This window comes from Anolis carolinensis, chromosome 1, assembly GCF_035594765.1.
Source record: "Anolis carolinensis isolate JA03-04 chromosome 1, rAnoCar3.1.pri, whole genome shotgun sequence".
Taxonomy (NCBI): Eukaryota; Metazoa; Chordata; class Lepidosauria; order Squamata; family Dactyloidae; genus Anolis; species Anolis carolinensis.
The window spans coordinates 190,817,425-191,053,400 of record NC_085841.1 but is presented as its reverse complement, the minus strand read 5'-3'; the positions used below and the strand labels follow the sequence as shown (position 1 = coordinate 191,053,400).

At 40.1% G+C, this 235,976-nt stretch overlaps 7 protein-coding genes and 1 long non-coding RNA gene across 14 annotated transcripts; 2 read left to right on the top strand and 6 right to left on the bottom strand.

Annotated features, from left to right (window-relative positions):
* Positions 1–4,513: 4,513 nt before the first annotated feature.
* On the bottom strand, positions 4,514–32,493 carry LOC103280169 (uncharacterized). The gene is made up of 10 exons (XM_062962855.1): positions 32,336–32,493; positions 26,037–26,122; positions 19,934–20,022; positions 19,161–19,250; positions 16,800–16,899; positions 14,554–14,680; positions 7,386–7,431; positions 5,970–6,037; positions 5,044–5,124; positions 4,514–4,877 (listed from the first exon to the last, which is right to left on the bottom strand). The coding sequence occupies exons 2-10, from the start codon at positions 26,102–26,104 to the stop codon at positions 4,779–4,781; spliced, it is 768 nt and encodes a 255-aa protein (XP_062818925.1). The 5' UTR covers positions 26,105–26,122; positions 32,336–32,493; the 3' UTR covers positions 4,514–4,778.
* An 8,882-nt stretch (positions 32,494–41,375) lies between these two features.
* LOC134293847 (uncharacterized) lies at positions 41,376–57,785 on the bottom strand. Of its 2 annotated transcripts, XM_062962750.1 has the most exons (10): positions 57,551–57,785; positions 52,831–52,916; positions 52,434–52,528; positions 51,087–51,176; positions 48,749–48,848; positions 46,572–46,686; positions 44,860–44,938; positions 43,638–43,741; positions 42,518–42,614; positions 41,378–41,761 (listed from the first exon to the last, which is right to left on the bottom strand). In XM_062962750.1, exons 2-9 carry the CDS (start codon positions 52,896–52,898, stop codon positions 42,558–42,560), a joined length of 708 nt encoding a protein of 235 aa, XP_062818820.1. In that variant the 5' UTR covers positions 52,899–52,916; positions 57,551–57,785; the 3' UTR covers positions 41,378–41,761; positions 42,518–42,557. The 2 variants fall into 2 exon arrangements, with proteins under 2 accessions (XP_062818823.1, XP_062818820.1); XM_062962753.1 differs by lacking the exon at positions 43,638–43,741 and having other exon boundaries at positions 41,376–41,761.
* A 5,097-nt stretch (positions 57,786–62,882) lies between these two features.
* Positions 62,883–100,610, bottom strand: sf3b1 (splicing factor 3b subunit 1). Of its 4 annotated transcripts, XM_003226996.4 has the most exons (25): positions 100,483–100,610; positions 91,323–91,489; positions 91,014–91,115; positions 88,395–88,509; positions 86,512–86,591; positions 86,228–86,395; positions 83,263–83,500; positions 81,881–82,093; positions 81,362–81,483; positions 80,047–80,244; positions 79,854–79,955; positions 79,334–79,513; positions 78,460–78,546; positions 77,001–77,271; positions 74,750–74,895; positions 74,517–74,663; positions 74,271–74,396; positions 71,474–71,695; positions 70,681–70,863; positions 70,465–70,576; positions 69,354–69,474; positions 68,909–69,040; positions 67,090–67,362; positions 65,075–65,291; positions 62,883–63,510 (listed from the first exon to the last, which is right to left on the bottom strand). In XM_003226996.4, exons 1-25 carry the CDS (start codon positions 100,508–100,510, stop codon positions 63,352–63,354), a joined length of 3,909 nt encoding a protein of 1,302 aa, XP_003227044.1. In that variant the 5' UTR covers positions 100,511–100,610; the 3' UTR covers positions 62,883–63,351. The 4 variants fall into 4 exon arrangements, with proteins under 4 accessions (XP_003227044.1, XP_008118288.1, XP_008118290.1 ...); XM_008120081.3 differs by lacking the exons at positions 88,395–88,509; positions 91,014–91,115; positions 91,323–91,489; positions 100,483–100,610 and adding an exon at positions 86,913–88,354; XM_008120083.3 differs by lacking the exons at positions 62,883–63,510; positions 65,075–65,291; positions 67,090–67,362; ... (15 more) ...; positions 83,263–83,500; positions 86,228–86,395 and having other exon boundaries at positions 86,515–88,207.
* Positions 100,543–123,149, top strand: coq10b (coenzyme Q10B). 2 transcript variants are annotated; one of them, XM_062962834.1, is made up of 5 exons: positions 100,543–100,727; positions 117,395–117,544; positions 119,058–119,250; positions 119,933–120,034; positions 121,678–123,149. In XM_062962834.1, exons 1-5 carry the CDS (start codon positions 100,543–100,545, stop codon positions 121,843–121,845), a joined length of 798 nt encoding a protein of 265 aa, XP_062818904.1. In that variant the 3' UTR covers positions 121,846–123,149. The 2 variants fall into 2 exon arrangements, with proteins under 2 accessions (XP_062818904.1, XP_003227049.1); XM_003227001.4 differs by lacking the exon at positions 100,543–100,727 and adding an exon at positions 109,985–110,142.
* On the bottom strand, positions 122,998–140,576 carry hspd1 (heat shock protein family D (Hsp60) member 1). The gene is made up of 12 exons (XM_003226995.4): positions 140,424–140,576; positions 134,348–134,523; positions 131,313–131,565; positions 130,516–130,598; positions 130,094–130,189; positions 129,477–129,570; positions 128,089–128,257; positions 127,832–127,931; positions 126,911–127,156; positions 123,982–124,156; positions 123,670–123,848; positions 122,998–123,582 (listed from the first exon to the last, which is right to left on the bottom strand). Exons 2-12 carry the CDS (start codon positions 134,519–134,521, stop codon positions 123,439–123,441), a joined length of 1,713 nt encoding a protein of 570 aa, XP_003227043.3. The 5' UTR covers positions 134,522–134,523; positions 140,424–140,576; the 3' UTR covers positions 122,998–123,438.
* A 339-nt stretch (positions 140,577–140,915) lies between these two features.
* Positions 140,916–182,466, top strand: LOC100558629 (MOB-like protein phocein). Of its 2 annotated transcripts, XM_003226993.4 has the most exons (8): positions 168,790–169,115; positions 174,553–174,615; positions 175,123–175,223; positions 176,927–176,969; positions 177,144–177,230; positions 178,393–178,472; positions 178,677–178,788; positions 180,112–182,466. In XM_003226993.4, the coding sequence occupies exons 1-8, from the start codon at positions 169,056–169,058 to the stop codon at positions 180,241–180,243; spliced, it is 678 nt and encodes a 225-aa protein (XP_003227041.1). In that variant the 5' UTR covers positions 168,790–169,055; the 3' UTR covers positions 180,244–182,466. The 2 variants fall into 2 exon arrangements, with proteins under 2 accessions (XP_008118274.1, XP_003227041.1); XM_008120067.3 differs by lacking the exons at positions 168,790–169,115; positions 174,553–174,615; positions 175,123–175,223; ... (3 more) ...; positions 178,677–178,788; positions 180,112–182,466 and adding exons at positions 140,916–141,127; positions 146,351–146,515; positions 148,180–148,269; positions 149,586–149,798.
* On the bottom strand, positions 146,452–148,181 carry LOC134293867 (uncharacterized). Its single transcript, XR_010000849.1, has 2 exons — positions 146,859–148,181; positions 146,452–146,562 (listed from the first exon to the last, which is right to left on the bottom strand). It is a non-coding gene; the product is annotated as an uncharacterized LOC134293867 (long non-coding RNA).
* A 663-nt stretch (positions 182,467–183,129) lies between the features above and the next one.
* Positions 183,130–233,838, bottom strand: rftn2 (raftlin family member 2). Its single transcript, XM_062962789.1, has 10 exons — positions 233,526–233,838; positions 232,923–233,147; positions 229,190–229,373; positions 225,275–225,386; positions 221,316–221,631; positions 218,446–218,649; positions 214,889–215,010; positions 209,655–209,758; positions 192,683–192,761; positions 183,130–184,794 (listed from the first exon to the last, which is right to left on the bottom strand). The coding sequence occupies exons 2-10, from the start codon at positions 233,059–233,061 to the stop codon at positions 184,543–184,545; spliced, it is 1,512 nt and encodes a 503-aa protein (XP_062818859.1). The 5' UTR covers positions 233,062–233,147; positions 233,526–233,838; the 3' UTR covers positions 183,130–184,542.
* Positions 233,839–235,976: the final 2,138 nt, after the last annotated feature.

The following is a 235,976-nucleotide window of genomic DNA, read 5'->3' as shown; positions in this document are numbered from 1 at the left end:
CTTAGATATATAAGCCCACTTGCCTGATTTCCAACAGACCTCACAACATCTGAGGATTCCTGCCATAGAGATGGGTGAAACATCAGGAGAGAATTCTTCTGGAACATGGCCATATAGCCCAGAAAACTCACAGCAACCCAGTGATTTCAGCCATGAAAGCCTTCGACAAAACAGTAATAATAATAATAACAGCAAATTAATTATTAAGATACTTTGGATCCCTATATCAGGAGGAAGGTGTAATAAAAATTACATCAATGAATCCAATAATCGTCTTCCCGCCTGGGCAATGGCCAGCTAAACCCAGTTGTGTTGCTGTGGGCGTTATTACTATAATTGTTGATTTATATATGATATAAATAAACAGGGAGTCTGCAGTGACGCAGCAGGTTAAACGGCTGAGCTGCTGAACTTGCTGACCGAAAGGTCAACAGCTCAAATCTGGGGAGCGGGATGAGCTCGTGCTGTTACCCCTAGGTTCTGCCAACCTAGCAGTTCGAAAACATGCAAATGTGAGTAGATCAATATGTACTGCTCTGGCGGGAAGGTAACGCTGCTCCATGCAGTCATGCCAGCCACATGATCTTGGCGGTGTCTACGGACAACACCGGCTCTTCGGCTTAGAAATGGAGTTGAGCACCAACCCCCAGAGTCGAACATGACTAGACTTATTGTCAAGGGGAAACCTTTACCTTATTTATATAGCACCTTCAGTGTACATAGCAGCACTTTACAATTTGAGTGACCAAAAAGAGTGAGCCCTGTCCAAGGTGTACTATATGTTTTAGATTTCAACTCCCATAATTCCTAACACCTGAAGGGCCAAAGTTTGCCCATGCCTGGTATAGAAGCAATCCATGATTCTTCAGGGTATATCAATAATACTGTTGAAAATCACAAAAGATTGTTTCAGTTTCGTGTCCCAGCCTAAACCGAGACTGCACAGGATCTAGATAATCAGTGTCTACCAAAAACCCCTGGAATTGCGAGGCCAACACACGTTCCATGACTTTGCCCAAATAGGGGAGATTGGATACTGGCAGAACGTTCTCTAATTGAGTGGGATCCAGTGATGGCTTTTTCAACAGCGGTTTTATAACAACTTCTTTTAAGCTTGCTGGAAACTTGCCTTCCTGTAAGGAGGCATTAAAGACCGCCCTCACCCACTCTGCCAAACCCCCTCTGGCCTCCTTTACCAGCCAGGATGGGCAGGGGTCTAGGATGCATGTGGTGGGCCTCGCCTCTCCAGGGATCCTGTCCACATCCTCGAGCTGCACCAATTGAAATGAATCCATGAAAACCGGGCAAGCAGGTGTTCGTGTTACATCCTCAGAGACTGTTGTTAGCATGATGTCCAAGCCAGGGCGGATCAGAGCGACTTTGTCCGCAAAGAACCGAGCAAATGTTCTCAGCGAGCTGCCATGTTGTCAGGGAGACAGGATTTAACAACCCTTGCACTTCTCAAAACAGCTCCGCCGGACAGTTCCTTGCAGGTGCAATATTGGCCGCAAAGAAATATTTCTTTGCGGCCTCTATTGTTGCGGCGAATGCCCTTAGATAGGCACATAACCGTGTTCGGTCCGTCTCACTGTGCTTTAAATGCCACACACGCTCTAGTTCCCTCTTCTTTCGCTTCATTGCTGCCAGCTCCTCCTTGAACCAAGGGGCTGGTTTAGTTCGGCTATTTGAGAGAGGATGTTCCGGAGCAATTGTGTCAATTTCCCTAGCCATCTGCCTATTCCAGAGAGTGACCAGAGCATCAACAGGATCACCTTCCGAGGAGGCAGGAAAATCCCCAAGAGCCATCAGGAATCCATCCAGATACATAAGCCTCCTGGGACGGACCATTTTAATAGATCCTCCACCCCTGCAGAGGTTCGGGGGAGCAGTAAGCCAAAACCTGATCAGGTGATGGTCGGTCCATGGCAAGGAAGTGATGATCAGCACCTCCATGTTGTATTACATGTTGCTGTTTGTCATGAACATGCAGACAAAAAAGCCATTTTGGACATATCGAGAGGGTTTTTAAAAGAGCTAATGAGTGAGCTGGGGGCTCCTGGTGGCACAGTGTATTAAAGTGCTGAGCTGCTGAACTTGTGGACCAAAAGGTCCCAGGTTCAAATCCCAGGAGCAGAATGAGCACCCGCTGTTAGCCCCAGCTCCTGCCAACCTAGCAGTTCGAAAACATGCAAATGTGAGTAGATCAATAGGTACTGCTCTGGCGGGAAGGTAACGCGCTCCATGCAGTCATGCCGGCCACAGGACCTGGAGATGTCTATGGACAACGCTGGCTCTTCGGCTTACAAATGGAGATGAGCACCAACCCCCATAGTCGGTCACGACTGGAATTAACGTCAGGGGAAACCTTTACCTTTTTAATGAGTGAGCTACAGTTTGAAAGCAATCCTTCAGCACAAGAGAGTACTTATTTCTCAGCTGCAAAATGTTGAGTGTCCCATAGGGCTCTGCATCGACCTCCAGCAATTGGCAGAGGTCATTCAAGGACTCGGAGCGCCGTCATCGGCATGACACCCAGATCTATTACTCCCTGTCATTCACTTCACAAGGTGATAATAAATCACAATCTGGTCTTGATACTGGGATGGCTGTGGATTAATATAGGAAGCTCTTAATTATCTGATGGATCAGGGACTGGACCATTGCTAGAAAATGGAATTGGTTGGGAAAATAGAACCAAGGGGTTTTTTGTTTGCAAATACAAAACTAAAAAATAGATGGCACTGAGCTGGTTTTAAAAAATACTCAGCCTGTTATAAAAGCAGGAGCAGCAGCAGCAGTGGAAAAAAAAACCCAACATGTTGAAAATATGGAACATGGCTGTAATTTAGATTTGTTGAAACAGCAGCATGGTCCAAAACCTGCAAACTGAGGCTGAATTCTAATATGGCAGCACTATAGGTAGACTAGTAGATGCCTATGTAGAGGTCTAGAAACATTCAGCGTGCTTTGCCTTGAAAGAACGGCTGAACGCCTATTGTCACTAGAGGCAATAGTGGCTCTTGGCAACTTTTATTAACTGCTTTATGGATAAGAAACCATGATTTATGACATCCTTTCTGGTAATTTTGGGATACTTTATTGTAAGACCCGGGGGAGGGGGAGGGGGGGCGGTGGTCAGGTGTTTGAACTGCAACTTCTAGATGCCCTGTCAGCTCTTCCAAAGGAACCACCTTCATCCAGACATGAGACTTGTAAGCAAGCAGGGAACCAATAAGCACATCAGAATAGGTTTGCGATTTTTATTGTTGGATGTAGCATTATAAAAAGTAGAAAAAGGGACTATACAATGCTTGCCTGGCTCTAACCAGCTGCCTAAAACACCAAGTGGATTGTCATCCAGAATCCAACAGAAATGTACTAGCTTGTACCAAATCAATCTTAGTGTCGGCCTTGATTAGTAGTTCAATAAAAAAAAACCTCTCATAAGCCCCTCCCACAGCCAAAAGGCTTCACTGGCCTCAATCACGTGGCAAGGGCAGAGCTGAGCCCATTTCAGGCCCCTCCAGTATAGACGTGAGGACCCATATTTACTCGAATCTAGTGCGCCATTGAACGTGGTGCACACCTCAATTTTCAAAACACTGGAACCAAAAGAAGCATTTGCTGGCTCATGGAATGCAAGAAATGAAAACTACCCTCTTTGTAATTGTGCACTACATTTGCTGTGTGCTTAGGATTTCTCCTTTAAAAACACCAAAGCTTCCAGCCGTGGACAGTGGAGCCAGGGAAACAGGTAACCCTTCGTAGAGGCATGGATGAGGGGTTGTGCTGCCAAGTTTAGTGTTTCTGGGATGTGTAGTTTTGTTGTTTTGTCCTAGGCCGAAATTTCATTACCGTTTTATATATATAGATAGCTCTTCCAAAAAACAAACTTGACATGTGAGCTTCCTCTTCGCTCCCAAGCCATCGCGCACAACCCCTCACCTTCCCTTCCCCAAGCCATTTCCTCCCCACCTTGGAAGCCACCTCCAGGCTTCTCTCTCTCTCTCTCACTCACTCACTCACTCACTCACTCTCCCACTTGCAACGTGGGCTTCCTCCCTGTCTCCCAAGCAATCTCCCAGCAGGAACATTAAAACATTATATTATTCACAAATAGTATATAATCCCAAAAAATCTGGGAATAATGTACAAAAACACCCAGAGCAAATGTTGGAAGTGCCATGTACAAAAAGGACATTTCTATCATATGTGATGATCTTGTAAAGAAGCCACTAAGTTCTGGTATATGATTCATGAAGAAAGTCAGAAGATTTTCAAAATAAATTTCCCTAAGAAACCAGAGTATTTCCTACTAGGAATAACAGATACGGAAATAGACCTTGACGCAATCAAAGACATTTGATTTACTTACCTTTCAACGGTGCAATATTAGTATATACTAGAAAATGGAAACTAGAGGAAATCCCAGCAAAAACACACTGGATAGACAAATTGAACGAGATAAGACACATGGATAGGTTAACCTTCTTTATGAAGAAAAACACACGACGACAAATAAAACAAACTGACTAGAGACTCTTTGATAATTATGTAAAACTTTAATTTTTGTAAATACAATTATCTCTATATCCCCTTTTTTACCTAAACACTCCCCTACTCAATTCAAACCCTGCCCCCCGTCCTCCCCTCTCCCTAGAAACCCCCCCCACACACACACACACTACCTTTCCCCTTCCCCTTCCCTATCCCCATGTTTTATATAAGTTAATTTTAAAAAGTACAATAAAAGCTATTTACAAAATAAAAATAGAAAGCTAATCATGAACAATAATTGTGCAGACGCACTTAAATTTTTTGTTCCGGACTCTTTTTATGTTGAATTGAATGTGTTTTTGTTCTTTTAAACCGGATTCCTGAAAATAAAAAGAGAGAGTGCCCAATCAGTGCCCAAAAAGATACTCTCTCATAAAACAACTTGTTTCATATCATTATAAAAGATGAAATGAGAAGAAGAAATAAGAATTGAATGGAAAGAAGGGAGTTCCTCGTATATACGAAGCTCTGCGGAGCACTACCCACCCTCTTGATGGAAGTCACCTTCATTACCGCCGATCCCTGCGAGGCGTCCAGAGACTCAAAACCTTGAGGTCTCTTATCCGTCTGAAAAACAAACACTGTGTAACTAAAAAGGGAAGCAAGACTGGGCAATTCAGAAAACGCTGTTTCGATATGGACTATGACTTGTTAATCTCAAAACCTGGTTCATCAAGATCCATTGTGCTAAGGAAGATAGGGAAAGGTTGTGCATACTTTCTGACAGTGCTCCTTTCCTAGTCAAAAATAGGTTGCAAAATCTAAACGGAAGGACAACACAAAAAGGATCATTCTGTTTAGTATGGGCACAATGTATTTTGAGACATTCCTCTGCACAGAAGTACATCTCAAATGTGGTTGATTTGCATGAAAGGTGTGGTTTTCTTCCAATAACACACACCCCCTCCGGAAAATGGAGGGTGTTGCGCAAACAAAAATTCTGCACACACACAAAAAGACCAGGGTTGGGTGAAAACGTATGTTTTGTACAAAAAAGGGGGGTTATAAAATATACACATCTTTTGTGCAAACGTGACAGTTTGCTTTGCAGTGAACACAGAACATAGTGAACCAAACAGATTTCCTGACTGGCAAGGGACGGCCTTCCCGGGTCTTTCCGTGCCCCCCTTTGTCAGGCCCAAAAGAGCACCCACCCACCTGGTGCCCCTGTTCATCACAGCGTGTGGGGACAAACAGTGGCACTCTTCTGTCCAATGTTCACCTGGGCAACCCATAGTTTTCCAGATTTGCCTGTGAAACCCAGTCTTTGACAGCTCCAGGCAACTTCTTGATTCAGAAAATTGCCAACTGGAGGCAACAGGCCTGGAACTCACAGGGAAAAATTTAGAGAGGGAAAGGAGGGTCCTAGGGGGGAGAGAAAAATATCAATGTAAATATTGAAGGATCCCTACCCGCAAAAGCATTATTCTTGACCTTCTTCTGTTGAAACCTATCCACAATTTGCATTCATTGTAGGTTTCTGTAGATATTAAGGTACAATGTTAGAGAAATTTTCCTCTCCAGAATTAGTAGGAGACAACCCAGGGTGAAAGGCTCCTAACTAAACACTTAAGGAGTTTTGATATATCTAGGTCGCACTGCTCAAAGAGCCCTAAATAATAGCCGGGCGTATGACTCCTGCTCTAGATCATTATAATGATCTCTCTATTCTGTTCAATACTGGAATATGGAGCCTCTGGTGGCCTAGGGGATAAAAGCCTTGTGACTTGAAGGTTGGGTTGCTGACCTGAAGGCTGCCAGGTTTGAAGCCCACCTGGGGAGAGCGTGGACTATCAGCTCCAGCTCCATGCGGGGACATGAGAGAAGCCTCCCACAAGGATGGTAAAACATCAAAACATCCGGGCGTTCCCTGGGCAACGTCCTTGCAGACGGCCAATTCTCTCACTCCAGAAGCAACTCTGGTTGCTCCTGACACGAAAAAAAAAATACTGGAATGCTGAGTGCTCCAGCTTTTGCATTTTCCAGAGAGGAATTCTGTCTGCTTCAGTGTAAGAGGGAAAGATGGACTGGGGAATCATGTGGATGCTCCTTCACTTCCAGTGATTCCATACAGTTTTAAGTAACCAGTCCTTAGAGCTTATTTTGCTAGTGACTGACCTCCTCTGAAACACAGCCTAGAGTACGTGGTATTCCTTGGTGGTCCCCCAACCAGGTAATGTTAGGGTTGTCCCTGCATGGTTTTCAAAATCAGGTTGGATCTGGATCATTGCACAAAGCAAAGCAAGGATCTGTCTACATTGCAGAATTAGAGCATCTGACAATCGCTTTAGTTGCCATGGCTTCCATCACGTGTAATCCTGGGAATTGGGAATCTAGCAAAGGCCTTAAATTCCCTGCTAGAGGAACAGGCTACAGCGCCCTAAGTGCCTACCCAAACAACAGATGCTGTTATTCTATGTGATGGGACCATGGCGATTAAAGGGGAATCTCATTGCTGCAGGAATGCTGTACGGACAGGGCCGTAGCTAGAAAAAAATTTCGGGAGGGGTTTTGAAAATTTCAGGGGGGGGGGGTGGAACCCCTGACCCATCCACCCCCCAGGTTCAGACCTGTCAATATCTGCTTGAGATAGTGCCTGGAGGGACTCTTAATGTTTTACGTCTCATAGACTTAGCATGGGGATTTGGTTAACCAGTTAAAATTCATGAGTAAACCAGGGTTTTTTTTAACCTGAAAAATTTCGGGGGGGGGGGGTTGAACCCCTAAACCCCCCCCCCCTCGCTACAGGCCTATGTACGGACACCCCCTAAAACAGAGAAAGGAAAGAAGATGGAATTCATTCCAAATGAAATGCTTCCTCAACTTACTTAAAGGAAAATCATTGTTGGCTTCTTTTGATTGGAAGATGTCACTCTATTGCCAAAAGACAAAGTTGCTGTTAGTCAAGTCCTAGTGACAGTATATGCTAGTAAACACTGTGCACAGGGAATATATGTTTTATCTTTCCTCTATGCTGCACCCAACTTCAAAGCGAAACAGACAGAGGAAGGAAAGGATGCTTCTGTCCCTGAACTCCACCCCTTCACTAGCCCTTCTGGACAACACACTTTGGCTGGGGAATTCTGTCCGCTGAATCATGGTTGTCCTCATGACATTTCTCCACTCCCAGTGAGCATTGTAGAGTAAATATTAATTTGGCTTTGACCTGCATTAGTCAATGTCGGGGGAGGATCACACAGCTTCGGGACAGTGAAGAAAGCAGGATTAGGCCTAAATAGGGGTATAGCATCTAGATCCAGGGAAGTCATGCTCCCCCTCTATTCTGCCGAGGTCAAACCACACCTGGAATACTGTGTCCAATTCTGGGCACCACAATTGAAGGGAGATGTTGAGAAGCTGGAAAGCGTCCAGAGGAGAGAGACTAAAATGATTAAGGGTCTGGAGAACAAGCCCTATGAGGAGCGGCTTAAAGAACTGGGCATGTTTAGCCTGCAGAAGAGAAGGCTGAGAGGAGACATGATAGCCATGTACAAATATGTGAGGGGAAGTCATAGGGAGGAGGGAACAAGCTTGTTTTCTGCTGCCCTGCAGACTAGGACACGGAACAATGGCTTCAAACTACAGGAAAGGAGATTCCACCTGAACATCAGGAAGAACTTCCTCACTGTGAGGGCTGTTCGGCAGTGGAACTCTCTCCCCTGGAGTGTGGTGGAGGCTCCTTCTTTGGAGGCTTTTAAGCAGAGGCTGGATGGCCATCTGTCGGGGGTGGTTTGAATGCGATTTCCTGCTTCTTGGCAGGGGGTTGGACTGGATGGCCCATGAGGTCTCTTCCAACTCTACGATTCTATGATTCTATGATTCTCTGATTCTAAATTGGAACATGGCACTGTCTCTAGAGGACACTCCACCATCAATCACCATCAGTCACCCTTTCCCTGCCCTGATCAGCACTGGGGGAATGGGTGGATCTAGCATCCATAGAGGGGACCGTGCCATCAGGAAAAAGGAGGAGGACTGGCTCCTTCCTTCTCCCAGTCTTGTGGGCCATGATGCTGATGCCAGGACTGGGCACCTGTGATTGACAGGCGCTGGCTGGCAATGATGATGGCATCACAGAGGGTGAAGTGACCATCCTTGGGGCCAATATAGTTCGGACTGAACTATGTAGACTCTAACCAGCAGGTTCTGAAGGGAGTGGGTTTCAATCTGAACCTTAAAGAGGCTTTCCAAAGCCCCATCTACACTGTTATATAATGCAGTTTCATAATGCAGATCAACTTCCATTGTATCCTCCCATGGAGTAAATGGATCCAGAACAAAATGGATGCAAATATTAAGTCACATAAAATACATTCCAAAGTGTTCATCTTGTGATCCTTGATTGTTTATGGTTCCTGATTGACTAGGAACGCCAGTGTAATCTGTGTAACAGACATAGATCTGTGCATTCCCTGCTTTCTTATGAATTCCAAGGCATTTTTATTCTTTTCATAAACATTTCTGTGCAAGCAAGATAAATATGTCTCAGTAAAATTATTCTTCTGCCATTTGGGCTGATGATAGTGGTTTCAAAGAGAAGTTCGGTAGTCTACTTTCAAAAACATTTTCTCAGTCATTCCTTGAAAGATTGGCAGTCTTACTAAATAGTTATTATAGGGAAGCTTAAACATATTGCTTAGGGGCTCTTTCTCCGTTTGGAGCTCTTTCACTCTCTTTTAGTGCTATGGTCCCACTTTAACTGCCATAGCAAGATCCTTAGTATCCTGGGATCTGCAACTCAGGGAGGGACACCTGCAGTCCTCAGCCAGGGAGCTCCGCTGGTGCTTCTGACCAAAGTCTGAATCCCAGGACCCCATAGGTGGCTGCCATGGCAGTCAAAGAGGGATCATCATACCCTGTTTCCCCAAAAATAAGACACCCCCTGAAAATAAGACCTACTAGAGATTTTGCTGAATTGCTAAATATAAGACCACCCCTGAAAGTAAGACCTAGCAAAGTTTTTGTTTGGAAGAATGCCCGCCAAACAGAACACTAGAGCATGCAGGATTGGTAAATGTACATACCATCGATTGTTGTACATTGAAATAATGGTAGTACCAAGAAATTCTTGATAGGATTCATAGTTTGTCTGATTATGCTGGTATGACATTACAAACAGTTAGATTGTACATACATTAATAATACTAATAATAATAATAATAATAATAATAATAATAATACTTTTTATTGATTAGCCCTTAGGCCATATCATAATACCAAACCAAAGAACAAGGCTTGATAGTTCTTGATTATACTCTATGTAAGTAAGTTAAAATATGACACTTAGAATAATAGAGTAAATGAATATGAGAAAACTGAATATATACATCATATTTCCTTATCACAATTTACCCCGATCAGCCCCACATACGTGGTTCTCAATTGTATTGTTTTACAGAAAACTATGTACTGTATATACTTGAGTATAAACCTAGTTTTTCAGCCCTTTTTAGGGCTGAAAAAGCTCCCGTCGGCTTATACTCAAGTGAGAGTCCTGGCCAGCTTCTATTCAGGTCGGCTTATACTTGAGTATATAGGTATTATCTTATTATCTTATCTTATTAAAGTCTTATTATCTTAAATTACAGTTTTATATAAATATTCAAAAACATTTAACTTACTGATGCCTCAAATAATGCAATTTTATTAATATCTATTTTTATTTTTGAATTTGACCCATAGCTGCTGCATTTCCCACCCTCGTCTTATACTCGAGTCAATAAGTTTTCCCGGTTTTTGTGGTAAAATTAGGTGACTCGGCTTATATTCGGGTCGGCTTATATACGGTAATATATATACGGTAATGACTTATCTTAGGTACCTCCTTACGCCGGTCTCTCTATAGGAAATAGGCGGGAGGGCCGCCAATCTTTCGCTGCGACGCAGCATGTTTTCCTTCCAAGGAAGCTGCAAATGTGAGAGATCCTGATCAGCATGGTCATCCTGTGCTCCTTGGGCTCAGGCATCCTGGAGATATGGGTTGGCTTCCCCTTTCAACCCGCTCCCACCCCTATTTCCCTCGAGAAACAATGGACATGTCTGCTATGCTGAAGCCCTTCTTCTTGATCCCTCACTATGTGACTAAGAAGGAGCTCACTCAAAACCTACCTGTTGCCAAAATTCCCAGGCTCAGCTAGCTCAACCAATGCCTCAACCATTCCGCTTCATGCTTTGCATTTTACAGTTCACACACACACACTGATTTTTACGTGCCTAAACAGAACAGTCTTCTCTCCTACCCATCACCACAATGTTGGGCCACAATGAGGCATGAACCCGGTGTTTTTCATGCCAGTCCCAATCTGCATTACACGCTTGTGCAGAAACGCCCTCAGGAAGGTGACATCCAAAGAAAAGCAGGAAGGAAGCTAGATCTCCAGCACTACTGAGCAAAACACTGGTGTTTATATTTTTCCCACAGATCAATTTTTAGATTGTATTTGGTGGTAGAAAGTGAATTTTTAGATCGTCCAGCATAACTGTATTGTCAACTTCTGCTGGAAGATGGCTACAGAATCTCATCTGAGGACCTTGAGATCCCCAGAGAAGATATTTTAATCCAATCTGTGAATAGCCAAATCCACAAAGGTCAAGCTTGTAAATGGAGAGGGCCAACTGTGCATTGATCATACTTTAGGAACCGAACATAGCTTTCAAATAACATGGTGGAAATCACATTTCTTATAATTTGTTCATTTCCCCCAGTAATAAAGATAAGACTATGTTTATTAGCTATTGCAACTTACCAAAAACTAATAAACTAGAACGTGTTCAGAAAAGGTAAGCCAAAATGGTTTAAAAGGTATGGAAACTAAGCTCTATGAGGAGCGGTTTAGGGATCTGGGTATATTATCTAGCCTGAAGAAGGGAAGGCTAAGCGGGGACATGATAGCCATGTTTCAATTTTTTGAAACGATGTCATATTGAGGAAGAAGTAAGCCTGTTTACTGCTACTTCTCGGGACTATACCAACGTTATGATTCTATATCACTCCTCTTTCAATTCAAATTTAACTTTATTATTATTATTTTCAGAATGGGGATTTGATGAAGAAGGCATATCTCAACATTGGCTTGAGAGGAGGTTGGGTTTTTTTTTTAAAAAATTGAAGATAAATGTATTAGTTACATTTCAGAAATGAGAAATAATTCATTTTCCCAAATGAATGTTTGGCCTTCAACTTAACCATAACTATTAGATCTTAAAAGCCACTTCCCAAGTTTCACCAAGCTTCCAAAGTTAAACGTAACTTCCACACACTTAAATTTTGTATGTAAGGAAATAGGAAAGTATTGAAAAGCCAACTAACTGATGTAACAATGTACTCACAGACCAGATACCTCCATCAGTTGCTTGTTCAAGATATGTGGTAAGGGGCCTCAATCCCAAAAGGCATTCATATACAGAGCTTTTCCACACAATGAGGAATACGGATTGGCACTGATCAGTACAGAGAGATCCTTCTTGCGGATGCCACATGCACAGCTGGCACACAGAACAAGGGCAAGGGTACAGCTACCAGGCTTAATTATGCTAGCCCCCACCCAAAAAAATTCATTTGGATGCCCCTAAGGATCGTGTCACACTAGAGCTTTGATGCACTTTAAATCCACTTTAAATCTACTTTAGGGAGGGGGCTCTAAATAGCTCAGCCAGATAGGTCTTGGATTTCACCAAACTACAAACCCCACAATTCTGTTCGAGGCAGAAACCAAATTTAAAGTGGATTCATGCTCTAGTGTGATGAGGCATGAGTTGTGTACAGTGATCAAGTCTAAATAAGCCAAATGTTCTAAATACATAAACAAAAGTTACACGAGTTTCAGAATCCTTGTATATACAGTAGGACCTCCATTTCCATTAGGTTTGGGAGTGCAGCAAACTAGTGAAAATGGGAAAACTGTGAATTAAAACATTCATGACTTTTACTTAAGGCAACACCTCTCTAATAATCTCTAGGTCAGTGGTTCTCAATCTTCCTAATGCCTCTTAATACAGTTCCTCGTGTTGTGGTGACCCCCCAACCATAAAATTATTTTCATTGCTACTTCCTGTCATTTTGCTACTGTTATGAATCATAATGTCAATATCTGATATACAGAATGTATTGTCATTCACTGGACCAAATTTGGCACAAATACTCGATATGCCCTAATTTGAATACTGGCGGGGTTGGGGGGGGGGGTGATTTTGTCATTTGGGAATTGTGGTTACTGGGATTTATAGTTCAGCTACAATCAAAGAGCATTCGAAACTCCACCAATGATGGAACTGATCCAAACTTGGCACACAGAACTCCCACGACCAACAGAAAATACTGGAAGGGTTTGGTGAGCATTGACCTTGAGTTTGGGAGTTTCACCTGCATCCAGAGGGCACTGTGGACTCAAACAATGATGGATCTGGACCAAACTTGGCACCATCAGTCACCCTTTCCCTGCCCTGATCAGCACTGGGGGAATGGGTGGATCTAGCATCCATAGAGGGGACCGTGCCATCAGGAAAAAGGAGGAGGACTGGCTCCTTCCTTCTCCCAGTCTTGTGGGCCATGATGCTGATGCCAGGACTGGGCACCTGTGATTGACAGGCGCTGGCTGGCAATGATGATGGCATCACAGAGGGTGAAGTGACCATCCTTGGGGCCAATATAGTTTGGACTGAACTATGTAGACTCTAACCAGCAGGTTCTGAAGGGAGTGGGTTTCAATCTGAACCTTGAAGAGGCTTTCCAAAGCCCCATCTACACTGTTATATAATGCAGTTTCATAATGCAGATCAACTTCCATTGTATCCTCCCATGGAGTAAATGGATCCAGAACAAAATGGATGCAAATATTAAGTCACATAAAATACATTCCAAAGTGTTCATCTTGTGATCCTTGATTGTTTATGGTTCCTGATTGACTAGGAACGCCAGTGTAATCTGTGTAACAGACATAGATCTGTGCATTCCCTGCTTTCTTATGAATTCCAAGGCATTTTTATTCTTTTCATAAACATTTCTGTGCAAGCAAGATAAATATGTCTCAGTAAAATTATTCTTCTGCCATTTGGGCTGATGATAGTGGTTTCAAAGAGAAGTTCGGTAGTCTACTTTCAAAAACATTTTCTCAGTCATTCCTTGAAAGATTGGCAGTCTTACTAAATAGTTATTATAGGGAAGCTTAAACATATTGCTTAGGGGCTCTTTCTCCGTTTGGAGCTCTTTCACTCTCTTTTAGTGCTATGGTCCCACTTTAACTGCCATAGCAAGATCCTTAGTATCCTGGGATCTGCAACTCAGGGAGGGACACCTGCAGTCCTCAGCCAGGGAGCTCCGCTGGTGCTTCTGACCAAAGTCTGAATCCCAGGACCCCATAGGTGGCTGCCATGGCAGTCAAAGAGGGATCATCATACCCTGTTTCCCCAAAAATAAGACACCCCCTGAAAATAAGACCTACTAGAGATTTTGCTGAATTGCTAAATATAAGACCACCCCTGAAAGTAAGACCTAGCAAAGTTTTTGTTTGGAAGAATGCCCGCCAAACAGAACACTAGAGCATGCAGGATTGGTAAATGTACATACCATCGATTGTTGTACATTGAAATAATGGTAGTACCAAGAAATTCTTGATAGGATTCATAGTTTGTCTGATTATGCTGGTTTGTGATGAGAACTGCTGTACAGTATATAATAAATGTTTTTTTTTATTCAACAATAAATGTGAATTCTTCTTCATTGAAAAATAAGACATCCCCCGAAAATAAGACCTAGTGCATCTTTGGGAGCAAAAATTAATATAAGACACTGTCTTATTTTTGGGGAACCACGGTAGCACTACCGTTGTGCAATGGGAAAGGGCCCAAAGTGAGGAAACCACAGACTGTCAAGATTATAGAGTTGGCGCTCTGTAGTTCTACAGAAACATATGACTGTGGACACTAAAATAGCCATTCTAGATGCGTTTACATTGGAAAGAGAGAAAGTAAAGCACATCATCAACTTTATGTTCTTACCATTCCTGCTCTTATATTTGCATGGATATTTTCAGTGTTATCGGGAGGAGAGTCAAGTTCAGGCCTTCGTGGAAGGAAAGCAACCATTGCCTTTTCCAGATTTTTCTTTACGCCTTCATTTTCTTGCCTGGATCAAAATGATAGACAGTGAAAATAGTCAACATACCATCCTTAGGCCTAGACAAAAACATGTTCACAATTAGGGAAATTCCTCCTGAGCTTTCCAAAGGAAGGCTGGCATAACTGAATGCCTATGCAACCAAAACTAAATATTGCTATAAAAAAGCAACAGGGACATCATAGGGAATATTAAAGACCACATCACATGGAGGTCAAGAAGCCGAAGAAAAGAGGGGGAATCCATGGGGCAGCGTAAAGCTTTGTCCCCATACTGTCGGTGACTGTGGGATCCCATCCCATGACATTTCTGTGCTGTCCTTGGCTTCCTCCCGCTTCCTCCCCAGCTTCTTCTATGAGAGAGGTCAGTGTAAACCCAACTCCTCTGTATACCCAACTCCAATGGAGCCCAGTCAGAAGTAGCTCTGCGTCATTTGAGCAGCCGGGCATTATTTCCTGGAGGATGGACTGGTTGGATCTTCTTGCGGTCCAAGGCACTCTCAGGATTTTCCTCCAGCACCAAAGTTCAAAAGCATCTATCTTCCTTTGCTCAGGCTCAGCCTTCCTTATGGTCCAGCTCTCACATCCATAGGTTACTACAGGGAATACCATTGCTTTAACTATGCGGACCTTCGTTGCCAGTGTGATGTCTCAACTCTTCACTATTTTATCAAGGTTGGTTATTGCTCTCCTCCCAAGAAGTAAACGTCTTCTGATTTCCTGGTTGCAGTCTGCATCTACAGTAATGTTTGCAACTAAAAATACAAAGTGTCACTGCCTCCAATTTTTCTCCCCCTATCTGCCAGTCATCAATCAGCCTGGTTGCCGTAATCTTGGATTTTCATAATCTTGTTGCAAACTTCTGTCCATAGTTCTTCTGGGACTCTATTTATTAAATCTAGTCCCTGAAATCGATTCTTCACCTCCACTGCATATTCACTAGGAATATTTGTGAGATCATATCTAACTGGTCTCAGTGTTTTCCCTAATCTCTTTAATCTGATTCAAAATTGTGCAATAGGAAGTTCATTTTCTGAACTACAATCAGCTCCAGGTCTTGTTTTCACCGACTGGATGAATGTCCACCACCTTTGGCTAAGAAGGATGTAGTCAATCTGTAGTCAGTCTTTTAGGTTGTTGGAAGTGAGTGTTTGTTATGCACAGTGAGTTTTCCTGACAAAATTCTATTAATCTACATCCCACTTCATTTTGTTGTCCCAAACAATGCTTGCCTGTGATCCCGGTTGTCATTTGACTGCCCACCTTAGCATTCCAATCTCCTGCAATGAAAATAATGTCTCTTTTTGGTGTATTTTCCGGTAGTTGCTGCAGATCCTCATAGAAGTGATCTACTTCTGCTTCTTCAGCAGCTGTGATTGGGGGGTATATTTGAATCACTGTGATGTTAAACGGCTTACATTGAACTTGAATTGAGACCATTCTATCCTTTTTTGGGTTGTATCCAAGCACTACTTTAGCAACGTTATTATTAATTATGAAGGCTACTTCGTTTCTTCGGTGTTCCTCTTGTCCACAATAGTACATCTAGTGGTCATCTGCTGTGAAGTGGCCCATTCCAGTCCATTTCAATTCACTGACTCCCAGATTGTCTATCTTTAACCTTGACACCTCATCAATAACCACATCCAATTTGCCCTGGCTCATAGATCTTACATTCTAGGTTCCTATAGTGTGTTGATCTTTAGAACATCTCATTCGTTGTTCACCTCCAGCACTGTCGGCTGTTAGCCTTCCCTTCGGCTTTGAGCTAACTGTATCATCACATCTGGGGCTAGTTGAACTTATCCTCTGTTCCTCCCCAGTAGCATTTTGACCCCAGTAGCATTGGTCTGACCTCTCTGCCATGACCTTCCCGTCTTGGGTGTCCCTTCACGGTTTAGCTCATGGAATCAACAAGGCACCCAAGCTCCAGCACCACGTCAAGGTAACAATCCTTTGCAGGAACACCCATCAGTTACAGCCCTTTATTTTCTCCAGTGCTCAAATTATGCAAAAGTTAAGTAGAGGGAAGCTTGTGAGAGATCAAACAATTTAAATTTGCCATTTTAGTAAGTCTCCTCACCGCAACCCACAAAGGTGACCACGCATAAACTGGGTAATCCCTTTACCTCACAGGTGCTGTCTTTTCCTGAACTGGAGGGTCTAGAAAAGTCTTGACAGTATTGCCTTTTTCCTTCTCTGCAAAAAGCCTGGCGCTGAGAATGAATCCTAGAAGGAAAGAGGAACTGTGTTAGTGACTATGAATTAATCAAAAATCCACATACTGCGGGCCCTTGAAGCATCACCTTGTAGAGCTGATTTCAAACCTGCAGTGGATTCACTGTCCCTCTGATTTAGAAGCCAGTAGCTGTCTGTCTGTCTGTCTCTCTCTCTCTCTTTCTGTGTGTGTGTATGTGTGTAAACAGCTAAAGAAAGATGTTGTTCCGTGCTGGAGCTGATAGGCTTTAGACTGGGATGCGTGGAGCCTTTGGCAAGATGCAGGAGACTATAGCTCATACCCACATTGGCCAGGTCATCATGACCATTCGTACCAAAGTGCAGAACAAGGAACATGTTATCAAAATCCTGTCCAGAGCCAAGTTAAAGTTCCCTGGACATCAAAAGATCCATATTTCCAAGAAATGGGGCTTCGTCAGATTCAATGCTGACAAGTTTGAGGAAATGGTGCCTGAAAAGCACCTCATCCCTGATGGTTGCAGAGTGAAATACATCCTCCGCAGGGGGCCTTTGGACAAGTGGCATGCCTTACTTGCAGCATGAGGCCTATCAAGAAGAGGCCCCATTGATTTATTCTTGAAGGAAATTTCAAAGAATAAAGAGTGTTCTCTTTAAAAAAAAAAAAAAGGAAGAGAAAATGTACATCCCCTGTGAATTTCAAAATTCATGTCAGCACATGCAATGGTTTATTGAAATGGTGTTCCCTACATACAATGGTAAAATTTACTTTTGAGATTTTAAAACAATATTTTCAAGTTGTGAGTGGTTTGAATCCATGGACACAGAATTCATGTGTCCATAGATTTGAATATATTTCTTATGAAGGCTATTTAGCAGAATGTTATACTTTTTGTTTTCTGAAGCCTGGAGACCTGGAAATATTTTTGGCCGCAGAACTCACACTGTCGCTGTACAAGATATACTTGTTTACTGCATATTATAATGTTTAATGTCTGTTATTATTGTTATTTTCTTTAAAGTCATTTCTGACCTAAGTGGCATTAAGGCAACTCTATCATAGGGTTTTCTGAGCTGGGAGTATGTGATTTGCCCAAGCACTCCCGACAGATTTTCAGGGCTACTCAGTGAATTGAACTCTGGTCTCCCGGTCATAGTCCAACACTCAGACCAGAAAAGCATGCTGCTCCCTCACTTCCTGCACAGTCATCAACATCCCCAGCGTTCAACTGATTTGGAGAAATCTGGCTTAATTTCATGGCTGACTATGGAGCATCCAAATCACAAGCTAGGTTCAGCAGGTACCTTGAAGTTTTCAGCATTGTAGCAATATCATTACTGTGTGTCTCGGACCATTAATATTCATAATGAGCTTAAGAAAGTTAATTTGTATGGCAGGGCAAGAAACCTAGAATTAAATTTGTCAATTTGACAGACTGGAAAAGGAGAGGGGGTTTGGGTTTCCCAAACCTAAAATTGTATTATGAAGCACGTGTCCGAATTTGGATTAAAGACTGGATTACATTGAAAAGAGAGAAAATTTTAACGCTGGAAAGATTCGATTTAAGAATTGGCTGGCATTCTTATATGTGGTACGGGAAAACTAAAACTGAGAAAAACTTTGGAAACCATTTTATAAGATCGGCCTGAATCAAAATATGGGAAAGATATAAGCAAAGATTCTATACGAAAACATCGCTTTGGCTCTCATCCATGGAAGCAGGACAGAGGAGGCTGCTAGGATGGACAAAATAGCTGACATATAGAGAAATTTGGATAAAACAGAAAGGAGTATAACTATTGAAGAAAGAAGAAATTAACCAATTATACAACTCAAAGAATATTACAATAAGGAAAAGAGAATAGGCTTTGAAGACAAAGCATCCTTTTGGGACAAATTAATTTCAATGGAAAAAAGGGATTACCAAGATTTACAAAATTATTGGAATGGTCTACTGAGCTGGAACAAGTAAAGGACCCCACGATAAAATGGGCAGCAAACATAGGCCACCCAAACAAATTTGAAGAGTGGGAACATATGTGGAATCAGAATTTGAAATTTACCTATGCATCAGACCTTAAAGAGAACTGGCATAAAATGTTCTTCAGATGGTATACCACACCACATAAATTGGGATCTTTTTATAAAAATATGCAGAGCAAAATCTTGGAGTGCAAGAAGGCACGTTCTACCACATGTGGTGGATGTGGGAATATCTTAATATAAATCTTCTCAAGATTAAATAAATAAAACAAGGCTATGTATGTTTAGACTGGATCTTTATGGAACTTACTTAAGGAAATCCCAAAAAGGAATGCCAGGAAGATCAGCCCCACCCAGAGAGTCTTCCTCTGACGTCTTCGTGGTGCGGTCCAAGTGGGGGCTGCAAAAACAAAAGATTTGTTACTCACTGTTCATGGAAATTACTCCTGAAAGAGGCAGATATTCAGAGTCCACAATGTGATAATGTGGCTTTTTTATCCCTGCACCTTTGGCATTTTTGGGTTTCAAAAGCTCTTTGATCTGAGGTTAGAAACAAAGTTGGAATCAGCCAACAACATTCCCTATTAGCCATGAACCCAAAGACAGGCTTCTCAAACATCCTTCTAAAATCTATTTCAACAGGAAATTTCACATTATCCTCCTTTTTCTGCTACTTGAGTATCCCTATCTTCCTGCCATGCATTTCTGGGTAATCCTGCTAAGACTCATTTGAAATAAAGGGGCTTATCATGAGAGTACCCAACAGCTTGCAAACTTAAGGCCCAGGAAAAATACTTGGAAAAGTATATTTGTTTATTTTTAGATTTATAGAAAACCGACAGCTATTATTAAGATGTTTTAAAAGTAGATAAAATTAAATCCATTATTTAAAAGGCCAAATAGATTTGGTATATCTTTTAAAGTTGGGATTAGACCCAGAGTGGGTTCTCCCTCCAAGTGACATAGGAGCCACCATCTACCACCCCACTAGCTGCCAATTACAGAAAAGCAAACCTTGCTGAAGATTTGAATGGGCAAGTTGAAGGGGCAACTTCATCCCAAGGCCAGCAAACATACACTTACTACAGCAGGGGATGCTGTCCATGGCACGGTCTTCGAAAGCTCTTTCAGTAGTAAATGCATGCCTTTTTCTATTGATCTTTTTGAAGACCCTGAAAAAAGAAGAACCTGGTTTGTACACTCAAAAGAACTTCAAGCTGTTTTTCTGCTTCCCTTTCCATTCCCGCCAGCTGTCCTGATTTTGCAGAGACAGTTCCAAATCATCCTCTTGTCACCCCACTTTTTCCTCTGCTTTTAAAATAGCCCAGTTTCTCTCTCCTCCTCCCATTGACCCTTTTCCTTTTTGGTTGGCTTCAGTTGCTGCCAACTGACTTCAAAGTCTAAAAGTAGTTTGGACTCCACAATCTCCATGGAGAGAAACGGAGAGAAGAGGAGGGTGCAATCTTGCCCTTTGCAATAGGTTCAGGCAAAAGCAAACTGCTGCAACTTCTCCTAACTCATGGGTTCGTCTGCATTAATAACTTTGGCCATCTTTTTTTCTTTTTAAAATAATTTTTATTTACATACATTAACAACTTACAGTGAAACAGAACACAAAACAATGAACACTTTACAAACACTTTGACCACACTTTGGCCATCTTGACCACACTTGGTTGCTTTGCCACATGTATGTGGCATCTCACTGTGTTTTTCTAAGCATTTCTATTTAATTGAAACATGGAGCCCAAGCAAGATATTTTTGTGGGTTCCCTGTTTGAGCCTGTTTCTAAAGTATTTGGAAACGCAATTATTTAAAAGATGCTTCGAAATCAACCCCAGGTTAAAGCAGATGATTTGAAATGTTATGGCAATTCCTTTTCTAAATAATGGCTTTTAATGTTGAAATGGCACAATGTTAAATTTATACTAATTAGTCATTCAAAAGTTTTATTTTTAAAGGAATAGATACAGGGTTTCTGCAATTCTGAAATTTTCCTTTAAAAAAAGAAGACGGGGAAGTGGTGGGAGGAGTCTGCATTATTTTAAGAGATGGCAAAACAAACAGATGATTGAAGTACAAGCAGGAGAAGGCGAACATGTGCGGTGGGGGTTAGTAAATTCTGTTTCCTTTTTAAACAAAGAGAAATGAAAAGCTCATTCCCGTATGTCTCCCAATAGTGGGAAGAAGTCCTGTAAAATTTTGGGAAATAGGCTCTTCCATGCACATGTTCCCAGCAATGCCTCACTGAAGGAAACTTGGGCAACTCCAGAGTCATTATGTGTGTGTAATAAAGGCTAGAAACCCCTTTGACTCACAGAAAGAGAGTCTTTTCCTGTAAAATGGCTTAAATGGCTTAATGACCCAACATTAAAAGGAGCAAAAATAAGAAAAGAGAATTACAAAATTAGGGCTTTTGCCGATGATTTGATATGCATGGTCGAAGACCCAATTCTAAAAATAAGAGGCTGGATAGATAAGATCGAAGAATTTGGGAAACTCTCGGGATTAAACCCCCCCCCCCCCCCCAAAAAAAAACAATGTTGTTAACAAAAAACATGATGAAAAAAGACAGGAAGAACTGGCAGACTTAGCTGGCATACAAGTAGTGAACAAGATAAAATACTTAGGGCTTATAATAACAGCAAAAAAAAACTCAACTTTCAAAAAACAATTACAAAGAAAAATGGTTTGAGATAAAGAAAGAACTAGAAAACTGGAAATATCTGAACCTATCACTGTTGGGGAGAATTGCTCTGATTAACATTCTACCAAGGATGTTATTCCTTTTTCAAACCCTTCCTATAATTAGAAATACACAAATATTTAAAAATTGGAATAAAGACTTATCAAAATTTATCTGGGCAGGAAAGAAATCAAGAATTAAACGGACCAATTTGATTGATGAAAAGAAAAGAGGTGGACTAAGGCTACCAGATTTTCAATTATATCATGATGCATGCTGTTTAATGTGGACAAAAGACTGGACAACACTTTAAAAACCCAAAACCTTATTACCAGAGGGCTCGGACCTAAGAATGGGATGGCATTCCTATTTATGGTACGAGAGAAGGAAGGTGGAAAAAAATTTGGGAACCACTTTATTCGATTGTCTTTAATAAAAACATGATAAACGTATAAAGAAAGGCTATATTCTAAAACTCCTCTACGGATACCTCCGATAGAGGCTTGTCAAAGGAGAGAATTGGGAGGAGAGATTGGCCTACATACAGAGATATTCTAATAAAAGAAAAAGGTAACTATGAATTAAGAAAGCAAGAAGAAATTACGCAAAAATTTAAGAATATAACATGGCTCCAATACTTTCAGATGAAAGAATAGTTTAACAAGGATAAGAAGTTTGGCTTTGCGGAAAAAGATTCCTTTTGGGATAAAGTTATAGTGATGGAAAAGAAAATTATCACAAAAATTTATAAAAGACTGTTAGAATGGGCAACTGAGCAAATCAAGGACTGTATGGGGAAATGGGCCACAAACATAGGGTCACCCATAAAATTAGAAGAATGGGAGAAAATGTGGAATTGTAAGACAAAATATACGTATGCCTCAGACTGGAAAGAAAATTGGTTTAAAATGTTCTATAGGCGGTATAGCACCCCACAAAAACTGTCAAAATGCTATAAAAATGTATCTAATAAATGTTGAAAATGTGGAGAGCAAGAGGGTACGTTTTCTCACGCTTGGTGGCCTTGTGAGAAGGCATACGGGAGGGAAATACACCCGAGGATTCAAAAAGTTTTGCAGATAAAGATTAAAATGGAACCTAAATTCTTTCTTCTAGGAATACTAGATATAGAAAAAGATAAAAAAGGAAATACTATTCAGTTATATAGTAATGGCAGCAAGGATTGTATATGCCAAACTCTGGAGAGAAAAAGAAGCACCAGCAATGGAGCATTGGCTTTTGAAAATGATGGACATTATGAATATGGACAGACTGACTTATTTGAGATCACTAAACCAGGAAAAAGTAAAAACACAAACAGATTGGTATTTGTTCAAAGAATATTTTAAAAAGGAAAATCTTAAAATAGTAATTTGAATAATCAAAGAGATGGGAGGAAAATTATTGTCCCAGAAGTACTAGAGACAAAGCAAAGGAATGTTTGAAGAAATAATAAAAAATATAGTAGAGATATGTGTGAAATGTAACATAACACCGTAAAGTAGATGAAATTCATTTTATATACAACATGTTTTGTGTGTTTTTTTCTTGTCTTTTTGTTTTTTTCTTTCACTTGTCCCTTTCTCCTTCCCCATAGTTGTCTGTGCATGTCTCAATATATATATATATTTAAAAGACAAAAATTGTATCTAAAGAAGCTGTATTCAGATCCAGGCAGGATTGTTTTCTTATCACCTACACAGGGAGTCCGAATAGGGAACATTTAACAATAAAAGAAACATAGCAGAAAAATGCACCAAAACAAGACTGACATTAGGAAACAGGAATCAATTAAAGTCTGCAAATTGAAGAAAGTTTTGTGAGCAGCCTAGATTTCTTGTTTTATTTTGTTTTTGTTTTTAAAAGGAAAGAAATATTCTTGTTCACAATTAATAGCACAAAAATGGGAGCCTTTGAACCCCCACCTCCTATCCAGTGCTGACTTGTGAAGAGCTAGAGCATGGCCCTGAGATCTGGAAACACAAGAGGCAGCAGACTGGACCAGAGCCTGTCGGCCAAACAAGGCCCAGCTGCCCAGGCCGCCCACCAGAGCTCTCCAGGCCTGGCCTTTCGGACAGAGGACAATGGGAGGTGCTTTATTTATTTGATCGTGTCAGAAGCAAACCAAGGGTACCAGTTGTAAAGTATTTGAATACACAAACAAAGTTAAAAACAAAACAACAACAACTTGGCATTATACTAAATGTCCTTTGTCCAGTAGCTGGCCACTTGGGAATGTTTCTGGTGTTGCTGTAATAAGGTCCTCCATTGTGCACGTGGCAGGGCTCAGACTGCATTGTAGTAGGTGGTCTGTGGCTCTTCTCCACACTCACATGTCGGGGACCCCACTTGGTAACCCCATTTCTTAAGGTTGCCTCTGCATCTCATGATGCCAGAGCGGAGTCTGTTCTGCGCCTTCCAAGTCTCCCAGTCTTCTGTGTGCCCAGGAGGGAGTCTCTCGTCCAGCATCAGCCACTGATTGAGGTTCCGGGTTTTAGCCTGCCACTTTTGGACTCTCACTTGCTGAGGTATTCATCTGAGTATCTCTGTAGATCTTAGAAAACTATTTCTTGATTTAAGGCATTGGCGTGCTGGTTGATACCCGAACAGGGAATGGCCGGAGATGTCAATGCCTTGGTCCTTTCATTGCTGGCTGCTACTTCCTGGTGGATATCAGGTGGTGCAATGCTGGCTAAACAGTATAATTTCTCCAGTGGTGTAGGGTGTAGACATCCTGTAATAATACGGCATGTCTCATTAAGAGCCACATCCACTGTTTTAACATGTTAAGATGTGTTCCACACTGGGCATGCATATTCAGCTGCAGAGTAGCAAAGCACAAGGGCAGATGTCTTCACTGTGTCTGGTTGTGATCCCCAGGCTGTACGAGTCAGCTTTCGTCCAATGTTATTTCTAGCGCCCACTTTTTGCTTGATAGTCAAGCAGTGCTTCTTGGAAGTCAGGCTACGGTCCAGGGCAAGTATTTTGGTGTGCTGCAATCCTCCAGTGGGATTCCTTCCCAGGTAATCCACAGCGCTTGAGATGCTTATCTGTTCTTAAGGTGAAAAGCACACGTTTGCATTTTAGATGGATTAGGGATCAGCTGGTTTTCCCTGTAATAGGCAGTAAGAGTATCTAAACCTTCAGAGAGCTTTTGTTCAAGCATTTCAAAGCTCTGAAAAGGAAACTCAGGACAGGTGTAGTATCCCTGATCCAAAATGCTTGTGACCAGACTTGTATGGGATTCTAGATTGTTGCATATATGTACATAATGAGATACCTTGGAGGTGAGACCCAAATAGGAACAGGAAATTCATTTATGGTTCAAGTACACCTTATACACACAATCTGAAAGTAATCTTCACGTAATTTTAATAATTTTATGCATGAAATAGTTTGTGTACACTCTACTCATCAGAAAGCAAAGGCAGCCATATCTCAGTCAAAACATGAGGACAGTTTTGGATTTGGGAGTTCTGAATTCCAGGAGGAGGAGGAGGAGGGAAGGGGGAGATGATGCCATGAGAGACTCGGGAACAGCAGGGTTTTACTAAGAGGATTTTGCCCAGGGGCCTCAAAGAAGGTGGAATGATATATGATTGATGACTTGCCATTTCCATCCCTTTGAGAAACACAGACGCTACCCACCTTCTATGTAATAGTTCAAAAGGTTCAGTAAAAAAAATGATTAAAAAAATCCGAGTCATACACAGATCAGTGTAAGTGGTGTACCTCAACTCTTCTCAAAAAAAAATCCATAAACTGAAGTTGTACAAATGTCTAAAATGACATTACAAACAGTTAGATTGTACATACATTAATAATACTAATAATAATAATAATAATAATAATAATAATACTTTTTATTGATTAGCCCTTAGGCCATATCATAATACCAAACCAAAGAACAAGGCTTGATAGTTCTTGATTATACTCTATGTAAGTAAGTTAAAATATGACACTTAGAATAATAGAGTAAATGAATATGAGAAAACTGAATATATACATCATATTTCCTTATCACAATTTACCCCGATCAGCCCCACATACGTGGTTCTCAATTGTATTGTTTTACAGAAAACTATGTACTGTATATACTTGAGTATAAACCTAGTTTTTCAGCCCTTTTTAGGGCTGAAAAAGCTCCCGTCGGCTTATACTCAAGTGAGAGTCCTGGCCAGCTTCTATTCAGGTCGGCTTATACTTGAGTATATAGGTATTATCTTATTATCTTATCTTATTAAAGTCTTATTATCTTAAATTACAGTTTTATATAAATATTCAAAAACATTTAACTTACTGATGCCTCAAATAATGCAATTTTATTAATATCTATTTTTATTTTTGAATTTGACCCATAGCTGCTGCATTTCCCACCCTCGTCTTATACTCGAGTAAATAAGTTTTCCCGGTTTTTGTGGTAAAATTAGGTGACTCGGCTTATATTCGGGTCGGCTTATATACGGTAATATATATACGGTAATGACTTATCTTAGGTACCTCCTTACGCCGGTCTCTCTATAGGAAATAGGCGGGAGGGCCGCCAATCTTTCGCTGCGACGCAGCATGTTTTCCTTCCAAGGAAGCTGCAAATGTGAGAGATCCTGATCAGCATGGTCATCCTGTGCTCCTTGGGCTCAGGCATCCTGGAGATATGGGTTGGCTTCCCCTTTCAACCCGCTCCCACCCCTATTTCCCTCGAGAAACAATGGACATGTCTGCTATGCTGAAGCCCTTCTTCTTGATCCCTCACTATGTGACTAAGAAGGAGCTCACTCAAAACCTACCTGTTGCCAAAATTCCCAGGCTCAGCTAGCTCAACCAATGCCTCAACCATTCCGCTTCATGCTTTGCATTTTACAGTTCACACACACACACTGATTTTTACGTGCCTAAACAGAACAGTCTTCTCTCCTACCCATCACCACAATGTTGGGCCACAATGAGGCATGAACCCGGTGTTTTTCATGCCAGTCCCAATCTGCATTACACGCTTGTGCAGAAACGCCCTCAGGAAGGTGACATCCAAAGAAAAGCAGGAAGGAAGCTAGATCTCCAGCACTACTGAGCAAAACACTGGTGTTTATATTTTTCCCACAGATCAATTTTTAGATTGTATTTGGTGGTAGAAAGTGAATTTTTAGATCGTCCAGCATAACTGTATTGTCAACTTCTGCTGGAAGATGGCTACAGAATCTCATCTGAGGACCTTGAGATCCCCAGAGAAGATATTTTAATCCAATCTGTGAATAGCCAAATCCACAAAGGTCAAGCTTGTAAATGGAGAGGGCCAACTGTGCATTGATCATACTTTAGGAACCGAACATAGCTTTCAAATAACATGGTGGAAATCACATTTCTTATAATTTGTTCATTTCCCCCAGTAATAAAGATAAGACTATGTTTATTAGCTATTGCAACTTACCAAAAACTAATAAACTAGAACGTGTTCAGAAAAGGTAAGCCAAAATGGTTTAAAAGGTATGGAAACTAAGCTCTATGAGGAGCGGTTTAGGGATCTGGGTATATTATCTAGCCTGAAGAAGGGAAGGCTAAGCGGGGACATGATAGCCATGTTTCAATTTTTTGAAACGATGTCATATTGAGGAAGAAGTAAGCCTGTTTACTGCTACTTCTCGGGACTATACCAACGTTATGATTCTATATCACTCCTCTTTCAATTCAAATTTAACTTTATTATTATTATTTTCAGAATGGGGATTTGATGAAGAAGGCATATCTCAACATTGGCTTGAGAGGAGGTTGGGTTTTTTTAAAAAAAATTGAAGATAAATGTATTAGTTACATTTCAGAAATGAGAAATAATTCATTTTCCCAAATGAATGTTTGGCCTTCAACTTAACCATAACTATTAGATCTTAAAAGCCACTTCCCAAGTTTCACCAAGCTTCCAAAGTTAAACGTAACTTCCACACACTTAAATTTTGTATGTAAGGAAATAGGAAAGTATTGAAAAGCCAACTAACTGATGTAACAATGTACTCACAGACCAGATACCTCCATCAGTTGCTTGTTCAAGATATGTGGTAAGGGGCCTCAATCCCAAAAGGCATTCATATACAGAGCTTTTCCACACAATGAGGAATATGGATTGGCACTGATCAGTACAGAGAGATCCTTCTTGCGGATGCCACATGCACAGCTGGCACACAGAACAAGGGCAAGGGCACAGCTACCAGGCTTAATTATGCTAGCCCCCACCCCAAAAAATTCATTTGGATGCCCCTAAGGATTGTGTCACACTAGAGCTTTGATGCACTTTAAATCCACTTTAGGGAGGGGGCTCTAAATAGCTCAGCCAGACAGGTCTTGGATTTCACCAAACTACAAACCCCAGAATTCTGTACGAGGCAGAAACCAAATTTAAAGTGGATTCATGCTCTAGTGTGATGAGGCATGAGTTGTGTACAGTGATCAAGTCTAAATAAGCCAAATGTTCTAAATACATAAACAAAAGTTACACTAGTTTCAGAATCCTTGTATATACAGTAGGACCTCCATTTCCATTAGGTTTGGGAGTGCAGCAAACCAGTGAAAATGGGAAAACTGTGAATTAAAACATTCATGACTTTTACTTAAGGCAACACCTCTCTAATAATCTCTAGGTCAGTGGTTCTCAATCTTCCTAATGCCTCTTAATACAGTTCCTCATGTTGTGGTGACCCCCCAACCATAAAATTATTTTCATTGCTACTTCCTGTCATTTTGCTACTGTTATGAATCATAATGTCAATATCTGATATACAGAATGTATTGTCATTCACTGGACCAAATTTGGCACAAATACTCGATATGCCCTAATTTGAATACTGGCGGGGTTGGGGGGGGGGTGATTTTGTCATTTGGGAATTGTGGTTACTGGGATTTATAGTTCAGCTGCAATCAAAGAGCATTCGAAACTCCACCAATGATGGAACTGATCCAAACTTGGCACACAGAACTCCCACGACCAACAGAAAATACTGGAAGGGTTTGGTGAGCATTGACCTTGAGTTTGGGAGTTTCACCTGCATCCAGAGGGCACTGTGGACTCAAACAATGATGGATCTGGACCAAACACTTAATATGCCCAAATGGTGGAGTTTGGGGAAATTAGACTTTGACATTTGGGAGTTGTAGTTGCCGGGATTTATAGTTCACCTACAATCAAAGAACCCCTTGAACCCCACTGATAGAATTGGGCCAAACTTCCCACACACAATCCCTATGACCAACAGAAAATACTGGTATTTGGCGACCCCTCTGACACCCCCATCGTGACCCCCCCCAGGGGTCCCGATCCCCAGGTTGAGAAACGCTGCTCTAGGTCTGCCAGGGCTACTCTAGGGTCAACCTCGACTGGAAGCCGATCCTAGACTTGCACTGGAGGACTTCAAAGTGCCAGGAGAAGTCTTCCCTTTACGAATCCCTAGCAACTCCAGCATGACTTTAAGGTCATTTTCTGGCATGTTAACTGTAGAGCTGTGTCTGAGAACCTAGACAATTTCATAAAATACTCAAACAGTCAAATCCACAAGAGTTAAACCCAGAAATGCAGAGGGCCAACTGAACATTCTTATTGTTAACCATTCATTAGATTTCCCATTGCTGTCTTACTTTATTCTGTCCCTTTCCAGTATGGGCATTTCAGGGTCCCAAGCCATATCACAAAGAATTCAACAACAGCTGGGTTTACTGACCTTACAATGATCGAATCTGGATTTTCCAAAACCAAATATTATCAAGTTAAAAAGAAACTCAATAATATCGTCTGAAATATATGCTCCGAAATTAGGAGCTGAAGACACACTCGAAAAAAGGCGCTGGGACCTGACTGCTCTAAGAGCCGCAAGGGGAGTTGCTCCACTCGAGAGGACTGGAAACAACTGACAGTCCTAGTCAGTTGAGGCAACCTCCAACTTACAACACAGTGATGTCATCAATGAAGATTCTAGAGTCATGGTTGATATGGTTACTGGACTCATGATCACCCCGGTCCCTTTACACATACACACCACAGACTGTCCTATTCAATTACAGTTTGAATATCCCTTATATGCAAATTTTGGGACCAGAAGTGTTTTGGATTTCAGATTTATTTATTTTTTGAATGACTGCATAAACATGATGAGATGTCTTGGAAGTGAGACCCAAGTCTAAACACAAAATTCAGATATGTTTCACATGTACCTTATATAGCCTTTATACACAATATTTTTAATCGTTTTGAGTGTGTAACTAAGTTTGTGAACATGGATCCACCAGAAAACAAATGTGTCAGTATCTCAGCCACCTATGTGGTCAATTTTGGACTTGAGTAGTTTGGATTTGGGAATTCTGGATAAGGGATCCACCTGTACCTATTTATGAGTATTATTAATGCCGTTTTTTAATGGTGCTTATTCTGGAACAGAGCTTGGAAGCCATTAAACTCTGTAGGTGAATTTTTACTGAAAGCCAAAACTAAAGAGCTCGAATATGTATTACAGATATAGTATGTGTACTGATGAGCAATCCTGAAGTTGGATGAAATAAGTGCCACTTTATGTGACCTAATCACTATTTGAGATTTAAAACTGGATAACGTACTAGACAGGGGAACAACTGTTCAGGGTATTAGCTGAGGCAGATACATACCTGTGACAAACATTCCCAGTCTCACCTGGGTCAACATTCCTGACCCCAAGGATAATCCAGTCTTATGGATTGCTCACTCCAAATGGTCATATTTTCAGGTTTTTTTAAAATCTGGTTTATTCATGAATTTTAACTGGTTAACCAAATTCCTATGAATATCCACTGAAGTTTATCTGTCTTGAGTGTCCACTGAAGTTTATCCATGGAGCCTGATTTCAAAATTACTTTGCTTTATGAAACTACTCTTCATGATTCGCTAAAAAAAAAAAAAATTCAACCCCCCTGCCCCTGAATTTTTTTTCTGGCTACATCCCTGCCAGTATGCATTGTGACATCTACTTTTAACTACACGAGGCCAAGAGGAAAGTTTAAGTCTCTGGTAATTCTCCCCACCCTATAAATAAAATACTGTTTCAGATAAAAACATCCAAGACTTAAAACCAATGGTTGCAAAGTATGGTTCCAAACCAAAGTATGAATCCTTTTTTATTTTCACAGTGATCATGTTTCTTTTTCTAATGTAACTAATAAATTAAATTAAAAGATAATTTTAAAACTTAAAATAAAAATAAAAATAAAATTTTAAAATAAAAGTTGAAATGATATATGATTGTAAGACTAGAAAGTGTTTAAGGTCTGAATCTATTTTAGTAACACCACTTCAACTGTCATGGACCCCTGGGATTTATAGCTTTTTGGCAGAAAAGACTAAAGACCTTTTCAAACTAGAAATCCCAGGATTCTCAAGCACTGAGCCATGGCAACGTAGATACACCCTAAGACTTTCCTAACTAACTGGAAGATAAATGTCAAACCTAGTGGGAAGAGGACTAAACGTAATTCACACAATTGAGAAAAAAATGCAAAAGCAGGGATACTGGCCCTAGATATACTTAAGGCATTTGATTGTTTCATGGCCGGGACTTTAAAAAATTCTAGAAAAAATCGTATTAGGAGAGAGATTTAGAGAACTGATTGAGAAGCTATACTCGACTAACTTTTCGGAAATACAAGTAAATGATGGCCTTACAGGAAAAATAAAACTAACTTGAGGGACAAAACAGGAATGCCCCCTTTCACCTACCCTATTCACAATAGTTATAGAAATGTTAGCAAATATGATACAAGAGCATAAAAATATAAAAGGGATAGGGAGGAAAGATATAAGATATGTTTGTTTGTGGATGACACAATCTTATTATTTCATTATACTAAAAAAAGAGAGATTAAGAGAAGGGAGAGTGTTTAGAATAAAAATAAAGAAGTCAAAATATATCTAGGAATCAATATATCTAAGGAAATTGGCAATCTAGAAGGAGATAATGTAATCAGATTAAGGAAAAATGTCAAGGATACTCTGGCTAAATTTGCCAAGCTCAAATGATCATGGTTTGGTAGAATAGTATTAATAAAAATGAAACACAACATCTGAGGATGCCTGCCATAGATATGGGTGAAACGTCAGGAGAGAATGCTTCTGGATCATGGCCAGACAGCCCGGAAAAGACACAACAACCCTGTCATTCCGGCCATGAAAGCCTTCGACAACACAAAAAATAAAACACTACCCAAAATAAACTCTTTCTTTAGGATGCTACCTATGAAAATCTCAGCAGGAGAAATTATAAATTGGCAGAATATGTTAAACACCTTCTGTAAAAGGAATAAAAGAGCTAGAATAAACAAAGAAAAACTGTATAAAATACAAAAGAAGAGAAGTCTGGGAATATCAAACTTAAAATTATACTATATAGCAAACCAATTAAAGTATATTATTGAAGGGATTATAGGTCAAAGGATTTAGAATATTTAGAAGAAGAGCGCAAAGACATAGTTATGAAATTAGCATATATTTTCTTCACAGGGAAAACCAGGAATCTGGAGAAGAAATGGTTTAACAAAATAAAGAATCCCTTTTCTAAAAATAGATTGGAAATTTGGACTAAACATGAATAAAAACTAATACCACCCCTCTCCCCCTTAACACCAGTGTTAATTACAAAAAATTCCCTATATATCTCAAAAAGGAGTTAGAAAATGACGTCATTAGACAATATTTTACTGTGAGGTTTTTTTAATCAACCCATCTATATGATTGCTTCTCAAGACCAAAAGAGAGAGGAGAAGAATAAGAATAAGATAAAAAGAAGGTAGTTACTCACATATACAGAAAAAAATTCTGGGGAGCACTGCTGATTTCCATTTCCTTCCCAACATGGTCCATGGCTACAGAGGCTCGGCAGGTGGGTCAGGACAACTTGAGGATTACATAGCCTTTGGATCCATCCATGGCCCAGGAATTTCCAGGCGTGTTGTCCCTCTGAAAACCAAACACACTGCAACTAAGAAGGGATCAAGACTGAACAATTCAGAAAACAGTTTTGATATGGACTATTACTTGTTAATTTCAAAACTCAGTCTTCAAGAACTGTTGCGCTAAGCAAGATAGGAAAAGGTTGCACAGACTCTGGCACTCAGCAAACTATGAACTAAGACTCAAAGTGCCAATCCAGACTGAGGCTGGATCCACACTAGCAAAATTATACCGCTCCAGTAAACAGTGTACACTAAGTTTTTACAATCCAAAATCAATTTGGATTGATAATACACATTTCTTTGAAAAGGGACTTAGGGAGTGTGTTTCAGCACCACCACCATGTTTTTTCCTATTGTGGATCCAGGGTAAATTAGTTGAACTTGCTCTACTAGTAATAGCTAGGAACTGAAAGAATATTTCCCACTAATCCTTTCCTGGTCAAAAAATAGTTTTCAAAATCCAAACAGATAAATAAAGAATTGTGCAGGTTGTGCACAATTGTGGCTGAAAAAATATGTTATGTGACAAAAGAGGAGAGATTCTAAAACATACGGATCTTTTGTGCAAACATGGCAGTGTGTTGTCGAAAGCTTTCATGGCTGGGATCACAGGGTTGTTGTATGTCTTTCGGGCTGTGTGGCCATGTTCCAGAAGTATTCTCTCCTATAGGCCAAGAGCTTTAGGCCTACTGGTGCAGACTTTGGGCCTACACACCTGGGCCTTGCAGTACCTAGAGCTGATAGATCTGAAAGGCATGCTTGGAGCTGATACCGGCTACCGCCTGCCTTTTGTTTCGAGTCAGTTTTTCTTTCATTTTGTTCCATCCAAATGGACAATACGACATAGAAACATGAATCAAATGAATGAGACAAATGCGGTGCACATCTCTATGATCTGAACATCTTATCCCATGGCTTGTCTGGATGGAAAAAATGAACTCATCTTGAATCCAGTGCTGGCTGTCTACACAATGCATTCATATTTCTGGTGAGTATTCCTGATTTTGTTCCAATTGCAACATGGGCAAAGTCAGAGGATAGTCAGGGCATTTGAGGGAAACGGCAGCGTATTCCGAGGCTTTGTAGTTATCTAGATATCTGGAGCTGGTCTGCACAGGCGACGGGGATGTCTCTCTGCCAGCTACAAATCTCCACAGAAATATATAATAATAATAATAATAATAATAATAATAATAATAATAATAGCAACTTTATTTTTGTATCCCACCTCCATCTCCCCGAAGGGACTCGGGGCAGCTCACATGGGGACAAGCCTGATCAACATAGATTAAAAACATAGATCCGTAAAAATTAACAACCCCATATTGTTATTCATGCAGGTGCCCCATTCTGACACCAGCATGTCCCACAAACAATAGCCAAATGCTCACAGGGGGCTTCATGGCCTGCAAGGAGCAACAGAGGTTGCACAGGGACAAGGGGATGGGCCGGCACAGGGACAGACTGGGCCACCTGGACAATGCTTCAGCCGGTGCCCGTTGCATCTGGGACCACACAGAACGGAAATGCCCCAGAGTCAGGATCATTCTGGCCCTGAGACTACTAGGCCAAAACTTAAGATAGACTGAGGATAGGCTGCTGGTGACACCATGATGCATTAAGATTAGGCAGCAATAACTTGTCATTCACAGACAAATGCACATGGAAAAGATCTTTCTGGTTTGGAAGTCAAGACAGAGATTGTAGCTAACAGGGCCAAAAGAAGATCAAGGCAGGATTGTTCTTTATCACCTGCATAGGGAGTCCGGATAGGGAACATTTAACAATAGAAGAAAAATAGCAGAAAAAAAAACACCAAAACAAGACTGGCATTTGGAAACAGGAATCAGTTAAAATCTCTAAATTGCAGAAAGCTCTGTGACCAGCTAAAAAAGCATAGAGTTCTTATTTTGTTCTGTTTTTTTTCATTTACAAAGGAAAAATATTCTTGCCCATAACTTATAGCACAAAAACTGCAAAGGAGGAGCCTCCACCACACTCCAGGGCAGAGAGTTCCACTGCTGAACAGCTCTCATGAGGAAGTTCTTCCTGATGTTCAGGTGGAATCTCCTTTCCTGTAGTTTGAAGCCATTGTTCCATGTCCTAGTTTCCAGGGCAGCAGGAAACAAGCTTTCTCCTTCCTCCCTATGACTTTTCCTCACATAGCTTACCTGTCTGAACGCATCTCCCTTTATGAAACATCTTGGAGTCTAAGATCATCTGGGGAGGCCCTGCTATCGGTCCTGCCTTCTTCACAGGCTCGATTGGCAGGGATGAGAGACAGGGCCTTCTCGGTGGTGGACCCTCGGCAGTGGAACTTCCTCCCCAGGGAGATTAGATCAGCCCCAACCCTCCTGACCTTCCATGAAAAATGGAAGACGTGGCTTTGTGACCAAGCCTTTGGAGGACTGGTGCGATAATCAATACGAAAGATGTGCAACTGACTACTGGAATGCCCCGGACTATTTTGTGGATCACGTGAATTGTTATGTTTGTATTGTGCTAAATGCTTTTAATTGTTTTAATTGTATTTTATAACTCTATTTTGAATGTTTATTTTATTGTACTCTTTTTTAAAGGCATGGAATTGTTGTCTTTATTGTAAAGCTGCCTTGAGTCCCCTTTGGAGTTGAGAAAGGTAGGGTAGAAATGCTGCAAATATATAAATAAATAAATAAATAAATATTTACTTGGCTCTCATCATGTCTCCTCTCAGCCTTCTCTTCTGCAGGCTAAACATGCCCAGCTCTTTCAGCCGCTCCTCATAGGGCTTGTTCTCCAGATCCTTGATCATTTTAGCTGCCCACCTCTGGACACCTTCCAGCTTGTCAACATCTCCCTTCAATTGCGGTGCCCAGAACTGGACACAGTGTGATTCCAGGCATGATCTGACCAATGCGAAATAGAGGGGTAGCATGACTTCCCTGGATCTAGACACTAGACTATTAATTATGCAGGCCAAATTCCCATTGGCTTTTTTAGCTACCGCATGACATTGTTGGCTCATGTTTAACTTGTTGTCCACAAGGACTCCGAGATCATTTTCACACGTACTGCTGTTGAGCCAGGCATCCCCATTCTGTATCTTTGCATTTCATTTGTTCTGCCGAAGTGGAATATCTTGCATTTGTCCCTGTTGAACTTCATTTTGTTAAGTTTCCTCCCTTCATCTAAGTCAGGGGTCCCCAAACTTTTTAAACAGGGGGCCAGTTCACAATCCTTCGGACCATTGGAGGGCCGGACTATAGTTGGCCACCGAGCAATAATAATAACAATAACAATAACAATAATAATAATAATAAATAGCAATAATAATAAAAAGAGAGTTGGAAGAGACCCTTTGGGCCATTGAGTCCAATCCCCTTCTGCCTTTGTGCACCGAAAGCACAAGCAAAGCACCCCTGACAGATGGCCACCCAGCCTCAATGTTAATAATAATAATAAGAAGAAGAAGAACAACAAGAGCAATAATAATAATAAAGCGGGTTGGAAGAGACCCCTTTGGCCATTTTGTCCAACCCCCTTCTGCCTTTGTGCACTGAAAGCACAAGCAAAACACCCCTGACAGATGGCCACCCAGCATCAATGTTAATTAATAATAATAATAATAATAATAATAATAATAATAATAATAATAATAAAGAGGGTTGTTGTATGTCTTTCGGGCTGTGTGGCCATGTTCCAGAAGCATTCTCTCCTGACGTTTCGCCCACATCTATGGCAGGCAACCTCTGAGGATGCCTGCCATAGATGTGGGCGAAACGTCAGGAGAGAATGCTTCTGGAACATGGCCACACAGCCCGAAAGACATACAACAACCCTGTGATCCCGGCCATGAAAGCCTTCGACAACACATAATAAAGAGGGTTGGAAGAGACCCCTTGGGCCATTTTGTCCAACCTCCTTCTGCCTCTGTGGACCAAAAGCACAAGCAAAGCACCTCTGACAGATGGCCACCCAGCCTCAATGTTAATAAATAAATAAATAAATAAATAAATAAAAATAATAAAGGGGGTTGGAAGAGACCCTTTGAGCCATTGAGTCAAATCCCCTTCTGCCTTTGTGCACCGAAAGCACAAGCAAAACACCCCTGACAGATGGCCACCCAGCCTTAATGTTAATAATGATGATGATGATGATGATGGTGGTGGTTGTAAGAGAAGAAGAGAACCCTTGGGTCATTTAGCCCAACCCCCTTCAGCCCTTGTGCCGTGGGGGCTGGATAAATGGCTTCGGTGGGCCGCATCCGGCCCCCGGGCCTTAGTTTGGGGACCCCTGATCTAAGTCATTAGTAAAGAGGTTGAACAGAACTGGGCCCAGGACGGGACCCTCCTGATGGCACTCCACTCGTCACTTCTTTCCAGGATGAAGAAGACGCATTGGTGAGCACCCTCTGGGTCCGTTCGCTCAGCCAATTACAGATCCACCTGACCGTAGTTTTGCCTGGCCCACATTTGACTAGTTTGTTTGCCAGAAGGTCATTATTCTGACTCAATAACTGGGCTGCAAGTGTGAGGCTTTGGGAGTGTCTGTAGCTGACTCCATTAAACTAGTACTTGTTGGTATATGTTGTCAGACAGTGTCAACTCAACTGAGGAGATGCAGATAAGATTCCAGGTACTTTAATCTGAGTAAACCTTGTTAAACGTCACGCAACAGCAGGTGAAAAAATGACAATTTCCCAGGAGCTGGGCAGCCATGTTCTCTCTTCAGAAGAAGCCCAGGCCAGAGAGAGGAGGGAGGAGCTATTGCATCACAACTAGGGGTACAGAAAGCCAAGAGGGACAAATTAGAAAGCAAACGCAGTATGGCAGGTGCAAATACCATGCCCTGGTGTATGACAGTCATTTTGCAGATAAAGTCACTCAGATCTGCTCTGACTTGGATCGTGTTATTGATACCCTTCCGATGGAAGGAACTTTGGCTCCTGCTTGTCCAGTGCTGATGGATACCTTTCGATTTGTGCCGCCTGAGGACGTGGACAGGATCCTTGGCAAGGTGAGAGCTACCACGTGTATTCAAGAACCTTGCCCTTCCTGGCCGATCAAACAGGCCGGGGGGGGGGGGGGGCTGATCTCGAGAGCTACAACCAGTTTACTAACTGGAACTGGCTTTGGGGGGAGACAGGCAACCTCCCTCTTGCATGCAGCAACTCCATTGGCTGCCAGTCTGTTTCGGAGCACAATTCAAGTGCTGGTTATGACCTTTCAAGGCCTAGACCAGTGGTTCTCAACCTTCTCAATGCCACGATCCCTGAATACAAGGTGAGCCCCAACCATAAAATTATTTTCGTTGGTACTTCATAACTATCGTTTTGCTACTGTTATGAATTGTAATTAAAATATCTGATATGCAGGATGTATTTTCATTCATTGGACCAAATTTGGCACAAATACCCGATATGTCCAAATTTGAATACTAGTGGGGTTGTGGAGGGGGTGAATTTGCCATTTGGGAGTTGTACTTGCTGGGATTTATAGTTCACCTACAATCAAAGAGCATTCTGAACTCCACCAACGATGGAATTGAACCAAACTTGGCACACAGAACTCCCAAGACCAACAGGAAATACAGAAAGGGTATGGTGGGCATTGACCTTGAGTTTTGGTCCAGATGATGGCTCTGGATCAAACTAGCATACTCAATATGTTCAAATGTGAACACTGGTTGAGTTTGGGGAAAACAGATCTTGACATTTGGGAGTTGTGGTTGCTGGGATTTATAGTTCACCTACATTCAAAGAGCCCCTTGAACCCCACCAGTGTTGGAATTGGGCCAGACATCCCACACAGACCCCACGACCAACAGAGGCCCTGAGGAGCGGCCCTTCTCTCAATCCCAGCTTCATCTCCAGCTTGGTTGGTGGGAACGAGAGGACGGGCCTTCTGAGTGGCTGCCCCTGGCTCTGGGACTTCCTTCTTTGCAGGGAAGCCAGAATGGCCCCCTCCCGCCTGTCCTTCTGGCAGCCGGCTAAAACCTTTTTTATTCAGACAGGCTTTTAAGCATGAAGGTTTCAAAGATCAGATCAGGGGATGCTATGGTTTTTCACTTTGAACATGTTTTAATGGTTTTTAACTGGGAATTTTAAAATACTATTTATATTTATATTTATTCCTGCTTTAATGTTTGCTTATTTGTATTTTTTTAAATGTATGCTGGTGCTTGTATGTTAAAACACTTTGAGTCTCCTGCAGGAGAGATAAAGCAGGATATAAATAAACATAATTAAAAAGTTTCTTTTTTCCAATATTGAAATAGGGTCTAAGCTTTTTCATTCTTTTTTCATCTTTTCAATCAGTTCTTGGATTTGTGTGTTAAATACAGCCTACAGAATTGATACAGTTATCAATTCTTTAATTTTCTTTTCCCTATCTGCATTCCATTCTTCTTTCAGTATACAATGTCCCCTTATAACTGCCTTAGCTGCTTCCCATTCTGTGCTTATTGGCTATAAACCCTTGTTTTCATTAAATGAATATTTAATTTATTTTGTGATATATTCCCTATGCTCTCTCCTAATCTATATATATAAAAGAGTGATGGAATTCGAGCACTGAGCAAAACAACAAAAGTAAAGGGCCCCCAACCTCAAAATTTGACAATACAACCCATCATCCACGCCTTAAGGTTGAAACAACACAAACTCACTTCACGCAGCTCCACATGGAGAGAACCCACAAAGCCCCATTGGGAGCCATGCCCGGGAGGGAGGAAAAGAGAAAGCATAATGGCCGCCGCCGCAAGAGGAAAGGCAGGCAAAGGGAAAAAGCTGTCCCCTGGGTCCTAGCGCCCGCCCATCATCCGAATTATTTCTCTCCATATACTCTCCCTTCTACACTATCCAACCCATTTTAACACTCAATATTTTAAATATATGCTATCAACCATGACAATCAACACAATCTGACTCCTAATATTTTAACAAGCTTAAAATCACAACACCAAATAGAAAAACAACACTCTTAAAACACAGGAATGCCAGACACTAAACAATCACGGCCAGCTAACACCTCCCACCATCTGCCATGCAGGACACAATCCAAGCACTCCCAACAGATGGCCACCCAGCCTCTCAATAATAATAATAATAATAATAATAATAATAATAATAATAACAACAACAACATCATACAATCCTAACGATTCTAATATACCCATGATAACGTACTCTATACACATTCACAACACCTACAACATCTCTTATACAACTCTAATATACCGATGATAACGTACTCTATCCCCATTCACAACACCTACAACATCTCTTATACAACTCTAATATACCGATGATAACGTACTTTATACCCATTCACAACACCGACAACATCTCTTATACAACTCTAATATACCGATGATAACGTACTCTATACCCATTCACAACACCTACAACATCTCTTATACAACTCTAATATACCGATGATAACGTACTCTATACCCATTCACAACACCTACAACATCTCTTATACAACTCTAATATACCGATGACAACGTACTCTATACCCATTCACAACACCGACAACATCTCTTATACAACTCTAATATACCGATGATAACGTACTCTATACCCATTCACAACACCGACAACATCTCTTAGACACCATTCATACTTAGCTCCAACAGACAAAAACACCCAATAATCACAAATATTGTATATTCACAACCTTTAGGAAATAATATCCCCTAATGATGCAGCGTCTTCAACCGCTAACCTACACAACTTCTCCAATGAAACGTCGCACGTTTGAATTCGAAAAACGGAGTCAACCCCCACTATTACCCCACCTTCTCCCAACCCAACAGTTCCAAAACATCCAAATATCACTACATCCAATATCATCCAAATAAACAACCAAATATCAGTACTCCTCTGACACAAAACTAACAGCGCTCCATACAGTCATACCACCCACATGACCTCCAAGGACTCTACAAACAATGCCACCTCTTCGACTTACAAATACACATGATCACCAACCCACACACTCACACACGACTGGACTTAATATCAGGAAAAAACCTTTACCCTTTACCTTAACTACCTCCAATTCCTCAATACTTTATTTCCCATACCACCAGACTTTGCCACAGCAATGCGTGGCCGGGCACAGCTAGTTATAATTAAATTGTTATACTTCCATATCCTATTTCTCTGTTATTTAGTTCAAATTCTATAATTAGTGGTGCAGAGTTTGAAAGCCATACACCATATGTTTGAACATTTCTTATCACCATTTTGTTGGATTCCCTAATCAAAACATAATCCATGCATGGATATGTTTTATGTCTATTGAATAATATGTAGGTTTGGATTTTATATTAATTATCTCAAATCCCTCTCTTAGTCCCCAACTGTGTAATTAAAGCATTTTATTTTTATTTACATCCATCTTAAAATCCCCTGCTACAATAGTCTCTTTCTCATAAAATGTCTGGAGCTTTTTAAGTACTTTCCTGAGAAATCTTATTTGACTCATGGTTTGGACTATATATATTTACTGTTGTGAATGTTTAATTATTTAGTTTAAATTTCAAATATACATATTGCCTCTTTCTATCTTTAATCTGGTCCAGGATCTCATTATTTAGGTTTTTGCTCATTATTATTGCTAACACTCTTGCTTTATTTATTCCTCTGTCTTCTGCTTTTGTTTCCTATAACAAGGAATTCGGAAATGTTTTTTTCTCATTTTTAGCCTTATGCGTTTCTTGAGTACACATTATATTAGCGTCCTCTTTCTTAGTCAGCAATCTGTACCTTTTAAATCTGAAACCAATCCATTAACATTTAAAGATATTAAACTCTCTACCCATTTTCTTTATATATATATATATATATATATATATATATATATATATATATATATAAGTTTTTATTGTGAAACCTTTTTTTTCAAAAGTAATACATTAAAAAGTGGGGGAACAATCATTAAGGATAGAAAAGTAGGAAAGGATAGCTCTACTCTATAGGTCTACTCTACTCTATTCTATATGTCTAACACTGAAGGTAATTGGGTACGGGAGATCGGGGAGGGAATAAGGGATATCGTCGACTTCCAATCTCCTTCTTTGCGGCATGTTCTTTTCACTTCTTTAATGATCACTGGCCACAAGTCTACCCATTTTCTTTTGAACACATTTTTATTTTATATCTATAACCTAACAGCTAATATTTAATTATATACACCAACTTCATATCTACACGTGTAGTTTGGGTTATTCCAATTGCTTGAAATCACAAGTTTTAAATATTGCCATCCTTCCAGACACGATCCCTGAAAATAAAAAAGGAGAAAGACACAGAAAGTTTATTATATACCGTGTTTCCCCGAAAATAAGACAGTGTCTTATATTAATTTTTGCTCCCAAAGATGTGCTAGGTCTAATTTTCAGAGGATGTCTTATTTTTCCATGAAGAAGAATTCACATTTATTGTTGAACAAAAAAATGAACATTTATTATATACTGTACAGTAGTTGTCATCACAAACCAGCATAACCAGAGAAACTGTGAATCCTATCAAGAATTTCTTATTACTACCATTATTTCCATGTATATGATACGTACATTTATCGATCCTGCATGCTCTGGTGTTCTGTTCGATGGGCATGCTTCCAAACAAAAACTTTGCTAGGTCTTACTTTTGGGAGAGGTCTTATATTTAGCAATTCAGCAAAACCTCTACTAGGTCTTATTTTCTGGAGATGTCTTATTTTAGGGGAAACAGGGTATATGACTAAAGATATATTGACAAAATGACATGGAAATGGTATAAAATACAACTCTTCCCTTGCTGAGGAAAGCGTTATCAGAGGTACAGGTTGAAAGCTCTATGGACTATTAAATATATAAACCTGAATCACTCATCCCAACTTGAGTAGGCCCATTAAAGGCTTTCATGGCTGGAATCATTTGGATGTTGTGAGTTTTCTGGGCTGTATGGCCATGTTCTAGAAGCAGTCTCTACTGACATATCACCCACATCTATGGCAGGCATCCTCAGAGGTTGAGAGCAAAACTGATGTACATACCTCACAACCTCTGAAGATGTAGGTCCAGAGGTTGCAGTCTTCAATTCAAGGTCCATGAAATGGTACAAAGAGCCAAGGCAAACGGAAGCAACAGCAGCTAATGCAAAATAGTAATAACAGTGCTGTCCATGAAAACCCACACAGTTCCAGCCCTCCATTGCAGAACAACCCAGATAAACTTACATCTGAAGCAAAGTCCCAGTCCAGTCTTCTTTAACACGTACAAGAATCCCAAATGGCGCCCACCAACACCTTGCCACACGCAAAGTGAAGTGACCAAACACTCCCAATTTATCCCAATTCTCCCTGGGTGTCGAAAACACCAACACCCAAAGAGCAGGTGTCCCAAATCCTTAATCAGAGTCAGAACTCCACACAGCTAAAGCTCGTGGAGCGGCCGTCCCTAATTCTTCATCAGAATTCCAATCATCCTGCCCACGCCCAACACCATGCACACCTGAGGATCCACCCTCCCTCCTCCAAGCAAACCAAGTGGGATCTGCTTCTGAAGATACCCAAGGTTCAGCAGTATCCATGGGCCCCAATTCCCCAGGCATCTCTGGTGCCCGTGCCCAGTCAGTGCCCACTTCCTCAGCCACCACCTGTTCCCCAGCATCCATTTCTTCCACAGACTCTCCATCTGAATCTTCCATAGAAGATTCCCCATTGAGGTCCCTAATTCTCTTTCTGTGCAAATCCTCCAATGAGCCCTCCTCACGAGGGTTTTTCCTTCCTCTCCTGATCCCACCACTATCATCCACAGTCCCCGAAGGCGCAGTCACATCATCACATATACGGAAAAGTTTTGTGGAGCACTGGTGATCTCCTTGGTGGGAGCCATTTCCTTTTTAAGGTGGTCCAGAAGCAAAAATAAGGGCAGCTGGGTTTGGACAGTTTAATTATTAGAAAGTCCCTAGAGCCATCCATGGCCTAGCAATTCCCTGGTTAATTATCTGTCTGATAAGTAAAGAAATGGAAAGGAGGATCAGAAACTTTGTAATGGGCAGGAAGAAAAATACCAATGTAAACAACCCCCTGCTTCTTGGCAGGGGGTTGGACTGGATGGCCCATGAGGTCTCTTCCAACTCTACTATTCTATGATTCTATGAAAGATCCCTACCTGCAGAATGACATTTGGTGACCTCTGATAAATCCAGCAGAAGCCCATCAGGCAAACCAATGCTTCTGGCTCTAATGTTTTACTAATTTTTGCCACAAATGCTCCTGTAGATATTAAGGTATAGCATTAGATAAATTTTCCTCTCCAGAATTCATAAGAAACAAACCAAAGTGAAAGACTCTGAAGTAAACATTTAATTAGCTCTGCATCACACTGTTCAAACAACCCCAAATAAGACTCGGGTTTATGACTCTTGCCTCTTTACAATACTCTCTATTCTGTTCAATGGTGGAATACTGAGTGCTCCAGCTTTTGCCTTTTCCTGAGAGGAGGTTTGTCTGCTTCAGTGTACAAAGGAAAGATGGGTTGGGGAATCTAGTGGCACTTGCCTTTATGTCTGTGGGCACACATGCACGTATATATACATGTGGATGTTCATTGAGTTCTAGTGATTCCATACAGTTTTTTAAGCAACCAGTCTTTACAGTTTGTTTTGCTAGTGACTGACCTCCTCTGAAACACAATCTAATGCCAGGGCTGTCCCTGCTTGGTTTCCAAAATCAGAAGACATCTAGCACTCAGTTGCCAGGATCAGAACTTTAAAAGAATCATTGGGGTTGCAATAATTTTTCCCCAAGTTCTGACTATATCACTAGGAAATTTGAGGCCTAAAGACAAGGCAGAAGCAGATAAATAATTGCATAGGCAACTCCATCATTCAAACTCCAGGAACCTCATCAAACAAGGGGACGAGGTACTTCACCTAAATATTGAATTGGGGGAGGCCAATCAACTTCATGCTGTCTCTCTCGATTCTGCCTTTCTCTCCAGTATTTTTTCTTCATCACTTCCACCATCCTATAGCTTCCATTTCTGTCCACTGCTGCTGTCTTGTTATGTGTTTCCCACCTTTCCGAGATTTTTTTTCTTGTGTCAGGAGCAACTTGAGAAACTGCAAGTTGCTTCTGGTGTGAGAGAATTGGTGGTTTTAAAGGACGTTGTCCAGGGCCGCCCAGATGTTTTGTTCTTTTTACCATCCTTGTGGGAGGCTTCTCTCATGTCTCCGCACCACCTTGCCAGACATTTTCGCTGCCAGTAAAGCCTTGCATTGCACAAATCAGGGGTCTCAATACTGCTGCAATCATGCTATATGGATATCCCCAAAGACAGAGAAAAGAAAGAAGATGGAACTCATTTCAAATGAAATGCTTCTTCAACTTACCTAAAGATTTAAAAGGAAAATCCTCCTTGGTGGCGTCATCACTCCATTCTTTGTAGGCATTTGGCTGAACGATGTAACACTATTGCCAAAATACAAAGTTTCTGTTAGGCAAGTCCTAATGAGAGTGTATGCCAGTAAACACTGTGCACAGGGATAAGAAGATTTCTCTTTCCTCCATGCTGCACCCAACTTCAAAGCAAAACAGACAGGTAAGGGGAGAGGAAGGAAAGGAGGCTTCTGTCCCTCAACTCTGCCTCATCACTCGCCCTTCTGTACAACACACACCCGCATTTCTCTTGGTTGGCTGGGGAATTCTGGGAGCTGAGTCGTGGTTGTCTGCATGACATTTCTCCACCCCCTGTGAGCATTGCAGATTAAACCAGGTTAATTTGGCTTTGACCTGCATTAGTCAATGTCAGGGGAGGATCCCACAGCTTTGGGACAGTGAGGAAAGCAGGATCAGGTCTAAGTTGGACCAAGGCACTGTCTCTACAGGGCACTCCACCATCAATCCCCTTTCCCTGCCCTGATCAGCACAGTGGAAAGGGAGTGGATCTGGCATCAATAGAGGGGCCCATGCCATCAGGAAGAAGGAAGAGGAGGATGATGATCAGCTCCTTCCTTCTTCCAGTCGTGTGGGCAATGCTGCTGATGCCAGAACTGGGCACCTGTGATTGCCAGGAGCTGGTTGGGAGTGATGATGGCATCACAGAGGGCAGCACAGAAGTGACCGTCCTTGGGGCCAATATGGTTTGGGCTGAACTATGTAGATTCTAACCAGCAGGTTCTGAAGGGAGTGAGTTTCAATCTGAACCTTAAAGAGGCTTTCCAAAGCCCCATCTAAACTGTTATATAATGCAGTTTCATAATGCAGATCAACTTCCAATATATCCTCCCATGCCCCGGGTGGAGTAAATGGAACCAGAACAAAATGGATGCAAAAGTTAAGTCACATAAAATACATTCCAAAGTGTTCATCTTGTGATCCCCGATTGTTTATGGTTCCTGATTGACTAAGAACGCCAATGTAATCCGTGTAACAGACATGCATTGTCAAATAGATCTGAACATTCCCTGCTTTCTTATGAATTCCAAGGCATTTTTATTCTTTTCATAAACATTTCTGTGCAAGCAAGATAAATATGTCTTAGTAAAATTATTCTTCTGCCATTTGGGCTGATGATAGTGGTTTCAAAGAGATGTTCGGTAGTCTACTTTCAAAAACATTTTCTGTCATTTCTTGAAAGATTGGCAGTCTTACTAAATAGTTATTATAGGGAAGCTTAAACATATTGCTTAGGGGCTCTTTCTCCCTTAGGAGCTCTTTCGCCCTCTTTTAGTGCTATGGTCCCACTTTAACTGCCATGGCAACGTCCTTAGTATCCTGGGATCTGCAACTCAGGGAGGGACACCTGCAGTCCTCAGCCAGGGAGCTCCGCTGGTGCCTCTGGCCAAAGTCTCAATCCCAGGACCCCATAGGTGGCTGCCATGGCAATCAAAGAGGGATCCTAGCACTACCGTTGTGCAATGGGAAAGGGCCCAAAGTGGGGAAACCACAGACTGTCCAGATTATAGAGTTGGCACTCTGGAGCTTCTACAGAAACATATTACTGTGGACACTAAAATAGCCTTTCTAGATGTGTTTACATTGGGAAGAGAGAGACAAGTAAAGCACATCATCAACTTTATGTTCTTACAATTCCTACTCTTACATTTTCATTGATATCTTCAGCAGTGTTATCAGGAGGAATGTCAAGTTCAGGCGTTTGTGGAAGGGAAACAGCCATTTCCTGTTCCAGATTTTTCTTTACGCCTTCATTTTCTTGCCTGGATTGAAATGATAGACAGTGAAAATAGTCAACATACCACCCTTAGGCCTAGACAAAAACATGTTCACCATTAGGAAAATTCCTCCTGGGCTTAGCAAAGGAGGGCTGGCATAACTGCCCAAACTAAATATTGCTATAAAAAAGCAACAGGGACATCATAGGGAATATTAAAGACCACATCACATGGAGGTCGAGAAGCCGAAGAAAAGCGGGGGAAACCATGGGGCAGCATTAGCCTTTGTCCCCTTAGTGTCGGTGATTGTGGGATCCCATCCCATGATGTTTCTGTGCTGTCCCTGGCTTCCTCCCGCTTCCTTCCCGACTTCTCATAGGTATGAGAGGCTGGTGTAAACCCAACTCCTCTGTATACGCAACTCCAATGGGTATACATCTCAGACCCCTTTTGCACTACCATATTAAATCCATGTTATCACCTTTGAACTGGATTATATGGCAGTGTGGACTCATATAATCCCATTCAAAGCAGATAATGTGATAATGCACTTTTGATAATCTAGATTATATGGCAGTGTAGAAGGGGCCTCAGGGAGGTCAACATCACCTGTGTTTCTCTTTTAATGGAAATATGTACATCAGGTGTCTAGTATGCTGGGATAGGTGTCACTCAAAATGATCCTTTTCACTTAAACTTAATAAAACCGAAGAAGAAACATGCTTCTTGCTGTGTCATTTTCAGTTCTGACTGCATAACTTAAGGATAAATTAAGGATAAGACCATTAAAAATTCACCCATCAATTTGTTGTTTATTCGTTTAGTCACTTCCGACTCTTCGTAACCTCGTGGACCAGTCCAAGCTAGAGCTCCCTGTCGGCCGTCGCCACCCTCAGCTCCTTCAAGGTAAAGCCAGTCACTCCAAGGATACCATCCCACCCATCCATCTTACCCTTGGTCAACCCCTCTTCCTTTTTCCTTTCATTTTCCCCAGTATCAATGCTTTCTCCAAGCTTTCCTGTCTTCTCATGATGTGGCTAAAGTACTTCATCTTTGCCTCTAGTATCCTTCCCTCCAGTGAGCAGCTGGGCATTATTTCCTGGAGGATGGACTGGTTGGATCTTCTTGCAGTCCAAGGTGCTCTCAGGATTTTCCTCCAGCACCACAGTTCAAAAGTGTCTATCTTCCTTCGCTCAGCCTTCCTTATGGTCCAGCTCTCAAATCCATAGGTCACTATGAGGAATACCATTGCTTTAACTATGTGGATCTTCGTTGCCAGTGTGACGTCTCAACTCTTCACTATTTTATCAAGGTTGGTCCTTGCTCTCCTCCCAAGAAGTAAATGTCTTCTGATTTCCTGGCTGCAGTCTGCGTCTACAGTAATCTTTGCAACTAAAAATTCAAGTCTGTCACTACCTCCACTTTTTCTCCCTCTATTTGCCAGTCATCAATCAGCCTGGTTGCCATAATCTTGGGTTTTCTTGATGTTTACCTGCAACCCAGCTTTTGCACTTTCTTCTTTCACCTTGGTGATAAGGCTCCTCGGCTCCTCCTCGCTTTCAGCCATCAAAATGTTATCATCTGCATATCTAAGGTTGTTAATGTTTCTTCCAGCAATTTTAACTCCAGCTTTGGATTCATCAAGCCCACACATTGCATGATGTGTTCTACATACAAGTTGAAAAGCTAGGGTGAGAGGATACAGCCCTGCCGTACCCCTTTGCCAATCTCGAACCAGTCTGTTGTTCCGTGGTCTGTTCTGACTGTGGCTACTTGGCCGTTATACAGATTCCCCAGGAGACAGACAAGGTAACTTGGTATCCCCATACCACCAAGAACATTCCACAATTTATGATCATCCACACAGTCAAAGACTTTAGAAAAGTCAATAAGACAGAAATAGATGTTTTTCTGAATCTCCCTGCCCCTACCTCCATTATCCAGCGGATATTGGCAGTTTGGTCTCTTGTTCCTCTGCCTTTTCTAAACCCAGCTTTAAGTAGAGGGAAGCTTGTGAGAGATCAAACAATTTAAATTGGCCATTTTAGTAAGTCTCCTCACTGCAACCCACAAAGGTGACCACGCATAAACTGGGCAATGCCTTTACCTCACAGGTGCTGTCTCTTCCTGAACTGGAAGGTCTAGAAAGGTCTTGACAGTATTGCCTTTTTCCTTCTCTGCAAAAAGCCTGGCGCTGAGAATGAATTCTAGAAGGAAAGAGGAACTGTGTTAGTGACTATGAATTAATCAAAAATCCACATACTGCGGGCCCTTGATGCATCACCTTGTAGAGCTGATTTCAAACCTGCAGTGCATTAACTGTCCCTCTGATTTAGAAGCCAGTAGCTGTCTGTCTTTCTCTCTGTGTGTGTGTGTAAACAGCTAAGGAAAGATGTTGTTCTGTGCTGGAGCTGATAGGCTCTAGACTGGGATGCCTCAGGGAATTGTAGCTCATGCCCACATTGGCCAGGTCATCATTTCCATCTGTACCAAGGTGCATAACAAGGAACCTGTTATCGAAGCGCTGCCCAGAGACAAGTAAAAGTTCCCTGGACATCAAAAGACCCACATTTCCAAGAAATGGGGCTTTGTCAAATTCAATGCTGACAAAGCCCCATTTGCTGGAAATGTACCTCATCCCTGTTGGCTGTGGAATGAAATATATCCTCCGTGTGGGTCCTTTGGACAAGTGGAATGCTTTAAATGCAGCATGAGGGCCTATCAATAAGATGCCCCATTGATTTATTCTTGAAGGAAAATTCAAAGAATAAAATGTGTTCTCTTAAAAAAAAAAAAAGGAAGAGAGAATGTACATCCCCTGTAAATTTCAAAATCCATGTCAGCACAAGCCGCATTTATGCAATGGTGTATTAAAATAGTGTTCCTTACATACAATGGTAAAATTTACTTTTGAGATTTCAAAACAATATTTTCAAGTTGTGAGTGGTTTGAATCCATGGACACAGAATTCATGTGTCCATGGATTTGAATATATTGCTCATGAAGTCTATTCAGCAGAATGTTATACTTTTTGTTTTCTGAAGCCTGGAGACCTGGAAATATTTTTGGCCACAGAACTCACACTGTCACTACTTAGCTGTACAAGATATACTTGTTTATTGAATATTATAACATGTATTGTCTGTTATTGTTATTTCCTTTAAAGTCATTTCTGACCTAATTGGTCTTAAGGCAACTCTATCACAGGGTTTTCTGAGCTGAGAGTATGTGATTTGCCCAAGCACTCCCGACAGATTTTCAGGTCTACTCAGTGAATTGAACTCTGGTCTCCCGGTCATAGTCCAGCACTCAGACCAGAACAGCATGCTGCTCTCTTACTTCCTGCACAGTAACCAACACCCCCAGAATCCAACTGATTTGGACAAATCTGGGTAAATTTCATGGCTGACTATGGAGCATCAGGAAAAGTCATCTAGATCACAAGCTAGGTTCAGCAGGTACCTTGTGCATTGTAGCAATATCATTATTGTGTGTCTCTGACCATTAATACTCATAATGAGCTTAAGAAAGTTAATTTGTATGGCAGGGCAAGAAACCTAGAATTAAATTTGTCAATTTCACAGACGGGAAAAAGAGAGGGAGTTCGGGTTTCCCAAACCTAAAATTGTATTATGAAGCACGTGGCCTAATTTGGATTAAAGATTGGATTACATTGAAAAGAGAGAAAATTTTAATGCTGGAAAGATTCGATTTAAGAATTGGCTGGCATTCTTATATGTGGTACGGGAAAACTAAAACTGAGAAAAATTTTGGAAACCACTTTATAACCACTTTTAATGAAAATAGGGGAAAGATATAAGCAAAGATTGTATACGAAAATATTGCTTTTGCTCTCATCCATGGAAGCAGGACAGAGGAGGCTGCTAAGATGGACAAAATAGCTGACTTATAGAGAAATTTGGATAAAACATAAAGGAATATACCTATTGAAGAAAGACGAAATTAATTATATAACTCAAAGAATATTACAATAAGGAAAAGAGAATAGGCTTTGAAGACAAGGCATCCTTATGGGACATATTAATTTCAATGGAAAAAAGGGATTAGCAAGATTTACAAAAAATTATTGGAATGGTCTACTGAGCTGGAACAAGTAAAGGACCCCACAATAAAATGGGCAGCAAACATAGGCCACCCAATAAAATTTGAGTGGGAAGAGTGGGAACATATGTGGAATCAGAATTTGAAATTTACCTATGCATCAGACCTTAAAGAGAACTAGTATAACATGTTCTTCAGATGGTATACCACACCACATAAATTGGGATCTTTTTATAAAAATATGCAGAGCAAAATCTTGGAGTGCAAGAAGGCACGTTCTACCACATGTGGTGGATGTGTGAATATCTTAATATAAATCTTCTCAAGATTAAATAAATAAAACAAGGCTATGTATGTTGAGACTGGATCTTTATGGAACTTACTTAAGGAAATCCCGAAAAGGAATGCCAGGAAAATCAGCCCCATCCAGAGAGTCTTCCTCTGACGTCTTCGTGGTGCGGTCCAAGTGGGGGCTGCAATAACAAAAGATTTGTTAGTCACTGTTCATGGAAATTACTCCTGAAAGAGGCAGATATTCAGAGTCCACAATGTGAAAATGTGGCTTTTTTATCCCGGCATTTTTGGGTTTCAAAAGCAATTTAATCTGAGTTTAGAAACAAAGTGAGAATCAGCCAACAACATTCCCTGTTAGCAATGAACCCAAAGCCAGGCTTCTCAAACATCCTTCTAAAAACTATTGCAACAGGAAGCTTCCTAATACCCTCCTTTTTCTGTATTTGAGAATCCCTATCTTCCTGCCATGCATTTCTGGGTAATCCTGCTAAGATTCATAGGAGGCTTAATAATTTAGAAGCAGAGATCTAGAGATACATTTGAAATAAAGGGGCTTATCATGAGAGTACCCAACAGCTGCAAACTTAAGGATGGTGCAAAAACGAAAACCCCAAGCGGATGCGTTCAGCTACACTATCAAACCAATAGAGCCAATTGGCATCTGAACCAAGGACACATATTTTGTTAAGTCAGTGGATCTTGATTGCTCATTTAAGACTACACCACCACAAAATACTTCACATTATTGGTGCTGAGGATATCCAATCTCTCAAGCCACCTCCCCACACGGCTATGGAGATGGCAGATGAGCTCCGGGGCAGGTCTCATGGGGTGGGTGGGTGATCGAGGATGTTGTCATCCCGCTAAACATAATTCTGAGAGCTCTATCACACCCTAGTTGTCATGTGAAGCATCTACTGTTAAGAACATGTTTCTGACTCTGCCTTGGATATGATTTTTCTTGTGCTTCCTTTCAAAGTTGCTGGATGTCATTTCTGCCAGTGTTTGGAAAAAAACATTCAGAATCTCACATACTTATTACAGGTCGTTGTGGGGCCTTGTACGTTGTGATGTTTTGTGGCACCAGAGGGGGAGCTCTGAATAAGGGTCTTTGATCCACCAAGGTTCTACCTAGAGGCAACAGACTACGTTAACAGCAAAACCCCTGCGCACATCGGGCAGGTCCAGGAAAAATACTTGGAAAAGTGTATTTGTTTATTTTTAGATTTATAGAAAACCGACAGCTATTATTAAGATGTTTAAAAAGTAGATAAAATTAAATACATTATTTATAAGGGTTCTCCCTCCAAGTGACATAGGAGCCACCATCTACCACCCCACCAGCTGCCAATTACAGAAAAGGAAACCTTGCTGAAGATTTGAATGGGCAAGTTGAATGGGCAACTTCATCCCAAGGCCAGCAAACATACACTTACTACAGCAAGGGATGCTGTCGTTCATGCCAAAGTCGGACTCAAAGACCCTTTCACCAGCAGAGATGTGGCTTTTTCTGCGGATCTTTTTGAAGACCCTGAAAAAGAAGAACCTGGTTTGTACACTCAAAAGAACTACAAGGTTTTATTCTGCTTCCCTTTCCATTCCCACCAGCTGTCCTGATTTTGCAGAGACAGTTCCAGATGCCTCAAATAATGCAATTTTATTCATATCCATTTTTATTTTTGAATTTGACCCGTAGCTACTGCATTTCCCACCCTCGTCTTATACTCAAGTCAATAAGTTTTCCCGGTTTTTGTGGTAAAATAGAAGCCTCGGCTTATATTCGGGTCGGCTTATATACGGTAATATATATACGGTAATGACTTATCTTAGTACCTCCTTACGCCGGTCTCTCTATAGGAAATAGGCGGGAGGGCCGCCAATCTTTCACTGCGTCGCAGCATGTTTTCCTTCCGAGGAAGCTGCAAATGTGAGAGATCCTGATCAGCATGGTCATCCTGTGCTCCTTGGGCTCAGGCATCCTGGAGATATGGGTTGGCTTCCCCTTTCAACCTTCTCCCACCCCTATTTCCCCCGAGAAACAATGGACATGTCTGCTATGCTGAAGCCCTTCTTCTTGGTCCCCCACTATGTGATTAAGAAGAGGTTCACTGAAAACTGTTGCCAAAATTCCCATGCTCAGCTAGCTCCCTGGGTGTGGTTCAACCAATCAGCTTCATGATTGGCATTTTACAGTTAACACACACACCAATTTTTACATGCCTCAACAGAGCTTTCTTCGTTCCCATCCATCGCCCAAATCCTGTATAGCCCCTGAAAGCTGGCACTGAAGGTCCCCCACCCCCCGGGATCAGACTTTTGAAGTGCGGGGGAGATTTTAGTGAAGATGGAGCTTTTTCAATCCGCTGACAAATTCCATCAGCATAAATATGATGATGATGATGATGATAATCATAATAATTATATATTTATATCCCATCTCCATCTCCCCGAAGGGACTCGGGGCGGCTTAGATGGGGACAAGCCCGATCCAACAAAGATTAAAAACAAACACAGATTAAAACATATCTCAATAAAATCAACGACATTACAAGAAGACAATAACATAAAAAAGCAAAACATAAAAATCCCTGGTTCTTCACCGATTGGATGCTAACCTGCCTTTCAGGCATGGGCAAACTTTGGCCCTCATGAAGGACAGCAGGGACTCAGGTGGATCCGTAATTTTTTCATTGGGGGAAAGGATGGGATGAACCAACTTTGGAAGGGCTGGGCCGTGGGGACAGAGTTCACTCCCAAAGCAGTTCACAAGATTCCTGTTGGGCCACAATGCGGCATGGACCCGATCTTTTTCATGCCAGTCCCAATCCGCATTACATGCTTGTGCAGAAGTGTCCTCAGGAGGGTGACATTCAGAGAAAAGCAGGAAGGAAGCTAGATCTCCAGCGCTACTGAGCAAAACACTGGTTTTTATATTTCTCCCACAGATCAATTTTTAGAGTGTATTTGGTGATAGAAAGTGAATTTTAAGATCGTCCAGCATAATTGTATTGTCAACTTCTGCTGGAAGATGGCTACAGAATCTCATCTGAGGACCTTGAGATCCCCAGAGAAGACATTTTAATCCAATCTGTGAATAGCCAAATCCACAAAGGTCAAGCTTGTAAATGGAGAGGGTCAACTGTGCATGGATCATACTTGTACTCACAGACCAGATACCTCAATCTTTTGCTTGTTCAATATATGTGGTAAAAGGCCTCAATCCCAAAAAGCATTCATATACAGAGCTTTTCCACACAGTGAGGAATACGGATTGGCACTGATCAGTACAGAGAGATCCTACTTGCGGATGCCACATGCACAGCTGGCACACAGAACAAGGGCAAGGGCACAGCTACCAGGCTTAATTATGCTAGCCCCCACCCAAAAAAATTCATTTGGATGCCCCTAAGGATTGTGTCACACTAGAGCTTTGATGCACTTTAAATCCACTTTAAATCCACTTTAGAGAGGGGGCTCTAAATAGCTCAGCCAGACAGGTCTTGAACTTCACCAAACTACAAACCCCACAATTCTGTACGAGGCAGAAACCAAATTTAAAGTGGATTCATGCTCTAGTGTGATGAGGCATGAGTTGTGTACAGTGATCAAGTCTAAATAAGCCAAATGTTCTAAATACATAAACAAAAGTAACACGAGTTTCAGAATCCTTGTATATACAGTAGGACCTCCATTTCCATTAGGTTTGGGAGTGCAGCAAACTAGTGAAAATGGGAAAACTGTGAATTAAAACATTCATGACTTTTAATCTCTAGGTCAGTGGTTCTCAATCTTCCTAATGCCTCTTAATACAGTTCCTCGTGTTGTGCTGACCCCCAACCATAAAATTATTTTCATTGCTACTTCCTGTCATTTTGCTACTGTTATGAATCATAATGTCAATATCCGATCTGCAGGATGTATTGTCATTCACTGGACCAAATTTGGCACAAATAACCAATATGCCCTAATTTGAATACTGGTGGGGTTGGGGGGGGGGATGATTTTGTCATTTGGGAGTTGTAGTTACTGGGATTTATAATTCACCTACCATCAAAGAGCATTCGAAACTCCACCAATGATGGAACTGATCCAAACTTGGCACACAGAACTCCCACGACCAACGGAAAATACTGGAAGGGTTTGGTGGGCATTGACCTTGAGTTTGGGATTTGTAGTTCACCTGCATCCAGAGAGCACTGTGGACTTGAATAATGATGGATCTGGACCAAACTTGGCACAAATACTTAATATGCCCAAATGGTGGAGTTTGGGGAAAATTGACTTTGACATTTGGGAGTTGTAGTTGCCAGGATTTATAGTTCACCTACAATCAAAGAACCCCTTGAACCCCACCGATAGAATTGGGCCAAACTTCCCACACAATCCCTATGACCTACAGAAAATACGGGTCTTTGGCGACCCCTCTGACACCCCCATCGTGACCCCCCAGGGGTCCCGATCCCCAGGTTGAGAAACGCTGCTCTAGGTCCGCCAGGGCTACCCTAGGGTCAACCTATACTGGAAGCCGATCCTAGACTTGCACTGGAGGACTTCAAAGTGCCAGGAGAAGTCTTCCCTTTAGGAATCCCTAGCAACTCCAGCATGACTTTAAGGTCATTTTCTGGCATAAGTTAACTGTAGAGCTGTGTCTGAGAACCTAGACAATTTCATAAAATACTCAGACAGTCAAATCCACAAGAGTTAAACCCAGAAATGCAGAGGGCCAACTGTACATTTTTAGCATTAACCACTCATTAGATTTCCCATTGCTCTCTTACTTTTATTCTGTCCCTTTCCAGTATGGACATTTCAGGGTCCCAAGGCATATCACAAAGAATTCAACAACAGCTGGGTTTACTGACCTTACAATGACCAAATCTGGATTTTCCAAAAGCAAATATTATTGAGTTGAATAGAAACTCAGTAATATCAGCTGAAATATATGCTCCGAAATATCGAGTTGGACAAACTCGATAAAAGGCGCTGGGACCTCACTGCTCTAAGAGCCGCAAAGGGTGTTGCTCCACTCAAGAGATGACTGGAAACAACTGTCAAAGTCCTAGTCAGTTGAGGCAATATCCAACTTACAACACAGTGATGTCATCAATGGATATTCTAGAGTCATGGTTGATATGGTAACTGGACTCTATTTATCTCCCCAGTCCCTTTACAGATACACACCACACATTGTCCTAGTCAATTACAGTTTGAATATCCCTTATATACAAAGTTCGGGACCAGAAGTGTTTTGGATTTCAGATATTATTTTTTTCTGAATGACTGCATAAGCATGATGAGATGTCTTGGAAGTGGGACCCAAGTCTAAACGCAAAATTCATATATGTTTCACGTGTACCTTATATAGCCTTGAAAGTAATTTTATACACAATATTTTAATCATTGTGAGTGTGTAATTAAGTTTATGAACATGGATCCATCAGAAAACAAATGTGTCAGTATCTCAGCCACCTATGTGGTCAATTTTGGACTTTGGATTTGGGAATTCTGAATAAGGGATCCACCTGTACTTATTTATGAGTATTATTACTATTGTTTTTTAATGGTGCTTACTCTGGAACAGAGCTTGGAAGCCATTAAACCCTGTAGGTGAAGTTTTACTGAAAGCCAAAATGCAGGAGGACATGCAATGCAAGATGTATATATGAACAAAGAAGAAAGAGCACTGCAAATAGATACGAGTTTCAGCCTGAGTCTAATACAGGAAGCCTCTCCAGCCAGCCTCAGTATTGCCTGAAGTCCTTCTCCCCCACCTCCTACCTTTTCCTTCTTTGGTAGACAATCCACCTCTTTTGGAGGGCTGGTCCGGCCATTATTTTTATTTATGTATTATTATTTATATCTCCCCATCTGCCAACTTCTGAATCAGTGCAGCAGATGTCCACCAGCTCTGCAATACTGGTGGAAGCACTCTCTCCTATTGGACATTTTGAAGACTTTAAAAAAATATTAATTCTCAAAAAAACATTTTATCAAAACTGACGAGCTAGCTACTGATTAAGTGGCTTGAAAACATGACTCTTATTTCCCACAATAAATAATTTTGATTGGTTTTCGTTATTCTGTAGTATTTTATGATTATATCATTATTTCATTATATTATAATAATTGTTTTTATTTGTAAAACTTTAAACATTTCTTTAAAATTGGTGGATGAGTGGATCTTTCTGAAAGTTAGCAGGAATGATGCCTTGCTCCTCTTTTGTCACTGTGGAAAATTCCAGGAAACACAACTTTTGGGGTTTTTTTCCAAAGATATTTTATTTATAAAAATTGCATGATAAACAAAAAGTTGGATCTTCCAATAGCCAAGCAAAGCAATAATGTGACCCACATGTTCTTGTGAAATACCGATTATGCTTGAAATTTCTCTCTGAGCGATACGATGATTGTCCTGACTCAATCTGTCAACCTTTTACTTGTGAAACTCGGTGGTTGCGGTCACAGGACGTCCAACTCTTTGTTTGTCACGCAAGTCAGATGTTCCCACCTCAACATCTTTAAACTTACTCGCCCAATGATGCACAATACTCACATCAACACAATCACCATAAACCTTGCATTCTCTGATGAATCTCCTTTGGGGTGACACCTTCGGCTGTCAAGAATTCAGTGACTGAACGTTGCTTAAGTCGCATTGACCGACCGTCTGCGCAGGGTTCCATATTTCGCACTTTAACACCACAACCGTTCAATGCTAAGGCTTCCCGCCAAATGGAACTGTAGAGAAGAGTCTGCTGAACAAGCCAGGACCTGCCGCATACCAGTGCTGCCATCTGTCGAGGAGTTATGAAGGTGGAGGCATTACTTTTCATTCAACCCTCGTATAACATAAAATAACAATATAATAACAGTTTCCTAGTCTCTAGAGGGAGAGAAGAAAAGGTAGGCTCCTTCCACACTGCCCCTATATCCCAGGATCTATTCCCAGATTATCTGGCAGTGCAGACTCATATAATCCAGGTCAAAGAAGTTAATCTGGGATCAGATCCTGGGATATAATGTAGAAGCTTCATAATGCTTAGGTCTGGTTAAAGAGAAAGCTAAAGGATCTTATGTGTATTTTTAATATACCCTGTTTCCCCCAAAATAAGACAGGGTATTATATAAATTTTTGCTCCAAAAGATGCATTAGGACTTGTTTTCAGGGGCACTCTTATTTTTCCAAATTGACTTTTTAAATTAACTATATCTAGGGATTATTTTTGAAATAGGACTTATATTTCCAGCCTCCTCAGAAATGCAGAAAAATCATAATAGGTCTTATTTTCAGGGTAGGTCTTATTTTTGGGGTAACAGGGTATGTTTTTATGTTTGCACGTTAACTATGTTTAAATATGTTATTTTAAAGATGGGTTTGATTATGTTGTGCCCTGCCATTAGAGGTGGGTAATTTATTATTACAACTTCCTATTATTATTATTATTATTATTATTATTATTTTATTTTATTTTTATTATTTGTTGATTTCAATTCATGGTGATCCTCTTGTGCTGGTTTTCTTGGTAAGATTTACTAAAAGGAGGCTTGCCATCCCTTTCTACTAAAGCTTAGAAAGTATGACTTGCCCAAGGTCACCCCGGGGATTTCCATGGCTGAACTGTGAAATTTGAAGTTACACTGCATTATATGAGTCTAAATTGAATGCAGTTTCAAACTGCATTGTATGGCAGTGTACATAGGGCCTAAGTATTTGAACTTGAGAAATCGTGGGCAAATTTGTAGATGGCTATTCTAAAGAGTGAGAGATAAAAGGTTTCGAGTCTCTGGAAATGAGGAGTTTCTCTGCTACATCATATGGATTGGTGTATTCAGTTTTGATGACATTATGTAACAAAATAATAATAGGAGCCCCGGTGGCGAAGTGTGTTAAAGCACTGAGCTGCTGAACTTGCAGACCAAAAGGTCGCAGGTTCAAATCTCGGGAGCGGACTAGCGCCCGCTGTTAGCTCCAGATTCTGCCAACCTAGCAGTTCGAAAACATGCCAATGTGAGTAGATCAATAGGTACCGCTCTGGCGGGAAGGTAACAGTGCTCCATGCAGTCATGCCGGCCACATGACCTTGGAGGTGTTTACGGACAACGCCAGCTCTTCAGCTTAGAAATGAAAATGAGCACCAACCCCCAGAGTCAGACATGACTGGACTTAACGTCAGGGGAAACCTTTACCTTTACTTTTATGTAACAAAATATGAATAATTATCTGTTCTTGGTTTGAAAGCATTATTTCCTGTTTAATTGTGCGGAACTTACTTTAAAAGTAGTTCTTATACTCCAGAAACTTCATTTTTGTGGCTGCTATAAAATATGATGAATTGACTTGATGAAATATTTATTGAAAAACTATAGCAAAATGTGTTGCAGGATGTCCCGTAAAAAGAAAGTTTTTTTGCAGTTTAATAGACCTTTCCCATGTTTTTATGATCAAACCAATTAGGAAATGAAATTTATAACCCAGGAACAAAAATCATGTTACATATTCCAGGGGAGGGAACTGGCAAAAACCACCTCTGAAGTTAACCTGCCTAAGAAACCCCTATGAAATCCACAGATTTCCATCGACAGATTGTTGTACCATACTTAATACAAATAAGACAACCCCTGAAAATAAGCCATAGTATGTCTTCTTGAGGAAAAATAAATATGTGTCCTTTCGGGGAAACACGATAGCATCAAACAGCAATGTTTTTAGCATGTGGGACTAGCCTTCTGCCAAGGTGATAAACTAAAGTGACACTTACTTTAGTAGCCCCCAACACTCTATGGCTTTAGCTGCTGTGCCTTTCATGCTCCCTTTATAGTTCTCTGTAGGGCAGTATAAGATGATTTCACTGGTGATAGGCCCCTCAAGCAGGCAGTCCCTTATATTCCTTTCCAGGCAGGAAAGCAAGTGATGAGGATCCTAGGTTTTCAGTCGGAGGACATTATTGGAAAAGAGGCCACAGCAAATGGATGATGGGAACAGCTATGACTCTTCTCCTTTGGAGTAGTTTTGTTGCATCTTCTCCTTGGTGACCTACAAGAGGTAAATCCTGGACTCATCTAGACTGATGATTTTTACTTTGTTGGTTTCCTGTGCTTCCCATTCAAACAGTCTCAATTGCACCTCAATTTATTTGTGAGAATCTTGATTATAACGTGGGTTGTGATGTTCAGTGGGGATATGTTCAACCTGCTTGCATCCTTCTGCAGATGCTTCACATAGTCTCCTCCTGTGTGTCTCCTCTCAATAATGTTTTAAGTCACAATGAAGTTACCGTAGATACTCAAGTATAAGCCGACCCAAATATAAGCCGAGGCACCTAATTTTATCACAAAAAACTGGGATAACTTATTGACTCGAGTATAAGCCGAGGGTGGGAAATGCAGCAGTTACGGGTAAATTTCAAAATAAAAATAGATACCAATAAAATTTCATTAATCGAGGCATCAGTAGGTTAAATGTTTTTGAATATTTACCATATTTCAAAGAAAAGCAATAAACTAGCTCTATAAGTGGAAAAGTAGGAGCAACAAAAACAATATGGTATCAACAATAACCTAATAATAATAATAATAATAATAATAATAATAATAATAATAATAATAAATACTTCATTTGGATCCCACCCTATCTCCCCATGGGGACTCAGGCCGGCTTCCAACATAGTAACAGGCAAACATTCAATGCTTATATAAACAATGCAGAGCTAGATATAGATCTATAATTATAGATACTAATTTCACATATGCATTTCCCCCTGAAACGTTTGCAAATCCCTGTGTGTGTGCATTTCCCCTACACTATTTGCAAGCCATATATATATTCATATCTATCTAGACATGTCTATATATATTTGTGTGTTCATTTCCCCACTGTAATATTTCCAAGCCCTATATATATGTAGGTAAGAATATATTCATATCTATCCAGACATCTCTCTTTTGCAGAGACTTGCAAACATGAGGGTAAATTCATATATAAAAATTAATGTATATGTATGGCTACAGAAACACAGGTACATGGATCTATATGTAAAAGGATTTGTAAAGACCTGCAAACATATGAGGGGAAATTCATATATAAAATTAATGTATATAGATAGATACACATATAAAGGTACATAGAGATGGCAAAAGCTTGCAAAGGGTTAGTGCCTATATTATCTGTAGGAGAGTTTAACAAATATTTCAGGGGAAAATGTTTTCATAAGATTAATGAATATGTATTTTTCTTCTTGCTGACTTGCAAGGGTGTTCTTCTTTCCAAAACATTCCCTTGATTAAGAGCGAGGGAGGCTTTGCAAAAGTAAACACACTGATAAGGGAAGAGAGAAATAGATCACATATTGCAAGCAATAGCCTGCAGGTTCCGTTGCCGGCCTTGACCTTGACCCGATTATAAGCCGGGGGAGGCTTTTTCAGCTCATAAATAAAGGCTGAAAAACTCGGTTTGCAGTACTAGTGCCAGCTTTCCAAACTATTTGTCGTGATACATTAGTGTCGTCTGCAGTGTAGGTATCGTGCAAACATGAGAAACCTCAGTCTATGTGAAATAAGTAATAAAAAATATAAATTAAAGGTTTTAATGAGGTGTGTTGTGTCCCCAGAAATTTCACTATTACAATTGTAATAATGAAATGTATGGGGACATTATCTCTTGCAGGAGTTGGTTTAACCTATGGTTTGCAACTAAAAATGAATTACTATCACAAAATTATGCAGGCCTAAAAAGTGCGTCACCAACATGAAATGTTTGGAAAGCTCTGTACTAGTGGTACGCTGTAATGGTGCAATTTCTGTACCTGTTTTCTGAGAGCAGGTTCATACACACCCTCCCTAGGACAGAGAGTGAGGATGAAGAGAGGTGATCTTGCTCTAGGGAAACATAGGAATAGCACTACTGGTTTATCACTACTGCATTATATCAGATAATCCTTTATTTAAAAAATCCAAAGCTCTATGTGCAAGCAATAGACCTTCACACTCTGCATACATATGTATCAACCTCAGAAAAACTTCGGACATTTCCAATCACATACTCTCTTTCCTTTTCTCTCAATCTTGCAGTTTCAACCCAACTTGAAACTGATATGTGGGTGTGGGTGTTAATCTTTCTGAACACAGGAGCCCTACTGTTTCATCACAAAGGCTTTATTGCTTTTCAAAATACCGGATATATTAAAAGGATTTCTAAGGGTTGGGGGGAATGAAAACAGAGCTAATATCCTGAAAGCAGGGAGGGGTGCGCATTTCAATCATCACAAGTCAAGTGATGACCATAATGTATGGGTTTTTTAAAAAACCTTACTTTTCAGCTACAAACAAAATAATTTAGAATAATATGGAAAAGAGACACAGGGCAGATAAAAATAATATTTTAAGGAATCTGCTACCACTAGGTACAGTGACGATGACCAATTTGGACAGCTTTAGAAAGAAATGGAACTAAGGCCACTTCCACATAGCTGAATAAAATCCCTCAATATCTGCTTTGAACTGGGATATGTGGCAGTGTGCACTCAAATAACCCAGTTCAAAGCAGATATTATAAACATTCATATTACCAGTAATACCAGATGTTGGGGGAAACGAGGAGCATAGTAATGTTTATTTATATATATCCTACAATTTCTCTCAGCTTAGATCTTGCATTTGTAAGATATATACTAATAAAGCTGCTTTTCCAAGTGTTTTAGAAAAAAACAACAGAGCATCAAAGAGAAAAAAGGTGCCAGGGAATTAATAAAGCCAGTGAGGGTTTTGTAAAAAGCAGAAAAATGACAAAAAACTATAATTCGGCAATGGGCCCTGCTTCCCAACACCCCTTAATTATTCTAGCTACACAACAAATGTGTATTACCAAGAAATAAATCACAATCGAAGAGAACATTCTTCTTATTTATTCAAAAGCTAGGTATGACAAAGAGAGGATTAAAATGTAATATGCCACCTTTTTACATGAACTGCTTGACAATCTATTAGAGACCACTTAACATGTCTCCCTGTTCAAAAATGCTCACACACAAATAACCATTAATATTTTATACACAAACGTTTATTTCTCAAATAAACAGCCCCTTTAAACACAAGGAATGGAGTCTAAATCCTCATCAAGATGAATCCCAAATTAAATCTTCCCAGGATGCTGTGCAATCACTGTGTTCTTAGTCACTACTGGCTTTAACATCAAAATCAACAAAGACATGTTATTTAAAAATCATGCTACTGGATTTCTAAGCTCTGCCTCTGATCCTCTCTATGGTGATCCGCAGTGTCTTAAAAATTGTACATCGCCAGATCTGAACCAAATGTGGAATAGCTGTGTACTGAACACAAAACAAATGAGAAATAACTTTACAAGACATAATCAAGTTCATAACGAATGTAGGTGTTCTTTTCGTCATTGTAGATCCGTGGATAATGTGCTATTAAAGCATCCTGTGAACCAATGTAGATGGAATTATAGATCTTCCAATACACATCTCTGACTTTTCTGGCAGGGTGAAACAAACCCTAAAGAAAAACACAACACAAATAAGCAAAATTAAAACTTCACAATCATTTTAAAATTAGAGCCTTAGCTATATCATAAAGATGCTCACAGCTAAAATTTTACATATTAAGAGATTTAATCCACATATGCTCTTCTCTTTTGACAAAACTACCACAAGTCACTCAAAGTTTTAGGCCCCTTCTACACTGCCATATAATCCAGTTCTAAGCAGATAATTTAGATTTTATATGACAAAGTAGAAGGACCCTTAAACAGCCTGTGCATTGGAACAAGCAAGAAGGGGAACAACAGAGGCCCCAATGCAGATTTCTGCAAGAACCCAGAGAGTTCCAAATTAGTAAATAACTGCTTTTTCAGCTTGCTTGAAAAAATGTCACAAATGTATTAAGATGTGTAGCACAGCATGTTACAAGCAATAAGTCCCTTTATATATATATATATATATATATATATATATATATATATATACACACACATACACGATCAAACCAGCTCACTCACCTCTAAAAAGTTAAATTTCTGAGAACTCTTCATGTGTTTCTAATTTTATATGATGATGTAACATTTATTTAGAACAGTGCTTCTCAACCTGTAGGTCCTCAGATGTTTTGCCCTTCAATTCCCAGAGATCTTAACAGCTGGTAAACTGGCTGGGGTTTCTGGGAGTTGTAGGCCAAAACACCTGGGGACCCACAGGTTGAGAACCACTGATCTAGAATATTTTGTTGGGTTTTTTGTTGTTGTTGTTATTCAACCAGCTCATGTTTTTTGTTTGTTTGAATCACTGAAAGAACTGTACTTGAATACAGTGACACAGAAAGTCTATTAACATTCCATTTGTGGTTCTAAGTCATAGAATCATAGAGTTGGAAGAGACCATATGGACCATTCAGTCCAATCCCCTTATGCCATGCAAGAAAAGCACAATCAAAGCATCCCTGACAGATGGCTATCCTGCCTCTGTTTACACGCCTCTAAGGAAGGAGCTTCCACCACACTCCAAGGCTGAGAGTTTTACTGCTTAACAGCTTTTATAGTCAGGAAGTTCTTCCAAATGTTCAAATGGAATCGCCTTTCCTGTTTTTTGAACCAATTGCTCTGAATTCCAATTTCCAGGGCAGCAGAAAACAAGCCTGCTCCCTCTTCCTAATGCTGATTCTTTCTCCCCAGGACTAAACACAGATCATTATGAAGCAGAACTGCAATATAGGGAACAGACGGCAATTGAACTATTATTCTCTACCCACCTAATATACCTTTTTTGCTCACATGCAAGCTGCCACATATTAGCAAATCAGGTTTATTAATTGTACCCTTCACACTTGGTTAATAGACATTGGTTCTTTCTCCTACCCTGGACATTCCACAGCTATATTCCACTTGCTTTACCATTATCAGATACTCTGAAGATGCCAATCATAGATTCAGGCGAAACGTCCGGAGAAAATGCTGCTAGAACACAGCCATACAGCCCAGAAAAAACACAACACCCTGGTTATTCTGGCAGTGAAAGCCTTTGACAATACATTAAGTGCCACATACTTTTAATAGTAAAACTTTTACCTGTAAACAATACTGCAACATTCGGCAGGGCCCAATGGCCACCCGCAGGCCTTCCAGGGCGCCCATGACAGCTTGGATGACGTGAGGCGAGGTCTCAAACACATTCGGCCACACGTAGTTTAACAAGTGATTCAACGAGTCTTCACAGCCAAAACCATATACCCCAAGGGACATATGCTGGACCACGGCACTCGCCGTCTGTCTGTGAACAAGGTCCCTGGAAAGGAAATTGGAGAGGTACCAGTTTAATAGCTTGTTTAACAGCCCTTTGCTTTTGCAAAGGTAACAGAATGTGCACTTGTGTAACATAAATATATGTTAGAAGTTAAATTTCTTTTGGTAAAGTAAGAGTTCCTTGTCATAATGTTGCCATTCTATCTTTATTCCTCCCTAAAGGAATTAAACTAATTAGGGTTGGGAGAAAATTATAATGTGTCTTATTCACAGGGCCAAACATACTATTAAGCAAGGCTCATACCCTACCTACCTAATTGCTTTACCACCCCTAAATGTCATCCTGCTTTCAATCAACATTCCTCTCTCCCTCAAATTAGCATAGATTTGCACCAAAAAGACAATGGATCAGTATAGGCTGAGTGTTCCTTTATCCAAAAATCTCCAAAACCCAAATCTTTGCTTCCTGATGAACCAATATACATACACTTTGTCTCGTGCACAAAATTATTTAAAATATTGTATATATGAAACACAAATAAATTTGGTGTTTAGACTTTAAACCCTATCTTCAAGATGCCATTACTGTGATATCTTGGCTTAGACTTTAATTTGTTCCATAACCAAGCTCTTATCTCAAAAAGCTCTTATCTCAAAGCAGTTTTTCCATTGTAATGCAATATAAATGGTATTCATTTCTTCCGGCTCTCTAACACCACCCACCCCCCCCCCCCAATTTTTGTTACGTGTTTTTACATAAGAAAATGTGCTTTATAAATAACAAATTATATATAAATGCACATTCACACGGAACAATAAAAATGAAAGATCAACTTTAAAATGGTAGAAGCACAAAGTGAAGAGACAGAAGCATCATTTTCTTCATACTGGATTCATTCCAGCTTCCCTCCCCCTTCTCTTGCTCTCTCTCTTCATGAAACCAAACATATCAGGAATAAAAACAACACAAAATCAACTAACCCAGTTTTTCAAAGCAGAGAAAAGCACAAAGCACAGAGGTAGCTCCCTTGAAGTCCTAAAGCCCTTTACTTTTATGTTAGCGCTCCCTCTGGAGCTAACTCTCAACTCAAAAAGCTGCCTGTATGTCAAGGCAAAACACGGGCCGAGCAACAGTTCCAAATTCAAAACTTTCTTAAGTTAGGATGCTCTTAAGTCAAGGTTACACTGTACAGTGTTTCCTCACTTATCGCTGGGGGTAGGTTCCAGGACCACCCACAATAAGTGAAAATCCGCGAAGTAGGGACGCTATATTTATTTTAATATTTATACATTATTTTAGTAGTTATACACTATTTTAATTCTTTATCAACCAATCGTGTGTTGATAAATTGCCGCCTTCTCCTCCCATTGTTGCTTTGGCTCCTTTTTTCTCCCTTTGGCTTCTCCTTCCTCCCCTTCCTTAGGCTTTAAATTGTAATTTTTATGATTTATAATAGTCTTTTAGAGTTTATTGAAAAACCGTGAAACAGCAAATCCACAAACAGTGAACTGCGAAGTAGTGAGGGAACACTGTACATGGAAAGACACGGGGCAGGACCCATGGAAGGGAAAAGCACTTGGGATCTATGAGAATAGTTATCTCATTCTGTCTCTTTTACTACTAGCAATCCTCCTGGACTTCTAGTAGTAATTAAAATTAACTGCCCCTTTAGAAATAATTTTACATGCATTTCTTTCATGGACTGAGAGCAGATTAGCTCATGCCTTTTTCATTAAGAGTAGTTTCCATTTCTAAGGGGGAAATCATTATCTGGCAAACAAGATAAAAATAAAGAATCAGTGGCACAATTTATTGTGGGAAGGCAGGAAAGGTGCCTCACCTGTCCATTAAAGCATCTTCGAGCAATGGGGTTACAGCATAGATGTAGTCTTTTCCCATTTCTCCAATATATTCAAAGAGGAAGGAAAGAGATTTCAATACACCATTCTGGACGTTCAGCTCTGGAACTCTGTATTCATTCATGAGTGCAGGGAGGACGGTGAAAGGAGAGCAGGTTTCAGCTACAATGGCTATCGCTACCGTGGTACACACTCTGTTCTGTCTTTCTTGTACTTTCAAATTATTTAGAAGTGTTGCCAGCACATCATGGGGTCTGGAAGAGAGTGATACATGAAAAAATAAATTAAGGAAACCTCACATCAATTAGAAATCAGTTTAAATATTAAAATACACCTATGTAAGCTTTTTAAAAAGGCCTAGCAAATTCTCACATCTAATGAACTGGATCTTCCCATTTTCCCCAGATTTTGGTTTTCCAATACTGCCTTCAGAACATGTAGGTGAATCCAAAATTCTCTTTTGAATCTCACAGTGTATAGTGAGTGCTTATATATCATCCTGCTAATCTTCAGATAAAAAAAGGAAAAGAATATTTGAAAGGAAAAACATCTAAATCTGATCCTGCACATATCTGTTTTAAAAAATGGTTTTTGGCTGGTTAGGCTGCCTGTAATGGCATGGGCTCCACCCCCATTTTTTCAGTTGCAACAGAACAACGCCTGTTGAAAAACGTCTGCTTTCGGTTTCTTTAGGTTACACGTGGATTGCGGAAAGGGAGGCAGCAGCTAGAAGGGCAAGGATCACAGGAAGCAGGGTTTCTTAAGTCCTCCCTCTTGATTTGGAGGTGGAATGCAAGCGTGAGGGGGGGGGGGCATTCTAAGAAAGGCCCCAGTTCTCCTTTCCGGCACCTTGAAATCAAAAGAAAAGGGGGGGGGGGGCTTTTTTAGGGAAGCCGAAGGCAGAATACAGGTTGACCCCTCTTCCTTCCCTGGTAAACCCCCTTAAAATGCCTTGCTAAACTGTCTCCTGCAGTCAGAGCTGTGCGCATCCCAACTCCTGTCTCCTCTACAGTAGAAACAGTTTTAACAAAGCATATGATCCAAAAATGGAGCACCCAGATGGCGTAGTGGACTAAGTGACTTGAAGGTTGGGTTGCTGACCTGAAAGCTGCCAGGTTCGAATCCCACCTGGGGAGAGTGTGGATGAGCTCCCTCTATCAGCTCCAGTTCCATGCGGGGACATGAGAGAAGCCTCCCACAAGGATGGTAAAAACATCAAAACATCCAGGCGTCCCCTGGGCAACGTCCTTGCAGACGGCCAATTCTCTCACTCCAGAAGCAACTCCGGTTGCTCCTGACACGAAAAAAATAATAATCCAAAAATGATTTTTTTTGCATGTGCCTGGTGGTTTCTTAAGCCTGTTGTCTGAAACCCAGGTCTCTCTAAAGACAGAAGGAAAAAAATTGCAGAAATGGGGATTTTTAAGCCCTTGCCTTAAACCCATGTCTCCTTGAAAGAAGGGAAAGGATTGCAGGTAGCAGGGTAATTTAAGCCATTTCCCTAAATATGATGGGAAGGGGAGTCTCGTAAGTTCCCCATTGCCGCCAATTGGCCAGATCGAAAACAGATCTTTCAGTTGCCATAAGATTATCACCCTGCCAAATTCTGGAAGCTCCCGAAAACAGATTGGGGGCCACGCTGAAATTCGGGACACCGAAAACTGATCGGGGTTTAACCAAAATGCACAACCCTAGTGCCTAATCAGTAAAGAAACTCACAGCCAGTGGACTTAATATTGTTAACTTGTCATTCACAGTAAAAACAATCCTTGACACATTGCTGGATAAATATATACTTACCCAATAGCTTTTGCAATATAACCAAACGTATTCACCGTAGCTCTTCGAATAGCTTTCTTATGTGCTTTTAACAACTCTAGCAGTTCAAAGCAAATCCTCATCCATTCCCTTGCAGAAACATACTCTGCCCCCCTGATAAAAAAAATAAAAAGTTTTTGTTTAGCTAAATTGGAACATTTTAATGCAGATATATATATATATATATATATCTTTACTATAGTAAGAACAAAAACTGAAATTAATAAAGTTATTGTGGGAATTACTATAAAAGCAACTGCACTTGTCCTATGGTGTATATGTGCTTATATATTATAGCCTAATGCATTTCATTAATTATTTATTATTACAATTTTTTTTAAAAAAAAAACCAAAAACACTATTTTTTTCCTAATGATTGAAAAGAGATGCTCTAGTGACTTATACAAGGAACAGCAAATCACCTTACCTGTCTGCAATACGTCCAACCAGGTCAATGCAATTTTCCTGCACCTTTTCGTGCCTGTTCTTCAAAATAGGTGTGAGTCTTGGCAGCAGGTCTTTAATTGGAGGAGTCATTTTGTGCATACCTATTCAGTGTAAAAAATAATACTTTAGGTCTTAGATCAGGGGTCCCCAAACTTTTTAAACAGGGGGCCAGTTCACGATCCTTCAGACCGTTGGAGGGCCAAACTATAGTTGGCCACCGAACAATAATAATAATAATAAACAACAACAACAACAACAATAATAATAAAGAGGGTTGGAAGAGACCCCTTGGGCCATTTAGTCCAACCCCCTTCTGCCCTTATGCACCAAAAGCACAAGCACAGCACCCCTGACAGATGGCCACCCAGCCTCAATGTTAATAATAATAATAATAATAATAATAATAATAATAATACAGGGTTTTGGAACACAATACTCCTGACCTCACAATTGTGTTAAAAAACAAAGTATGGATTGTCGATGTTGCAATCCCAGGTGACAGAAGGATTGAGGAGAAACAACTGGAAAAGCTGACAGGATATGAGGATTTAAAGATCGAATTACAAAAACTCTGGCACAAGCCAGTCAAGGTGGTCCCAGTGGTGATTGGCACACTGGGTGCAGTGCCTAAAGACCTTGGCCTGCACTTAAACACAATCGGCGCTAACAAAATTACCATCTGCCAGCTACAAAAGGCCACCTTACTGGGATCTACACACGTTATTCGCCGATACATCACACAGTCCTAGACACTTGGGAAGTGTCCGACGTATGATCCAATACAACAACCAGCAGAGTGTCTGCTGTGGACTCATCTTGTTGTGTTTCTAATAATAATAATAATAATAATAATAATAATAATAATAATAATAATAATAATAATAATAATAATAATAATGACTTTAAGAGAAGAAGAGACCCCTTGGTTCATTTAGCCCAACCCCCTTCTGCCCTTGTGCTGTGGGGGCCGGATAAATAGCTTCGATGGGCCGCATCCGGCCCCCGGGCCTTAGTTTGGGGACCCTTGTCTTAGATTCTATCGTCCCAATTAAAAATTAATTTATGAGCAAACAGTCAAGACAAACACTTACCTATGACATTCACAATGGCTTTGAGTGCTCCTAAAATACTGCCCAGCACTTCGGGGTATTCTTCACCCAGATACTCATAGAGCACGACACCCAAGTGTCCCATCAATTTTTCCTAGAAACAAAAAGAAAGGGTTTATAATCTAATCCTTCTAGACTAAAACCAACTTTTCTCTCCCCCCCCCCCCCCAACTCAAATAGTAGAAGAAAAGTGCATACCTCTTGACAGGTCTTCATGACAACTGCAGTACGAGATATCAGGTCAGCCGCTTGCTGTCTTACTTTGGCCGATTTGTTGTTCAAACGCCACAAAACGGTACCACAGATCTGGGGCAAGTAGGGTTTTACTCGCTTACCCAGAGCATTGACCACTGTGCCAAAACCATTCAACATCACCGAATCCTATTGGCCAAAAAGTGAGGAAAACCTGGATATTAGTATTACCAACATTATAGGTTGCTTAACTTCAGTCGTTCCTATGACACCATTTTAGTAAAGTCAAATCCTAGCCTATTACTCGGGGGACATGACAAGCAAGCAGAATGGGAACAGCAAGGACTAAATTCTAGCACCATAATCGCAAAACTTGAGAAAACAATGCAAGGCTGGTTTGAGCCCTCAAATCTGAACAAATATATAATTCTCTGCTGATAAGTCATTTCTCAGGGAACGAAATTAAGTGTTATTTAAAATATGAGAATTTCAGCATCATTTTGTAATAGCTAAACCAAAGGCAACATTGTTCCAAAAGCCAAACGGACTACACGGCTCGAGTCTGAGAGCTTTATTTCTTCAGCCAAAGAGAGAAATGATAAACTGGTGCTGATCTTCTGCTTAGTTGAGGCAAAGCCTTGCCTTGGAAACATTCCAAGCACAACAACCAACAGAAGAAGTGGCAGGAGTGTTCCTTGTTTTCTTCCCCGAGACGCAAAGGAATTCCTCTGCCCTATACATTCAACTGCTCATTACTCTAAACCTGGATCCAGAATTGAAAGTACAAAAAATCATATACCTCTGTAGTCTGTTCCTGGAAGGCATACAAGATGCCATCAATAAGCTGTTCCTCCAGTTTGTGGTCAATATCTGCTGCACCCAAGTTCCCCATGATCTTCTCTATGGTCTCCATAACCATTTTTCGGTACTGCTCAGCCTCATCTTTCAAATCATCCACAATCCTTGAAATAATCTCTGCTGCTCCAACTTTGTTTGCAAGCTCCACAGTTGTATCAACCAACTAGAATATATATAGAAATAAACATTGATTAGTTCAGAAACTCACTTGAAACCAGCATGGTAAATACTACCCCAAAAGGCACCATACTTTTATTTTAGAAATAAAGTAGCCTTCTAGTGAGTAGTAAAAATAAACCTTACAGCTTGCTGCTAAACAATCTAATTGGATTTATAGTCAGCACACATTTTGGTGCCTCGAATGTTAGACCTGTTTCTGGGTACCGGTATATCTGACTTGCTGATTTCAAAAATGGCACCAGCTTTCCCTAATCGGTTCTAGTTTTAGAGATACAGAACATATGCTGTATACCAATCACCATCAGATTGCACACATAACTATTGTCTAAATAGAGCTGATTCATTCTATCAGATACAATTTTCTGAATCAGTGCCCCGAATTATTATTGTTGTTATTATATGTTTATTTATACCCTGCTTTTTCCCTCCACAAGGAGACTCAAATAACCCCAGGAACAGGCCTAAAAATCAAGAAACCAAGTATTTTCTTTTATCGGGCTGTATAATCAGCATGAAATATACGATGTGGCTCATTCTGAAACATTCTATTTCTGAGAAGATATTGTACTTTAGTTGCCCACAATTGGGACTGTCTGTTCAAGCTTTAAAATGTGTTTATGGGGTAACTTCAAAATCTCAAAGGTACACAGAAGGAATAGAAATCTTTCAGATGAACGTTTTTCTAGAAATATTAATGTCCAAAAATAATAACCAAGACACAGATGGACACTGAAGAAAAGCTATCTGCTTCCTAGCAACCAGCATTTGTATTAAAAGCTTCAATGACAGGAAATGTGTTAGTTTTGTACATTGTCCAGTAATCCATCCTGAGTTAGCATTGAGGACTTCTGTCGTAGTTGGGTCAAGGGGTAGGCTCTGGTACTACTGCTAGTAGGAGAAAAAGGGATAACAGGGAACAGGTGTCTGATGAAGAACAGCAAGTGAAAAGGATTCGTGAAATACTTATGGCTCCCTCTGAGGATGAAACGTTTGAAGGATTCTCTAATGGGGAAGAGGGAGATGCTAGAGGATGATGAGTTGACAGAGAGTAGAGGGATTAAAAAGTCAACTTGGGAGCAAGAGTCTGATGGGGAGAGGGAAAGAAAGAAGATCTGGGAAATACTTATGGCTCCCATGGAAGATGAAACGTTTGAGGGTTTTTCCGGGGATGATGGGTCTGGGAGTGAGCTGGAGAATGCTGACTGGACTCAAGTAAGTGTGGATGATGAGCCAGGTCATGGAGCTGCATCAGGGGATTGGCAAGCCTCTCATACTTCTGGGACACAGGGAGATCTAAGTCTTGAACGGAGATGGTCTGGAGAGATGAGGGGCGAGGTCCTCTAACAAGATCAAGATCAGCTGCAAGAAATAAGGAGAGGGCGGAGGTCTCATCAGGATCAGACTCCAATGAGTAAGTTAAAAGTGGAGTTTGGAGAACTGTTGCTTTTGCAGAAGGCAAGGTGTCTTTTGGGACGTTTCTTTGTCGCTGCCTGTCTCCTTGGGTTCTGGCTGTACAGCTTCGTGTTCCTGTGTCTGGTCTACTTCCTGGATTGGCGTTCCTGGTTCTTCGACTCTGGTCTGTCCCTTGGCAACGACTTCGCTTGCTCCCGCTTCAGCGATTCCTGCTCTGGCAATCCGTTTGGTGTTCCTGGCTCGATTCTGGTCTGTTTACTGGTGACGACTTCGCTTGCTCCCGCTACAGTGTTCTCTGCTTTGGCGCCCCGTTTGGCGTTCCGTTTTGCTCTTCTGGCTCTTTGACTCCGGTTTGTTTCCTGGTGACATCGCTCGCTCCCGCGCTCCCTGCTTGGTGTTCTGTTTGGCATTTTTGGCTTTTGACTCCAGTCTGCTTCTTGACAACGGCTTTGGACATCCCCAGCGGTTTCTGGCTTTGTTTTAAGAGCAGTTAGCTCTTTTTGATTCTCTGTGCCACAGCGTTGCATGGCGTTTGTTTTCTGGAACATTTTGACTGTGTTTAAATTGGATTATCTGGCTAGATAATCGGGATTATCTCTTTACTCCTATTTTAGTGCCTTTTTGTTGCTGAATCTACTTCCTTTTGTTTATAACACTGAAGTTAAGTGTTTTTAAGTTCAACCTCTCATTTAATAAACGTTTGTTAACACTATTTGTGCGTGTGGCACTTTAAGAGGAGTCTGTGTCTTAACAACTTCCCTGTTACTGCTTCTGAATTACATTATGTAATGTGATTTTTGTTCCTGGGTTATAAATGTCATTTTCTGATTCTACTATAAAAACATAGAAAACATTTATTAAACTCAAAAAAACTGTTTTTGCAGGACATCCTGCCGCACATTTTGCATGAGTTTTTCAATGAATATCTCAACCAATATCTCAACCAATTCAACCTAGTTTGTGGCAGCCACAAAAACAAGGTTTCTGGAGTATAGCAACTGCTTTCAAAGTAAGTACTGCACAATTAAAGAGGAAATGACACCTTTAAACCATTAACAGAAAAAACATTTTGCTACATGGTATTATCATTCAAGAATTCAGGGTTGAAAACTGTTTTTTTTAAAAAATTTAAAATGCTACCATACCTGTCTGTAATTTCTTCTGTCCAATGCCATTCTGTGTTGCCAGAAGTGCTTGAAAAATGGGGGCAAAATTTCTGTCTTAATGTAGTTTGCTTCCACACCATCTGTGCCACAGCACTGCTTGACTACCTAGAAAACAAATGAACAGCTAGTATGAAAATTTTGGTTCTCCAGAAGAAAAAAGTTATGTCAAAAATTTTAAATCTCAATTATATTAGTTTTATAAGAAATATTAGATTTTTCCAATACCTTTAACACAATCTTTTTCATTTCTTCATCAGGAGACTGGAACTCTCTGATAAGAATCAGCATCACTTCTCTGGTATAGTAGTTGGCATACTCAGCATCCATAAGTGGAATAAGATACCCAATAGCTTTCAAGAAGGCAGCCAGGCCCTAATGATACACAAAAAGACAAACATGTAAATATGGTAATGATTAAAAATATTCTTTAAAATGATCTGACAGAAATTCAGACTCACCTTTCCCCTGTGCTGACGGATACCCTTCCACAGGGGTTTGAGGACAGAATCGAAGGACTCTATGCCATAGGGAGTGGCTGCCTCCGCTAAAGCAGCAATAGCCAAAGCACTGATGGTGCGCACTTTTTGCTGCTCATCCACCAAACCTGAAAGAGAAACGTTATATATTCTTCTGTCATAACTGCCACAGAAATGAATCAACCACTACAAGAACACAGTGGCTCTATAGTAAAATCCTCCAGTCCTAGAAACACAAACTTCTGACATATTCTGTTCATGTGGCAAGCTAGCCTTAGGCTCCATTTATGCAGAATAAAACATAGAAAATACCGTATTTCATCACATAGTAATTGCACTCCAGCCACCACAACAGCTGACAATCATCTCAAAAAGGAAGTGCAAATAACACTATGTAACATGACTATTGTTCCTGGGTTATAAATATCTTTTTATAATTGATTCCATCAAAAATATGAGGAAAATGTATTAAACTGAAAAAAATTGTTTTTGCAGGACATCTTGCAACACTTTTTGCTCCAGTTTTTCAATGACTATCTCATTGAGTCTCATCCAATTCAACCTAGTTTGTAGCATCCACAAAAGCAATGTTTCTGGAGGAAATAACACTTTTAAACCAGTAACAGGAAAAAAAAAAATTCAAATTTTGTTACATAGTGACAAAATTTGTTACAATGTTACAATGTGACATTTATTTATTCATTTATTTCAGACATTTATATCCCATCCTTCTCACCCACCCGGGGGGGGAGGGGGGAGGCTCAGGGTGGCCTCACAATCAGCAATCATTAATGCTAAAAATGTAATACTTAAAACAGTTACGATTAAAACAAATTAAAACATTAATTAAAACATCCGTTTTAAAAGTGCAACATCACATCTACATCACTGTTAATGTTATGGTTGAGCCTTATGGCTCCGATTCTGGGAGACGTGGTCGTAAGACTCCTCGGGAGTCAGACACTCTCGAGGAGCAGAAAGGAAGCGGCTGCGGGACTTATTTGCAGAACCATCTGACGAGGACTCCTTTGAGGGTTTTACTGAGAGAATGGAGGAAGAGATGGTTAGCTCAGAGGAGGATGACATGGAATGGACTCGTGTGAGGGAGGATTTGGGTGCCACCGGCAATGACAGTATGGAAGGCGATTGGGGACCTTCAGGATTAGACCCGTGGACAAGCTGGAGAGATGGAACGGGATCCACAGCTGGGGATGCTGTGGGGCGTAGTCAAAGGTGTTTCAGCTCTGATGAGGAGGATGATGATGAGGCACCTGGAATTAGGGTAACAGCTGATAGCGATGAGGAGTTGTAAACTGGCATAAAATGGGGTTTAGAATCCAGGGTTAATTGCGTTGGGCAAGGTAATCTGGACGAACGCTTGGGATCTTGCTGGGAATTTCCTGAAGACGGGTGTGTTTCGTTTGCTGAATACCTTGGACCTCCGTCGTCTTCTTGACGGACGCCAATTGTTTACTCTGGACTGACTGACTGGCTGACTGACTGACTACGACCTCGGACTATCCTTCCTGTGACTATCGTTGGAACTGGTGAACTACAAACATCTGTACCTGGCTCACGACCTTCGGACCGGATTTAGACCTCGCTGACCGCTGCTGCCCCTGATTGATGTGTTTGAACTCGGAGATTGTTTGCTGCTCGGAGGAGTAACTTCTTAGTTACTCAATCACAGCTTTTGGTTGCAGAGAAGTATCTGCTGCCAGTTATTTGTGTTTCTTTGAACCTTTGTTTACCAGCTTCTGTTTGTTTATAGTCCCAGGCTGAAGTAAGCATTTTTGGTTTAACCCGGATTAAACTCCAGTTTAATCCGGTTTATCTTTTGAACGTTTTTTAGTTCCTTTTTACTTTGAAGGCCAGTGTTTGCCTAGCCCTTTGTCTTTTACGGGCATTTTTGGTTCTGTAACTTTAATAAACTGTGTTGAATCTTATCTGGTGGCGTTCTGTCCTTGACAGTTAATGTGATCTCAGCACTATTGCCCTGATGTATGGGAACAAAGATTTCTCATTTTACAACCCAAAATTTAAAAAGGAACCATTCGGTCCTTTAAGTTTTGATCTGAGGAAGGTGCAGAAAAATGCACTATTTCTAAAAAAATAAACAGAGGATGTATGCCTTACCACAAAGTGACATGAATGTAAATAGGATAAGGTCATGAAATAGACCTGAATCAAAGCCCTGTTACAAAACTTCCATCATTTTTCTTATGACACCTACCATGCTCGATAATTTCTACCAAACTTCTCAGATGAGGTAAAATGGCGCAACCCATCAGGATAGCAATCTGCTGCACAATCTTGATACCAGTGTGCCTGGCCTGCCAAGACTTCTTGCTTTTACACACAGCTTTCAAAAAGGGCAAAAGGGAAGGGATGCCCAAAGCAGAGGCAACAACAGCAAAGGCTCGGGCTGTTGTGTTACGGACGTACTCATCCATGTTATCAATATCCGGTCTCATGGTGGAGATCATGGTGGCCAGACCAGCTGCCTAAAAGACCAAAGGAACGGACACTATCATTACAGACATCCTACAAGAGTTTGAGAAGTCTACATTGTGTTCTGGCAAACAAGTTACTTCTCAATTACAACTTCTCAAAACTTCTGTCTTCACTGGATGTGCCTAAATTCAGTATGCACATAAATTCTGTCTTAAACTGTAGGCATTATTTTAAGAAGATAAGTATTTCAGAGGCACAACAGATGTGGCGAGCAATGGGGGATATTTTTACAAAATTACAAGGAGGGCAAGATCATCAATCCATATAGTTTAATTACTGATTTACAATAATATTACTATATTTCTTCGATTCTAAGATTCATGTTTCCCCCATATAAAGATAACTAAAAACAGGGTAGATCTTAGAATTGCAAGTGCTTTTCTATACATATAAGGTTTTATTTTCTGTTGGTGGGTCCTGAAATTACTGTGCGTCTTACACTTTATCGAAGAACTGAACTGAAGACAAAGGGTTTTTTTTTCACCCTGTAGCTTTATTTTTTGTTCCTGAAGCTTATTTCTTCTTTTCCATTCCTATTTTCAGATACAGGCAGCCCCCAAGTTATGAACAAGATAGGTTCTGTAAGTTGAATTTGTTTGTAAGTCAGAACAGATACATTTTGTAAGTATAACTCCTGCCAAATACAGATATATATGTTTGTTTTGCTGTCTGTGCTCTTGTTTCTGTCCCTGTGATAATTGGATTTTGAAAAAAATTGGTTTGTTGTGGAAACAAGAATTGGTGAGAATGATTCAGTGGAAACACATTTTCCCCATGATAACAACACTTCCAGGAGCAAATTTCCCTTCCTAGGGGAAGATTTCTCAGTTCCTGTTTTCTAACCCCTATTCTTAACTAAGAGTTGTTTGTAAATCAGATGTTTGTAACTTGGGAACTGCCTGTACTTTAATAATTTTAGGCAAAAATAGTTGCCATGTAGGGAATTAAGAACTACTAAGACTTATTTTCAGCACTTATTTTATTTATCTACTGAATAGCAGATGAGAAAGTAATATAAAAATTAGAGCAATGGTAAAATTAATCATCCCACTACTCAAAATCATAAGGAAATGGTCTCTGAGCTTCAAAAAAATGTACATGGATAACTGACACACTTATTCTCAGTCCATTCTCTAACAATAATAGCACAATTTATCAGAAAGACATTGTTATATTACCTTAGCCAAGTTGGAAATAATTTCTCTTCCTTCTACTCTGGCATAGTAGTCTTCATCAATCAGCAATGGTTCAATGACCACAAGGATCTAGAAGAAGTTTGACAAAAGTATTTTTTAAAAATCAGCTTCTATGCAAACACAGCTTTTAAAAATGATACTAAATGTGAAAGTAGAAACTATGCCTATTAATCTTAATTTTGTGTCAATAGGCACCTGGCAGCCTTAGCTAATATTCTTGACTTCCTCCCTCTCTCTATATAACAGATTTATTCATTCAAATGTATTACATCATTTCCCCTTTTTTACAGTATCTTGGACGGGGAGTATGCCATATTTTACACAAATTAAAATAGCATACATCAAACACACCTTAAGTATACTTCTTATCAGTTTTTAACTTTCCCCAATTATATCTTACTACATATACCGTACTATACTACATATCTTTTATCTATATACATATTTTATTTTATATTATATATTCCTCCTGACCTTTAATTTGTGCCACCTTCACCAGGACCAACCAACTTATCTTTACTTCCAAATGGAATAAGGTGTCTGAACACTGACTAATCAGGTGTTGAGTGATACACAATATTCTAGGTTACAAGTGATAAGCTAGGATTTAGAGCTGTGCAGATCAACTTTTGTGATTCCAAGCCCATAACTACATTGAAGCTAGCAAAGTTTACAATGTAACTTGACTTAGAATTACAGTATATGCAAATACAATGTTTTACATTTGTGTATATAACTACTAAAACATGTGAGCCTACAACACAGAACTATCTCTTATTCTGTATATATATATGTTATGGGCTTCTAGTAAAAGCGGTTATAAGCAATACACATAATTAATTTCAGCTAAACAAACCTTATGCACATATGGTCGGACCAAGTCATCCAGTTTATATAAAATCCTATCAATAACTTTGACAAGCAAATGGCGTTCTTGATCTTCAAGAGTTGGAGACATCAGCAGGGGCAAAATCTGATTGAACAGTGGACCGGCTCCAAATTCACGCGCTTTATCAGTAATCTGTCGTAAAGCGGCCTACCAAAGCAGAAGAAAAGCATTAAATGCAATCTATTCTATCCAGATTATCTATCTAAAACATAGAAAGTAAAAATAATCTTCATAAAACGTATGATTTTTTTATCGTCTAACACAGCAACTGTGTTCTTAAGTAAGCAGTATTTCAGAACAATTGTCTTTCATTTGCAGGTATACAATGAGCTCAAGACACTTAAAACAATCCTGGTAAGAAAACCTGTTATAAAATAAGCATAGCTGAAAGACACAAATTAGAAGTGCAAGGTAAAGCAGAAATCCAAAAGAATTAAAATAATGAAGACGGGAGAAAACTGAGGATGTCACAGTGGCCTCCTCTTACCTTCCTCATTGGAGGGGTACCGTTCTTGATCTTCAAAAGTAATTTCATTATTTTTCTCTCTTTCTGTTCCTCTGGACTAAGAGTTGATTCGTCAACATCAACCTGAAATGGATTTCAAGCATATCAGTTATTATGTTTTCCTAAATCTCCATGCAACTTAAGACCAAAAAAAAGTCTTAAAGTAGTATCTCACCAGTAGTTTATCAAAATATTGTAGGTCATCTGGCTTTAGAAAAGGAAGATTTCCTGAGGGCTGGTCGTTGACACTCTTCATGGTCCTATCTTCAGTCTGCATATGGAATCCAGTCATGCCGCCCAGAGGTGTGGGAGTCGCTGTAAGTTTACGAGCCGGAGTACGAATAGGAACATAACCCGCTGGAGGAGGGAGAACCTAAAAGGGAAACATGAGCATTTAAATTGCGTATAAGAGATCAAAACATTTCAGTATTAAAAACTAGAAAAGTATGGTGTTTTAAGGTGTCAAGAAAATGTATTACTGTAGACTAGTGCAAGCAACTGGCATTTGGGCACTTCTTGGCTCAGAAGTAGTTCAATGGAGGCTGCTTGTCTGAATAGCACTGCTTCTTAAGTCCATGCAAGGGAAACAGCTCCGATTAAACGATGGATGTGGTGCTCCTTTTAAAGCATACATGTCACAATCTCACTTCTATGAATGTTCTTTGGGAATTCAATCAGAAGCAGAGTGTGGCTTCATTTCCCTTCAGCATTTTAAAAATGGTTGAATGGGCCTTTTCTCCACAATCAAGATTGGGGATGGTGAGTATTGGCACAGGGCCCTTTCATGGTCTACAAAAACCGTCTCTGGGGGCTGTATTTCCCCCACATTAGCAAAGAAGCTTCTTGTAAGTGCCCTCATGCAAGTACTGCCTCCTATTTTTAACTTCAACAAACCTTGATTATATTTGGCAATTTGTTTAATTAAAGAGCACCAAATGCCCTATTCCCCACAGTGATTTTTATTTAATTAATTGTTACATTAAAAATGGTGAAATCCAGATATCCAACTGTCTAGGTCAGGGGTTCTCAAACATTTTCAGCTGCGGAACCCTTTTTGAAGTAAACGTTTCCTGTGGAGCCCCAAGAAATGTTTATATATTATATATTAAATTATATATAATGTATATATATCAGGCATGAGCAAAACCTTTTAACCAACATAAACTAACAGTATTTCAGTGGAAGATCTTAAGGGTCATCCAGTCCAACCCCCTTTGGCCATGCAGGAAAAGCATGATCAAAGCACCTCTAACACATGGCCGACCAGTCTTTGTAATAATAACTATTATAGTAATAGGAGCAACTTTGAAAACTACTGGTCTAAGTTAAATAAATTTCTGATAGGTATTTCACATTAAGGGATAAATGGTAACTCTATAATCACTAAGTAAAAATCAGATTTCTGAGAGTATAAACATGCTAAAAATTACAGTAAACAATCTGCCTGTTGATACGAAGACAGCAGGTGATGGTTTGAGTTTACTACATACCCTATAACCCTCCGGAAACACAGCATCCAACTCTTCATCTGAAAGGGGCCTGTTTCTCTCATCTATCTCTCTCTCCCATCGCCAGGCTTGGAGCTGTTCAGGAGTCATGCTCATTATATGACCTACAATGGAAACAAAACAATATGCCCATTTCTATAGCAATGAATATACCTATGAAATACTCTGAAACAAGGTGGATAGTTCAATTCTATACGCAGCTAATTTTCCAATTCTAATGATTGCGGGGGGAAAAATGGGACCTTTCTAGCAAATTTTGTTTTCAGTAAAATAGAAGAGTATATTTGAACATCGTGTTTTTCCATTTTATTTAGTTACTGCCTTGGATGTAAAATGTTTACACAGATAACTTATTAAATAAGACAGCTTGGTAATTCAACAAGAGAAGGGACATATTAAAATCCTAAACATACAAATGTGGAAGCCAGTTCACTACAATATGAAGAACTTACTTCCAAATAAACGTGGTTAGGCTTGGACTCTCAAGGCTATCAAGCATACCTGGGGTAGGGGTTGCCATGTTCATGGCAGGTGTGCCAATGGGTGTTTTGCCAGGTGTTAAGACAGGAGTGCTGCTACCCATTTGGCTGGCAGGTGTTTCATCCCAACGTGATTTTCTTTTACTTGCTCCAGGGGTTGGTGTTTCACCGATGGAGTCGCCTCCACGATCAGTTCGAGGAGTTTCAGCCCATCCGCTCCCATGGCCAGGAGTATCTGGAAAACCAAACCATTTCAAACTGATTTTGGTTTCTGCATAGACACAACAGCTTCGAAACACAAAACTTCATTGCAGCTTTCCAAAACTCATACAAGGCTTAAGCCTAACACCTACACAACACAATAATTGTTGTTGACACAGCAAGCAAAAAAAGCTTTATTATTTATGAAGATCTTTTCTGGATTATTGCAATCCTTTTTATTTTAATTCTTTAATTAAATCGATTCAACATAATACAACTGCATTGTTACTTTGTCTATTCCCAGATCTATACTCCCCCACCCTTGCCCCATCTTTCACATAGCTTTATTCAAATACAGCTACACTGTTTTTATTGCTTTTATTTATTCTAATTTTCTCCATTATATATAATTGTTGTGGTATGTTTTTCCAATTGTTCATCCATAATTTTTCTCGATTGTTTGGTGGATTAAATGCATCATAACTTTTTCACGTGTAGCTAAAAAATGGTTTCCATGTATTTTCAAATAGATATTTCATTTCTCTTTTTGCTAATCTTAATTTATAAGTTAACTTCTTCTATAGCCCTATTTAACCATATCCTATTTAATCAATTCTTTATTGGTAAATTATCTAGTTTTTTCTATGTTCTGACTATTTTGAGTCTTGCGTCACACAGCATAAGTAATATAATATTTTTATTCACAATATCCTTATTCTAGGAGTAAAGCTCCCCTGAAGTGCATTGTATCCCCCACTACTTGTTTCATTGCAATCTTCATGTCAGTTTTAACTTGAGGGTTGGCACTTCTGCATGCTCAGTAGAGACAAAATGTACTCTGACACCTGTTCTCTTGACAGTCACTTAATATTTATCTTTTTGCAAAAATTTACTCCTTCTGATTCACAAGGGAATGCTATTTGAAAAACATGCATTCAGAATGCACTTGAGTGGTCAGACCTATTTGAGGCTCTTTGACAAAAACTTTAAATGTTAAAAAGCAATTGTCAACAAGTTGGGGTGTAAAGTAAACAGTAGACCTGAGCTCTGTGACAACTATCAGGTTAATGCAATGAAAACCCAAGGTCTCTGGACTACTGAGGTTGTCATTTAACAGCTAGGTGGCAAGCAAATCCACTGACAGCAATACAGAAAGCACTGATACCTACAACCTTTTGGAATATCTTGGATTCTATGACATACCCCTTTCTGTTTTAGGAGTCTCATCCCATCGGTTCTTCCGTGCGCTGGAAGTTGCACCACCATGGCCTGGTGTTGCGTGACCAGGGGTGTCACCACGTCCGGGTGTGGCAGCTCCTGCTGGTGTATGACTGGGAGTGGGGTCCCATATTTTAGATCCAGGGGTGGCACCAGGGGTTTCACTCCCCTTTGCACGGCCAGGGGTTTCATCCCACCGCAGGGATGGGGTGTGCCCAGGAGTCTGACGAAGACATAAATTACCGTTATTTTCCTTCACAGCAAAGCACACAGATGCATCAATATTGTTAAAATAATCATCAACACTGAACAGCCAATAGTTGTGAAACTGATGGGATGCAGCAGTGGCTGTATTTCTTTTTTAAAATCAGCAATTTAAAAGCAAGTATATCTGCTACATGCAAAGGGGGAGCTGTGCATTTTAAGCATGTGGTTTAGTGCAGGTCTTCACAGACATTTTTCCTCTCGCACCACCTTTCTGCCCAAGTAATGCCTACGTGGCCTCAGGTATGTAACTATAGTAGAGTCTCACTTATCCAAGCCTCGCTTGTCCAAGCTTCTGGATTATCCAAGCCATTTTTGTAGTCAATGTTTTCAATATATCATGATATTTTGGTGCTAAATTCATAAATACAGTAATTACAACATAACATTACTTCGTATTGAACTACTTTTTCTGTCAAATTTGTTGTATAACATTATGTTTTGGTGCTTAATTTGTAAAATCATAATCTAATTTGATGTTTAATAGGTTTTTCCTTAATCCTTCATTATCCAAGATATTCGCTTATCCAAACTTCTGCCGGCCCGTTTAGCTTGGATAAGTGAGACTCTACTGTATATAAAATAACTATAAAATCAAAGATTTACCAATAATAAAGCAGCATTTGCAAGGCTTGCTAAACAGACCGATTTCCCTTTTTTATGAAGTACAAAAGAAGCATTTTCTGCAGAGTTCACTGTAAACACTAAATGTTCTTGCTAACAGATTTACAGTTGCCAGGTTTTTCATGACCCCAACATTGAGCTGGGGGCGGCCTATTTGGAGTCGGGACCCAGAGTTTATAAAGAGACCATGGTTTGGTGAGTAATTGCAGGAAGTAACAATAAACCACTCCCTCCCTCTGTTGCTTTGTTGCTGATGTTTTATTTCCTGTGTTGGAACCTGGAAAGGGGGAAATTGCTTATATTCATAAAAACAATGCAAGATAACTGATGGAGTTTACTCCCACTAGAACTCCTTTTCAGAAAAAGAGGAGACTCATCTCACCCCCTCCTCTTTATAGTCTTTTTAGACCTGAACATTCTGCCTTTTGCTCCTTGTTTTCGGTCTAGCTGCACTTTTTTTTCAGCAACACCTGCATCTGGACTATGGTGAACAAGGACTGGCAGCAAGCTATCCTTACTCTTTCTATGTTATTTCTGCCTCCAGTGCCAAATTTTCTGTTGAAGTAGTAATGCTGAGCAAAACATGTACTTGAGGTATATTAACAAAAGATATTGCTATCATATGCAGTGCAATTGGATGCCTATCAAGTTAGTCAGTTCAGTGAGCACTTCTCAATTTCATTAGAAACAGACTCAACTGGAATTCTGATAACTTCATATCTGCACAAAGCTTCATATGAAGAAGCATACATTTTTCAACTGTTCAGAAAGAATAGAAAACTTTCATACACTGAGAGACATACAGGGAGTATTTGATTTTTGGAGGAATTAAAATTCACTCAGACCAAGTAGTTTCAGGTGAATTATGAGGCACGCCGTGGATTATAACTGTGGAGCCACAAGAGCAACTGCTGAAATCGCACACTCTCAACAGACATAGTAACTCACCTGATATGACTGAAAGTAATGTCACATACTTTCTGCTTTCATTTTGATTGAGAAGGGGGTTGAGGTTTTTTAAAAATAAATGTGGCGATTCTGGGAGAGGCTGAGGGGCTGTTTTCCCCAATCAAGATTTTTTTTAATTGAAAGTCTGGAAACAGGTATGAGGAACGTTGCTGGGGAGGTTGCAGGTGGGATTTTATGGGGATTAGGGTGCTTTTAAAATTGAATTTATTGTATTTTAACCAAACACACACAATACTGTTTAATTCTTTTTAATTTTTGTATTTGCTTTGTTTTAAAATGATCAAAGTATGTGACTGTTAGCCACCTTGAGTCCCCTCAGGGAGGAAGGCAAGGTACAAATAAAGTAAATGGATACATAAATAAATAACGTAAGTCTGGGTCCCCTGGGGCCAACAATTCTCTCACTCTAGAATTTGAATGGCATTTCCACTGCTGGTACAGTCTTTCCTGAATTCACATGAATTAGTACATGAATCGGAATTTGGACATGTTAGTCTTTTGGAAACAAAAACTTCCAGAATCCCTTAGGCAGACAGGTCACAGTAACATTTCCAACGTTCATTTTGAACTGACGATAATAGGCTGGAAGGGAGTTATCTGGTAATAGTACCACGGATAGTAGGATTTAATAGAAATCAAAAAGAAAAAAAGTTTCTTAGGATATACAGAATGAAAAGAAAATTAAAAGTGTTTGACATGCAATGGCACTAGGGTAGAACTTGTGAAACCTCATATAACACTATGCAACACGATTTTTGTTCCTGGGTTATAAATGTCATTTCCTAATTGGTTTTATCATACAAACATGGAAAATATTAAACTGCAAAATGTTTGTTTTTCCAGGATATCCTGCAGCACATTTTGCTATAATTTTTCAATGAATATCTCCTAGAGTCTCAACCAATTCAACATAATTTGTGGCAGCAACAAAAAGTTTCTGGAATAGAACAACTATTTTCCAGGTAAGTACAACAAAATTAAACAGGAAATAACACTTTCAAACCAGGAAATATAACCCCCCCCCCCCCCCAATTTTGTTACATTGTATATAATGGCTTAAGATAATCACCAGCTATTACGGGTAAGATCTTACCTCAGCTTGATCCCAACTAGATAATTTCTTTGGTGTGGTACCAGGAGTCTGGTCGGCAGTTTGATCCCAACGCCGTTTGCGTTTTGATGGTGGTTGGGATGAAGCACCATTGACGACTTTAAGTTCCCCAGCTTTAGCCTTTTCTGCAAGCTGCTGCCTAATTTCCCTCTGTTGGGAGAAAAAAACATTGTTTAACTTAACAGCTTATTAACCACACTCTCAATTAAAAATAAACTGCATTTCTGAGGTACTGTAACTTTAATGGACAACAAAAATGAACCAACCTCTTCCTTAGTTAGATGTTGTTCACGCATAACATCCATATATGTTCTGGCATTCATTTTAGGATCAGGTGTCTTCCCTCCTGCAGAAGAGAACAGGAACAGGACAGAAGCATAATAAGTACAGGAAATGCAAAAAGCTGGCTTTTATAATTGCCCTATTCTAACATTATATTATGTCAAAATCAATTAATTTTACTATTTTGACTGAATTTTTAAATAAAAGATTACATGTATCTTACGTTTATTCACTTTGCTGATCAATTTAACCTGTTTGAACACAAACATAACTACAACAGTTTAAAACAAATATTTTAAAGGAGATAAGAATGATAAAATGACAGCACAGTTAAAAGAGTCTTCAGAAGTGATGGGTTCCTGGGTTGCTAATCCGGAATACGTACACTTTCGTGCCTTTGTCTCCATCAGCAGTTCTGACTTCAAGCAGCAGAATAGAAGCCTAGAAAATTATCTCTTTACCATTAGTAACACTTTGGAAAGATGATAATCAACACATTACCTTGTTCAACCTGATAAAAGCCTATGTTATCTGACTATGAACTACTGTAACCCTAAATAATGACTCAAATTGTTTTTATCATATAGACCAGCATATATATTTGATGGATCTGGACAACAAGTCCCAGATCCTTGTTTTGTGGAGGCACTTAAAGGGCTTCACTGAAAGAGCACCCAATTTCTCCCCCCCACTGATTCTGAAAGCATAATTACAGTTGTGAGCTGATTGCAGTAAACTATAGTCATCATCATTAAGTATACTCACAGGCAAAAGGATTTTCAACATCATAAGATAAACTAATCTGTACCTTGAATTTATTCTAAGCTTTAAATATTTTACAGAAGCCCAACTATATGCAACACACTTATCAAGGAAGCACTGCTTTTAATGTGCAAGTTGGCTATACAGGTAGTATAGCATCAATATTGAGGACAAAATAATACTTTTAATACATTTTCTATGCTGAATATCATTGCCCAATTGGCAGTGTCATTCTGACACTAGCTTTGATAGGACTTTCCTTTGGGATACTTTTTCACCATTATCTACACAGGATGTGTTGAACTGCACCCTTAAGAATGCAGACAGGACTGGCATATAGCAGTACTGCTGTAGGAAAGAAATTAAGGACAGTTAGTATGGGCCTGTGAATTCTGACAACACATGTTTATATCAATGACAATTATGCAAGTAAAATCCATATCCCTATGAGTTCATGCAGGCTGAAATACTACTTTATAAAAACCTGCAACCAATTAGTTTTAACCAACAGGCTTCCTAATGTTACTGTCAAACTGTCTCACCTGAGGAAAACTTCCCCCAGGCCCTCTACTGCCCATTGCACTGACCTCAATGCTAAAAATCACCAGAACAGACCTGAAGTATTAAAAAGTATCAAAGCCTCTTAATGCAAATGTTTGCTTCACTTAGCTAAAGGTCCTAAATAGGCAGAATTTGAGAATTAACTGCTCTGCTCTGCTAGGCAGCATTTTAAATGCAGCAATTCCTTTTATGTTCTAATTTTGGACTTAAAGCTTCCAATAAGTTGGAAGATTCCTGAGCACTACATATACAAGTTGCTCAAAGTATAGTATATATAAACCAAAGGAAAAAGAAAAGAGAAACCTTTAACCCTTTGTGTTTCTATGGGAATGGCTCATTATTTTCTTGTCCTTCTACCTGGAAAGAAAATCTGTATTACCAAGGATGAACAAAAAGGCAAACTGTGATTTTTAATCAACTCTTATTAAACTACATAAACTAAAAATATCCTGAATTCAAAGCATGCCAACAGAAATCAAAGGGCTAAAGACAATTTAAGGGAACGAAACCAGTATGGTTCAGAGAAAAGTTGAAAATAAGTTACCATCTGCAAAAGGATCAAGACGCTCGGGGGAAATAATCATCATCCGTCTGCGATTTTTGTATTCATCTTCTCTATCAGCGATCTTTTGGGGACGATGTTCAGCAAATGGATCATACTAAAAACCGGAGACAAAAATAAATTTCTCTCATTAGCAGATAGCAACATGAATTTTTTTCCCAATAAGCTCCAAAAGGCTGCGAGATGAAGTCAATGAGTCAATCTATTGTGCACTTTGTGACGAGAAAATTAAATCTGGCAAAGAGATATAGATATGGAAGTAAGTATCTTCACACTTTTTTATGCATTCCTGGGGTATTTTTGGTCCAACAAAAGCCTTACAAACATGACAAGATTTGAAGCCACTTCCTGATTCAAAAAAGGCCTTTTCTCAGCCTTGACTGGCACAGGGGAACTCTGAAATATGGTAGTAAAAAAAACCCAGAAGTCATTTTGGACATTTTGAAGCCTCTCTCTCCCTCCTCCTCCTTCTCTCTCTCTCTCTATATATATTATTTATTTGCCAAAACCACAAAAACAAGCCATATGTGAATCATGGGGAGTACTCCACCCATCTTTGACTTATAACAAATTCAAAACAATGCCAAGCCACAGATACTATTAAATAAAAGTGATATACACGCAGTCTTTGAGTTACAAACATTCGACTTACAAAGAACTCATAATTAAGAATGGGGTGAGACAGGAAGTAAGAGGAATCTATCCCTCAGAAGGGAAATTCACTCCTGAAAGAGTTATGGAGAAAAGGTGCCTCCACTGAAACTTTCTCACCAATCATTGTTTCCACAAGCCAAAATTTTCAAAATCCAAGGGAGAGAAGGTGAAGTGAAATCTGAACAAGGGCATAGACAGCAAAACAAACACCACAGGGGTGTTAACTCTTCCCTATGCTATCCAGATCTAATATAGATATACAGATATCTATTTGGCTGGAGGTACACTTTAAATATATACATGTTCTGACTTACATACAAATTCAGCTTAAGAAGAAACCTACATAATCTATCTTGTTCGTAACTTGGAGCCTACCTGCACAGGGAAAAGAACCTTCAATGTATTAATCTGCAGCTTTGTTACACTGGGTACCATATATGTAGGCAATTTATTGTATTAAAAAATACTACCCAGCATAATATTGAAACATTACATATCTTGTAATCATCTCCTGGATCTAAATGAATAATGTCCCAATATTAAACATTAGCAAGCACACACTGTGTCAAATCCCATACTTTTATCACAAATTGTACAATTCATATATACTTTTCCACAGATCTACTACCATATAAAACATGAAACCTTTACTCACTAATAATCTTGTCACAACACATTGCGACTGCTAATGAAAAAATGATGCTCCATCACCCCTCTTCCCCAAAAGTCTGATAAAATTCCCTAAGACAACTTATGCCATTTCCCTTTAAACAACTAATTTCCTAGCAACTACATAATACTCTATAAACCCCAAGAAAATCTGTATTTACCCACCCTATGGGACAGCTGCGATGGGGGAAAAACTTAAGAAAATTCAGGTGAGCACACATGTTATTCTAACACTATCCTCAGAGCACAATGGTTTTTAAATGCCACACTACACTTAGGTGCATCTAATTCTACCCTGAAAGCAGAAAAATCAGTCTTGACCCTTAAAAGCTTTCTGTTCTACAATTTAATTTTAAAAATTCAACATTATATGGCAGGTATAGGCAATATGCAGCCCTTAAACAATCCACCATAATTCAGTGTTGCACTGGCAGTAAAAAAATCAGTTATCTTTATAGTTAAAGAGGGTCAGCGAGAAGGTGCCTTTCTTTAAAGGGAAAAGTGGCAGAAAGAGCATATCCCAAAGACTCAGAGGAAGCAATGTGCCCTCTCCAACCACCAGCAGTTGCACAGCCCTGTAAGTGGGATCAAGTTAATTACTGTCACTCATTTTCATGATCTTTTTCCACAAGCAGTTGACTCCTGATAGAAGTGCATTTCACTGCTGCATACCATACTATAATTACCATACTACCCTGTTACAATTTGAGAAAGTCTTTGATTTTGAAGATATTTCAATGACTAATTTTATAAACGACATTAAACAATGGGTTTGAATCTTAAAGATGGTGAATACCTCAGAATGAAACTGGCTTGTTACACAAAATTAGTTAAAATTTTGTAACATCAACTGGACTTTTGATTAATTCCACAAAATTAACAATTATACTTGCCTAACTACAATTGACCAACTTTTGCAAGACTTGGGTGAACAGAGCCCCCACAATGGTGGGAAAAAACACAAATAAAATGCTACAAATATAAGGACCTATAAATGCCTAGGCAAGTGTTCGACTCTATGAATCCTTAGATCTTCCAATACAATACTACTGTCCACTTCTGGCGGATGTTAACTACAGAGTAGCACTATATGACCTAGAGAAAATAGCAATTAAATCCGCAAAAATTAAACCCACAAATGTAGAGGGCTCACTGCATTCTATTTGCCACAAAGAACTATGTTTTTAGCATAACTCTAGAAGAATATGTTGTATTCAACTCCCCACTAAGAACTTCTAGAAGAATGTTGGTACATTAATACTACAGTAAGGAATTTACCTGTTCAGTTGACTGTGGTATGTCATTAAGCAGTGCCACTGGCGCATGGTACCCAGGTTTCTTCTGGCCAAGTAAGCTTGTGGAGGAGTAGTCATCATCATCCTACAAGAACAGAAGGGGCAATGATAAACAAAACTACTGTTGAATATGCGGAGATTCAAAACTTCTTTGCAAACTATAAAGGTGTGCTATGGTCTCAACCACATTTTGTGGAAGAATAAATTCCCTTTTCAAGAATGTCATTTTATTATTAATCAAACTATTTAAAATTTACCATTTTGATAACCTTTACTGAAATGTTATACTTACATCTTCTAGTTCAGTTGCTGCAATTGAAGTTACGTATCCAGCAAACCTGCTGTCACTTCCACCATAGATCTCTTGATCATAGTATCCAGTAGAATCAAGGCCCACTCCTTGAGCTTCATCAAGGGCAGCTTTTTTCCCTTGGATTTCTCGAATCTGTGCTTCAATATCTGTCACAGAAGAGGTAACATGCTGTTATATGTGTTATCAAACTGCACCTTATAAATTATGACCAGATATAGTACACAAAGCTTTTCTGAAACATTTTCGCCAAAGCCTATTTAGGTGGAAATCTAAAATTGTCCATGTAATGTACGGAGTACATATGGGAAACGATAAATTCATATCACATATTAAAGGTTGATTATCCCTTTCCTGGAAAATCTGAAATATTCCAAAATCACCTACCTAGTGGCTGTGTTAGTGAAATTCATGGGGTCACCATAAAGTGACTGATAACTTGAAGACACATTCACACAACTCAATGCTTTTGGATTCTGTGATTTTAACTTTTACTTGTGATGTTTTAATCTGTTTTTACTCGGAATGTTTTAAATGCTATGGGTTTGACCATTTTAACACTATGTTCCTTGTTGTATAGTAGGCTGTAAACCTTTTTGGGTTCCCTAGGGAAGGCAGTATATATATGATGTAAATAAGTAAATAAAATTGCTACTGTGAATAATAATGATTGTATGATATTTGAATGGAGCCACATTTTTGGTATCGACTGGGGTTTTATTCCAGGACACACACCCATATTCTGGGATTCATAAATCTGTGGATGCTTAAGTCCCATTATACATAATAGTGTTGTAAAATGGCTTCACCTAAATAAAATGACAAAATCAATGTTGACTTTTTGGATTAAAAAAAACATTTCAAGTCGTGGATGATGGAATCCATGGATACGGAGTGTTCATGTATGATGGTGTATATGTGTTTCACTGTGGCAAGGCCAACTCTTTCTCATCTTTCTATTCCCTTGCATTCATAAGATTCCCTGTGGTCTTCACTGGAGGTAATAAAAAGAATTCCCTTATACCAGTGGTTCGTGGGTCCCCAGATGTTTTGGCCTTCAACTCCCATGAATCCTAACCGCTAGTAAACTGGCCGGGATTTCTGGGCGTTGTAGGTCAAAACACCTGGGGACCCACTGCCTTATACGCACATATAAAGTGATGTGAGCATGCCTTTCATTTTCTTCCCTTCCCTATGGTAAAAAAGAAAAAAAAAGACTCAGATGTGATTCCTCAGAAAGGGCATTACTTAAAACATAGTATTGGTGTTCATTTAACTGGATTCCTTCACTATCTCTCTTGCTGTTCACCCATCCATAAATGATTCCAGAATGTCTCATGAAAGAGGTTCTGAGAGCTCATTTCAGCATGACACTCCTGCTGAGCATTCCCACAATGAACAAAGAACATCTGGATATAATTAAGTAATAGTTACAATTCCAATCTTCCAAGACAAACAAAGAAAACTACATCTTAGTAGTCAAGCTATGAAGAAAAAAAACACTTAAGGCATGTAAACTTGGTATTTAAAGTCTTGAATGTGAGGCTCAGAAAAATATGACCCTCTAGATTATTTTGGTCTGATGGAAGCAAATGGTGAGGGAGCATAGGCGTTGCAGTCTACCATTTCAAGAGCCATATTTTCCATCTCTAATGTAGAAGTTTTACCTACTCTGTTTATGCTGTCTTATAAAAATACATTATTCAACAAAGTTGATGTGTTTCTTCAACATTATTTCTTTATAGAATATCTTTAATCAGAGGCAAAACTATTAAAAGCGTATTGCAAAAAAAGAAGAGCACTTTGGCAAACTTTTATTCAAAAATAACAATGTGCACATTAAAATTAAACCAGGTAAGTTTTGCATAAATATGCAAAATATTTTTTTTAATGTTCTAGAGATTATTTGAAGATTTCTGACAAATTTCTGACAGGCCTCCACTTTTTTTAGAGGTTAGAGAGGTTTCAGTGTCTAACCTCATTGTTCATTTTTTAGTTGTAAAGGAAAGTAGACTCTGTTAACCAGCACCCATGGGATTGGTAGATGCCAGATAAATGTAGTTTCTGGTTGCTTGAGAGTTACTATTAAAAATAGGCCTAATACTATAATACTATTGTTGCATTGCATTTGATGTAACCACATTTTAAACTGTGTCATTTGGGTTTGGTCCCATGTAAGCCACCCGAGTCCCTTCGGGAAGATGGAGGCAGGGTACACAAATAAAGTTATTATTATTATTCCTAACAAAGCCCTCATTCATGAGGTCTTCAAAACCAAGGGGGAAGTTTTGAAGGCCTCATGAATGAGGCCTGTTGGAAAGTCATACTCTTCTGTCAGGCTGAGGCTGGCGAGTTTGCTGGCCTAAGCCTGATGGAGGGGTGTAAGCAGGTTCATGCACACACCTATATTTTTGCCTCACTTTTGCCTATGTAAATATGGTATTACCTCTCTCACACCATAGCAGTGTTGTTTGATAATGGTGAGACCATGGGCTCCTCTGGGGCAACAGGCTATGCTGATGGCAGCAGTACTGTCTGTACGGTCTGCCATTGTCAGACCGACCTTTCCTGATAAGCCAAACTAAATATGCAAAAAAAGCTATTGAGCAGCCACAGTGTGTGTGTGTGTGTGTTTGTGTGTGTGTGACACTGGCAAAATAAGTAAAAGATCACAGAAATAGATTCAGAACACTTAATACAATTGTTCAGCCACTTCTGTGCACAGATAAAGAGTTTAATGCTAAGTATGATTTGGCAGCAGAATTTATTTATTTATTTAAAACATTTATATTCAGCCTTTCTCACCCGAAGGGGACTCGGGGTGGAGCATAATACATATATGCAAACATTCAATGCCGGAACAGAAAATAAGCCATAAATATACATGAACACTAAAATCAGTTATGTTCACATTAAAACCATTATTTAAAACCATCACAAATCAGCCGTGAAATTTCCTAATGCTGCCATTATTGCACTGCTCCAAAGGCTTGTTCCCACAGCCCGGTCTTTACCTTCTCTGGACATCTTCAAAAAGAGACAGAACAGCTACCTTCTGAGTCTGCTTTAGTTAGAGGTCCTACAGTGAGCTGAACTTGATGGCCCGTGAGGCCCCTACCAACTCTGAGTCTACGGCAGCTATGAATGGAGTAGACAAATTCCTGAAGTGTAAATATATAACACTGAATACTGAAGTTAGGATTGTCCATATCATTGTATTTCAAATGTACATGTATGGTTGTGAAAGCTGGACAGTGAAAGAAACTGATAGGAAGGAAATCATCATACAGTATTTGAAATGTAGTGCTGGATAAGAGTTATTGTACACTGTAGATTAGTATAAAGTAAAAAATGGGCCCTGGAACAAAATCTAGCCTGAATTCTTCCTAGAAGTTAAAATAACTAAATTATGACTACAGTAGAGTTCCGGTTAACATCTCGGTTTATTCGAGTTCAAGAGAAGGAGAGGGAGAGGAAAGAGGAAGCACCCCAAGATCGCTGCTGCCTAGCAGCGCTCACAGGTTGCTTCCCAAGGGGACGTCCCTCAGCGAGCCTTCACCCCTTGGGAAGCACCCGCGAGTGTTGCTAGGCAGCAGCGATCGCGGGGCGCTTCCCTAAACCGGATTGCCGGGAGGGATAATAGGACCTCCTGGCAATCTGAGCAGTTCCGATTGTCAGAGATTGGACCCGCCCCTTTATCTCAGATAACGGGAACTCTACTGTATTATATTTTGGATAGTTCATGAGAAGACATGGTGCACTAGAAAATATGTTTTAGACAGCAATAGGAAAAATGGAAGACCACATTATAGGTGGATGAACTGAAACAAGGAAGTCATGGCTCTAAATCTGAAATACTTGAACAGACCTGTTAAGAATGGAGGGGACATGAAAGTCTCTAATTCATAGGGTTGCAATAAAAAATTGAGTTGATGATAGTTAACACCAACTTCTGAATTTTTGTTATTTATCTCATCTATCCAACTGAACACTGGAATTAAAGAGAACTCAGAATTAACTGACAGTAAAAGACAGATACTATAGCGAAAGGGTTTGGATATGCCTCTGGAAACCAGTGTTAAATTCCCTGCTCTGCAATAAAATCCACTTGAGCATAATATATATTGTAATATATTGGTCTTAGGGTCACCATAAGTGAGAAACAACTTGATGGCACACCACTACCACAATAAAGAACTAAGAATCAATGGCTACAACTTCAACATTTGGCTCTCCACCAGTGAGCAGGATTGAGCATCATGAAAATAGATTACACCTGGTTAGTTTCTTGTTTCCCACCCATAAACAATGACATTCATGTATTCATACCAATGTTGCCTGTTTACAGTTAAGTAGTTGACATACCTGTAATACAATACAAACCTATAGAAAATCTAAACAGGAATAATAATAAAGGATGTATTATTGACCTGAATTGAAATCGCTCTATCTCTGTATTTATAGATATGCATTTATCCATAACCAGTTATGGACTTGGTATGTATTTATCGATTTGCACTGAAACTGGATACATCATTTTGAAGCACCCTGTAAATTTAGCCATATGAGACACAATCCATTAACAATGTGCAATTATTTCTAACTTTATCACAGTCACTAACTCCAGGGCCTGAAATTGGCAAAATCTGCCAACCAGCTCATAATAATGTACCTTCCCGCCGGAGCAGTACCTATTGATCTACTCACATTGGCATGTTTTCGAACTGCTAGGTTGGCAGAAGCTGGAGCTAACAGCAGCCGCTCCCGGGGTTTGAACCTGGGACCTTTCGGTCTGCAAGTTCAGCAGCTCAGTGCTTTAACACACTTCCCAGCCCTTTTCCCTCTATCTTTTTAGACTGGTAGACAGGTGTCATGTCTGCCACATACTTATATGCTGCTATAAATTATTAAGAATACTGTATGTTTTTAAAGCATTTTTAAAAAGATGCCAAACTGGAGGTATCCAAGATATCTTACTGGAGAGAAACACCCAGACAACATTATTTTGATTGGCTTGCAATGCTAACTTATAATAATAATAAATAATAATAAAACTTTATTTATACCCCGCCACCATCTCCCCAACGGGGACTCGGGGCGGCTTACATGGAGCCATGCCCAAAACAATACAATATAAACAGCATATAAAAGAACAACACATCACAACACAATAAGCAATACAATAAATAATATCCATTACAAAATAAATCAAGGAAACAATGAAAAACAAGGGCGGATCACATGAACATTAAGTTAAAACTCGGGGTGAGAGAGACATAAGAATAAAATACCACAGCGAACAGGGTCATAAGGAAGTGGGGTAGTGGGGAGGATAGATATTAGAGGGAGCAACGGAAAAGAAATATAAAATAGTTACTCTCCAAAAGCACAACGGAAGAGCCATGTTTTCAAATCTTTCTTGAAGGCTGCTAATGTGGGGGCTTGCCTAATCTCAATGGGCAGTGAGTTCCACAATCGGGGGGCCACAGCAGAAAAGGCCCTCTCCCTTGTTCCCACAAGGCGGGTCTGGGATATCGGGAGTGGGGACAGGAGAGCTTCCCCTGATGAACAAAGGGATCGAGTAGGCTTATGATAGGAGATACGGTCACGAAGGTAGGTGGGTCCCAAACCATTTAGGGCTTTATATGTGATGGTATACACCTTGAATTGGGACTGGAAAATAAAAGGCAGCCAGTGGAGCTCCTTGAACAAGGGAGTAGATCTCTCCCTGTAACTCGCCCCCGTTATTAATCTGGCAGCCGAGCACTGGACCAATTGTAGTTTCCGGGCTGTCTTCAAGGGAAGCCCCATGTAGAGCGCATTACAGTAGTCCAGTCTAGAGATAACTAAGGCATGCACCACCGTGGTCAAGTCAGACTTCACGAGGTATGGTTGCAGTTGGCGCACAAAAGTTTGAGTTGTGCCAAGGCCCTCCCAGCCACCGCCGACACCTGCGCCTCAAGCGTCAGCGCTGAGTCCAGGAGGACTCCCAAGCTGCGGACCTGAGATTTCAGGGGGAGTGCAACCCCGTCCAGCACAGGTTGCCACCCAATACCCAAATCCGACAAGCGACTGACCAGGAGGGCCTCTGTCTTGTCAGGATTGATCCTCAGCTTGTTCTTCCTCATCCAGTCCGCCACTGCGGCCAAGCACTGGTTCAGCATCCGAGGGGCTTCCTTGGAATCAGATGGAAACGAGTAGTGGATTTGCGTGTCATCTGCGTAGATGGCAACGCCCTCCAAAACTCCGGATCAAACCATAAGTTCTTACACTAGCTTTCAAACTATTACAGCCAGATACCCTCAGGACCAACTTCTCTGCATGCTGTAGTGTCATCAGAGACACTAAAACCCTTTGGCTTCATGAATCTTCATGTACAACCAGTGCTCAATCCATTTTGCCATGCTAGCTCTGGACTACTAATAAAGCCCACTGAAATCTAGTATACTTCAGTAAACACTAGCTCTAAAAAGATTCTTGTGGGGTCCTATATATAATCTAATCTAATTCATACTTGAGAAAAAGACCCTGCCATACATATTCTATTTAAACATTTTCTTCTGCTGCTAACTTCTACCTCTTAGCTCAATGAATCCTGAATCTTTCTCGTTTTCATAGAGATTTAACAAGAGCTAAATAAATGTATTATCTGAGAAAACCTGACCTGCCCTTATTATTCCTCTACTCTACTCTTGTTACAGAAAAGACTGCGGGTTCCTTCCTTGTTCTCCTAGATCTAAAGGCACCCATGCATGTATAAAATGTGGCAAAATTGCTCATCACACTCCCTAGGGGTTGTGGAGGCGTGTTCTGAACATTTTTCCCTTTAGAATTATTTGGAACAATATGGAGACTGCAAAAGAGAAACCACGGGGAATCTATGTACAGGCACTTTACCCACTCCGGCTCAAAAACAAACTCGATTCTCTAGTACAGTACAAAAATATTTGTTTTCCATTTGCAACCCCTTTCTGCCTGAAATTTTTTTTACGTGACCCCAAATATATGGGTATATAAAATAGCCATAAAATCAAACTTTTACCAATCTCATTAGTTAACAAATATATTGTTTTTATACAGTACGGTAAATGTATAAACACACAGCAAAATAGACATGCTTGAGGAGCACAAGCACATGGTACAGTGGAAGCCGGCTTGGGGCTCTCTCAAGAGAAAAGTAGCACTTGAATAAAATAGCATGAGCACTACTCAAGAGATCTATACGTATGTTCCTTAGTTTGGTTGCAAACTTACATATATTTACTTTCAGTACAACTGGAATAAATGGTCATGCTTTTCAACAAATATGTTTGGGATAGAATACCAAACATAGATGCCTGCCATAGATGTAGGCGAAATGTGAGGAACATAGCTATACTACCAGAAAAACACACAGCAACCCAATGGAGTAGTTATTTCCCCATCTGTATCAATTGATTAGTCATTTCTTCATTTATATCAATGGAAACAGATATGGGCCAAAATCGGAGTTGACCTAATGATTTGGTGGAGCTTACGTAACGGCCCCTTTTACACTGCAATATAAAATCTAAATTATCTGCTCTGAACTGGATTATGTGGCAGTGAAGACTCGTATAATCCAGTTCATAGTAGATAACGTGGATTATCTGCTTTTAATAATCTGGATTAAGTGTTGTCTTATTAAGGCCCCTTCCATACAACTGTATAAAATCCACATTGAAGATAATCCAGTTTAAAGCAGATATTGTGGGTTATCTGTCTTGTTATTCCCGCCTATATGGCTGTGTGGAAGAGCCCTAAGTCTCTTCTAAATTCAGATGGCTTCTTGGAGAGCAGTGACTCACTCTTCAGTTGGGACTAATAACTGTATTTAGGTTATGGATTCAACAAGCAAATCCTCCTTAAAACTTGCAAAGAGGAAATTCAGGGCCCTTCCACACAGCCATATAACCCAGAATATATCAAAGCAGATAGGCCACACTATCTGCATTGAACTGGGTTACGATTCCACACTGCCATATAATCCAGTTCAATGTGGATTTTATACAGCTGTGTGGAAAGGGCCTCAGAACAACTGAGGGCCTTTCTACAGTATAGAATGAAAGCAGTTTGATGCAACTTTAACTGCCACCACTCAATGCTATGGAATTGTGGGGGTTGTGGTTTGGTGAGGCACCAGCACTCTTTGCCAGGATTTGCAAGATTACAACTCAGGATCTCAGCGCATTTAGACGTGGCAGGCCCCTTCCACAGTTGAAAAAAAAATCCCACATTATCTGCTTTGAACTGGAATATATAGCAGTCTGGACTCGGGGCCCTTCCACACAGCCACATAACCCAGAATACCAAGGCAGATAATCCACAATATCTGCTTTGAACTGGGTTATCTGAGTCCACACTGCCATATAATCCAGTTCAATGTGGATCTTATGCAGCTGTGTGGATAACGGTCCAAAGAAGATATCGTGGGATATTTTGCCTTGATATTCTGGGTTATATGGCTGTGTAAAAGCATTCTACGATGAGCCTTCCCCCTTTTCTCGCTTTAATAGACCTGTTTTAAATTAAACAACGACTCGGAATGAGGCACAAAGGCTGTCTCCCAGGAGGAAAACGGCGAAAAAGCTATTCCGCCCCTTCCACACAGCTGAATAAAATCTCACATTAACTGCTTTGAACCGGAATATATGGCAGTGTGGACTTAGATAACCCAGTTCAAAGCAGATATTATGGGATTTTCTGCCTTGGTAGTCTGGGTTATATGGCTGTGTGGAAGGGCCCTCGTATGTTCAAAATTTTGCGTGCGCGAGAGAGATAAGAGGCCACGAAGGCCTCCTCGAGCCCTAGCTTGAAGCTCACGCGGGCCTCGATTTCTTCAACTGCGCTGGCTCCTCTGCGCTGCCTTCCTGGCCACTCGGGTTCTCACAAAATGGTGGGAGCGGAAGGGGGAAGACGCGGCGAGGCCTTAAGACACCTCAGCGGCGACGCCATTACGCGCAGGCCTGGCCCGCTCAGGCGCCGAGGCCTGCCCTTTCCCTTCAGCTTCCTGGAGCCAAGGGAGCGCCGCCTTTCGAGAGGGAAAAGGAGCACCCTCAGACTTCGAGGCCTAAGCGGCTGGGGTTTTCAGGCCCGAACGGAAACCGGTGTCTTTTTCTCTTACCTTCCTGCGTTTTGGCGATCTTCGCCATTTTGTGGCGCTCGAAGAAGCGCAGCCAGCGAGATGGAGGGGGGAGGGGGCGGCGCGCGCTCGTTCTCTCGACGTCGACTTCCGCTTTCGGAGGGATTGAAAAAGAGGAGGAGCAGCGCAGGCGCAGTAGAACGACAAAAGGAAGGCGGGGAAACTAACAGGGACGCTGGAGCTTCGGCTTTTATACAGCGCAGTAATAAGCAGGGCTCCCCTTCCGGGTACGTAATAACCCCCCTTATTTCTATGGGGTGCCTCTACACTGGGGAATTAATGCAGTTTGACACTACTTTCAGTTGCCATTAAGCAGTGCTAGAAGGGGAGGCCTCAGCACTCTTTGGGCCCTTCCACACATTCCTATAACCCAGAATATCAAGGCAGAAATTCCCACAATATCTGCTTTGAACTGGGTTATCTGAGTCCACGCTGTCATATAACCCAGTTCAATGTGCATTTTATACAGCTGCGTGGTAGGGTCATAGGACAGCTAAAGTGGTGCTGAAGGGTACAAGGGACACCTGATTAATTAATAAATTATTAGTTTTTCTTTGTCGCGTAGAAGAAATCAAGTGAAGGGTCTGCAGATGAACATAGGAAGAAGGCTCACATGCTTACATAAACAGATGAACACCAGATGAAGGCAATAGCCTCAGGTGTAAGGACCTCATCACACTAGATCTAGGGAGGGGGCTTTAAACAGTTCAGCCAGACAGGTCCTGCGTCTCACCAAACTACAAACCCCAGAATTCTGCAGGAGGCAGAAACCGAATTTAAAATGGATTCACGCTCTAGTGCAGTGATTCCCAACCTTTTTAAAAACTCTGGCCCACTTGACCAGGGACCATTTTGACTTCAGGGACCACTTCAACTAGGGCCCACTCTCCAACATTAGTACCAAAAGGGTTACATATCAGGTTTTGGTCAACTTTAGATTTGGGTTGGTTATTTGAGGTGCTGATTCAAAAAATTGCATTGGATAGACCACATCAGCTCTAGTTTCTGATACAGAACATAAGCCATCCAGTAGTCGCCATCTTATCGCCCACAGAAAACCATAATTAACAATCTAGAATCTAGGATAATTGCTGTCAAGAGAGACTGCATCTGGAAAATGGCCAAGCAGCCCGGAAAACTCATAGCAACCCAGTGATTCCAGCCATGAAAGCCTTTGACAACACATTCAACCTAAAACTCCTAGATCTCAAGCATTGAGCCCTAGCTGTCAGACTGCTATAATTATGCAGTGTGAATACAGCCCATCTGCTTCCTCAGACTCCGTGTATGTTACTTGCCATAGAAATGCAAAGGTGGTGGGTATGGTGATGATGAGTGGCAAGTTATGTATTAGGAGTAGATGGTCATTGAGCAGGCATGGCCAAACTTCCGCTCTCCAGGTGTTTTGGATTTCAAATCTTGCCCATGCCATTGAGAGACAGATATAGGAGGGAGGTGTTGCATAAAGACAAGTGGATAACCCTGGGAAGGTGGAAGATGTTACTGGGATGCAGTGTGATGCTGGCTCTGTTTAACCATTGTCAGGGGATTGGAGTTTATTCATTTATTCGGTTAAATATCCAGACTAATTGTTCTCATGACATAACCTGGGACAGTTTTAAGATGGGAAAGTGCCACAAAAGCAGCAGTTTCAACTGTATTTTTTCCCTACAATTTGAAGGGTGCTTCGGTAGGATCTGAGGATTCTGTCATATTTATGTATGGTTTTTTTCTCTGACCACTCAGGGTATATTTTCTTCATGGAAATATGAAGAAGCCAGTTTTTGAATAAAAGTCTAGATTATTTCTGTTTTTTTAATGTATGTTAATGAAATTATCACAACTTGTTGAGCATGGACTGATACGGAATTTAGACCGTAGTAAAATGACAGGGAGCAGCCTGTTGTGTTATGCCAACCATAATAACAAAGATTCCAGATTAAAAACTCACAATTGAAGAGAAGACATAGGACAGAGGCATTTATTTCATCTTAGCCAAGATATAATGCATGTGAGCTTCTGCTCCAAAAGTTACAAGCACAAGAGAGCATGTGCTCTGCGCAACAATTTTTAAACAAGGTACATTGTTCCAGTTTGAACCATTCCTCTTCAGTTTCTGGTTGGCTGAGTTCCAATGATGTGGCTGGAAATTCCCTCCCCGCCAGGTAGGGAGAGCTCTGTGGACAGAGATAGGTTTGCAGGAAGTGCTGGCCTTCCAGGCATGGGGATGATGGGATGGTGAGAACACAGGAAGCTGATCTCTGTAGTCTTGGCTTGGGCTATGTAAACAAAGATGCCTATTGAGGAGGCTGCAGTTGGGTAGCTGTGAACTATTGCTATCTTTTGTTATAAAGCATTCCCTCACTTATCGTGGGAGTTACGTTCCAGGACCACCCGCAAAAAGTGAAAGTCCGCAAAGTAGGGACTCTGTATTTGTGTTGTTTACAATCTCATTGTCAAGTAGCTCCCACCGCTGCCGCTACCTTATGAGGTGAAAACAAAACTGTTTCAGCCTCCTTTTCTCTCCCTTCAGCTTCTCCTTCCTTCCTTCCTTAGGCTTCTCCTTAGGAAGGAAGTAGAAAGAGGAATTTATAATATTTTATGATTTATACTATTATTTTATTGCTTATTAAAAACAGCGAGGCTGCAAAAAGCAAACCGTGAAGTAGTGATAGAACACTATTCTTTACCTGAGGCTGAGAAGCATTCTTGACTGGCTTGAGTCAGACAGTTTAGTTTCTTATATTAGTACATTTAAGAATAAGGCAGAATAAAAGTACAGTTTATACATTTCAGACTTGGGAAATAGATCCATGACATAAAAGGATAAAAGTTACACTGAAAGGGATAAATATAAGTTTTGGCTGTGGATACCTAAGCATGATTATGTCTTTTTCTAGGACAGCCAAATAAAGGATGTTGCAATTACCCAAAGTCTCCTTTGTCTTGAGCCATGCCTGTGGCCATTTCTCAATGTGAAGCAATAGCTGGATCATTTGCTTCCTAGCTTAGGTCAGGTAAAAGTTAAATTTTTTTCTGTCTCAGAAGTAAAATAGAACATGTTTAATAGCTTTATAGGAATAAAAGTGGGATAAAATACAGTTTATAGAGGAGAGAGAGCGGTCTGGGGTGATGGGGAGGCCAGGGAATTTTATGCAAAAGAGAGAGCGCAGCTATATCTCATTCTGGCTTGTTGCACTTGGAAATCCCTAACTATAAATCTTTTTTATTAGGGGTGGGGGTCCTGGTTTTCGATAACAAAATTATCACAACTTGTTGAGCATGGACTATTAGCAAAATGAGTTACCTTTATGTATTTGTATAATGCATATTACAGTTTTCCGTTTATTAAATGTTTCCCTCTTAATATTGTACACTGGCTTGATGGTCATGTCATCACGGTGTACATATGGCCTTGTGCAGATATTTCCAACTGAAGCACCTATATATCCCTTCTATGTTTCCCCCTGATTCCTTTCCATTTATCTTTTTTGCCCTTGTACTTTTCACCTTGCCTTTCAGCAATGCAGGAGTGGAATGTACAGTTTCATAAATTAATCTGGTTGAACATAACTTAAAGAACAGAACCCAGGACAGGCTCCTTGTAGATGTCTTGAAAATTAGAGCCAAAACAAAGATTTGTCCCAACCAGTTTCAACCATCCAAAGAGGTGATATCTTTGTTCAGAACTGAATTGTATATTGTTGCTAGTGACAAGGGTGCTACAGAAGGTTTTGATGGTATCTTTTGAAAACTGTACACGTGAAGAAGATTCTTAAAGGCCCAGGAGGACAGAACAACTCTTTGCAAATGTACTATTGACCTTTCTTGACTTTTGCTCACTATTGAGTTTTACTGAATTTTTCCCTGGCTTCAAACTTGCAGTATCCTTCAGATTTTTGGCGACATTTTCCAAAATCCTTTTTGTAAGAAGTCTATTTCTGTGATCAGAAAGGAACCATAAAATGGGCATGTCACATTCTGTTTGCTTAATTGTCTTTAATGAGCAGAAAATGTTGAGAACCTGATAGGAGTCTTTAAAAACACATTTGAACTAAAAGCCATGCAGCTCTTTCAAAATGCTTTAATCTGTCAGTAATGAACCGCATAATGGGAACAAAACAGGATAAAAATCCAATAAATAAAAAAAAAACCTAAACGATGACTATGCTGGTAAATAGGATTGGAAATCTTTAGCTTCATTATAATTTTATCACATTCCTTATAAAAGTGTAGTTTGTAATTGTGATTCCCATACCGTAATGTGTATATTATGGAATATCAGCCCAACACTGAGGAATTTGAGTGACTCTCTAAAGTGAATAATCAGAATATCTGGAGCAAGTCCAACTGACTTCCCTCGAACATTCTTGAAATTACTTTATCTGAAGCAATTTTAAAAGTCCTTTCCACTGGTAATTACAGGCCAGAATTAAAGTACAGTAGAGTCTCACTTATCCAACGTTCTGGATTATCCAACGCATTTTTGTAGTCAATGTTTTCAATACATCATGATATTTTGGTGCTAAATTCATAAATACAGTAATTACTCCATAGCATTACTGCGTATTGAACAATTTTTTTGTCAAATTTGTTGTGTAACATGATGTTTTGGTGCTTAATTTGTAAAATCATAACCTAATTTGATGTGTAATAGGCTTTTCCTTAATCCCTCCTTATTATCCAACATATTCACTTATCCAACGTTCTGCCGGCCCGTTTATTTTGCATAAGTGAGACTCTACTATATGTGTAAGCTTACAGCCTCATATCTTAGACTTCAGTGTTTACTTTAAAGTCTCTTTAATTCCAGTGCGTTGGATCCAAATATATTGTGGTTAGAGTAAACTCATTGAGAACAATGGAATTGTACCTAATCATGAGTAAACTGTTAAATTAATTCCTGTGATCCTACTCTAAGTATAACAAATACTGCAGTTCTATAAATGTGTACTTAAAAATAAGTCCCACTGAATTCAGTAGTCTTCGCTGCTGAGTAGGTTGTGGAATCATAGTTTGCATCTATACTAAAGGATTAATGCAGTGTGACACCACTTAGATGCCATGACTCAATACTTTAGAATCCTGGGATTTGTAGTTTGGTGAAGATCTGGCACCCTTTGGCAGAGAATGCTCAAGACCTTGTAAAATTACAACATCCATTATTCCATAGCATTGAACAATGGTAGCTAAAGTGGTACCAAACTGAATTCATTCTACAGTGTAGAAGCATTCATAACCTCATTCAAAAATATGTAATTTGTTCTTAAAAATGTATTGTAGCCTTAATGTAGCAGTTCATGTCTGCTTGTTGCCCTTCATTCCACAGCAATATGCTTCTCTCTTTGTTAATAAGGAAAAGCCTATTAAACGTCAAATTATGTTTTTACAAATTAATCTCCAAAACGTCATGTTTTACAACAAATGGACAGAAAAAGCAATTTAGTACACAGTAACGTTATGTAGTAATTACTGTATTTACAAATTTAGCACCGTATTGCAATGTATTGAAAACATTGACTACAAAACATTGACTACTAAAAGGCAGACTGCGTTGTATAATACAGAACATTGGCATGCATACTCAAGATACCCAAAATTGAATATTGGTGATTTTGAGGGTAATTGGCCTAGACATTTTGGAGTTGTAAGTACTGGGATTTATAGTTCACCTGCAATCAGTGAGCACTCTGAACTCCACCAAAGATGGTATTAAACCAAATTTGGCCCCCATGACCAGCAAAATATACTGGAGGGCTTTGGGGAAAATTCACCTTGATTTGGGGGAGTTGTAGTTCACCTACATCCAGAGAGCACTGTGAACCCAAACACCGATGGATCTGGACCAAACTTGGCACACATACCTGATATGGCGAAATTTGATTACTAGAGGGATTTTGGGCGAACTGGCCTTTCTGGGAGTTGTAGTTCACCCACAGCTACAGAAACCGTGACCTCCACTGATGATGGACCTGGGCCAAACTTGGCACACAGAACCCCCATGGCTAACTCAACCTACTGGAGAGGTTTGAGGGGACTGACTCGCCATAGTGGGAATTGTAGTTTATCCTACAGCCAGAGAGCACACTGAACGCCACCGACGATGCATCCAGAGCAAACTTGCCCAACATAACAAACTAAGTACTGATGGAGTTTCTCAGGATTAATCTGGCATGATGTCCGTTGTAGTTAATCCACAACTTTATGCATTTTGTGCAATTAAAAAATTGACTTCTTCAAGTAACATGGGCAACGCCGGATACCCAAGCTAGTATAGTAATAAAAATATAAAGATGTCAAGACCTGTGGAATCTAAAAAATGCTTGTGCACAATAACAGCATAGATTTATAAATTTCATAATCTAGAAAACAATGTAGATATTTTCATTTAGCAGTATGTAATTATAAATTTGTAAGCCGCTCTGAGTGCCTTCGTACTGAGGAGTGGGATATTAATAATATTCTACTTATTTAATAATAGTAATAATTTTATTTCTCACTCGCCTTGCCTCGTGGCAGGTTACAACATAGCAAAAACACATACTCATCATAAACATTATATAAAATACACAGAACAAAGATTAAAATGTACTGAACACAAGATGTAAGTTTTAATAATATTTATATATATTTTTTTCACAGTGTTCATACATACAGTATGCCATTATTTCTGTAATAAACTTCTATATTATTGTGTTTTTATTTGATACTGCTCATTTTGGGGAAATGCTGAATGTGAGGAGTATATTGTGTCTTCAGAAATTTGTACAAATATGTCCCAGTGTGATTCTTTAAGATAAAATCTTGTCATGAATGAATGCCTACACTTACGTAAGTGCTCCGCCTGTGAAACAAGAATCCAATTAATGCAGTGCCTATTTTAGCCAACCTATGCTAAACTTAGAACAGATATCTAGAAGATAACCTTTACGTAAGTGCTTGCACTTTCCTTGCATTAAGAAGTATATCTAATAAAGATCGTTACTAAGCCTAGCTTCTGTTTTCTTTTCTTGGGTGGAAGCTTGTGGCTGTTTTACTTATTTAGAGATAACCCAGAACTAAGGTTTCCCCCTTGTAATTTGAAAGTTGGGAAAATTGTGGCATTACTGAGATTATATTTCAGTTACGTTTTAACAATTATTTCTCATAATTAATTATACTCCAACCCCTTCTACACTGCCATAAAATCCAGATTATCAAAGCAGATAATCCACATTATCTGCTTTGAACTAGATTATATGAGTCTACACTGTCATATAATCCAGTTCAAAGCAGATAATCTGGATTTTATATGGTAATGTGGAAGCGGCCTCCCTCAGCTTCAGAGGAAGGCAAAGTCTACTTCTGCTGAACAAATTTAGCCAAGAAAACTCCATGATAAATTCACATTAGTATTACCAGAAATCAGAAACCATTTCAAGACTCAGGCTGATGGAACTCAGGGCCCTTCCACACTGCCATATAATCCAGAATATCAAGGTAGATAATCCTCGTTATCTGCTTTGAACTGTATTATCTGAGACTACACTGCCATAAAGTCCAGTTCAAGGCAAATAATCTGGATTTTATACATCTATGTAGAAGGGGTCTCAGGAAGCAGTTTTATATTTAAGTCTTATCAGTGGTTCTCAACCTGTGGATCCCCAGAGGTTTTGGCCTACAACTTCCAGAAAACATAGCCAGTTTACCAGCTGTTAGGATTTCTGGGAGTTGAAGGCCAAAACATCTGGGGACCCACAGGTTGAGAACCACTGATCTACACAGTTTAACCACATTGAACTGCATTATATGAGTCTACATGGTCCTAGGTGATGCAGTGGGTTAAACCCTTATGCTGGCAGGACTGCTGACTTCAAGATTGGGTTGCTGACCTGAAGGTTGCTGGTTCAAATCCAACCCAAGGAGAGTGTGGATGAGCTCCCTCTGTCAGCTCCAGTTCCCCATGCGGGGACATGAGAGAAGCCTCCCACAAGGATGGTAAAACATCAAACATCCAGGCGTCCCCTGGGCAACATCCTTGCAGATGGCCAATTCTATCATACCAGAAGTGATTTGCAATTTCTCAAGATGCTCCTGACATGAATAAAACCAAACAAACTGCCATGTGATGCAGTTCAGTCAGTTAAACTGCATGATGAAGCTGCATTATATGACAGTGGATCTATACTGCCATATAATCCAGTTTCTGAATCCAGATGATCTGCTTTGAACTGGATGATATGAGTCTACACTGTCATATAATCCAGTTCAAAGCAGATCATCTGTATTCTGAAACCGGGCCACATGGCAGTGTAGATGGGGCCACTTCATGAGTTATCTTCCTCAAATTATACTGTAATTTTTGTATTAGTCCCACTTTAAATTAGGTCCTGCTGTGAATTTAACCAAGTGGAAGCTATAGGAATCAACAGTTCTGCGAGGATTGCACAAAGGAGTGTCTGTGCTGTAGAATTAATTTGGTTTGACACCAGTTTAACTGCTGCAGCTCAATGCTATACAGTCCTGGGAGTGGAACCACAGTGGTTAAAGTGGGGTCAAACTGCATTCATTCTACAGTGTATACGCACCCATAGGTCCCTTCTACACTGTCAGACAATCACAGCAGAAAATCCACATTGTCTGATTTGAACTGGATGATCTTTGGCGCCTTCCACACAGCTGTATAAAATCCACATTGAAGTGGGTTATATGGCAGTGTGGACTCATAACCCAGTTCAAAGCAGAAATTGTGGATTATCTGCCTTGATATTCTGGGTTATATGGAAGGGTTCTTAAGTCTGCAGTGCCAGTTCAAAGCAGGTCATGTGGATTGTATATATCTGTGTAGAAGGGGCCATAGTTATTGAGACTGTGACTGTGGGACTATATGTCAGAAGTTGCCAGGTTGTCTTAGGAGTTTTATACTTTTCAGGGCGATTTTTTGGAGCTGTCTCAGCTGGCGAAAAGCCTTGGAAAAGTTGGATCAGACATCAAGGGTAACGTAAAACTCCCCGCAGCTTGTTGATATGAGGCCCCTTCCACACAGCTGATTAAAATCCCACATTATCTGCTTTTAACTGGGATATATGGCAGTGTGGGCTCAGACAACCCAGTTAAAAGCAGATGTTGTGGGGTATTCTGCCTTGATATTCTATATGGCTGTGTGGAAGGGCCCTGAGAAAGAAAAGTTTGTTTCTTCTTTAGAGGGTGGAAACTTTGACAGGACTGAGGCGATGAATGACACTCCTTCCAACCAATCAAGTGACGCCTTACACCTTCCAGCCGCTTCAAGCCCTTATATAACCCCGCAGGGACAGACGAGCCTTGTGACCGCGCGCGCGCCCGCGAGCCCCGAAGCGCGAGCTCGGGAAATCACGTGCCGCGGGGGGGTAGGAGAGAAGTAAGGAAACGGGCGGGGCGTGCCGGAGGGGCGGGCTCCGGCACAGGGATAGGATGAAGGCTTGGCTGTGCCGGCGCAGGATTGGGCGAGCCCCGGGAAGGGGCGTGGTCTAGGCTCTGGCAAGCCCTCGCAGGGGCTCTGAGGGGAGAGAAGCGATGGAGGCCGTTGGGGAGGTTTGAGGCGAAGATGGCGCGGAGTGGCCGGGCGGTGGGGAAGGTGCTGGTGGAGCGGTTGGCAGTGTTCCCGCGAAGGACAGCCCTCAGGTGAGGAAAAGAAGTGTGTCCCTCACGCTGGTTCTCCTTTCTGGTTCTCCCCTTTTAATGTATTTACATTTCTCTTCAGTGGCAGAAGTTCAATAGGCGCAGGGCCTGTCGCTTGGTTACTTGGTCGTTAAGGGACGTTGCCTTCCCAGTTTCTAGTCAGTTATAGACTTCAGTTCCCAGAAGTCCTGATCATTGGCCGAGGCAGCTGAGGATTCTGGGCGTTGGAGTTCAAAACACCTGGAAGACTAGAGTTGGGGGATCAGGGTATACTGTATAACAGGCATGGGCAAACTTGGGCCCTCCGGGTAATTTGGACTTCAACTTCCACAATTGGGAGTTGAAGTCCAAAACACCTGAAGGGCCCAAGTTTGCCCATGCCTGGAGAATACTGTGTAACAAAGGCGGTTTAATGCCATGGTATTAAATAATTGGGATTTGTAGTTTGGTGAGGCATACACACTCTTTGGCAGATAAAGCTAAAGAACTTGTAAAACTACAACTCCCATGATTCTACAGCATTGAGACATGACAGTTAAAGCGATGTCAAACTGTGTTCACTCCACAGTGTGGATGCACCCTCTAATGAAGTTAAATTAAGGGCCCTTCCAAACAGCCCTATAACCTAGATCAATAGTTCTCAACCTGGGGTCCCCAGATGTTTTTGGCCTACAACTCCCAAAAATCCCAGCCATTTTACCAGCTGTTAGGATTTCAGGGAATTGAAGGCCAAAAACATCTGGGGACCCCAAGTTGAGAACCACTGACCTAGAATATCAAGGCAGAAAATCCCAATTATCTGCTTTGAACTGGAATATCGGCGTCCACACTGCTATATATCCCAGTTCAAAGCAGATAATTGGGATTTTATTCAGCTGTGTGGAAGGGGCCGCAGGATCTGATCCCAGGGTTTCTGTTTATCCCAGATTATCTGGCAGTGTGGACTCAAGGCCCTTCCACACAGCAATATAACATAGAATATCAAGGCACATAATCCACAATATCTGCCTTGAACTGGGCCCCCTTCCACACAGTTGAATAAAATCCCACATTTTCTGCTTTGATCTGGAATATATGGCAGTGTGGAATCAGTTCAAAGCAAATATTGTGGGATTTTCTGCCTTTATATTCTGGGTTATATGGCTATGTGGAAGGGCCCTGAGTCCATACTGCCATATATTCCAGTTCAAAGCAGATAATGTGGGATTTTATTCAGCTATGTGGAAGAGGTCTAAGGCATTAAGTTCAGCTTGATCTGGATCCAGAATAGATCTGGATTTGCTTTGGCAGAGAAAGCAAAATACCTTGTGAAACTACCTCTCTCAGGATCCCATAGCACTGAGCCGTGGCAGTGAAAGTGGTGTCTATCTGTATTCATTCTACAGCGTGGATCCACCCTGACCCGTATAAGTTGAAATAGTAAAGGATGAACTTGTTTTCCCTGCCTTTCCCCCCTCCCTCAACTCCTTAGTAAAATCGTATGTGAAAAAAACCCAGAAATTCTTTGCAGGTTTTAACCTAACAATTGTAGCATATCTTTTGTAAAGGTAAGTTGGGACAGAGGCAAAAACAGTGCTGGAAAGCCTTCGTCACAGTGCTGGAAAGGACCAAGAAACGTCAAATGAAGAGTATTTTTGGGAGTGTAATGTGCATTCTTATTGGAATGTTTCATACTAGACAAGAAAGTGGAGAACGTTTTTCTTTTCCCTGACAGATTAATTCATCTGGTGTTTATTAACATCTGCAGACCCCTACGTGCCATTTTTACTGTAAAAACCCTTTCCAGTTGCCTCATCTTGTTTCTGCGGCATGGTTTCCAGTTTTATTGAGTACAGAAAAACAGTACATGAAAATATGATTTAGTCTTGTGTCCTTGTATTTTTTTAAAAAAACATCTGATCTTTGTTCCGCTAGTTCATTAATACGTGCAACCAGTAACAGCATCCCAGTTGCGTGAAGGAATAGTACTTTGTATGGCATTGTACTGTTGATAGCATGTTTTTTTATTCAGTGATGAAAGAACTGCACCTCATATGAAAACATGCTTCGAAGGGTGGAGGAGGAATTGGGGCGATGTCCTTCAAATTTAAACTAGATGTTGAGACTGTTTTGTTGCTGTTGTCTCCGTTCCTTATTGAAGAGCAATGTGGATAGAATGAGAAAAGAAGGGAGGTGATGTACTGAGACATCTTAGGGTGCATTTACACTGTAGAACTAATGCAGTTTGACACCACTTTAACTGCCATGGCTCAATGCTGTGGAATAATGGAAGTTGTCATTTTATGGTCTTTGATGACAAAGAGTGCTGGTGCCTCTCCAAACTGCAACTGCCTGGATTCCATAGCATTGAGTCATGGCAGTTGAAACGGTGGCAGACTACATCAATTCAACAGTGTGGACGCACTCCAGTAGAGAAGTTTGTGGTCCTCTTCTTTTTACATGTTGACTGTAAATGACATGACTAGCGTTCCCTACATATTGTCGTTTCCACCAGTGGTTGAGCCTGTTAGTCTACCTTCTTGCCACCTCTAGTTGTGATTTTGCTGTGTTGAACTTTACTTTGTTCTCTGTGTAACATTCACAGATGCAAGCTGTGCCCTCTGGCAGAGAAAATGCTTGTATGGTATTTTGCATTTAAATCACTAATTATATGCAATTTGTTCTGCCATTTTGACTATGTCTTCTCTTGTGCACCGAGGAATGGTAAATTCCTTCAACTAATTGAAGAATGAAAATGTCTGCGGAATATCCAAGTTTAACCGCACTCCCATCTCCCTAGACTTGTTCACCTACTATATTTGCTTTTGGGTATCGGAACCGAAATATAATGACTATACCTAATTTATCACCTCTTAATGTCACACATAGGGAAGTATCATTAGAATAAAGAAGCAGTTCAGATTGATTTGCGGAATGATGGCTTAACTGAAGGAGAGCTTGGCTTCACAAAATTTAAGCATGATACAATATGAGACTCAGCATAAATGTAGTGAAGGGATCATCTATATCAGGATCCTCTGTTCCTCAAATGCTGTCTTGTGCTTCCCTTTTGGATTTTTAATGCCATTGGTTGGATTCAAAATTGCTGCCTTAAGGGAAAAATTCATTGCTAATTTTTGAATTATTTTATAATACTACAATATTTATGATGTATCATGAGATCAGAGAACAGTGACTTTTGGGATGTTATCTTGTTTTTCATCCAAGAGGAAAGCACTCTTGCAAGATCTCTCTATCAGTAGTTTTAAACCTATTTAAATATTTCCTTTTTCTGCTTCAAGGAAACATATTGTTACATATATAAGCAGTATGAAATGCAGTCTAGGAAAGAGTTAAGGATGAATGTCTTCCCCTTTCTGTCCTGCCCTTGCACTTGCAGAGTAATCCTATACACTTGCTTAAGGTAAGCATGAGTCTTCCTGGGTGAAAGGGGACTCCTGAACAATGTATATCAGATTTTACTGCTGATCAGGTTACGTAAGTCTGTAACTTAAAGAATAAAAAGAGATGGGTAGGTGAGAATAAATATATACAATCAATGCAACAAACTCTGCCTGTGTCCCAAGCTAACATGAAATGTTGCTTATGAATGTATTGTGTACATTAAATCACACTGGAATGAAAAATGACTTCTGTATTATGCATTTATAACACAATGATAACCGTCTTTGTGCGAGATGAGATGTGAAGGGAAATTCAGTTTTCTCTGCTCCCTGAAGACTGCAGTTTAATTAACAATGACTACAACACATATGTTTGGTTAAACAATCCAGAGTTATTGTTTATTTCCATTGTGGCATGCTTACTGGCTAATTTAAATGTTGGCTTGCCTTTTCTGTAGTTGGGAGCGCAAGGGCAAAAGGATCCTAGATGACAGGCACTACATGTGGTTCCAGCCTTTGGCACTGAGGCTTCCCTTGAATATTTACAGCTCTTTCCCAGAAACTGGCAAGAGACAAACATAACGTCACATAATCATCATCTGATGACATTGATTTTCCATAAGTGACACTTGAGATAGCACGAAGGTTAGGGCAATTGGTTTGTGCTAAGTAGAACTTTCTTTTTCATGTATTAGATCATCTTATCCTGTGTTATATGTCACTAGGTTTATATGGTTAATTTTCTTGAAAGTAAATTTGTCTGACACCATGTAAAAATATCTGTTCATGAAGTGTTAAATAGGAACAGTTTGTGTTAATGTACTTCTGGAAATTATGAGATTTTCTGGATTTCTAAAATTACCTAGCTACTACCGTGTTTCCCCTAAAATAAGACACTGTCTTATATTATTTTTTGGCTCTAAAGACCCTCTAGGTCTAACTTTCGGGGGAGGTCTTATTTCACTCTCTTCACCACCACCACGGCAGCGGTGTGCAGGAGAAGGAGCGAAAGGCGTGCGCCTTTCCCTCTTCTCCTTTACCTTGGTGAAAGAGAGCCATCGCCAGCCAAGAAGGAGAAGAAGGGCTGCCTCCTCTCCTTCCTGGGCGGCGAAAGAGAGCGCCTTCGCCACCCGGGAAGGAGAGGAAGGGACCCCTCCTCTCCTTCCCGGGCGGCGAAAGAGAGAGCCTTCGCCGCCCGGGAAGCAGAGAAAGGGACCCCTCCTCTCCTTCCCGGGCGGCAAAAGAGAGAGCCTTCGCCGTCCGGGAAACAGAGAAAGGGACCCCTCCTCTCCTTCAAGGGCGGCGAAAGAGAGCGCCTTCGCTGCCCGGGAAGCAGAGGAAGGGACCCCTCCTTCTCCTTCCCGCGTGGCGAAGGAGGCCACCGCCGCCACCTGGGAAGGAGAAGAAGGGCTCCTCCTTCTCCTTCACGGGTGGGAAAAGATGCCATCGCCATTGGGGAAAGCGAAGGAGGGCTCCTCCTTTGCCTTCCCATCGCCGCTAGGGAAGGCGCGCCTTCCCTTCTTCTTCAGCTCCCTCTTCCTAGGTCTTACTTTCGGGGGGTGTCTTATATTAGACAATCCCCCCAAATCTCTACTAGGTCTTATTTTATGGGGATGTCTTATTTTCGGGGAAACACAGTATACGCTTTTTCTATAGTGTGCCCTAACTGCTACAAATTGTTGATCCTATGGCAAAGGATAGCGAAAGTTTCTTTTTTAAAAAATGAAATGATGGTTCAAGTTCAGATACTCAAAACAGAAAAATATGCACATAGAGACATTAATAATTTGAGCTAGATAAGATTTGGAGATTGTGACAGGTACTTTTGGTCAAGAAGATTTATCTCCTCACATGCTGTGTAAAAAAACAACTGATGTCTGCTGATCAGGGAAGGTCAAGTCCATTTTTAACTTCTCATCCTTATAACTGCTTGACTCTAACATTACAGTTGTCTTTTAGAGTTTTGTAGGTGAAAATACATGACTGGGGTTCTGTTTGTACGTGTGTGCATTGTTTTTTTAATTAGGGCTTCACAACTTTTCCAATACTCATGGAAGATGGACAGGTGGCTTACCTCTAAGTGTATTTCTTCGAATGGTCATCTGTGACTCATAGAGATCACGAAGAACAGTTTTTAAGTCACTAGTATTGCTTTCCACTGAAAGCTGAATGAATAATTTGACATCTATTGGTAACAAACATATTACCAGTTATCAGGGTTGTTGTTGTAGTTGTGGTGGTGTGACTTTAAGTCATTTCTGACTTATAGCAACCCTAAGTTAAGTCTATCAAGGAGCTTTTTTGGTAAGATCTGTTCAGAAGAAGCCTGCCTTTGCTTTCTTTTGAAGCTGAGAGTGTGTGACCAAAGGTCACCATAAATGGGTTTTCATGGCTGGGTCGTCATCCAGTGCTCAGGTGGCTATACCACACTTAACTCACTTGGATTATTAGCAACATCGCAATTAAAGTGACTTGCTCTCCTCTGGGCTATATGTTTTGCAGCTTGGTTTGTGTGTTAAAAGATAACTACTCTTTGGATTATGTGTGCCACTAGAAGATAGTGACAGTAAGCTTTTTGTGTGGCAGTAAGCTAACCAGGAGGCCCCTGGTTTAAAATCTGAATAAATTGTCTACCTACTGTTTCACAGTCTTGCAGTTTGAAGACTTGTGGCTCATACTTATCTACTAATATTGAGTGTTTATTTTGGCTTTGTGTGGCCAAAATGTTGGGAAATGTTGAGATTAGGGTAATTGATTCAGATTTTCTCCTCCTTCCAAAAGGTTTGCAAGTATAAATGTATGCTTTTAGTATTCTAGTCTCCGAGTGGAGACTCCATGTTTAGGGAATGAATATGAACTTAATTTGCTAAATGCTGCAAAAGTGTCATGTAAGCTAGCCATCACTTTTACAGCCCGATTTGAAGATTTCCAAGAGTATCTGGTTAAGGTGAAGAATTCCGACCTATCAATGTGAGCGTAGTGGATAGAGGACTAAGTATTAGATAACGACTTGAGGGCTATACTTTCTAGTGTTCCTTGAGCCATAACATTCACTAGCTAACCATGGGTAAAACTCCCTTTTTCTGGACCTGCAGGAAGAATATATGTCTTGAGTTCATTGAGTGAATGTTGGGACTTTAACGTAACATGAATAAATAGTGCCTAATATTTACAGTACAGGAAGGACTTCAACTCTATATGAAAGCCTTCCTTGATGTAGATATGGTACTCTCCAAAGTATTGCCAAAGTTAACATAGATGTTTCTGCCATCCTGTTAGTCACTAAGCGAACAAGATCGATACTATTGCATGTGATCAAGGTGGAATGTTGTGCTAGGGTAGAAAAACCAAGAATTGTCATTTCTCCCACCTGGTTGTTTTCATCACAACAGAAGCTATAATAGTAAACTGCAAAAGCAAGACCCTTCAATGGTAAAAAATTACTTATTATACTTTATGAATTAGTTCGTTACAAATGTACAGTACATCATTGTATTCAGCTATATAGCTTTTACATACAATCAAGATCACGTTCATGATTTTATAAAAAGAAAAGGGATCAAAGTAAGAATGCTTGCTGCTGTGGCAGGAAGTTTGCCTTTCAAATACATGAGCAGAGTGCAGTGTGTGGCCTCAGACTGACTTGGAGCCAAGTCTTAAGGAGGAAGGCTTTTGTATTGTACTGTTGCCAGGTCCTTTCTCATGACTGAGATATATTTAGCTTGTTAGAGGCATAAAAAAGTATCCTAATCCAGAACAGCTTGTAGGCCATGATTGTCCCTGTGTTGAAGCTTTGATATCATTTGCATTGATTATATAATATTTTGCTGACTAATTACTTTTATTCTATTAAAATGATTAATTTATTGCAGGCATTTGACTTCTTGGGAAATTTTGTTGAGCAAAGCCCCTCTTGTACAAGTACCAGGAAAATACTGCATCTTTTCAAGAAGAAATTTCTTCAATATTACTGCACCACTAGGGAACAAAAGGAAAGAATATTCAGAAAGAAGAATTATAGGGTTTGTATAAATAACAATGAACTGTTTACGGTTTAATGAAAGTCTGCGTTTCTGGCTTGCAGAATGAAACATTAATCAGTATCTCTGTTTCCTTTGATTTTGTTGTGTCTTTGATTTTTAGTAAACAATCTCAGCTTTTGGTGAATTGCTTGTGTTTCCCTCCTGATCCCAGATTCTTCATTTTTTGTTAAAGAAACTCAATGGAATTTGTTTCTTAGGGTATGCATACACATTATGGAGCAACCATGAAAGTTCCAGCACTTTGATGGATCTCTTAATTGGAGCCAGCCATTGTGTCTTCAGATATAAATATAAGCTTTTGCTTCTTTGTCTCAGAACCTTAATTCTTTGTCTCAGATTCAGTTCAGTCTGATATCTGCTTGCCTACTGGTGATTCATGCTGTTTGCAGTCACTATCTTGAGAATGAGTTACAACTGAGAACTGCTCAGAACTTTTGCTTGCAGCCTATATTCAACTCCACATAATATATTTTACTATTTTTGTTTTTGTGTACAAATTCAGGCTGCTAAGGCTTAACCCTGTAATTTATTGATGCTTAAAGGAATTTAAAATATGTGCGTAGGTTTATTCATTTCCAAAAGCCTCTTACTTTTTTTTCGTGTCAGGAGCAACCGGAGTTGCTTCTGGAGTGAGAGAATTGGCCGTCTGCAAGGACGTTGCCCAGGGGATGCCTGGATGTTTTGATGTTTTTACCACCCTTGTGGGAGGCTTCTCTCATGTCCCTGCATGGAGCTGGAGCTGATAGAGGGAGCTCATCTGCGCTCTCCCCAGGTGGGATTCGAACCCGGCAGCCTTCAGGTCAGCAACCCAACCTTCAAGTCACAAGGCTTTTATCCCCTAGGCCTCCGGAGGCTCCTAGCCTCGTACTGTGCCAAGCTCTTGCTATATTCATAAGTCAATAATCCCCAGTAATAGGCCACTAATATTTTTAGTTTATTGGTAGTAAGCATGCTGAGAGGAGCTCTGTCAAGGCTACCCAATTTTTTAATGGAAGTTTGGAGAGTTTAAATATGCCCTCTCTTAAAATCTAGCAATGAATGATTTACACTGGTTCTCATCTGTTATGAAATGTTTTTAAATGATATCAGTATCAGAAGGCTACCAGCTGTTAGGAATTGTGGAAGTTCAAGTCCAAAATACTTGGAGGGCCGAAGTTTGCGCTATACAGTTTTTGGAGGGGGGAGGGCAGGGCAAGAAGAAGGAAAAAGTCTGACCACATGAGCTGATGTTTACCTGGGTGCAACTGCCTTTTGCTTGATGTTTGTACCAGAAGTACTGTAGTTGTATTATGGCGCCAAGAATTGAACCTGGATCCTCACAGTCTTAATTTGGTACTCTGACAAGTCAATCTTATTGTTAGCGTTTTGTGTGTGTGATGTACTGAAAGATTATTATGAACTTTTAGAGCTTTTGTTGGCAACATTCTTCCTTCATGTCTACAAAGCAGGAACATTCTTTTTCTAAAACCAGCAATCCTTTTTTGTTTATCAGGTATTCTATGCAAGAAATGTATGAAGTGGTAGCGGTTGTAAGTGAATACAAGAACTTTGTCCCTTGGTGCAAAAAATCAGATGTGTTATCCAAGCGTTCAGGATACTGCAAAGCACATTTAGAAGTGGGATTTCCTCCTGTGGTGGAGAGGTACACTTCAGTTGTCACGCTAGTAAGACCTCACTTGGTTAAGGTAGTACTTTTATTCCTCTTTTTTCATAACATATATAAGTTGACTGCTCTTTTGTTATATGTAAACGTATGCTATATGTAACATGTCTACGATCTTAAGGAATTGCCACTTGAAACTATGATTTTACTTTCTCTGTATAAGACTATGAAATAATTTTAGCAGCATTTTGTTTTGCAGAAACCGACAAGAAACTAGAAAGTAATGTGCTAAATCGGTTACTATTGCTAATGTTTTTCCCCCAGGAAAAATGCTTGACATTTTTGGGGAGAATATAAGGAACTATTATATTACATGAATAGCAGAGTTACCCAGAACCATAAATAATGCAGAATGTAATATTCTTTTCCTTGTTGCTATACTTAGTTTGTTCTCTGTGGAGTCCATCCACAGAGAGCAAACTGAATATGTGGAGGAGTTTTTCCTCTGTCAACCTTTATGCCAGTGAGCTTCTCTTGTTTGCCCAAGCCCAATAAATATCTTACTGTGGTACTGGTATTTTCAGCTGAGGAGCACATGAAGTGTGCAATAAATCAGAACTTGGAACCTATTTGGGAGAAAAGTATTTTGCTGGATGTGAGGGAAAACAATGACAAATGAATCAACTTCTCTAATAACTGCATAGCTGTTGTACACAGAAATGGGACAATTGAGATGATGTTTCAAAAATAATCTTTTCCCCTAGGCATCATGCACAGATGGCAAATTATTTAATCATCTAGAAACAGTGTGGCGTTTCAGTCCAGGAATCCCTGGCTATCCAAGAACATGCACCTTGGATTTTTCAGTAAGTATGAAAAGACTTCTAAGATTTTCAGAACAGAGATGCATACTTAAGACAGGACAAGATGCAATGTCACTCCCAATATTTTTGTTTGATATCTATTTTTTAAATATAATACTTTTAACACCACATAACTCTGTCTACAGCCTGAAAACTAGTACTTCCAGTACTATTTTTCTCCCATTTTATCAGTGAAAGAAAACAAATCAGCAGAACTAATTCTTTGAATTCTGGCCTTAATGTACAAATGTGTAATTTTCTGCATACTGGAGAAAGTGATAAAAATTGTTATTTGGTGTAAATCTGTTTTGTCATCAAGTTTTTTAACAGTGCTGACAATGAAGGAGGTCTATAAATACCCTAAAGGTACCAAATCCTACCTGATCTTGAAAAGCAAGCAAGATAATCTCTTATTACCAATAGTAGTTAGAAGGGAGTCAGCCAACAAATGCTAGGGATTGTAGGCTGTATTTCAGAGGAGGCAAAACCGCTTTTGAGTATTCTTTGTTTGAGGAAACACTTTGAAATTCATGGGATTGTCATGAGTTGATACACAATTTAAAGATATATGTGCATGTCTATATGCACTGTATTGCCTGCTACCAAATGTGCTGCATTAGGCAACACACTTGACTTTTCAGGTAGCTTTTTTTTCTTTGAATCACGATCTCGTCTCCCATCTGTTTGTCAAAGTCCCCTTGGTGTTTAAATGGCATGTCATGTGAGAGGAAGGGAACACTGCAGCTGGAGAAAATAACCTTGTTAACCTCATCCTATCCAAATAAATACAGGGGAAGGCTGCAGTTTCATTGTGAGCTTTCCAAAGCTCTCAGGCAAACGAGCACACCTCTCCTCCACTTACCTGCCTTTACAGCTGATTCAAAGTAAGGTTCAGAGCTTTGAGTGGTGGATGATGCTAAGAATGTACCTCATTATGTAACCTAAGCACAATAATCTTTCCTAGTAATGTAGAAAACCTTCCATGCCTTGAAGCATTCAACCTCTCCTTTAACGTTTCCATTTTGCTGTTATAACCGCAAATGAAATTTATTCAGTTTCACAGTATATTTACTGTTTTGTGTACACCAATTACATCTTTTTAAATACTGATTGTCATACAGCAAAATATGTAAAAATCAGTGGGCGGGAATATTTTTGCAGTATTTCAGTGCTTGGTGGTGCATGGTTTTTTTTAAAGTTGTATTTGGTTCCCCTCAAAGAGTATAGACCTTTGTACATCTTGCCCTTGAGAGTGAAGTCTTAAAGGTTTATGATAGTGGCTTTAAGCTCAGCTTCATTTCCTGTTCCAGAGGAAGACACACTAGGGAATATTCTGTCCTTTTTACTGAAGTAGTCAATCCTTGTGTATACACATAATTTCCCTGCTGTACCCATCTTGCTTGTTTTGTTATTTATGTTACTTGTGGGTATTCAAGGTGGGAAGAGTAAGTAGGCTGAGGAAACTCAAGGCTTGTAATAAAAGTTTAAAACGGTAGAATTTTTTAAAAGGGGAACCTTGCCCACGGATTTCTGTAATTGGGAAATTGAATCATTTGAAGGGGTGCTACTGTGGTTACATAACTGAGTAAATGTAGCTGTGGGCCCTGTTCGAAGCATATTCTGAAAGTAATTGTTTTCGCTTACAGATCTCTTTTGAGTTTCGTTCCCTTCTACATTCTCATCTTGCTACTCTGTTCTTTGATGAAGTAGTTAAGCAGATGGTTTCTGCATTTGAGAGAAGAGCATCCAAGTTATATGGTCCAGAAACCAGCATACCTCGAGAACTAATGCTTCATGAAGTGCATCATACATAAAAGGAGAGAAAAAGGTTTCCTAAAACTACTTGGATACCACACAGACATGGGATGCTTCTCTTATGTGGGCTTCCAATTATTTGGGGACTTCTTTGGCAATTATGTATAATACTACTGTACAAAACCATGTAAGATGCAGGTGTACATAATGTAGAAGCTTCCATCAAGTGCAATTCCAAGGTGCTGATAACTTGAGCTACCAGATTTGCCTTTGTCATCTTGCCAGCATATATGAAACTCTGAAGTGTGATATTTCATTGCTTTGTTTTGCAGTGTGTAATAGTGGAATCAAGTTTAAGTTATTCTTTTAAGTGCATATTTTAAGTTATTTTTGCTATTAAAGCTTTAAACCTGCAGAGAACAAGTGTATAAAATATGATAGCAACTTCACTGTGTAGGATGAATGAATCCTAGGTGAGGAGCTCAACAAATAATTTCATAGGGGGCAGCAATATAGTGTTAATAATAGATGGTTGAATCTCCTGAAGTCTTAAATATGTAATGATCCAATAACCCAAATGCTGAGGTCTCTGAAAAAGGTTATTTAGAGGACGTTTGGATTTATCTGTTTTTATATATTGCTTACACAAACTGAGGTTTGTCTTGTAGTCTTGACAGATATACAAGCATTTTTTAAGAGTTAAAGTCAAGACACTCATTGAGACAACATACTCTTACCATTTTCTCTAGAATTGCAAGGATGGTGGAGCATGTACTGACCTTCTGCATAGAGGTCTTTTAAATTTGTGTTTTGCTACTTTGTAGCAATATCAAGTCATTCCCAGGTTTGAATACTGAATCTAATGCTCAGGGGTCACTTGACCTACATGCTAAAGACATTTCAGGTGTACAACATTTTCTGAAGAGCAGAACACTTCAGAAAATGCTTTTAAGTCATTTCTTAAGAAAATCTTATACCTGCCTTATATTGAAAGGCAAAAGAATTTATCAGCCTTAAATCTATGCAGCTGTGGCCAGGGTCGTTTCCCTCCCACAATAATCTCTGTAAATTACCGTACTTCTGCATTTTTCCAGAAGTTGGCCCACAAAGGGAATTTCCCCAACCCTGCCTTAAATATCACTGAATAGTTTTCTCTAAAGCCATACTGATACCTACAAAACAAGATTATGCTTTCTGAATAAGATAATACGTTTCATGAGTTTCAGCGATCTTTTATTACAGAAAGTTGTCACATAATTGTATATTTCTCTATTTTGTACACAATTTTTATTGAGCCTTGCACACAATGACTTCTGCATTTCCTAGTGTCAGCAAGCACCAATAAAATCTGATTTTAACAGAATGGCAAGTGCTTTCACTGGTTTAGGTTCGGAGCACAGCATTGGTACATGGATCTTGCACCCAGTATCAGGAATGTAGAAATGTCTTTATTGAGAGTACAAAATAAATTATCTGTAGGCATGAACATGTGCCAACCCAAATCCAGCAACAAATGTTACAGTGATTCAACACCGCCCCTTCTGCAGCCACTTATCCATCTCATCTCTTACTGACCTGACGATGTTTACTTAACCTATCAAGGCCCCCATTAGTTCATGATACGCTTCCATGTCAACCAGAATTAGAACATATTAGAACATACCGCCTCCCATGCCACCGCCCATCCCACCCATGGCAGGCTCCTTCTCCTCTTTGGGTATTTCGGTGACCACGGCTTCAGCTGTAGACAGGAGGGAAGCAACACCTGCTGCATCCATCAAGGCTGTCCTTACAACCTAAAAGAGTTAAGAACGGTTTTAAAGGAAGTGCTACACTGCAGTTGTCCACAAAATGCTACAACTGCTTCAAACCAAGGTACTTACCTTAGTTGGATCAATGATTCCTCGTTCTACCATGTTCACAAAGTCACCAAGCATGGCATCATAGCCAACGTCAGGAGCGCTCTGCATGATTTTCTCCACTATTAGTGACCCTTCAACACCTGCATTCTTAGCAATAGTCATTGCTGGAATTTTCAGTGTCCTTTTGATTATCTCTATGCCTAAAAAACACGAGTTTCATTCTGATAAATATTTACAACATGTTCACAAAAAGAACATCTAAGCAACAATCCAATGTTATAGATACAAGTGTTTTATGGAAATTGTGAACTGGCATTACAAGTATTTTCTTACCAATTTTCTGATCTTCATTGGCTGGAGTCAAAGCATCTAGTGCTGGAATACACCGAAGTAGTGCACAGCCACCACCGAGAACAATCCCTTCCTCCACAGCGGCACGAGTAGCATTGAGGGCATCGGTGACCCGGTCTTTCTTTTCGTTCACTTCAACATCACTTGTTCCTCCAACCTAAAAGAGGAGTGATTAGATAATAAGGACACTTTATAAACATTTCTATAGCGCCTATCATTTTCTGGACAAACTAGTCTATATCCTGCCTAACATAAAGCTCAATCTGTGAAGTTTTAAATAAGTTTTGCCTAGTAGTTGTGCCATGAAAAGTTGTTTTGAACCAACTCAATTATCAGGTTGTCTATTGTGAAATATTGTGCAATAAGAATAGACTAAGTTCCATTGCAAATTAAACGCTAATGTGTAAGCCATTTTGCATACCCCTCAATGCCACTATGCAATGCAATAAACCTTCATCCTGCTCATGTTGCCTTGCCTCCACCCCACAAGATTTAATGCAGGGGTCCCCAGACTAAGGCCCGTGGGCCAGATGCGGCCCTCCAAGGTAATTTACCTGGCCCTCGCCCTCATTTATAATATTTTTATATCCGTTTTAATAATATAATATATTGTATATACATATAATACTGATAATAATATCATTTTATACAATACAATACTAACAATAATATATAATAATATTAATTATATGTTATATATTACATATAATATTACAGTATAGTGGTATAGTTCAATATAGTATAATGCCAATACTGTGCTATGCTAATAATATATTGTATGTACATACAGCTGCTCTGAGTTCCCTTCAGGGTGAGACGGGTGGGATATAAATGTAGTAAATGAATAAATAAATAATTTTGGACTTAGGCTCGCCCAAAGTCTGAAATGACTTGAAGACACACAACAACAATCCTAATTAACCTGACTATCTCATTGGCCAGAAGCAGGCCCACACTTCCTATTGAAATCCTCATAGGTTTATGTTGGTTAAAATTATTTTCATTTTTAAATATTGTATTGTTCTTTCATTGTTATTGTTGTTGTTTTGCACTACATATAAGATATGTGCAGTGTGCATAGGAATTGGTTCAGTTTTTTTCCCCCAAATGATAAGTCGGCCCCTCAACAGTCTGAAGGATTGTGGACCAGCCCTCTGCTTAAAAAGTTTGAGGACCCCTGATTTAATGTAATGTCCTTGCTATTTTTCAAGCTGTTATCAAGAATCAAAATTTGCTTTGGATGGTTCTTTGGAAAGGGAGATGGTATAATTACAGCAACAGTGTTGTGTTACTGCAAAAGTGCAACTAGCAGCTTAGAAATGTGAAAAACTTGTAGCCTTGCTACTTTCAGGCTCTTCTACACAAACACTTTTTTTCACGTATGTGCTTTCTGCCATAAAGTTGCTTTGTTTTCAGAGTATTTTTAGTCTGTGACAAGAAGCATCCTATGCAAGGGTTAACACTCTCTAGGCAGAGATCCCTAGAGACCTCCAAGGCCTTCATTTACTTTTGTTTTTCCTGCTGTTGGCTCAAGACAAACTCAATCCTTCCTGTGTTAGATATTATCTGCTCCTTCCCTGTCTTGCCAACAGACAGCACGTCTAGTTCAATAAATAATTCTTCCACTAGCTATTATTTGCAACTAACAACATTCAGTCAGGAAACACATCCAATCCAAGAGCATGGAGTGAATGCTTCTTCTAAGTTTAATAAGACCCAAAGAGAAGACCAAGCTAAAATATTGTTGTTACAGGTTTAGAACAAAAGTGAGGAATCTAGGGCTGTTAAGATGTTGGGACTCCAAATCTTATTCCACGCAGCCATATGTTCACAACCCTTTTCTCAAACCCGAAGTCAAATAATAACTACGGAAATATGAGATTGACTAGTATTCCATTCAATCTGACATTCAGACTTTGCCTTCCAAACTGACCTTGCTATCCTTTCTGATATGCTTTCCCTTTCTTTCCTGTTCAATCCCTTTATTCTAAAACAGTAGTTCTCAACCTGTGTGTCCCCAGATGTTTTGGCCTTCACCTTCCAGAAATCCTAACAACTGGTAAACTGGCAGGGATTTCTGGGAGTTGTAGGCCAAAACACCTGGGGACCCACAGGATGATAACTACTGTTCTAAAATAAACACAATCCTTAAGCGAATGCTCACATATAAGAATAAATTGGGGATGTAAATAAATACACAAAATATAGGGCTTTTTTCACCTGAATTTTGTTACAGGGCTCTCACAGTGGCCAGGATTAGGAGATACCTCAGATGCGATGGGTCACTCTAAATATTTTCTAGAATTGTATTTTTGCAACTATTAATCAACAAATTTCTTATAAGACTGGGATGTCACTCAAATTGACAAGGGAAGTACATATTATTTCAAGATCAGAGAACATTAGGATTCCTAATGCTAATTCACTAGTAAGATCTAGCATTAATATTGGGTGTTTGGAATCAAAGCTGTATCTTACGTAACTTTTATTACTGAGGAAAGTGTAGTATTCTCCCTTTTAATGCTATTTTATGGAAATTGCAGCTGGCAAATATTTAATTATATAACCCACAAAGATATAACTACTCATTTACACTGTGAAATAGTTAAGATATAATAACTAACAACAAAAAATATTGGGCAATTATATACCTCTATTTTGCTCTCTGAAGCACGCTACCTTCCAGTTTGAGAATTCCATCCAAGAGTTTACTATACAAAAAGTGAAACTTTCAGTCCAAATCATAACAAATCATGTTTTTCACAACAACATGAAAGAATTGCGACAAGGCAAAGTAGATAACACTTCAGAGGCCATTAGAAACAGGATCCTCTCTCTCACTCTCTGTTGTCAAGGAAAGATGCACGGCCAATCCTTAAACTCACAGGCTGAGAAGTCATACTATAGTTACCTTCAATACAGCTACTCCATCAGAAAGTTTAGCCAGGCGCTCATTCAACTTTTCCTTTTCATATTCACTGGTTGTGACTTCTAGCTGTTCAATTATTTCCTGAACGCGCTTTTCAATTTGAGATTTATCCCCTTTTCCTTTAAGTAGTAAGCAGTCGTCTTTCGTCACAATGACCTCTCCAACTTTGCCAAAGTCATGAGGCTGAACATCTTCCACATTTAAGGTCAAACCTTCTTCCCCAAACACCTGAAACAAATAAGACTGAACGCTGAAACCTCAATATTATTACCCTTCTAAAATATTACAGAGTCCAATCCAATTCCTGCTGAAACACTAGTGTTAACATCAAGCCTTGCAGCAGTCAGACCAAAAAACAAAAGGTTCTTATTTTGCTACTGGTCTAGTTCCTGAAACTCAATGGAATCAGCCCCCTTCCACGAAGACGGCTGATTCTGAAAAGATTGAACACTACAACAGTGATACCTTGAGTTAAGAGTTCGATTTGTTCAGTGACTGGGCTCTTAACTCAAATCACTCTTAAGTCAAAGTAAATTTCCCATTGAAATGCTATTAATCCAGCCCCCCGAACCCACTTTTTTGTTACGTGTTTTTAAACAAGAAAATGCATTTTATAAATATCAAATAATCTATAAATACACATTCACGTGGAACAACAAAAAAGCAAGATCAAAATTAAAATGGCAGAAGCATAAAGTTGTGGCAAAGAAGCACAAAGCGCAGAAGGTTCATTTTCTTCACGCCTGATTCATTCCAGTTTCCCTCTTTCACTCTCTCTCTGCATGAAGCCAAACATATCAGGAATAAAAAGCATACAAAATAAACTAACCCAAACACTAGTTTAATATTTTTAAACAAAGAAAGTCTGTCAGTGCTTTGAAGATATTTCAAGTGTTTACTTACAGCACCACCAGTAGCAATTGCCATGTCCTTAAGCTGGTTTTTTCTATTGTCACCAAACCCGGGTGCTTTTACTGCAACAACCTGGAGGCCAACCTTCAGTCTAAAAAAGAATACAAATTTTCACAGGTGTGCACAATGTTGTTGTCAATTCACAAAACTGCGGATAACCAAAAACACTTTCCCACTGTTAATTCCCCCTGTATGTATCGACTTTTAAGCTTAAACACAACAAATCTTTGGAATCATATAAAGCCTACCTGTTTAATACAAGTGTACTGAGGGCTTCTCCGTCAACATCTTCGGCAATAATAACTAACGGCTTACGGTGATTATTGGCAATTTCAAGAGCTGGTACTATTGACTGAACATTGGAAATCTTCTTTTCACTGATTAACACATAGGCATCTTGGAATTCACATTTCTGTCCTACAAAATAAGCAGAATTATTCAATTATTTTACAGTGATCTCAACAGCCAGAGACGTTTAAATTATAAAATGCTAATAGGTGCCATTTTGTCACACATTTGAACAGCTGCAAAATGTCAAATGTATCTCTGCTACAAAAGACATCCATTTGTCTCTATTAAAGATTTAATCCTTTAGCTTACTGAATTGCTACAATTAATACATGTAAAACAGAAATATCTTGCTTGCCATTGTTCAACATTTGTCCTCCCTTAATTTCTAATCATTTAGGTTAATTCAGTCTCTTTGGCACCCATTCCTGCAAAATGTTGAACTTAACACAATTGTGTACTAATTGCTCAACTATCTAAGTCAGTGAAAGCAGTGATGGCTCCCACAGTTTCTAACAGCTGGTGGTAGGCTGGCTGGGATTTCTGGGAGTTGAAGTCCAAAACACCTGGAGACCCCAAAGGTTGGGAACCACTGATCTAAGGCAAACAATTCGCATTATAAAGCATGTTGTGTACAAGTTAACTAGCAAAGAAAGTGGGATAATAGTCACATTGGGAGTCAAGGCTCTTCTGGACTTTAGGACTGGTTCTTAAACACGCTTCTGGAATGAGCTTTGTGTATTCCATGTAGACTGGAACGTACTTAGCACTAATCTTTTTTTATACTGGTTTTATTGGATGTGTTGCAATAGCAGGTTTCCAGATTCGTGTTTACACCTTATTTTCTTTTTTTTGGTTATTTAATATTTAATGTTTGTTTTACTTAAATGATATTTGTCTTTATTATTCTAATGTAACACAAATCCTATGTAAAACCATACTACATATTTTTTACATTAATATTGAAATCTGAGATATATACAGCAAGTCTGAGCAATCAAAAAATACCACAAAAAGGTTAATATCTCATCGAAGATTGCATACTTTTGTGAGTCAATCACCACCTATCTGAGAAAGTCCATATTTCTTTTGTTGAGTTGGTTCAGTAAACAAGGAAATTACAAGTACAGGAATTACCAATTTGTAAGGAATTAAGTCTTTTGCATCTGAGGCAGCCAATTCAACAAAAGAAAGTCTAACTAGTGACTATTCCTCATAATTTATACAATATAAATATCACTATTTAAATTAAATACCTTTAATGTAATCTTATTCTACTTTAGACAAACCATTAGGGCATCAAAGAGAGACCCAACAACAACACTTTGTTCCAGTTACATTAACTTACCTTTAGCTGTATTGATGAAATAAGGAGAAATATAGCCTCTGTCAAACTTCATACCTTCAATGATTTCTAGCTCATCATTCAAAGTTTTCCCATCCTATTTAAATAAAACACCAAGGAAATCACCAAATTGATCCAAGCTATTCTAATACCCCATACAATTGTTGCTTTGAATTTGAACAAGAAACAAACAGCATGGCAATCCATTTGTTTCAAGCCAAATGTTCTCAATTGCCATATTTTATATTAAAGAAGTTATTTCACCAAGAAGGAGAAAGTTATTTGAATAATCAGTAAGTAGATTTAAACACTCTATCCAAACTATTCACTCTTAAATACTTCCAAAGGTTCTATTCTAGTAATGATTAACAATATTAGTTTTTCCCATAAACCGGTTACTACGTTTTAAATTTTTTAAATTTTATTATTGACATAGCCAATCATTTAACAGGCTTTGCAATACAGATCTTATCTCACTATACATTGTTCCAAGTATCACTTTGCAATATTAATGCTTGGTTACTAGGTTTTTAATCCTATGTACCTTAAACTAAAACATAAACTGGTTCAGGGGATTCAGAAATTTTTATTCTCATATACACACGTAGCACATTACTTACCTTAACTGTTATAACACCCTTTCGTCCAACCTTTTTCATGGCGTCAGAGATTATGTTACCTATTTCCTTATCTCCATTTGCTGATATTGTTGCAACCTGTTAATAAAGAAAAAGATAACTTGGCCCTCTTCCTATAAATTTGCAAGAATTATACATTTTAAAGACAAAAGGCAGAAAAAAGGTAACCACAACCATCACAGCACAAATTTTAAATCTGAAATATTGCATTACATGGCAGTGTAACTTATATAATCCAGTTCAATGCAGTTAAGCTGCATTCCAAAACTGCATTATATGGCAGTTTAGATTGGTCCTGAGATAGAAAAATATCATTCTGCTAGCCCTATTAAACAGCATCTCTCTTCTGTGAGAGAAACTAGATGGAAAAGAGAACCTATTTATTATGAAGAAATGAGCATTACCTGAGCAATTTCTTCAGGAGTTGTGACTGGTTTGGACAATTTCTTTAATTCATTAATTGCAGCATCTACAGCTAGCATCACTCCTGGGGGGATACATGACACCATATCAAATTATTATTATTATTTGAAACACAACAAGATGAGTCCACAGCAGACACTCTGCTGGCTGCTGTATTGGATCACACTTATTATTATTATTATTATTTTCTCTCCATAAGGAGACTCAAAGTGGCTTACATTAAAAGCACTTTAGAACAATTTAAAATCTACTCATGACATATATCAAAAATGGGAAATACATACTTAAAATTACTTCAGCACCAAACTTATTAACAAATATCATCACAGCTACATAATACATAATCATGCATCAATGGTACTTATATTAAACATGGGAGTTTCAACACATGACTTGACAGAGAAAGTACTAGAGCTGCGGTTCTCAACCTGGGGTCCCTAGCCAGTTTACCAGCTGTTAGGATTTCTGGGAGTTGAAGGCCAAAACATCTGGGGACCCACAGGTTGAGAACCACTGTACTAGAGTATCATTATAATGAGGCGATTTTCAGACATTTTGAAGTAAACCTTCCATCAGTTCCAACAAGGATGGCAAATTACTATGAATAACTGGAAATGGAGTCTAAAACCTAAGGAGGGCACCACTTTGGGGGAACACTGCAATTATATGTTATGGAGTCGTTGAAATCCCACTGACAAACTTAATACAACTCAATCTTTACTGTACAGCCACGGACCATTAAAACACAAAATAAGACAAACTTTATCAAGGTTATTACCTCTCCTAATTTCCACTGGATTAGCTCCTTTACTGATCTTTTCGAATCCTTCCTTTGCAATTGACCGTGCCAATACAGTTGCAGTTGTAGTACCATCTCCAGCCTCTTCATTTGTATTGTTGGCAACATCTTGAACTAGCTTGGCTCCAATGTTTTTATACTTGTCCTTCAAGTCAATGGCCTTGGCTACTGTCACACCATCTTTTGTCACCTTAGGGCTCCCCCAGCTCTGTTCAATGATTACTGTTCTCCCCTGTTAACACAACATATGCATTTTTTAAAAAAAATTCTGCCCGATTTGTGTACAATTTTGCTTATGTTTACAGGTTATTCCGCCGACAGCTGACATGTCAATTAAGAGGTCATAATGGCACTACGGAGCCTCCGGTGGCACAATGGGTTAAATCCTTGTGCCGGCAGGACTGCTAACTGAAAGGATGACAGTTAAAATCTGTGAGATGGGGTGAGCTCCCGATTGTCAGTTCCAGCTTCCCATGTGGGACCATGAGAGAAGCCTCCCACAGGATGGTAAAACATCCAGGTGACACCTGGGCAATGTCCTTGCAGACGGCCAATTCTCTCACACCAGAAACAACTTGCCGTTTCTCAAGTCGCTCCTGACAGACAAAAAATAATGGCTTGTAACAAGACTCCAAATGTACATCCTGAAAATTATGCATGTTACCCTGTTTTAACAATCCAGAATTAGTTTTGCATCCAAAACAAGCCATTGGATTTTTTTAATGCCATCATAATCTTCTGGCAGCTGACTGCTTTGTAACATACAATAAACTAACAACCCATCAGTGTTCACCAGGACAAGCAACAGTTAGAATAAAATAAAGTGAGTGCTCCTATTAAGTGGATGTTCATGGAGCTGCTGGAACAAAAACCCAAACCTAAGTAACCAGGAACCATGATACCACAGCAATAAATAAGAATAAACTGAAATGCTTTGACTGGCTTTGGTAATACAGGGGATAGTAATAACTGCACTTCTCTGAGGAGTAGGTGATTATACAAAACATATACCAACTGAAATGTCTCTGAAGTTCATTCCTGACTATTGGAAGGATCTCTTCCAACAAATGCTTTGCTAGGAAGCTTGTAAAACACATCTCCATGGTTCCCTGAGCATCTCTGCAGAATGTGAGGTCATGGAAAACACAGGAGAGGGAGTTCTGGGCACCTGACACATTGAGAAATGTACTCAAATAAATCTTTGGACCTCTGCCCAAGAAACCACAAGCAGACATGGAGGCTAATGGGAATAAAACTAAGCAGGAAGCTGATGACATTATGCTGAGAAAGGAGGTAGAAGTGACTGAAAACTATGTTTTTAGAAAAAAAACCTTTAAGACTCTGGTTGGATTAAGCTGAATATCAACAACCAAACAACAGCTACCAAGGGCCTTCAAAAGTAAATTAATAGAAAAAGCCTCAACTGCTACCTTGCTCCTTTAGAATATACAATTAAAATGTTTATTTCCACAAGATGCCCTCCACACCCTTTGGAGATCATTTTTAGACATTCTGGAGCACAAAAGGTATTTTCCATACACACACACTTGGGGAATGGGAAACACTTTGTTCACCCATGGTTTAGACCAGGGCATCTTAAACGTTTTTCACTAGTGATCCCTTTTGGCGTGATACATTTTTACATGACCCCCAGTATATAGGTATATAAAATGTATAGTTTAAGTTCAAGTTCATTTTATTACGGTCAATGACCAGCTCATAAAATATAAAATGTATAAAAATCAACCCTTTATTGATTACAAATCAGCATTGCAAGGCTTGCTAAAAAGGTTGAGTTTCGTTTTCATGAAGTACAGCAGAAGCATCTTCTGCAGAGTTCACTTTAAACACTGAACACAAGATTTGTTTAAACATTTAAAACAGTTACTAGGTGATGTTCAGAAAACGCTGTTTCCAACAGTGAGTAAGGGGACCCCATTTGGGACCAGAACCAGCGGTTTTCATAACCATGCTTTTCTCTTCTCTGGACTGCCTGAGATTAAGTAAGAAGCCCACTATTCCATTTATTTTCCCTTTACAGCACAATGGAAGAAGGCAGTATATACATTCTCCACTTCCTTTATTCCGCCTACTATACAATAACTCTTACTGTTGGAAGTTGGAAAGAAATGTATTCCACATTATATGGTAGTCCTGGCACTGTAAATCTCCCACACAATACAGTTTGCTCCCGCTTCTTTTCACTCTGAATTCTTACAGACTGGGTTGCTGTGTGTTTTGTGGGCTGTATGGCCATGTTACAGAAGCATTCTTTCCTGACGTTTCACCCCCATATATGGCAGGTATGTTCAGAAGTTGTGAGGTCTACTGGAAACTAGCGGGGTTTAGATATCTGTGGAATAATGTCCAGGATGGGAGAAAGAACTCTTGTCTGTTTGAGGCAAGTGTGAATGTTGCAATTGGCCAGCTTGATTAGCACTGAATAGCCTTGCAGCTTAAAAGCCGGGCTGTTTCCTGCCTGGGGGAATCCTTTGTTGGGAGGTTATTAGCTGGCCCACCCTGAACATTATTCCACACATACATAAACCCCACTTGCCTAGTTTCCAACAGACCTCACAACCTCTGAGGATGCCCACCATAGATGTGGGCGAAACGTCAGGAGAGAATGCTTCTGGAACATGGCCATACAGCCTGGAAAACTAACAGCAACCCAGTGATTCTGGCCATTAAAGCCTTCGACAAAACATTTTATAGAATGTTAGCTTGTCTCATATTTCACTCATACCTTGCTACAAACTTATTCACATCAGGCAAGTTTGTTAACCGGAGATATTTTTACAAGCAAAATTCAAAAACAAGAGCAAAGGGCATGAATTAAGTGTTTGTAAGTACACTCAGTTCATCAGGAACTATTAACCATATATTCAACCCTCCCACTAGGAAAGAAAATCAGGGCCCAAACACTTATCACTTTGGGAGGAGACACTTATGATTTTGTTCCACATTTTACAAGCAAGCTTTTAATCCAATTCCATGAAAATTAGCCTCTGTACCTTTGGTCCCATGGTGACAGCCACAGCATCAGCAAGCAGGTCCACACCTTGAAGCATGAGAGCTCTTGCATCTGCTCCAAATTTGACATCTTTTGCATAGGCTCTTGTAAGGTGTGGGGCAAGTGCTCTGGACACCGGCCTCACCTGACGAAGCACTGTTGGCAAACGCAGCATTTCTATAAACAAAGAGATAAAAATTACACAGGCTTCAACAAGTCCCAAACCTAAAGGTTAATCTCCAGTGCAGTCTGCAAATATGAAATCCATGCTTATGTGGCCTTCAATGAATTACAAAAAGTATCCAAACCCATGCATCAACTCTTTTCCACTCTTTTATTTTGCAATTGAAAGGTCTACCAAACTGTTTGCCTTTAGGAATGCTAATTAACGTATGACATAGGGCTTTTTGTATTAATTAGCCTACATGTCTCTTTGAGGTATAAAGATTAAAGAGTTAGCCTACAACCTATTTCCTATGCCCTGAAGGGAGGCCAAAAAATTGTGCTTGATCATGGCTCCATACATTTTATTTGGATGATAGGACCACTTTGCTCCCAAATGCACTCCAAATAGTGTTTCTTCCCAGAATTAACCAAACATTGTGGCCACTCCCAGATCATAGAGCCCTTGCCAAAGAAAGTTTAATCTGTCATTTTAGCAGAAACCCCTTCATTGGCAGGCAGACTTATTTATTCTGCCACATTTTTGAGATTCAAACTCACTATTGATGAAAGAGAAGCCTAACTGGTTCAGTTGGTTTTAATTTTTTTCTTGTTATTTTTTTTAATCTTGATTTTGTTTTTGATCTGCATTTTATTGCCACTAGGCTTTAGGGCAGAAAAACTGAGGGCCCTTCCAGGCAGGATCTATATTCCAGGATCTGATCCCTGGTTTTATGTTTATCCTAGATTATCTGGCACTGCAGACTTATATATCCAGTTTAAATCAGAAAACCTGGGATCTGATCCTGGAATATAGGGTCTGTCTGAAAGGGCTCAGAGGCCTCTTCCACATAGGGGTATAAAATCCCACATTATCTGCTTTGAACTGGGTTATATAATAATAATAATAATAATAATAATAATAATAATAATAATCTTTATTTATACCCCACCACCATCTCCCTGCGGGGACTCGGGGTGGCTCACATTGTTACAAAAGTAACAACACAAATAAATTAGCACAATACACATAGGTTAAAACACATTAAGATAATAAAACAAAAGTTAAAACAAAAGTTAATACAACAGTAACAATATCAAACAACCACCAATACAATTCAGTCAAACTTCATAGGTGGGGGGACTGCAGCAGCAATATAAAGATAGAATCATTAGATTAAAATACCCAGATAAAACAGACCTAGTAAAATTCAGAACAGAATTATAATGAGGCTGGTCATCCAATGGCTGTCTCTCCAAAGGCCAACCTAAATATCCAAGTTTTTAATTCTTTCTTAAAGGAGGATAGAGAGGGCGCCAACCTGATCTCCCTAGAGAGGGAGTTCCAGAGTTGGGAGGGAGGGGGGAGGGGGATGGCTGTGTGGACAGTGTGGACTCAGATAATCCAGTTCAAAGCAGATATTGTGGGATTTTCTGCCCGTATATTCTGGGTTATACGGATGTGTGGAAGGACCCTGAAATAAGATTAGGTTCCTTCTACACTGCTGTATAATCAAGATTATCAAAGCAGATAATCAACATTATCTGCTTTGAACAGGATTATATGAGTCTACACTGCCATATAATCCAGTTCAAATCATCAAATCTAGATTGTATATGGCAATGAAGAAGGGGCCTTGGGTTTATCATTACTATGGTGGGGGAGCACAGTTAACTGAGACTAATCTCAGGGCCATTCCAGACAGGCCCTATTTCCCAGGATCTGATCCCAGGTTTTCTGTTTATCCCAGATTATTTGGAAGTGCAGACTCATATAATCCTGGGGTCAGATCCAGGAATATATGGCCTGTTTGGAGGAATCCAAGGCTGGAGTTAAAATAGCTGGAAGAAACAAGAACAACCTTAGGTATGCAGATGATACCACTCTGATGGCCGAAAGTGAGGAAGAGCTGAGGAGCCTTATTACCAAGATGAAAGAAGAAAGTGCAAAAGCTGGGTTGCAGTTAAACGTCAAGAAAACCAAGATCATGGCAACTACACCTATTGATAACTGGCAAATAGAGAGAGAAAGCGTGGAGGCAGTGACAGACTTTATATTTCTAGGCACAAAGATCACTGCAGATGCAGACTGCAGCCAGGAAATCAGAAGACGTTTACTTCTTGGGAGGAGAGCAATGGCCAACCTTGACAAAATAGTGAAGAGCAGAGACATCACACTGGCAACGAAGGTCCGCATAGTCAAAGCAATGGTATTCCCCATAGTAATCTATGGATGCGAGAGCTTGACCATAAGGAAGGCTGAGTGAAGGAAGATAGACGCTTTTGAACTCTGGTGCTGGAGGAAAATCCTGAGAGCGCCTTGGACCGCAAGAAGATCCAACCAGCCCATCCTCCAGGAAATAATGCCCGGCTGCTCACTGGAGGAAAGGATATTACAGGCAAAGCTGAAGTATTTTGGCCACATCATGAGGAGACAGGAAAGCTTGGAAAAGATCACGATGTTGGGGAAAATGGAAGGAAAAAGGAAGAGAGGCCGACCAAGGGCAAGATGGATGGACGGTATCCTTGAAGTGACTGGGTTGACCTTGAAGGAACTGGGGGCGGTGACGGCCGACAGGGAGCTCTGGTGTGGACTGGTCCATGAGGTCACGAAGAGTTGGAGACAACTAAACGACTGAGCAGTTGGAAGGGCTCAAAGTCCAGTAGAACCTGGTCTTTCCTCAGTGTGCAAAGGATTGCAGCCTTACAGCTCAATCCTCCCTGTTTGAAAGGGCCTTTAGGCAATTCATTGTGGTGTAGTGATTTCTGTACTGAACCAAGATTTTGAGAGACTGGGTTTAAATCTTGGTTGGGTCATAGAAATCCACTTGGTGGCTCGGTCACACTCTCTCAACCACAGAGGAAGCCCAAGGCCATTTGTTGGTGAACAAATCTTGCTGCTATAATAAAGATATTATAGTTCAAGCCTGGGCAAACTCCAGTCTTCCAGGCGTTTTGGACTTCACCTCCTACCAGCTGTTAGGAATTGTGGGAAGTAAAGTCCAAAACACCTGGAGGGCCAAAGTTTGCCCAAGCTTGTTATAGTATTTCTGGTACATACTGCAAGGATAGACAGTCAAGGCATGGAAACAATTAGAGAATGTTTTGAAACAGTACGTTTGTCTAAGTATCACCATGAGTTGGTAACAACCCAAAAGATATACAACTTTATGAAAGGGCTGAACACCATTACCGCCCCCCCACCCCGCCTTTCATCTCAATCCTGGTCGAGTTTGTTTCAAGTAGAACTCCCAAAATCAGAAGAAAAAGCATGGAGACTCAGGGTCCTTCCATACAGCCCTATAACCCAGAATATCAAGGCAGAAAATCTCATAATATCTGCTTTGAAATGGGTTATCTTAGTCCACACTGCCATATATTCCAATTCCAAAGCAGATAATGTGGGATTTTATTCAGTTGTGTGGAAGGGGCAAGTGTGGAAGGGGTTGGTAAGCAATGAAAAGAAAGAGATCACAACTTGGTGCAAAGGGGGCGATGTGGGTGAGTAGAAGAGATGAAAGTCCAAGGGACAAGGCAAGCATATCTTGGGGCCCTCCTCCTACTCCTCTTCCTCCCACGTGCGCCTTCCTCCGCCATCCGGTCGCGACACACAAGGTCAAATGGAAAGAGAGGAAGAGAAAGGCCCTGGGCGCCCCCTGGAGGCCGGAGAGCGGCGCTGCAAGGATCGTTGCAAACTCTCCTCCTCCTTCTATATAGCCAGAGGCACCCAAATTTGAAAAGTAACATACAGATCTGGTGTAAAGCCTACCAAGCCTAAACCAACCAGAGAAGTCAGCCATAGCAGATGAACCAACCTGGACACAGCATATTATTGCATAACATAGAAATGCTGGATCACTCTCACAGCCACCATGTCAGACTACACAGAGAAGCCACTGAAATCCACAAGCACGTGGGCAATTACAACAGAAATGAGAAAAGCATGAAAATAAACAAAATCTGGCTAGCAGTATTAGGCCTAAAATTAGGCCCTTAAATAAAAAAACAACACTCAAAAGCAGGGGAATTCCTGACAGGAAACAATCAGGGCCAGCTAATACCTCCCAACAAAGGAATCCCCCAGGCAGGAAGCAGCCAGGCTTTGACGTTGCAAGGCTATTCAGTGCTAATCAAGGTGGACAATTGCAACATTCACACCTGCCTCCAACAGACAAGAGTTCTTTCTCCCACCCTGGACCTTCCACAGATATACTCCACTTTCTTAGTTTCCAACAGACCTCACAACCTCTGAGGATGCCACAAGAGAATGCTTTTTGAACATGGCTATACAGCCCAGAAAACTCACAGCAACCTAGTTGGAAGAGGCCACATGGGCATTCCTGCCATGCAGGAAAAGCACAATCAAAGCACCCCTGACAGATGGCCACCCAGCATGTTTAAAAGATTCCATGGAAGGAGGTTCCACCACACTCCGAGGCAGAGTTCTTCCTAATGTTCAGTGTAATTTAAACCCATTGCTCCTAGGCTCCTTCCACACGCGTGAATAAAACCCCACGTTATCTGCATGGCGGTGTGAACTCAGTTAATTTAATTTAAAGCAGATATTGTGGATTATATACCTTGATAGTCTGGGTTATATGGCTGTGGAAGAGCCCTTAGTCATCCAGCCTCCACAGGAGGAGTAAACAGATTTGGGGGGGGGGGGGGGAGAGAGACCAGGTGCCTCTCCTGCTCCTTCAGAAGTCAAGTATAAACAAATTTAATTCTGTGATGTCTAATTTTGTGAGAGCTTTAGCCTCCTCTGTCACTCTGGCAGAAGAAGCACGTGCATCTTCAACCCTTTTAGGCCCTTTCTATATTGCCATGTAATCCAGATTATCAAAGCAGATAGTCCACATGACTTGCTTTGAACGGGATTGTATGAGTCTACACTGCTATATAATCCAGTTCAGAGCAGATCGTCTGGATTGTACATGGCAGTGTTCAGCTCCTTCCACAAAGCTGTGTAACATCTACATTGAACTGGATCTGGCAGTGTGGAGTCAGGGCCCTTCTACACAACCACATAACTCGGACTATCTAGGACGAAAATCTCACAGTATCTGCTTTGACCTGGGTTAACCGGGTCCACACTGCCATATATCCCAGTTCAAAGCAGAAAATGTGGGATTTTATACTGCTGTGGGGAAGGGGCCTCAGATATTCCATTTCAAAGATGATGTTGTGGATTATCTGACTTCTATGGCTATGTATAAGGAGGCCTTAGAACAGGCATGGGCAAACCCACAATTCCTAACGTTTGCCCATGCCTGCCTTAGAAGTCACTGCAGAATTATGATAGGCTGCTTTAACATCACTTTACACTGCCCCAATTCTGGGATGTGTAGTTTTGTGAGATATTCAGCCTTCTCTGTCCAACTATAAATCCCCAGGATTCTATAGCATGGAGCCTGGGCACTTAAATGTCATTGAGATGCCATTATAGTATTATTCTATCATCCTGGGGGAGGGGGTGAGAGTAGTCGCAGGCCTCTTCCACACAGCTGAATAAAATCCCACCTTTTCTGCTTTGATCTGGGATATATGGCTGTGTGGACTCGGGTAACGCAGTTCAAAGCAGATATTGTGCGATTTTCTGCCTTGATATTCTGTGTGGAAGGGCCCGCAGTCCAAGTCTTCATCCCCATTGTGATACAATAAAAACTCTTAAGCAAGTAAAACCAACTAACACTCATTTTCATAAGTTTTTTGGGAAACTCAAAGAGACCTTCTCTTCTCTCTCCCCCCCCCCCCCCCAAAAGTACCAATTCCCTGGACCCACGTTTTCCCTCCCGCTCAGCCGGACCGTACCACTTTCCTCAGAAGGGGTGGCCGCTGAAAAGAACTCCTTCGAGAACCCCCCCCCCCCTCCTCCTCCTTCCCCCCCCCCCCCCCCATACGACGCGCGCGCTTACTTGCAAGAGTAGCGGGACGGTCAAGAAAAGGCAGAAAAGGTGCTGCTGCTGGGCCACGCGCGCACGCAGCTCGCAAACCCAGCGCGCGACTCTCACGTCTCGCGACTGCACCCTCCGGCCCCGCCCCCTTCTCCCGCAGGCCGCATGTGAGAGGCCCCGGAACCAGCCTAACCGCACACCCTCCCGCCGTGACATCACCCAGGCGCATGTTCCTGCAAGGGAGCCTGTGGGCGGGGCCAGCTGAGAGTAGCCTCGCAAGTCGTAGGGTTGATTCAGGTTCCGGGGCCCGCCGGGTTCGAGAATTTTCTGGATTGCCCATGCTCCCTCAAAGGTCGCGGGAGGCGTTTCGCAACTTCCGGGGGCTATCCCTGCCTTCACCCTTTCCCCCTTGGAATAAAATATTAAAAATTAAGAGGGTTAAGAGTAAGCAAAGCAACCCGCCCAAGAAGGTGTGTAGAATTGGATTTCACTAATCATACATTCAAAAGGTATTTTCTCTCTCTCCCTCCACCCTCCCCTCTTTCATAGTCACAGGAAGCAATAGTTCTCCATCTCGGGCGGGGTGTGGAGAGCGCATGCGCAGTGACACGGCGCTTTCTCTTTTTTTTTCACGTGCGTTCCATCTCTACGGATTGGACGGAGCGCGCGAGCCGTCGCGAGGGGGAAAAGAGCCGCGGAGCAGCAGCAGAGGGGCGCGCGCTATGGTAAGGCAAGGCGAGAGGAGGGAAAAAAGGAAATGGACAGGCAAAGGAAATGTGTTCCTTCTCTATGGGGTTGGACTGGACGGCCTTTGTGGCGTCTCCCTACCATTCTGTGACTCGCACGTGGGCTAGTGGAGGAAGGGGTTCCTTATCACAGCCACTGTGGTCTTCAAGCACCCCCCCCCCCAATTTTTTAGAAATTGTGCTTTTTCTGTCGTTTGGGCTTCCTGCGAATAGAAGAAAGTTCAAGGACATGTAAGAATATGGTTGATGGTAAGGAGGAAATACGCTTGCAGATGGGTTGTTGTGAGTTTTCCGGGCTGTGTGGTCATGTTCCGGAAGCACTCTCTCCTGACGTTTCGCCCATATCTATGGCAGGCATCCGCAAAGGTTGTGTGGCCTGTTGGAAAGTAGGCAAGTGGGGGTTTATATATCTGCGTAAGGTCCAGGGTGGGAGAAAGGACTCTTGTCCGCTTGAGGGAAGTGTGAATGTTGCAGTTGGCCACCTTGATTAGCATTGGAAAACCTTGCAGCTTCAAAGCCTGGCTGCTTCCTGCCTGCGGGAATCCTTCGTTCGGAGGTGTTAACTGCCCACGGTGGTGCAGTGAGTTAAATCCTTGTACCAGCAGGACTGATGACTTGAAGGTTGGGTTGCTGACCTGAGGGTTGTCGGTTCGAAGCCAACCCGGGGAGAGCTGCCTCTATCAGCTCCATGCAGAGACATGAGAGAAGCTTCCCCCAAGGATGGTAAAAACATTTTAAAAATCCGTACGTCCCCAGGGCAACCTCTTTGTAGATGGCCAATTCTCTCACACCAGAAGCGACATGTAGTTTCTCAAGTCGCTCCTGACATGAAAAAACAAAACAAAATAAAAACTGATGGTTTCATCTGGAAGGCTATTCAGCGATCATCAAACTGGCCAATTGCAACATTCACACTTGCCTCAAGCAGACAAGAGCTCTTTCTCCCACCCTGAGAGATTCCACAGATATATAAACTCTCCTTGCCTAGTTTCCAACAGACCTCACAACCTCTGAAGTTGCCTGCCATATATGTAGGCGAAAAGTCAGGAGATAATGCTTCTGGAACATGGCCATACAGCCTGGAAAACTCACAGCAACTCTTGCAGATGTTTCATTGAATCCTAGAGTTTGGAAGGGACCCCAAAGGCCATTCATTCCAACCCCATTCTGTCAGGCAGGAACACACAATCAAAGGCCTATTCTACACTGCCATATAATCCAGATCAGACATCCTCAAACTGCAGCCCTCCAGCTGTTTAGATCTCCAACTCCCTGAATTCCTGACCATTGAACAAGCTGGCTAGAGCTTCTGGGATTTGGAGGCCCAACAGCTGGAGGGCCGCAGTTTGAGGGTGCCTGATACAGATAATCAAAAAAGATAAGTCATATTATCTGCTTTGATTTATATGAATCTACACTGCCAAATAATCCAGTTCAGAGCAGATAATCAGAACAGTGTAGAGGGGGTCTAAGGATCTCTGACAGAAGGCCATCCAGCCACTGAATGACCCTCTGTGTTTGGCCACCTAGATAAAAGTGACCTCAGGTATATAGGTACTGTATATAAAATAGGCATACAAATACAATATTTACTGATAAGAAACTTACTTTTGCTAAACAGGCTGATTTTTCCTTTTTGTGAAGCCTTTTGTGCAGTCCACTGTAAACCTGGTTGCTAACAGATTTGCCTTCAGAAGGCTTTTTTATTTTTGTGACCTCCAACATTGAGCGAATGGGACCCAACATTTAAGAAGCCCTGGCCTTGTGAAGTGATTTTATATACTTTTATAATAATATGATAATAATAACTATTTTTATACCCCACCACCATCTCCCTGAAAGGACTCAAGGTGGCTTACATGCGGGACCAAGCCCAGAGTATACATCAAAATTTAAATGATAAAGCACAGTTAGAAACATAATAAAATAATATAACATATAACAGTCTAATTAAAACAATTAAAAACAGGGTATAAAAACATCATTAAATGCATCAAGCCAACATCAACAACCAGTAACCCGGAATATGGTGGTCATGATCAGACTAAATAAACAAAATAAACGATAAATGGATGGTCACCAATATTTCCATCATAGTATTTGAAGTATTTCTTAGCAGCCTTGGAGTCACGTGCCCTCTGATCGTTTCATTTACTTGATACACTTGGCAAAATCAGTTTTGTAATCTGTTTTCTCTCTCAAGAGGGGACCTACACAGGGGCAACAATGTTATGGAAGGCAGGGGTACATGATTAGAGACAAACGTAACTAAAGTTTGAAAATGCCTAAGATCACATGATGATCAGAACACGTGGATTAATGTTCTGGTGGTGTTCACTGTGCAAGAACTACTTTTTTCACCAATGGTAGTAAAGAAACATGTAGTGCACTCATCTAAATGGAATTGGTGTTTGATGAGAGACTGGCGGCAACTAGGGAAGTATTTTAAAACCAGCATTTTCATTCTTCCAAGTATAAGGAGTTTGTTGTGTGCCTTTCCGAGGTAAAGGTGGCCCAAGGTGAATTTATCACAGGGGTTTCTGGGGCCCAAGGTCACCCAAGGCCCTTCCATACAGCCATATAACCTGGAATACCAAGGCAGAAAATCTCATAAGGTCTGCTTTGACCTTATGAGACTTCAAACACTGCCATATATTCCAGTTCTAAGCAGATACAGTAGAGTCTCACTTATCCAACATAAACGGGCCGGCAGAATGTTGGATAAGCGAATATGTTGGATAATGAGGAGGCATTAAGGAAAAGCCTATTAAACATCAAATTAGGTTATGATTTTACAAATGAAGCACCAAAACATCATGTTAGACAACAAATTTGGCAGAAAAAGTAGTTCAATACGCAGTAATGCTATGTAGTAATTACTGTATTTACGAATTTAGCACCAAAATATCACGATATATTGAAAACATTGACTACAAAAATGCGTTGGATAATCCAGAACGTTGGATAAGCGAGTGTTGGATAAGTGAGACTCTACTGTACTGTGGGATCTCCTATCTTGATACTCCAGGTTATATGGCTGTGTGGAACGGCCCCCAGTGGGTTTCCATTACTAAAGGGGAAATGAATCCTGGTCTCCAAAGCTGGATTCCCAATGTCCAATAACTACCTCATGCTGTCTCATAAGGAGTTTACTTGTCTGCATTTTTAGGTACAATCTTAATTCCAAAGACGTTTAACTGATTTTGTCAATACTAACTGCCTTTTTAACTACTTATTTACTTAAGAGTGAATATTCTTAGTAGGGGAACTTGTTTTCAAACCTTTAAATACAATATGGTTATTGATATTGGGTTTGAAAGTTTTTAACTCTTCAGGCTTTTTCACACAGCCGTATAACCTAGAATATCAAGGCAGATAGTCCACAATATCTGCTTTGAACTGGATTATTCCAGTCCACACTGCCATATAATCCAGTTCAGTGTGGATTTTATACAACTGTGTAGAAGGGGCCAAACTCACAAAGTGCCATATTTGCCCTTTGGACTGGCAGCTAGATATTAGGGAGATATGTTTGTGTAGGATTGTTAACTTTAACTGGTCTTACAATTATTCTAGCTTGCATACAGCACATTGTTTTACAAGAACGGCTTTATAAAAATGCAGAATTTATTTCTTGAGGTGAACCAAAATTGAAAGCCTTCAGTAGGACATTTTGTCCTTCAAGTAACTGATCCTTTGTTCTGCCGGATAGAAAATCAGTTTTTCCAATCACTGCCTCTGCAACAGCGACATCTAATGGATTCAGCTATGCTGGCCTTTCTCCTATTTTCTAGCTGTTTCTATGAGTGCCTTTCTGTACAACTCTGGAAGTAGCTGGGAGGGGCTGGGGAAACAGCCAGCGCCATCTGAATTGGATTGTTTCTTTCTCAACATTGTCTAGTTTACTTTTTAACTAAAATCAGTGGCTACTGTCCCCGTTCCTTATCTTTTCTCTGCTGTCAGTTTGGAAACCCAGGTTTGTTTTACATCACCAAAAAGAAAAATAACCTTGACAATAAAAAGTCTTGACTTGCTTTCTAAAGATGACAGAAAAGTCTATAATTAAGATACTTGAGGCATCCAGATGCAAATGGGAAAACGGAAAGGACACTGGCACAAAAGTTAATGAATATTCTACGATTCAAAGTTCAAAGTGCTGAAAATGCTGAATACACTTCCGCAGTTAATAATTTCCTTGCAGTGATTAACAGTTAAACTCAGGACCATATTCTTATTAACTGCATTGTTTTCTTTTCCAGATTGTTGATTTTCAGGTTAATCAGTCAAAACTAGGAATGTGTTGAGAAACATTCCTGATTATATATTTGGTCTTAGTTTGAAATTCATAATTATAATACAACATTTTCATCGTATTTTATCGTTTCATCCAATCCGATAACAGTGAATTAATTAAATGTGATTTAGTAATTTGACCAACAACATTCAAAATAAGATTACCCAGGTAGTCTTGGCTAGTTTGATCTCAGATAAGGATGATACTCGTTTTGCAAGTAGCTTTTTCAATAGAATTATTTATGATGCCTTTTTCAAAGTGCCTAGAGGAGAAATTCCAGCTGTGGGTGCAGCTGAAGGTATTGGTAGGGCCAGGAAACAGATTTAAATACCTTCAGATAATCCTCTTATAAGGTTGGGCAAAGTGTAGCCCTTCGAATGTTGCCAGACTGCAACGTCCAGCATTTCAACTATATTGGGAAGGTATGATGGGAGTTATGATCCAGCAAGATCTGGAGTGTTGCACGTTGCCTGCTCCTTCCCCCTTCTCCCAATCAGTGATTGAAATTAATAGCAGAAGTGGAAACACTGGGTTGGAATCCCATCATTTCTGCTCATGGGTTATATCCACTCTGGAGGTTCCCCATTTCTGATATGTGGAGTCACAGGACAGCACAAAATAGTTTGTGCCAATAGTCTTCATCCTTTTTCCATTTTTAGTACACTGGATCTGCACAGCTAAGCCCCTAGGAAGCTGAGTATTATGTAGCTGGTGCCATTTGAATAAAATATCCACATTTAAGTTGCTTTAGCTAAAACATCCACAAAGATTTATTGTCCACAGAGCAGTTGTATAAATCTGAGCATTTTCCTGTGTTTCATGTTCTCTGTAAAGGATAGAATCACTTCCTGCTTGATTCACATGACTTGTAGCTGAGAGTCACATTGCTTTGTGGTTTATTTTAACAGGCAGGACAGGCCTTTAAAAAATTTCTTCCGCTATTTGACCGAGTCTTGGTTGAAAGATGCATAGCAGAGACTGTAACAAAAGGAGGCATCATGCTCCCAGAAAAGTCTCAAGGAAAAGTACTACAAGCCACTGTGGTGGCAGTTGGCGCAGGCTCTAAAGGCAAGGTGAGTAAAATGTCAACCTTAGTCCACAACGATTTCACCTCCATGCTCTGAGAAGAGAAAGATAGTCTGTTAGGCTTATTCTTCTGTTAGTTCAGTTTCCACAGCAGCTGCTTCCATCTCTTTTTAAGGTTTAGGAGAAATCTTGGGCAAGCTTATCTGTAAGACCCACTGAACTAAACACCATTTTCCAAACATTGCCTTGATGTGCATATATATTATATATCTAGGAGAGAGTGGCAAATCTGCTTGCATATTCAACAGGGCTGTGTTATTTATATGTTAGGTGCCTTCTTTCCATTCTAGTTTTTCTTGCTGGATGAGGGAAGGAAGAGAGAAAACTTACCTGAAGCGTTATAGATAGGTGAAGCTTGCAGTTCTTACTTTTTAATCCATATGCCACTTTACTTGCAAACATTGGTTTGTAGCCAGTGTCATGATAGAAATGGAAGAAAAGAAAGGGGGAAGAGGAAGTTAGTAAAATTTTATATACTGTGACCTATAAAATCTTACGTCAAATAAAATATATTAGTTTCAAATTCCGTAAGATTGTTTTTGCTGCAGCTGATAAATTAAGTAATCATTATTCAGGTAGCAATCTCCCAGGTTAAATCTACACCTCTCGCTGAATTTGGCTACTAGTTGAGCTAGCTGGCTATAGTTCAGTGAGTCACAAAGGCCACCAGGATGCCACATAATTAAAACAGTCTTGTAGTGCCCCCATCCTTTGCCTCTAGCTGAGTTGCATAATTCTCCTAGTGAGTTTAGAGGCAAATTCTTGCCATTCTTTTGCTGAATGGAGAATGGGATTTAATCTCCACACCCGATCCCGTCAACTGCTAGCTTGGCTTGATTATGAAAGCCAGCTGTTGGGTGTTGACTTTTTACTTAGTTGTCATACAGTATATTGAAGACCAAATGACTGTGTGCGAAAATGTTCATTTAGAGCAAGGCGCACCCTCTGCAATTAGTGTTGAGAGGAGAGTTTTTGTTCCTGCTGCCCTCCCTGCTTTTTTATCTCTAGTTTTGATTTTAGAATCTTTGTAGTCAACTTTATCGCTAGGCTAGGATGTCACAGGAATGTTTAGAAGCAAGTTATCGCTCCAAGAGTAATCTCTACAAAAGGGAGTGAGGCTAAACTTTTTTTTACCCCTGAATTAGAACAGAAGGTCTACATTTTCTAGATTGCTGTTATTTGATAACACTATGTAACAAATTTTGAAAACAATTTTGTTCCTGTTTTAAAAGTGATTTTTCTGTTTAATTGTGTGGTACTTACTTTGCAAGTAGTTGTTATACTCCGGAAACTTAGTTTTTGTGGCTGCCACAAACTATGTTGAATTGGTTGAGACTTATCGGATATTCCTTGAAAAAAGTAGAGCAAAATGTGTTTTTGGGATTTAATAACTTTTTCCATGTTTTTATGATAGAACCAATTAGGAAATGATATTTATAACCCAGGAACAAAAAACATGTTACATAGTGTAATGGGACAAGATTTATCATACTGACTTGGTTTGTTAATAACGTGTGTATATGTTTCTCACTAAACAGTGTTTTCTTTCTTCTGCTTGTGCTATTTTGAATTGAAACCATGCTCTGGCTGTTAAGCAGTTCTTCTATCACAATGATAGAAATCTTACAACACTCTTCACTTTCCCCTTCAGGAGGGTGAAACGCGACCAGTTAGTGTAAAAGTTGGAGAGAAGGTCCTACTACCTGAGTATGGTGGAACAAAAGTTGTCCTGGATGATAAGGTTAGTTTGTAAATGAAATATATTTTTTTTCTGTTCCATAGCATGTAGTGTCTTACATTTATTTTAAATAACATTTCAATATTTTTTCTGAACTTTTAATATGAAGAGCACTTTCTTAACTGCACTTTACAACAAATACTTTCTAGGTATGCCAGTCTAGTTTTTCTGTACATTTTGTACTACCCATCCCCTATTAAGACCATTAGTTTTTCTTAGAAAAAAATAAACATGTTTCAGTCTTGACTATCAGGAGGTAACAACAGGTGATTTTCATCTACCTCCTATAGAAGGAACACTACAAGTGTTCCTTGTAGTGATTTCCCTTTGCTTCATAATATGCTAGTATTGAAATCAATATGCCCATGTTTAACCAAAACAGTGAAAAGAAGAACGTATAAATTTCAGCACCTGAATATATACTTCTGTGGGGGCAGATTGCCAGTAATTTAAAACTAACCAGTTTTATGAAGTGGGGGTGTTTTGCAATATATGAATGTGTACAGATGTTCACTAAGCTTCATAATTTTGTAAATGTTCAAGATTTTTTTTTCTGTGTCAGGAGCGACTTGAGAAACTACAAGTCGCTTCTGGTGTGAGAGAATTGGCTGTCTGCAAGGACATTGCCCAAGGGACGCCCAAATGTTTTACCATCCTGTCATGTCCACACACAGGAAGCTGGAGCTGACAGGTGGGAGTTCACCCTGCTTCCCGGATTCGAACTGCTGAACTTTCAGTCAGCAGTCCTGCCAGCACAAGGCTTTAACCCATTGTGCCATCAAGGGCTTCTTCAATATTGTCAATACTACTGATTTGAATCCTTAAAATATAATCATTTATTTGTATCATTGGTTGTGTAATTACTGAAATTGCCAGTGGTCTGTGAAATCAAAATGGCAATGCCAAACACTAGCTCCATATAGACCTTTAAGCTTATCCTACTCCTAGAACTATAAATAGCAGAATAAGAAACATCTTCTGTAGCTCTTGGATTTTACTCTGGATAAGATAACATTCTAGTGAGATTCTGCTCCTATGTTTAGCTGGTCTTACAAGCTACCACCTTTATTGCTTTCCTTTGGATTTGAAATGCTCTAAATGCTTCATCTAATGTTTGCCCTATAGCGTTTAACAGTTCATTTATTATCTCCAGTCCCCTGTTTATATAGACATGGGATATCCATGGGTTCCTATTTGTGGAGCTTTGATCTAATAGCATGGTCATAAATCAACCCCTGTGATGAAAGACCTGTAGTGGCTTTGCTTTTGAACCGATTATTTGTTTTCAGGAGATACTAATTTGTGTTCTTTGTTTGCAGGACTACTTCATATTTAGAGATGGTGATATTCTTGGAAAATATGTTGACTGAAGGTGTCTGATGGCTGCATTATCATGAAGGTGTCATTCCACAAGAAGTGCTCAAATGTTTTTGTTCCATCATGTAAATAATTATTTTCTAATAAATGCAAAATCTATCAAATAATTGAGTATCATTGTGTCTTCAAATAAAAATCTGTATAGTCAAAATACATTTAATTGTATGTCATGTTTTGTCATTTTGCATAAACATAAATCAGTATGTAACAGTTTTAACAAAAAGGATGAGAAAGCAGTGATAGCTATTGGTTAAAACAAGAATTACAGGACAGTGAAGTCAGTTTTTTGTGATACCACATGCATTGCAACCATCTTTTGAAATGAGTGCGGCAAGTATGAATACTGCAATTAGTCACCTTGATTAGCATTTAATGGCCTTGCAGCTTCAAAGCCTGGCTGCTTCCTCCCGGGGGGAATCCTTTGTTAGGAGGTGTTAGCTAGCTCTGGTTATTTCCTTTCTGGAATTTCCCTGTTTTCAGAGTGTTGCTTTTTATATACTGTCCTGATTTTAGAGATTATATTGTTCTGTATTATTATACCACAGTAATCTATATATATAAAAGAGTGATGGCATCAGGGCAGCGGACAAAACAACAAAACTACATGCCCCCCAACCTCGAAATTTAACAACACAACCCATCATCCACGCCTCTAGGTTGATACAACAAAAAGAAAAGAAAAATAAAGTCCTAATTAGAGGGAGAGGAATAATTGTTTTTATCCAATTGCTGCCAGTTAGAAGTCTAAGCTCCGCCCACTTGGTTTCTTAGCAACCGACTCAGCCCAGGGGACGGGCAGAGTTAGGCTTCACTTAGGCCTCTTCCACAGATTATCTAAAGCCCCAGCTTCTGCCAACCCAGAAGTTCGAAAACATGCAAATGAGAGTAGATGAATAGGTACGGCTCCGGCGGGAAGCCGGAGGAGTCTACGGACAACGCCGGCTCTTCAGCTTAGAAATGGAGATGAGCACCCAACCCCCAGAGTCGGACACGACTGGACTTAATGTCAGGGGAAAAGCTTTACCCTTTACCTTTACTACCACCAATTCCTCAATACTTTATTTCCCATACCACCAGACTTCGCCACAGCAACGCGTGGCCGGGCATAGCTAGTCTATATATATAAAAGAGTGATGGCATCACGGCAATTCACAAAACAACAAAAGTACAGGCCCCCCAACCTCAAAATTTGACAACACAACCCATCATCCACACCTCAAGGTTGATACAACAAAAAGAAAAGAAAAATAAAGTCCTAATTAGAGAGAGAGCAATAATTTTTTTTATCCAATTGCTGCCAGTTTAGAGGGCTAATCTCTGCCCACTTGGTTGCCTAGCAACCAAGGGACAGCCATGTTTCAGTTAGGGGACAGGCAGATTTAGGCCTCACTGAGTCTTCTTCCACAGATTATCTAATTTGCACTGGATTATATGGCAGTGTAGACTCAAGGCCCTTCCACACAGCTATATAACCCATTTATAATCTTATATTATCTGCTTTGCACTGGATTATCTTGACTCCACACTGCCAGATAATTCACTTCAGTGTGCATTTTATACAGCTGTGTACAAGGGGCCTCATATAATCCAGTTCTAAGCAGATAATATAAGATTATCAATATACAGTAGAGTCTCACTTAGCCAACGTAAACAGGCCGGCAGGATAAGTGAATATGTTGGATAATAAGGGATTCAGGAAAAGCCAATTAAACATCAAATTAGGTAATCGTTATACAAATTAAGCACCAAAACATCATATTATACAACAAATTTGACAGAAAAAGTAGTTCCATGCGCAGTAATGCTATGTAGTATTTACAGTAGAGTCTCACTTATCCAACACTCGCTTATCCAACGTTCTGGATTATCTAACGCATTTTTGTAGTCAATGCTTTCAATATATCGTGATATTTTGGTGCTAAATCCATAAATACAGTAATTACTATATAGCATTACTGTGTACTGAACTACTTTTTCTGACAAATTTGTTGTCTAACATGATGTTTTGGTGCTTAATTTGTAAAATCATAATTTGATGTTTAATAGGGTTATCCTTAATTCCTCATTATCCAACATATTTGCTTATCCAACGTTCTGCCGGCCCGTTTATGTTGGATAAGTGAGACTCTACTGTACTGTATTTACAAATTTACCACTAAAATATCACAATGAATTTAAAACACTGACTACAAAAACATTGATTATGAAAAGGCAGACTGCATTGGATAATCCAGAGCATTGTATAAGCGAATGTTGGATAAGTGAGATTCTTCTTTAATATGAAATAATTACTGGGATAGAATAATGCAGAACAATATAATCTCTAAAACCAGGACAGTAAATAAACAGGGGAATTCCAGACAGGAAACAATCAGGGCCAGCTAACACCTCCCAACAAAGTATTCCCATCATCAAAGTCTGGAAAATCCTCTGTTTTCTCAGGGCCACAGACAGTAGAAGCACATAAAATATCGCAAACAACACCACTCTGAAAACAAGGGAATTCCAGACAGGAAACAATCAGGGCCAGCTAACACCTCCCAACAAAAAATTCACTCAGAGAGGAAACAGCCAGGCTTTAAAGCTGCAAGGCCATTACATCCTAATCATTTCTCCTAATTGCAGCATTCATACTTGCCTCCAACAAACAAAAAAAACCAATCAGAAATATTGTATATTCACAACCTTTAGGAAATAATATCCCCTGATGGAGCAGCGTGTTAAAGCGCTGAGCTGCTGAACTTCTGGACTGAAAGGCCACAGGTTTGAATTGGGGGAGCGGAGAGAGCCCCCACTGTTAGCTCCAGCTTCTGCCAACCCAGAAGTTCGAAAACATGCAAATATGAGTGCATCAATAGGTACTGCTCCGGCGGGAAGGTAACGCCGCTCCATGTAGTCATCCCATATGACCTTGGAGGAGTCTACGGACAACGCCGGCTCTTCGGCTTAGAAATGGAGATGAGCACCAACCCCCAGAGTCAGACACAACTGGACTTAATGTCAGGGGAAAACCTTTACCTTTGACCTTAACTACCACCTATTCCTCAATACTTTATTTCCCATACCACCAGACTTCGCCACAGCAACGCGTGGCCGGGCACAGCTAGTTATTATATATTATACTATTATATATTATACTTTGGGGGGGGGGGGCTTGAGTGAAGGACATACCTTGGATGTGTTGGTGTATTGTGGCCAAATTTGGTGGCATTTGGTCCAGTGGTTTTCTTGTTAGCTCGGTCCTAATTATGCTCGTAACATTTTATATCTATCTATAGATTCATATTTAGAATTTATTTGGGAATTTCCAATGTACTTGGGTTGGCTGTGTTATAGTGATATATATGCAAGAGGCACCACTGTTTCTGGAAAAATTTAACTTGCATGTATGTAAAACCCACACTGTGAAACGTTTTCATATAAACTGCTGTCTTTTGTTGAACGTGCTTCATATTTATGTTAAAAGTATATATTAGATATTCTAGTTATAATTATTTTAAGTACATGGAGGCAATTCCATTAAGAGGTCGCCCAAATGATGTTGGGTATCACAACAGAACTGGAAAGGGGAGAAGGGTATTATCACATTGTTTATTTATCAATCAATCTCAGAAATAATACTTTTTAAATTATCCATCCAGTATTGATGAAAAAAATCTGAAGATGCTGAATTAGCGATCCTAAGCAAATACAGATTATAGCACCTACTAAAAATTAACATTTATTAGTATACAACTTCGTGGTTTTTCTATATGTTATAACTGTATTCTCATTTTGATTGACGTGATAGTATACAAAGACCCCTAAATTGTAGTCCTTTCAGAAATTACTTTCTGAATCTTATTAAACATGTCTACCAGTCACCTTGTAAGCAACCAAAATCTAATGTCTAGGGTCCAAAAGATTTTTAAGCATTAATGTTTTCGAAAAGCAAGCCTACATTTATGTTTTGTTTGAAAAGTCATGACAGTTATGTTTATTTTGAACTTACAGTCCTTTTTATGTAGGTAAGTAATTAAGGAAAGATTTTTATTTTTTTAAATAAATTTTTATTACATTACTATTCATTTTGTTACAAAGAAAAGAAAAATCTTTACAATTCATATAATTAAATCTTTTCCTTTCCCCAGTGTTCTACCCGTTGTGCTCCCCATCACCGGAGTCCATTTCTTTATAGTCCAACCAGAACCTCATTTCTTCTGGCGGGGATTGATTCCCATCTTCTCTCCTTAATGTTTCTTCGATAAATTTCTTCCATATACTTTCAAAATCATTTTTCTTCCTTAGGCCTTATTTAACATTTAAATTACATATTAATTTATCATTTATTGCTAATTTCAAAATTTCCTTTTGCCAATCTTTTATTTTAACTTCCACCTCCCCTTTCCAATTTCTTGCTATTAATAATCTTGCAGCCATTAGCAGCATTCCTATCAAATTATTTTCATTTTCTTTCCATACATCTGTATTATAAATAGATAATAGTATAGTCACTTGGTTTGTACTGATTTTTTTCCCTTCATGATACTATTTCTACTATGGCCTTTCCCCAAAAACTCTGTACATACTCACATTCCCACCACATATGAATATATGTCCCCCTTTCTTGACAACCCCTCCAACATTTTTATGAACAGCTCTTATCCATATTATGTATCTTTATTGGGGTCAAATACCACTTCCATACTATCTTGTAGTTTATTTTATTCTAATTGATACATTTTTGAGATGCCTTGCTTTCCATAATTTTTCCCAATTTCTTTCTTCTACTTTTATTCCCAGTTCTTCCTCCCATATTTCACTTGTTAATATCCCTTTCCTCCCACCTTTAATCTCTATTAATATTTTATATATCATACTGGTTATCCCTTTCGGAACTTAAAGTCCTTTTTAAGAACACAATAATCAAAGATACCAGAGTCTATAACAGGGGTCCCCGAACTTCTTAAACAGGGCCAGTTCCAATATGAACAAATTCCTATGCACACTGCACATACCTTATTTTGAAATAAAAACACAAAACGGGAACAAATCCAGCCTCATTGTTAATATTAATTATCATCATCATTAGAATAATAAAAATAATAAAGAGGGTTGGAAGAGACTCCTTGGGCCATTTACTCCAACCCCCCTTCTGCCTTTGTGCACCAGTAGCACAAGCAAAGCACCCCTGACAGATGGCCACCCAGCCTCAATGTTAATAATAATAATAATGACAATAATAATAATAATAATAATAATAATAATAATAATGATGATGATGGTTGAAAGAGATCCCTTGGGCCACTTATGCCTTTGTGCACCAAAAGCACTAGCAAAGCACCCCTTAATAATTAATTACCAATTAAATAATAATTAAAATAATGTTATAAACAAAGCTTTGGAAAGCGCACACCAGGCGAGGGAGGAGGCGGAAAAGGTGCATGCGCCTTTCCCTCTTTCATGCAGCACACATCTTCCTCAGCGGAGGAGGAGGGAGCCGCTGCTGCAGGGGCCAGATAAATGTTTTCGATGGGCCGCATGTGGCCCATGGGCTGTAGTTTGGAGACCCCTGGTCTACAATGTTTCCATGAAACAAGTATAACTAGTGAAAGGCTTCCTATCTAGTGGTGGTTTCCTATTTTACAGACAAAAGAAAATCCCTGAACAGAAGTAGCATAATTGTATTCAAGTTAAATCAGTTTGTTACTATTAAAACACTTATTGGATCTTAGAAGGTGGGGCATAGCACAGCGGACTAAAATCATTGTGCTGCAGAAAAATCCTGCCAATCGAAAGGTTGGCAGTTTGAGGCTGGGTTGGGGTGAGTACCCGCAGTTAGTCCCAGCTCACCTGCCCATCTAGCAGGTCGAAAGCAGAAATACAAATAGATAAATAGGTACCACTTTTAGCAGAGATATAATAAAGGTGTCCTTAAGGACATGGATTGAGAGGAAAGCTCCTCGGCATGGAAGATAGAACCCTCCATGGCCGGAAATGAGCACAGCCTCCAAGATGCCGGAAATAAGATGGGGAAAACTGCCTTTACCTCTGTTGTGTTGTCTGTCCTTGTTAATTGTGTAATCAGCATTTAATGTTTGCCGTATGTGTGTTCTGTGAACCGCTCTGAGTCCCCTTTGGAGTAAGAAGGGCAGGGTATAAATACGACAAATAAATAAACATAAGCAAAAGAAAATGTAGATGCTATTTGTTTTCACATTACTATTTTACTTCCAGAATACAAACAACTATGCTGAACAGCTTTCTTCTTGACTGGCTTTCAAATGCATTGGGGATTATCTCAATCATGGCTACCAACCAGACGGCTATTGAGGCACTATGCCTCTGCAAAATCAGTCACACAGGAATAGGGATAAACTGGAGTATAGTTACGCAGTGAAGTCTTGCTGGTGCGCTCCTTATAGACAACTACTTGACCATTAGGAGAAAGCAATCTTTGACTACTTGGAGCTTTGATCTGATCAGCTCTTCCTTACGTTCTTATGAGCGCAGTGGGAAGGTGGGAAATGTGCACATACAATCTGTTTTCTATTAGGGCTCCTCGCAGCCCTTGTGCATGTCACTGTTATCATGTTAAGGATGGGAGACTATTTTTAAATCATGTCAGAAGTGACTTGAGAACATACTAGAAGCCACTTCTGATGTGAGAGAATTGGCTGTCTACAGAGACGTTGCCCAGGGGATGCCTGGATGTGTTACCATCCTACTGGGAGTCTTCTCTCATGTCCCTGCAAGCTAGAGTTGACAAATGGGAGCTCACCCCATCTCGTGGATACAGACAGGCACCTTCAGGACAGCAACCAAACCAGGGAGCCCCCACTGGTGCAGTGGGTTAAACCCTTGTGTCAACGTGACAGATGACTTAAAAGTTGGGTTGCTGACCTGAAGGTTGCCAGTTCAAATCCAACTCGGGGAGAGCGTGGATGAGCTCCCTCTACCAGCTCCAGTTTCATGCAGGGACATGAAAGAAGCTTTCCACGAGGATGGTAAAAACATCAAAACATCCAGGTGTCTCCAGGGCAACGTCGTCGCAGACAGCCAATTCTCTCACACCAGAACCGAATTGCAGTTTCTCAAGTTGCTCCTGATACGAACAAAAGCAACCATACCTGTTGGCACAAGGGTTTAACCCATTGCACCACAAAAAAGCCATAAGTAATGGTATGTCACTTTCATTACAAGGACCTGGAGGGAGACAAAATGGAAAAGTAGTTTCTGGGGTTGTGAATCAGCTGTAGAGTATACTAGGCTTCAAACAAAAATGCTCCTGTATTTCAGGTTGATATTCTGATCCTAAATATCTTTATGTTTCATGAACAAGAGACACATGTAATCATGTTTTAGGTCTTAATATGATTGTTAATAGAGCTATCCAATATGCTGAACTTGTGTCTTGTGTGGTTCTTTTAACTTGTAGATTAAAACCTAGAGCAGATTCACTACTGACCAACATGAAAGGCCCAAACCTGTATGTACGATACCAGTATTCTGCTGTCATTTGCTGCATCAATTTTTATCTCCAACTTGCCTGCTCTTCAACGCCTACTGAGGCAGATTGCTTTCTCCTTCTCTGTGGGTTGAAGCCTAAGAAAAGAGAATGGGAATTAATGGGAGGATGTCTTAATTCCTCCTCCCTCACAGTTGCCTAGACACCTGAAAAGAGCATCTGGATTAGATTGCATTCTGCTGAAACAGGTGAGATATACTATCCCAAAAAAATGAAAAACTGGAATGCTGCCCTTGTATGATGGAGGTCACTGTTCCTTCACCTCTATTAAGAAAAAAATCACATCCAATCCAGAACAAAAGCCAGTCATACATGGGTGAGGTGCACCACATTGCTTTACTTCCAGAATATATCAAAATGTATTTTGGTGCCATCAAAATTCAAGACTTTCCTCCCTGCAAATTACCTTGGGAGCAGGAATCATGCAAAAGCTGCACAGGATGTTGTGGGGAAACGGCTGAGAATATTAAATCATCCTTTCACTGCGAGGCTATCATGCAAGGAACAAGGACAGTCCTGTTTATTTGCAACTTTAGCTTATCACAGTTCCCGTCAATAGGCCAGCTGCAGGAAGGACATTCTGACCATAATTCTCTTTAATCGTAGATCCCAACAAACAGGATTTTCTTTCTCCCTTTCCTTCAAAAGCAGTAATTTTCAGAAATGCAGTAAGCCTGCTCTATTGGCAAAGAAAGAGGAAAACTTGTTCCAGCCTCACCAGATAAAATGAAAGCAAAATAAGTATGCATCAGGACTAAATATTAAAGCTTAGCATGCTGTATGGCACGTGGGAATTGTAATTGACTTATCTCTATGTTATTACAGTAAGAGGGTTGTAAAAGAAGAATCAGGTAAGTTCATGGTGCTCCCTGGTCTGTTCTGCAATATTTTTCCTTTCTCAGGTACCTGTATTTATTATTTACAGTAGAGTTCCGCTTATCCGACTTCTGGTTATCCGACCTACCGTATTATCTGACGTGCGGCCCAGGGTGCTTGCTGGAGGGAAGAGATGTGGCTGGAGCACTTTCCCTCCCAGCAAGCAAGGCAGCAACATGCAGCGGGGCTTTGTTAAACCAGTTGCTTGCCAGGAGGGATGAGGCTCATCCCTCACTGCAAGCACCCAGCCCGTTGGAGAAGCCCCGCCAAATGTTGCTAGGCAGCAACATGCGGCGGGGCTTCTCTAAATCAGTTGTTTGCTGGGGGGGGGGGGGGGTGAGGCTTTTCCCTCCTGGCAAGCACCCGGCTTGCCGGGATGGATAATAGTTTCGGTTATCCGACATTTGGCCCACCCGTTTATGTCAGATAACAGGAACTCTACTGTAATAACTTATTTATTGAATTTATATTCCACCTTTCTCCTGAGATATGATTCAAGTTGACTTACAATCATTTTCAAAAGATTAAACAAAAACATTATTTTCCAAAAGTTAAAAAGTAAATAGGTTTGCTCACTGTGTCTGGTTGTGATCCCCAGGTTGTGCTAGTCAGCTTTCGTATGATATTATTTCTAGCACCCACTTTTTGCTTGATATTCAAGCAGTGCTTCTTATAAGTCAGAGCATGGTCCAGAGTAACTCCCTAGTATTTTGGTGTGCTGCTGCAATGCTCCAGTGGGATTCCTTCCCAGATAATCCTCAGAAGCAGAGATGCTTGTCTGTTCTCAAGATGAAAAGCACACGTCTGCATTTTAGATGGATTAGGAATCACCTGGTTTTGCTTATATTAGTCAGTAAGAGCACCTAAAGTTTCGGAGAGCTCTTCTGTTCAACTATTTCAAAGCTCCCTGCTTGAGCGGTGATGGCACAATCATCAGCATATATAAAATTCTCTGTCCCTCCTCGCAGTGGCTCATCATGTGTGCAAATGTTAAACATTGATGGAGCAAGCATGCTCCCCTGAGGTAGGCAGTACCTATTGATCTACTCACATTTGCATGTTTTCAAACTGCTAGGTTGGCAGAAGATGGGGCCAACAGCAGGAGCTCACCCCGCTCCCCGGATTCAAACTGCCAATTTTTCGGTTAGCAAGTTCAGCAGCTCAGCAGTTTAATCTGCTGTGCCATCAGGAGCTCCAGCACCAGTTATAGCTCTAACTATTACTTAAAGTTAATGGGAATTTGTATTTTCAAGGTCATGGGATATAAATTACTTAAGAATCCCCCCATGTATTTATTTGCTTTTGTCTTAAGACTTTCGTTGCTGCAATGCTTAATTTCATTGCAGTCTCAAAATGCCTGAAAGGAGAGCAACGCAAATGCAAAAAACAAAAACAAAAAACAAAACTCTCAGAGAACGTCACTTTTATCTTTTGGAAAGGTTTAATGCCAATGAATGAAGGCCAAGTAAATGGAAACCTTGCCAAGCCTTGATGAGAGAACTAACTCTACAAGGCCGTTCTCTCTGGGCTGTTCTCTCCTACAACTGCAAGAGTTTTCTTTCTTCTATGGGACACCTTTCTCAAGGATAATTCATTCCGCTTGTTTTGCTGCGCTTGGTCTGAGAAGAAGAAAACAGATGGAGATAAAAGGCCCGAGCAGAGTATTGCTGCTTAGGGGCCAAAGCTCAGTGTTTTGATGAGTTTCAAGGTCTCCGTCAATGCCAGAAAGCACAAAGCATTTCTCAAATAGTTGCAAGACAGTCAGGCACAAAGTGTACAGCGATGGCATCTCTTTACAGGCCACATATGCATGGAAGAAGCTGGAATCGAAAGCAGGATTTTACATTCACAGAGGTTTCTTTTGAAATGAGAACTCTATACATATAAAGGATAAAGGGACTTACACTGAAGTGATGTGTTGCTGTTTCTTTTACTTGCGGTTCCTTATTTGTGCAAAAGTTTGAAACACAACTTAGGCTGGATCTACGCTGTCTTATATCCCAAGATCTGATCCCAGATTATCTGCTTTGAACTGGATTATATGAGTCTACACGGCCAGATAATCTGGAGGGTAAAGGTAAAGGTTTTCCTCTGACATTAAGTGCAATCGTGTTCGACTCTGGGGGTTGCTGCTCATTTCTATTTCTAAGCCGAAGAGCCAGCGTTGTCCGCAGACACCTCCAAGGTCATGTGGCCAGCCTGACTGCATGGAGCTGTCAGGACCCAGGCTGCAAGGCACCAATAACCATACACAGAGGCCAGAATCTATCTAATATCTTTATTGAAGGAATATATAAAGTTAATAAAAACAAGTGTAGAAAATAGTCCAGAATTAGACCTTTCAGGAAAGGTCAAAATTAGTCCAAAAAAGCAATGTCCAATATGAAATATTAAGGTCCAAAGTTGTAATCCAATAACCGAAACGCTCACTTTGCCAGGCAAAGTGAGGGGAGATGGCAAGGTCCTTTAGTCCATGAACTTGAGCAAGGCTAGGAAATAACTTGATACTTGAAACAAGGCTTGAATCGTGGAACAAGGTAGCAAGGAACAAGAACAAGGTCCGTGGAATAACTTGGTAAAATCCGTGAAACAAGGCAAGGTTTAGTCCTGGGAAACAAGGCAAGGTCCGTAGGTAAACAAAGGCTGGAAAACAGGAGCGAAGGCTGGAAACAAGGACAAGGCTTGAGCAGGAACGAGGCTTGAAACGGAGCGCGCTGTCCAGACACAACTCGCTCCGGAGGCTGACGAATTGACTCCGCAAAGTTACTTCGCGGGTAAAACACCTATATAGAGTCTAACTTTCCCGCCGAAGCAGTTCTCTGGGAACCAGAAACGAAAGCTAAACTCTGAGGCCAGATGTTTGACTCCTTAAAGATTCTCACGAAAAGCAGGCTTAATTGGCTAAATTCTTAGCTGTTATTCTAGCACTCCTGCGCGAGGCTGCTTCCAAACCTCTCTGTTGTTTACAAAATTCATGGCGAGAGAACACAGGAGATGTAGGCTCAGGGTTTGTTTGACATACTTCTGGGGCACAACTTTCTTGCAGGTGCAAGGTTCCCAGATCTGCCTGGGAAAGATCTTGCTGAGAAGATTCCAGTTCTGACTGGGAAGGTAAAAAACCCAAGTTTTCTTCTTCATCAGGCATCACACTGTCATGAACAGGACTACAAGGCCCATGAGTCATCACACTATCCCCCTCCTCAAGCCCCCTCCCAAACTGGGACTCTCTCCCCAAGGCGTGAGGTCGTGGCTTGGCGGGATAGGTCTGATGAAAGCGACGGGTCAGATCAGGAGCATGGACTGTGGAGGCGTCTTCCCAAGAGCGTTCCTCAGGGCCAAAACCCACCCAGTCAATGAGATATTGCAGGCGGCGGCGGTGAAAGCGAGAATCCAAAATGTCCTCAACCTCGAACTCCTCCTCCCCATTCATCAAAACAGGAGGGGGGGCCGGTTGGTCTGTATCAGGACGCACATCATCCGCCGGAAGGAGCAGGGAGCGGTGAAACACTGGGTGAATGCGCATTGAACGCGGAAGTTGGAGTTTGAAAGTCACGGGGTTTAATTGCGCCACCACAGGATAGGGGCCAATGAAACGGGCATCTAACTTCCGGCAAGGGCGATGGGAGGGCAAAAAGCGAGTGGACAGAAAAACCCGATCTCCTACCTTGATTTCGGGGCCCGGTTGGCGATGTTTGTCCGCGTGACGTTTATAGTCCTCCTTGGCTTGGTCTAGTTGTTGGAGCAAAAGTTGTTGCACCGCTGTGAGTTCCTGCAGCCAATCCTCTGCTGCGGGGACTTCTGAAGTTTCAATGACAGGGGGAAAGAAACGTGGATGGAAGCCGTAGTTTGCAAAGAACGGCGTTTCTTTTGTAGAAGCTTGAACTCCATTGTTGTAGGCAAACTCCGACAGTGGTAACAGGGAAGCCCAATTATCCTGTTGGTAGTTTACATAACAGCGAAGGTACTGTTCCAAAGTGGCATTGGTGCGCTCCGTTTGCCCATCTGTTTGAGGATGATGAGCTGAAGATAAACGAGAGTCTATACCCAATAGTTTTTGTAGTGCCTTCCAGAAACGAGAGGTGAATTGAGATCCACGGTCTGTGACCAGACTCTTGGGCAATCCATGTAATCTGAAAACATGTTGGAGGAATAGATCTGCCGTCTCTTTGGCCGTGGGAAGGCCTTCACAGGGAATGAAATGGGCTAACTTGGTGAAAAGGTCCACCACCACTAGGATCGTGGTGAATCCACAGGAAGGTGGTAGGTCAGTGATAAAATCCGCAGAGATTATTTCCCATGGGCGAGATGGAGTAGGAAGGGGATGCAGAAGCCCTGAGGGCTTCTCCCGTCTTGTCTTGGAGCGCTGGCATACTGGGCAGGTGTTGACATATTTTTCCACATCCTTGCGGATCTTGGGCCACCAGAAATCTCTTAGGATCAAATGCATGGTTTTAAATAGTCCGAAATGCCCTGCTGGCTTGCAGTCATGACACAGACGAAGTGCTTTTTCCCTGCCCTGCCCTGGTGGGATATAAACATGATTTCTATAGCAAAGCAGTCCATCCTTAAGTGAGAAGGGAAATTGCAATCCTTGACGGAGTTGGTCTTGCGCCCAGGCATCTGCTTGCTGACTAGCCCTGATTTCTTGAGCACAGAGGGGTCCAAGAGTAGGAGAAGTTGAATCAATGAGAGTGGATTTGGTGTTCCCCACTGTGAGCGTGGCAAAGTTCTCGGGTTGTAATAGTTGGGATTCAAAGGTCTCCTTGCGTCCTGCAGCGTATTCCGGTTTACGTGACAGGGCGTCTGCTTGCTTGGTTTGAGCTGGGGTTACATAATGAATCTGGAAGTTAAAACGTTCAAAGAATAAAGCCCAACGTTGTTGCCTCTGATTTAGTTTGCGGGCGGTTCTTAGATGCTCTAGATTCCGATGATCAGTATGGACTTCAATGGGAAATTTGGCCCCTTCTAGCCAATGTCTCCAAGTTTCAAAGGCTGCCTTTATGGCCAATAGTTCCTTTTCCCAGATGGTGTAATTTCTCTCTGGTGCTGTTAGTTGACGGGAATAAAAGGCACAAGGATGAAGGTGATCTCCCACCGGTTGTAGGAGTACAGCCCCAATTGCCACATCAGAGGCGTCTGCTTGCACAACAAAAAGGGTTTCAGGATCTGGGTGCTGAAGAATTGGCTGGGACGTGAATAATTTCTTTAGTTGCTGGAACCCTTTCTCTGCTTGATCTGTCCAGCGGAAGGGCTGTTTCCCACGGATGCAGCTGGTGATTGGGTCAGACCAGCGGGCAAAATCTGGAATGAACTTGCGGTAATAGTTCGCGAACCCCAAGAAACGCTGCACCTCTTTCTTGTTGGTTGGCGCCCGCCATTCCAATACTGCTGAAACCTTTGCCAGGTCCATGGAGAGCCCTAGAGGCGAGATGCGGTACCCCAGGAAATCTACCTCTTGTAGATCAAAAGCGCATTTTTCCAGCTTGGCATAGAGCCCATGATCCCGCAATCGTTGTAACACCATTTTGACGTGGTTCTCATGTTCTGATTGTGATCTAGAAAACACCAAAAAATCGTCGAGGTAGATTATCAAGAACCGATCTAGATAATCCTGAAAGATGTCATTGACAAAATGCTGGAACGTTGCGGGAGCTCCGCATAATCCATAATTCATAACTCGGGACTCAAATAATCCGAATTTAGTCTGGAAGGCGGTCTTCCACTCGTCCCCTTCTCTGATGCGAACTAGATTATAAGCCCCCCGAAGATCCAGCTTGGTGTAGACCTTGGCTCCTCGGAGTCGGTCTAGAAGGTCTGAGATTAAAGGCAGGGGATAGCTGTTTCGCTTTGTGATATTGTTCAATGCTCTATAGTCCACCACCAAGCGTAAGTCTCCTGACTTCTTTTTCACAAACATCACCGGGGAGGCGGCTGGGGATTGAGAGGGTCTGATGAATCCCTTGCGAAGGTTTGTCTCTATGAACTCCCTGAGAGCTTCTTGCTCCGGTTCAGTCAGGGAGTAGAGATGCCCTCGTGGGATCGGGGCCCCCTCCACCAAGTCAATGGCACAGTCATAAGGTCTATGTGGGGGTAGTCTCTCGGCTTCTTTTTCATTGAATACATCCCAATACTCGGAGTACTTCTTTGGCAAGGTGATAATGGGCTCGGTGTCTGTGGTATGGCAGACCTTGGCTACGAGGCAATGGTTTTGGCAGTACCTTGAAGCGGCTCTTGAATGGGTTTTTTGACCGGGTTGGCGAGCCTCTCTACGCCCGGTCGTTGGCTTCCCCCGCCGGCTGTGTGCCAGCCGCCTCAGACGCCTTCGTCTCCGTGGAGGACGCCGCCGCAAGACGGGCGGCGGGCTTCCCTTTGGCTGGGCACTCTCTGGCGAAGTGGCCCCCGTTCCCGCAGTACCAACAGAGGTTTAAGCGTTGACGACGGGCCTTCTCGGCGGCATCTAGTCTGGGACGCACGTTGCCCAACTGCATCGGTACCTCCTCGCTTCCCCTGGGGTATGGGGTTGGTGGTGGGGGTCTCCACACTGGACGTGGCTGAACGCTGGCGGGAGCGGGGGGTTTTGCCCCAGCTCTACCGCTCTGGCCTCGAACCCACTGTTTCCTGTTGGCAATCATGACTTCAGCCCGTAAACATTGATCAATGAGTGCTTCGAGGGTCTGGGGAGGATCCACCTTGGAGATTTCCTCCAGCATTTCGATGTTGAGACCCTCCCGGAATTGTCCTCTAAGGGCTACATCATTCCAGCCGGTGTTGTGGGCCAGCACTCGGAACTCGGCTATGTACTGAGACATGGGTCTGTCTCCTTGGAAGAGGCGGCGGAGTTTGTGACCGGCTGCCTCCAAATTGTCCTCGATTCCCCAAGTCTCCTTAAGGTGGTCCAAGAAGCGTTGCGCTGATCTTAGGTGTGGAGAGGCTTGGTCGAACAGTGCCGTCGCCCAGTTGGCCGCTGGCCCGTCTAGAAGACTGTAGACCCACGCCACTTTGATGTCTTCTTGGGGAAACTCGGCAGCACGGGCCTCTAGATAAGCTTGACATTGGCGACGGAAAACATGAACCTTAGAAGCTTCTCCAGTAAACTTGGTTGGCAACGCCATGGCCGGAAGACGGATTCCGCGTTCCTTCAAACCCTTTATTTCCCCATCCTGTGCATTGAGCTTATCACGGATTCGGTCCACCTCATCCTTGTCGATGGTGTAGGTAATCGGCTGGCCGCCCGGTCCAGGTCCGGCTCCGGTAGACATACTGGCCGAGGTTAATTGGTGCTTAAGGTGGCGGAGTCAAACTGTCAGGACCCAGGCTGCAAGGCACCAATAACCATACACAGAGGCCAGAATCTATCTAATATCTTTATTGAAGGAATATATAAAGTTAATAAAAACAAGTGTAGAAAATAGTCCAGAATTAGACCTTTCAGGAAAGGTCAAAATTAGTCCAAAAAAGCAATGTCCAATATGAAATATTAAGGTCCAAAGTTGTAATCCAATAACCGAAACGCTCACTTTGCCAGGCAAAGTGAGGGGAGATGGCAAGGTCCTTTAGTCCATGAACTTGAGCAAGGCTAGGAAATAACTTGATACTTGAAACAAGGCTTGAATCGTGGAACAAGGTAGCAAGGAACAAGAACAAGGTCCGTGGAATAACTTGGTAAAATCCGTGAAACAAGGCAAGGTTTAGTCCTGGGAAACAAGGCAAGGTCCGTAGGTAAACAAAGGCTGGAAAACAGGAGCGAAGGCTGGAAACAAGGACAAGGCTTGAGCAGGAACGAGGCTTGAAACGGAGCGCGCTGTCCAGACACAACTCGCTCCGGAGGCTGACGAATTGACTCCGCAAAGTTACTTCGCGGGTAAAACACCTATATAGAGTCTAACTTTCCCGCCGAAGCAGTTCTCTGGGAACCAGAAACGAAAGCTAAACTCTGAGGCCAGATGTTTGACTCCTTAAAGATTCTCACGAAAAGCAGGCTTAATTGGCTAAATTCTTAGCTGTTATTCTAGCACTCCTGCGCGAGGCTGCTTCCAAACCTCTCTGTTGTTTACAAAATTCATGGCGAGAGAACACAGGAGATGTAGGCTCAGGGTTTGTTTGACATACTTCTGGGGCACAACTTTCTTGCAGGTGCAAGGTTCCCAGATCTGCCTGGGAAAGATCTTGCTGAGAAGATTCCAGTTCTGACTGGGAAGGTAAAAAACCCAAGTTTTCTTCTTCATCAGGCATCACACTGTCATGAACAGGACTACAAGGCCCATGAGTCATCACAGGAGCGCCGTTACCTTCCTGCCGGAGCGGTACCTATTGATCTACTCACATGTGCATGTTTTTGAACTGCTAGGTTGGCAGAAGCTGGGGTTATCAGCGGGCGCTCACTCTGCTCCCAGGATTCGAACCTGCGACCTTTCGGTCCACAAGTTCAGCAGATCAGTGCTTTAACACCCCGCGCCTCCGGGGGCTCCAAAATAATCTGGAATAAACAGATAATCTGGGATTATGTAGAGCAGATGATATATAGAGCAGTGCGGAATAGGCCTAAATTGTCCAGAGGTCCAAAGGCATCAGGTTTAAATGCAGCTGCACTCCAAGGGCCCTGCCACACAGCCATATATAATCCAGAACATCGAGGCAGATAATCCACATTATCTGCTTTGAACCAGATTATCTAAATCCACATTGCCATCTAATCCAGATAATGTGGATTTTATACAGCTGTGTGGAAGGGGCCTAATTCCAGTTTTTGCATACCACATTATAATAAAGACAAAATAAAGACACACACTCTCCTTCAAGGTAAAAAGGAATTTCACATTCTGACAAGCCATTTTACAAATTCCATATTTCAAAACAGCAATTCTGTATTCCAAAATAAATAGTGTCCCCTTCCATAAATCCTATCATGACCAATGCCCCTTCTATGGGCCCTTCTACACTGCCATGCAATGCAGAATATCAAGGCAGGTAATCCAAATTACCTGCTTTGAACTGGATTATCTGAGTCCATACTGCCATGTAATCCAGTTGAAAGCAGATAATCTGGATTTTATACAGTTCTGTAGAAGGGGCCTACACGGCCATATAAAATCCAGATTATCTGATGTGAACTGGATTATACGGCAGTGTGGACTCATATAATCCAGTTGATAATATGGTAGTGTAGAAGGGGCCAAAGTGTAAAGAACAAAGTTCAATGTTTTTCTTTCTCCGGGGTTCCTCATCCCCCATTTCAGGGGATTTGTGTTTCTTAGGCCCCTTCCACACAGATCTATATTCCAGAATATCAAGACAGGAAATCCCATATTATCTTCTTTGAACCGGACTATATGGCAGTGTGGACTCAGATAACCCAGTTGAAAAAAGTTACTGTGGGATATTCTGTTTTGATATTCTGAGTTATATGGCTGTGTGGAAGGCCCCTATGTGTGACTTGGCCGAAACTAAAAAAATTAAGTTCAACAGGGATAAATGCACAGAGGCGGAAAAAATGAAATGCAAAGATACAGAATGGGAAACGCCTGGCTCTACAGCAGTACGTGTGAAAGGGATCTTGGAGTCCTCGTGGATAAGAAGTTAAATATGAACCAGCAATGTGATGCGGCAGCTAAAAAAGCCAACAGGATTTTGGCCTGCATCAATAGGAGTCTAGTGTCTAGATCCAGGGAAGTCCTGCTACCCCACTATTCTGCCTTGGTCAGACCACACCTGGGGCCTCAACACAGTAGAGAGAAAAATCAACTTAAAATCCGGTTTCTGCCTCCTGCAGAATTCTGGGGTTTGTAGTTTAGGAGGAGGCTTTGACAGCCTCACTAAACTACAAACCCCAGAATTCTGCAGGAGGCAGAAACCAAACTTTAAGTTGATTTTCTCTCTAGTTTGATGAAGATGCTGAAATCATACTGTGTCCAATTCTGGGCACCGCAATTTAAGGGAGATGTTGACATGCTGGAATGTGTTCAGAGGAGGGCGACTAAAAAGGGTCTGGAGAACAAGCCCTATGAGGAGTGGATTAAAGAACTGGGCATGTTTAGCCTGCAGAAGAGAAGGCTGAGAGGAGACATGATAGCCATGTACAAATATGTGAGGGGAAGTTATAGAGAGGATGGAGCAAGCTTGTTTTCTGCTGCCCTGGAAACTAGGACGCAGAACAAGGCCTTCAAATTACAGGAAAGGAGATTCCACCTGAACATGAGGAAGAAATTCCTCACTTAGAGCTGTTCACCAGTGGAACTCTCTTGAGTTGTTGAAGTCTTTAGCAGCCAGAATCACTGGGTTGCTGTGAGTCATGAGGATCCCCCAGCCAAGGAAATTCCACCTGAACATTAGGAAGAACTTCCTCACTGTGAGAGCTGTTCGGCAGTGGAACTTTCTGCCCCGGACTGTGGTGGAGGCTCCTTCTTCTGGAAGCTTTTAAGTAGAGGCTTGATGGATGGCCATCTGTCGGGGGTGCTTTGCTTTGAATGCAAAGATTTCCTGCTTTCTTGGCAGGAAGGTAGGTTCATGAGGTCTCTTCCAACTCTATGATTCTATATATGGTCGGAGGCGGGATTCGAACCTGGTCTCCAGAGCCGGAGTCCAACGCTCAAGCCTCCGGGCCGGCTAACTCTCGCCTTGGAAGCCTTTGGCGCTTATTAGGAGCTGTCACTCCAGCCGTCCCAACTAGCTGAGCCCCTCCCACTTCTCCTCCTCCGCAGACGTTGACGTCACGAGCCCGTCCCAGCTCTCCTTCCTTTTGTAGCTGTGTTCTACTGCGCCCCCTCCCTCCTCCCTCGGAGTGGGTGAGCCGTGTTCGCGCCTCCTCCTCCGCCCTGACGTCACGGTGACGCGTGGCTTCCTGTCCTCGCCGGCTGTTCTGCCTCTCCCCCCTCCCGGCTCCCCTCTGGGGGGAAGTTCGTCTCACGTCGTCGTCGTCTCGGGCGCGTGCCCCCCCCCCCCTCATCCTCCCTTCCGCTTGGTAGTCGCTGTTGCTGCCGCCGCGCGCCGCCGCCGCCGCCGCATCCGGGTCCTGGCGCCGCTCGCTGTCACTATGGTCATGGCGGAGGGGACGGCTGTGCTGAGGCGGAACAGGCCGGGCACCAAGGCCCAGGTAAGGCCCTCGGCTTTAGGAGCCCCTCGGAGATTCTGGAGAAAGTGGGGACGCCGGCTAGAGCGGGGAGGGAAAGGCGGGCTGAGGAGGGAGAAACGCAGGCAGGCTTCGGGCCTAGTTTCTCTTTCTCCTTTACTCCCAGCCAGGTCCTAGGAGAGCGGGCGGGAACAGAGGCCTACTCACACATTTATCTATACACATACACACACAGCCTCCCATAGGGCCCTTCCCTACAGTCATATAACCCAGAATACCAAGGCAGAAAATCCCACAATATGTGCTTTGAACTGGGTTATCTGATAGGTCCACACTGCCATATATTCCAGTTCAAAGCAGATAATGTGAGATTTTATTCAGCTCTGTGGAATGGGCCTTATACACATCCGTATCAATCAATCTATCTATATCAGTGTTCTCAACCTTCCTAATGCCCGCGACTCTTTAACACAGTTCCTCGTGTTGTTGTGACCCCAACCACAAAATTATTTTCGTTGTTATTTCATAACTGTAATTTTGCTACTGTTATGAATCGTAATGTAAATATCTAATATGCAGGATAATAATAATGATAATGTGTTGTCGAAGGCTTTCATGGCTGGAATCACTGGGTTGCAGTGAGTTTTCCGGGCTGTGTGGCCATGTTCCAGAAGCATTCTTTCATGACGTTTCACCCACCTCTATGGCAGGAGGTTGTGAAGTCTGTTGGAAACTAGGCAAATGGGGTTTATATATCTGTGGAATGACGTCCTGGGTGGGAGAAAGAACTATTGTCTGTTTGAGGAAAGTGTGAATTTTGCAATTAATACCATGATTAGTATTGAATAGCCTTGCAGCTTCAAAGTTTGGCTGCTGCTGGTCTGTGGGAATCCTTTGTTGGGAGGTGATTAGCTGGCCCTCATTGTTTTTTTGGTCTGAAATACCTGTTTTGGAAAACTCCCCAGGTTGAGAACCACTGATCTATATACTTGTGCACACATACACACACACAGACGCACACACACACATATACACACAAACATCTGTATGCAGATGACATCCAACTATCACTCTTTTCCACCTACTGCTAAGGAGGCTGTCCGGGTCCTGAATCGGTGTCTGGCAGCTGTGACAATCTGGATGAGGGAGAACAAATTGAAATTGAATCCAGACAAGACAGAGGTACTCCTGGTCAGTCGTAAGGTGGAACAGGGTATAGGGTTATAGCTTGTGCTGGATGGGGTTACACTCCCCCTGAAGACACAGTTTTGCAGCTTGGGAGTTCTCCTGGATTCATCATACTGAGCCTGGAACCCCAGGTTTCGGCAGTGTGCGTCAGTTGCACCCGTACCTTAAGAAGCCAGTCTTGGCCACTGTTATCCATGGTCTTGTTACATCTCGATTAGATTACTTCAACACCCTCTTATGTGGCTTTGAAGACTGTTTAAAAGATTCAAGTAATCCAATGAGTGGCAGCCAGGCTGCTCATCAGAGCGGTGTACATGGAACATACAAACCCCTTGCTGCGTCAGCTCCATTGGCTGCCAATATCCTACCAAGCACAATTCAAAGTGCTGGCTTTAGCCTATAAAGCCCTAACCGGGTCTAGTCCAGCTTACTTGTTCAAACGTATCTCCCCCTATGAACCAGTCGGAGTGCAGAGATCTTCTGAGGAGGCCCCGCACTCGGTCCCGCCTTCCTCACAGGCGCGGCTGGCAGGGGCAAGGGACAGGGTCTTCTCAGTGGTGGTCCCTCGGTTGTGGAATTCCCTCCCTAGCTACATTAGATCACCCCCTCTCTACTGTCCTTTAGAAAGAAAGTTTAAAACCTGGCTATGGAACCAAGCGTTTGGAGAGTAGTACAGGGCTATACACAACTACAAAGTGGATGCAATTTCTATGTTAGGGTTTTATAATTTTCATGATTTTAGTGCTCAATGTATATTGTAATTTTGTATGTTTGTATGTTAATGTGGCATTGAATTATTGCCAATTTGGAAGCTGCTCTGAGTTCCCTTTGGGGTTGAGATAGAACGGGGTAAAAATACAGTAAATCTTGAATCTAATGCGCATCATAATTTCAGCAAGGTAATTTAGCCAAAAAAGGTGAGCATTAGATTCAAGTAAATAGGAGATATATATCACATACACACACATATATACACGCATATATATACATATACACACATGCACCTATATACATATACATACACACCTATGTACATATGTACACACATATACATGTGCTTGCACGCACAGAAACGCGCGCACACGCATGCATACAGCAATGCTGACACAAAGAAAATCAATCCATTTGATTGTGGAGCTGGGAAAGCGTTCTATGAATAAAAAGACAAAATCAATGGGTCCCAGACCAAATCAAGCCTGAACTTTTCCCTCTGAGCCAAGATGACTAAACTGAGCTTGCCCTACTTTGGATATATTATGAGAGGACTCACTAGAAAAGACAGAAAGCACAGAGAGGACTCAATAGAAAAGGCTTGGGAAGGTGGAAGGCTGTAGAAAAAGAGTAAGGCCATATCCCAGGTGGATCAACTCCACCTAGGAAGTCGCAGACCTGAGGCCTAACACAGGCCTGTTAATTGCAGGCTGTCTTGGTGGCCTCTCATTTATAGAGTTGTGCCATAAATAAAAACCAGTCTGTTAAGAACAATATACTGTGTGTCCCCACAATGTATACACCTTTCAACAGCTAATAGTAGCTGTGCGGTTATTTGAAGACTAGAGAAAATAAACGTTGCAGTAATGAATTAACAAATTGTGATTTGGGATGGAATTGAAGAATGTTTTTAAAATGATTGAACCAAAGTTTAAAAATACTATATTTACATTTTGTGTAAAGTGTACAAATCATCATTGCTGCACAATAGCGCCTGCATAATTGAAGCTCAGAGTTGCAATCCTCACATAGAAGTTTATCTTGTAATTTCAATGCATTGCTGTGGAAATCTTTAATCCTAGTAAGTGCACATATTTTGTGGGGGAAATGTAAAAAATATTCAGAATTATCTCTCTCTGTGTGCACAGTATAAAAGATGGATATTGAAATCAATCATGGTGAAAGTAAGTGAGGGCAATATGTTTTGAGGTACCCTAAATATGCCAGATCCCATCTGATTATGGAAACTAAAGCAAGATCAGTGCTGGTACATACCTGGATGCTGCCAGTTATATTTCAAACAAAAGAACTGGTAAACCCACCTCTGAGTATTTCTTGCCTAAGGATGCCCTATACAATTCATGGTGTCCCTGTAAGTTGACAGGTGACTTGAAGGCACATACACATACCCACATATTTTGGGAATAGATTGGAATGTGGATGCGAAGAACTGGTAGCAGACTTTTCTAATTTGGTTCCCTCAAAATATGTTATGAGGACTACTCCCATCACCCTCGGTTTGAGAAAGAGAGGTTTGCAATGTTCGGTGTAAAGCAGAGTTTGGTGATGGTTCAGAGCCAATGTGCTTTTGGAGTGTTGCTGTAGGATGAATGGCAATAGTGTTGCGTATTTACAAAAGGAAGGGTGGAGTTGCAGGGTGGTGACCAGCTTTATTGGTCTATCCTGTATTGTTCAGGTTTAGTGGCTTTACAGTAACAGTATTTATCTAATTGTTTGGGAGAAAAGTGATGTCATTGGAGTGAGATGGATACTGACAGTAAACCTGTTTTCTATAATTAAGAGGAGTCACACCAAATTCTGTGAGTAACTTTTCAAAATAAAACAAGAAGTTGAAGACTTTCTCTCTCCCATTTCTGAATATGCAATTCTGACATGTGTTGTTATTTTAGGTTATTTATCTGATTGTTAAAACCATATAGATAGGTGCTTTCCTGTAAAAGAGAGTCTAGAAGATAAGCAGGCTGTAGCTAGTTCTTTTTAATGGCTGCTCTATTGATCTATGTGTTTGCTCTTTTCTGCAACAGGATTTTTTTCCAGCTGAAAAGAATGATGAGTCATCCTCATAAAATAGCTTTAGGAGATATACCTGCTGAGATAAAATGGGTGTGGGTGCATGTTCAGTTGTGTAATGTGCATGCATATATCCTTGCAATTTTGATTACAAAACTATTTGAGCCTATTATTTGATTTAAACACGTTGTAAAATTTAGTGCAGGCCATCAGTTTAAAAGGTGATAATAAAAGACTGCCATTTGATAAAGAAATTTAATTATTTTTGATGTAGTTCTTAAAATTTTTATTTAACCAGAAGTTTTGCATACAGAGTAATCATGCACATCACAAAAAGCCAGATGTTAGAAACTTACTTTTTGTTGCAGCCCCAAACCTTCTGTTTGGAAAAATCCCTATTAACAGAACATATTCCTCAGTTCAAAATGCATAGGTTTGCATTGTACTAAACCACTTCTGTGTATATATATTGTTGGGTAATTTCCTCTGGTATCTATGAGACTTTATCCCAGATAATTGTATATTTAGACCATAAGTACATATTGGAGTGTAGTGGAAGTTTTATAGCTGCAAATCCCTAGAATATGTTTCTCAGAATCAGCATAATGAACTTCTTATTTTTTGCCCCTTAGTAAAAAGAAAAAGAAAAAGAATAATACAGATACCTGTCCAGTATCCCCCTGCTCCCCTTTGCTTAAAAATGTGTAGGGTAGGATAACAAAAACTACGACATCAATATAAATGAATGGATTGGAAGTTGCCTTATATCTAGTCAGACCATTAGTCCATCTAGACCAGTATTGGCAACTGTGATTGGCAGAAGTGCTTCATTGTTTCAGGTATGATTCTTTCCTATTCCTGCCTGGAATCCTTGGTATTACCTGGAGATCTCCAATCCAGGTATTATCAGGCCTTAACCTACTTCACTGCCAAAATTAGATAAAATCAATATGTTCTGTTTAGTATGGTGGCACATTGCTGTCATGGCCTGGCATTGTAAGGTTATCAGTCTCTGATTCAGCATGTACTGCTATTAGTGTTGTTTGTCTAATGCTGCATTGGCAATAACTTCCATCACTAGATTCCATATTCAACTAATACAGTTAACATAATTGGGCAGAAATAGTAGGATTTGTCCTATTAGTCCAAAAGGCTTTTCATTTACAAATGCACCCACAATAATAATAATAATAATAATAATAATAATAATAATAATAATAATAATAATAATAATTTTATTTTTGTACCCCGCCACCATCTCCCCAGAGGGACTCGGGGCGGCTTACAGATATAAAACCAGCATACAGTATACGGTTTTACAAAACCATATTGCTGCAGCTGAATGTTTCTGATACTTGAATGGGATGGAAACTGACAGGCGACAGAGAATGTTATATTGTTTAGTCCAGGATGCTGCTTATAGCTCTTTTAATGCAAAGGAGCTGAAGTAGTTTTGTAGTAATTTATATTTTTAAGATAGCTTGGGTTTTTTCAACTTGATTGATTAAAGTTACTGTTTTTGTTTTCTTAGGACTTTTATAATTGGCCTGATGAATCATTTGAAGAAATGGACAGTACATTGGCAGTTCAACAGGTACATTTCAGTTAAGTTCATGTGTGTTCTTCTGTTTTGTATATATGGATTTAGTAATTAAAATTATCTAGGCTGTCTGTATTAGTACAGATTCAAATATACTTTACCTCTTGTATGTAAGCAGCTTGTATAATATGCCGTAATTATCATATCAGAGAAATATTGATGTCCCACACTGCACACTGTTTTCAATTTATATTTGTTTAATTGGCTACAGAGTAATTGACTTCAGATCACAGAGTTAAAATTCTTTTTTTTTTGGCAGGGGTGAGGAGTGAGACTCACATTAAGAATAATTCATTTTTCCATTTTGGAGTATTGGAAGCCAAGCATGAGACTGAACTATAATGTAATGGCTAAGGATATGGCATTGGGAAGTTTTGGTTACAAATTTAGTACTGGTTTGAGCCTGCTAGGTGTAGCAGTGGGGGTGATGATGGTGATGAAGATAATTTGTTGTTTTTAATTCAGAAAAAATAATCATATATTTAAACATTTTCTCTCTAGTATATCCAACAAAACATAAGAGCAGACTGCTCAAACATTGACAAGATTCTTGAACCTCCAGAAGGACAGGATGAAGGTGTTTGGAAATATGAACATTTAAGGTAACTATGTTCTGGCTCTGAAAAAAAAAGTAATTTCTCATAAATAATTGTTTATCAATGTGTTTGTAAAAAGTATGTTGAGGAAAGAAATCATTTTTGTAAGAACTTGGAAATTGCACATATTTAACTCTAACACTTCCTAGTAGTCCACACTTATCCAGAAATTGAATATGTGTTGTTAAGGAGGAGGGGATGTTAAGCAAAATATGCCCGACATTTGAATTAAACTTACATTTTTGATTGAGCGTATGTATGATCTGAATGGGATGGTGAAGATTTTTCTTTCCATTTCCCTTGCAGTCATGATTCCTTCTTCCTCGTTGTCTCTTGTAGGTTTGAGGGGTCTGGGTGGGCTGGGCAGTCTTTATCGGATGCTATTAACTGCACAAATAATAATCAAAACCTGGTAGTAGAAATGTATTTTTATTGCAATCACCAAAGTCACTCTTTCAAAGTTCATTTTTAAAAGACATACTGTATTATATTTAGTATACAGCTGGATTATATAGAAACGACTATATTTTATCTCAGCTGTTCCCTCACTACTACGAGGTTTGCTTTTCGCGGATTTGCTGTTTCGCAGTTTTTCAATAAACTCTAAAAGACTATTATCAATCATAAAAAATTACAATGTACAGCCTAAGGAAGGGAGGAAGGAGAAGCCAAAGGGAGAAAAAGGAGCCCAAGCAGCCAACGGGAGAAGGAGGCGATTTATCAACACACGATTGGTTGATAAAGACTTAAAATAGTGTATAACTACTAAAATAATGTATAAATATTAAAATATATATGGTGTCCCTACTTCACAGATTTTCACTTATTGTGGGTGGTCCTGGAACGTAACCCCCACGATAAGTGAGGGAATACTGTATCTACTTCACCCCAATTCTAAATGTTGGAATCAGTGTGTTCTCAATCTCAGGATTAGTATTTTTTGATAATGTTTGCCTTTCATTTCCTATGTTGTAGTCCAGATTGCCCGAATTAAAAGCCATTTTAACTTTTTTCTTAAGGATGTTTTCAAAGTTCAAGAGCCTTCACAAGAAGCCTTCAAGAGTGTCAGTGCTGTTAAAGTTTGGGAGGCTATTGTCTAGGTGTGTTTGCAAACCGCATATATCTGACAAGTCTCCCTCCATGTGCTATGTATTGCTAATTAGAGTAGCAATTAAAAAAAAACAATCCTTTTTGTTTTAAGGATTTGTTTGGTTTTCTGTCCAAATTTGTTGGTGTGATTTGCTGCTAAATTTCACTAGCTCAACAGAAAGGTTGTGGCCTGACACACTGAAGTTGCCTTCCCTATGTAGCCCATGTGTAGATGGCTGCCATGTTCAGGGATACATATTACTGGGATATAAATGCCTCATGTACATGAGAAAGCACAGGAAGTAAAAGCTTCTAAAATATCATGTCTGCTTCGTGAAGCACTAAATATGGATTATCATTTTTTGTGATCTCCATGCATAGAATGTACATTTTTAAATTTTTACACAGGTTCCTAGAACTAATACACAAGTTCCTTAAATCTTGTGAGGGTTCTTATAATATGGTGACATGCTTTATTGAAGGATTCTTAATTTTTGGTATTATTATTTTGTATTATTATTAACCACTGTGATGACTTTGACTACTTTTGTATTAAATAATTTTAGCCATTTGTACCATCTTTAGTCTTTGTCTAACAACCTCTTCCTCTAAAATTTTAGGCAATTCTGTCTTGAGCTTAATGGACTGGCAGTTAAACTTCAGGTAATATTTTTGTGATATATATGTTTTGACAATTGAGAATAAATTCTCAAACAAAACAAACAAAAACAAATTGCTAAAAAATATTAACCATGGAGGTAAGTAGACAAAACTATTTGAAGAAGACTATTTTTGCTCTTATGTTTACTGCTACGTATTATACAATTTTTTCAACAGACTGAATGTCATCCAGACACATGCACACAAATGACAGCAACGGAACAGTGGATTTTTCTTTGTGCAGCACATAAAACTCCCAAAGAAGTAAGTAGGGGAACATGGAAAAGGGATATCGCATTACTTCCTCCATTTGCTTTAAGACTGTTACTTTGACATATTTATTGTGTATAGAAAGAAATAAGCAGATCTTACTATCTACCTCTTTCTATTTCTTGTCTCTGAGAGGCTCTGTTCAGTGACAAGTGCACATTGGAGAATGTGTATAGGGCTCAACTCATGGTTGCATCTGCCTGCTGCTGTGAGTTATTGCGCACCTTTGAACTGAGTTCTTACTTCATCTCATGGCAGCATTGTGAAAAAGGTAGCATAGCAGTAATTTGACAGTCTTGGTTTAATATAACTTTTGTCATCCTTGACCGTCATCTTGGAGATCCACATTGCTTGGGAAGAATGCTCTTGACTTTACTTGATGACATTAAAGTTAGATTTTTGCATGGAATAATTAAAAACCATTCATAAAGAGCTTTTGGTCTGTCTGGTGCATGTTTTCAGTGGTCTTATGTTTATGATTCACTTTCATGGGCTAGTTAAGTTGTGCTCTTGACAGTGCTAGTAAGGCCATTCCTTGCTCAAGTCATCCTAATACCTTCCCACCTCTTCTCCATAAAAATAGATTGAGATACACATAGGGGACAAGACAGACCACACTGAAGACAAGAGAGCCAAGACAGTCAGGCATAGGTTCTCTGAAACAACATCAAAAGTAAATTTGTAAAGATGACTTATGAGACTTGAGCAACTGTGACTGAGAACTTTTGAAAATCAATAGGACTATTTAGCTTTAACCATTCAGTGATAACACATCAGTCTCTGGTTCTGCAGATCTAGAACATTGGTTGCGCCCATCTTGCTAAAAACTATTATTAAACTAAATTAAATTGAGTATTGCTGGTCCAAGTTTGGCTTCTTTTGCCACAAGAGAAAGTTTAGTTCATATTGAGACATATTTTTTGTGAAATCAACAACACTTTCTTCCAAGAATGTTTGTTTAGGAGTGAGGTGTAAGTCAGCTGTGCATGTTTGAAATAGTTTTTGTTCTGGAACTTGAAACTGATGTGCCATTTAAAAGACAATGTTCATATTTCACTTGGCTAAATCTTCCATGTCAGTCAACAAGGAAAATTATTGTTACATACAGTCCATTGTTGATAGTCTAATACCACATTTGCCTGCCTTCTGTTTTTAGTGTCCTGCCATTGACTACACTAGACACACACTGGATGGAGCTGCATGTCTTCTGAATAGCAATAAATATTTTCCAAGCAGGTAAACCCCTAGTGAAATCTTCTTGGATTTTGAAATATGTGTACTTGGTTCTCAAGGAATGCTTAGATTGGTGAATAAATTCTCACTGTAAATGATTCTTTCCATAATCGTAATTAATTATGTTACCTATTGTGCATGCTTAAACATTTCACACAGTAACAATAAGTCAGGTCCATCTGTAATGTTTACTTTTTCTATTTTCAGAGTTAGCATAAAGGAATCGTCTGTAGCCAAACTAGGATCGGTCTGTCGTAGGATTTATAGAATATTTTCACATGCGTATTTTCATCACCGTCAAATATTTGATGAATATGAAGTAAGTACCCTGATACTATGGCTACAGTTCTGTGACTTCTTACCTGGAACCAAGATCAATTGAATTTAATGGGACTTGCTGCTAAAATTGTCTTGCAGTAAAAGCTTTTGAGAATGAGCATTACACTATGCAACAAAATTTGAAAAAAATATTTATTTATTATTTATTACAACATTTATATCCCACCCTTCTCACCCAACAGGGGACTCAGGGTGGCTTACAATAAAACACACACATATAAAAACTACAGTACATTATAAATCAGATTAAAATGTACTGTTCCTGGTTTGAAAGTCTTATTTTCTGTTTAATTTTGCAGTTTAATAATTTTTTTCCATGTTTTTGTGATAGAACCAAGTAGGAAATGACATTTATAACCCAGGAACAAAAATCATGTTAGATAGTGTTATTAAACAGGGTGGATTTTACTCCTAGGTACAGATGTTTGGGATTGTTCTGCTAATGGGGCATTGTAATTGAGACCATATCGCAGTTGGCTGAATAGTGTTTTTCGCTTTTATAAAACTGTGGTTTTGCCTCCAAAATCCACTTGTAAAGTGATTTTTAGAGACATGGCTAGATTCTGTTTGTCTCCACAAAACAGGAATTGATTGAAGTCTAAAATATATACGTACTTAATGTTATTTGTAATATATATGGTATGGCACATGATATTTGTGCACTAATTACAACAAGAATATATGAAGAGGAGTCAGTTATGACCTTTTATCATATGCATGATATATGAAGGCTAGATCTGAGATAGGCAGTGGGACCTGAGATTTGAAAGCATATCCTCCCTAATTGTGCTTGATGAAGTATGCCTTGACCTTGGGATCATATACATTTTCACTACGCTGTTCATTAGCTAGCTTGTACATAAGTCATCCAGTGTATTAATGTACTAAGTCTAAATCTGGTTACCAGTCCCAGTTTAGAGCTGACCTGTTGAATAAATGGGATTTAGTAAATGACTTACTATTTGGCAAATTAGCTGGGGTCAGCAATTGCATTTAGGCATAAGCAATTACTTAGATAAGAAGATGACAAAGGTCTTTAACTGTCTATATGTAATTGTGTCTAAAACTTTGCTATTTGTTTTTCTACATGCCCAGCTCTACTAAAGTTCTTTGGGCTGCTTATCCATGCTAGCCTACCATACTTTTTTGAGTTAGAAAGGCAAATTATTGGGCATTTATAGTGTACTACAGTTTGTTCCTTACATAGAGAGCTCTATATAGAAAATTATGACTTAAAGTGATCCTGAATAACTTTCAATAATTGTGCATGTGTTAATCTGTGCAATTCTCTCTGTGGTCTTAGAACGAAACCTTCTTGTGTCACCGATTTACTAAGTTTGTGATGAAATACAACTTAATGTCCAAGGATAACCTGATCGTACCAATTTTAGAAGAGGAGGTACAGAATTCAGTTTCTGGGGAGAGTGAAGCATGATGAGTATCGTGGACTGATATGAACACATAATTAACATTATGTACTGTATATACCATTTTAGAAAATTCAATCATGTATCTTTAGAGCTTTGTTTAGAATACTTTTTGTATGCTGTGTGCGTTGCCTCTTAATATGGGATATGGTTTAAGTTATTCATGAGCTGTATATTCTTCAGTGTGGCACTCATGGTTTTTAAATACAATTAGAATTATCTGTTTATACTGCCTGTTAATAAAAGAATTTACAGTTCTGTAAAATTGCTGCTAAACAATCATTGGATCACAATCTTCAAACTTTGTCCAGTTTAAACCTAAAGCTTCTTGTACTAATGAAGCTGGAACTTTATGTTTATAAACTTGCAAATCCATTTACTTCTAGCTTTTGTTATATTTTGTAGAAAGCCCCATTATTTTATTCTCCAAGTTTTGCTTTTGGGTGTGCGCATATAATGTAGTAAACTATGGTAATATGTGTGTATCCAAATACTCATTATTACTGTATTAATACCAAAAGGATAATTTTTATTATGCTGCCATAATGTATTCTGGAGCCCTGTTTCTTTCTGGACTTGCCTTTCTGTATCAGTGGAGGCTTTCTTATGTATCACAACAGGTCATGTGTTCAGTCACTTCTAGGCAAAGATTCCCCTCCATATTTTCTGTATCTGCACTCCTCACTAATGGATAAAGACCTTGTGCATTTCCTCTTGCCTACAGTTAAGTACTCTGTGGCTTATACCTTGTGCATATTTATAGTAATTGCTTACAGATTATACCTCGCATTAAACATTAATATGTTACACTACAGCAGAGCGTGCCAAAATAATCTTGTAGCAAAAGGATTCCATGTACTAGAAATGTTGGATCTTAACTGTCTGTACTAGCTAGTTCCTACCTTTCTTCCATCCAAATAATATCAGCTTTTATGTTTCAATAATTGACCACAACCCATACTTCCCGAAATCTAAGTGTATGTTTGTTAAATAGAATTTTCAGGTTTGCATTAGAGCTAAGGTTCCACGAGGACTAATTAATGGAGTTTGAACTATTTTGAATGCTGTAGAACTAAATATTTTTTAAAAAAACAACTATGGAAGGCTTTGTTATGCTGGATGTATGTGAATGCAGATATCTACAAGCACTAGCACTGTTGTTAGAGCAAACTTGATGAGATTTTAACTTTTGGCATATGGTCCTTTCCCATTGAAGACACAAACTAGGACCCCCTTTCTTTCAGAAATTGGCTTTTTATGTGGCCAAGCAAGCTTTATTTAATATATGCTTCATTTTGGCGGTGACTCGTTTAAGCGGAAATGAAGCTGAAAGTTATTTCCTAATATTCATCGTTTTCTTTCAAAATACACATTAGACCTGCCTTAATTGCAGAAAACAAAAGAAAACAAAACCATGGCAAATTTGACTCATCTCATAGCAAGATTGATATAAAGGGAATCCAAAAATGAGATAGAAACAGGATCTTCGGTGGGTTTTGGCACAAGCCCTACTGTAGTTGAAAGGCCTGTGGCACAACTATGGAGAACTGGGCTGGACATTCTTCAGTGGGTTGACACAGTTCTTGCTTCTTATTGTGTATTTTAAAATGGTTTTGAAGGTTAACAGGGTCATGATATCAGAGGGGTTTTAGCAACAGCAGTTATGTCATGATGCCTACATGTAAGTGAGGCCTACATTGGGCAACATCGATCTGAATGAAATCTCAAAGCTTTTAGCTGAGAAGTTTCATTTCGGGAGGTACCAGGATATATTTGGCAATGTCAGGATTGACTGCTTGCTTCAGTCAGAATATGAATGGTGTCATATAGCATTTCTATGAAATTGTGTGGTGTTTGAGGCTGCAAGAAAATCTTAACATGTCTCCTTGTAATAGTAGATGCCTCTGAAACAGTTGTTCTTAAATAATTCCATTCATGCTGCACTGTAAACTTGACTTTATATGGCAAAAGTTAAGTCAATAACCTAAATAGGCTACTGCTTCTAATGTTCCTTAATGCTGTTGACTCAAGTACCTCTGATAATGTGTGTGCACATGTGCCTGCCTGATACTATGGAACTTCAGTGAGAATTAAGTGAACTATTGACTTTGTATGGTAACTATATTGAAGGTTTTAACTTGCATTCTGCATTATAGGGAAACCGAGCTATGTTTGTCTTTGAATTACATTGTAAAAAGTAGAGGTTGCAATTAAATCTTTTTCTTTTTCCATACCAGTCTATTTTGCTAAATGGTTCTCATTTTGAATTTTTTAAAAAAAATATCTTCTCCCTCCGCAATTCTTTAACCGAGAGAGTGACACATCTCTTCAGACTTGAGGAATGCTAAAGATGAGCTGTTTTACTTGATGTAAAGAATGTCTTTAAATACCCAGAGATCCAAAATTATACAAAAGATATCAGGATGAGGTGTGTGCATCATAAAGTAGGAGATCTAAACACTCAAGACTTCACTGAAGTACAAGTTTGCCAAAATAGTCTTTCTACTTAATTGGGGAGGGGGGGGGTGTTGGAGAAAATTATACTTGATTTCTAAATAATTTGTTCCTAATTAAGCAAAAAAAAGTTTTCTGATATTTCATACTTTTCCCGTTCAGTATTCTGGCTTATCTTCCATGTTCATATTCAGTACAGTATAAAGAAAACTATACATCAAGAGTCGAAAGATCTGTGAAATGGCAGTAGGCTGCAGAACGGTATGTCTGTGCATCAGCATAAAGCTCGGAGTATGGCCAATCAAGTCTGATTTTTTTGGACTTTCAAAATTATTTTCAACTGGTTAATATGAAGGGCCAACTGTATTGCAAACTGAAAACAAACCAAAGTATTAAGCTTTTCATCACTTTTTCGATTTAAATACAACAGTACTCAAATGTGTATTTCAAGCCATTTTTAATCTGTTTTTGATGTTGTTAGTTTTATAACTATTCAACAATTTAGGTGTTTTTCAAGGCCTTTGACTAATACAGACATAGAATGAATATAGTTTTACCATTTTCTTGGTTTCTTTTTGAGTTATGAGTTTTTAAGCATCAATTTGTGAATTAAAATGTAATCTTATTTGGGAATAATTTCCTTGAACACAGTGGGAATTGCTTTTATATAGGAAGAAATACATGCAAATATTTCTTCCTTTGTATAATGTGTGTATATCAGAATAGGGGATGCTCTGTTTTAAAACATTGATGCGGAATGGTTCGAGAAACCATATCTTAATAGTAGCAGCTATTGGAAATCTTGATTACGCTTTCCTCCTTAAATCAGCAGAAGTGCTATTGACACCAAGCATCAGATGGCAGAGCTGTAGCCAGTTTCCATGGTAAAGAATAGTAGGAACTTAAGGGTTTTTTAAACACGTGGACCATTAAACTAAATAATAGTAAGCTTGAAGAGGCCAGTAGCCTGGGACAGAGTTAATATGCAGTGACGTTTAAAAAAAAATGCAAATAGCATTAAATAGACGGAGGATTGGCAATGAACTGAAGCATTCATTAAGAGGTGTAACTTTTTCTGTGATGTTGAAGCACTCTTCTCTGCAAGTACCATTTGCACTAAAAAAATATATCACATGGGTTACATTTCTTGTGTGGTAACTCTGATCTCAAGAATTATCCCCATATCAGCTGAAGTCATTCGCATTTTAAAAAGAAATCTGTACACGATATACAAGTTTACAGTTAACATCTTGAGTAACTTGAAGTTTCAGACAAGTCCATATGATTCACAGAATGTGAATTTAAAGTGTCAGACTGAAATTTGTTCATGATCTTTAGACCCAAAGAGAGAGGATGTGGCCTAACAGTTAAATGGCTTATGGCTTTTAAGTACCAATTTTATATTATTGGGTTCTGGACTAAAGTACAGTGCGAGTTCAAACTAGAGACTTGAGAAAGATGCCTAGTTCTTTATGTACAACTTTTGTTCTTAAACCTTAGGAAATTTAAAATAGTCCATTAAAACACTACTTTATTTCATTTCCATACTTTGGAGTAAGTGTTATGTTTGTCAGAGAGCAGAAGCCAATATCCCACCTGCAGTTATTTCCTGTCCAGTTGTTAAGGATACCTGCTGAGATCATCATCAGCGTCTCATAGCTCTGCCTTAGGAACAATAAAATTATGAACTCTTTGTTAGACATTACATAAATGGATTCTCACTAGGACTGTAAATGCTGAGTTGGTAAAGGAGAAGTACAAGCTTTTCCCAAACCACCAATTCATATAAAAAGTGAATCTATTTTTTTTTACATTCTGGAAATAATATATACAGGTCCTAATCCAGTGCCTGGTCACATGCAAGTAACCTGAGTGACCCCATCTTCTTGATCAAACTGCCCATCATCCAGTTCCTTCAGCATGTCATCACTTCTGCTGAATCCAGGGAAGCTTCCATCCTTATCCCAGCATTGTGTAGGTGATGACAGATGAAACTCATCTGTAGGGTGTAGGTTTTGTGCAGGTGGTGAAGTAGCAGTGTCTAATCCAACACTTCTGTTTGAAACTTTGCCTTTTTCTTCTCTCACTTGTCTGTTAGTTCTCCTCTGAAATATAAATGACACTTTGAATTAGAACAAGCTCACAGGGACAAGAACTTGATGAAACGTGAGCTAGAGATTCAGCGGTAAGCATAAAGAGTTTGTAGGTTTGTAGATTTTTCTGTCTGATCCTATAGGCTTATTGGCATCCTTTGCACCAATAAGAACATTCATGTATATTGTGTGAAGTTACATTCAGATCCAAACCTGGCATGCCGTTTTTCTTCCCCATCTTCTTAATTATGTGCGGCTAGCACAGAACAGAGCCAAGTTCCCAGGAGGCTGAAAAGCCTTTCAATGCTGAGTAAGTAAGCTGGAGGGGGACTCTGCCAAGGAATAACTTTGTACAGTACTCTTACATTGTCACAGAGATCAACAACTGATTCAACAAGCATTGAACCCTGCGCTTCAGCACAAGGGTACGTGCTCACTTTTTGCACTAAAGGGTCTTTTAAGTATGTCTCATTAAAGGAGAACCAACCTAATGATTTCTGTGTGTTTTAGACTACAACTCCCATTAGACCCAGCCAGCATGGCCAGTAGAGAGTGGGTGATGATATTTATAGCTCAAAAGATCAGGAAGGCTCCTGATCGGATAAGGTTTGGCTTGAAAGCCTATTTTTGTGCTAGAGTATTCGACCTAAAATATTACATATTCAGAATAACTATTCTCTAAGGCCATTCTCAGTCAGGAATATAAATTAAACTGTCATTGATGGGCATGTTTTAAGGCAATATAGGCATACAGATCCCTATTAGTAATCAAATGTTTTGTACTGCAATACAAGCCTTAGAGTTATGGTACCCACTTTTTCTGAACATCAGGGTCCTATGTTTCTTGTTTATGTAGATGAATTATTATATCTCCTTTTGCCCTAATAATGACATGTTATTTATGATGGTCACTCGAGATAATCTCTATGCTAAAACCAATTTTTTTTAGTTTTTTTTAAATGAGCAGCATAATTTATTAGGATCATTTCAATGAAATCTTACAATTAAATCCCACCTCCTTTTTGCCCTAATAATATATTATTTATGATAGTTAAGATTATACTAAAAATAATGGTTTTTAAATGAGTGCCATAATTTGTAGATATCATTTTAAGGAAATTTGATTAAGGCCCCATGTCTTCCCAATAAGGTGTTCTGGACAGCTAAAATGGCAGGTGTAGACAAATATAGTCCAAGAACTGCTGCATATGGATCCAAACAGACTGATTAATGCTTCAAACATGTCAGAGTGGAGCCATCTATGCCCATCTGTTCAACTCGTACAGACAGTTATATACAGAAGCATACGGTTTGGCTTTCTGGAGTCTCTTTTTTATTGTAACTGAAAACCTCCAGATCCTGGATTAGTGTGTAGGAGGTATCAGCCAGAAAGTACAGCTAGTTGATGTACCTCACCTACATGCTGCGAGGCCTGAAAATTACATCAAAGTTTTTCAGGGTAATTAATGCAATTGATTTGTGTAGCCTTTTTAGAATGTAAGAGATCTTAATTACTGACATCCAGTAAGTATACGTTTTTGAAGCTCTGAATGCCCAGTTCCAAAGCAGTTCAATATTGTGTGCTTGAATGACAAATAAAGGTACAGGAAAACACATAACGAGTAAGATTGGAGGTAACAAGGCCACACCTTCCCCATTTTGCAATGGAGCCTTCCCAGGTGCACCTTGGCAAGGGGCAACCCCATTATGGAACCCATGTGGCTCCCAGCTTCTGTGTGGCTTCTTTGGGGGTGGGGGCTCATCAGACAGGGTAATTTTAGCATCTTAGGATGCTTCCACCCTGTCCTTAGTCGTTTTCCCCACAACATGGGAGCTTGACCAGTTTGTGCTGGCTCCAATGGAACCAGCACGGGTCCTCACCAGGAAGGCAACACTTCTCACATGTGCTGTGAAAAGCGTCGCTGCAAGGGAGAGGTGCACGGGGTGACAGATTCGCCCCACTGCCTCCTCTGTCTGGCGGCAAAAAGACCACTTTGTCTGGTCTTTTTGATGAGATTGCAAGTAACCTGAGGTAAAGCCTGGTCCAACAAGCCCTGAACAGGTAAGAGGAGGTAGGCTGGAATGGTCCTGTTCTCCCCCAACACTGCTTCCCATTAAGTATCACACAGCACTGAAATTCTTTCAAAGAAGCAACTAAATCAGCAAAGATGAAGTTGATAAGACCTAAAGAGATTTAAAATAAACCATACAGACAACCTGACAAAAGACTGGATAGGCAAGAAGGCATTAAGGAGGAAAAATAAGAGAAGAAAAAGTGAAACAAAACAGAAAGCCCAAGAAGAAGGTTTAAATGCTGAGGATAAAATATATCTTTCTTCAATATAGAGGATATATCGAACTTTTCAAAACTTTAGTATTTCAAGTAATGGATGTTAGGGTAATAGAGACTAAGAATTGGATGTAACAAAATAAAATGTTATATAATACTTTTCCTCTTTCCCTCTATACCACTCCCCCCCTCCCCCGCAATGATTTACTAGATATTTGCTAAGATTTAATTTACTAACACAAACACAAGTACCCTATCGTTCCCCCTTTCCCCATCATACCCTTTGGAAAAAATATTTGGAAATGACTGAAAAATAAGATTAAAAAAGAAAACTGTCCAGATAAGCTTACAAAGTAGACTGGATAGGTAAGAAGGCACCCAGAGACCAGACGTTAAAGCAGGGCTGTAGGATTCTTTATATATTCCCCAAATGAACTGAAGCATGTGGCTTGTGACCCTCCCTCCAGAAGGCCTAACCCTAATCCCTTCAGCTGCTAATAGACCAGCTGTCCTCCCCAATCCACCCCCACAAACTGGCTTTTGGGAAGGAGACTGGCGTCTAGGATGAAGAAGTCTCTCTGCTGTGCTCTCCTCTTTCTTGTGCTCACCGCTTTGAAGCTCGGCAAACAATCTGCCCTGATAAGTTTTGGGGTTCTTACTTTTGTCTCCTTTGAAAATAGGCACAGCTTTAAAAGGAAGTCAGGGCAGAGAGACAACTTTACCTTTCATCCTTTCATTTCACCTGTGATCCCTGCAATGGAACACAACTTCTCCCAGGCAATAGGATGGGTCATATTAGGATAGAAAGCTCATATTAAGTTCTATCCTGAATGACTGCAAGCCCAAAATAATATGCTCACAGCTATCAGTGGGAATTTCTTTCAACATCAGTGAATTCTCTGACTTGCTCTATGTTGGATGAGTACAACCTGTGATCCGGCGAGTCATATGTAATCTACCACTAGTTTTTCCCCCTAGAGATTGGTGGATCACCCAATTTTTGCAGGTAAGGGGACAAAAGAGTCCTTTGAAAAACAACTGAGGCTAGAATGTGATCACAGATACTGTCTCTAAAATGCAAACCTGAAGACAGATTAGAAATGGGAGGTCCTAGGGAAAAAATGGAAAAATTGGGGGGGAAACAGGTTTTTTTTTCGTCAAAGCCATTTTTTTTCCTGAAAATTGAAAAGTGTGTAGAATATGTTCTTTTCCAATTCTAAAGAATATATGTGGAGCCCCAGTGGCGAACTGTGTTAAAGCGCTGAGCTGCTGAATTTGCAGACCGAAAGGTCCCGGGAGCAGCGTGAGCGGCTGCTGTTAGCTCTAGCTCCTGCCAACCTAGCAGTTCGAAAACATGCCAATGTGAGTAGATCAACAGGTACCGCTCCGGCGGAAAGGTAACGGCGCTCCATGCAGTCATGCTGGCCACATGACCTTGGAGGTGTCTACGGACAACGCCGGCTCTTCATCTTAGAAACGGAGATGAGCACCAACCCCCAGAGTCAGACATGACTGGACTTAACGTCAGGGGAAACCTTTACCTTTACCTTAAAGAATATATCTATGACATGGTATTCAAACTATACAACAGGAAGACCTTAATAAAAGATTTTGGAGACTTTTTGTTTCTACATACGTTTTTCTCAATTTTTCCAGAAATAAATGGCTTTGGAAAAAAACATGTCCCCCCCCCCCCCCCCATTTTTCCAGGTTTCTTCCAGGCCTTCCCATCTCTAAAAGAGATCCTTTATCTCAATTTTGAACAGATTTTGCCAGAAGTTTCTTGCAAATGTCCTTTGCCTATTCATCTGAACAACAGAAGACTGCTTCCCTTAAATTCAGCTTCATTTACCGCAATTGAAGAATTGTATTTTTTAAAGATGACTTTAAAAAAAGATTTTAAAAGTGGGCAATTCTGTGGCAATATCTGAAAGTCTCACTTCAGGAATCAATGAACAAACAAGAGAAAAGTCATATCTGGTTTAAGAATATGAGTCTGTGCTAGACAACGAAAAAATTGAATGATTCTAACAATGGATACATATCTGGGCGATGGAAAAAGGATATGCTATACAAACCTAGGCTGCAAAGGGAAACACTGCTATTGGACAAAGAAAGAAAACAGCAGCATACATGAGAAGAATGGGCTTCACTATCTTTGCCATGTTAGAACTTCAATTCTTTCAAGTTATTATACACCTTATATGATTATTGCAGTAAGATTATGCACAAAAATGGAAAACTAAAGAACTTGTGTGATAAAGAAGAATGCAACTGGTAATTTTTAAAAGAATAGGAACCATTTATATCATTTATCAAGAAAAAAAGAAAATATGAAAATGATTACAGGTTTTGAAGTCTGAGTAAAACACTGATTTTTTTTTTTATCATGCCAGAAGCAACAAGAACATACTGTAAGTCGCTTCTGGTGTGAGAGAATTGGCCATCTACAGGGATGTTGCCTAGGGGACACCCAGATGTGTTATCATCCTGCTGGGAAGTTCTCTCATGTCCCCGCAAGCTAGAGCTCAGCCTGTCTGGCAACGCTTCAGGTCACCAATCCAATCTTCAGGTCAGCAGTTCAGCCGGTACAAGGGTTTAACCGATTGCGCCTCCTTGACATTGAGATAGCAAGGTATAACGAATTAACTGTCTAAAATAAAGAGATTAGCTGTATTACAATAATATTTTCATTGAGGCGGAAAGTGGGAAGTCCATTTTAACCTTTTAATTGTATTAACTTTATTATATTGTTTTTAGTGGGGCAGGCAGGGAAAGCTAGTTTTAATTGGTCTACATAAGTCATATAGGGGGAAATTACTGTCATTACACATTGTATAACAACATTGGTATTGCTAAAATAAATATATAGATTTTAAAAAGAACTTCACATTCCAGATTGTAAAGTGAATCCTACCAAAAAGGGCTTCTGAAGACCAACTTCCCTTTACTCACAAGGATGTATTTCCTCTCTGTATCTATTCCTATTTTTGATGGTACAGTAGAGTCTCACTTATCCAACATAAACGGGCCGGCAGAATGTTGGATAAGCGAATCATAGAATCATAGAATAGTAGAGTTGGAAGAGACCACATGGGCCATCCAGTCCAACCCCCTGCTAAGAAGCAGGAAATCGCATTCAAAGCACCCCCGACAGATGGCCATCCAGCCTCTGCTTAAAAGCCTCCAAGGAAGGAGCCTCCACCACGGCCCCGGGGAGAGAGTTCCACTGTCGAACAGCCCTCACTGTGAGGAAGTTCTTCCTGATGTTCAGGTGGAATCTCCTTTCCTGTAGTTTGAAGCCATTGTTCCGTGTCCTAGTCTGCAGGGCAGCAGAAAACAAGCTTGCTCCCTCTTCCCTATGACTTCCCTTCACGTATTTGGATAATAAGGAAGGATTAAGGAAAAGACTATTAAACACCAAATTAGGTTATGATTTCACAAATTAAGCACCAAAACATCATGTTATACAACAAATTTGACAGAAAAAGTACTTCAATACATGGTAATGCTATGTAGTAATTACTGTATTTATGGATTTAGCACCAAAATATCATGATGTATTGAAAACATTGTCTACAAAAATGTGTTGGATAATCCAGAATGTTGGATAAGCGAGTGTTGGATAAGTGAGACTCTACTGTAGTTGTTTATTACGTTATAGAATCACAGAGTTGGAAGAGACTGCATGGACCATCCAATCCAACCCCCTGCATTTCACAATCAAATCGCTCCTGACAGATGGCCATCCAGTCTCTGTTTAAAAGCCTCCAAGGAAGGAGTTTCCAGTACACTCTAAGGCAGAGAGTTTCACTGCTGAATAGCTCTTACAGTCAGGAAGTTCTTCCTAATGTTCAGGTGGATTTATTTATACTTGAACAATGGCGCCGAAGGTAACTACGATAATAATATAAAACCAAATAAATACAATTACATTACAACACTGATTTAAAACAGAATGAAAATGCACTAGGAACATAAGAAGCAGCAAGTATCCCTTTCACAGCCACCCAGTTTAAATGCAAACAGTGTGAATGAATAAAAAGTTCTTGTCCAACCACAAAAGGGTAACAGGAAGATGGAAGAAAGCAGCCTCATTGCCCTCAAATAGGCTAAAAAATATTGGGCAAAGTGGCAAGGAGCAAGAAAGTGCTCTTCAGTTGCTTTACCCTGAATCGGTGGAGCCAAGCCAAATGACAGCCTCTCCAGCAACGTGAACCAGCACTCGCAGGGCGGTCTCAACCGAGACTTCAAATGGACAACAGTTAAATAACAGCCGGCCAACAAAAGGGAAAGATGGCACAAAAACTCTGTGGAGCTTTGAATGTGCCAGTGCTTTTGGAAGCATTTTGGCCTCAGGCACCAAAGCACCAGTTCAGCATGCGGCTTAATAAATACATCAAGGAGAAGTGGCAAATGGTGGTGATATTTGAGAAGTCCACATCCCTAGCTTGTAAAGACAATGTTAATAAAACAATTCTCCATGAAAGATCCCTGCACAATATGGAGGCAGTCATTGCTCCCATATCACCTCGTACAGCTTATGAAGGCACCCTGGAAAGGATGGTGTTAATAAAGCGGAGGCAGTCATTGCTCCCATGTCACCACACCCATCTCAAGCAGCTGCATAATGGTCAGAGTGGTTTTTTGCTCAGATCATAATGCCAGGGAAATCCCTCAGCTGGCCCAAGGATCATCTGAGGTCAGCAACTGCACACAGCTTTTCTGAGCCTTTCATTTTTAATGTCTTTGTCATTTCGTGAAGAAACGGCTTAATAGTCTGATAGCGCATCCTAGCTGTTGCATAACTCCACACAATATGCTCCTTATTGTGGAGAAGGGGAGGGGAGGGAGATTGCTGCTGCGGTGATAATGAAGTCCTTTCTTTCCCAGCCAGAGACAGACAGAATTTGTACAGTTGCCTTGGAGTGCAGGAATACGTCTGCATTTTTCCAGTGGTTTTGCAGAACATCCAACTAAAATCTTTAGGGGGAAAAGAAGCGAGGAACAAATCAAAGAGCACTTTGCTCAATATATTTTAGGCCATAGAAGAAAACAGGAAAAAGATACACACATCAGCCAAATCTAGCTGAACCAAACACTCTTAATGTGGATCCAGAAGCACCTTGTATGTGCCAAAATAAACTTCTACTTGTACAAAGCTACACCGCTTTTCTCTCCAAGTGTCATTAATTTTGCCCTATCATAAAACATCTGAGAAGGCCCCTTAGTCCTCAGGAGTGGTTTTGGGGGAACATTTGCTAAAATGGGAGAGAGGAAGGACTCAGGAAAGCTCTGTTGTAGAATCTCAGGCCCCTTCAACACTGTCATATAAAATCCAGATTGTCTGCTTTGAACAAGATTATATGGCAGCGTAGACTCATATAATCCAGTTCAAAACAGATAATGTGGATTATCTGCTTCGATCATCTGGATTATATGGTAGTGTAGATCCAGCCTCACTCGGCCATCTCTGGATCCCACCTCCTGGCTTTTGCTCCAAATGCACTTCTTCAGACAACTCTGCACAATCATTAAAAAACGAATGGTGCAGCAATTCACGTTTCCATATGTGTGTATGCCCATGATTAACATGATGATGATTCTTACCTCAGGTGTCTGAGCAGCTGGGCTCCACATGACAGGCCTCTGAAGAAAAACCACTTGCTTGGTGGCCAGGTTTCCTTCACTGAAAAATTAATGAGTTGCTTTTAAAAAAAACATGTTTATGTTTACACATCTCTCACACTTCTACTACATTGTTTGAAAAGGGTAAGGCTGATTCAGGAGAACATTATGTGGGTTGTGTCATATACATTATTCACACAGAGAGACGTGTGCATTCATTTCATACATCTTCAGGCATGGGCAAACTTCAGCCCTCCAAGTGTTTGGGACTCAACTCCCATAATTCCTAACAGCTGGTAAGCTGATTGGGATTTCTAGGAGTTGAAGTCCAAAACACTTTGAGGGGCAACATTTGTCCATGCCTGATCTATGTTTCTTTAATCATGCAAGGCACTAGCTATAGCACTGCTTCCCTACCTTGAGTCACCAAATGTTGGACTGTAACGCCCAGAATCCTTGGCCTGGCCGTACTCACTGGGGTTTTTGGGAACTGAAGTCCAATAACATCTAGGGGACTTAATGACTGGAATGACTGGTCTATAGGGTTTCTACAGGCTTCCATTTGAATTAGCAAGGTAGTTGCAGTGAGCAACTTCTGGAATATTTACTGACCCCATGGAAGGAATTCCAGTAGTCAGTGGGCTAGAATGCCCATATCCACAGTAATATTTGTGAAAGTAGAATGAAGGGTATTCCACAATACTGAAACACTCATTTGTAGTGAGTAGCTGATAAACCAACTCTCACCACCCCCCTGAAAAGGTAAGAATCAACATAATGTTGATGTCCTAATAATAACATCATGGTAACTTCCAATTGCAAGCAGCCTGTATTGTTCTTCCAAACATTAAAAAATTGATATAAACTCAAGAAGAAAACAGTGATTGTGGTTTGCACACTATGTCTTTTGGTTCAGGCCCTGGGTGTTCCCAGACAAGGTCTCTGGCTGCTCTATGTTAAACAGTCCTTGGATGTCTGTACCAGATCCTTCTCGCCTCGCCTTGCCAAGGGATATTAGGATTTAGGGTGAAAGTCAAGATTTGTATCTTTCTAGATCCTGTTTCATGTATGTCTGAGGGCCCTTCCATACAGCCATATAACTTAGAATATCAAGACAGAAAATCCCACAATATCTGCTTTCAACTGGGTTATCTGAGTCCACACTGCCATATATTCCAGTTCATAGCAGATAATATGGGATTTTATTCAGCTGTGTGGAAGGGCCTCAGTTAATGAAACAGATGTGCTCTAAGGCTTCATTTTGTAATGGAAACTTTGGTACCAGAGGTCAAAATAACACGGAAAGACCAGGGATAGGCTCCTACACAATTGTTCTGGAGGCAGCTGTTTACCTTGCCTGTTGTGCGAGGACAAATACAGCTCCAGTTCGATCACCTAGAGAAGTGGTTTTCAACCTGAGGTCCCCAGATGTTTTTGGCCTGCAACTCCCAGAAATCCCAGTCAGTTTACCAGTTGTTAGGATTTCTGGGAGTTGAAGGCCAAAAACATCTGGGGACCCCAGGTTGAGAACCACTGATCTAGAGGACAATCCCAGTCTTCTCCAGATTGAGCTTGATTGCTTGATATAAGGAAGACTGCTGCAACCCAACACTGAAAGTCTGCTTTTCTCTAATCCTTTGCGATCCTCCCAATGTAACCCTTCCAGGTAGGAAAAGGACAAAAGAAGCAGGGTGGGTTGGGGCTCTCATGAATTTTTTTTTGTAAAAAAAATTGTTCCTTTAGCAGAGGCTTTGTTAACTGAGAAATCCTATATCTTCTAACCCACTTCTATATTTGTTAATAACCCGAGGCATTACTATTACTCAGCATTGCATCTGAAGAAGTGGAGAAAGCCTTTCCAAAATAAAAGTTAGTCTTGAAGGCTCTGCTAGATTTCTTCCCTCCCTTCCTCCCTCTAGATATTTCTTTTTGAAGAGACCAGTCTCTTTACTCAATCCTTCCATCTTGAAGCTTACATCTCATCCATCACTCACACAAATTGACGCCTTATTTCAACCCCCCAAAAGCAAAGGAATTCTTTCATGTTCCCAATAAGTTTTGGACAAGGGTAACTATTGGCAAAGAGTAAATAGGTTTCTTGAAAAGAATTGTCTCTTTGTTTTTGATCTTTAGAAAAGGAAACTGCACATGGCAGATGGCTGACATTCATGGACATAGTTTAAAACTCTTGAGATGATATGGTTATAAAACGCCCATCTTTAGGGTCTATTTCTGTGTGAACTTTGCAATAAAATGTGACTATGGGGTATCCAAATGCTCTATCTGGTAGGCTGAGAGTAAAACACCCTCAGTTCTTGACTTTTTTTTTTCCATGTCAAGAGCGACTTGAGAAACTGCAAGTCGCTTCTGGTGTGAGAGAATTGGCCGTCTGCAAGGACATTGCCCAGGGGATGCCTGGATGTTTTTGATGTTTTTATTATCCTTGTGGGAGGCTTCTCTCATGTCCCCGCATGAGTTCTTGACTATAGGTCAGTGATACTCAACCCATGGGTCCCCAGGTGTTTTGGCCTACAACTCCCAGTAATCCCAGCTAGTTTACCATCTTGTTAGGATTTCTGGGAGTTGAAGGCCAAAACATCTGGGAACCCACAGGTTGAGAACCACTGCTATTTGGGCTATGAAAAGTGCAAAACTATTTGCACTTTTCTGGCCCAGTACCCCTTTTAGGAGCCAACCCAGGTTTTTATCAAAGTGTGCTTATTGTTTATTGGTATATGTGATTTTATTTGTTTATGATTTGTTTTTATTGTTGAGTTTTATATTGCTTGTTGCCTGGGCTTGGCCCCATGTAAGCCGCCCCGAGTCCCCTCGGGGAGATGGGGCGGGGTATAAAAATAAAAATTATTATTATTATTATTATTATTATTATTATTATTATTATTATTATTATTACCAAAATCACTATACAGCCTAATTAAACTCTATCTTAATAGTTATATACCCCAATTACTAATATCTACAAAGAAGATTCCCCCCTATTTATTACTATAAAACCTTTACTATAAAATTTATTCTATTTTACCAGCCCATCTGGCAGAAAAGAAATTGTATCTACAACCTATTATACTTATCCTGTTTCTCCAGGAATTGTTGTAGATACAAGTTCTTTTCTGCCAGATGGGCTGTTAAAATAGAAAAGGGAATGCTCTTTGACTAGCCTTTCTAAGCAGAAAGCTACAGACACAACTGCAACACTCAACTAGCTTTTTCAGTTTCCTTGAAGATGCTTTTGTGAGATTAGGTGTAATTTCCCCCCCTTTCTTTGTCTTATTTTCCCAAAGCATTACACCAAATCCCCCAAATGCATCCTGAAGTTTGGGAAAACTGAAAGAGCAAATTGATGATTTCATTGGGAGCAGCTTCTCACAGGGGGAACTTGTGCATAGCTTATCCATGTGTCACCGCCACCATTGTTTCCTTACTTGGATGTCACCCAATTTCTAGATTTGCTAAAGACGTGAACATCATATGTCATTCAATCACCATTCTAGGGCCTAGGAATCCCACTTATTTGGGCCATCTGCCAAATTCCCACAAACTCTGTAGAATGAGGACAAAAACTGGGGCAGGGAAAACAATCAGAATTATGTCCTTTTACACATCTGCATATATCATATTAATAGATGACTTTTACCTAAGCAATGTTTACACTTTACACATAGCAACAGGTCTTATCAGAAAGTTTCTGTGTTAATGTTGATTTTTGCTTTCTGTTATATAAGTGTTTTTCAACAGTATTGCATAAGGAGAATTCAGTCCACTGTATTTTAAAAATTCCTGGCCCTTTAAATCTGGTGAAGTTCAGCCTTCGGGGACACCAAATGATAAGAAAGATAAGGCCTCTTCTACACAACTGTATAAAAATCCAGATTATCTGCTTTGAACTGGATTATATGGTAGTGTAGATTTAGAAAATCCAGTTCAAAGCAGATAATGTGAATTATCTGCCTTGATATTCTGGATTATGTGGCAGTGTAGAAGTGCCCACAGATAGTAATTTGCAAGCAGCAGAATCACTGTATTTCCTCGTCTCCGTTGAATGTAAGATGCACACCACGTTTAGTACCACCAACAGAAAAAAACTGTCTCTTTGTATATTTAAAGCACCTGTGATTCTGAGATGCTCCCTGTTTTTAGAAATGTTTATATGGGGGGAAAAGAATCGAAGAATTATAGTAATTTTACCTCTAGTTTATCACAGAATTTAAGGAAGGGAGAAGTGACACCAGGGAAGTGGAGCCTGTTAATGAAAATACTAACTGATGCACATAGTGTATACATAATAATGTTAGTGATAATAAATAATAACATTTCAGAAGCTTATTACACGATGTAACATGATTTTTGTTTCTGGGTTATAAATGTCATTTCCTAATTGGTTCTATCATAAAAATGGGGAAAGTGTAGTAAATTGCAAAAACTTTGTTTGGAAAGATTAGAAAATCGTATATTTTCATTAAGGAAAATTGCAGATTTTTGGGTTTCAGATAACAGAAGAATTATAACATCTACTTTCAAAGAAAGTGCCACATAATTAATCAGGAAATAATACTTTGAAACCAGGAATAGAAAATCTTTCACATTTCGTGTTCTTTATCACATATCCCTCCAGCAAGCATAATGTGACATTAGTTTCTTATAATAATACTATATTCTGCTCTAATGAGAAGGCACAAAGAATCTGAGGCCCTTTACACTGCCATATAAAATCCAGATTATCTGCTTTGAATTAGATTCTATAGTAATAAAGACTCATATAGGGTCAGTAGTTTGAAAGGTTGGCAGTTTGAGCCCAGGCGGGGTGAGCACCCACCATTAGCCTCAGCTCACCTGCCCACCTAACAAGTTGAAAGCAGAAATGTGAGTAGATAAATAGGTACCACTTTTAGCAGAGAGGTAATAAAGGCGCCCTTAAGGACATCAATCAGAGGAAAGCTTCTCAGCATGGAAGATGGAGTGACAGCGCCCACCCTCCCGGTCGAACACAGCCTCCAAGATGCCGGAAATAAGATGGGAATACTGCCTTTGCCTCTGTTTGTGTTGTCTGTCCCTGTTAATTATATCATCGGCATTGAATGTTTGCTGTATGTGTGTTCTGTAAGCCGCTCTAAGTCCCCTTCGGGGTGAGAAAAGTGGGGTATAAATACTGTAAATAAATACAAAGCATAATATTTATTTATGTATTTATTTACGGTATTTATACCCCACTTTTTTTACCCCTTCGGGTGAGAAAAATGGGGTATAAATACTGTAAATAAATACATAAATAAGGAGGGCCCCTGGTAGTGACGCAGTGTGTTAAAGCGCTGAGCTGCTGAACTTGCAGACTGAAAGGTCCCAGGTTCAAATCCCAGGAGGGGAATGAGCGCCCACTGTTAGCCCCAGCTCCTGCCAACCTAGTAGTTCGAAAACATGCAAATGTGAGTAGATAAATAGGTACTGCTCCGGCGGGAAGGTAATGGCGCTCCATGCAGTCATGCCGGTCACATGACCTTGGAGGTGTCTACGGACAACGCCAGCTCTGCGGCTTAGAAATGGAGATGAACACCAACCCCCAGAGTTGGTCACGACTTGGACTTAAGGTCAGGGGAAAACCTTTACCTTTTTCTTAGTGGATTATCTGCTTTGATAATCTGGATTATATGGCAGTGCAGAAGGGGCCCCAGTTAAATTCATCAAAGTTTAACTCAGTCTGTTTTCCTTGGGATCCTGAGAAGGTATCCCAGGAGCCATAAGATATCCTAAATGGCTCCTTCCAGTGATGGAAAGATGTGACCTTGTATAGCTTGAATAATTCCATTTGGGAGCACGATTCCCAGTATCCACCAAACAGCACAGCTATGCTATAGGATTCTGGGATTTGTACCTTTTCCAAGTTTTGCTCCTTTTATTTTTCTTCTTATAAGAGACTTATAACCTTTCATATGCTATTCCTAAGCATGTCAGTGTTTCTTTATACCAAATATTGTTTTAAAACCAGGATGGAAAAACTATTTGGGGATCCCCTGCAGGGATCCGCTCTCCGTCTTCGAATTATATCTTTACATTGTACAGAGACACTGTGACACGCACCTCTTGTGCAGCATGTAATTTGGCTCTGAAGATTATTATATCGCACTGGGAAGCAAACAGGTCTCCTGCTTGCTAATTGGAGCAGTGCAGTAGTTTCCTGACTCTATCAGATTCTATTAGGAAAGTCTGAAGAGGTTTTAAGAAGAGTGAGGGAAAGGGAGCATCATGCTGTATATACATACATCTCTTCCTGAAGCTGGGGGTAGAGAGGGAAGGGGGATATAAAATTCCTAGAAATTTCTCAGGAAACAAGTCATCTTCCTTCCTTTTCCAACCTACTACATGCAGAGAAAGAATAATAAAATAGTTTCAACTATAGTTCAGCTTTGATTTTAAAAGGAGTGAAAGAACGTAGCGAGTACCAGTTAGACAGTTAGCAACTTCAACATGTCCGATACCCAGCCCTATTAAAATGCTGAACACGAACATGTCCAGGGGCTTAATTCACAATTGAATGGAGGGATGGTGGGATTTCCACTGAATTTCAATGAGGGAGGGAAAGTGCATTAAAAAGGAGCGGTATTATAGGTTGAGTTTTTCTCACCCTTCCACTCCCATTTTCCCCTTTACCCAAAGAATATATGTTGGTTTTGATGAAATAACCAGAGGAGATAACACGTTGCTGCAGTTAATTAACTTTTTAGCATTGTCTCTGTACGTTTTAGTTTTCTGAAGGAGATTGTGTTTTATTTATTTTTTTAAGCTGGTAGCCACAACAATTTGCTGTTTGTAGAACAGGCTGTCTTTCCTGTTTTCGCAGGAAAAAGGAATGAAGGCCATTGCGAAACAAGTTCCTAAGAGCTGCTTTTCCAACTCTTTTCCATTTGAGAGGAAGGTAATCTAGAAAGCCAATCATTACTGTAGCAACATTGATATACATGGGATTAGATAGTTAACACACACACACACACACACACACACACACACCACCTTTCTTTATAAAGGCATTCAAATTTAAAATACACAAGTCAGTGGCAGTAAATGAAAAAGCAGCACAAAATCAAAAACAATAATTTACTGGCAGAAAACAAATAGAGCTTTGTAAAGTGGTTTTGTGTGTGTGCGTGTGCTGGAGGAACACTATCAGCTCTGTGTGGCCTCTCCTTGGAGAAAGTTTTGGAAACTTCAGCTGATCCAAAGAACTGCAACCGGGTTGTTAAGAGGAGCTAATTCCAGGAAACCATGCAGCCCACTCATTACACCAGCTCTATGGGCCACCAGTCTGTTTCTTAACAAAAGTCAAATTGCTGGTTATAACCTATTAAAGGCCTATATGGCTTGGTAATCATTTTGCTTTTTTTTATTCCAATAGACTTTTGTGAACTGTTTTGCAAGAAAAAGGCTTTTTAAAGCGTGCTGTACATTTTTTTTCGATCTTGCTTTTAAACTGATGACCTGGTGGCGAAGTGTGTTAAAGCGCTGAGCTGCTGAACTTGCAGACCAAAGGGTCCCAGGTTCAAATCCCAGAGTGGAGTGAGCGCCCACTGTTAGCTCCAGCTTCTGCCAACCTAGCAGTTCGAAAACATACCAATGTGAGTAGATCAATAGGTACCGCTCCGGCAGGAAGGTAATGGCGCTCCATGCAGTCATGCCGGCCACATGACCTTGGAGGTGTCTACGGACAACGCCGGCTTTTCGTCTTAGAAATGGAGATGGGCACCAACCCCCAGAGTCAGACATGATTGGACTTAATGTCAGGGGAAACCTTTACCTCTGAATGGTTTTAATTCTATTTAGTGATGAATTGAAACCAAACTCAGGAATCCACGGCTAGATAACTGCCAGAAAATATTGGGAAAACCAGGAATCTCCACATGCTTTTTGGAAGCATGACACTTTTGGAAATTGATTGGCATTCACACTATTTAGAATAATCATAACCTTTAGGAAAGGCATGAACATGCTAGAGATCATAACCTTTGGTAAAGTATGATCTTTCTGAGAAGAGTTAAAAACTCACTTGAGTCAGTCAACCTTCTTCTTAGTGGTAATATCCCCTAGTATTTGTGCAAGGCAATTCAGGCTTCTCAGCAGTTCTAAGGCCATTCTCAGTCGGGAATATAAATTAAACTGTCATTGATGGGCATGTTTTAAGGCAATATATGCATATGAGCCCAAGAGTTACGGTACCATGGGTTATCCTACTCTTTCTGAACATCACGGTCCTATGTTTCTTGATTATGTAGGAATGGGGACAGTTCATCTATTCTCAAGGGATATCTTGCTCATTGCGATGAAGACAACTAATCTATACATACATTTCTTTGCAATAAGATTTACTTTATAAATAGCCAACTTAAGTTCTACTGATTACAGTGGGTCTTCTCTAAGCAGTCCCATGTGTACGAAAACTCTTTAAATGCATGGGATCATGTTGTAGTACAGTACACAGATGGCTGGCCTTTTACTTGACTAAAAGAACTCATACACTATTGTAAAATTTAAGCGGATGCCCGGGCCCTGGCATTCTGTGTTGTTTTGTTAACCTCTTTACTCTTCCCTGCTTTCCCTTTCCCCCTTCATGTGTTGTAAAAATTTGAAATACTCATTAAAAGAGCATTGTGCAAAAAGACTTCATCCTACGGGTTTAGGGCTCAGTTTCCAAGTGTTTCAGAAACAGAGTCTCACGGAAGCCATCACATGACATAAGGGCCCTTCTGGTGGGACTCCGCAAAGCTCCGTTTCAGCAGCTGATGGAAATGGAGTCCTAAATCCATCTTCAATATCTGACTCCAAATGGAGAAGAGTAGGAGAAAGCGAGGGAACGAAGGACATTGAAGTAGAAAAGACGTGGGATGGCTGGCCATCCTAGAAGATGGGGAAAGACGGTAGGGAATGGGATAAGAGGATTCCCTCTGTTTCCCTCTGTTTGTGGGATGAAGTACGAGGTGCTTGTTTACAGAACAGAAATATGGTTAGTGGTAATCTGAGCAAGGTCTCATTAATCTACAGTGTCATCCATGGTAGATTAGCAATAGCAAAAGTCAACAAAAGTCACGATCGTAAAAGAGGATTTCATTGAAGATAATTACTATTAATGTATGCAGAGGATGGATTACAGCCAAGAAAAGCTACCCTATCATCATTACCGTCTCTTGTCTCCAAAATGTGTGGCAGGGAAACGAAGAGGATGAACATTCTAATTATGTTTACACACTTTTAGTAGGGAATACGTCTTATCTAGGTTGCTTAAATACAGGATGAATAATTTGACTCTAATTATTGTATACATAGTAATATAACCCCTTCATGCCTATGGTAAGCTTCTGTGAACAGCTCATACACTTGTGGTATATGGGTGTGATCACCACAGTTGCATATACTATTTTTAAGTTTGCCAGGTTTTCATAACAGCCACAAAGGACAGTTGAAAATTATGACACATGGAGCTGACAGTCTGTAAGCAGCTATTAATATAGTGTGTTCTTCCTAAATACCCAATAAAATTAACTTGATCATGTGTTTCTTTGTAAAATTGACATTGTCCACACTCTCCAAGCATCAATCACATTATGTTCAAACTTCTGTCATTGTGAAAATAATATTTGACTTCTTTTTTTTGGCATGCTGACCAGAATCCATTTTAATCTTATGAAAAACTGCTAGACAGAATTCAGAATTACCTGAATCTGAATTTGTGGAACCCCCGGTAGCGCAATGGGATAAACCCTTGTACCGGCAGGACTGCTGACCTGAATGTTGGGTTGCTGATCTGAAGGTTGCCAGTTCAAATCCAGCGAGAGTGCAGATAAGCTCCCTAAGTAAGCTCCAGTTCCCCATGCGGGGACATGAGAAAAGCCTCCCACAAGGATGGTAAAACATAAAAAACATCAGGGCATCCCCTGTGCAACGTCCTTGCAGATGGCCAATTCTCTCACACCAGAAGCAACTTGAAGTTTCTCAAGTTGCTCTTGACATGAAAAAAAAATTGTGGAACACAGAATTTTTTAAAAAAACCTTTTCCTACAAAACCATTCTAAAATTGGAAAATTGCAAAACAACTCATTCTAGACAGCAACAACACTTACACTCAAAACCACTCTCAGAATCTAATTTAACCAAAGGGCTGCCCCAACTGGAAGCAGTAGCCTCAAACATGGTTGCTAGCCTTTTCTTATAAAAAATATTTCAAAGCTCAGATCATTTTTCTTCTCTCTGCAACTTCCTTACTTCTGCAACATCCTATTTGCATGGGCTAGGGTCAGCCTTGAAATGAGCCACACTATACATGTAGATTCATGCTCCGTCAACAGGTTGGATCAGATAATTTTGGAATTCCTTCCAACTCTGTTTTTGTAGGATTCTTCTGTCGAGTAACATGATGGAATTATAAGATTAAAATTTGAGCTTTCATGTGGTCAGCGTGATCCAGTTATAGGATTGCTGTTAGTGGGGGTAGATAAAAATAATCTACAATACTATCTGTTTTGTTAATTAAATGGAAATTAGTTAACATAGAGCTGGGGGGGGGGGGAGAAAAGACTGTCATCAGTTTCCAACAGTCTGCCAGACTGTCTCTCATGTATGACTTATCATCAGACTGTAGTCTCATAGCAATTGTGTTGTTTAAGCAAATGGAGACATAATGTTATTGGAATAATCACTTTCAAATCTCTCTCCAGCTGCACTGTGCTGGCGCTTTGTTGATGTGAATTCCCATGATCATTCTTCCAAACAGCCTTTCTGTGTTCAACCTATCCAGTCATCTAGGTTTTTTCCCAGTTTGCTGCAGCTATGCAATCACATGGTTTTGACATTATGGTTTCTCTGCTTCGCAATGTCAGGAATGTAGCAGAAGGAAACTATCATACAAGAAATAGTGGTGCAACAACAGTGCTATTGGATTCATTAGCAGATTTTTCCTCTTAATGAAAACATACAATCCAATCACAATTCCATAGCAATGCAATTATGGGACAGAAACAACATAATGTGATAAAAGATGCTTTTATCTGGCTGTAACTGCTCTATATCAGCCTCGTGTGATAAGGTTTATAGAGTACAATCCTATCCACATTTACCTGGGTTAAGACCCACAGACACACTAGGGATTTTATCACATTAAGGTCGGGATTTGCCACGCATCGTGGTAAATCTGTGGGGTCCCGGCGGGGGGGCAGGGGGGGGCGGGCGTTGAGAACTTGTCGCCCCACACCCCACATCGCCTGATTTACTGCTGGCCCTATCCCACAGAAGAAGTGTCTGCTGCCTGGCTGTTGCAAAGCCTCCTGTGTTGCCACCAAGGTGGCATACCCCACTTGCTCTCCCCTTTTGCCATGGAGCCCTGCCGGAAGTAGATGTACATCATTTAACAGGCTCCATGGCAAAGGGGGAGAATAAGCAGCATAAGATTATGAGGTCGTAGAGCTGACTTCTGAGTAGATACATAAAACTACATTGTTCATTTAAGTGTTATATAAATAAGCAGAGGCCGATATCTGCACACAACATCCCTGTTCTAGATCTCAATTTACTTTTATTAATATTTACCCACAGACTGAAAGAGAAACTATGACTGAGGGCCCACCCACAGGAACCAAAACAGGTGGGCTGCTCTAGATCAGTCCTGTGGCACTGATCTGGAGCACCTTACTTGAGGTGAAATCCGAGGTATGTGGTATGTGTAGATAGGCCCTCATTTGTTGCTTCATTCTCAAACATCTCCTCCTTCTCAGCTGCCTGGTCAACTTGTTAATTTTGAATTCTAATCTAAATCTAAATTCATAATAAAAGCGAAAACCCTTATGTGTGTATGTGGCACGGATGTCTGCTCACACAGACAGCCTCCGGCCCCCACAAACAGGCTATACTTCCCAGGGTTAAAAATCTAGCAAGTCACTCTTTTCCACTGACATTGTCATTACAGCGAGCGCCATGAAAATGCAGCCCAAACCCTGCCAATGTCCTTCCCAAACACTACAGCCCACCACCCAAGGAATGCTTTCATTTGGGGACAATTTCCTCCTAGATTTTGCTTTTTCTTCCACCACAGGCAGGCATCCCAGGGTTCTCCATTGCTGTGGCATTTGCATGGCCCCTCCCACTGCCCTTTCCTTTCCAATCTCTCTGCATAACAAACAGAGCACAACTGAACCGCAACTAAACTTACTGGAGGAGTTTAGGGATTGACTCCCCATGGTGGAAGTTGTAGTTCACCCTGCATCAAGTCAGAGCACTGTCACTCCTACTGGGGAATATACAGGAGTTGTAGTTCACCTACACCCTGAACGCTATGAACCCAAACAAGGATGGGTCTGGGCCAAACTTACCATGCAGACTCGATATACCCAGATTTGACTACTGGTGGGTTTGGAGGGGAACTGGACTGGAAGTTCAGGAGTAGTAGGTACTAAGATTTATAGTTCACCTGCAATGAATGAGCATCACACTTGGCACACAGAGCCCCCATAATCAATACAACATATTGGATAAGTTTGGGGAAAATGGAGTTATAGTTCACCTGCAACCAGATAAACACGGACCCCCATCAACAATGCACTAGGAGCACACTTCACATAGAGAAGCCTCATGACCTACTGAACATACTGCAGGTATTTGTGGGAAGGGGCCTTGATTTTGGGAGTTGTAGTTCACCTCCATCCAAAGACCACTGAACCCAGCCAATGATGAATCTAGACTTGCCACACAGACTGAACTTGGCACACAGACTGAATATTGCCTGCTGTGACTAATGATAGATAGGGAATCTGGAAATTGCAGTAGTTCACCCCCATCCACAGAGTACTGCACCACATGATTCTGGGAATTGTAGTTCACCCACTCCAAACAGAATACATAACATTAAAACACAAATAATACCATTCTCAAATGACCCGGGCATCGCCGGGTCCCCAAGCTAGTATTATATAATCATATGTCTGTTACTGGAAACATGAATACAAATTTGGAAATTTGTAACAAGGCACTATTTGTTGGTAATTTGGTGCCTTTCATGCTTGAAGAAAAAAGAATGTAGAATATAACAGAAAATATAAGTCACAAAATTAGATACGTGTACTGTAGTTAGAATCAAAACTGCCACGAGCTTAATTGCTTTTTACTCTGTGCCTGACCATGGTTATGCTTAAATATTAATGGATATTGAATAGGTACCAGATAGAAACAATGAAATTGGCTACAATAATAAAATACTTATTCAACATATAAATTCAGATATTTTTAATATGGTGATGCAATCCAAAGAATCTTTATTTTTCATTATGGACACATAACGTTTCAATTTTTCTTTCCTGAATACAGCTTATTAGCTTCGTTACAAGCTGATTCTGAAAGTCCCATGTTGTTGGTATATAAAAATTTAAAAAGTTAAACACATCATGCCAATCTGAACCAACATTTTGATGCACACATTCTTTGCTAGGAACAGTAGGGACACATGTCAAGTAACAGTACTCAACATGCAAGTGTTGTTCTTATGTCCACTGACTCAGAATCAATAAATCACTCAAAACCAAGCTAAATATTAAAACAGACAGTAGGGATTTTTTTTTGTATAAACCAAACACAAAAAAATATCAAAACTATGTAAGAGCATCATGTCAAATTAAAGCCTAAGGTCTGGATTTTCTATAAGAAAAACATTTCAATTGTCCAGATCAAGCCTCTCAATGAAACCTAAGCTCAAACATCAGCAAAATTTTCTTGTTTAACAGCAAAAACCCTTGGCTATTCACACACACACAGCCCTGATTTAGGGTTGCTACACACCAGTTCCACAAAATTAGGCTCCAGGACACCACGGTTTGACCCCGTTGCTCAGACACGGAAATCCTTGTACAGTGTCCTTCTACAGGTCACAGTTTCCCAGTCTCAGAGGAAGAAATTTTGCCAATAAAATCCTGTGATAGGTTCACTTGAGGGTCATCCTAACTTGGAAACAACTTGAAGGCACAGAAGAACTGGCAAATTATAGAAAATTGTGTAACATGCCAATTAAGAGCATACTAAAAAAATTCATATTATGCAAAGTAAGCATGTCAATTGTTGCATTGTCTTCTACTAAAAAGTTTCAGTCTTAACATCGTTCATCCGAGAGAGTAAAAATAGTATAACAGTTTGAATGCTTGACCTGGAATGGAGAGATCCAAGTTCAGACCCTTGCTTAGTTGCAAATCTTAATGAGTCATCATAGGCAAATCACTACCTCTCAGCAAAATCTACCTTATTATGTTTTTATGGGGACAAATAAGAGGAACTAATTCAAGACAACGATTCACAGACATTTCTGGCTGCTTTATTTTATATTTTCTGTCATCAGTTGTTTTACTGATTGCAAAAATGTGCACATCTATGAGAACACAACAAGAAGCCCTTCAAGTGGCGCATAATTATTAATCTGATGTCACAGACTTGTTCTCCTTAACAACAACTTTCCAATATTTTACTTCCACTTTTCAAAATAAATATCCCAGCAAGTTGAAGTTATTGCTTTGTTTCCCTACTATGAGTTACACTGCAATAAGAAGTAGAGTGGATTTCTAATACAAATACATTAGAAATATATACATCTTGTAATGGGACTTCTAAGGGTAAGACCTGAGTAAACACTTGTTGTGTGCCTTCAAATTGTTTCTGCACACCTATCAATGGGTTCTCTTGGCAAGGTTTGTTCAGAAGAGGTTTGCTATTGCCTTCCTCTGAGGCTGACAAGAGTGCCCTGTGCCCTATTTCCATGACAAATATATGTGGAACTTGTCCTTCCAACAGAATTTTAGGTTCTGAAACCACTTTCCCAGAATCTATAATTTACAGAAGCATCTATCTACCTCGCACTAATACTACCAAAAGACAAACACGGGTTCATTTGTGGTGTCAGGCATAAGGTCACTGCAGCGGTGAGACACATACATAAGCAGATATGAATAAATTGGGAATTTATTGGCCACAGCTAAATTGGTAGCAGCAATTGGGTTGGAGCCTGTATGATCCAGATCTAGGCATCAACAAACCCACTGTTTTCTGATTCAGCCTGTTATTGGGATGGGTGGAGTGGATCACAGGGGCAGCTACCATCCCATATGGTCCACTGCCACCAGGAGGAATCGGGTGACACTTCAGCTTAACCGCCCAGGGCCTATGTTGGCCCCGTATCCCACCCTCTCTCCCGAGACCCCCTGTGGGGCTTCTCACCACTGGTTCAGTAGACTGGACATGTCCATCCCGGATCTAGGGACCTCAACACATTCAGTCACCCAACGCAGGCGACAGCTGGGGGATTTGCAAGGCAGTGTGGCAAATCCAGTGGGCAGTGGGGGAATCTGTCACCCTATGCCCTGCCTCACCCGCAGCGATGCCTTCCCCATCACACAGGGAAGGCATCACTGCCTGGCTCCCCCATCCCCGCATTCACTCCATTATAAGCAACAAGCTCACAGAAAGCCTCCAGTGTTCTTGTTGCTCCCGCTTAAGATGCTTTCACCACAGTTTGGGGATATAACCCTGTTGGAAGTAGCTCTACGTTGTTTGATGGGATTTGGCAGGCTCCTTCCCCAAACTGTGGTTAAAATGTCATATGACAGGTATATCTGCCTGTGTGGTGAGGTTGCAAGATCCATGATCAACCACTCCCTAGTTACGATAAACAACCAATCATGCCTAAGATCGCCCATCCCCATCATAATTACAATTATACTCCTTGACCTTTTGTATTGGTCGCACTTCTCCTGATAATTTGACATTAATTCTGGGCTCCTCCCAACTCAATGTGACCTTAAATGAATCTGCTGCACTTTATCTATTTATGAATTTGCAACTCATAATGTGCACTTTGCTTATCCACTATTGCAACCTCGTTGTTTTTAATTCGATGTTTTAATACTGCGTTTCTGTTTTTTCGGTTATTGTGTATATATTATTATTGGTTTTGTTACTGTTATTTGATGTTTCATATTTTGTCATTGTTTTGTATATGATTTTGCTGTAAGCCGCCCCGAGTCCCCTTCGGGGGAGATGGAGGTGGGATATAAATAAACATTATTATTATTATTTTATTATGACACAGCAAACAAGATAGATATGCTGGATTGATGAAATCCAGCATCATCATCATTATTATTATTATTATTATTATTATTATTATTATTATTATTATTATTATTATTATTACAGGCTATCATGACCACACAACCATGTTGAGGGTGTGAGTGGGACGCTGCACTGGCACAGACTATCAAAGCTCTGGGGAACACCTTCATTTAAACATCATCACCTAGCCTGACTGGAAACACCCAGCAAATCATGGATATTCCAGCCAAGTCATCCAGCCAATCCGTTTAAACTGTAAGGTTCAAACTGATTGACTGGTTTTCCTCCCTCTGTATCTTGGATTCTGGAAGGACACCTAGGAATGCAGCCGTATTGCAGCAACTAAGGGAAGATGGGGGAGGCATGAGTGGAACTCTGTGCTAACCCACAATTGTACTACCAGTGAGTCACATGACTTTCTTTCTCAAAAACTTATATCTTATATCTCTGTTTCCAGAAAGTGTAGATTTTTTATTTATTATTATTAATGAACATTTGGAATCTGTGCCAGCTGCTGATCCAAATGGATACTGGCTTTTATGCTTAAATCTGAGTAAACCTGAGAAAAGGCTCCTCTCCACCTTATCTGATATGGAAGGGAACAAATTCCTACTTTAATTATTTTAAGCTTGGAGAGCAAGACAGATTCATCCACGACTCTTTGATCCAAGGTCCTTTTATGGCAGGCCTTTTCTAAAGAAAGAAGTCCTTTCTTCTGGATGATATCATTGTTTCAGATCTGATTGGTTGAGAGGAGTATCTGTATTCCCAGAAATTGTACTGTTACTACAGAGAGAAATGGAGCATTTTCATTTACCTGTCCAGTCGGATGATCGGAGTAGGGAGTACACAAGTTAACAGCCAACCAAATTCAGCCAGTGTGTGCAGTAAAGGACCATAGTCTGTTTTGATTTCACTGCCCTATATTCAGAAACATAGAAATTAATATATTTTGGAAAAGCAGGAAACATTCCCACATCCCATATAGCAGTTGACAATATCATCCATTATTGAAGACAGAAAAGTGAATAAAATACAATATCTGAAGCACATGTCTTCAAATGCATAACAAGGAAGAGTAAATAAGAATAACAGGCATGCACTATGTGTTTCTTTTACATTGCTTAGTGCCTACAGAGTTGTGTGAAGATTTGGATATTTCCCTTCTCTCTAGTAGTAAACTTATGGTTTTGATTGGCACGTATGGATAAATTTGATAATAATTGTGTTTTTCACTGGTTTTATTTTGTTTCTTTATGGCTCATACTCATTTTCTATGATCACATACTTTTTCAGCAGGGATCTGAGAAGTGTAACCAGGTTACTTTCCCTATATTTTTGTACAAGTGTGATTTCTAGAATCTAAAGCAGAGTACACATGACTCATTATAGACTGAATGAATAGAGAAATCCCATGTAGGTCTGCTTAGAGGTAAACCCTAGTCTGTTGATGAGGTTTATTCTAAAGGAATTAGGAAAGGCTTACATTCTTTAACCATATAAAGATTGTGTATTAGTGAACTGAGAATAAGGAAAGAAATGCTCAGTCTGTGTACCTACTTTTCTTAGGACCTCATTATATGGAAGTTTTCCTCTGTCTTTACTCGTTTCTATACTCTTCAAAGACGGATCCCCATGGAGCCTATCAAACGATGCAGAACTGCTTCCAGTGGTTCCTTGTAGGGCTCCGTCTCTGCAGCGTATAGAAATGGGAGGATTTCGAAGATGGGCAGAAATTGACTCCACTCCTTTCCCTGCACACAGAAACACTTAAAAACAGGTATTTTTCTTTGCAATGGGAAGTGGTGGATTTGTCTGATTATTTCAGTGTGGGTGGTCTGCTAATGCTCCTTCTGTTTCCATTAGCGGTTTAAAAATGGTGGGTCCCATTTAAAGAAATGTCTGTCTCCTTCAGTGTAGAGGCTTAAGAGGAACAATCCAATGGAAAGTGCTGTTCCAAAAAGGAAATGATGCCTGCCTCCTTTAGTGTACGGGGTTAAGGGGAACAATTCCATGGAAAGTGGAGTTTAAAAAAGAATGCCTTTTTAAAAAGTGTGCTGTAGTATCCTTGCAATGGTTCAGCTAGAAAAGGGAAGAGGCGATCCTATGTGATGGGCTTGGCCCCATGTAAGCCGCCCCGAGTCCCTTCGGGGAGATGGGGCGGGGTTTAAAAATAAAATTATTATTATTATTATTATTATTATTATTATTATTATTATTATTATTATTATTAATCCTTGGATGAGAAAGTGGGCTTGCGTAAGGTCACAAAGGGGGCTTCCATGGTTAAGCAGTGATTGGAACTCTGGTATCCCAGAATCCTGGCCCAATACTTAAACCAAGTGGGAATATAGGTTGGAAACTTTGTCCCTTTGCATTGAACATATTGGCTAAGGATGATGAGAATTGTAGCCCAATTTTTTTGGGAGGGACTACAATTGTACACTTATCCATTAAATGCACCACACACTTTGCCCAATCTTTTATGATCTTACTCTACTTTGTTGCGTATGGCAGCTTACTGTTGTTTTAGTACTTTTAAACTTTTAAACTGTTAATATTTTTTTATCGCTGATGATGTTATTTGTTCTGATTGTTTATTATTTGTTTTATTTGTTTTATTGTGATTATTTGAGCTTGTCTCCATGTTAGCCACCCTGAGTCCCTACGGGCAGATGGTGGCGGGATATAAAAATAAAGAAGTTGTTGTTGTTGTTGTTGTTGTTGTTATTATTATTATTATTATTATTATTATTATTATTATTATTATTATATTATGACACAGCAAACAAGATAGATATGCTGGATTATTATTATTATTATTATTATTATTATTATTATTATTATTATTATTATTACGACTATGTGATGGGAGTGAGTACATTCTCCATCTTCTTTAAAGATGGAACTACATGAAACGCCATGCAAAGAAGTCGATTCCACTCGCTTTACCCACCTTGTGGGATGAAGTCCCTAATTAATACTGCCCCAGATCAAGTTCAAGTGGTCCCCAAGTTATGAACTAGATAGGTTCTATAGGTTTATTCTTGCATTGAATGTGTTTGTTAGTCAGAACACGTATATTTTAAGTACAATTCCAGCCATACACACACACACACACACACACACACACACACAGAGGGAGAGGGAGAGGGAAGGGGCGTTTGGATAGCATAGGGAAGGGTTAACACCTCTGTGGTGTTTTGTTTTGCTATATGTGTTCCTGTTCAGAATATTTCACCTGACTTTCTGTCCCTGTGATAATTAGATTTTTTGAAAAATTTGGCTTGTTGTGGAAACAAGGAATGGTGAAAAAGCTTCAGCGGAGACATCTTTTCTCCATGAAACTCTTCCAGGAGTGAATTTCCCTTCTTTAGAGGTAGATTTCTCTCACTTCCTGTTGTCTTACTCCCATTCTCAAATATGAGTTGTTTATAAGTCAGATGTTTGTAACTTGGAGACTATCTGTATAAGCATTTGTGTGTGTTGGCACTCTGCAAACAGTCCAGACTATTTTGAAGCTTTAGTCAGTCCTAAACTTGCTTCCTACTGTAGCAACTTGCTTTTTTGTTGGTCAAAGTGGTTGCCATGGAAAATGACAAGAACTTCTGCCAGACGCCAGAGTCCCACCTCATGTGTTCGTCCAAACAGATTTATTGGAATTAAGCCATTTTTATTTTATTCATTGTATTACGTTTGTGAAACAGCAAATGTGAGTTAATAAAAGCTCCACATGTCACAGGATACCGTGAGTCATCCAAAACAATGTGCAATGCAAAAGGAGACGAAGCAGTGGCTAGGAAACCAGCCCCTTTCAAATAACGATGTTTATACCAGCAGTCAACATATTTTTGTAAGATCACCATCTTAGGGAAAGTCAACTTCTGCTCTCATTCATTTGCAAGAAGCCAATTCTAGCATTTTAAGAAAGTGTACAATTTTCCCAGCAAAGTTGTTACCACATATTGATGTTCTCAGCAGTATAGTGGCCAGTGCCTTTAGCCAAAAACTATGTCAGGGGATTTTTCGTCATTCAAGCATAAAATTAATCAAAACTACACATATGTGGTTTTGAAGTTGGTTTGTGCAACTATTTCTGTACAAAATGTTCAAATGTGAATAAAGGGTGAGATATACACAGAAACAAAATCTGTTTTTCTATCTGGGGACCATCTCAAATAAGGTATGCAAGGGCTTTTGAATTAAAAACATTTGAATCGGCACTTAATGATCAAAATCTTACAGAAATCAGTGCTGTCTAATTTTCTCTCCTTTTATTTATTTATTTATTTATTCTTCTTCTACCCCACTTCCACCCTCCGCCCTTTCCCCTGGACATACACTTTGTACAATAAACTACAGAAATTACATTTGAAACATCAGTCTTAATCTCAATTTTTCTACTCTGTGTCTTAATACATTCTCTAAATATTTCGTAACTGGGTCCCATATGCTCTCAATTGCTATAACATATTCTTTTTTATTTATATTATTCAATTTACAATACAGTAGAGTCTCATTTATCCAACAGAAATGGGCCGGCAGAACGTTGGATAAGTGAATATGTTGGATAATAAAGAGGGATTAAGGAAACGCTTATTAAACATCAAATTAGGTTATGATTTTACAAATTAAGCACAAAAACATCACGTTATACAACAAATTTGACAGAAACAGTAGTTCAATATGCAGTAATGCTATGTAGTAATTACTGTATTTACGAATTTAGCACCAAAATATCACGATGTTTTGAAATCATTGACTACAAAAATTATAAAAATGCGTTGGATAATCCAGAACGTTGGATAAGTGAGTGTTAGATAAGTGAGACTCTACTGTATGTTATTTCCACATTTAACGTATTAACTATGTTCAATGTGTTGTCGAAGGCTTTCATGGCCAGGATCACAGGGTTGTTGTATGTTTTCCGGGCTGTATGGCCATGTTCCAGAGGATAGAATACTTTTGGAACATGGCCATACAGCCCGGAAAACATCAACAACCCAACTATATAGTTATACCAATTTGTCAGCGTTCACTTTGTTTTATCTTTCCAGCCCCTCACTAAAACAATTTGAGCACAAACTGTTAATTTATCAATCATCCTTTCCTTCTGCACATTATACACTCCTGGTATCGTTGCATGTAATACATTTCTATTGGGTATTATTATTTGAAGATTTAACATTTTATTAAGTTCTCTTTCAATCATTTCCAGTATGCCTGTACTCATCATATGATTAAACACACCTCTGTGATTACAACCATGCCAACACCTGTCCTTTACCCCTGGTAAAATGTTGTGCAGGAGTCTTTTTCAAATGTGGAGAATGGATATGGAAAATGAGAGGGAAAACATCCAGAGGAAAATAAGTAATATAGCAAAAGAAAAATATAATGTACTAAGTGAAGTAAGAAGGAAAATGTTACAAAAATGGTACAGGACTCCTGCTATCTAATTTTCTCTAGTGCGAATCAAATCATTTGTGTCAATACTCTGTTCCATTATCCAGGCGGAGGCCACTAGGGGGTGATAGAGAGAAAAGGATAGTCCATTTTACAGGGGGGGGGGAGTAGAAAGAGGAAAACCATTCCCCCCCCCTTTTTTTTTACTGGTTATTCCCCCTTCCCACTTCCAATGTCATAAACGAGGGTTGTTTCCACGACTGGGTCATGGGTGGGGGAATAACAGGAAAACAGGGGGAAATGGTTTAACTTCTTCAATCTACCCTTCACCCCCATAAAATGGACTATCCTTCTTTTCCTAGCGCCCCTAGTGGCCTCCGCCCAGATAATGAAACAATACCCCAGTTAAAAGGATTTGGAAAATAAAAAGATATGTATACAGATAATAAGTGAATTTTCAGTTGCTGCTAATTCTAACTATGGCCCCAAGAAGATTTAACATACACCTGATTTAAAGCATTGTTACAATTGATTCATTTATTTAAGATGACAAAAGAAACCTCACTCCAGATTTGAGAATGTATAATCCTTGAGATAAATCTTTTAGACTAATTTAAATGGTTAAAAACAGACACGTGGAATTACCTCAATGACAGTCCATTGTTCTACAACAATTGCATCGTTTCCTTTCCTGTTTGAACCAGGGACTCCTGAGCCTTCTTCTTCATATATAAATACGCCTTCTAATGCTTTTGGCAAGTAATCAGCTGCAGAAACAAAAAGAATGAAGAATAAAAGAATGTTCAAACATGTCATAAATGTATATACTTTGGATATACAGTATGTCAAATTGGTACGTTTTTGTCTTTGTCTTGTACATGACTGTTGTACAAGGATTACCAAAGAGTTAGAGATTTTAAAATAATTTTCTGCCAGTCTTTAAGTTAAACTTTGAGCAGACAGAATTGACATAAAGAAAGTTCATGCAGTATATCCCACAATAACAAAGTAAACCTTGATTCCTCATAGCTTCACAACCCAGTGATCCATGTATACACCAGTACTCAGAAATATACATATTTGTGCTTTTTTAAACAATGGAAGGAACAGCAACCAGCCAAAAACATGAATGAGGCCCTTTGCTTTGCAGTAGGATGTATAAAAAGAGGAAAGTATCTAAAGCTGGAGTATACAACTACTGTATTACTATTATAAGTAAAGGTAAAGGTTTTCCCTTGACATTAAGTCTAGTCGTTTCTGACTCTGGGGGTTGGTGTTCATCTCCATTTCTAAGCCAAAGAGCCATTGTTGTCCGCAGACACCTCCAAGGACATGTGGCCGGCGTGACTGAATGGAGTGCCGTTACCTTCCCACCGGAGCGGTACCTACTGATCTACTCACATTTGCATGCTTTTGAACTATTAGGTTGGCAGAAACTGGGGCTGACAGCGGGAGATTACTCCTATCCCCGGATTCGAATCTCTGACCCTTTGGTCAGCACGTTCGGCAGCTCAGCAGTTTAGCTCACTACACCACCAGGGCCACCCGTGATTCCTATAATTACTATTATAAGAATGTCTAAAACAAGATCTCCCAGCGATGATTCAAAAAGGAAGGGCAAAAAGAGACAGTCTTTTAACTTTCCAGGACCTCCACTGCTTAAAACAACTTCTAAGCATTAAAAGACTTCTAAGCATTTTAAAAAAATCCTTGAACATGGCCATGATTCAATAATAGCTTGAGTAGGAAATAACAAAAAATCAGATCCAGACAAAGTGGAGCTATTGGTCATTTCAATTCAATCTGTTTTGGAAAGATGCACACTGACAAAAAGGTCAGGACTGTAGTATGAAAATGCTTGTTGGTCACACATTGTCCCTAGACTATTAGGTGACACTGATGTTCAGAGGCAGAACTGCCTTAAGTCTTGGGTGTTTGCTGCACCCATTGCTGAATTAGGCTGGATCTACACTATATCCCAGGATCTGATCCCAGGTTATCTGCTTATCCCAGATTATCTGGCAGTGTAGACTCATATAATCCAATTCAAAGCAGATAATCTGGGATCAGATCCTAGGATATAGCACAGTGTAGATCCAGCCTTAGCCTTGTTCTGCAACAATTATCCATGGGTTTCTTAAATTAATAGTGAGATTCATGCAGAGCATTCAATGGAGGACTATCCTTGTTGAAAAGCTAGAAGCTATATCAGCACAAACAGTAGTACCAAGGCTACTAACCAGTATCTAGTGTTGTGATCATATCATTCCTTTCTTAAATCTGTATTATTCACCATATGGGGAAATTCAAGGTGTTCATGTTATTGTTTAAAGCTTTGAATGCCTTAGAGTCTTGACTATTTGAGGGACTACCTGTCATGAATCCATCTGGTTATTAAGATTTGTGGGAGAGATACTTTTGAAGTACCTTAGCTCATTTATTAGGCACACGTGAAATTGATTTCTCTTGCATTGCTTCCAAATTACGGAATACTCTCCTTTAACAATCAAAATTCATCATCACTCTCCCAACTTTCCAGAAAGATGTTAAGATGCATCTCTTTAATTTGGTATTTTCCAACTGTGAACAGCTTGTACTGCTGTTTTTTTACTTGTTTTTGTCTAATATGACTTTTATTTAAGTTTGGGTACACATTTTGGATAAGCAACTGATAAATATTATTAAACAGACATGTAAAGGTAACCTAGCAGAAGGGGATAAGGAAGAGCAAATATGCCCTATATCCTTCCCAAATACATTATTCTGACACCAGCCTGAAGGAAGCCTTGAATGGGAACTCTCAGCTTAGGTTAGGGATGGGAATCATATGGCCCTCTAGACCATAGCTTCTTAAACTGTGGGTCCCAACACCAAATGGGATCCCCTTAGTTCAATGTTGCAGTCATGAAAAATTTGGCAACAGTAGAAGTTTTTTTGAATGCCTTCTAGACATTTACAAAATCTGCTAACAACATGCAGTGTTTACAGTGAAAATGCTTCAGCTGTGCTTCAAAAACAAACAAACAAACAAAAAACAGAATCAGCCTGTTTCGCAAGCCTTTCAAATGTTTTATTATCAGTAAATGTTTGATTTTTATACCTGTTCTATATACTTATATACCTGGGGTCATTTAAAATTTTCTTGATGGAATGGGGTCATGATTGGAAAAAAGTTTAAGAAGTCCTGCTCTAAATATTTCTGCAATTCCCGTTTTTCTCCCATCACAGAATGATGTGAATCAGAAATAATATTTGGAAGAGTTCATGATTCCAACTCCAGTCTAGTAATACTTTGTTGCCTATCTCTAGTCTCAATAATTACTAGAAAGAACCCATTGAAATCACAGGGGTTAAGTTAGTTCTGACTGATATGGAATATTCATTTTAATGGGCATAGTTTAGGTAAGGATAATTCTGGATTTAACCCTTTGGATTAGTTGTACTGCTCAGCTATGTACAATTGCCACAGGTTTTTCATTTACTGTACCTCATTTTCTAAGGGAAAGGACACTTACTATTAAACATTATTGCTTTCCAGTTCTGATCTTCAAGGAGCTCCTCCAGTTACTTCTCTCAAAAGTAAAAAGTGTGTATTTTTATATTAATTCCTTAATTTTTGATTTTCTATTCTTCACCTACCCCAGGAGTGGGAATGTGGTAGCCTTTCTGTTGTTTTTATACTGAAACTCACATCAGCCTTTGCCAGCCTAGGCAGTGATGAGGAATATCGGCAGACAAAGCCTCCGACATCTGGAGGGCTGCATTATTCCCATCCCAAACTTTCCTGAATTCATACTGAATTTTCCTAAAGGATGTAACCATTGTTCCCACTATATTCTAGTGTAATGCCAAGTCCCAAAGCACTTAAAAGAACAGAGTTTATTATCTGGAAAATAAATCACAAGTTGAACCCCTTTTCAAATAAATTTCAAAACTACAAGTAGATATCTGCAATAACAAGTGAGATATAGCCTTTTTCCCATAAGAAAAAAGGGTAATGATTTTGACTACGATTCTCCCAATCTGCCGTGCCTGGTATATCCACAGAACCGAGGAAGTATGGCAGGAGTGGCCTGGATGTAACCTGGACCACAGAATCAGTGATTGTCCAATCCATCACTCTCATACTCCTTCTCTTGTGGAGAAACCCACCACCCCCAGTAAACCAAGCTAAAGATTAATGGAGTTCGCATTGCACTTACATTTAGAAGCTTCCCAACATACAAAGGAGTCAATCAATGCCAGCCCTTGCTTGTAATAAAAAGAGGTTAATTCTAGCCAATCAGCATCCAAAGTATTAATTACGGATCCTTTCCTTGCAACTTTTAGAGACAAAATCCCATCATGATAAGTCCAACAAGTAGAATCATCTTCAAAAACATTGAAGACGGTATATAATTTGTCATCTGAAAAAAAGATAATAAAAATAAAGTAGTTAAGGATATAAAGCATTACACTATAGAATAGTTACCTTGACCAGAGGTTCTCAAAGTGTGCTCCGTAGAGCCCTTGTAGCTTCGTGAAGCATACTGAGGGGGTTCTACGGTTCCTTCCTCCTCCTTCCTCTTCCCCTCCAAGCTTTCCCTCTTCTTATTATTACTATGTTGTTATGATTATGATTATGATTATGATTATGATTATTATTATAACAAAGGCTGGATGGCCATCTGTTGGGAGTGCTTTGATTATCCTTTTCCTACATGGCAGAAGCGGGTTGGACTGGATGGCCCCTGAGGTCTTCCACTGAAATACTGTTAAGTTTATGTTGGTTAAAATTGTTCTTCAAAGGTTTGCCCATGTCTGATATATATACATTAAGTTAAAGGTAAAGGTTTACCCCTGACATTAAGTCTAGTCATGTTAGGTTGGCAGAAGCTGGGGCTAACAGCGGGAGCTCAGCCCCCCCCCCCGGAATTCAAACCGCCGACCTTATAATTAGCAAGTTGCAGCTTAGCGGTTTAACCCACTGCACCACCAGGGGCTCCTATATATACATTAGATATAATCTATATATATAAATGAGTGATGGCATCACGGCGACCCACAAAACGACAAAACTACAGGCCCCCCAACCTCGAAATTTGACAACACAACCCATCATCCATGCCTCTAGGTTGATACAACAAAAAGAAAAAAAATAAAGACCTACTTAGAGGGAGAGCAATAATTGTTTTTATCCAATTGCTGCCACTTAGAAGGCTAAGCTCCGCCCACTTGGTCTCCTAGCAACCCACTCAACCCAATGTTAATAAAAGAATAAAAAATAAAATAAATACAAATAATACAATAAAAATATTTAAAAACACTAAAAATTAATACAATAAAATACTATTAACAAAATAACTAAAAATAATACAACAAAATAATAAAATATAATAAATAAAAAAGATAAGTTACAATAAAATTAATTAAAAAAATACAAATAACGTCAAATAAAAATTCCACAACAACTTTTAACCAATACCACCACCACTTTGCCACAGCAACGCGTGGCTGGGCACAGCTAGTATAATATATAAACATTTATTGGGGCTCCATGAGAAACTTTTGCTTCAAAAAGGGTTCTGCAGCTGAAAATGTTTGAGAACCTCTGATCTAGACAATCTATACTATGAACAGAGAAGACGTTTTATATTGGTAATGGCATAAAAGCAAAGTATGATGTATAAATAACAAAAAACATCTTATATTCTTGGTATGAATATTCATGTGCTGGATGCTCTCAAACTGACAGACAATAGAGATGTTTCATAGCTGAACTCCTTCTTGTCTTTTATATGGTGCACTATTTTTACTTTTCATTTTCTTCCTATCAAAATGTTCATTCCCTGCTTCTTGCGTTGACAAGAACTCTATTTTTCAGTCTTTCCTGCTGTTGCCATACATTCCTTTTCTGTATGCTCTTGCGTTCACTTTAGCCTTATCTATTTTTATTCCCGTTGACATCTCATCACTTGCTCTTGTATCTGTAGTTATGTTGCTGACACTTCCTACTGGAATTCAATTTTTCGAACTGAACCTAGGTAATGCTGCATCCTACCTTTTCCAGTAAAATCATCTACCTGATGTATGCCTATAGCCTCTCCCATCTTCTACTTCATCCACCATCCCATTGTTTTCCAAAATCTGCTTTTGCTACTTCCTTTTCAACATTTCTTTTAAAAATTATCTTTAAATGATATAACAATGAACACAGAACAAAAACTTCCAACAGAAACAATAAACACTGAAGATACATACAACAAATGAATATCATTCACCATGTCCACTCCACACACCACACAACCTTTCAGGGTTCATTTCTTAGTTTATTTAAAGTATTTTTATATTGTCCTTTCAGTGCTTTCCTGGCATACTTTTCAAGTTCTAAAAGGAGACATAACCTGCAGCCAATTAAAATTCTGCCAGTTTTAAAGTATTAATGCTTCATTCAAGAATACTTCTATACACTGAATCTCCTTACATGTTAATCCTCTGCCAAAACCATTACTTTATTAGGGAGCATTTACACTACAGAATTAATCAATGCTATGGACTCATTGGAATTGTAGTACTGCAAGGTCTTTGGCTTTTTCTACCAAAGAGTGCTGGTATATTCCATAGCACTGAGCCGTGACACTTAAAGTGGTGTCAAACTGCATGCCATTTTTAAAGATAGTTCTTTAATCCAAATTACGGTCCACAGGCTGGATGCAGCCCTCAAAGGTCATTTACCTGGCTCCTGCCCTAAATTTTAGACTTAGGGTTGAAATGACTTGAAGGCACACAATAATAACAACAACAACTGTAATTAACTTGACAATCTCATCAGCCAAAAGCAGGTCCACACTTCCCATTGAAATGCTGGTTAAGTTTACGTTGGTTAAAATTGTTCTTTGTTTTAAATATTGTATTGTTCTTGTTTATTTTTCACTACAAATAATATATGTGCAGTGTGCATAAGAATTCATTCATGTTTTTTTATAAACTATAGTCTGGCCACCCCAACGGTCTGGGGGTCCATGAACCAACCCTCTGCTTAAAATGTTTGAGGGCCCCTCATGTAGGATATAGAGGCAACGTGTTTAAATACCTTCTTTCCTTAATTTCGTTGGGCCTGGACTGCCTTCTCTTCCATCCTGGAAATCGGTGTCTTGCAATAGCCCACCTTCTGGGTGAATTTCTTCCTCTGTTCCACTCTCAGAAGACTGGCCACTCAAGGTCCCTTCATTTGATGTCTTAACATTTTCATCCGAATTCTGTCTCCTTTGTTCTCTGCTCCTTCTACACAGCTCTGAATCAGACTCTACATTTCCCTCCACGTCTGTGCCATTGCAGATTTTAGACTGGGGACAAGGCTGTGTTATAAATCCAACGAATTTCATTCCTCTTTTGGCAGCATCATTGATCTGTGTTTGGTGCAAAGACAAATTAAATTGTGTAAACATGGAGATCATTAACTAATAATATTGTGATAGCAATTTTGTATATACTGCTTTTATTATAAAGTTAGGTGAGTGATAAGGGAAAATAATATATGTCTATTTCATCATGAGGGCAAACATTACAAATTGTGTCTACTGTGACTTTCTGGAGCCAACAAAAGAAACATTTGAAACGTCTGGTATGGTGAATATGGAAAAAGGATTAATTCTATTTATACTAAAACAAAGACCCTTTTCCAAGCTCTGGCACATGGAAGTTTTAATATGCCAATATATACCTTTTATACAGAATATATTTTATGTGAAGTGGCACTTTGATTCTCTATACATTGAAATAGGATTTTTATAGATCCTGTGGTTTTGAGCTATTTTTTTAAAACTACAGATGATTGACAATATTGAGAATAGGATGCTCCAGTTTCGAATGTATTCAGGAGAGATTTTCAGAATGATCGCAAAAGTTAGGCCCTTCCATGTTTAGGGGTGAGAACCACTATTTAATTTTTTGATTTTAATTCTTTTGTTACTTGGCTTTTTTCAGATATATACTATTTAAGCTTTTCATTATATTATTTACACTTGATTTCATCTTCACATAAGCATCTCATTTCTATGTTCTTGAATATTGGTGTAACATACTTAATGTATAAGTTTACAATTTTTAGACTTCACCTTATCCTTTTATACAATGTTTTTCTTAATAACATTTTGTTACTTTTTTTTGTTAAAAACGTCCCATCCTCATCTTCCATCATCCATCAACCATATCACATATTTTCCTTTATGTCTTTATCCTTAACCATGCACACAATTTTCTTAATTTTTGTACAATATATCAGCTTTACTGCTTTTTATCCATTCCATATAAGTCATCCATTCAAGGTATTGAAATGACACATGATATAAGGTTGGGAGGAAAAGATCACATCTTTCATTGCTGATAACTATGCGAGTGGGTTGGCCCTGCATGGGTCCTAATCCAGGCATAGACCAAATTGATTGATGAGCCTGATAGCCCACTGATGGAAACTTAAGGATGGCAGGAAGAAAGGACAATCAGCCTGAATGCCCCCTGTATGTTCTTCAGTCATCTACATGTGTGTGCATGTGTATGTGTGTGGGGGGGGGGGGAGGGGGGAGGGAGTGTCAAAATACATTAGCTTTGGACTGGGCCATTTTAAAAATTCGCCACATACCTAAGTTCCCTAAGGGGACGCCTTCCAATATCATTACATAGAAATCTTAGTAACAGATGTCCTGGATCCTGGACCCATGCCCTCTGTCCCCAAAACTTGTGACAAAATAAAAAATGATGTAGCTGCAAACCCCCCCCCCCCCCAAAAAACAAAAAACAAAAAAAACACCTGCATGGAAAACCACACACACAGGACAGTATCAGACAGACTAAATTGCCCATCGAATGATGGTCCTACTCTACTTGTGCCACGGACCCCTCTGGCTCATATCCCACAACGTCAAACTACTTCTGGCGAGACTCCGTGGTGCAAGTAGTGTAGGAACGTTGCATGCCACTGCGCATGGTGAATCCCATAGGTAATGTGATGAAGTTGACAGTTCTGTCCAGCTAAAGGATAGATGGGTAACTGGGTGCAACACTAGAGCAGGCCCTTAAATCCCCATCTCACCCAAGTGGAAGCTGCATCCTGTGGAGCAACCAGCCATTGGATTCCTACTGAAGTTTAAACCTATTAGCTAATGGTTCCACTTCTTTCCCAGGGCCACCCAGAGTTGAGCAGGCCCTAGGAAAAAACAAGCTGGGGATCCAAGGTGGTGATGGATCACCTGGCTCTGTCGCTCCCTCGACTTACAAACCAAGCATTAAGTAAGTTGTGCAGCTTCACTGGTGTCTTACAACCTCAACAGGTGGGCCGCCAGAATTGCCAAGCATTGTAGTGAATCCGGCAGTGCCCATTGGTGAGTGTGAGGAACTCATCACTCCATGCCCCGCACTGCCCAACTCACCCGAGTCTGCATCCCATGGAGGAAGTGTTGGCTGCCCACTGATTTCTATTCAATATGGGTGGTGACATGTACTGGTTTGCCTATACTTTTATGATGGAGCCTCAACAGAAGCTGCTCTATGTCATGGGATGGGAGCCAGTGAACTCCATCGTAAAAGTATAAGTGAACTGGCACATGCCACCAAAAAGGACCAAATGTGATGGTTTTTAGGCTCTTAGTGGGGTTATTTGGGATACTAATTCAGAAAATGGTATTGGATAGACCGCATCAGCTCTACTTACTTATTCATGGTTATCATGATCTTCTATGGGTGATGGCATATCTTCTGTATCTCAAAAGCTGGCACCGATAGGGGAAAACTGGTGTCATTTTTGGAATCAACAGGTCAACTATATCCAAAAACAGGTCTAACATTTGAGGCATCAAAATGTGTGTTGGCTAGTGTAATTAGGGGTTTTTTTTTGGAACAATGAGAACAGCTTCTCATCTTTTGATTTTTACAATTCACCTGGGTGGAAACTAGAGTGCTACTGGAGGGCAAACCACATTGATGTGAGAATAATTTCTACAGCTGCTGCCATCGTGTAACTCTGTTACATGAGCTGCAAGCAGCACCCTGTGGATTTGCAGCCCTCACATTTTGGCAGCATAGCAGCCATTAAAAGTCCTATGTAATTGCTCTAAAACAAAACAAGTGAGGACTGCACAGGGATAAATTTACTCACAGAACACTCTGGGAAGCACAATTCGGTCTAAAACAAGGCACAGGCTCCATCTGTGCCTTTCTTCAATGCAAGAAGTTTTTTTTTCAGAGTCAGGAAATATTTTTCCCCCTCTACCTTCTATTTACTGTGTACCACTAATTTTTGGCACTATATAGTGGAATGTGTGTGTGTGGAACACTGGCACATAGACAGTCAAGTTACTCATCCTTGCTCTGCTTTAAGTCAATAAAACCAATTTTAGACCTTTATGAGGTAGCATTCAGAAGTCTCAATAGTTGATGGTCAACTATCTCTAGAGAATGCTTAGACAAGGAATTGAATAATAATAACGTATGGAAGGAAATTTCAAAAACAGCCCTTCTTTTATTTTTCAAAACATGACATTTAGTTTTCTCAAGTATAAAAAGTAAAATTATAAAATGCAACATTGCCCCATTCAGGGAAGTATGGTCTTCTCCAGATGGAGTGAACTGTCTGCGGGTTGTGGGAATCTGTAGTAGTCATTTAAATATTCAAACCATGCATTTGTCACTATGTATAACATGTTTTGAATCTCAAGTAGTTTTAAAAAACATTTTGAGACAATAAAACTTTTCCTATTTCTGTTTAATTTTTAAAAATAAATATTTATTTCAAATAAATATTTATAGTAATATACTACATTGGGAAAATGGCCCTCTGCATCATAATACTGTAACTCAAAGGAAAAACAAAAATGAGAAGAGAAAATTAATGGACCTGGAGATAACCATCAGTAAAACCCAAAGAACTCTATTTTGAAACACCATATTTTTTTTCCAGAGCAATCTGGAAGAGTCCTGTATCATTAAAATCAAAATCCCGAAAGAAAGCCAAAAAAGAAAAGGAGGTTCAAGACGAAATTCCAAAGACTGCCATACCTTTTCTAACAATCCTTTTACTGCTTCATTTGTTAGTTTTTCATATGTTAAAGAACACTCCTCAATCACAAGCCTGGGGTATCTTTGTCCTCTGCTCTGTGGGTGCTTCTGGCTGGAACACAGAAAGAAAGCAGCCTTTGTTGTAGTTTGTTCTACAAAATGCCACACACATTTTCCTTCATTCCAAAAAGTTATGAATTAAATTTTGGCAACTCTTTTTTTTTACTATCACTTCAGTGGGTCTGGATTATACATTCCTCAAATATGGTACTTGGAATAGAGCTGAATTACTGATTGAGATAATATATTTATACTTTATCTGAATATCAAATATTTCTCAGACAACACAAACACAGACGTATCCATAATGTTCAAGCTCCAATATGTCTCTAAGAAATATTTTTGCATGATTAAAAGTTCAGGCCTAATTGAATTGTGTGTATGTATCTATGTGACTTTAAGTTGTCTGTTGAACTTACGATGATTACATGAATTTCACAGGGCTTTCCTAGCCAATGCATACTAAGATGGGTGACAGCTTCTTTGCTTTCTAACACAGAGAAATTAAGAGGCAGCGAGTCTTCAAAAGGGAGGATCTTAAATTATGTAACGTTTTAGTATTATGTAAAATAGTTGTCTAATGACTGAACAATAAAAATAATTGTGCTGTTATATGTGGAGGATCTTGGGTTTGTGAACAACTGCTGGGCTGGAGAAAGTATCTCTTTTCACATGATCAAAGTTATGTCTGTTATCTAGGCCAGGGCTTCTTAAACTGTGTGTCACAACCCCAAATGCCCCTTAACTCAAAGTTGGGGTCATGAAGAAAATTCTGAACATCACCTAGTGGTTGTTACAGACATTTACATGACTCTATTGTGCAGTGCTGAAGATGCTTCAGACGTACTTCATAAAAAGGAGAATCAGCTTGTTCAGCAAGCCTTGCCAATACTGATTTATTATCACAGTAAATGTTTTATATTTATACTTATAAGCTTGTGCAATTCAGCTGGAGGGCAATCCGTTTTTGTTATCCAAATTTCGTTGGGTAACCAGATCTGTTTTCGCGAGCCTTCCAAAAATCGGCTAAGAGAAAAATCTGTTTTCTGCTAGGTAGCAGAAAAATCCAAGACGATCCGGCCAATTGGCAGCAATGGGGAACTTACAAGGCTCCCCTTTCCATTCCTGGGATCCTTTCCTTTCATCTTTTCAAGGATGTCTGGGTTTGAGGAAAGGGGTTAAGGAAGCACCCTTCCTGGGACCCTCTCCTTTCTTACTTTCAAGGGAGTCTGGGTTTGAACAACAGGGTTAAGGAAACACCCTTCCTGGGATCCTTTCCTTTCTTCCTTTCAAGGGAGTCTAGGTTTGAGAAACAAGATTAAAGAAGCACCCTTCTTGAGACCCTTTCCTTTCTTCCTTTCAAGAGAGTCTGGGTTTAAGGAATAGGGTTAAGGAAACATGCGCTGTGTACTCCCGAATACAAGGGAAGAAGTTGCGTCTGGAAGCCATGTGAGCTGATTTGGCCAAACAAAACATGGTGGCTGAGCCCTTGCCATTATGGCTGTCTGGAGAAGCCGAACAAGCTGAAGAAGCCGAAAGAAAATGGTCTGTCTTCATCTTCATTCACACAGTCGTTTCTGACTCTTCATGACCTCATGGACCAGTCCACGCCAGAGCTCCCTGTCAGCCGTCGCTGCCCCCAGCTCCTTCAAGGTCAAGCCAGTCACCTCAAGGATACCATCCATCCATCTTGCCCTTGGTCGGCCTCTCTTCCTTTTTCCTTCCATTTTCCCTAGCATCATGATCTTTTCCAAGCTTTCCTGTCTTCTCATGATGTGGCCAAAATACTTCATCTTTGCCTCTAATATCCTTCCCTCCAGTGAGCAGCCGGGCATTATTTCCTGGAGGATGGACTGGTTGGATCTTCTTGCGGTCCAAGGCACTCTCAGGATTTTCCTCCAGCACCAGAGTTCAAAAGCATCTATCTCCCTTCGCTCAGCCTTCCTTATGGTCCAGCTCTCACAGCCGTAGGTTACTACGGGGAATACCATTGCTTTAACTATGTGGACCTTCGTTGCCAGTGTGATATCTCTGCTCTTCACTATTTTATCAAGGTTGGCCATTGCTCTTCTCCCAAGAAGTAGATGTCTTCTGATTTCCTTGCTGCAGTCTGCATCTGCAGTGATCTTCGCACCTAGAAATATAAAGTCTGTCACTGCTTCCACTTTTTCTCCCTCTATTTGCCAGTTATGAATCAGTCTGGCTGCCATAATCTTCGTTTTCTTGGTGTTTAACTGCAACCCAGCTTTTGAACTTTCTTCTTTCACCTTGGTGATAAAGCTCCTCAGCTCCTCCTCACTTTCAGCCATCAGAGTGGTATCTCTCATGTTACCAGGTACTGCATACTTGAGGTTGTTAATGTTTCTTCTGGCAATTTTAACTCCAGCCTTGGATTTGTCAAGACCCGCACATCGCATGATGTGTTTTGCGTACAAGTTGAATAGGTAGGGTGAAAGTATACAGCCCTGCCATACTCCTTTCCCAATCTTGAACCAATCTGTTGTTCTTTCGTCTGTTCTTACTGTGGCTACATGGTCTTCATATAGATTTCTCAGGAGACAGACAAGGTGACTTGGTATCCCCATACCTCCAAGAACATGCTACAGTTTATTATGATCCACACAGCCAAAGGCTTTAGAATAGTCAATAAAGCAGAAATAGATGTTTTTCTAAAACTCCCTGGCTTCCTCCATTATCCAGCGGATATTGGCAATTTGGTCTCTTGTTCCTCTGCCTTTTCTAAACCCAGCTTGGACATCTGGCAATTCTCGCTCCATGTATTGCTGGAATCTGCCTTGCAGGATCTTGAGCATTACCTTACTGGCATGGGAAATAAGTGCTACTGTAAAGAAGTTGGAGCATTGTACAGAAGTTGCCATATTTTCTGGCATATGGCATGCATCACCTTGACAGCATCATCTTCCAAGATTTTAAACAACTCAACTGGGATCCCGTCATCTCCTGCTGCCTTGTTATTAGCAATGCTTCTTAAGGCCCATTCAACCTCACTCCTCAGGATGTCTGGTTCTAATTCACTCATCACACTGTCAAAGCTATCCTCTATATTATTATCCTTCCTATTCAGATCTTCTGTATATTCTCACCACCTTTTCTTGATCTCTTCAGCTTCTGTTAGGCCCTTGCCATCTTTGCTTTTGATAATTCCCATTTTTGCCTGAAATTTACCTCCAATGTTTCTGATTTTCTGGAAGAGGTCTCTTGTCCTTACTATTCTATTGCGTTGCTAGGCAGCAGGCTCGTGGGGTGCTTCCCAAGGGGCGAGGGCTTGCCAAGGGATGGGGCTCATCCCTCGGCGACCCCTCACCCCTTGGGAAGCGCCCCGCGAGTGTTGCCAAGCAGCAGCGATCGCGGGGCGCTTCCCTAAACCGGATTGCCGGGACGGATAATTGGGCCTCCCTATTATCCGAGCAGTTCGGTTATCCGAGATTGGGCCCGCCCCTTTATCTCGGATAACTGGAACTCTACTATACGTCATAAATTAAGTTTTAGTCCTTAAAGGTCAGATTTCTCAGTTGTAATAATCTCCCAGCATGACTTACTCCTAATTTATGACAACTATACTGTGGAGAGCAAAGGGTTGCAATCACATCCGTATTGCTGTCATGGCCTACTGTGCGCCCTACAAGCCTAGATGGGCAATACATTTCCACTAATGCTAATAAGCAAACCATGTGATATATGAAATATTACAAGTTACTTGGCCCTAAGATGCAATAAGACTTGTTTTGTACTTTTCAAGGTTTTCTGATTTTCTCAAGGACCGTACAGAATAAGAAGCTGTTTTGTCAATCATATACATAAATTTACATGAAGAATGATCTTGGTGGCACATACCTGATTTTGAGTCGCGACAGTACAACTCGATACATATGACTTGCTGGAAAACGTCTCCTTCGTCCAACAGACAGTAAGACAGGGTGAATTGCCCCGACCACGTAGCCTCTAGTGTAATACTCCTCCACTTTCTTGGCAATATCCAAAACGGTGCTGATCTTGATAACATCTGGATTTGAGGAACCTGAGGGATTAAGTTACACAAAAATGTAACTCGAGATGCAGAGGGTTACTTTGCTTACTATATTCCATTCATACTAATTGTCTGATGTTCAAGCTGCATTGGAAAAATTCATTGTATCTCTGCTAATGACAAATGACTTAAAATAACTTCATGGTGTGGATGCCCTTCTCTCAGTTACACCACTGGCACAACTATAAAGTAATATTAAGGACTGTCATTAAAAATAGGTGCAAGAAAACCATAAAAGTTGAAATAGAAGTCATTGTAGTGGTAACTAGGCAGTAAGTATAGCCTACAATTAAAAATAAAACACCTTTATATCAATGTGCATTGTGTGTGCTGTCTATACATCTATTACTGTACATCTATTATTGTACATCTATTATTGTAGGGACCACCAAACACAGCATCCAAACATGAATCATAGGGACCACGAAATGCAGCATTGCCCAATCACGAATCAAGGAACATGAAAGGCACTGCAGACTAATTCAACCAGAGAGGTAAGCCCTAGGAGAGCACCTCATGAACCAACCTGGACACAGCATACTATGTGAGAACACAGAAATACTGGAACACTCTAACAACCACCATGTCAGACTGCACAGAGAAGCCATGAAATCCACAAGCACTTGGACAATTTCAACAGAATGGAGGAAACCATGAAAATGAACAAAATATGGCTACCAGTATTAAAAAAAACCTCTAAAACCAGAACAGTAAATAAAGAATAACATTCAGAAAACAAGGGAATTCCAGACACGAAACAATCAGGGTCAGCTAACACCTCCCAACAAAAGATTCCCTCAGGTAGGAAGCAGCCAGGCTTTGAATCCGCAAGGCAATTAAATGCTAATTAAGCTGAACAATTGCAACATTCACACTTGCCTCAAATAGACAAGAGTTCTTTCTCCCACCCTAGACCTTCCACAGATATATAAACCTCACTTGCCTAGTTTCCAACAGACCTCACAACCTCTGAGGATGCTTGCCATAGATGTGGGCAAAACATCAAGAGAAAATGCTACTGGAACATGGCCAACCGCCCAGAAAACTCACAGCAATCCAGTGATTCTGGCCATAAAAGCCTTCGACTACGACATAGTATTGTTCTTATTATTGTTCTTATTATTATGTTTATATATACCTCGCTTTTCTCTCCAACAAGGCAACTCAAAGTGGTTACAAGGAGACTCAAAGCAGCACAGATATTTGTTTTCTTTCTGCTATTCCTGAAGGAGAGGGTTGAAGAGTTAAGGCACTATAGTTATGTCCCCAGATGTTCTACTTTGCTCTTCTTAGCTTTTTAATGAGTTTATCAGCACTATCAAGGCAAGAGGCCACTACAAGCAGAAATATAATCCAATAATAAAAACTATAAGACAGTTTTTCATATATATGCTATTGTCATAGAACATTCAATGTGCAGACAAGGATTGTAGAGGTTCAAATTATACTAAATGATTCAAAATACACGTCTCTAAACCAAAATCATCCTTATATAGGAAAGGCGAGAAGTCCTAAAGCAGAATCCAAAACAATATAATCAATGTTTTACAAATACACATGTTCGTAGAAAGCATAGGTCTTATACGCAAGGTTTGTGAGTCTAATGACATACAAAGTTCATGTTCATAGAAGTTCATAGAAGACTGTACATTCATAGAAGACTGTACATTCAAACCTATATGTCCAAGTTTGTAAATTCTTTTTGAATCCAAAATTTTAAAGAAATCCAAAGTTTATAACTATCCATGACCGGTTTCAACTGTGTAGTCTTCCTCAGGTGGTAGTTTATGAAGATACAGAAAACCTAGAATAGTCAATTTTCCACTGTTGCAAGTTCTTCAAGTAAATAAATTCAATGTATAAGTATCAACGACGGAGTGGACAGCTATAAACTCAGGCCACATATAATTGACAAAATGCCATATAATCCATATTATCAAACCAAATAATCCACAATATTTGTTTTTAAACTGGATTGCATGAGTCTACGCTGCCATATAATCCAGTTCAAAGCAGATAATCTGGATTTTATAGTCCTTCACAGCATGTCCATTACCTTAGTAAAAATAAGAAGGATGAGAAAGAACTGGAATTAATTATATATATGTTTTTAAGGTTTTATAGTGTATTTTAATAATGTTATTAATGGATCTATATGTATTGTTTTGCTTTTAGGATTGTATTCTTTGGGCATTAAATTTTGCCAATTTTTGTAAGCCGCCCTGAGTCCTCTTGGGTGAGAAGGGTGGGGTATAAATGTTGTAAATAAATAATAATAATAAATAAACTGCAACTGCCAATGGACTCTGGGATCCTGATATTGGGCCCACCAGGCTGGATGCAGATGCCAGGTCTGATGGCCTCCCTATTTCCTCCTACAGATGCTTCCAATTCATGGCAGTCCTTTCCACAAACATAAGAGACTCCAACTCTGGACCCAGATGTCCATGATTTAAAAATAAGATGTTATTGGCACAATGCAAACATTAAGTCTCTTTTCACCTCTAGAACAGAGCTGCTAAGCATCTGCTTTAATGGATAATCTCTTTTTTTCGTACAAGAAATGATCTCCATTGAAGTACTATCAGAAACTTGTCTATACAACTTAAAATGCCACCTACTACACACAGCTCAGCATAAGAGGGTGAATTTCAAATGAAGTGCAAAATATAAAGTTGCAGACTACTATATGATTTATATTTGCATCAGCCAATTATCATGACTCCCATAATATATTGTTCCTAGCGCCTGCTATTCCACTCAGAGACATTTCTCCCCAGAACTCAAATGAATTAAGCCTACACAGAGCAAAATAAAGGTACTGGACTAAAATATAATACCATGTGCCGCATATATATTTTAATTCATTCCACATACATGTCTACAATATGGACAGAGATATGTTGCAATGAACAGGCTGGCCTTTACAAATGCAGACAGGTCGGGAGTTAGTGCTCTACTAACAGCTAACCCAAAGAACTGTTATACAGCCACAGAGAGAACTTGAGTTTTACAAAAAACTATTCTGTACAAAAATATGTGGGTCCCTCAAGCAGTTGCTATAAAACAGAGCCTCCTGTTCTCAGCAGGAAGCCATCTGGGGTTGGTTGTTTATGTTTTCAACTCTCTGGGACAGGGAGTCAGTTGGTTAGAAACAGGACACCCTACAAGAGAAGGAAGTAGTCTCCACACAGCACTACTTTTAGGATCCTATTAAAGTATAAAACAAAGAATATACTGAAAGGTATTTTCCACTGACTTCTGCACTGCTTTTGCTATCAACTATAGCAGAACTGTTTGTAATGTGACTTTTCAGTCCACCGAAGTCTGAAAAAAGAATCTACTTCTGAATAGAGACTTCAGTGTACTATATTATACATGCTTATTATACACATAACATTCTGGCACTCATGGGCATGATTAGCAATTATTTTTGAACTGTTAACCTAACAAGTATTATACTTGTACATATCTAATCATAAGAAATACACTGCTTCCCCCGCTTCAAACATATACAAACTTGAAATAGACCATACATACCTTCTAATGTAAAATCTAGTAGTACATACTCGTAAGCAGAGTCTGCTTTTGTTTCCACTTGTGGTCTCTTTAGTGTTGAAAATATTTTTCCAGGGCTGCTATCATCAGGGTCTTCTAGTTTTCTGAGTCCGCACCCCATGGCCAGAGCTGACAGGGGTCGGCGGGTGTATGATGTGCAGGAGAGGGTGGTGGAAGAAATGGGAATATGCCAAAAAATCTGTTTCTCTGATTGGAGAGAAAGAAAAAGTTAGGAATTTGTTTTAGATGCTGTTTAGTCTTAGCCATAAATCCAAAGTGAAAAGAACATCCAGCTCCCAAGTTAGAAAAAAGAGGGAATTTCTATCCATGCAGAGGCATCAAATCTGTAACGACAAGCAGCAACTAACTCAGAGCATGGCTGCTCTCAGAGGGAACATACGAAGTGCTACAAACTTAGCAGAGATTTTCCATGCCACGTCAATTTACAGCCACCCCCTAGCAGTGTTCTGTTGCAGAGAGGGCACCAATGAGTGCTTTGTCTGTCCCTCTTGGCGGGCTGATAATGATGCGGAGAAAAGAACTCTTTAAAAGTTACAGCAAAACTTCAGCGTGATTATTACTTACAATCAGGAGGACTGCTCTGGGAGGACAGCAAATCAAGGAAATAAAACAAGAGAACGGTAGTCAAAGAACAGGCGCAGGGAGCCCCAGCATGGCTTGAGACAAAATCATTTCCAGAAAGGAAGTCAACTTCAAGAGGAAATCACTTCTGGCATCTCAAAGGGGAGCAAAGTAAATGAAAAGCAGTTCAGATGCTATATTTTAAATGTGAGAGCCTGGCTCTTTCCTTCCTTTGCACAGGACAGCTGGAAAACTGCACAGAATGCTAAGGCAGTACAATGGAATTGAGTATGGAACAGGCAATTTAATCCACAATATACAATAATCGTGTTGAGTCTCTTGGTGGAAAGAAAAAGCGAAGTATATGTAAACATAATAATAATAATAATAATAATAATAATAATAATAATAAACTTCATTATTTTGATAGCCCATTTAAAAATAGGAATTAAAGTTACATAAATAGTAAACCTGACAGTGGGTATGTGCGTGAAAGAGATCCTTAAATTTTTTTCCTTGCTTCTTTACATTCTTTCAATAATACGTAAAGCAATTCTTTAAGCCAGTTGGGAGACCTCCATTAAACAATGACTGATGCCAAGGATTTCCAACTATTTACCTTTTTTGTTTTAATTTCATCATGAGATGCAATTAGGTTAAGCTAAGCCACAATGTTATCAATGCTTGTTGTTTAAAGTTTCCAGCATGCGTCAGTCTTCAAAATCCCTAGTGAGCTGCCAGATAGAACATACCCTAGTACCTACAGAAAATATGAATAACAATAAAAAAATCTGCTATTAACACAAATTTGGTCCAGTTCACTTTTTGTTTAGTTCAGGTTCTCTATTTTCTTTCAGGACATGCCTGATAACTGTAAATGTTTTTCCTCCAATCAACAAAGCCTATGGCAAACAACAAACCCCTTTTCATGGGAATTTCAGTGTCAGAAATAATTTGCCATGCTGCAAAAAGGAAACTGATCAAAAAGGAAAATAAACAAATAGATCTATATTAGTTGTGTATAACCAGGCCACGCACCGTTATTTGATGTTTTATCTTCTTCCTCTTCGTCTTCTTCTTATTATTATTTTACCTGCCCCTCTCCGTGGCGGGTAAAATAATAATAATAATAATAATAATAATAATAATAATAATAATAATAATAAGATAATTAAAACATAAAACATTATAAAAATACAAATAGACATATTAAAATGTATATCTGTAAAAATACATATTGAAATGTATTTCTATAAATACACAAAACAGAGATTAAATAAAGGACACATGTTTAAAATTCATGCTTAAAAACGGGCTGGGTAGGCCTGCTGGAAAAGATGGTTTAGATGGTTTTGAAATTCTGACAGCTCATTTAGTGGTGGAGCTCTTCCGGCAGGTCATTTCACAGTCTTGGGGCAGCCGATGAAAAGGTCCTCTGGGTGGTGATCGCCAATCATGCTCTGGGAAGTTGGAGCAGATGCCCCCCAGAAGATCTAAGAGTTCAGGGCAGATTGTACAGAAGAGGGCAATCCTGAAGGTAATCTGGACCCAAACCATGTATGGCTTTAAAGGTCAAAACCAGCACCTTGTACTTTGCCCAGAAACTAATTGGCAGCTAGTGGAGTGATTTTAGGATAGGTGTGATATGCTCACTCCTAGATGTTCCTGTAACCAATCTGGCTGCTGTACTTTAAACCAGCTGGAGTTTCTGAACTTGGTACAAGGGTAGCCCAATGTAAAGTGCATTTCAGAAGTCCAACCTTGAGGTTTCCAGTGCATGCACTACCATTTCCAAATCTAGGAAGAGGGGCAGCTGGCGTATCAGCTGAAGCTGATAGTAAGCACTCCTAACCATTGCATCTACCTGGGCTGACATTTGGAGAGACGGATCTACCGTGTTTCCCCGAAAATAAGACAGTGTCTTATATTTTTTGCTCCCAAAGATGCGCTAGGTCTTATTTTCAGGGGATGTCTTATTTTTCCATGAAGAAGAATTCACATTTATTGTTGAACAAAAAATGAACATTTATTATATACCGTACAGTAGTTGTCATCACAAACCAGCATAACCAGACAAACTGTGAATCTTATCAAGAATTTCTTGTTACTACCATTATTTCCATGTACAACCATCTATGGTATGTATATTTACCAATCCTGCATGCTCTGGTGTTCTGTTCGGCGGGCATGCTTCCAAACAAAAACTTTGCTAGGTCTTACTTTTGGGGGAGGCCTTAGATTTAGCAATTCAGCAAAACCTCTACTATGTCTTATTTTCTGGGGATGTCTTATTTTTGGGGAAACAGGGTAGGAGCACTCCCAAACTGCGAGCAGTCTTCCAGGGGGAGTGTAACCCTATCCAGAACTGGTTGACACACCTCCACTCCCAGATTAGGATCCTTGATGACAAGCACATGTTTTGTCTGGATTCAATTTCAATTTGTTATTCCTCAT

Excerpts from the sequence above, each read along its gene's own strand:
- LOC103280169 (XM_062962855.1), bottom strand. The coding sequence starts at position 26,104 with ATGCTGCGTCGCAGCGAAAGATTGGCGGCCCTCCCGCCTATTTCCTAT. Across the intron at positions 14,681-16,799 it reads GAAAAGACAGCACCTGTGAG|GCAAGAAAATGAAGGCGTAA; the intron begins GTAAAGGGATTA and ends ATTTTGATCCAG. Across the intron at positions 5,125-5,969 it reads CAAGAATAATGCTTTTGCGG|ACGGATAAGAGACCTCAAGG; the intron begins GTAGGGATCCTT and ends TTTGTTTTTCAG.
- LOC134293847 (XM_062962750.1), bottom strand. The coding sequence starts at position 52,898 with ATGCTGCGACGCAGTGAAAGATTGGCGGCCCTCCCGCCTATTTCCTAT. Across the intron at positions 52,529-52,830 it reads AGAGAGACCGGCGTAAGGAG|GGTCTTCAAAAAGATCCGCA; the intron begins GTACTAAGATAA and ends CTTCTTTTTCAG. Across the intron at positions 48,849-51,086 it reads CCTTTTCGGGATTTCCTTAA|AATTCATTCTCAGCGCCAGG; the intron begins GTAAGTTCCATA and ends CTTTCCTTCTAG.
- sf3b1 (XM_003226996.4), bottom strand. The coding sequence starts at position 100,510 with ATGGCGAAGATCGCCAAAACGCAGGAAG. Across the intron at positions 74,397-74,516 it reads TGAAAAAGATTGTGTTAAAG|GTAGTCAAGCAGTGCTGTGG; the intron begins GTATTGGAAAAA and ends TTTGTTTTCTAG. Across the intron at positions 63,511-65,074 it reads TGTTGCAGTATTGTTTACAG|GGTTTGTTTCACCCTGCCAG; the intron begins GTAAAAGTTTTA and ends GTTTTTCTTTAG.
- coq10b (XM_062962834.1), top strand. The coding sequence starts at position 100,543 with ATGGAGGGGGGAGGGGGCGGCGCGCGCTCGTTCTCTCGACGTCGACTT. Across the intron at positions 100,728-117,394 it reads AAGCAGGGCTCCCCTTCCGG|GCATTTGACTTCTTGGGAAA; the intron begins GTACGTAATAAC and ends AATTTATTGCAG. Across the intron at positions 120,035-121,677 it reads CATGCACCTTGGATTTTTCA|ATCTCTTTTGAGTTTCGTTC; the intron begins GTAAGTATGAAA and ends TTTCGCTTACAG.
- hspd1 (XM_003226995.4), bottom strand. The coding sequence starts at position 134,521 with ATGCTGCGTTTGCCAACAGTGCTTCGTCAGGTGAGGCCGGTGTCCAGA. Across the intron at positions 131,566-134,347 it reads CTGTCACCATGGGACCAAAG|GGGAGAACAGTAATCATTGA; the intron begins GTACAGAGGCTA and ends TTGTGTTAACAG. Across the intron at positions 127,932-128,088 it reads AGTACACTTGTATTAAACAG|ACTGAAGGTTGGCCTCCAGG; the intron begins GTAGGCTTTATA and ends ATTCTTTTTTAG.
- LOC100558629 (XM_003226993.4), top strand. The coding sequence starts at position 169,056 with ATGGTCATGGCGGAGGGGACGGCTGTGCTGAGGCGGAACAGGCCGGGC. Across the intron at positions 175,224-176,926 it reads TGGAAATATGAACATTTAAG|GCAATTCTGTCTTGAGCTTA; the intron begins GTAACTATGTTC and ends CTAAAATTTTAG. Across the intron at positions 178,473-178,676 it reads AATAAATATTTTCCAAGCAG|AGTTAGCATAAAGGAATCGT; the intron begins GTAAACCCCTAG and ends TTCTATTTTCAG.
- rftn2 (XM_062962789.1), bottom strand. The coding sequence starts at position 233,061 with ATGGGGTGCGGACTCAGAAAACTAGAAGACCCTGATGATAGCAGCCCT. Across the intron at positions 192,762-209,654 it reads CCGATCATCCGACTGGACAG|TGAAGGAAACCTGGCCACCA; the intron begins GTAAATGAAAAT and ends TTAATTTTTCAG. Across the intron at positions 184,795-192,682 it reads CAGCTGCTCAGACACCTGAG|AGGAGAACTAACAGACAAGT; the intron begins GTAAGAATCATC and ends TTTATATTTCAG.